Below are 288,358 nucleotides of genomic sequence, written 5' to 3' on the forward strand. Positions count from 1 at the left end.
CTCGTGTCTGGTCCTGTCAAGTGGCGTTTCGAAGAGGAAACCGGACTTCGCTGCGGCCTCGCTTGCTTGTCACGGGACTCATTTTGTGAGCAAGTGCTGCTTTGTGTCTCCGCTTTCTTCTCGTCCTGTTCGTGCCCTTGAACAAAGCTCCATTTACTCTCGTCTTGTCCGCGAATCCCAGCAGTATCTCACACCGGGGCTCTTTGTCTGGTACCGGAGGGGGTGGGGTCAAGTAGCGCTGCGTTTCCACCTGTCCTGTCCAGGCCATCGGTAAGATCCGTGAAAGGAAGTTGAACGCGCTCAGTTACGCTGATGCAGGTTATGTGCCGTCCAGCCGGAGCAGAGCCTTCTGGGCCGACCCTCCCCGATCTCAAAATGCGCGCTTCTCGTTGTTCTCCTCGGAGATCTTCTCTCCCGTTCCTCTCACGGATAAAATCAGGCGTTTTTCGCGAGAATGTACGGAACATGTGGCCTTCTGTAAATGTTTGCTTTTTGTTTTCTCTCGAAGAACAGCGCTCATTATTACGCGGTGGCGGCTATGGGCTCCAGGCTCAGAAAAAGTGGGATTTGAACACTTCAAAATTCCCGTCCTCGGGAAAATCATAATGTTCTCGCACAAATTCGCCGCACGCATATTTAAAGTCCCCGAATACGTGTCGAGAGCTGTGACATTACTGCGACACGGCTACGCATCTTGTGCCTTTTTGCTGAAGCCCGGCGGCCTCTTCCGCTGGACTTGTGCTGGTGGTTTGCAAGGTGAGCAGCAACCTGTTGCTCTGCAAATCCGCTTTGCCCTGAAATCTGGGGGGGGGCGGGGGCTGGGGCCCGAACTTTTGGACATAATCCTTTGGCTCTCGAGTGTTCAGCGAGAAATCCCTCTCACATGATGAGCTGAAGCAAGATGAGGCTGTAAATCCGAGGAACTGGCAACCGCGTGAAGAAATGAGCTTTTAAACTTTACCGTTTTAAATGCCTTTACGGAGCTTTTCCCGTAATGCCGATTGCAATCGCTTCGCCAGTTGTGTGCCGTGTTTGTAAGGTGTTTATAAGACTTCCTGTGGTTTCAGCTGGTCGCTTCGATACACATTATTATATGTTGGGGAGCACGACGCGATCCGTCGGCTCCTGTATCTCCTCGACCCTCCACATCCTGGGTCTCAGCGGCCAGAGAAGCTGGGTTTTATGGATCCGTTACAGGCAGGTTGTGCTGCAGGTTTTGGGCAAACAGGGTAAACAGGATTTAGGCTAAATGTTGCAAACAATGCATGATGCGACAGACCTTAGAAAATACACACATTGGCTGAATATGGACAGACTGTTAAAGTGCAGTTTGCGCTTTGGCCACCAGGGGGCGCACGCCGCCTATTTTAATTTGGAACAACCAAAAAAAAGAAAAAAAAAAAAACCTGGGGAATAATAGATTATTATATTCAGTGCTGAACAATGCGAATGATTCAATTTAGAAACTACAGTGAATTTTTGTCCAAGATTAATTGTCGTGTGAAATGTGGCTGACATTATTTTTTTGTGCAGAGTATTTTTTTTTTACAGAGCAACAAATAATTACCAAGCTTTCAGTTTTGCTGTGGCCCTTAACTCCTCTGTGCACCGGTGAGGAACATCAGAGTGCAAACATCTGACACATGGACAAGTTAGCACTTTTCAAATTAATTCCCAGACATGCAAGGATATGTACCTTCACGCACGGCCGAGAGCAAGATCGTTATCAGAAGGCACACTTTGTTTTTCTTTACGCCGGTTCTTCGGATGGACCTTCGAGCATAGCGAGAATATTTATAACTCAGTTTAAAGGTTCATGACTGAAAAATGCAAAAATGTACGTAGTCAAAGTGAGAAATGTTCCCTTTCACCCATTTTGGCGTAACTGATAATCACTCTCTTCCTGTTCCGTTTGTATTTCAACAACTTTTCGACATTTAACTCCCGTTTTCCAGCTCTGTAAGTTGTTCGAGCCTGAAATCGCAGACCTTGCAGGCTGCCCTCGATGAGAAGGCTGATACTGAAATAGGTAATACAGTTTAATGTACCCAGAAAATTTTGAGCAAAACAATATTTTATTGGATTAGCTTGAAACATGGCTCTTTTAATATATTAATATGATTTTGTGGCCATACTCAGAGAAATCCAATATTACACTAATGTTATTGTGGGCATGAGCTTTGGAGTCTCAAGTGTCGGACACACTTGAGCTTAATATTTAAAATTTATTTCATGTATTTTTCATAAGAACAATTCTATCTTTTTTGGCATAATTTTAGTACTAGTTGCTGATGCACGAGTTTTCATTTATTTAGTCTGGCTGTAAATCACGGTAAATATGCTGTGGGGTTTATTCAATAAATAATGCTTGTGTAAAACTCAAAGCGACGAGCAAATGTATTTGCCCATTTGATGAACATTTACATTTTTAAAGTATAAGTTAAAATACTGCTGTTTCACCTATGTATGTTATTTAGTAAAAGTCAAATTCATGTATGACTGCATGCCAGTGATTGAACGTTGAAATTCTATTTGTAAGAGAACAGCAGAAATAATAATTAGTATTTAAATTTTTGGTTTTATTGAGGATATATATTGCTGCTAAAACCTGGATGGACTCTGCCGTCATTTTTCCTGCCTCCTTTCCGCCTTGTTTTAAATGCTTTGTGCACTTTGTCAGAGAATTTGTCAACCTGGACTTGGACTTGAGGCTAATAAATGGACCGTAGAGTGCAGCTCCTCTCCGAAGAGCCGAGCTGATGGAACCCAGCATGAGTTTCACGTGTTCAGCCCGAGCGGTGAGAAAACGGTGCTGCTCGGGAAATAACAGCGGGAGCAAGAAGTAAAGCGAACGAGAGCTGTCCGTTCGGGGAAAAGCGTCTCGTGCCTGTTGGGACGCGTCTCCCGCGGCTGAAATGAGATGGACTCGAGCGATAAAACTCGCACGGGTTCCATCTGCAGCATCGTCTTTAGGGTCCCGCCCTTTGTCGGTTCCTTTCGGGACTCGGTGGTCCGGTCCACACTCCGGAAAAGAGGAGCTCGGGCGTCGGGGGCAGCCGGTAATGTTGTGGTTAAAGCCGTTATGTTAGGGCCTGAGGGTTGCAGGTTCGATTCCCAGCTGTAGTACCTTTGAGAGAGGTCCGGACCCTACGTGGTGCCAGTAAAGATTAGCCAGCTCTATAGATGGGTAAATAAGGGCAAGAATTCAGGGGCAGCTGCTGGCATTGTGGTCAGTGCTACTGCCTTTTGACCCAAAGGTCACAGGGTTGAATCCCACCTCCAGCTGTAGTACCCTTAAAGAACGTTACCTTACTTACCCTCAAGTTGCTCCAGTAAAATTACCCAGCTGCATAAACGGGCAGGTAAGTGTAACCTTTTCGGGCTAATGAATAAATGTGAACGAAACAACATCCTGTATTTAATTTCCGATTTAAATATCCAACATCGTGCCCCTCTTTGTTTCGGTGGTTGTTTGACCTCCGTCTCCTCACCTCCTCGGTAAGATCTGGCACCCTGCGTCGCCGAGACCACCGCGGGGTGGACCCTCCTCCCCGGCTGCCCCCCCAACCCCACCCCGGCGCAGGACGCTCTTGCTGTCCTTATTGGCTCAGGGACGTGTTCGCGTTGCAGGTGTTGGTGTCGCCCTAAGGACGCAGCGGGTAGGGGAGGCCACGTCTCCAAGAGCGAACCACCGATGACGTGTCCGCGTACAGCAGCGAGGGACGCCGTCCACCCTGGTGCCGGAGGAGCGCCGCTCACACGTCGCGTCTCGTCCGCCGCCTTGCCGCCGTGGCAACCCCCGGGTGTTCGGGGGGTCCGCGCCGCGTTCGAGAGCAGTGGGCCCGGATGGCAGCGCTTCGAACCGACCGAGCGGGGCGCCGCCTCCCGCTCCCTGTCACCCGTGCGCGCTCAGCCCGAGACGGAGAAGTGGCGAAGTGCAAAGGGGGGAGAGAGGTGGAGGACCGAACAGGTTCCCACGAGAAAGCAGTCCTGATGCGGAACAGGCCGGAAGCTGTGGTCGCAGCGGTCACAGCTCAGCACTCGCTGCGCGGCGCTTGCAGCATCGTTCCCCGGGTCGCGCCGAGGCTCCGAGACGCTCGCGCGACGCGGCTGGCGGAAACCTCAAGAGCCAGGTTCGAGAGGTGACCCGGAGGTCACGCAGATACCCGCCGGGTGAAAAGGCCGCGCGGCGCGAAGGCTTTTCGCTTTTACAGAACAGCAGCCGCAAGCGGAGCGTGAAGAAAACGCGTCTAACGCATTCCCTCCTGCGCCGGTCGGGCGAGCGCCGCTTTTCCGGTTCCTCTGCAGAAGTTCTGCTCGGAAAAAAAAAAGGCATTTTCACGCTAAGAATAACATGAAAGCAAGTTTCTCTTCCCTCGCGTCCTGGCTTTGGCGTCGCTGTGTGGACCGTCGCCGGAGGCTCTCGCTACCTGTCCCCACGCTGCACGATGACAGACCCGGGGCGCCTTCCCAAGGCCGAACCTCGGAACAGCCGCGCCTGGCGGGACGAGGGCTCCGATCCGATCTTTTTTTCCAGAAAACCCCTTTGTCATTCTCTGGTTGCCGACATGCTCGGGTGCGTACTTCGCGAGACGCGAATTGATGGCTTGTGGGAAGCCGGCCGACGTGCGCGGCTCTTATACTGGCGCATTCCTCACATCGTTCTTCTTTTTAAAACACTTTCTTTAGGAGTTTGAGGTGTCTCGGCAAAGCCGAAATCAAAACAAGCCTTCCCGCATGCTTTGCATAAACCTCTTCTGCTCTGGAGGAAACCCTTCTGCTCTGAGCCCATTGCCATGCAAGTTGGCCAGTGGTGGAGGTGTCTGGGAGGGGAGGCCAGTTCAGGCCCTTGTCAGCAGACTGAGAGGCATCAGTTATTTAAGGCACCTTTGCTCCCCCAAATCCTATAACATATCACTAAATCTCTGTATCATATCCACAGGGGGTCGATCCCCCTTTTCACCCATTGATCCATAGACAGCGTGGACTGCTGTTGCCCCACACGGCTAGCTTTTGCCCCTGAAGAAAGCCTTCTGTCCACCTGTGGGCATTTCCTGCAAGATTCCTTACATTTATTCATTGAGCAGACACTTTTCTCCAAAGCGACTTCCAACGAACTCTATGTAGTGTTACCAGCCTTCACACCTTATTCACCGCAGTGACTTACACTGCTAGATACACTACTTCCACTGGGTCACTCATCCATACATCAGTGGAACACACACACTCTCTCTGTCACTCACACACTATGGGTGAACCTGAACAGCATGTATTTGGAGTGTGGGAGGAAACCAGAGCACCCGGAGGAAACCCACACAGACACGGGGAGAACGTGCAAACTCCGCATAGACTGAGCAGGGATTGAACCCATGTCCTCTCACACCACCCAGGGACATCTACTATTCCTTAGCACTGATGTAATGTAGGGATCTGCTGGGTTGTTCTCGGCACCTTCGTCCCCATCAATACCCTCCTCGTCCGTTAGTGTAGTGCTAATGCACTTTGTTTCGCTCCGCCTCACCACGAATGGATACACAATCGTGACTTTATCATCTAATTTCAGTCTTCCTCCCTGCACACAATGTCGAAATAAGTGACATTGTGGCCGGACTTGAAAAGGACAGAAAAAGAAGCCTTTCTTCAGAACTCCGTCATATGTGCAGTTGGCTTGCGTCAGAATTCCCTGCGAAAGGCTTTTCGTACTGGGGCTGCGAAAGGAGGATGTTTGGCCTTCAGGAAATGAATGCTCTGTTGGTGCGGTGCAAACGTTTCTATGAAAATCTGTTCATTCTGAAGATTTCATTTAAGCACTCCTTCGCTTCACTATACAATAACCGCTGGCCCACTGCAGGGTCGTAGTGGTCTGGAGCCTATCTTGGAAGCAGAGGGCGTGAGGAAAGGAATGCCACGGATGGGGTGCCGGTCCATCATCGGACAATCTCCTACGCGCACAGACGTTCGCACGCTGCGGCAATTTAGTCAGCAGTACACAGGAAAGGTCCCTTTGGACTGCGGGAGGAAACCAGAGCACCCGGAGGAAACCCATGCAAGCGCGGGGCGAACGTGCGAAATTCACACAGACTGATTGCGAAGCAAAGCCCCGGGCACTGTGAGGCGCCTGCTGCTCTAGCGCGTTCCCCTAATACCTGACAGTGAGGTGGCGCTTTCATCCAAAAGCGATTTTCGTCAAGCTGCCTTCCAGATATATAGAAAGGAGCACACATGCAGCGTGTATGTCGTGCCGTAGCGGTCGCGTTTTAAGTGGATTAATAAATGACGGATGATTTTCCAGGATGTGAGCTTTGGCACCTCTCGTGGTGCGGGACACCTGGCATCCTCGTTGTTGCGCTCCACGGAGACCTTGCCAGGCTCGCGACGAGCCGAGCGCTGTGGGAACTCGGTTGGACGTGGCTGCCGTCCATGGAGCGCTCCTCCCTTGGCGCCGCTTTCCTGAGAAAAATGCGTTTGTTTATGGAAATAAACAAACTGCCCTGAGATCAGGATGGAGGCCGTCATGCTGGAGAGGGGTCGGAGGTCAGCTCGACCGCCAGAGAAACAGTACATAATCCGACGTCGAAGATACCTCCGCCGGAAGGAGAATCCGGCCCTCGCCGAGTTACCGCTACCCCTGGAGCCGAGGAGGTGCCGACCCGGGAAATGTTCTCACACCGGCGGCATGATTCGGTGCCCTCGCCGCACGATCCCCAGCTGCGCGTCCCAAAACAGCTGTCGACAGCAGACCGTGGAGACGAGCCGTCCCGGATAGGACACAGCTCCCCGCGGGGAGGCCCGGGAGATCAGAGGGAAAGACGTTCGCCGCGGCAGGAGTTCGGCTCCGCTCGACGGACCGCTCGTTCGCGGGGGTTTGCGGAGCTTCTGGACGAAGAAGCTCACGCTCCGACGCTCTGGGTTGATGGGGCCCCGTGTTTCTGCACTGAATATATGATGTGTGCGCGTAAGGGAGATGGACCGAGGGCAAGCGGAGCAGCGACGACAGCGAAGACGCGACTCCTGAAGTTTAAAGGAGGAGGAAAAAAAAAAAAAAGTCCCGTTTCGTTCTTCATTCAATACGACGGACGACTCGGTGCAAAATTGCCGCACGAAATGCCGTCGGCATTTAGCGAACCGTGCAAAACGTTTTCGAGGGAGGGCTTTACTTTCCTTTGTTGCGAAAGCATGTGGAAAACATGAAGTTCTCGATGGGATGATAAATGTCAGGACTCCGCGGGCATCTTGGGGCCCCTGTACTTTTCCAGCCCGTCACTGTTGCAGATAACAGTCCGCACCGCGAGGCGCCGGCCCCTCTCCGCTCTCCGCTCTCCCATCAGGAGCCCCATCGCAATGACGCCACCCTACCTAGCCGCCCACGCAGCCACCCTCACAAGCCTCTCCTTTGTCCCTTTGTGGGTTCGAGGGGCTCGGGGTGACGTAACCCCCGCCTCCCTATCCCAGGTGGTGGGCCGAGGTACAGACGAAGCGGGCCGAACCGCCGCGGGTCAGTCCTTGGGATGGAGGGTGCGAGAGGGAGGGGGTGCAGGGTGAAGGGGGGGGGGCATCATTAAAAGACGCGCTAATGGGGGGGGTTGGGGGGGGGGGGGCTGGCAGACGAAGCTGGACGTTGGCCGGTTCCCGCCCCCGCTCATTACCGTGATGAGCAAGGAGCCAGAGCACGGAGGCGGACCGGAGCACGGAGATGAGAGGTGACATGAGCGCTCGTTATCACGCTGCTCGAGCACGGGGACACGGCGAAGCGCAAGGCGTGAGCTGGCCCGGCGCTGCATCGGTGGCGTGGAAGCCATTAGCTCCGAACCGTGGAACGCTTTCACGGGCCGGGCCAAGCAAGGCTCCCTTTCATTGCGGCCGCCCTTCCCTGCGAGCGATTAGTGACTGTGGAGCACTGTGCGAACCTAATGATTGGAAACTTGAAGTGACCGGATGAGTCCGGAGCGCATCCGTTGCCGCTGGGGGGGATCGGGAGCCAGCTCGGTCGCGATTGGCGGGTTTCGCACCGGGGTCGGCTGCGATTGGTCCGTTCCGGGAGAGCTTCGTTGCGATTGGTTCGTTTCTTTTAAGAACCTGTCAGCGAGCAGAGATGTTGCGCGAATGTCCCCCCTCCCCCCCCAGTCTTTGTTTCAGGAGAACTGCAGGGCAGTTTGCAGTCAAGGCTGGAAGACAAGGACGAATAAGAAATATTAATTAAATGGTCCTAATGGGATGTGAATTATTCTTGGTTGTGGTTGAAATGTACATCGATCAGCCACAGCATTAAAACCACTGACAGGTGGGTAATATTGATTATTTCGTTCCAATGGCACCTGTCAAGGGGTGGGATATATTAGGCAGCAAGTCAACAGTCAGATGGAGGTGTGGGGGCATGGTGGGTTAAGGCGGTGTCTGCTGTGTGGAGGGGTCTGGGGTTCGAGTCCTGCTCGGGGTGCCTTGGCGTGGACGGGGCACCAATCGCGACCCCGCTCAGGAGAAGGGGTTCTTGACAATGGATAAATAGTCAACGAATTCTTGAATTTGATGCGCGAGAAAAATGGTTAAGCGTAAGGCTCTGAGTGACTTTGACAAAGGCCAGATTGTGCCGGCCGGACGACTGGTCGGAGCGTCTCCGAAACGGCAGGTCTTGTGGGGTGTTCCCGGTATGCAGTGGTTAATTCCTACCAAAAATGCCCCAAGGAAGGAGAACCGGTGAACTAGCGACAGGGTCACGGGCGCCCAAGGCTCATCAATGGCAACAAAATCGGTGTGTATATATAGTGCGTAGGCATTCCTGATATCTGGAACAAGCAGGAGTAGTGCATGGGCTAATGAACCTTTGGGAGGGCTGCTACTGCTTGTGATCACCAGCAATCATTAACAAATCATCTAGAGGACACTGCAGTTCATCATTGAGATTGATGTTTGACCTAGATGTTGCAGGTCAAAGGTCAGCATCTGCAGCTGGCAACAGCTGGCCTGTGAGGAACACTGACCTTTGTCTCATTGTTAAAGTCAGCGAATGCTGGGGCTGCTGTTTTTTCATATTATTTATATATAATATTGTGTGTACATATATATATTTACATTTATTTATTTAGCAGATGCTTTTCTCCAGAGCAACTTCCAATGAACTCTATGTAGTGTTATCCACCCACACACCTTATTCACCGTGGTGACTTACACTGCTAGGTACACATCTTACACTGGGTCACTCATCCATACATCAGTGGATGACACTTTGTCACTCACACACTATGGGTAAACCTGAACAGCATGCCTTTGAAGTGTGGGAGGAAACCAGAGCACCCGGAGGAAACCACACGGACACGGGGAGAACATGCAAACTCCACACAGACCGAGCGGGGATCGAACCCACGTCCTCTCGCACCCCCCAAGCGCTGTGAGACAGCAGCGCTACTCCTTGTGCCACCCAGTATAGTATCTTATACATTATATATATGTACATATATCCATATATTTAGCTAAAAGTAAACATTTTCTGGATGAGGGAAGCAAACATTCCAAACCGATTCAAACATCGTTGGTCTTTGCACTCGGAAGAGAACGTGCGAGCAGGTCTTCGAGGCTGAGCGATGTGTGGCCTTCGTCCTTTCCGCAGGGTAACGCACACACGCCGCAGACGCGATGTTCCCAACGAAAGCGCCGACAAACCAAACGGTAACAATGAGGAGGAGCAAGCAATGTAAAAAAACAAAAAAAAAAAAAAAAAGTTATTACAACGTACCGTAAATAAATTCGCAAAAGTCGGTCTGCCGGTGATCATCGTCCACTTTTCCCTAAACTGAGTGCAGTACATTGATTCAAGCTCTAATTGAGTGCAACATTAGACTTTGTAAACTGACAGCCCTCCTGGGTTGATTATTTACCGACACTCCAAGGAAGCTTATCGAGCGATTTGTTGTCGTCGCGTGTGCGTGCGTGCGTGCGCGTGGGGCACTGCACACGGGTTTTCAGGATATTTTGCAACGGCCTGCGCCAGCGTGGACTGGGACCGGACTTTTTGATATTAAATGTTTGGCTTGTGAAAACACGGGGCTCCGCAAATTCTCACCGCTACGGAAGCTGGAGAGACCGACCGCCCGTTCCTCCTATTTGACCCCTCCTGTTTTCTTTCTGATTTTTTTCCTTTTTTTTTTAAAAAAACTTGGAACTGCCTTAAAACAAAAGGGAGTTCTCTGCAGATTGCACGGGGTGGCATTCAGGATGAAGTTTGGTTCGCAGCCCGTTTGCCGTAGGAAGGAAAAGCGCGCACAAAGGGCTAGGCTCCGCGTGTTTGTTTGGGTTGAGGCTTGTTACCTCAGGAGGTCGGCAGTCGTGTTTATTCCTCTGAAACGGCCCAAAGAGATCTGGGGGGGGGGAAAGAAAAAAAAAAAAAAGCGCGGTGGCATCTCTGTGTCGGGCCTGAAATAAATCAGAGAAATTGGAAAGGAAAAGTACTTTGTAGTTTTAAACATCTGTTTATTTTCATACTTTTAATTTTCTCATCCGATCCTGTTTGATTGCAGAATAAATACATAAATGCAACTTAATGCGGTTTGTTTCCATCGGACCAACCTCTGGCTGTTGTCCGGGATTCGAGGGCCCGTGCCGTCGCAGTGCAGGACGGCGCAGATTTGCGGGCGGTTTACGGAACGGGAAAAAGACGCGTGCGGGAGGTCGGGTGTTTGAACTTTACTCATTTACGGACGTGATTTGAAAAACAAAGTAGGAGGCGGTACCACCATCCTTAAGTACACACGCGCACGCACCTCATCGCAAAAGCCGAGGTCTGGTTTGGGTTTCCATTCGCTTTTGCCCCAGGTGGTAATACGAACAGCCCCAAATGTCGTACAGACTGGGTGAAGATCCACGAGCCAAGAGCTCTAGATATGGAAATTTGCTGTTTTGACACAAAACATGAAGGTGAAACAATTCCAAAAAGCTAATCAAAAGCCAAACGTAGACGTGTGCTTATTTAGCAGATGCTTTTCTCCAAACCGACTTCCAACAAACTCTATGTAGTGTTATGAACCCACACGCCGTATTCACCACGGTAACTTACACTGCCAGATACACTACTTACACTGGGTCACTCATCCATACATCAGTAGAACACACTCTCTCTCATTCACACACTATGGGTGAACCTGAAGAGAATGTCTTTGGAGTGTGGGAGGAAACCAGAGCACCCAGAAAACATGCAAACTCCATAGACTTAGCAGGGATCAAACCCACATCCTCTTGCACCACCAAGGCACCGTGAGACAGCGGCGCTACTCGCCGTGCCGCCCAGCCCACCGCTGACCGCCGATGAGATGTTTCTGAAAAAAACAAGCAAACAATAAGTGGGTAAATAAACCCGCCCCCTTCCCCACCGTGGGGGGCAGTGGAGGTGTTGGGTGGGGTTGTCCTGTAACTGGTCGATGAATCCCTAGGTTGGAAAAAGTTTTGTCTGCCTGCGGCGGTGCGGTCGGCAGGATGTGCGTCACACGCATAAACAAAAATAATAATGGCAATAATAAACACGGAGAGGGGCCGTTTGGAGAGGCCAGCCGCCAGCTGCCGCGGCTGAAAGAAAAGGACGGGGTGCGGGGGAGCGGGGGAGCGCGGGAGCGACGAAACGGGCGAAGGGAGAAGAACGAAACGAAACGAAACGAAACGAAACGGACGAAGAGGCAACCCGAAACGCTTCTCTCGCCTCGTTTTTCACATCGAGCCACGAGACAAATAAGAACCGGCGGAGGAAATGTGCGCAAAGCTTTTGGCAGCGAACGCCCGCTAATTAATTGTGCGCATCGCACACCAATTAGCGTAAGCCTCCCACACAGGCGTTCTCACGGGATGGCTTTGTGTTTCCGTCACACGGTAATCCCATAAAACCGGTTTCTCGGCTTTAATCTCGAATCGCATCTCGGAGGCGGTCAGGTGACCGGCGGCGTGCCGAGTTCAGCGAGGGCGTCGGGAGAATTCCGGGATCGTCGCTCCCGTCCTTGCCGTTCGGAGTTAGGCTTTTTTCCGGGAGACGAGGGACCCGCTGCGGAAGAGCTCGGGTCGGTGGAATTCGCGCGTTCGTCGCGTCCGCGCTGCCGCTGTCCTTCAGAGCGTCTCCGTTAATGAACTCGCACGAGCGCCGTATTCCTCCAGGCCTTACGATATGCACGGCTTACACTTATATTGTGATTTTCGTGGACTCGCAAAGTGCTCTGCAATTTATTTGGGGGGGAAAAAGGCTCTTCTCAACCATGGTCTCCCCACCTCGCCTTTCACCTTTAACCTTGTGTCCGGTGTAATATTTTCCATTTCTTCAATATGCAAAAGCAGCGGTCGCTCATTTACTTGACGCTTCTCTTCAAAGCGCCTTACGACGTTAAGGTCGCAATTATTACGTGCTTACGATCGTTTGCCCGTTTATGCAGCTGGGTCATTTTACTGGAGCAATTCAGGGTAAGTACCTTGCTCAAGGCTACCACAGCTGGAGGTGGGGGTCAAACTTGCAACCTTTGGGTCCAAATGCAGTGACACTAACTACTACACTACCAGCTGCTCCGTTTCTATCATAGTTGCAGTCCTTGCTTGCAAAGGGTTTGTTGGAATTGTCTTTTGTAGCGCCAATACATGCTGTTACTTACATTTATTTATTTAGCAGACACTTTTCTCCAAAGCAACTTCCAATGAACTCTATGTAGTGTTATGAGCCCACACACCTTCTTCACCATGGTGACTTACACTGCTAGAGACACTACTTACACTGGGTTGCTCATCCATACATCAGTGGAACACACTCTCTCTGTCTGGGTGAACCTGAACAGCATGTCTTTGGAGTGTGGGAGGAAACCAGAGCACCCGGAGGAAACCACACAGACATGGGGAGAATATGCAAAGGCCACACAGACTGAGCGGGGATCGGACCCACGTCCTCTCCCGCCACCCGGGCCCTGTGAGACAGCAGCGCTACTAGCTGTGCCACCAAGTTCTGGGGAGGGGGATGGGTAGTGGAGTGGCCAGGTGAAAAAATTCGAAGGAACCAGCTTTGAATTCCACCTCTGGATTGAGTACCACTGAACAAGGTAATTACCCTAAAATTGCTAATTACAATTATTTACCCATTTATACAGCTGGGTAACTTTACTGGACCAATTTAGGGTAAGTACCTCGCTCAAGGGTACTACAGCCAGAGATGAGGCTCAAACCTGCAAAGGCATTCACTCTAACCACTAGACTACCAGCCGCATTACTGTCAGCTGCTTCGTCCCACATCTTAGTCTTTCCCCCTCGTCGACCAGAAGATCCGTAGGGACTGTGTCGCGTCTTCGGGGACACGGTGTCCGAGAAGAGGGACAAAATCAGCTACTCATTTTCATCGCTTTCTACCGCGTTATGTCCTCCGTTGGCGCCCGGGTTGCAGCTGAGGTTGTGCTTTTCGGTGCCGCGGATACGCGCGTTCTTACCCTACATTCGGTTTCTACCCGCAGCGTCAAGGTGACATTTTCCTGCGTTTCTTACGTAGGGCTTGTACGTCAGGTTAGGCAAACCCAACAGGGCGGATTACGTCCACAAGGAAGAAGTTCGCGTTCGGAAAGAGGCGGAGGAGTAGGTTTTCGGACCACGCGAGACGAAAAGAATTTCGGGCGTCTCGGATTTGGACCCGGATGGTTTAAAAGACATCGGCAAGACAAAGACAAGATCGGGGCCGATTCCGCAGGCGTTCGACTTTAAAACGGTATCGGCACGTGCTTTACGGCTCCGTTCGAACGAACCGGGTCAACCGGTTCACCCGAGTTCGCCTGATCTCACCTGAGCTGAAGCCACCATGGAGGACGCGATCACGAAGATGGCGCGCCGTTAGCGAGACGCCTCCCTTCAGCTTTCGCTCCGCACGTCTCGTCCGCGGGTTCGAACGTCGTCGGCAGCATCGCGTGACTTTTATTCGCAGCTTCTTTGTGGTTGGCCGGAGCGTGATGTGCCGATATTATACGGGCGGATGCAGGAGGATGAACGGTCGGGCCGAGAACGGGATGAGCCTGTCGGGCGAGGGTGAGCCGGAGTCCCTCTACGGACCGGACCCGGGGGGCCCTCGACGTCAGTCCCCGCTTGTACCCAAACGCACGGTCGCACGCAGTCGCGTACAGCAGCCTCGCTGACCTCCGTAGCCGCGCCCACGTTCCGCAAAGCTCGCGCCCACGTTCCGCAAAGCTCGCGACCGCGTTCAGGTAAGCGCGCGATGCCTTGCGGACCCGTTGAACGGAGCATCCCGGGAGTGCGGTTTCGGGGGTTACCGGCTCGTAAAAAGGAGGAGGAAATCACTCTCCTACACACGCAAACATGAGAACGTTCTTCTTCGGTTACCTTTCCGCTGGGTTCGAATACTTTGCTCTTTACGGTTCTAATACGGTTCACCGTGCGCAACGGTTTGTTAATAATAATCCGGCGTTCCTGGATTTTTCGAAGTGGATTTAAAAAAAAATTCTGCAAGGGATTATGAAATAACTCTTACTGCTTTCTTGAAAGTCTTTGACAAAGTGCTCGTTTTCTTTTCCAAAGTTTTCACACAATCGGCAATATAGAACAGCGCGAACGGCTGGATTGGGGGTGCGGTGGCGCGGCAGGTTTGACCGGGTCTTGCCGTCTGGCGGGTCTTGGGGGTCCGGTCCTGCTTGGGGTGCCTTGCGATGGACTGGCGTCCTGTCCTGGGTGTGTCCCCTCCCCCTCCAGCCTTAACCCCTGTGTTGTGGGGTTAGGCTCCGGTTCACCGTGACCCTGCTTGGGCCAAGTGGCTTCAGCCAGTGTGTGTGTGTGTGTGTGTGTGTGTGTGTGTGTGTGTGTGTAAATGGCTGGTCTCAATGAAATTTGCAAGTGCAGCTGCTGGACTCGACAACCAGTAGTGACCTATAGGACATGTGAGTGAGATTTTTCCGTTGTAAATACAATCTCTTTAAAATCTCCTTCACCCTCTAAGCCAATAAGGCCATTGCAGCCCGTGTGTGTCATGTGTGTGCGTGTGCAAATTCCCCAGATGGGGACATGGTAGGACAAGTGTAAAAAAAAAAAAAAAAAGTCACATCCGTTCACCGAAATACGCGGAAAAGAGACGCTTTATTTGCGACAAATAATCCGAGGTCAGCTGGAGAATTTTGCGGTTTTTACACGTATAGAAATGTGAGAATGGTGATTATAACGCAAAAAAGACGCAAGAGGAATAAGATCAGTATGTTTTAATATAGATAGATATCAGTGCAGAAATACAACTTCGTATTGGGTTAAAGTTCCCATACAGTAGTAATAATAACAATATAATAATAATAACAATAATAATGGTAATAATGGCAATATGAATTTAGCATATTAAAAATATTTATAGTATCAGTTACTGTAACTAAGGCATCAAAATAAACTGGAGAAAAGCAGAAAATGTGCCAACACAAGAACAACAACAAAAAAAAAAAAAAAAAAAAAAACCCCTCATATTTAGTAGAGTGCTGATATTGTCTTTAAGGTTGATAAAAGCTTTCTGCCGCGTGAGAGAAACCAGTGATTATCGACAGGGTTGTATAGGAGACGTCTTAAGTACACGTAGACCCTTCAAGTGGCACAGAAGCTACTTCTACAGCGGGCAAGTGGCCTTCTTTTAGTTGCCATATCTTGACTTTCCTCTGCTTTTTTTCCCCACACGTACAGGATCGCGGTCCCCCCCCACCCCCCCGTCAATCTTCTCAATCGCTCGTTCGGCCCAACGGCTCAAAAACGCGTTGCGACCGAGGTCGAAAACATGACCTGACTGGGAACGGAGACCCATTTGATTTTTTTTTTTTTTTTAATCGTAGCGGGGAACAGGTGGAGCAAGAACTGGGTTTTACGCGTCGCTCCGAACGCAATTTGAAATCGGTCCGGACATCCCCGAAATCTCAGCCGGCTCACGAAGGGAAGCGTCCGAACGATACGGGAGCTCGAAAGGGTCCGTTTCGCCGCGCGCGTTTCCGCGAAAAGGTGTCTCTTATGCGGATGTGAGCCAGGCCCGTTCCCGGATGGCGTTTTCAGCGATTCGCGCACGTTTTCGCAAAGCGAACGGCGCGCGGGCGCTGAACGGATGAGCTGACGGACCCGCGAGTCAGACGTCCGGGAGACCTCGTTCGGGTCTCGCCTACAGCTACCGAAGTGGGATGCGCGGAGGCGGCGAACCACAACGTTCACAAAAATAAATAAATAAATAAATACATACATATTCTTTTAAAAAATATATCCTTTTATTTAACTTTATTGGGACCGGACAATTTAGTAAAGTAGCCTCGCATCCTGTTTACTTTGGCTTTCAGAGAACCATTTATTTTAAAAAAAAAAAAATTAAAAAAAAAAAAGCTGATACATCTTTGGAAGGGAACTGTCTCATTAAGAGTCAAAATGCTGTCGGTCCGAGCCTTACCGAACTAGCGGGCTTAAGCGGCGTCGGTCCGGTACGACGGGACCGGCCTGCGAGAACCGCTCCGGGTCGAGCGCGGAGGGGCGCCGAGGTCTGCATCGGCGGGCTAGCTGAGCAGGTGGTCTCTGGATCTCCTGCCCCGGCTCTCCTTTTCTCGTAAACCTCCATTAAACCCGGACCAAAGTACGTACTGCTCCGCTCAGCTGATTTTTTTTGTTTTTAAATACCGTTTTAAGGTTTCCGGTCATCGGCACAATTATCATTACCATCATCACCAACATCCAAAAACCAGCTTATAATAAATCTGTCCCCGGCAAGCCTGGGCAGGATGAAAACATCCAGCCTTTAACCTTTATCAATTTTTAAGCACCGAAACCCTTGAGATATTTCTCACCAGGCTGGTGCACGCCAGTTACTTCCTAGCAAAATCCCAGTGAATGAACTTAACTATGTTAATTCTAATGTCTCTTTACACGTCGAAGAATAAGCTGGTCGGTCGGTCAGTCTTGGTTCTCTGACAGTTACATTACGTTAGACGTGTAACATTAAACTTGGTTTTTTCTTCTTAGCATCACCTGCATTTATGAGGACGGGGTCCAGGGTGCCGAACTACGTGAAGTCGAAAAGGATTCCTAGAGCAAACTGTGCACTTGAAGGCTGTATCACATTGTTGGAGCAATGTTGAAATTGAAGCAACGTTAAAGACAATCTCAAAGATTTAAAAAAAAAAAAAAAAAAAAAATTACAGCGTTAAAGTGGATCCCAGAAACTTTATAAAATTTTTTTTTTTTTTTTTTAAAAAAAAAAAAGCAAGTTGGTTATATCTACGAAGCACCATCACTTTTGATAATCTTGAAAGTGATTCTTTTTTTTTTTTTTTTTTTTTTTTTTTTTAATTTTTGCTCGTTGTTTTCTATTTTAAACATTTAAACATTTAATCTGCTACATGTCAAAGAGTGGAACACACATAGATGTTTTTTTTTTTTTTTTTTTAAATTTCTGTTCTCCCCCTCTTTTTTTCCTCTAAAGATCAATAACAGTACTGGCCTGCCAACAAGGTTAGGATGCTTCTGCATACTCTCAAAATGACACTTAAAAACACAAGAGAAACCAGCGCTGTGGAAACAGAAGTCCGCTCATCAAACAATAAGAGCAAACAAGAATCTGATCCGCATCCACTGGGTAGATAAGACGAAGTACCAAGGCACATGAATACTAAACATCATAGACACTATCAAAGAAACTTAAGAGATTCTTTAAATACAAATGTGTGTATTATCTGTGTGTGTGTGTGTGGTTTTAAAGTGGCAGTCGGACAGAATAGGTTGAACAAGAGCGAGGGAGGGAGGAAGATAAAGAGGGAAAGAGTCAAGTTACATCTCAGTGAGGGGTTGCAGTCTTGCGGAAGGGAACTGCGTACAACCTTTAACCCTTGATACAAGTTTTCCGTCAAAGGCAGAAGAAGCAGGACTATTGACCGTCAGGCCCGTACTGCACGTACGGCATCATCCATCACGTACAAAGTGCATCTCAACGTCGGGGGGAGGCAGAACTGTGGCTTCGGACAGAGGCGCGAATCTTCGCCGGTATCAGACGGGCTGAACCGAGGCTTCGGCGGTTGAGACGGAGAAGCCGAAGCGAAGCTCGAAAAGGGCAGAATTGGAATGCGAGGCCTTTCCTTCGAAAGGGGAGCAATAAACGTTTGTTTTTCAAAATAGCTATCGTTTTTTACAGCAGACGAACGGAGGAGCGTAATCTATAAATGCGTCCTCCTTTCACGATCAAAACTTAACTTCGAAGTATATTTGTGTGTCTGTGACAGCGGAGAATAGGCAGACAGAGAGAAGGAAAGCGGGAAGAGAAGACCTGAAAGTGGTGAAATCCAAGACGGTGCGTTCGGGGTCGAAGGGCACAATCATATCTGGACACACTGAACAGGTAAGATGCTGTCTGTAAATAGTCAATATAGTCTTTTTGCCAAAAAAAGTTACACGCATATAACTTAGATTGATGAAGACAACAAAAGTAGACCAAAAGCTACCGTTCCTGTAGGATATATGCAAGCTGCTCAGCTAGCTATAGGCCGTGCTCGGGCAGGGCGAGGCGAGGCGGAGACGGGCGAGGGCCGGCGCGGAGCCCGCTGGTCTAAGTGGCCTGGTCCAGGGCTCTCAGCAGGTCGCCGCCCTGCAGCAGGTTCAGGTTCCCCTGGAGCGGAACGTTGACCTCGCAGTCGTAGCGCGTCAGCTCCGGCAGGAAGTACGACTCGAACGAGGGCCCCAGCAATCTGCTCGCCACGCCTGCACGGGAACGGCCACAGAGCAGCGCAAACTTGACGGGTGCGTTCGCCAACGAGCCTGACGAACCCGACTCGGCATCTGCGGACCGAGCGCGTGCCGCAATTTGGAGGAGGCGCGTGAGCGTGTCGCGCGCCGAGGGTTTTCAAAAGACCGGAACCACAGATCTTAGTATCTCACCTTGCATTTTGGCCGAAGGCAGCATTCTGTACTCCCGGAAGTTCGGACCGTAGCACTGGCCCGGGAAGGCTTTCTTGGGTCCGCCGGCACCACCCGGGGGGTACTGGCTCTTCCCGCGTTCCCGGTCTACACCTTGCCGCAGGCCTGCGAATTTATCTGGAGGGGACAGCAGGAGAGTCGTTCGCTAAGTTACTCGCGTGAGTTCGCCGAGAGGCTTCTGCGATCAGGATCGAGCTGACGTACAAGAACGCGAGCCGGACCTCCGGCCTCTAAGAGACCCGGGTCCTTTGGCAACTCGTTCCATTTCAGCACATAGCTGGGACATTGCATACGAGAATGTATACGATTAGTCTTAAATCCGAAGGCGTACAATGCAACTCACGCTCTCTGTAAATGGTAGACGGTTAAAAGAAAGCGAAAGCACCTGTGAGCGCGCTGGTTGAGAGAGACTTCCTATCCATGAATGCGCAGCTCTCGTTTTTCACTCTCTTCCACATCATTTCCGTGCTCTCGCTCTGGGATGCTTTCTCCTGCCGTAACCACAACAGCAACCGGTATTAGCACGTGGCCCGTGCACGCAAACGCCGGAATCCCTTCACCTCGGGCTCCCGCGCGGTCAGCCCCGGCGCATCCCGGGTAGCGGAACTCACCGAGTCCATCTGCGGAAAGGCGCGCCGCTCCTCAAACTTAAACTGCCGTTTGCGCTTGTAGTTGTTGGCTAAGGCGATCTGGGCTGGGCTCATGTCTTTAGCGGTCTGCACAAAGTTCTCCAGGGACCTGTTGAATGAAACAGTCAGCCAAGGTTGTCACCGTTCATTTCGGGTTTAATCGACAGGTTTAATCGACAGGAGACCGCGGGACTTCCGGTACCTCTGCCTATGGAGGGGCAGCCGCTGAGGAGACATATTCCGGCAGGCCCGGTTGCTCGAGAGCGGCTCCGTTACGCTACTCTTGGCCTGCGGGTAATGTAACGGCGGGTCAGGAGGCCACTGCAAGTTCTGTCGCCCGCCCATAGAGGAGAGCGGGGTGCTGGCCGGGGCGTGGTAGGGGGGCACGAGTGCGGTGCGAGAGTAAAGTACGTCGGGGCGAGAGTTCACGGAAGCGGAGCCGGGGCCCCTCTTCTCGCCGGAAGGGTGCACGGCTGGGTTGAACTGGAGGGGCGGTGGAGCGGCCAGCGGCTGGAACAGGCTGGCTATGTTGCTGAAGCTGTGCTGGGTGCCACTTGGGACAACCTCCGCCTGGGACTCCTCCTGGCAGATGGGGTTCAGCTGGAAGTCCTCCCCATCCATAGGAATGTACGGGGCCAAGGTTTCGAGGTCCAGATCGCTGACGTCCATCTGGGTTCGGGGACAAGAGCGCGTGGGTTACGCGTTGTCTCGGCTAATCGTCCGCTTCCTTTCTCTCCCCCCGCCCCGGGGCAGACGCACGCAAACCGCACAACACCAAAGCCCGCAATCCCGGCAGGTTTTCCTGTTACCTTTACGGAAGGAAAGAGACCTCAAATGACGCCAGGTCCACAGCGACCGTTTATGTGGAGGGCGAGTGAAAACGGAGCCCTCCGTACAGAGCTGTCACTGTTTGCTCATGAGGGGGGACCGTGTGGGCGGATGCAGCGGAGTTTTGGATAATTTGCATGCGGTCGCCGGAGCTACGGAAATAAAAAGGCGTTTGCAAGCGCTGACGAAGGTGCCAGGGCAGTCCGAAGCCAGCGGATGAGTAAAGGACCGACGAGCGTGTCTAGTTGGGATGCGAGGGGCTCGTGAGCTGCGGCTTCATCTGCACGTCGCTGTACTCACCTGGCCGGCACACGGGCTCTTGGGTTCGGTGTCCAGCGCGAAGAGTTTCTCGGTGAGCTCCACCTTTAACTCGTTCTCCATGGTGCAGTAGTAGTCGCCAGGGCTGCTGGGCTGCGGGTGCGCGGCCGGGGACAGGGACAAAAGCGGTCATTCTAGGAAACGTCGGTCACGCGCGCTTTGCTCGGACACACGGCGAAGCCTTCGGGAAATTACGCACCGTGGAGCAGCTGCTCAGGCTGGGCGTCGCGCTGCCCGGAGGTGGCGGTTGGGGCACCGAGAACGTGGCAGCCAGGCTGGGCATTTCCCCAGCAGGGCTGGGTTTGGGGCCATCGTTGGCCCAGCGCTGGCTGGCAGGGGGGGGCATACAGGAGACATCGTTGTATAAGTGCGGTTCCTCAAACTGCGGTTGACCTGCCGGGTTAACCACAAGCGCAAGAGTCAGCGGAGAGAGAGGATGATAACGGGAAAGGGGCAGCAAGGCTGAGGAGGACGCCGCAAGCGAAACAGAAGGTCAAGAAGGAGAAAATCGGGGAAAGCTGTGAGGTTGGGTAGGCCTTAAGATACTCTCATAGAACGCAAGTACCGCGCATGACTTTGTAGTAATTTGAAGTATTTAGCAAACGAAGGCAAACCGCGGACGTTCCGGGCGTCGAAATACATGCATCGCGAAGGCGTCGGGGACGGGGCGACCCAAAAATCCGAAGTACGCGCGGACGGCGCGATCGAGAGAAAAATGGACAAACGACGCAGAACTCCCTCTCGCGATGTTTTCAAAGTATAACCGCACGCTTCTTCCTGCGCTGTTTACATATTCGGCTGCTGATGTAACTACGCTATAGATTTTGGCACGTCCTTATATTGACCGTGTCGACTGACCCGTCCGTGGCCTTGACCGGCGGCTTTGGCGCCGCGCTCTTCAACGTTCGCGACTCTCGACTTTTCCTTTGGACCCGGACTCGTTTCGCGCACCTTCCGAATCGGGCGATTTCGAAATCTCACGTTTGCGTTCGCGGGAGCGAGAGGCCGATAACAGACGCGCGATATTCGGCAAATGACATAAAAAGGGGAGCGATGCTGCCGAGCAAAATTAATCCGTATTCTTCATTATTCCGCAGTATCTATAATAAAAGTAACAAAGTAACAATGACAAAGGGCAATTCCTCAATGAAACTAAGCAAAAATCAAACAAATCTTTGCTTACATCGGTCATTTGGTACAATTAATCCTACTCTGTAAATCGTGTGTGTGGGGGGGGTAAATGCTAAACCCATAGCGATTGAATGGGAAGTTCACCAGAGGTCTTTGGGGGCAAACGAAAGAAGAGCGCGTGAGCACGTGGCGGAGGAGGAGGGACGGATTTTCGCACGCGGGCAGGATGGCCGAACTATCCGCAGGAGGAAAACGGAGTCGCGGGGTGCTCTCACCAAAGTCGAGGGCGATGATGGCGTCGCCGGGGGTGGGTGCCAGCTGGGCCAGGTCCTCTGGCTCCTCCTTCAGCTTGGTGAAGAGGGCGCCGGCCGCCTCGCCGGCCGCCGCCTCGCCGCTCCGGCTGAAGAAGGCGCTCATGCCCAGGGCGTGGTGAGGCTTAAACAGGGCCTCCGTCTGGTCCATGGAGAAAATGACCGTCTTCTCCTCGATGGTGCTGCGGAGGGATGCCGAGGCAAGCGTGAGGAAACGTACGCGCTGCTACGGAACGGGGAGCGGACCTGCGGTTCGGCCGCCGCCGCCTGCGACGTACCTCAGGACAAAGTTGATGCACACGATGCACTGCGGCTGAGAGTTGCGGCTGTTGTAGATGACGGTGCCTTGGGTCTCCACCCACACGTAGCCTCCATGTTTGGCCAGCATCCTATACTGCCCGCTGACAGCCTGGCCCTTGGCGCATACTGCAAGAGAGAGGGAGGGGCGACGGGGGGCCGGCGTCACAGTTCTGCCCGGATACACTTTTTCGCCGCATCGGAGAGACCCGGGATGGGCGTGGGAACCGAGCAGGACGGGGTCCCCGGGTTCGCATCGGGCGGGATTAAATAAAACAAACAAGGGCGGCCGCCCGCGCCGCTCCGCGGACCCATCCCGTCGCGCTTCTGCCCGGCCCGCGCCAACCCCTCCGCGTTCTCGCCGCGAGGCCGGGAGTCGCCGCGCACGGAGGACCGAACGCCGTTGTTCGCTCTGCTAACCCGCCGTCGGCACGCCGCGCACCTGCGGTTTATTCGCTGTCCAAACCGCCGGGCGGCTATCTGTTTTCATTACCATTTCCATCATCAACCGATACCTTTATTCGTTTGTAATTTTGCCCATTTGTAAAGCCGAATATGCCCCTCGAGCAAATCCGCTACGCCGTGTTTTCTAGCCGATTAAACAGCAGGGCCCTACCTGGGTTTTGGCCGCGGACGCGGACCGGACCGCTACGGTTCCCGCCGCTCTTGCGTGTATCGCCGGACGGGGATGGCGGCGCGGCCACAGGATCTAAACCCCGGGCCGCCTTCGCCCGGCGGCTCGGAAAACAGCTCCGCAAAGGTGCGCGCGCCCGCGGCTACGCTCGCGGAAATTCGTAACGATCGATGGCGACGCTCCCGCGCTTTTCGTTTCGGTCTTACGAAAAAGCGGAAAAATCCCTTAATTATTTGTACATGTCATCCGGGAGAGAAGCCATCTCCCTTGAAAGTCTCATTAAGCGCTAATCTGGAGGCTGTCTGGAAAGGGACACCTGGCCCGCAAGCAGCACGCTATCGCTCCCAGACCTTGGCCTATTATCTGTTCTGTCACGGGTCAAAGATAATAGCATACAAGACATCTTAATGCAAGCCGAGGTTCTGCGTAATAGAACCAATCTAATAAGGATTTTTTAAATTGTATTCATAAATCATACATGCATCCGAAATTTAATTTTGCGGACGGGGCCGCGCGCGTACAGAAAGCGTCGCACGAAACACCGGGCCTTTGCCAACTGCGTGTACTCCGGAGCGCTCCTCCGCTTCGACGGAACGGACGTGGACTCTCCGCGAGTCCGAGAGGAGAGAGGCCGACACGGGACGGGACGCGGAGAGACCCGAAGACGGAGGGTCCGAAAAGGCCCTAGAGGCGTTTGCGCAAAGCCGACCGTCCTCCAGAAGCGGGGGAGGGGGAAAAAAAAAACCCCCGCACTACATTGCACATCTCCGACTTAACAGGGTCCTCTTGTGTGTTTTATTTAAACAAAAAAAAAAAAAATACAGCAAGGGATTCATGGGCGTTATGAAACGAAAAGCAAACGGGGCGAATGGCTAAGAAAACAGCCCCGAGAGGCTGGGCACGGACACATTACTTTGCGTCTGGTACACCGGGTGAAGAGACCCTTAGCGCCTTCTGCGGTCTAGCAGCGGCGCAAAACAAACGGTGGAATAGGCCCCCGGAGCCCCGTTTCGCGGAACCGGCCCGGACCTCGCGCGCGCTAATCGGATCACGCGCCCTCTCCCTTTGTTCTCCCCGTTCTCTCGGCCTTTTCGGTTCGCTTTCCTTCCGAGCGAACAAACGAGCGCTAATTCGGTTTCTCGCGAGCGGGTAATTAACAGCCCGGGGAGGGAACGGCGAGTCCCGCGGTGATTTTTTTTTTTTTTTTTTTTTCTTTTCGTCGTCGTCTCGGCGGCCGCGCGATCGGCACAATGGAGAGCGAAGGAAGGCGGCCTTGCGGGATCTAACGGCCCTTCAGCGTCGTCCCACGGGGATTCGAAAGGGCGAAAAAAGGGTGCGCGTCGGAGCCGGGAGGGGACCGACGTCCACCGCCCCTCTTTCCCTGCCCTGACGCCGCCCCCGCGGAAACTTTGCCGCATGGTTTGAGGCCTCGAGCCGACGGTGAGACACACCGCACCGTCAAGGGTACTGTGATTTGTGGAGACGCAAAATGACCCGGGCACGTAACATGTCATGCATATAACTTCATAACCTTGATGAGCGGCAACACCGGACCGGAGCGTGTAGGAATACGTAAGCGCCGTGTCGAAGAAACCATCTCGGCAACCCGCTAAGTACGGGGACCTTCTCACGCACGCCCTCGCCGCGGAGAAACGTGGTCAAAGGTACTAGTGAAACCGATGCTAACGCGCACTAGGGATTAAAGAGGTGGTGCTCGGGTCAGCGAGCCTCGCCTCGTTCTACTGACCGAGTTGGGTACGGACACAGTCGGCGTCGAGACGACGCCCATCCAGGTGGAGATCTCCGGGTGGAATGATGGCAGCGAGAGAAACTCGCCGAAGGTTTTTACGTGGAGGCAGAGCGAGAAGAAGACTCACGGTTCTGATGGCTCTTGGTCACGCTGTCAGAGTCCAGCGCGTGGTAGAAGTCGTAGACGGAGCGGCCCAGGAGGTCCTCGGGGCAGTACCCCATCAGTTCGTTCACTCTGCAGCGTACGGAGAGGAAAATGCATTTCACAAAGCTGCTGGACATTAGGGGGGGTGCGGTGGCGCAGTGGGTTGGACCACAGTCCTGCTCTTCAGTAGGTCTGGGGTTCAAGTCCCGCTTGGGGTGCCTTGCGGCGGACTGGCGTCCCGTCCTGGGTGTGTCCCCTTCCCCCTCAGGCCTTACGCCCTGTGTTACCGGGTAGGCTCCGGTTCCCCATGACCCCGTATGGGACAAGCGGTTCTGAAAATGTGTGTGTGTGTGCTGGACATTTAAGTTCGCGTTCGCTCTTTTCCAAGTAGAGAACTTAAATGCCCAGGATTTAAGTCCTGCTCTTCTGCTGTTGTACCCCTGTAAAAAAAATTAATTAAATGTAGCGGTCCGAAGAGGGGCGCGGTGCCGCGGCGGGTCGGACCGGGTCCTGCTCTCCGGCGGGTCCGGGGTTCGAGTCCCGCTTGGGGTGCCTCGCGACGGACCGGTGTCCCGTCCCGGGTGCGTCCCCTCCCCTCCGGCCCTATGCCCCGAGTTGGCGGGTTAGGCTCCGGTTCCCCGCGACCCCGCGACCCCGCGTGGGACAAGCGCTTCAGGAAATGCGCGTAGTGTTCCGATGAAAGCTGATCAGGGACTGATGCGAACTTTGGCATTAGTGTAGGGCTCTGTTGTTTTCATGTGTTTATCGATCATAATTCTGTTTGGCACGATGTCTAACCGGCACCGTATTAGTATTTTGTACTCGTTGCAATTCACTTTTGCTCCAAACGCGTTGCCCTAGCCAGTCCCTACGGCAAATGATATCTGCCATATAAATACACACAATAAATAATAAATGGCACCTGTCTGCCAGGTCTGTTTTACAAACACATCGCTGTTTGCTCTTGTAATTTTAATTAGACGTGTGTCCCGCAGAGTACAGGACCCTCCCCTCCCGGGAGATGCCCGGCCCCTCCTCCTTCCCCCCGGCCGCGGGACACCTTTGCCAAGCGGAGCGCTTACATAACTAGGGACAGCTGCTGCTTTAAGAATGGTGGCGCAGCTGCCCCCCCCCCCGCGAGCAGACGAGGGTTAAAGGACCATCTATTCTGAAACCATTTTCCTAATCGTTTCCTCTGCATTGCAACAGCGGTGGCGGCAGCAGCCACTGTGGAATTCAGATAAGCTCTGAGTCACTGCCTCGAGTGTGTGTGTGTCGGGGGCCAGCAGGATGGGGGGGGGTTGGGGGTGCAGGCACAAGGCATGCAGTGCGGTGCAGCTCAGAAAGCGTTCACATTTATTATTGCTACTGTTTGAATCACTTCTGGCATCGCATGATAATCTGGACGAAAATGGCCACGCATTTTTTTTTCTTTTTGTGCGCCGAAGGAATCCCAGCCAACCCACAATCACCCTCGGTAACAACATTTTGCTCCTGCTTTGCGGCGACATTATCAGCTTCTACGAACGCGAGAACGTTTGCGCGTGCCGCGATGACTCGATACCATCCCGCCTATCCCCAGCGGGGGCGCGATGCGGAGGAGCGAACGGCGGCTATGAGCGCGCGTGCGTGTTCTCGGTCGCTGCTGCCAGGGTTCGAAGAAGCGCCGGCCATGGGGAGTGACACGCGGGTACCCGGCTGGCAAAGCGAAGGCTGGTAGTGTAGTGGCTAGTGCTACTGCCTTTGGACCCAAAGGTTGCAAGGTCAATCTCCACCTCTGGCTGCAGTACCCTTGAGCAAGGTACACACTCTAAAATTACTCCAACATTACCAAGCTATATAAACGGGTGAATAATTGCAGGAAGGTTAACGCTGCAAGTTGCTTTGGAGAAAACCATCAGCTAAAGGAATAAATGTGATGCGGTGCTGATGTGTGTGTGTGGTTTTCAAGAGCTCTGCTGGGCCACCCCAGTTGCTTATTCATCATGGGCAAAGGAGAGCGAAAGAGATGGAGGAAAACAGCGGGCTTGTTTAAAGGTCTTTATCGTACCACGTTACTGTCGCCAGCCTGAATCGCTGCAGCATAGACAGCTTTAACGTGCCTTAAAGAACACAAACTCGTTTCCTCTAAGTTAGCTTATTTCTACTGACTGCCTGAGAACAAGGGGGATGCAGCGGTGCGGCGGGTTTGACCGGGTCCTGCTCTCCGGCGGGGCTGGGGCTCAAGTCCCGCTCGGGGTGCCTTGCGATGGAGCGGCGTCCCATCCTGGGTGCGTCTCCTCCCGCTCTGGCCCCGTGCCGCTAGGTTAGGCTCCGGTTCGCCGCGACCCCGCTCGGGACAGGCGGTTTCGGACGGCACGTGTGCCCGAGAACGGTAAAGCCGCATCCTGGGTACCGCGAAACTGTTAGAGTTCAAAATACGCGGACCGATGGCGAGAACTCGATGTCGCATTCGCCTTACAATTCGTTTCTCTTCCTTCTGCTTTAAACACAACTTTCCGAGACAAGCGACGAGACCCGTGCAGCGCGAATGACGACAATTCAGTGACGTACGATACAAATTCTTCAAAATAGGTAAATAAATAATAAGAGTCGCCGCGTGGTTTAAAAAAAAAAAAAAAGAATCCTTTCTCAGACAAAATGCAGCATTCGGTTGGAAAGTTTTTCTTGCGGCGCCGCTTGAGCCGATCGAGGCGCATCCCGCCAGGCTTTTGGCATCGTCCGACACGCCGACTCTCGGCACGCCGACCTGCGGCGTCGTCACCCGAGAAGGCCAACTTCCGTCGTGCAAACCCCGCATTACCGTAACCGTCAACACGCCAACCTCCAGGCCGTCACTCCGGCGGAGCCCGCTCGGGATCGCCCGCTTCGAGACGTTACGCGCACCAGGCGCGCGGCGCGGGAACTCTGCGCTTTTCCCACCGAGCGAGGTCGGGAGGATCTGAGAATAGGAAACGCCGGGTGAAACGCTGCCACCTGCACTTGGCCAATATACTGAGCTTTGGGAAGCTGACTGGAGCTTATTTGTGTTTCCCGAAATAGCTTTAAAAGACATTTTAGAAAAAGCGTTTACCCGTCAACTCCAAAAATCTCCTCGACTCGGTCCCGTGTCGGCCGCTGCGCTAAGAGGGTAATTATCTAGTCCCGCGGAGGTAATTGGGAAGCGATCTATCTAGAGCCGAGGCTTCGGGGGGAACCGACATTCGAGCATTAACTTCCGTCTTTACCCGTCTTTGCGGTAGGCGAACCGTACAGATCCGTGCGCGTGTGTAAAATGCGTAGAGCGACGCCTTGCATTTTGCTGTTGAAATTCCCACGCTCGGCAGACGCTTTTCTCCGAAGCGACTTCCGATGACCTCTACGTGGCGTTATCAGCCCGCACCTCACGCTGCTAGATGCGCTGCTTACGCTGGGTCGCCGCGTTCGACCAAGTAGCCAACGTTCTCCTGCCACCGTCGCGCGCGCATCTCACCTGTCGTCGCAGTAGGTGAACTTCATGTCCATGCTGTGGCGGCTCAGGAAGGTCTTGCTGTCGAGGGGCATGTCAATGTTGGAGGGGTGGGGGATGGGCTCGCACATCATGACAACGCACGTGAGCGGGGGCTCCTTGAAGCCGCAGAGAACGCGAGGCGGGCAGCTGTTGTACACCTTTACGTGGCCGGTACAGTGGAGCACCTGCAATATGAGCGAGTGGCAGTCAAGGTTTTTAACCGCTGTCCCGGAGCCAGCGGAGGGAACTCCCGTGACCGACCGCTGGGAAATCGGGGGAGTGGCACCGGGGAACATGCAGACAAGGGCTCGTATTCAGAAAAAAATGGGTTCGATCCAACAAAACGGAATATAATTCAGTGTCTACCATCATACAGAGGTTCCTCAAAGGCGTTTCAGTTCGGATAACCTCTTTGTTACGTAACGTGTGCTTACAGTCATCACTTAGGCGTGAGCTTCGCGAATCATTTCGGGCGCAGCGATTCTTCCGGTATTCCGGGTCTCACCTTCCAGCTGGCCGATTTGAGGTTGACGGTGCGTCCTCGATTCGTGACGGTGCATTTCATCCTCATGAAGAAGTCTCGCTCCGCGCTCATCTCCTTGTTCTTCTTTCCGAAGCCTACACCTCGGGGTAAAGGTCGGCGGCGTTATTTTCGTACGATGATACCGCATCTCGGTCGCCGTCGCCGCTCGAGGTTCGTTCGGTACTTTTACAGATGTATGAATTCTGCCGTTTTTTTCCCCCCCCCACAAATGCAATGCGGAACATTCAGAGGTAAATACTGAAGCGAGCGCTTTTTACTCCCGTTTCCGAATTACACACATACGAGACTTCGGCCGTGTCGCCGGAACATTCTCGCGCTGCGGTAGCGGGGGAGGGGGGTCCGAAAGCCGTGGAGAAATTGCACGGGAGATCGCAACACGGTTACATCACAAGGTCAAGGTTCGCCTGATGCCAGGCACAGGGACAAATGTAGCTGTGGAGGCCCGGGGGGGGGGGTGACACCTGCCAATAAGGGCAGGTGAGCGGCGCATAAAACTCATAACTTCCACACTGTATCCACCAACTGCTAGAACAGACTGCCCGGGTCCCAAAAGCAGACTGTGACAAATGCCGTCTCATTTGCATCAACACCTCCGCGAATTAAATCCCCCTCGGACTCATACTGTATCTAGACATCTAAATTACTTTGAGATGCAAATAAATAGGTGTCGATTCCATAATCGCCAGCATCTCCTCCCAGCCCAAGCACATAAACAATTGTGCCAGTGACTTTGAAAATTTGATGCTTATGTAAATGTGATGTAATCTCGATAATTATGCATCACAGCCTGTTTAAATGTTAATTTTAAAAAATGACCAGCATATAAAACGGGAAAACCAGAGTGTTTTGTCTTCTTTCATTTGATTCAATTATGGTTTTAAAAAAAAAAAATCTGTATTTTGGCATTTGGTAATTTCTTTGATTTACTGTGAAGAATCTTCCAAAGCGACTTTGATTCCGCTTTTGGCCGAAACGCAAACAAAAAATTTGTTTTGCTCGACAGGGGGTCCCGCTTTGTCGTTTACATTAAACATAGCTACTCAGAGTCCTCCGCGTCGAGGGGAAACTTTTCCAAAATGACGAATGAAGCTACTTTGTTCCAAACCCGCAACTATTTTCCCATAATGCCGACAAATCGGGCGTGCGGAGCGGTAGCTATTCGCCTGTACCTGCTTTGAGGCTGAGGTTCTCCCGGATCTCCTCGTGATCGCAGGGGTGGGTGAAGTCGAAAATACTGTGTCCTGTAAGCTCCACCTGCGGACAGCACAGAGGGCTCTTCAAGCAAACATTTATTTTTATTTAGCAGACGCTTTTCTCCGAAGTGACTTCCAATGAACTCTATGTAGTGTTATGAGCCCACACACCTTATTCACCGTGGTGACTTACACTGCTAGATACACTACTTACCCTGGGTCACTCATCCATACATCACTGGAACACACTCTGTGTCACTCACACAGTATGGGTGAACCTGAACAGCATGTCTTTGGAGTGTGGGAGGAAACCAGAGCACCCAGACTTACACTGCTACATACACTACTTACCCTGGGTCACTCATCCATACATCACTGGAACACACTCTGTGTCACTCACACAGTATGGGTGAACCTGAACAGCATGTCTTTGGAGTGTGGGAGGAAACCAGAGCACCCAGACTTACACTGCTACATACACTACTTACACTGGGTCACTCATCTATACATCAGTGGAACACACTCTCTGTCACTCACACACTATGGGGAACCCGAACAGCATGTCTTTGGAGTGTGGGAGGAAACCAGAGCACCCGGTCACCCACGCGGACACTGGGAGAACACGCAAACTCTACACAGGCTGAGCGGGGGGGGGTCGAACCCACGTCCTCTTGCGAGACAGCAGCGCCACTCGCTGCGCCACCACGCCGCCCCGGCGCGGCTGAACCGCAAGAGGAGCGTGATAAGAAGGACCGCTCACCGCCCTGTTCCCTGTTCGCACAAGAAATGTAACCGTTCCCGCAACAGGCTTCAAGTCTCGGCTTGAACGGCTTATGAATAATTTTGGCCCGTTCTTCCCATTCGGCTTCCGCTCACGTGGCGCCCTCGGAAAGAGCTCGACTGGTGCGATTGCAGGGAGCGGCTAACGCCGCTATAAAACACACAATGACGTTTGTTGTCTGAGATTACGTGGGTATCAGAGCGGGAGAAAATTGTGGGGGCAGCTACTACTGTTACCTAATGTGGTACCTAACACAGTAATAATGAATGCACTGTTATCTAACATGATTATGGCCCATGCTTTTCTTAGCGAACATAAACTGTTGTTACATTAAGTGCTTTTTTTGTTGCATTTCTTGGCACGTCGGTGATTTACATCGATTTAATCGGATGCGACGTGATGCGGCGTAACGTGATGCCAACCTGAGTGAGACCCATGAATTTGTTGATGTTTTCCGATAAGAAGATCATGTCCCCGTCGGATGTTACCACGGTGACGAAGCCATCCAGGGACTTCAGGTAAAGGCCGTCCATCTGTCTGTCTTCCTCCGTCTCGTTGGGCACGCAACCTTCAGCACAAATCCACAAAGAGAGCCGGTAAATACGTTTATATCTATTGATTTCGCAGACGCTTCTCTCCAAGGCGACTTCTAACGAGCTCCGCGTAGCATTACCAGCCCGCACACCTTAGGTACAAACGCGTGACAGGTTACGAGTGACCGTGCAGTGCGTTTTTTTTTTTTGGATTTTAACTCTTTAATCGTGCGCGACTGCGTTCGAGGAGCTGGCGAATGGCTTGGGAGTTTGGGAGTTTTCCGACTTGCAGGATGAGATTCTTCTCGTTTGTTTTGGTCGCGTGCCAGAGTTTTAAGGAGCAAAACAAGCTGGACGCACGTCAAGCTGGATGCACGCACACACACGCACACACACACACACCGCTTTCCTGCCTTTGTGCAAATTTAGACCGAATCCCAGTTTAAATCAACTGATCATTTCTAACACCAGCCTCACGAAACTCAAACACATGTTGCCCAAGTTTTGACACTTTCTGTTTTTTTTCTTTTTTTTTTTTTATTATCTTATTTTTTAAATTGATTCAACTTGAAAGTTTTTTTTTTTTTTCTCCTCCCCCCCAGATTTTACTTTCCCCGATTCCTAAAATCCCCCCAAAGAACTGCTGCTTGTCGACTGCGGGGTGGCCGATTTCCGTGAGAAGCGAGCTGGCTTCGCTTGCACCACGATATCTCCTTACATCAGCTGTGACAAAATGTTCAACAAAGAAATGAAAAGAGTTTTGGTGTTTATAACTGAAAATCGATAACATTTCTTTGTCCCCCCCCCCTTCTCACTCTGCCGCTACGGCGACGCGATGAGCTTCACCGTGAAGGGAAACACAGATGTAAAAACACTGACGTTGGCAGGAATGAGACGCCGGGGACAGCGGCTGGAGAAACGGGGGGAGAAAACACAAATAGGCTTTGTGACCCCGTCTCCGAAACGTGGCGTTTCAAGAAAAGGGAGCAGAAACGGCTCCACGCCGCGAGGTCGGAAGTGCGCGACTCCCCCCCCCCCCGGCGTGTTTCCCCCAGATAAGAGCTTTTCTCAAGGCCCGCCGAGTCCCGGGGCTGGAGTTTAAATCCGCCCGTAGACCGAGAATCTGCTCGCCCGCGCAACAAACGCTAGACGGACGGGGAGACGTCCCTCCTTCGTTCAAGGCCGGTAAACATCCAAATGGCTTCGGAAGTGAGCGAGCCGGCGAGCTCCGTCGCCTCGGACGCTAAAATAGGGAGAAACGAGTCGCGTTTTTCGACCGTCCTGTCCGCGAAATCGCTACTCCTTCCTCGCAGAAGGCGAAACGCAGAAATAGCGAAGGTGTGAGATTTTCTCGCCGTTTGCCGTAGGCTCGTTTCTTCCGGCCGGCGGCGTGCGGCCCGAAGGCCTTCCGAAGGTTCGGACGCGGTCCGAACGCACCCCGCCCGCGAACGAATTCACTTTCTTTTCCAGCTTAAAACTACTTCTTCCTCTTTCTTTCTTGTTTTTGTTTTTTTTTTTTTTCCGTTTTGTCAAACGATAACGGTTTCCATTATTTCTGGATCCAAAGCGGAGCGGGGGACGAGGCGCAGACCTAGCCGCTTCTACCAAAATTCCAGACCTCGCGACAAAAATAGTTGCCGTAAACAATCGGATTTGCAGACCGCCGCAGGAAGCTCCTCGCGGGCCATTTCCCGCAGCGAGCGTCCACTTCCCGTCGGATGACCTGCGGGGCCCGGGGCCGGACTCGGGTATCTTTAGATTTCGGACAGCTGGGAAATCCGAAAGCCCGGGGCTCGGCGGCGAGCGGCGCCACTTATAAACAAACCGCTGTTTACGCTTCAAACGAGGGACATCCGCCCGTTTTTTTTTTTTAATCGAGCTGGATGAACAGTCTAGGGACCTGTTGGGAGAAGCCTGGCTGACTCACGGGAAGCGCAGCGTAGCAAACGTCCAACCTGCAGTTTCGAAGAAGGTGCTGTCCGCTGCGTCTTTGAAGGAAGCGTTCGTCAACAGGTTTTCCGGCAAATATCGAACTCCGCATTTATTCATGCGGCTCATGCTTTTCTCCAAAGCGACCTGCAACGTTACACATCGCCCGTACGGGGTCGCGGGAAGCCGGAGCCTACCCCGGCAACACGGGGCGTAAGGCCGGAGGGGGAGGGGGGGACACCCAGGACGGGACGCCGGTCCGTCGCAAGGCACCCCGAGCGGGACTCGAACCCCAGACCCGCCGGAGAGCAGGACCCGGCCGAACCCGCTGCGCCACCGTACCCCCTGTCCATTTACACAGCTGGGTAACGTTACTGGAGTAATCTTAGCGTAAGGACCTTGCTGAAGGTTACTACAGCCAGAGGTAGGGTTTGGGTCCAAGGATGACAGCTCTAACCACTACGCTACCAGTCGCCCCCCTAAATGACGCAATGGATGTGAACCGACTGCCTGGGCGCACGAGTTTCTCATTTTTTGTCAAAATTTCCAGTTACAGCTCCGACATTAACAACGGGACGTTTCTAAGGCTTCCTAAAGCACTGGCTCAGTTAGAGTCCCTCTAAACGTTGCAGTACTTCCTTACACAGGGGCGAGGATCATATCGGTCCGAAAGCTGGAAAGATGTCGCGGATTCCGCCAGCGGCCGTTCCGTTTTGGGGGGGCCGTGGTGGGTTTGGCCGGTGCCCGCTGTGCGGCGGGTCTGGGGCTCGAGCCCCACTTGGGGTGCCTAGCGACGGACTGGCGTCCCATCCCGGGTGCGTCCCCTCACCTCGGCCCCGCGCCCTGCGTCGCCGGGTTGGGCTCCGGCTCGCCGCGACCCCGATCGGGAGAAGCGGTCGTTGACATTGGTTGTTCTATTCGGAGTTCCGGAAACAACTCCCTAGACGGTGTTATGTCGGGCCCGTGCCGAAAGGCTGAGCAGCGCAGGTAAAATTTGTGTCTCTTTTTAGCGAAGCTCTCGTGTAACTGAGTGCAGCGAGTACAGGTGTTTCCCCTTCGGGAGGAGGTGGGGCAAGGGAGCGCCTGGCGCCACGGCCGGACCTTGTTTTGGCTTGGCTCAGACCGGCGGGTCCCGTCGCACGGCAGTCGCCAGCATTCAACCCGGTCCATCCTTCGTGCGCTTCGCTCTCTCTCCGAAAAGCACGGCCGCAGAGCTAGCGATAAGGCGGTCAGATAACATCTACCGTGCCATCTCAGCTAGAGACACATTTCCTCTCTCTCTCTCTCACGTCCAAATCCAGCCCTAACCCTAATCCTCCTTCCTTTCTACAGGACACTTGTAACCCCCTCATATCTCAACTGGCACATTCACACTTCTGCTCTTCCTCTTCTGCCACTTAATCCAATTAATAGCAATATTTAAACATAAAATGAACATGATTTTTTTTTTTGCCTAAAACCCATCCCTCACAATTCAGAAGGCAACATTGGTCATTCTTTGTTGTTTTCTTTGTTTTTGGTTAGTTCCAATAAAAGACCTGGGGTGGAACAATGGTGGAGTCCTTTGTCTGCTTTCCGGAGATTGAGCATGTTGGTGGGGAGTGGACAAGCGGGGGGGCTGAAGAAGGTCTGGTGGAAGTGACTAGGGTGGAGGGAGTGGGACGCACAGATTTGTAAGTCCCACCGTACCAGAAAAAAGAATGAAACCATGGAGGCTCCATCTTCTCCGCATCTGTCTCCCAAGGTGGATGCAAACATTCGGGTCAAAAATCCCCGCAGGCTCAGTCTCCCAATGTTCTCTCTCCAGGGCTCTGTTATTAGTTTTTTAACCACATCCATCGCAGCTCCTAATTCATTTCTGTGATTTAATGATTTGGAACATCAGCGCAAATTCATTAAGTGAGCAGGATAGAAGGCCCAACGAGCTTCCCGCCTCTGCTCCTTACCTTTTAAGACGCCAGGCATCCGCATGCGTGGAGGGCCAATATTCTCTGATCTCATTACAGACAGGGAACAATAAATGCGACACTTATTCATTATTATCTTAATTCCAGACAGAGAGATTAATGTTGATACCGAGAAACAGGAGCACGAAGCACCTCGATGTTTCATATTTAAAAATCAAAATCACATTTTAAAAGGACGTTGAAGTGCTTTGTGTTGGCCTGCAAGCATTTTTAACCCTTCCATTTTATATAAAATCGGAGGATCGGAGGCAACGAAAAGCAAAATCGGCGCAAAGCATTCGGGAGGCAAAATAACTGCGACGCTCATGATGGCATTTACTGCGATGCGCTGAAGGGTGACATTGACTGAGCAGACAAGGGAGGTCCCCTCCTCAAAAAGTGCCTTTTGCTTTAATTTTAACAAGTATTCTGAATGAATGCAATCGGCACTTAATTTGGTTTTAAGTCCCGGTAACGGCGATACTGATTTGCTTATGAATAATGTATACGGTATATACAGTATATCTGTTACCGTTCTCAGAAATGCACCATTTTCAGTTTATTTCCAAAGGTTATTATGCGCAATGCTGCACATTCATTTCAACCCGTTATGTATACAGTAAGTAACACCCAGCTGAATCAGCAAACAAGGACCAAATGGAAAATGTATGCGGTCTTAAGTACCGGTCCAATGCGATGCACGTGTCTGCTTCTCCCCGGCGAGGCTTAGCCAGACGGCGTCTGCTCTGTTCGGCCTTGCCACGGAAGCTGGCCCGCTAGCTGCCGGCGCTCGACATCCAGCTTCGCAAAGGTATATTATTACAAGGAAACGTTGGCTTTGTTCAGAAACGGCTGGTGATTCTGCCCTGAAATGTCCCCAGGTTGATGTCAGGTACGCAGCGCAGCAAGAAGTGGCTACAGGAACGTTCGGTTAGATCGTGACACGTGAGAATTGTCCGTATATATTACATTTACCGGGGGCGCAGTGGGTTGGACCACAGTCCTGCTCTCCGGTGGGTCTGGGGTTCGAGTCCCGGTTGGGGGTGCCTCGCGACGGACCGGCGTCCCGTCCCGGGTGTGTCCCCTCCCCCTCCGGCCTTACGCCCCGTGTTGCCGGGTTAGGCTCCGGTTCCCCTCGACCCCGTATGGGACAAGCGGTTCTGAAAATGTGTGTGTGTATTACATTTACCTTATGCTTTTTTTTCCCAAAGCAACTTAGGGTGAGTACCTTGCTCAAGGATACTACAGCCAGAGGTGGGAATCAAACCTGCAACCCTGGGGTCCAAAAGCAGCAGCTTTAATCACCGAGCTACCAGCTGCCCCTTATATGTACATATGGGACAGCTGGTAACGTACTGGTTAGAGCTGCTGCCTTTGGACCCCGAGTTTGCAGGTCTGAATTCCAGCTGTAGTGCTCTTGGACGAGGTACTTGCCCTAAAAGTGCTCCGGTAAAATTACCCAGCTGTACGAATGGGTAAATGGTTATAAGTGGCTTAACGCCGTAAGTCACGTCGGAGAAAAGCGTCAGCTCAACAAGTATCACGGTAACTACGGATTCTTCTCGCAATCTGACGGAAGTGACTCCAACATTCCGGCGAGTGTTAAGAGAGGCGATTTTGAATTTTCCAGATTCCTTCTTTGCCGGCTCATTCGATAAAACGACTCGCGTCCGATGACCTGGCGACTAGTGACTCGCCCTTTTCTTCATCACCTACGTAGTTCCCGCGTTCCCGCAATCACATCGCGGACCAGTGAACGTCAGCTAGGTCACCCTTAACAGTTATCTTGCCTCGTATCATGCACATACACACGTGACTCGTACTCGGTAAATTCGGCGGCGCGTGCGTTACCGGGGCGGGACGGACAGTCTCACCTGAGGAGATGAGTTTGCGTGCGCGCAGGAAGCTGATGGCCAGCCGCATGATGGAGGCCTTGTCCAGGTGAGAGCTGATGCTGTGGGGAAGGGGCAGCTGGTGGGCCAGTTCGTAGAACACCTCCGTCTCCTTGCTGCGGCGACAGCGAGCCGCGTCGCGCGACTTCTCTTTCCTCCTCTCCGAGCTGCTCCTTACCAACAAACAAGGGGCCGGAGGTGAGCGTCGAGCACGTGGGCACAGGGTCACACGCATACATGTTTTTACCGGTGCGCGACACCCGTTTGTTATTCCGGCACATTCTTTTCTTGGCAGTTTATCAAGACCAGCCCAAATTCGCGCGCTCAGAGCTGGGCTCGGTCGGTAACTGCCGTACACCTGATGACGCCGATGTTTGTTTTCTTTCTGAAAACGGAACAAGCGCAATATGGAATTACACTCCGGCAGATGACTAAAACGCGGCGCTCTTGAGCTTGATCCAAAAGACCTAATGCACATATGGCACGGTGCGTTTCCTGCTCCGCGAACTGCGAAATCTGCTATGGTAAACCCTCAAGTTGACGGCGCCGTTAGGGACTTCCCTGAGATGTGTTACCTTGGTAAAAAGCCCATATTCAGATTTCTTCGTCACATTAGAAGACCTCGAGAACCGAACGCTCTTCGCCGCTGCCCTACTTACGCTCACTTTACAACCTTTGAAAGAAGAGATTCGTATTCATTTTCATCACCGCGCAGAAATGCATTTACGCGCTCCATCTTTGCGAGGGGAATTAAATCCCTAACTTAGCAGAAAACATTTACCGTCAAACTTTTTTTGTTAGAATTTTTCCCATGATTCATAGCGATGACAATAAAATATTTACATTTTACATGGCTGCTTTCCATTCGCAGGTCTCAAAACATTAAACCGAACCATTACACATGTGGTTAATGACCAGCACGGATGACAAACTGAGGATATAATAATAGGGTTATTACACGGAAAATGATGAGACGGCTAAGATGTGAATACGAAACTCGGCCAGCTCGCCGTGGTTAAGACCCCGATGGGACGCCACGGGACCTTTAAAGTCCACAGCAAGCGAAGAATTTGCGAAATAGCTCACCCGGAAGCCCGAAGCTCTTAGGGTGATGATTTGTCGAGCGAGAAAGTCCCGCATCGTGGCGTTCGCTATACCGCAAAGCGCAATCCCAAGGTTTCAATAAATCATTTCAGGAATGGATCCTGCGGCTCAGATTTATGTGTCCTTCAACATTTTGTTACGGCACCCCGGCCTTTCTAAATGTCTTAGCTTTTATTACGACACAGTACGTACGCTTTGACCGGCTTCGCCCTTTTCATCTCTTAAAACACCCTACAGACCGTATCTCCTTACTTTTTGACCTCTATCGAAATCAGGTTTTGCTTCCTTTGTAGATGCGTGAAATTTCGGTCTTCCAGCCTGATTTCCCCCCCCCCCCCCGACGGCCCGCTACGTTGTTTTGGCAGTCCGGTGGCACGGTCAAGTGTTTCCTTCTCTTTCTCTTTGACGCGCTTTGCGACTGAGCAAGCCTTGTGCGGAACCGGCCATCTGGCCCGTTCGTGAAAGGGTCCCTCTCTTTCCGTCGCCCTGTCTGACTCGGCTCGGTGGGCCACATGCACGGAATAAACATGACTGCAGGGCGAAGCACAAACGCACGCAAACAAAGTTCGATGATTACCTCTGCCGCGCGGGCCCGGTAATCGAGCGTGCTGAACAAAACGCTTTGTTCCGACTCTCGTTCCGCCGATTAAGCCGCTGCTGAACGGGCAAAACGGTGACAATCTTCGCCACATCCTCGGTTTTGGTCACGGCTTATCGCAAGTAAACTCCGCTATTCTGTTCAACCCTACGCAGGTCAAGCAAGGGTAACCTTCCCTATCTCCCGATACCTCCTCGCCCAATCAGGGGTTCTCAGTCTCGCCACCGGATAACCCAGCGAGAGCCTTAGCAATAATAAATTTTGCACGCCGCCACTATTGCGGGCAAAGAACGAGGTTCTATATGTTCACAAAAGTGTGAGCTACGAACTCTCCAGGGATGAGAAGGGGACAGAAGTGCGCCTTTAAGTTGAAAGAGCAGCACCTTGCCACACGTATATACAAAAGCGCAAAACACGGACGCGCACACACTCACCAAAGTACCTGGTGTGGTAAACACATTACTTGCAGCCCTCCTTTCCCAGTTTTAACCAAGCGGGGGAAAACAAACAGGGTGTCTGGCAGTCACATGATTGGATTATGGTGTTTTACCCGACAAGAGCTCGGACAAGGTCGGTCTCCCTTTCAGCCGCCCCCACAGCTGCAGATTTAGATGGATCAGTCAGTTTCCAGCCTGCGGCACAAGGCAGTCACGGCTGTAGATTTAGATGGATCGGTCGGCGGCCGGCCTCCGGGGTAAGGTGCTCCACTCTTGAAAACCGGAACATGCCATCCCTTATGCGCTCCCCACTCAAATCACTCAGGCCAATACCGGTAAAACCAAAAGGGCGCGTGCAGGACGAACGTTCCTCTTGTTGTTACTAACAGCAGTCATCAGTTGCATGCCATGGCACTTTAAGGCTAAACGCATGCTCATCCTTCCATCGGATTGCCGCTCATCCTTGGTGGAGGGAGAACGCGTGTACAGGCAAGAGTAATTGATCTCTCTTTTCCTATATATCAAAAAATCCTTGTAATTTCCTGTTTTTTTTCTTCGAGAAGTGTGTCGGATACACTTGTTTTTTCGTGCAACGCATACACTTACCGATAGGCAAGATACCGCAAGCATTGCGCCGCACAGCAAGCTTATGACCTTTGCAAATGGGAGAGATGCAACCATTGCCGTACGCCCGGTTTCCCGCACCGAGCCACGCTCGTAAAGTTCTGAATCGCGAGAGCCGGTTTTTGCCAGCTGCCCCGGCAGTCCCGGCGTTCGCGGCCAAGCCGGCGCCATAGTTGCTGCTCATATTTTGGCGTTGATCGCGTGCAATACTCTTAAGACAAAGAGATCTGCTATAGAGCACACATGCATCATGGTGCTACGCATAATTTGCATTTCCCAGCTCACACGCTGCTGGTAAAGAATAAATTTTGACTTACAAACAAATTGAGTTAATTAACAAATCTCCAGTCCCTATCGTGTTTGTAAAGAAGGGACTCGCCGCATCACTCAGACCTTAGAGGTAAAAACTGGATATCCTTAATCGATAGTCAAATCAATCAGCACAACCGTAACTGGCACCGGTTGCAAAAAAGCTTGCGCTTTGAGAAGGACTCCATCAGCTAACGCGAAACATCTCTCACTGCACGTCGCTGGCAGTCATGGGATTCATAGTGAAAATCTGAACCGGCATCAGGGAAGTGCGAAGGTACCGTGATTTTCGTCCACGAACTCCACAATGACCTCCGCATGGTCTCCGGTTGTGACCAGCATTGACTCCGTTTTGTATCAGCTGTTCTTCCCATCATCCCAAGCAAATTCCTGACTAATGATAAAACCAGAAAATATCTCTGGTCACGTGCCGCAAAGGAGAATTTTTACTTCAAGAACACCAGGGAGGTAGTTGTACTCCAACCCAACGATGATACGGATGGATACGTGAACTCGTGCGGGACCATCCTAAATGTGAGGAGAACCACGCTGACATCGTTCTTGGAGGAAGCACCGTGCTTCCTAGCCTCCGCCAGAGAGATTTTAAACGGAACGCCGTACAGAGATTTCAAGGATCTGAAAAGTTTGGTACACGTTACTTCTTCTTTTTATCCACCGTTGTACATCGCGGCTTCAAACAAGTTGGTTGCAAGTACTCGTGCATGGAAGCAGCAGCGTAAAAATGATATCTAAACCTTAACTGACTTGAGCTAAATCCTCTCTCAGTTTGATTTTCTCCAGCAGACTAAGGGAGAGTAAGCAAGATATTACACAGATTTCATTTAACACCATTTATTTTCAGCAAAATCTGTTAAGTGTACTGTCGACCGATACGCATAATTTTATAGTTAATGTCATTATTTTTTCGGACTTCGGGTGGATTTCAAGAATCTTAAACCCCGCTCGGTTGGGACCTTTATACTTGGTCGACTCTACCTGTGACACACGCTTAGCCCTGTGAGCCCTACCGTTACTATTAGGTAGGCGATGAATTCTGAGTGAAGAGACCCCACCCAGTTCCACACGAGACTATTAGGACGGTCTTTCTTATCGCCCTGGTGACTCTTGGGGGATTAGAGCTTAGTAGCCCGTGCTCCTGGGAATGTGACGCACGGGAGGTCAGGTCTCCGCTTTCCACACCGCTTTCCTCCCCGCCTTCCTCACCACGCAACGATTCTTGTCAACAACGCACGGATACGCACGTGCCGGAGCCGGAGGAGAGTTCCGAGCGGTGAAAGTCACAGATCTGGTGAGGAGAGTGGGTTTCTGCACGGAGGGAGGCGGCGAGGGACCAAGATGGAATATCGACTCCTGATGCCTACTGGCACGTAACTCCAGACCAGCATGGAATCACATGTTTAATTTCGCTTTATAGCCAAGGGCGTTGCGATTCGCTGGAATGTATATCCTATACAGGGGGCGCGGTGGCGCAGTGGGTTGGACCAGGGTCCCACTCTCCAGTGGGTCTGGGGTTCGAGTCCCACTTGGGTGCCTTGCAACGGACTGGCGCCCCGTCCTGGGTGTGTCCCCTCCCCCTCCAGCCTTACGCCCTGTGTTGCCGGGTAGGCTCCGGTTCCCTGCGACCCCGTGTGGGACAAGTGGTTCCGAAAATGTGTATGTGTGTGTGTGTGTGTGCGCGCGTGCGCGTGCGCGTGTGTGTGTGTGCGCGTGTGTGTGTGCGCGTGTGTGTGTGTGTGTGCGCGTGTGTGTGTGTGTGTGCGCGTGTGTGTGTGTGTGTGCGCGTGTGTGTGTGTGTGTGTGTGTGTGTGTGTGTGTGTGTGTGTGTATCCTATACCTGTAAAAAATTAAAAAGAAGACTCGGTTTAAAAAGTGGGACATTGAGGTCCAAGAGTGGCATTTCAAGTCCACGCCAGTCCTTCGGAACATCCTGAGCGGCGCAAAACTTGAAGCGACCCGTATCGCTTCTCCTTCCCAGGCTTCCAGAGTACAGATTTCTACACCTGTAGTGTCAGGGTGACATGGCAGAAGCTTCTCCCTAAAGCATGGCCTTTGACCCCCCACCCTGAACCTGAACCTTGCTCTAGGTCCGAACGCGTGATGAAAACTGGCGTCGGAGGCCGTCGTTTCCAACGCGAAGAACCTCTTGGGCTGCGCTGCAACTAAGCCTCGGCAAAGGCTTCGCTCTTCGAACTAATACGCGTCTCGGGCTTTGCGCAGGGCAGGAAAGAGCCCGGCGGCGCAGCTCCCTCTGACGGCGCTCGGAAGAGGTGCGGACGCGCAGGCTCTTACTTCACCCAGGGCTGTGGTTTGCGGAGAGGACGCAAGGGCACGGCGCGTGGCAGAGGGCAGGCTGAACTCCGCCTGCCGCCTTCCCGTGGCTCACCGCAGCGCCCTGCGCCACGCGCCCACAGAGACCAACGCGGCGAGGGAGGGCTGCAACCCAGCGCGGCAGGAGTCCCGTTTTGCTGGAATCCCACAGAAATCCACAGCTTCCTCCGCCCGTTAGTCTGGCTCGGATTCGAGAGAAACTGCCGCCGCATCTCGGAACGGCAAACTCGAATCTTTCAAGCAAGACTCCCTCGCTGAGAAAGGAGAAATTCGCAGGTGGAAAAGCAGGGGAGGGAAGCAGATTCGGTCGGCGAGCGCCAGAACGGCCAGTCTGGACTGCAAGGTCCCGAGGATCTGGAGGCCCGTCTCTCTCCTGTCCACCGCTTGCAAAACCGCTCAGGCTTCCAGAGGGGGGCCTCTGGCCCAGTGCCAGCGTAAGGGCAGCGAACGTCCTAATCGCCTCACCACAATAGGAGCGCATATTTGGCAACCGTATCGAACTCCCCCCTTCCTTTCTTTCTATTTTTGAGAAAATAAATAGGTGTTCTATGGGTTTCTAAGGAGACGGCTTGAGAAAAACAATGCGTCAAGGAGTTCCACGACTAAAAATGAACCGTTGCTGACATTTTTCTTTCCTCCTCTGTTTCTCACTGTCGGGAGAGGAAGAAGTGGGATCTGTCTACAGCCCGAAGGTTGGTGCTGGACGGTCTCAGGGATAACAGGATGTGGAAACCTTCAGGGCGCTGGCAAGCTTCATAACATCTTAAAATCCCGCCACAAGAAAGCACGAGAAAATGCCTCCCGTGGGCAGAGCGCAGGTACCACCGACCGGCCTGCTTTCGGCAGTCAGCGCGAATGAACCCATTCCCTCGGACTGCCGAAGTCTGAAAAAACATCTGGACTGGGTTTCATTCACCAAGAACAGCCAAAGTCCCATGACCTGCTCTCTTTACTGTTGGGAAGAAGGGGAGAGTGTGGAGGTCTTCAGAAGGACAGCGAAAGGAAGACCAGGCAGGGGTGGGAGGACGGCCCGGGGGTGTCGGAAGCGAATAGCCGGTCCGCCGGCTCCCGCGCCGCTCCGACGCGACGATCCGAGACGCGGGACCGTCCCGCCTCGGCGTCCGTAGTCCATTGTCTCGCCGACAATCCCATTGTTGGGTCGGGGGGCCCCCGCTGGAGTACACTGGTGGACATGACACAATAGCCACCGTACACATGCGTCAGCGTGTCGGGCCTCACGCACCCCCGCTCTGCACTCCCTGACCTCCTCTCATACTCCCACGGATGTCCAAGGCTGACCTCCAACGCTGCTTCGAAACATGGGTAGCAGCGTGGGTCAACACCGACGTACCCCCATGCGAGTGTAAAAGGCTTGATGCCAAAATGATGAAATTATTCCAGTAAAAGTCATTTGCGCACGTCCACACTTCTGCTCTAAGTCCCAGGGAAACCATATGTGTGTGTGTGTGTAAGGGACACGATGGCTATTTGTGTGTTTTTCCGTCCTGTTCTTCTACGAAACGACTAGATCCCAGCTTTTAAAAACAAAAAGACGAAGACATCTGCCAGCGCTCTCAAAACAGGTTGTACCATGAGTGAAGGCTAATTTTAATAGTAAAGTTGAGTGGCGTTACGAGTGACACTTACAACGGCAGCCACGGTGTTGTCGCATCCATCAGCGCTGAGCTTTAACACCCGGGCCCAGAAGGCTGCAGGCTCTCGGAAAAATTCGGTTACTCCATCCAGGGAGAAGAACCCAACCCAGCACTTAGCTATGACAACAGCCTCCAGGACAACAGCGCTGGGAGAAGCGCCCAGCAGCTTAGAGCTGTTGATAGCTGTCCCTTAAGACTTAATCTGTTGTGCAGGTCCAAACCAGGCTGTTGTTTCCTCATTCTCCATGTACTAAGAACACATGCACTATATCAAAGCAATCTACGGAATGCATCAGAAGCCTAAGAGGTGGGTTGGGGGGGTACCTGAATTGGAAAGAAATGTGAGGGAGCAGCAAGATGGCAAGAAGATTGGAGGCCAAAAATACATTTATTCCAAAACCATATATGAACAGCCACCCCTATTTTTGCGTCTTTAAACACCTACGCAGTCTTTTTGAAGTGCCGTAAAAAAAAAAAAAAAAAAAAAAACACTAAAGCCCTTCTTCTAAATTCTAGACCATAAACGAACAACGCTCAACGCCGGTCCTTATGATGCTCGTTTCCCGAAGGAAACCCAATTACGATTCGTAACGCCGCCACAGTGTCAGACGACATACTAATTTGCAGCTCTTGAAAACTTGAGTCTTTTCGAAAAGTGACTGGCTATACTGTTTAAAGAAAAAAACGCAAAGTTCAAAAAAAAGTTCTACCACAGTTCAGTGGCTTAGATGAATCTCTAAAGAAAATGCGAGCGATTTTGGAGAATAATAGAACATGTCAACATGCCACAATGAAATGTGAACTATTTGAGTTTGATAAATTAGATTAGCCTCCGGACGTCACGTAACCTAACGAGACTTTGCTGCAAAACGGCAAGGTGGTTGCGCGGATCGGATCTCGGAAAGCGGCGGAAGTCACGGGGGGTGAGCGTTTGTACAACTTTTCATCCTGGGAACAACGAGAGTAGGTAATCCTTGTGATCGCACCTGAATTGACACTTGTTGTGATGTCCCACCGACATGTACCTGGAACTGTACTTCAGCACGCCTACCTGTCCTGTGTTGGCCTCTTGGACCAGTAGAGGTCACGGTGTCCTCCAGAACATTGTGGAACACCTCTGTTGGCTCCGCCCATCACGTGCCCACCCGACCCCAGCCCTGGGGAGGTGGAGGAGGTCTGTACACCGCTAGCCACGTCCTTGGCTTCGTCTCCTTCCGCCCGTGTCCTTTGTCTTGCCACCTAACTGTCTCTTTGGCCGTGGTCCAGAGGAGACCATTGGGCTTAAACAGGTCCCAAGTCCATAACAACTGAGCAGCCACTCCCTATTTCTTCGGAGCTGTTCCACACCCGTTTCAGTGTCCGCTGTTACAGACAAGCCTTGATGCATCGAGCACCGTGACAGCTGTCGAGGCTTGACGGTTTCTGCCGGCGGTGCCGGCTTACCCCACAGCACTGTCACCCTTCGCTACCCTGTCAAAACCTGCCTTGACAGGACGTTGAACACAAGACCAGAAGTACATAAGAAAGTCAGATGACACTGCCATTTGTGGCGTGAGTTGGCTTGTCTTCTTTCCCAAGTTAAGCGAATATTACGGAGATCAGCTTCCACCTCAGCACGATTCTGTAGTCGATCTCCTTCGTCCAATAGCGTGAACCAAACTTCTTCCCGAACCGGATGTTTTCTCGAACAGTTCGAGCATTTCTCATGCAGTGGTCCTTTCAGAACTGGCGGGGGGGGGGGAGATGGTACCGGATGCGTGTTTGCTGCCGGGCTGAGTTCGTGCAGGACCGCGGCGGGAGCCGAACCTCACGTTCTGGTCACGGCCACTGAGAAAGCGTGGTGTTTTGGGGGGCTGAGGACAGATCGTGCCTGGCGCAAACACCTGAGGCGGTGGGCGGAGAAAGCCAATCTCTCCATGACGAAGTCTTTCCATTCTGACCATCACCAAAAGTCCAATTTAGTTCGTCCGGATCATACGAACGACTTCTTCTTCAGACGACACCGGGCGATTCGTCTTCGGATTCATGGGATTTCTGGTTCCAGCCTCGCCCCTGCATAAACTTCACACTTCCGATGCACGTTAACACAGATGAAAGCCTCTGGGGTTTTAATGTACGGACACTTGCGAAAGTTACCTGCGGAAACTGTGCGAGTGGGGGGGGGAAGCAGTTTTTCCCAGGTATCGGCAGCTGATTGAAAAAGGTAAATGTAGCAGACAGCTAAGAAGGTTAGGTGTTGCAGGACAGCATAGTGGTTAGAACAATTGCCCTTGGACCCAAAGGTTGTGGGTTTGAGTCTCACTTCTGGCTGTAGTACCCTGGAGCAAGGTACTAACCCTCAATTACTCCAATAAAAATTACCCACCTGTATAAATAACAATAAGTTGCTTTGGAGAAAAGCATCAGATAAACATACATACCTTTTTACCTGAGTGAAGGAACGTGGTCTCTCTGGCTGCCTGCCACTCTGACGCAGCCTGCGGTTTAAAAATGCTTCGAGCGAACGGCGTAATAGTATGGGTGCTGATCTCTTTTATTCGTTGGCAACCAGGCCGCAGACAAAACAAGCGCACCGATCGCCTGGGTCTTATCTACATTTATTCATTCAGCTGATACTTTGCTCCAAAGAAACTTGTACTGTTAAGATATTTACCCAGCCGGATAACTTTACCGGAGCAAGGACCTTGCTCAAGAGTACAATAGCCAGAGGTGGGGACCGAACCCATGACCTTTAGGTCTAAAGGTAGCAGCACTAACCATTACACTAACACCTGTCTAACTGACGGTTTAAAGTGCATAAACTTATAAGGGAGACGTTTGAAGCGGCACACGAGGCATAATTTGAAGTCGTAATGAGAGCAGGTGCACCTTTTAGCGTAAAATACAGAAAATATGAGCGCAACCGTGGGGCAAGACGGCAGCGCTGGACCGGGAGCTCAGCTCATCAGCCGAAGGGCACGGCGGCGCCGGAGCAGCGTCGCAGGCTCGGACGAGCTCCCGCAAGAGCTGCACGCGGAGCGCGCCGGCCAGCGCGGAACTAGCGTCTCCGCATGCGCCCCGGAGCTCGGCCGACCCGAAAGGCACCGCGGCGAGACGACGCAAATCGAATCACGTGCATATCTTATAAGTTTTATCCAGCGGGCTCGTGGGGCTTGCCGCGCACCCTCTTGAAACGGGACGGAGGAGGCGCTTGCTCTTCACGCGGCCGCGCCGTGGCTCTACGCCTCATAAGCAGCGTTGAGAAACGAGGGGATGACTCACTTTTACATCGTTTACACCGCCAATCCACGATTAAATGACGCTCTTCGTCTTCATCCCTCCGTCTCGCTCGACGGCCTCTCGTTGGAGAAAGCGCTCCGAGAGCCCGGCATCCACATCTCGCTCGACGTTCCGCAGCTTTAATCCGCCGAAGATGGGGGGGGGGGAAAAATTCCGAATCGCAGGACAAGTGACAGGTGTGTGCTCTTCACGCGCGTTCCGTTGTTTTTCGTGCTACGGAGAGGCGCTCCATCAAATGATCCGGGGAAATAATGCGCGATAAGATGCCAACACGTGTTTTCTCACGCTCCCTAGGACTGTGACGCGAGAGTTAAACCAAAAAGTGTCTGTTCGGTTACCGTCTTCTCCGGGTTAGGCTTCGCACACCACGAATGATCTCTTATTTGCAGAACAAACCGCATTCGGGCAAATAATGCAGGTTCCTATTCTTGTTCAAACACTACGTTTTTAGCCATGGATAACGCGCCTAATCCTGACTTCTGTTAAAAATTATTTCTTTTGTTGGTTGCAGGTCAGTAGGAGGTGTGGCGGGGCAGCGGATTTGACTAGGGCCCGGTGGGTTGTGGGTTCGAGTCCCCCTTGGAGCGCCTTCCGGCAGACTGGTGTCCCGCCCCAGGTGCGTACCCTACGTTGCCGGGTTACGCTCCGGTTTGCCGTGACTCTGCTTGGGGCAAGCGGTCTTACACACTGTGTGTGTGTGTGTGTTTTCAGTCGGGCCGCTCTGCAGAGAACGCAAACCCCACCATGTATCCAGCAGGCCCCATAAAACCTGAACGCGGAGTCTTGTCGCTTCTTCGCGACCGGGTTTCGGGGCTCCGCTTACACTCGTCGGGCTGAGATGTCCTCTCCTTCTAGGTTTTTCCCCCGTTTACACACAATAACACCTGGAAATTGAATCGAAAAAGATTTACAGATTGAATTGCGACGAGCAAATTCCTCACATTCACTTGAGCGCATAGTAACCCTTCCCTTTCAGAGCAAACGTGCAAGAAGCCGTTAGTCACCAAAACTGCTTTTGACATAATAGGTGCCTTGGGGTTGCGCAGATAAAGCACAAAGGTATTCAGGAACGACAACGCGAATCTTATACGACATAAATCTTTTCTGACGTCAGCGAGAAGAATAGGAGGATCCTCACAATAAAAAATTGACCAGCGCAGACATAGAGATGCCGATGACCCTCCACGCACCTTCCCACCTCCCCTTCCGTCCCCTCGCAGAAGCTGGCGGTCAGAACGCGAGTCCGAGATGTTTTGTTTCCGCCAAATAAGGAAAAGGAATAAAATGCCGGTGGAGCAGATTCATCGATAAACAAAAATATTTTCACCAGCCAAACTATTGTTTCCTTAGGCTAAAAATACAGCCGTACAACGACGGGTCCTCAGCGGCACCGGCGCGGCGAGCCCCTCCCGTGCCGACGCGCAACATTCTCCGAACCCCCGCTCCGGTACATCGTGGAGCTCATCTCTAGCGGCTTTTGATTAAAAGCGTCAATCGGACGGCGCTTCGGGCAAAGCGAGGAACGGGCTCGCGCGATGGGCCGGAAGGGGCCCCGGCTCTCCGGGACGTGGCTCGGAACGACGGGGCCTAATGCGGGCGGGCGCGACTCGGACGGGTCTCCGGTCGCGACGGCCCGCCGGTTTCGCGAGGCGTCCGCGGCGCTCGAGAAAGCGCGGTAACCCGCCTCCTCCGCGTCTCACCCCCGACCTCCCCTCCGCCCCGGTCCGCCCGCGGCCGTTCGTGTTTGCGAGCCAAATTAAATCGGCTACGAAACGGAGGGAGCAAAACACCTGCGCCGAGCGTACGGACGGTCGCTCGTTATAACGACCTTTCTCTTCCGAGGGCTCGGAGAAGGAGCGGAACGCGCGGGACGTGGCCGTCGCGCGAATTCGCCGCGGACCCCCCGTCTTCACGTCCACGGAACGCCGCCCTCTAAGATCCGAGCCAGAGTACGCCTACGGAACACACGGGTCCAGCCCCGCACTTCCAAAGCCTTCACGGTCACGTAACCTCCGCCGGCGTACTCCGAACCCGGCCAGCAGGTCAAGACCATCGGGCGAACCGCCTTAAGACTACGGCAACAGCGCCGACTCTTCTCTTCCTTTACACCCAAGAGGGGTTTTCCTTGCTTTCCCTTAACCTGCGTGAAAATGACTGATGCGGCCCCACGGGAGCTTGGCGTTGACCGAATAGGTTTCACGTTAAGACATCATCGCCGTGACAGGAGCGGCGGGTGAGCGACGCGGACCGGTTGCCTTAATGCCAAGTCCCTCCTCGCGAAAGGCTGCCCATAAATAAAGTTGAGCTTTTATCGCTCCATAACGCAGCGGTATCTAAATGCTCTCGCGCATTAACGACGAAAGACAGCTCAAGACCGTCTAAATTATATCCCGATATTCAACGTAATTTGTTGCCAAAGAAAATTACGGAAAAGACAGCGGTGAAAACAAATATACGTTTGAAATCTATTTCTTGCATCAATTAATAAAAATGCAATAAAATTTTTTAAATAAAAATGGCAAATTAACAATGGAACGCAATTTACCGTTACGTAGCGCTCTATCCTATGTTAGCGGCCGGCAGCCGCGACAAACGGATATCGCATCAGCGTTGACGGTATTGCATATATTTTTTGACATCCTTGCCCCCCCCCCCCCCGAGTCATTTTTCTTGATTTGTTATTAGTTTTATCTGAAATATGGGAAAGCACTCCGGGTCCGCCTTCAGGATAGAGCGCTACGTAACGATAAATTGCGTCCCATTGTTAACTCACCATTTTTCTTTAAAAACTTTTATTGCAATTTTTATTAACCGATGTGATATTCGTTTGATGCGGCTGCCGGCTGGTAGCAGTGGAGAGGAAAACAAAAAACTGAGACTGACGGTAAACTGGAGAAAATAACCCTCCGGGGACCACGGTCGATCGGTGGATGAGAATTTAAAATCGGTACGTCGCGGTGACCGAGGTTGTTTGGCCGTGGTTCCCTGGCGTGGGCAACATTTGACCGACTTTTGAATTTTACGAACTGGACGGTGTCATAAACGGTATTTTAACGCCATACACGAGTGCCCTTTTTGCTTTGGCCCCGATATCGCGAGCCATTAATGGTCCGGGGATCGGCGTCGAGTTCTTCTAATCGGGCCGCCGGCGCCCCATTCCCTCCCTTCCTCCTTTATAGCCTGTCTTCCTGTCGTTTGGAGTCTCGCTGAGCGCGGACAGCAAACAATAACCCGCTAATCTCCGACGCGCTGGAACAGCATGTTCCGTCGCAACCGAACAAACAGCGCGACTCTCCATCGCCGGACGCCCGAGAACGTAGCCGGCGATTTCGCGCGCGCGCCCCCAAATATCGACCGTACTCTTCCCCGACATCCGTTTAGGCCGCGCGGCACCGGCCGCACCCGGCGCGGCACGAGCGGCGAAACGTGACCCCGCGAGATTTTCGCCTTCGAGCGCAGGGTCGATCTCGTCGGGACCGAGGGCCGAGGCGGGGAACGAGGGGCCGAAAGGCAGCCTTCGGAGCCGTCCTCGAGCGTCCGCGCGGGAGGCCCAACGCGCCGCGGGGCTTTATCTGATGCAAAGGGCGCTGTCGAATGTCACGGAGGCGGCGACGACATGCCTTTCGCCACGTAAACCCTGCTGCCATGCCAATATCCCCTGCATTTGAACAGAGGCGGCCAAGTGTCACACAAAGAGCCCAGGCGCTCTCCGCGACGACAGCGTACGGACACGCGTCGGGGGAAGGACGTTCTCCGCGTCGAGTCGGATTCTCCACCGTCCACCCTCCTTCCCCTCTGCTGCCGGGCGACGGCCTCACTCCTCCTCTCCCCTCTAAGCTTCTCCTTTCTTCCCGCTCCCGCCTCACTCACCCGGCGATCCTAGCTCGGCATCGCACTCGGAAGTCCCGTGACGCTCGAACGTAGGAGACGCGCTCGCCGCAAACTCAACACTGGGAAAAAAAAAAAAACAAAACAAGGCGGAGTCTGCGCGATGAAAAGCGCTACACCTTGTGATGGCTGTAAGAGCAACCGCTACGCGAGTCATGGCGAACGGCTGCGGCCGGCTTTTCCGAGAGCGCTCGTATTCTGACGGAGAACTCGGGGGACGGGGGTTCGTGCTTTTCGCCGACCGGGCCGCGACGGCACACGGCCCAATACAAACAGCACCTTTAAATAAGCTGGGCGTGGGGGGGGGGGGGGATAACGAAAGGCAGCTTCCAATGGAAGAATATTAATAGAGAATAATACCAGCTGTTTCCACATGTGCCCACCATACAGACTAACCGCTCGACAAGTTTTTATTATAAGTGCAAACACCTATCTGCCGTGCACAACGCACAGCACCTCTGCGTCAACAAATCACACTTTTGCCACTAGACCCTCAGGATTGGCAAGACAGCTGGTGGTATAGGGCTTAGCCCTATGACCTTTAGACCCAAAAGGTTGCTGGTTCAAATCCCACTTCTTGCTATAGTACCCTAAATTATAGTAGGTAGATTAACAATATAAGTTGCTTTATTGAAAAGTACCAGCTAAATGGGGAAAAAAATGCAAACAAAAGACATTTTGCACAAAACGTAGAAAGAACGAGCGTCAAAAGACAACGAATAATGCGGAACGGCCAAGAAAATATTAGAGTATACAGTCAGGCTTTTTAAAATCCTCTTCTGAAGAGGAAAGAATTTAAATCTTTTCAAGAATGTGGGTTTAACTTTGCGCCGACTGGTAGCACCAACAGTCCAGTTTTGCTTGTATTCGCCCTGCGTTTTCAAGGTCGGGGTCTATCGGGACAAGGTCTCGGCGTCGACGGGCAACGGACGGAGCGCGGGTACGGCGAGACGGCGCCCCTCGCAGGGAGAGAGGATGGACCAGATGCCCCTCTGGCCACCCCGAAACCCCCGGGCATCCCGGGTATTGTGCTCGGCCGGACCGCCGTCGTCCCCTGTTGCACAACATCGCTCCGGAGGAAGCGGGAAGCAGGAAACGCTGGGAGACAGCATTCTGGAGGGAGCCAGAGAGCGCGGGGAGGACAAGTGGGAGGCGGAGAGGGAGGCTAGAGGGAGTCGGTTCTGGTTTGGCCTCTGAGGGATTTGGCCCTCGGCTCGGGCCAAGTCAAACACCCCGCGCTCAGAGAGCTAGGAAACGGGAGCGAGCGCAAGTGAGATGAGGGACGGGGGAGATCGCATTCCCAGACCCAGAAACGTGCCCTCTCTCTATGCGCCGGGGGCCACAGAAGCCCACATTCATGACCTCTCCCGGGGACTTGTCACAATAAACTGGATTCTTCAGATCGGAGAAGTCGAACGGCTGGGCCGAACGAACCCGTTTTCTCTCTCTCTCTCTCTCTCTCTCTCTCTCTCGTTGTCATACAAACTCCCGTAACGCATCCCGGCAAGAAGGAAACCCTCGCAGTAAACGGTCCCGCTGTCGAAGAGCGCTCGGCAGCCGCCGCGAGCGACGAGAGATAGGGAGCGCAAGGAGGGCGACTCGGGGAGGCAGTCTCCTAGAGATTAACGTGACTTGATCGAGCATGGCAGTTTGTTATCTCAAGGCATATAAAGCGTGAACTTTGCCTTCCCGCGCCGAGCGCTCCTAAGACGCGCGCGCACGCGACGGCCCGCGGCCTCACGCCTACCGTAACTCGCTTTCTTCGCCCTTCCCGCCCGCTCGCTCCACGCTCCCGCGCGCCAAATAACCCAGTCATCGAACAAACGAATAAATAAACGGGCCGGCAAATTCGCGGCAGGCTGCGATTCGTTCGCCCTTTGAGTTTCGCACAACTGCAGACGCCAGGCTAAGTTGGCCCCGATAATATATTTTTCAGCTCTTTTCTGATATGGCGAGTGCCAAAAAAAAGTGTTGATCCGTCTGCTCTGGATCATTGCACTGCTATGCACACACACACACACACACATATATGTTGTGCATATATATGTACATACATTTATATATATGAATATGATTGAAATATATTAATTGATGATATCTTATTTCTAAGAAGGGCCCTACATGTGACCACTGGCTCCCTCCTGACTGCCAGGTACGCTCTGGATATCGAGGTTGCCATTACCTCATCACAACAACCAAATCCTCTTTACTTCGTTCTATTGAGGGGCGAGTTGTTGCCACGGGAACAGTTAACAGAAGCCATGCGATAGGAGCGCGACGCAAGGGTCGCGGAGCATTTTGCCTTTTCTGGCAGCTCCTTCTGTCCTCCCATTGGCCCCGCGCAGGTCGAGCGAGTGCTCCGCGGGTCAGTCGGTGCGCAGCGTAACTGGCGAGGAGAGCAACGGGCAGCATGCCAGCCGGTGCTCTGCAAACACGGGCAGAACTGCTGAGTGGACAAAGCTGAGGGACACTGCTCACTTTTTTTTTTTTTGTTCTTTTTTTTTTTGTATCCCTCGCGAACGGCTTGCTCTTGTATATCACGCAGAACAGGATTGGAAAGTAAGGGATGATGTCACATACCGGTGACGCAGAAGCTTGAGCAAATATATAAATTGCAGGGGGGGGGGGGGAAAATGTGACGGTAAGATGAGTTCAGCCCGACGTCATATCGAGGGACCGCCGACGCCGAGCGCGGCACGTCATAAACCTCCACCTTTGGACTTCCGGTCACTGCCCTGTTTATTTCTGCTCGGCGTTAGAGCGACCCGCGAACCGGCATCTCGCACCTTCAGCTTCGGCCTCGGGAGCCGCGAGAAACCTTCCGTGCCGCGTAAGCCTCTTCCGCGCCACGCCACCCTAATTTCACTTCCGCGCAGTATGCCGTCCGCCGGGGGATTTTCAGAGGGAGGCGATAATGAGGAACACGGATTTGACGCTTTTATTGCAGGAGCCAGCAGCCAAAAATGTAAACAATGATGTCAGCGCGCTCCGTGCGGGAGAGAAGATCCGACAGGTAAACGCTCGTACCGCCGCACGCCTGCGCCGCTTGCGCGACAGCGGCAGCGGGCGGTGTCAGGCATCCCATCCGGCGCGGCGGCCGCTTGTTTCCGTTTGCTCGCGTACGGCCGAGCGCTCCGAAGAAGCGGGTCAGACGTCGCGCACGTGGCCTTTCTCGCCGAAAAGCGACGTTTGGCGCCATCACATCGGTAAGCCCATCTTACGGGCGAAACCCCTACGCTGCACGTGCGCCCTTGCGGCGACAGATCCGACGTAAGTCCGAACATCTCTAAAGAGCCAGCGGAGCTGCAGCGTTAAGCAGAACCACGCGTGCAGACAAACGCTAACATGCTGATGTGCAAATAATAATAATAATAATACACAGATTTAGGGGCGATATTATTATTCTTAGAAACATAATAATTTTAGTGATAATTATTACGAGTGGCTGGTGGTGTCGGGGTCGGAGCGGCTGCTTCGGGGTCCAAAGGTTGCCGGTTCGATCCCCGCCTCGGGCCGTACTCCCCCCGAGCAAGGTGCTTGCCCTGCGATCGCTCCGGTACCTTTGCCCGACTGGGTGCGTAGTTGCGGTGCTGTGATGGACTGACATCCCGTCCAGGGTGTGCCCTTCAGCCTTACGCCTGCTGTCCCCAGGATAGGCCCCGGCTTGCTACGACCCCGCTCGAGACAAGCGGCTCTTGAAATCGGTTGGCCGGTATTATTAATTAATTTCCCCAATGGCGTTGTGCAGAGCGACTTGCTGTGATAGGTGTGTACATTTAGCTACAGGCAATTATTTACAAATTTACACAGCTGACTAATTTTAGTTGAGCAGTTCAGGGTAAATACTGCACCTCTGTCAAGCGTAACACAGCCGGAGCGGAACTCGAACCCCTCCGTCTTTTGATTGCAAAATGACAGCTTTAACCACTGCACAACTGAACCCTACACAACCCTACACTACACAACCGTACACAACCCTGCACAACCGTACACAACCCTACACTACACAACCCTGCACAACCGTACACAACCCTACACTACACAACCCTACACAACCATACACAACCCTACACTACACAACCTTGCACAACCCTACACTACACAACCCTACACAACCCTGCACAACCCTACACTACACAACCTTGCACAACCCTACACTACACAACCCTGCACAACCTTGCACAACCCTACACTACACAACCTTGCACAACCCTACACAACCCTACACTACACAACCTTGCACAACCCTACACTACACAACCCTACACTACACAACCCTACACTACCGTACACAACCATACACTACACAACCCTACACTACACTACACAATCCTTCGCAACCCTACACTACACTGCTGCCCCTACACATAAATGGAGGGGTGCAGATGAAAGAAAAAACAATTGAATTTAAGAATTATTTCTCTTTCTTCTACTCATCTGAACACACAGCTGTGCAAATAAGAAGACACACATCTTAAATCCCTCGTTTTACATTTATCTTAAGTGACTTACAATGCTAAGATAGCTACAGTTATTTACCCATGTGTACAGCTCATCAATTTAGAGTACCTTGCTCAAGGGTACTAAAGCCAGAGGTGAGATTTGAACCTGTGACCTTTGGGGCCAAAGGCAGCACCACTAACCCAGATGGTATCTGCTATCTCATGTGCAAAAAAAGTCAATGAGTTGCAAAAAACAGCACAGCATATTGCGTTTCGGCTGGTCCAGTTTTCAGGATTGACTGCAGAACTATACCAGCCGACCCAAGCTGGAACACATAACTGACCCCACCAATAGACACTCTGAAGGGCCCCCAACCAAAACTGCCTTCATACCCCCCTAGCGGTAGCTCGCATTATCACACAGGTCCCACACCGAGGACTCCTCCACACCAGCGACCAGAACCACCTTCTAAGATGGCTGATCCACGGCAAGAGCCGGAGGCCCTGAGCCCGAGCAAACCTCACGCGTTCAGCCCATCCGCAGCAGAACCGCATTTCCTCAAACCGAAAGTCAACACGAGAGCCTCATCGATATTATCATTGTTACAATTTATTTATCAGTTTTGTTTGTTCGATCTTGTAAAGTCTTCTGTCCCATTAAGGATAATTAGTCGAAAATCTGTCTGGGCGCGAACAATAAATCTGCGGCGCTCATCCGCTGAAGTGGAATCGGGCAGCTACACGTAGAAAAGTGTTTTCTTTCACTTTCCATTGTCAAGAAATAACACTAAACTACACAAGGTCCCTAAGCTTTCCGGCACTTGCGGCCGACATCCTGCACAAAGCCGTGGCTGCGCGCGGTAATTTAATGAACCGAAAAAACGCACAATAGCTGTCAAATATCTAAAGCAAACAAACAAACCCAGGAAACCTCATGGAGTTTTAACCACGAAGACCAGAAGGACTTGTCTGACATCAGAACGCATGCCGGAGATTTATATCTCTTCACCGTGAGAGAGGAGAGGACACGTGACATTTTTTGAAGAATTTTAATTTGAGCCTCATTGCAAAACCCGAAACTGTGTCTGGGTGACGGCCGCGACGACATCGCTCACCTTGCGACGGTCTGTAAACAATCGGGGCAGTTGGCGAGAGCATATTGCTGCAACTCTGAAGCGTAACGTCGTTTCCCGGCGAGGGGGGTAACCAGCCACCTGTGGCGGCCCGAGGGACTCATGTATCCTCCGTCTCGTATTTACGTCGAAGTGATGGCCAGTAGCCTTGGCACGATGTCACCCACGATCATGGGTGAACCCCCCCCCCTCCCAACCCTCCCACCCCAGGATATGGTTCAGATCTTCTAAAACCTGCAGGTGTACGAGGAGGGCGAACACTTCGCATGCTGTATCACGCTTTCATTGCACATTTCGTCAGGATTGACCGCCCAACCGAAGATTGACGTCTCGTTGAAATAAATACACGGTCCTCGCTGCCATCCTCACCGGCGATGGCCTACCCTATTGTCACCCATTATAAACTGCTCTTGATGTAGCACAATACATGTGCAAGACCTGCACATGACTGCAGAAGTAAGAAAAATTAACAGCAGAATTAAGCTGCACTATTTGTTTAAAGAACTAAGCAGAAATGCAACTGATTAACCACTTATTGTAACAATCAGGAGGAGCGAGTAATATGGCTGTAATGACGCAATTAGAAGTTTTTGTACTGGGGAAGCAACAATTTTAACAAAATAAAAACAATTTGCTTTGAAACTTTTTTTTTTTTTAAAATTTGACAAGCCAGATGCACTGATTGTTTTCACTATTTGCCTCGCAAACCAAAGGTGGCAAAACAATCCGTGCGGGATCCACGGCTGCGAACGAGTTCACACACAGTGTTACAAGTTAGTTATTAATTCTATATAATACGGGGGGGGGGCATCATCATGTATGAGAAATTCTCAGCGGTTTTCAATCAATGCGTTTTCTGGACTCTATAGTAGTGATGGAGATTCCCCAGCTGCGTTATTATTATTATTATTATTATTATTATTATTATTATTATTCAGGCTTCCTTCGGCGCGTCCTTTTCATCATGATTCTGAGCGCAGCCCCGCGGCGAAGCGCAACAGGTCGCGCGCCTCACTTTCCCACGGACCCGGGCGGGAACCGCGCGCGCGCTCTGCGGAGCAGCAAGCGAGGAAGGAAGGAAGGACGAACTCGCCGCCGCGGCGCCACGCACTTCTACTCGCGTGTCATCGATTCGCCCACCCTGCCCTGGTTTTCGGCTGCCAGCGTGAGCGGGGCAGCAGCGGCGGGCGGTCAAATGAATCTCCGTCCGTCCGTCCGACCAGCAGCGACCAGCAGCGACCAGCGACCTACCTCTTCTTCTCCTTGTCGGCGGTCATGGCTCTGAGTCTCTGCGTCTGTCACTCTGTTTGTCTGTGTCTGTCGCACGCGCTGTGCTGTCCCGTCCCGTCCCGTGTCCTTCTCTCGCAACTCCTCGGATGTCCTCCGCCAACCAAAGTCCAGCTACCGCGGGCAGTGAGTGGGACGTCGACGTCGTTGGTTTCGCGCGCGGGCTGGCAGGTGTCTCGGCTCGGCAGGAAAGAAGAAAGAAAAGGGAAAAAAAGAAAAAAAAAAAAAAAAACACCTGGAGTCACGACGGCGAAAGTGGGGAAAAAATGCCCAAGGCTGCAGGCAGCGCGACCGACTCCGCGGTCACGGTGGTAAAACTAGTAAGTCCGGCGTCGTCCCGCGGCTCAGCGAAGGAAGAACTTAGCGGCACGGACGGGACGGGTGGGCTGTACAGTCTCAGAACACTGCCGAGGATCGTACAGCCGGGCTCCTGTGGCGCGGAGCGGAGTTTTGCACCGTTTCGCACACTCGCCCGCACTCGCGCTTCCACTCAGTCCTGTCCGTAACAAAGTTCGCCGCGCTGCGCCGCCGCTCTGGGAAACTTCCAGCCCGCGTCCCCCCGTCCACCCTTCCCGAGCTCAGCTGGCCCCGCTGACGGCGGCTCGAAGGCGCTCGGGCTCTCCGATTGGCGGCCGCGGCGGTCGAGGCCCGCCCCCCTGCACGCACCCGGGGCTCGCGGCCCTCCCAGGCGTCACCTCACGCGCTGTCAACGGGGGCGGGCGCAGGTGATCGTGTCCGTACGGACGGGAGCGCGCCGACCTGCCTGTCACTTTGTGCGCCTCGTCGGCAGTTGCTTCGCTTGTGTCGCGCACGAGTTAAAATATGGTGTTTGGGGCACGGCGCGCGCGCGTTCTCAGCCGCGTTCTGCAAGCGGCAACTTTTCACTCACTCACTCACTCACTCACTCACTGTCCCCTCGAAGTATCAACTTTTACCTCCTTGCACTATGTTTCTGCACTTCACTCGTGTCCAGTGCTTTAAGCGCAAACAATTCCCTTATTCAATTATTCATACGCAAATAATATATGGAAATCATGTCTTTTCACAAAGCACGAATTTAAACCCGAATTTACATCAACTCAAGACTCTGTTTTTTTTTTAAATCGATTTCAAGCAACTCTTTTATTTTAAAAAAATCTGTTCAGACCACAATTCACAAACAGGCTATTTAATGCTCAATTCTGTTCATTCTCTTAATTCTGTCTGTTGCACCAAGCCTATATATGCTTCTGGAGTTAATATAATAAATATAACACAATATTTTTCCAAATTATACGTACACTTTAGATGACACTTATTGTATGTGTATAACAAATATCAATAATTATGACAAATAAAATAATTCTGCTTATTATCATTACTGTTGTTGTTATTTTTTTAATTATTATTCTTCCTTTGACCAAGGTAATTTACAATGTTAGATGATTAAATGTACAATTTAGAAAAAAATCACTGCTACTTGCACGCCGATGAAGGCGAAGGCTTAAACGCCTCAGTGCTGTGTATTACATTTCATAAAAATTAAATGCTTCTCTTACGCTTCCGTGTGTGGCCCCATTCCCTTTTCTGTGATTGTAGCGCCCAAGCTTGTCAATTAATGTAGATATTTAGTTGGATACACCCTTCCGATATTCCCGACCTTACAATCTACCATTTTTTACCCATTTATGCAACAGGGTATTCTTAAGGTATGACTTATCGCAGACCCCACTGCAGGAGTGGCATTCAAACTGAAACTTGAAGAGACTGCTTTAACCTCTACACTACAACTACAAGAACAAAACCATATCTATTTCATAACACATAAGATAGACATATTCACTGAAATATATTACTGTATCTGTGTGTCTTTGAGGAAGTGAACGTAATATGGTCTCGCAGTTGTTTGTCTTGAAAGGCCTTGTTTCTCAGAATTTACTCTGCTTACCAAGAAGCATCCTCAGTTAAAAGTTAAAAGATTGCGTTAAGTCAAAAGACAGACAAGATCAAAGGAGCATTTCCGGTTGTTTATTATTGCAGTATAAAATTAAAACTTTTCTATACATCTACTGTCTATCTGTGTATTTGACTGTGTGATGTGTGTGTGTGTGTGTGTGTGTGCGCGCGCTCTGCTCCATCTCTCCGGTCTGCTCCTCTCTAATGGCTAATTGACCGCAGCAGAAGCTCTCCACGGCTTCGCTCTGCTTTCATCTGCAGATACAACAATAACAGCAGCACATGCAATCACATATTCCTGGAAGACCTCACTTTCATGTGCACCGATGTAACGTCAAGTGGATGTGGACCTCTAAAGTTTTTTCACGAAGGGACATTAATACATTATGTTCTTAGGCCAGCTGTTCCGTTAATGCTCTTCTCCTCCTGTGCTTTCATTAGGCACATTCCAGGTTGTTCTGACAAATTTCCTACCGTTCGAAAACATAAACAGGTGCTCAAGTACACGGGATCGTTCTGTGAGGACCGGCAATCGAAATGCTGATGGGTTACGCCCCACGCTGCTCAACAGGTAATGACGTAAAATCACAGCCTTGAAAGAAGGTCACAGCTTAGCGGCAAATGCCGTTGTGACCAACACCAAGTATTATGGAAAAATGCTCATACTGATCATATATCTACCGCTTAGTTGAGTTCTCCAAACCAGATTCCTCATTACTTCACTAGTCCGTGCAATATTCTTGAAGAACGCTTTCAGATAAATATTATTCCCACACACCATCAAATTTTGTCATAACATAATAGACATCGTTGTCGGGGGACTCAAGGCGCTGGGCATGTGAGTGCCTCTAACCACAGCGAACCACACTGGTAACTGAAGCTGTAACAAAAATCCCTCGTTGCCCACATCTAGGGAGTCCTCTAATCTGGTAAAAGAGAAAATAACAATGCCAAGGGGAGAATATGGGTATGTCGTAGCAGAGTTAGCCTGCAGTCCTTCCCCCGTCCCTCAACCCCACCCCCCACCGCATTAAAGGGACCTGGGCCATCCTGTTTAGGGAGAACTTTGAGACGAGCTGGTCCCAAGAAAAAGTAGGTCAACATGTTCTCATCCAGGTCCATTGTGTTTCTCTCAGATTGCATCGGCAAATTGATTCATCATTGCGTGGGAGGAGGGGGGGGGGGAGCATCCGGGGGCCTTCTTCTAATGGGCGCTTGATGGAGGTCTATGGATTCTGTCATGACTCTCAGATCTGCTGGGAGACCCCGCTGTGCAGCGGTTTTGTTCTCTATAAAAATTCATTTAATTCATTTGTAATAGCCCAATGGAAGCATATTGGATTCATATCAAAATCAACAGAACCGTTAAAACTAGGGCATTTTCTTGAGGACCGCTAAAATTTCGTTACGAACTTCTAGAGGTACCCCTCTTACCTATGTGTAATTTGACTGATGAATTACATTACATACTTGCAACTATTTACCCATTTATAAGAGCTGGGTAACTTTACCAGAGCCGTTCACGGTAAATACCTTGCTCAAGGGTACTACAGCTGGAGGTGAGACTTGAAACTGCGACCTTCGGGTCTAAGGCAACACCCGTAACCACTACGCTACCAGCTGTTGGATGCAAATCGCTCTTCTCACGTGTCATTGTAAAGAGATCCGTCACGTGGGTGCGAGTACCCGAAAGTTAAAAAAGCCTGTTTGGGTGTTTTCGGTATTACGAATTGCCACGTGTTTCTGGGATTGGATTCGTGCGCATGGACGTCATTGAGGAAACTCGAAGAAGGTGTCTTTAAGCCAAGCAGTTTCTCCAAATGCCAAAAGCCTTCTTCTCGCACACAATGTTTACGGCACAGGCAAGGCCACAGCGCTCTCTGCGATGACATCGAATGTTCTGTACAAACCAACCGTAGTAGAGCCTGCAACCCTCCCCCCGCCTTAACAATGGTTCTCTGCTCTCTGTATGCAGGGCAAAAGGTAGGGGTACAAGACATTGAGTCCCTTTCCATTAACATTTGCTTACTTTCCCCAAAAATCAAGGAAGGGCCAGGCCCTTGGGCTTTTGTCCTTTCGGTCGACGATAAGCCCCGATCAAACACCCTCACAAGAGAGAGGCAGAGATTACGGATATAAACCAGCACAGCCCCCGCCACGCACATATCGCACCAAGAATCCATACACGTGCTCCCATCATGCAATGTAGTTTTATTATACGCAAACACACGCACGCTCTCTCGTTCACAAATACTTCACGTGCAAACATATATACGTCCACTCCTTACATTTATTCATTTAGCTGATGCTTTTCTCCAAAGCGACTTACAACGTTAAGCTACTTTACAAATATTTAGCAGTTACACAGCTGGGTAATTTCACAGGAGCAATTTTTAGGGTAAGTACCTTGCTCAAGGGTACTAGAGCCGGAGGTGAGATTCAAACCCGCAACCTTTGGGTCTGGCAGCGCTAACCGCTATGCTACCAGCTGTCCCCTCCTTCAGACATACACACGAGGGCAGCTTGTCTCCCTTCCCTCTTTGTGAGAGGGGCTGCAGTTTGTGATGTTCCTCACGTAAAAAGGCACCTTCATTAATTTTGACATCATAGTATTTAATAGGTTCCAAAACAAACAATACACATTCACATCCTTTTGAATACAGTACATTTGGCACACAGTAAAATGCTTACAATGACATAACACTAATGGATGGCAAAAAATTAAAAATATATCCATAACGAACCATACTGTACATACAAAGCTTCACAATACAGAAACTAAAAATTTATTTGCTAAATGTATACATAACACATACGGTATTATAATACGTCCTTTCGGTATATGTATTACACTACCATATGCACATACATATAATATTCAGCTAGACACGTTTTTGCACTTAATTTAAGAGGTAATTCTTCAGCCGTTATATATTTACTCAGTTGACTTTAAAACAGACCAAAATGTGTTTCCTATAATGATTTTTTTTTTTTTTCCTTTTATAAACTTTTAAAAAACTGAAATAAAACCAAAAGCAGAGAGACAGAGGTACAAAGTGACGTGAGCACGGCGGTTGCTGGGGGAGGATGGAGAGCGAGGAGGAGGAGGAGGCCCTTATTTCACGCGGCGCGCCGAAGCCCCGCCACGAAGTGCCGCACTTCGGGCAGGAGAGCCGCAGAGCAGAAATGGCCCGACCGACCCACCGACGAGGACCTAGAGACGGCCCCGGGAAGGGGAAAGCGCGCGCAGCGTGATGCCGATTGTGGCCGATGTAATTCTGACGTACGTCGGAGGCATTTCGCTCTTCACGTCGGGTGGGTCTAGAACGTATGCCGTCGTAAGACTCGGAACACAGAAAGAGACTGCAGTTGCTCCCCGCGATACTTTCCGTTACAGAAAAGAGAAGGTTTACAAGAATCCGCATTTAACACTCTAGCTAAACCCCAGACGATGAAAATGAATAAATCAAGTAACACTACGGTGATCTACCATAACTACACCTACTATTGCTACAACTGTAAAATTCACGACTACATGCTACCGGTTTTTCCGATGTATCTCCTGCAACGTGTGTATCGCAGCGTCTGTGCGCGAGAACGTAGCAGGCGAACGTTTTTGGACCGTAATTCACGGCCCGACGGCATCTCCAAGCCCCTGCCGGAGCCCCCATCCTCCACCAGCCCCCCGCGTGCCCCCTACCCCCCCCAGCCTGTTAGCCTGAGACCCTGTGCCCATGTCGCCATCTTCAGGTGGCTTCAAACTCTCAGAGACTCGTAGGCAGCGCGTACCCAGATCCGGCGCCTTCGTTCGAACCCAGTTTCTTCGCCAGAGCCGGTCCACGAGGCCAAAGCCCCCGAAAGGGTGAGCACAGGCGCGTTTCCACCGATGCGCCGGGACCATAGAGACAGGCGGCACTGACTCCGGGTACTGTTTCAGTCTCATTCGAGATACGCCAACGCAAAACAAAAATCATACAAATAACCAGGTTACAATCATTTTGCTGTGCCTTTTTTTTTTTTTTTCTTTTTTTTTTTTTGCAGAAACTTCAGACACACGAGATAAAGAATATTTGCAGGGATCCTGACTGGCTTTTGGTTTTCGAAAAAAGTTCAGATTTGGTGCTCAGTTTTGGGAAAGTCCTCTCCCGACAACCTTCGGCCTCGCCAGCGTTCCAAGGTCCCGACGGTCAGATCACGGGACGAGAGGAACCCTGCCTTCGGACATGCATCCCTCCCACCTGGTTGGGGGGACAATGTCTCTGTGGAGTCAGGGAGGTCACGGGCAGGAATGAGTGCATACTAACCACAAGGGTGGGGGATACGTGAAGCTTCAGCAGGGATCAGGCAAAAGACCATGCTTTAAAAAGAAAAAAGAAAGAAAAAAAAAAACAAAAACGACCAAACCATAAAAACTATGAGTGGGGGAAACGAGACGAAACCAAAAAAGTAAACCAAACAAACACATAAGACACAGAGTATTGCACATTGAACTTTTTTTCTCATTGACTAGTAATACACAACACTATCTTATGTCTTACCATGCAGTGGTTGACACCTCTATGTTCAAATAGCTTCACAAGCTTCGCAGCAAAGATTATATACAAAGTATCTTCTGTACAGAGGGCAAGACACTGGTTTTAGGTGCTGGTTTTGCCACCCACTATAGTGAGTCTTGTTGCATAACAGGAAATCTTGGTCGGGATTTCAAAAGCTAAGCAACAAGACGATCCAGTAAAATCATTTAAAACCCAACAACGAAAAGACACAATAAAATAAATTCATGTCGACGGTCGTACAAGCACACGGGAACACGCAAACACTCTCGCACCCGAACTCTGAAAAGAAGCCGTATAAGGAATATTTAGAAATAAAGTACAATAACACTGTGAGCATATCTACTGTAGGTAACCGTTCTGCTTTTAGCTTCCTCGCGTTTTCCGCAAAATTTACCCAACACACCAAAAGGCATTTCGATGTATTGTACATTAACTATTACCGTAAGAGCTGTAAAATTTTGATCTTCGGAAAAGGTTTTCTATAACAACGTCAAATTCTTCCATTTGTTTGTTTGGACGTTGAAATCCGGTAGGGTTTCATTCCTCGGTACCATCGGCGGTACTATCAATTCGGTTCACGCAGGGCACGCAAGTTGGACATTGCACAGAAAGATCCAGAAAGACAAAATCCGAGTAGGGTAAAGGAGGCCAGTAGCACCGACCTGTTTCGCTACTGAGGGCTGCACTACAACCACAAAGAAGAGACCCTAGGGGTTTCCTGTGCCGAAATCACGACTTTGTCTCCGTTACGAAGAAACTGAGGTCATGGGAAACTGAGACAACGAAAAATCGTTTGCATTGTCTCCGTTCCCGTTCATCCTCCGTTCCACTGCAGTCTACAGTTGCTTGAAGAACAGTCATCAGTTTAGTCGATTTGTCAAGGTTACATTAGTTCCCGGAAGCAAATAAGGACCGTTCTACGACATGCCATTCTTCTGTAATTTTTTGCGAGAAGTTCCCGAGAAGCCACAGCCGACAGAAGCCATCGGCCACCCAAGGGAACCTCAGCCTCGCTTCACTAGTGTTTTCGATCCAGCTTCCCGTATTCGGTCATACCTCTTGCCGATGCCGTGTCCTACGACGTAAGACAGAGCGATCTCGCACCAAGCTCTTTTGTAACTGGTTTCCACGGCCTCCGCGTCACCGATATACCGTACAGCGAATTAGCGCACGTCACCAAAAACGATGCTCGCCGCAAGCAAAGTGACGCTCGGGTCCGCGAGCGCTGCAATTCTCGTACGGGAGGTCTGACCGTTGCAGGGCCGTTGCTAGCAGCGAGCCTCCGACGCGGAAGCCTGCGGGAAGGTTGGTTTGGCTAGCGATCGTCTTTGGACCACGGACAAGGCGGACCGACTGCCCGGTTACGAGGAAGGACTCCCCCTAGGGCTGCTTCTGCGCGATAGTCTGTTCTGCATCTGTACAACAGCACGTTACAAAAAAAAAAAAAAAAAAAAAAAAAACCAAAGACTGAAACGGACATGCAGTAAGGAAAGGAAAATAAGGGCCAGATACGAAAGGGAAAGGAATGGAGTGTTTTAGGAAAAGGGAGATTAGCTAAGGGGATTTTAATCCTGGTATTGGCCCACGGGTCGGGCTGCGTGTGTGCGTCTGAGTCGAAGTGCGTGAAGAACGGCAGAGGGGTCGCACGGGAACGTAAATGGACAGGGCTCTTAGGACAGCGTGTCCTCCCCGAAGTAGGAGAAGCCCTTGAACTCCTCCTGGTTGATCTGCTTGATGATGGCCTCCTCCACAGGGGTGAGCACAGGGTCCTCGCGTGTGAAGTCCTGGTCAAAATTGTTGACATCCCTTTTGGTTTTCTATAAGGGGAAGGAACAAGAGGTCGCGGTTACGAGCTGCGAGTGCCGAGCGAACATTTTCACACGTTCCTGGGCTCGTTGCTGCACTCACCAGGCGTGGAAAAACTGGTCAGCCATTGTGGTCTGTCGTAAATTCATTAGGTGATCATTATGGACGATGGCTGCGTTACTAAATTTTGCACAAAGCCCCAATATATTTGCATGTGCATCGTCGGATTTACGCAGCGTTAGAACAAAGACTGACCGGTCTCCGCAATGATGCGCGGTGAAGAAACGCGGCATGAAGCCTGCTGGGTTTTTTTTGTAGCAGAGGCACCGTGAGAGATGCTATCCCTCCTAACAGCAAGCCTGTCCGCAAGCCTCGTGGCAAGGTCTAGCTGCACCTATGCAGGTCACCCCCGGGTCGCTGCAAGGGGAAGCGTGCCGTCTCAGAGTCTTCTTGGCTGCACAATCTCTTTCTGAACCCTCCGTGACCTCCTGGCTTTCCCGGTTACATAGCAACCGCTGATGTTTGGCTGCGCGACGCCAACTGCCACCAGCGCGTTCACCACAACGCATTGTGTCGAAAAGGTGGAAGTTGAGTGGCGACAGTTTCGCTTTCAGCGTTGGGGCTGCAGGAACTTTGAGGAACTGCCTGGGAGCCGTAACATGTCACAAAGGCCCGTGTGGTTCAGGGAAAGGGTAAAAACTACTGCGAGGATCTTTATGAAACGGTTTGACTGTCGTGAACAACGTGCATGAACAACTCCCTGCTGAGACATTATACAGCGTATGAACAAGTTCTGTGCCTCCACTACTCTTTCTTTGGGTCACAAAACAGGAGCAGCAACACTACACTAACACATGTAACGGCAGGGTGACGGCACAGCGAGTAGCACTGCTGTCTCACAGGGCCTGGGTGGTGCGAGAGGATGTGGGTTCAATCCCCGCTCAGTCGGTGTGGAGTTTGCATGTTGTGTCTGTGTGGGTTTCCTCTGGGTGCTCTGGTTTCTTCCCACACTCCAAAGACATGCTGTTCATGTTCCCCCACAGTGAGTGTGTGTGTTCCACTGATATATGGATGAGTGACCCAGTGGAAGTAGTGTATCTAGCAGTGTAAGTCACCGTGGTGAATAAGGTGTGTGGGCTGATAACACTATATAGAGTTCATTGGAAGTGACTTTGGAGAAAAGTGTCTGCTAAATAAATCTATGTAATATTTTACCCACTTTTACAGCTGGGCAATTTTTACTGGAGAAACTTAGAGTAAGTACCCAGGCTCCAGACTCATTTCGCCCATCATCTCTTCGTGCAAGGTATAAATGATCATGCACTATAACTTTAAGATCATGCCAGGATCAATCCTATACGTAGCAAATCCTGTAATGTAACGCAAATGTTTATATGTATCTCAAGGAAAAAAAATTACTAGGGAGGTGATCAGGAATCGTCGATATTCGGATAAAGTTTTGTGCGGCTACTCGTGCGATGAACATCGGTGCATAAAGTGGAAAGAAACAAACTAGGTTTACTTAAGAATCACACGTCTGCAACTATGTCTCCTTCTCCTAATGTAATGTAGAAATTGTATTTTCTATGAGATGTACGTCGCTTTGGAGAAAAGCATCTGCTAAATGAATAAACGTGAATGTAATGCACCCGTTCTTGCGGGCACTACGACACGAGGTGGAATTCAAACCCGGGTTTACCCAGTGAAAGGCAGTGGCTGCCACCGCTTTGCTACTCCCATTTTTTTGCAGCAGCAGTGGTATCTTTTGTTTTTATCGCAGCCAACGTATGAATTAATCATGCTATTTGAGCCGTTCATTTAATGCGTTGCGTAAAGCAAATTACGAAAACCAAAACAGAACAGTTGACTCACTACTGTTTTTGTTTCGACTCAATCTGTGTTATTCAAGGACGCCTGCAATAGTGAAGTGATAAGTAAATGGATTCCTTAATTTTCTCCCTAAAAATGAATGATACCAGTCATTAAGCAGGTGTTGCAGTGACCAGGGACCGAATATTTCAGGGTTTGCTGGAACGATGTGCAAAGCTAACATTCTGTTTCGCATTCGTTTTCAGGAAAAATAAAATAAATGCTGGCGTACCTCTAAAAAAAACACCTTAGGCCATCATGAATTTGGTGTCATGCTATTAAAGAAATGTATGCAGCCCAGTGCTTGCATGTTTCCTTTAAGGTTTTTCAAATGGTAGATTCATCCATTCAACAAAAGCAGCCCACAGAAGAGTAGACAAGAACGAGGGTCCGGAGGAACCGTTTCAGAGAGTACGTTCAAAACGTCTGAAGGACTCACAATGCGGGGCTTGAAGGGTGGTTTAATCTTCCTCTGCTCCAGCTGCTGCCAGTCAATCTCCTTGAAGAAAGGATGGACCTTGATGGCCTCTTCTCCGCTTTGGGCAGCCACACAGCCCAGCCGCTTATTAGGGCTCTTCGTCATGAACTGTTGGCAGAAGGCAGGAAGAGGACAGTCACATGATAGAGAATGAAAAAGGAGAGAATATTAGAGATTGAGAGGGCAAAAAAACGCCTTCTCTTTGACTTGCGGAACACTCCCAGAACAGGGTGAAACGGGGGAACATTATGGTTTGCTAACTGCATTTGACAGCCTAGTAAGGCTGCTGACCAGCACCGACGTTACGGACTCGTCCCCTTGTTCTTCGCATGTCTTTATGCATCTACATCCATTCTACATCCACTCTGTGGTTCACGTCTTTCATCACCACACGGTGTTTCGCTCATTTCGAATTTCATCAGAATTCACGAATAGTCGAGCGCTGTAAATGCTGTAAAATCTCCATTATTCGTAGGACTATGAGATTTTTTTTCCCGAGTACGCGGTCTTACAAATTCCGTGACTGCTTGCCTTGGCTGAAATAATGCAAACATATGTAATGTCAGAGCAGATCCTCAGGAAGGATGACATGACTTGACCACCAAGATCCCGATGCAGGTCACGTGATCCGCATGTCAGCCAGACGGAACCCACTGTGACACTGAGTCTTCCAAGACAAACATGCCTTGCTTCCCACAAGTCTTTGCAAAATGGCAAAGGATAGCCAAAGTAAACCCAGGATATGTTATGGAAAAAAGGCAGCGAAATACAAATAACCAGTCCTGGACTCTGGGACTGAGGTAGCGAGGAAGCTCTGCGGTGCTATATCGCGCTCCACTCATGTCGTCCCCGAGATTACGCGATCCCAAAAGCCACCGGCAAACACAAACATTTTGTTCCCTTCCCACAAGAAGTGTAATTTCTCCCAGGCCCCGTTCTTGCTACGGCCCCACCGTGTGGCACCGTGAACTACCCATGAACTCCCTCAGCGCACCTCACTTAGCTAATCAGATGTAGATTCATCAGAGAGAGAGAGAGAGAGGGGGAAAAAAAAAAGAGGAAGAGAAGAAGGGAAGAAACAAGAAGGGAGGGCCAAGGAGGAGTGGGTACATGTGGAGGAGGAGAAGAGAACAGGACTGAAAGGGGAAAACTCTGGGCGAACGGGTGATGAAACGCAAGGAAGACGAGCGAAGGATGGGAAGAAAGACGGTGAGGTGGAAAAGGGAGGTGCCAGTAAGCAAGAGGAGAGGAACGGGAGGAGGAGGAGAAACAAAGACCTGAAGGGCGCTTTCCGGGTTACGGAAAGGGGAAGGAGAAATATGCGGGTGACTGACCGCTTTGAGGATGCTCACTGCCTCCTTGCTCAGCCACACGGGGTAGAGCACATCGTCGTGGAGGATGGATTCAAACAGGTCATCCTCGTTGTCCGCCTCGAACGGAGGCTGCCCCGCCATCATCTCGTACATAAGAACCCCCAGAGCCCACCAATCCACAGAGGGGCCGTACTCGAGCTCCTGCAGGATCTGAGATGGGAAGGGTCGCAGTGAGGACGCAGCACGAGGAGCAATCGGAAAGTGCCGAAAAGTCCAAAAATCAACCCTGTGGCACATTCGTCAGTCGGAGCAATTCAATTCGCCAGGACCTTCTGGCTGCCAAACGGTCATTAGAGTAAATGTAGTGTAACCAGGGTGGTGAAGGATATGGGTGGGGTACCTCGGGGGCGATGTAGTCGGGGGTCCCGCAGAACGTGGTGGTGGTCACCCCGTTGAGGATGCCCTCTTTGCACATCCCAAAATCAGCCAGCTTGCAATGACCCTCTGCATCCAGCAGGATGTTGTCCAGTTTCAAATCTCTGGGGGATGAGAAAAAGAACAAAATGTATAATGTGAAGGTCCGGGAGTAGGGGAGGTCAGGGATTGTTTATCCTTGAAGGCTGGCTATATGACAACAAAAAGGGAAAGAAATGAGCAGCATGACATAGAACATTTCTGGAGTAAGGCTTAGTAGCGCTATGGAAATATTTTAATGAAATAGAATACATCTGGGGGGGAGAAGACTGGTGTTGCACAATGTTTAAAAAAAAAAAAAAACAAATACAGTACATCAGATGACATGGTGTAACTGTAAATAAAAGCATGTCTTGTGAATAAGTCAGTGTTATTGGGGGAAAAAATAAGTCGCACGCAAACAGCTTTTGCATCCGTTTCTTGCTGAAAATCAGACGTCCCTTTATGATCGGAAGATTCGTTTAAATTTCTTCCGAGTTCCAGGTCAAAAATCCCCAAGTGGCGAAAGTGAATTAGAGCAAAATCCGAACTTTCCGCACACTGTTCACGTAAGTCGTCGTATTTATGGGAAAAATACCAACTTTACCACATGTGCCTGCAACACGCTGCAGCTCCAACTGAGTTAACACAACCAGTCAACCCAACTGAAGCAACACTTTTCCTTCAGTGGCTGACAATCGGACTCCGTGTGCGGCTCTCAAGCTGCCTGGATTCCCACGGGATGACAGAGCCACAGTTTCAGATGCGACAACCCGAAAAAAAGGGACTCGGTCCCGGGCAGCTCCGTCTCTCGTGTGATTCAAGAAAGCCGGAAAAGCAGGTAAAAGGTCGTGCAGAAGTGCCAAAATGCAACATATAAGCGGCAAAACAATACAAATAAGACTTTTCCAGATACGCGGTATATCTGAAACCTGATTATTTTTCACTCAGAACTAAGTCTTTAGCTTGGATGCTCGTAATTGTGCACCTATATGGAACAGAGTCGGTCCTGGTGCCATAATGTAATTGTGCGTCAGGGTTCTGTTCCGCTCAGACCGGAGCCTTCAGCGTTCGCCGGCTGCAACAACACCCCTCTGGGAGCGTTCGGCTTCGCCTGCCTGCCAGAGCAGAGAGAGCGATGCCCAGCATCGCGCCGAGGCCCCGTCCGGACCACCCGGGCTGCGGCGCTCATCTCCGTCTCCCATCAGTCTCCGTCACAGCGCTGCGCCGCTGCGGCCCCATCCTCCCGTCAGCCATAACAAGGACTCTTATCAAAGGCCAGGACAGCAGGCGCGTCTCCAGTGACCACGGGGGGATTGGGGGAGCCAGAGGATGCTCCGCTCTCCTGCCGTATCTCCTGGATCTGTGCATTCCGCTTCAAGGGTACAGGCTGGGCCTCTGCATCCGTGCACTTGGCACAGCCGCGCGCACACACGCACACACACACACACACGTTTACAATGCTTGGATACGCAAATGCACTCACATGTACGTCTTCGCAATTTTATACCGAGTGCACGGGCAACAAAATCAGAGTATCGGGACATTTCCACTTCGCGGGGGGAAAAACGAAGAAAAATCGACGGACTGGCGTCCCGTCCCGGGTGCGTCCCCGTCCCCTCCCCCTTCGGCCTTGCGCCCCGTGTTGCCGGGTAAGGCTCCGGCTCGCCGCGACCCCGCTCGGGACAGACGGTTGTTGACAATGGATGGATGGATGAGGCCACCCTTGAAAATTTGTTTACCGGGTTTAACCAGCTGCAAACATTGGGGAAAAACATGGTCAGTTTGTAATTACAAACCCTCAGATCTGTATGATACCAGCCATGAAGGAAACAGCGACACAGCAGCCTGCACTCAGATGTAAAACAAAGAAATTATGGACACGTACACACATACAAGAGGTATTCGGTCTTCCTGGGGGACAGAAGTGCACAGATTGCGGGCAACAAAAGCAAAAGCAAGGTGCAAGTCCCATGTAACATGCATGACAGCTGTGTAGTTACTTCACATTTATGACTGGCACGTGAAAGACAAAGATCTCCTGTCCGCCATCCCCCAGTTGCACGCACGTTCTAAAAGCAGGATGGGCCTTGAATTCCACGTAAAAAGACCTCGGTGACTCAAACGGGGTCAACGAGTGCAAACGGTAACAAGGCCAGAGGTAAGCAGCCATTGGTGCTCACGCGCTTCCTGCTTGCATGGCGTCACCTGGGGTGAAGGGGTGTCTGTAGCCCTTTCCCGAGGGTCATCCTGGAGTACCGCAGGACCCAGGTGACAGTCAGGAGTCAGGCACATTTTTTTTTTGCAATTTTTACCATTTCTTCCAGATCAGTAGAGCTCATTACATTTATTTAGTAGAAGCTTTTCTCCAAAGTGACTTCCAATGAACTCTATGTAGCGTTACCAGCCAGCATACCTTATTCACCGCAGTGACTTACACTGCTAGATACACTACTTACACTGGGTCACTCATCCACACATCAGTGGAACACACACACTCTCTCTGTCACTCACACAGGATGGGAGAACCTGAACAGCATGTCTTTGGAGTGTGGGAGGAAACCAGAGCACCCAGAGGAAACCCACGCAGACACTGGAAGAACATGCAAACTCCACACAGACTGAGCGGGGATCAAACCCACATCCTCTCGCAGCACCTGACAGCAGCACTACTCACCATGCCGCCTATACTCTCACACGGCTCATGTTCTCAGTGGTGTCTGGGGGGGTCTTGTGGACCTCCAAGTACCCCGGCCTGTGCTCATTTTCACTTTACCTCAGTTCTTACTTGCGTTACTGAAGCCATTGCTATGATGGAAAGTCACCTCACCCAGTGTTGAAGGTATAAATCAGGTGGGGCTGGAATTTCACTCCTTACACAGCAGTGCATGTGTGTCACTCGCTCCAGTGCCATGGGTAAAACTGGCCTGCACCTGACTGTGGTCCGGAATGCGCTGGAAAGCTAATCTGATAGCGGGGGCCCGCGCCACGTGTTCCCCTCTGCCAGAAGAGGATCCAGCGCGGGAACAGGTGGAGACACGCTCTCTGTCACTCTTGCAAAAGAAATGGAATCTCGACTGCGTTTGGGCCTCTCTGGGTTGGCGTGGGGTGTTCCGACACCCAGCCAGCGACTGAACTGCGTTAATTTCCAGCAATATTCCACTTCCTGCCTTGCTCTCAAAACTTTCCAGTCAACGTGATAAAATTTCTGAGCTTCCAAGATGACGAAATCCAGCAAAACCCCTTTATGATTAACGCAGATGTCAGAGAACTGGACAACAATGATGACCTTCCTGGACCACCACGGGTATTTCGCTAGAACAGGATGAGGCTGCTTTCTCGGTTACCGTGAGCTGGGGAACATACTGGCATCTTTTTCTTTGGGTCCTGGTTTAACCAGTAGGTTCCATCCATTGTTCAATCCTTTCTCCATGCCTAGTGTTACCGGAGGGGCTGTGGTGTTTCAGTTAAGGATGTCTCCTTATTGCTGAAGGACCTGGGTTCGAATCCCAGCTCAAGAACCTAGATCAAGGTATTTACTTTGAACTGAAGCAGTAAAAATAATCAAGCTTCATAAAAGTGTAAAGAGCGTATTATACAAACCTAAGATTGTAATTTGCCTTAGACCGAGGCGCTAACTAAATAATGGTTAGCAATGACTCGTCCTTTCAACTGTATTTTCTTTTCCATAGTTTCCTGAGAAAAACAAACCGTCTTTGGTCTTGGGTTTCTGGAATCATTAAGACGATGTTTTCTGAATCAATAATATGTTATTCCCAAATAACATCACTCTCCAATTATAGTAATAGCTGACAAACAAATCAGAGATTTCCAACATCCAAAAACTCACTACTTGTGCAAATCAAGATAAAACAAAAAAAAAAAAAAAACAAAATAAACATCAAAAGCAATAAAATCACTTTGTTATAATGCACTGCATACCAAATAATAATAATAAAAATAATAATACATATACACATACGTGCCATAGACCCTTTTGAAACTTGAATTAACAGCTATCTACCTTTAGAGTGACACTGTGAAATCCATCAGGAATGAAGCACTGGATGAAGTTACATGTCTGTCATGAGAAGATGTTGCGCTGCACAATTGTTCTAGTAGTTTTTTGAATCTGAACGCTGCATAGCTACTGGTGGCATAGCGGTTAGTGCTGCTGCCTTTGGACCCAAAGGTTGTAGGTTTGAGTCTCATCTCCAACCACAGTATCCTTGAGCAAGGTACTTACCCTAAATTGCTCCTGTAAAATTACCCAGATGAGTAAATAATCTTAACAGTATAAGCTGCTTTGGAGAAACATCTCAAGTAAATTAACAGGTGTAAAATAATCCTGTGACAAATGCTTGATTTTTTAGGTTCTTATTCAAGTCGTTGAACAAAATAAGGGCTGAATCATCTCCTATAAGTCATGTCTCCGCTGCCAATGATGCAGAGCTTCTGAATGCACCCAGATGGGAAAAAGTGTCTTGCTGCCAACATCTGCCAGGTACGACACTTTCATACTGGTAGCACTTGGTGCCCTGCTGACTTCTCCATGACCCCATGTGTACCAAAAAGAAACTGAGATCAGGTGACAAACAATATTTCTCTCCCTCTCTCTCTCTCGCTCTCAATCACTCCTTTCTATCTGTCTTTTCTTGTCTGTCTGGTGCCCCCCCCCCCCCTCTCTCGCTCTTTTTCAGAGCTGTAAACACGGAGACGCACACGGAACTAGACCAGAAGCGCACACGCCTATGAACACGCACAGCAAACCGAGTAACAGAAAGGTTCACGACCCACTAAATCATCGGAACGCGTTACGGGAGGATGGGGACGAGAGAGAAAAAGTGTCCGGAAGAACACGGAAAGATGAGTTCTGAAGGCGGGAGAAAGACGTTGGTCGCACGCTCGTAGACGTTGAGGCAGCCTTCTCGTTGGCTTCTTCGGAGGGGTCTCGCTGGGGGTGTCAGTTGACGGATATAGTCGGAGAGGAAAAATGAAAAACGAGGCGGGGAGATAACGCCTCGGCGATGAAAGATGACAGGGAGAGGTATGAACCCAGGCAGGAGAAGGTTTGATGGTTGATTGCCGAAAAAATGTCAACATCACTTCATGCATGTCATTCAGCCGAAGGTGTTTTCGTGAAAACCACTGTCCCAACAAGGCGGTGGGTATGGGGGGCGGCGGCGGGTTATGTAACTGTTCTATTCCAGAGAGGCCCGAATAGGAGCTTCAGCGATCCGCACGTTTCAGAATTAAAAAAAAAAAAAAAAAAAAAAAAAAAGACAAGCTTTCATGTTTCAAGTTCTTTTCATGTGCTGCTGCAAGCATGGCCCCCCCATCATGTGCTGCGCTGCTGCGTGAATACGGTGGCGACGCAAGTCGCGACCATGGACTCCTGGAAACTGCGAGAGACCACAGAATTATGTGCAAAAGTCAAAAGAAACCTTCCTCATATATATATATATAAAAAAAAAGACTTTTCATAGAAGTCATAAAAATTGTCAGTGCATTTCAAAATATGCACAAAGTATGAATTAAATGAAAAAAAACTTCCATACTTGTATATTTATATGAACTCACATGTAGCACACTACTAAACAGAACACGTGTGTGTACACACACACACACACACACACACACACAGAGAGAACAGGCTTTATCTCTCCCGGCGACGTGACACACTACCTCAGTGTTTTTAGGGACCCTCATGTTGAGCAGCAGAGTTTACAAACTGCTCATGGTGCTTCATTCCTCTCCCATCGGTCCATCTCTCTCGCCCTTCCATACATCTTCCCCCTCATCGCTCTCTCTCCCCGTCATTCCGCACATCCCTCCCCGCTCCCCTCAAAACATCTGACTTTCTGCGCTCTCTTCAGCCACATCCGAGCTGCTGCAATCCTCGGCCTTCGTTGCGAACGAACTCCTTTTCGTATGTCCATCCTCTACTTGTTGATTTAGATCATGTTGTGTTGTTTTCTGAATTTGGGCCCCTTTGGCGGCGCGCTCGCCTCGATGGGGATTTCTCCACTGCTTCGCTCTCACACACCCTTATTCCTTTGGTATTTGCTCACACACATTTCCTGCCAGGGTCTTCAGCAAAAAAAAATAAAGCAGTAAATATGTATTACGAACAAAAACGGGGGGGTGCGGTGGTGCGGCGGGCTTGGCCGGGTGCTGCTCTCCGGCGGGTCTGGGGTTCGAGTCCTGCTTGGGGTGCCATGCAATGGACTGGCGTCCCGTCCGGGGTGCGTTCCCTCCTCCTCCAGCCTTACGCCCTGTGTTGCCAGGTTAGGCTCCGGTTCACGGCAACCCCACTTGGGACAAGCGGTTCCAGACGGTGTGTGTGTGTGTGTGTGTGTGTGTGTGTGTGTGTGTAAAAATAAAAATGCATTACACTGGGGAATACTGCAATAACTTACTGGCATCCCTCAACATAAAGAGGTTATTCACGAGTCACTAACATCCCCCTTCAAACAGCAGAAAACAAGAGACTGGAGAAGCCAAGAGTTTGGTAGAAAAGGCAAACTAAGTAAAAACCAAAAAGTAATGAGATAAAAGCACACGCTAATCAGATTTTTACAAGTAAATGTTGTCTATATTTATAGGCTTTGTTTTTAAACGCTTAATTTTTCATTGGGCGTTTAAATGCCATCTGACACTCAGCACGTCTATGAAGAGCCACCTCTGTGAGGATCTCCGCTGAAGAATTTGGAAGTGTTGGACAAAGTACTGCACGCACACACACACAGACACACGCACACACACACACACACACACACACACACACACACATGCAAGAAACAGGGTAAAGGCTATGGTAATCACACGCAATTGTAAGCATTTCCTGTGGTTCGTCTTAATCGCGTAGAGTGATTTTTCCGTTACGCACGCAATGTTCTGAGCCTCCACAAACTGTGGACCTTCTCTCACTTGGGGTGGATGAGCAGAGAGCTTTCGCTCTCATCCATGGTCCCCCTTGTGAGCCCCCACCACTCTCACTCACTCACTCACTCACTCACACAGCCACCACACCTGCCCTGCATCTGCAGCAAACTGCCCAAGTCCTTTAACGATCAAATGGGCTCTTCTGTCAACTCACAGCACGCACCTGCTCACGCGATCATGTTTGCGCTTCTCTGCTCAAAACTCATTAATGAACCATGAGAGAAAAAAATGTCAGGTTTTACAGGACACACCATCCGCTTCAGATGTGGCATTTCCGAAAAGTTACTTCTATCCAAGGGGAAATTAATTTGCAGAATGAACAAATTTCAGCACCAGCAGAGTAACAGTAACCTGACGAAAGTGGACAGCGTATACATTTAGTACACCTTTGGAACATTTCCCTGTCCTCCTGTATTAAAATATGTATGTTATTATGAGAGGGGGGGGGGTGCGGTGGCGCAGTGGGTTGGACCGGGTCCTGCTCTCCGGCGGGTCTGGGGTTCGAGTCCTGCTTGGGGTGCCATGCAATGGACTGGCGTCCCGTCCGGGGTGCGTTCCCTCCCCCTCCGGCCTTACGCCCTGAGTTGCCGGGTTATGGGACGAGCGGCTCAGAAAGTGTGTGTGTTATTATGACTTCACATGTGAAATATCCCTCTAACCCACGAAGAAGATACATGTGGTGCATGTTTTTATGTACTTTATAGTGCGTTGCTACAATGTACCTCCACGTTATGTCAGATGGAAAGGTTGTACACGGACTAAAGCCGTACCGAACCTGTGAGTGGTGACGGACATTTCCACGAGACGTACGTCGCTTTGGAGAAAAGCGTCTGCTAAATGAATAAACGTGAATGTAAATGATGGCAATCGGTAGCGTCTCCTTTAAAGATGACATCTCGTAGACCAAACACGCACACACACACTTTTGCTTTTGAAGGCGGTTCAGACCTAACTTTGCCCTGTACAGAGGACAACAAAACAATCTATTTGAGACTGGCTTCTATGCACAAAGACATAAAAAAAAAAAATAACCTATAAAGCTTGGGTTACAGTCTCCGGGGGATTTAAAACCCTCTCCGTGTTCTCTTAAGCAAATTAACAATACCTATGCCTTTGAAATGTCTGGCAATAGGGAAAATTGTATTTCATCATTTTTCTCATGCACTCAGGTCTCCGAGAGGAGAACAACAAGCAGGAGATTTAAGAGATGAGGACAGAAAGAGAGAGAACGATGATGCGATGCTTCTTCTAAGAGTGAAAGCAAGATAGCGAGAAAGGAAGGAGAGAAGGAGAGGCAGAGAAACATTATGAGGGGTTTTGAGAGGGATCAAGAGTGGAAGACAAAAAGGAGAGAGACTGATGGGATGAGAGAGAATGAGACAGAGACAGGGAAGGGAGATAAAAATAAAAAAATAAAAAAAAAAAAAACAGGTTTGTATGAATAGGCCATCAAGTGTACTTCAACAAAACAGGGGTGAAAAGAGGTAATCAAGGCAGCATTTCCTCCTTTTCCACGCACTCCTCCTCCCTCCTCCCCTGCCATGCTTTAAAGATATTAACTTGTAGACGGGCGAGGGTTGGGCAGCACGGAGGAGCTTGTGCCTTCGGTCTCTCGCTTTGACAACGGGAGGTGGAAAAGCAGGCCGGGGCGAGACAGCTGGACCGGAGACGGGATCGAAAAAGCGGCGGCAGGGTACGGTGGGTTTGGGGGTGCCCGAGAGGAGCAATGCTCACCCACCACCCACGCGAGCGGCACCGCACCCCTCCGCTCACCCAGCTAAGGAGGACAGGACATCGGCGTTGCGGGGCCCCGGCATGCAAGACGGGCGTCGATCTGTGGCCGGGCATGCAGACGCATGCCCACTGCAACCATATCAAACAGCTACTTTCTTTACAAAAATGTATTTTTTCCATTTAAAAGGTGGGTGGTGGTGGCAGTGAGGCCATACATATTGTTCTAGAAGTTGTTTTCAAAGCTGGGATGTAAGGCAGGTCACAGAAAGGTAAAGAGTTCATCTCGGGCAAACATGAAACATTACAGTGCTGCGCCTGCATCAGATAAACGTGATACGCACACCGCATCTTGTATCAAACAAAAGTAGCCAGTTAGAGAAATGATAAGTCACTGTAAAAATTCCCTGTGGCATTTAAAAATGACTTTTTTCCCCCCCTCCAGATTTTTCAAAAACGTGTAACGTTTGTTCATTCGGGTCTATTCATCTACAGCGAGATATAAGTTAGGACACATGTTGTGTGACGTAGATCATGAAAAACCATGCAAGGCTTGCCAGTAACGCAGCAAAATAAGAAAGAAAGGGGCACAAGTCCACTTGATAGAGCGTCTTGAAAGACCGTGGCCATGAGGACAAGGACAGAAACAAGCAAAATTCGTCCTCCCCGCCCCCAAGACTGCCGAAGGCCTGTTTTTCGGTAGTGCCGCATCTCTGTCCCACTGAGTCTCGGTCAATATAAATAAAAAAACAAAACTCTCGCCGAAGCCGTCTACACACGTGACACGGGAACAACCGGCCTCTCAGCTGACAAGATTTCACCGGAAAGACACACAAAGAAACAGAAAAGCGATCCTTGTGTTAAAGTGTGCGGAACAAAAACTGCGCTCTTCGGGTGAAAGAGCAGGAGACTCGTTCTAAGTCCCGTACGCGACTTCTCCCTTAACGGCTTGGCTGGAGAGCACACTGGGAGAGGCCCGACTTACATTCGCCAAGCTGGGAAGCGATGTGCGATCCATTCTTCCACCCTACCCGTCCGGCTCACCCCGTTCCCTGTCGGCGTGAGCTCAGGATCGACTCGGTGGCGCACGTATCGAGCCCCGCTCTCCGGCGCCCGCACGACTCCCCCCGGCCCGCAATTGTTCTGCGGGCCCTTTCCTTTCCCCCCCCCCGCCCACGAAGTTTCTACGTGGGGACAAAACAACAAAGAAGCACAGAAAGCTCTGTCGAACTGGGGTGGTGCTGGAGGAGAAGGGGTGTTAACACCGGGTCGAAGAAGGGAGAGAAAGCGGGCAGGGTCGGCGCCTTCTCCCCAGCATGCTCGGCTCCCAGGATGCGGAGAAGGGAGCGGCGCTCATTGAGCCGCGTTCCCACAGTCGTCCGAATTCGACCTGGAGCCGCGGTTATTTTCCCTTCTGGGTCAACATCCGAATCCACGGGAATTCTGGGAAGCAAAACTTGATTAACTATTATGTTCCTTTCAGAGTGAACACAATTCATGTTGTTGGGCCACTTCCTGTCCAGCGCGGTGTCCGGGTGATAATAACCTGGAGTGACTAAGAAATGGGGTGGCTGGGAGGTTTGGGTGACATAATCGAATGTGCTGGGAAAACAAAAGAGCATGAAGTCAGCGGTGAGCTTGAGCAGGGTCAATGAACGAGTGGGGCGTGCTCGGTGTACCTATCCTGGCTCGTCCCATCCTAGGGAACAAATAGGGAAACGGGAAGCAAATGGAACGTGTCGATGTTCTTCATCCATATAGCTATCATCCTTATACAGATGCTCCTCGAATTACGATGGTTCGACTTTACGATGGCGCGCTTGCGATAGACGTTCAGTCGAAACCGTACTTCGAATCTCGATTTTTGATTTTTTTTCCCAGCAAGCCATACGCGGTGCGATACTCTCTCGCGATGCTGGGCAGCGGCAGCGATCCGCATCTCCCGGTCCGTCACGCGGTCGTGTTTCGTGCATCCGTCATGTCTACGAAATACCCCCGTGTCTCCTGCTACTGGTGGGAAGAAGAAGAGGAAGGCAATTACTGTTGAGGAGAAACTCAAGGTAACTGTCCAGCACGAAGGCGTCAAGCCTATAATGGCCATCGCACGTATGCCAGGCTACGATGTTCGGTAGGTTAGGTGTATTAAATGCATTTTCGACTTACGATGGGTTTCGCGGAACGCAGCTCCATCGTAAGTCAGGGACCACCCGTTTTGCAAAGAAATGAAGCTAAACATGCCGAATCGTAAACAGCGGGTACATGTTTACTTGAAACCCTATGAGCAAGTTGAAGGCAGGAGACATGGCAGAAAGCAAATGGAATATGGTACAGTCAGTTGTTTTGTTGCGGAGGGATTACGAGTTGGGGAGCAATGTGTGCCTTCAGCCTGCCAAAAATCCACTGCTAGTATAGTGGTTGACGCCACTGCATTTGGATGCAAAGGTCACAGGTTCAAATCCTACCTGTGGCTGTAATAGCCTTGAGCAATCTACTTACTCTCGATTGCTCCACCACAACAAAAAAAGGTACTGAGCCATATAAATGGCTAAATAATTGTCAGTAACTTAATATCGCAAGCTGCTTCAGAGAAAAGCACTGGCTTAATGTAAATCCATTCTGGGATGTGGAGAAGTCTACTCAATGGTGACGTCTAAGTGTTGTGATTAGAAATTGTTGAATATTGGATAAACCTTTAAGTAGCTGCTCGTGTGATGTACCCTTGCTCACATGGCAGAATGTGACAAATTAACTACACTTTACAATCCCGTACGTGCATCCAAATCGCTCCTTCTGTTGATTTAATGCACTTTTTGTATTTTTCTATGAGATGTACATCGCTTTGGAGAAAAGCGTCTGCTGAATGAATAATGTAAATGTAAGCCAGCTTCTATGGCCCGAGGCAGAACAGCTATAAATAACAACGCCTTTGTCCAAAAGGTATGAGGAATAATGAGGAAAAAAATTAATTTGCATGAAATGAACGCATGCTTATCCAATACGGTATCATTCTGCTGAATGATTTTTCTGGAAGAAAAACAGTACCAACCAATTCCTAACGCTACAGGCAAAAGGAATAAAAAAAAGTTAATTGACAGAATGCCAGCTGCACAGAAAAAAAACCAAGACAATGAGGGTGTGCAACGTTCACTCAGACGCACAGCAGAAATGCTGCTTGACTCGCTCACCACTCCACATGGACCATGACCTCATTTAACCCAAGTCGGGGCAACAGGCAGCATAGTTGTTAGCCAACCTGTAAAGTGAGTGACTGTTTAATTTAATGTCCCAGGATGGGCTGGAAACAAGATGGATTAATTAAAAGCATTTAACAAGCAAGTAAACAAGGCAGAGGGGCACGGTGGTGCAGCGGGTTTGGCTGGGTCCTGCTCTCCGGTGGGTCTGGGGTTCGAGTCCCGCTCGGGGTGCCTTGCGATGGAGTGGCGTCCCGTCCTGGGTGTGTCCCCTCCCCCTCCAGCCTTTCGCCCTGTGTTGCCGGGTTAGGCTCTGGCTCCCTGTGTGTGAACAATGCATCTGCTGCCGGTGGGCTCCGCGAACTCCGCCCCGCCATGCAAGCACAAAGAGCTGCTGTGATGTCACTTTCTCAGTGGCAGCCTGTTTGCGGGACAAAAACCCCATTAACGCGTTCGAGTTTAGAGCACCTGAGAAAGCCCAATCTAGCCAGCGCATCAGGTGTAGACGCTCATTTTTTGAGGGCAAAGAAAGAACCGAAGCAGATGGATTACTTCGAACACAGCGGGGCCTATTCATGTGGCCCCGGTGAGGGCAGTTCTTTGTGGCTTAAGCCATTGTGAATATTTTGTTTCCGACGCCGATCTTTCGAGAGCCGTCGAGAAGCAATCCGCACCGCGCCTCGTTGCCTCGTCACCGAACGCGCACGGCCTGCAACTTTACGGTCCGTTCGACGCTTTGCGTTTCGGCGCCACGCGAAAGCCGAACGAAGGTCCCGAAGGCGCGACGTGCCGCTCAGATTTGCCGCGTTCAACTGGAAGCACAGCGTGTCGTAAAGGCGCGTGAAAATGCTTATATTTTCCGAAAAACGAGTAAATAAATGAGTGAATAACTGTAAGTAGCTTAACGTTAAAAGTCACTTTGGAGAAAAGCGTCGGCTAAATAAATGTAAACGCCCCTCCTTATAGGGTTTTCACCTCGAACGTTTCGGTCAGGCGAGCGGCTGCAGCAATCCCCGAGTACTGCAGTCGCAGGTTTACGTTCGTCCAAGCCGGTAAACACGTGTAAAGGCCCTTTCGGCGACACTGTAGCAAGATAAAATCTCTGGGGCCATTCACCGGGGACTCCATGACAACCCAGTTCTGAATGCGGTAAAGATTAGGGCCTGAGTAACATGATCTGTTTACGCTCTTGCTCATCATACATTCGTAAGACAGACACTGAGCAGACATCCCCGATCGAAGAGTACCGAGGTCTATTAGGAGCCCCCGGTTCTGGCCCTTCGGGCTGAACAAAGCGCCTCGGAATCTGGAGCGGGTCCAGTGGCTTGGATAATGAGGGTTGCTGGTGGGGCGATTGCTGGCAGTTGCGGACGCTCTCCCCACCCGGGCTTTGAGGAGCGCCGGCGCGGGAAGGCGGGCGTGAAAAAAAAAGAAGGGGGGGGGGAAAAAAAAAAAAAAAAGGGAGATGGCATCAGATGTGCACAAAGCAAGCCGGTGATTAGGGGGCAGCGGCCACTCTTCCGACACACAATTCTTGGTGCTGAAAGAGAGCGCTCCTGCTCTCAACATCGCCCCGGAAAAAAACACGGCCTCCGTTTAGGTGGCGATATAAATAACTCGTGTTCTATTTCACATCTGCTGAGAGGTGCGCCCCCCCCCCCTCCAAGAAAACAGGACGGTGTGATTCGCAGATCTACCTTTCCAATTGTCACTGCTATCACACCCAACTTCAAGAACGAGACATAAATGACCGCAAGGTCCTACGGTGCGAACTGAGTTGCGTGACGCTGTTGTCTTCATACACACCGAAACGAAAAAAAGGACGACGTAACACCGTAATCTCTGCTCGTCCTGTTTAATTTTACTTAATTTTTCCCAAACTTTGAAACAGACATTGTTCTGGATTGTCGTGCAAAACGTTTACAGAATACAGAAACTCTGCAGCGTTTCGGGAAGCTACTGTGTGTTTTTCACGCGATCGCTTGGTCAAAGAGGAGGACGGTCTCTCAAGATCAGGTCTTTGGGACACTCGAAACTGACAACCTTATATGTGAAACTTCCCCTGAAGATGTCAAGGAGCAAAAGGACAACGGTGGGCCACACCGGGAGGCTAGATTCTGCTTTGGCCCCAAGGGATGCTGGGAAAAGGACGCCGCACAGCACCAGGAGCGCTCCCGTCATCGCCAGCTCTCGGCAACGGGGACAGCGGCAGCCAACAGTCCGAATACGGCGGGTCTGCCGATACCCTGGAACGTCGGATCCCCCCCGCGAATGGGTCAGGCCCCACATGATAAATACCAAGTGGGTAAACAAACAGTTGGAACAAAATACCAAAACGAATAAATCACAAGCAGAAAAAGTAAACACCACTGAATAAACAAAGCACAAGTGCCTTGTTTCTGGGCAAAGTACCATCATCTGACCCATTTCTGATCTTAAAATACATGTTTGAAGCTGGGCTTCGTTCGTTCATCAGGGACAGGGTGATTTTCCATTTCATGCAGATATTTATTAAGTGACGTATTCGACTGGACGTTTTTAGCCTTTTTCAACCGTCCACACAATAGTGTTTTGTTACAGAATAGTTTATTTGGTCTAGTCTTTCGGCCGTTAGCTGCTTGTCACTGCTTTTGCTTTGTCTTTTAATGACAAAGGCAGGTTGTTTTGGGGTGAAGGAGAGGTGAAGGACCGTGCTTTCGGTCCACGTTTCAAAGAGGTGGCTACTCGACATATCCTCCACACGCAGAGATCAGTTTGGTCTGTACCCCTGGGTCCCGAACCCTTCATCACCTCCCTTTAGGAAGCCTACCTGTAGATGACTCCATGCTGATGCAGGAACATGAGCGCGGAGGTGACCTCGGCCGCATAGAAGCGGGAACGCGCCTCATCGAACTTGCGGGATCGCTGAATCTGGAACATCAGGTCACCTCCGTTCACGTACTCCATCACGAAGAAGAGCCGATCCTGGGGAGAGAGAAGGGGAGGTATAGGTTTTCGGTGAGCTGAGACACAGCCAGCCATTTCTTCACAAATTTTGACCACTAGCAATGTCTTGCAAAAGACATCCTTCCAGAAATGATGTACTACTTTTTTATTTGCAAGTCATGACAGAAATGGTTACTGTGACTCAAACCTGAATGAACCTTGTACTGAACAATTTCAAAGAAAGCGCTCCCTTTCTTGAATTTAGCTGCAAATTTTTGTTTGTGAAAAGACTATTACTCATCGGTACGTTCGACGTTTTCTGCCATTCGTTGTCAAAATTGTTCAAGCTCTGTCGGGTTCAGGTCTGTTGGGTGGCACAGCGAGTAGCGCTGCTGTTTCACAGCACCTGGATGGTACGAGAGGACGTGGGATCGATCCCTGCTCAGTCTCTGTGGAGTTTGCATGTTCTTGGGATGCTCTGGTTTCCTCCCACACTCCAAAGACACCCTGCTCAGGTTCACCCATGGTGTGTGAGTGACAGAAAGAGTGTGTTCCACTGCTGTATGGATGAGTGTATCTAGCAGTGTAAGTCACCGCGGTGAAAAAGGTGTGTGGGCTCATAACACTACATAGAGTTCACTGGAAGTGGCTTTGGAGAAAATCATCTGCTAAATGAACGAATAAAATGTAAGTCTGGACATCCATAAGGCGCTGTGTGGTACATTCACAGCTTGAGGAACCAGAGTAAAGCAAAGATGTATCCCTGACACACTGAGATGGGCAAAAAAAAAAAAACATGGGTGTAGAAAAGGTGCAGGGTGTAGAAAAAGCCTTCTATATAATGAGAACGTAAACCTGCCCTGAAAGCCACTTATGTTAAGCATCATACGGTGTGATGCTATGCATGTGCTTTTATACAACTGTAACAAAACAATGTTGTCAGGTTGCAGAGAGACAGAATGTGAAGTTTATGTTTCAGAGGAACACGTTCAGTCAAGGTGAAGTGAGAATTTTGATATTCTGTGTATTTCAAAAGCTTAAATCACTCTTCCGTACAGGTTCTTAAACAAATAATTCAAACAGAGGTCACCTGGAGTGCATGTTACGAGGTACACCACGATACCTTGCTCAAGAAGGAGCTGCGATCAGAATTTCTGGGGTCTAGACCATCTAATCGTTTTATAAAAATGAATTTTCTGTGAAAACTTAACATATTTATTTTTAAAAAATGTTTAAAAAGCAAGAACTGAAAGTAAAAAGTTCAGTGGGGGGGCAGCCTGTAGCGCAGTGGTTAGAACAAACTACCTTTACACCCAAAGGTTGCAGGTTCGAGCCTCACCTCTGGCTGTAGTACCCTTGAGCAAGGTACTTATTCTCAATTGCTCCAGTAAAAATTACCCAGCTGTATAAATGGGTAAATAATTGTAACCTTAACATTGTAAGTTGCTTTGAAGAAAAACATGAGCTAAATGAATAAATGTAGTGTTGTGATTTTTGTCTCCCTTGAATTCACTCACATAAAACTACCTTTACTGCGAGAGAAAACCTTGAAAGCATCTCACTAAATCCTAACGTAAAGTTGAGACCTGAACGCACGTTATCCTGACAGCAAAATCACAGCGCAATTCAGCGCATTCACACCACCATTAAATTCTTCTGCAAATGATTTATTGCGCACTTTAGCTTGAGCGCCATTCTAAATTGGGAGGAGAGAATTAGATTTCAGGCTTCCTGTGCGTTACTTCTGTGCCGCGGAAAAACGGGAAGAAAACCTGACGGAAAGATGTCTATCATTGTTCGACGCAGTGAATCGAAGTTGACCAGGTCTTTCCTTTTTTTTCCCCTTTTTTCCCCCCCAGTTGAGGCACATGTTACATAAGTGTCCAGGACTCTACCTCGTCTTGTACTTTTTTTTCTTCCTGAAAGTGAATTTAAACAGGATGCTTAAATAGTTTGTTTAAACGTGCCCAGAATTACAGGGAGACCCACCCAATCAAACGTGAATAAACATTTCCTGCTTCTAATTAGAAATTGTACAAATACTTGCTTCCCAGCGTAGAGCCGCAAAGCTGCTGCAGAAAGTCTTGCGATGGGCAGATAACGGCAAAGACTCAACAACAGCTCCCGTTCTTCTGTGCGAGAGCCTGCATTTCTGACAATCTTCTCGCTGATTTACACGAGCCTCATACAAATCAGAATAAAAAAAAAAAATATCCGTCCTACTTGCATAATGTATGACGGCATCCGCTCGAGAAAACATTCAAAGATGCTTCGGTAAAATGTTTTCCCGTGTAGTTTTTTTTTTTTTCTTACATTCACCTGATGTGTTTCTGCAAAGCAATTCGCAATGAAACGCTGCCTAAAATCATTTACCCGCTTATACGGCTGGGTAATTTTTACTGGAGCAATTTAAGGAAAGTTCCTTGCTCGAGCGTACCGCGGCTGGAGGTGGGATTCAAACCTACAACCTTTGGGTCCAAAGGCAGCAATTCTAACCGCAGAACTCCACATTCTAAATTCTCACTACGCTCCGAGCTGCCACTATGTAAACAGAAATGTACTTTTGTGAAACGCAGCAAGTGTTTTCAGCGAGAAAAAAAGAGCAAAATATGAAAAAGATGGACCCCCATCATGCTACGGCACTTCTTTTCGCGACTGTCTTTTACACTGCGGTTGAAGTAAATACGGGTTTCTGATGCCTCCTCTCTTCCTTGAAGACTTAAAGAGCAGCTTGCTTTGTGGAGCTGATGGCAGCAGGAAATAATTATAATTTCAGTACAAAGTGTATTGTGTGTGGCCTTGGAGAGCGGTCAAGAATGTTTATCCTTCAGCTTAGGGTAGCAAACTGACCCTCACGCGTACCATGCGCTTCACAGTTTGTACCACAGCATGGATGTGCCCCTGTCTGCAGTCTGCACCGGGGTCAGTGACACACACACACACACACACACACACACACAGTTAGAGTCTGGAACATATGCAAAACACAATGCCGCACGCAGAGACATACAGTCGCCTGTATGCGTATACATGAGGACACACATGCTCGTTTGTTAATTTTGTTAGCTAGTTTGGTACTTTACAGCCATTGGAAGATTCTAGAAGGCACCAGGACATTCTAGAAAGTACCAAAACTTTCAAAAAAAGCAACAGATCCTAAAAGGTACTGGAATATTCTGTGCTTGGAACCCGGGGCCAATTTTGCTAATTCCAAGAATATGGAATATTTTTCTAAAAAAACTGACATATAGTACAATCTAACACTAAAAGTATACTTAAGCTAATGAAACTGAATGGAAAATCTACAAAACACCTAGATAAAATTTTTGGTACATAGTGTTATTGAAAGCATTCCCATTTTGCCCCAAATGCACAAAAACACATACGTTCATTAGTTAATGAGGTTTATGGGTGACTATGCAGAGGTGGTGTGTTTACATGTGTTTTTGTAATGAATATTTTTAAATTCATGATTTTAAATTTGATATTTTAAATTTAGGACCCCAGTAGGAAGAGTGGACATGTTTTCATATTTCATAAATAAATAAGACCCTGGTTATGGCCTACAAATGCATCAACAGAAGTGCTCCTAGATGTCTACAAGACTTGATCTTCTGCTACACCCAAAGCAGACTGCTACGCTCTTCCACCTCTGCCCGCTTGGTGGTCCCGCGCACGAAAGGTAAAGCACGGAGGTTCTCGGTTCTGGCTCCGTTGTGATGGAACGACCTCCCCCTCTCACTCAGAACTGCTGAATCTCTTTCTACATTGAAAAAGGGTCTTAAAACTCACTTCGCCCATCATCTCTTAAGTTCATGTAAGGTGTAAATGTTCATGCACCATAACTTTAAGATGATGCCCTGATAAACCTTTACGCAGCTACTCCTGTAATGTATGTAAATGTTTATATGTATCTCAGAAAACAAAAAATTACTAGGAAGGTAATCAGGAATCATGGATATTCTGATAAAGTTTTATGCAGCTACTCGTGTTATGAACGTTGGTTCATATGGTGGGAAGAAAAACTGCACTTAAGAATCACACATCTGCATCTAAGTGCCTCTTCCTGCTAATGTAATGAACATGTTGTATTTTCTGAGATGTACGTTGCTTTGGAGAAAAGTGTCTGCAAAAATAATAATTTAATAAATGGACATATACATACACACACATTGTCTGAACTACTTGTCCCATACAGGGTCGCAGGGAGCTGGAGCCTAGCCCGGCGGCACGGGGCTGGGAGGAGGGGGACACACCCAGGACGGGACACCAGTCTGTCACAAGGCACCCCAAGGAGGACTCGAATCCCAAACCCACCGGAGAGTAGGACCCGGTCGAACCCACTGCGCCCCCCCCATTAACACACAGCCAAACTGGTGGAAAAAGTTGGCCTGAAAGTTTTAAATAAAACAAATCTTGATTTTCAGTTCAAGGGCAGTTGCACTTTTTTTTTTTTTTTTGTTTGCAGTTTTCTCATTGCTTTTTCAGAAAATTCTTGCACGCCACACCGGCCGTAGTTGGTTGCAAGAGGGTCAGAAGGCTGCCCATCGCACCATTTTTCTGAACCCAACTGGCAATTTTTTCCGGTTTCCAAGAGAGAAAACAAGCGTCCTCCTAACGGATTACCGTTTACAGAAGCATTGCAGGTTTCAGAGATTGCTTCAAATGAACCCCACTAATAGCAGCGTTTGATAGCAACTGCTCGGCCCGAACGCACGACAGACAGCCTTTAATTAATATGAAATGGCTTTGTTTTCAGAACATGCTGTTCCCTCTCCTGCTGTTTATACAGAAAAGCTCTTCGATTGGCACGTTTCCGAATGCGGCGTGTGGTAGAAAATCCTCCAAAAAAAAAAAAAAAAAGAAAAAAAGAAGGAAAAAAAAAAGAAACCGTAACTGGCTGAATATGCTGCGGAACTAAAATCAGAACATCCTTTGCATTCAGTACATCTCCTAATAGGAAGCCTCAACGAACACTTCAAGTGGCTGAAAGGGACCGACCGAGGACGACTGCGGCGAAACAAAAGCCGTGCGGATCTGTGGAGTGGGGCCATGATTGTTCACCAGGCCTCTTTGTCATTGTGCAAGATGAGACGGGCGTCAATGAGGAAGCGTTTGTTTAGTCTCAACGCAACTTATATAACATGTTGTGCAAGAGACATAAATAGCTATCCATTTTTTTTTCCCCCCCCAGGGGGGTGCGGGCCTTGGGAGAGACTTGCAGGTGCACGCGACCCACCCGTGGGGATCACACGTGGGCCACGGAGGAGATGCGTGCACGCAGACACGCCGCCTCGCACGAGCAAACACACAAAGACATGTGCGCGCATCACACGCGGGGAGGGAAGGCTTTCTAGTGTGACTTACGTTTGCTTTGCTGCCACATTTCAGTTGTGCCACACTTTTTTTGTGTCATTTCACCCTCCAACCTAGCTGCTTGCCATTCTCATCCATTTCTGTCCTTGTAGGATAGCTAGTAGTGTAGCGGTCAGAGGTGTTGCCTTTAGACCCAAAGGTCGCAGGTTTGATCCCCACCTCTAGCTGTAGTACCCCTGATCAAGGTACTTACCATAAGACTGCTCCAATACCCAGTGGTACAAAGGGGTAAATACAGTAATTGTAGGTAGGTTAACATTACAAGCTCCTTTGGAGAAAAGTGTCAACTAAATGAATAAGTTTAAATCCCACCAATATTAATGCAAACAAATGGGGTTATTAAACACACACACACATTGTCTGAACTGCTTGTCCCCTACAGGGTCATGGGGAGCCAGAGCCTAACCTGGCAACACAGGGCATAAGGCTGGAGGGGGAGGAGACACACCCAGGATGGGATGCCACTCCATTGCAAGGCACCCCAAGTGGGACTCAAACCCCAGACCCACCAGAGAGCAGGACCCAGTCCAACCCACTGCACCACCATGCACTCCTGTTATTAAACAGAATAAAAAAAAAAATGAAAAACAACTTTCTTCAGGGCTGGAGTACCTCATGCTAAACAAGCTAGAGCAGAATAACACACAGTGTGCAAAAAATGTGGCCACACTTTCAAAACCAGGCATGTTTACCAAGGTGATCGGAAAACCATGGAAAGGACGTGAAAATTCATTAGGGTTTGCAGAACCTGGCAGCGTAGTGTTCGGAACATCCGCTGTCAGACTAGCGTGCGTGAACGAAATGGCTGTTCGGAGCCGTGAGGTCGCTGTGTGTCTTTCGTCACCGTGTTTGTGCTGATTAATAACAAACGTGACAGAAAGCGGTTCAGGTTCACACCTCGTCCATGCCTTGAGAGCAAGCTGTTGTTTACCCCAGCCTCTGTTTTATCCCCAGCACCACGTGTGCCTGTCCAAAATATTTCCAAGCAGCGCACACACACACACACACACACACACACACACACACACACACACACACACACACACACACACACACACATTCTCTGAACCACTTGTCTCATACAGGGTTGCGGGAAACCGGAGCCTAACCTGGCAACTCAGGGCGTAAGGCTGGAGGGGACACACCCAGGAAGGGACGCCACTCCAGCGCAATGCACCCCAAGCGGGACTTGAACCCCAGACCCACCAGAGAGCAGGACCCGGTCCAACCCACTGCGCCACCGCGCCCCCCGTCAGCACGGTTCAGCGAGCAATAATTAAACATTTAGCACGACTGTCCCTGCCCCTGGCTCCCAGCCCCAAGTCATCTCGCTGGAAGGGACGGCACTTTTACTCGGGCGTTATGCGAACCTCCACGTGTGTGTTTGCACAGAGCTTGGTGAGAACTGAGAGCCCTCATCGCAGACCGAGGAGGCGGCATGAACTTCAGCAAAAAGCTGGGGTAATGTGATTTTATAAGATCCTCCTACTTTCGCTTTTTTGCGTCATAAACGGCTGCTGCCTGGATGAGTGTCGGTCATACCCCCCTTTCAGTGAAGGTGGGAGATGTAGCTGCAGGGCTGCACTTGATCCAGGTTAGTAACGCCACCTACCCCTGCCCTGCTTGAGCTGCCACCTGCATGAACCCCCCCCCCCGTCATCATCTGGCCCAGCCAGTGCTTGTCTGCGGTCCTTCAAGAACAGGACCTTTAATCAACAGTAATCAAACACCAAGAATTTCCTGGAGTGACTGTGAGACAAGGGGTTCGACACACTTCCAAATTGTTTGAGGGGGCGGGGCTACAGTCCATACGCAAAAGCTCAAAATACTCATAAATAAATTCGCGGCAAAGGAAATTCGTCCGCTGCGGCGTTACTCGTTTATTTTGGCTTCGGAAGAAACAAATGTTGTACAAGTACTGACAAAGAGAATCACTTCCGTAAATTCATGCTTCAAAGTTAAGGCCAGAATGTGTTTTTTGTTTTCGGTGAGTCGCCGCAGAGTTACGGTAACAACATACCGAACCGTCATGAAACCGCAGTCCGACATCCACAGTATTTGCAGTTTCTAGGAGTGAGCCTCGGTACACCGTGGAAACGGCAGAATGCCCAAACTGAAGTGACCGGAGCCGCCGAGGAGCGTCTCCACGGAGCTCACGAACGGGCCAGCAGACGTGTGTAACCGTGGGTGTGTGTGCGTCCCCTCAGTGTCCAAGCGACTCCAGTGCGCTCTCCCGATATTTCAGCATAACTCCAAACAGGCACTACTGCTAATATTTTAGGTCGCCCCAAGTCCTGACAAGCTGTTACACCACTGGGCTGGTGCGAAGCAGCTGCCTCTCACAGGCGGACACACGGGCGTGTTTTTGAGAGCACTCCGAGACCCAGCACGGATGCGTCTCAGCACTGAGGTCGGGTGTCGGCACTTAAGTCTCCCTCTGCGCGAACCACAAGTAAACCGGCCCAGGTTACCCCTGCTGATTGTGGGACGCGCTCCAGGTACACAAGCACATTCATCTCACGTTCTAGCAAGTAAGTCAGGTCCAGTTTCACAGTTCAGAGAGGCAGAATTCCAGCGTGATTAATGTTGGCTACACTTCCAATCTGTGCTCGAATGAAATTCTCTTATTGTTTGCTGTATGTTAAACTAACCGTCATTTAAAACCTGTCTTGAAGGACCTACGCTCCTATAAAAGAAATTCAGTGGCACATACACCAGTGAGAGCAGCCTGTGAATAAACTTCAATCTTGGTGAAAGTCTGTCTGATACCTGCAGTAAAAAATGTCTAAAACACAAACAAGTGACTAATTCGGACACTAGCGAAAGCCAAAATGTGTCCCATTATTCCTACGACGCAGTAGCATCTGAATGAAGTGGAAATAAACTGGGCTTCCGCAGTGTTCCTAAACTATTACTATACTCATTTATTTATTGCAGTTGATGCTTTTCTCCAAAGTGACAATGTTTTCCCATTTATAAAGCTGAGAAGTATTTACTGGAGCAATTCATGCTACCTTGCAGAGGACAGCAAGCAGGACACTGGTTAAAGCTGCTACCTTTGGATCCGAAGGTCACAGGTTTGAATCCCCCCTACTGCTATATATCTGCTAAGCAAAGTACTTACCCTTAAAAGTGCTCAAGTAAAAATGACCCTGGTGTATAAACAGGTAAACAACTTCAAGCTCCAGCTAAATGAATACATGTAAATGCTGAGAGTACTACTACAGAAGGTGGGATCTGAATGTTGGCCCTTCAAGTTCAAGACAGCGGCTCCAGCTATGGTGCTACCTGTGAGAATGTGTACTGTGTTAACCTTGGTGGACCTGATGAGCTTGTTCATGATAAAGAGGAGTCTGGTATAGCACAAGTGTTAAAGTTTCTACAAGGTGCACAATACTGAAGCATGGCATTTTTCACATCAGCGGCACAGAGGAGCGCATTGCTGGTGTTCTGGGCGATGCTAAACTATGCGGATCGAAACCTTTTTCCCTCTGCTCCTAAACAGCTTTGTGCTGAAACAAGCAGTGCAAACAAGTATTACAACACATAAAACCCCTCGTGAGTGTTTACTGTTGTTTGTTTTCTAGTTGACGATTCTAGAACACGGGGAGGGTGGGCAGTCATTTTTGAACACAATGGGCTTTGGGTGGGCTGGAGGCAAGAAGAGGTCCTGGGGGAGTGATGGCTGTGGAATACAGCCAAGGGTGGGGGCAAGCCAGGGAGTAACCTTGGAGACACTGTAAATGAACTACACCATATAGGTACTGAAAAACAATCAACGCAGAACATTATTCAAAACACAAAAAACGTGCAAATACCGCACTAAGGAGCTGTGCACTCATCTCTACCTTCAACACAAGACACTGAAAATAATGGCCTTGTGTATAAAAAAAAACCCATGAATACACGTAACCGGTACCGTACCTGCGTTACCCTGTTCAAAGCCTGCCTGGCCGACAGCATGCTGATGCGATATTAGAACAGCACGCAGCATGTACCGTACACTGAGAACGGTCAGAGGAGGACAGGAAGGAAGGGACAAGGAACAGACTGAAAGTGAAAGAGGCGAATGAAGCGGAAGGCCCTGTTTGGACCGGCAGGTCCTCTGAGGAGCCCATCAGCGCAGCCCATTTTCATACAGGCCCAATGTCCTCTGGAACATTCCCACGTTCCTCGGCCGTGAGGTCAGCCAGAGAAAACAGCAGAGCGAGGTGGCCATCGGAACGGGAGGGGCACCGGACCCGGGGTAACAGACACACATGCACACACACGCGCACACAAACGCACACGCACGCACACAAACACACACACACACGAGAGTGGACCGCTGAACCAACACGCATGTTCCAGTCCGCCTTACTCGGTCGCTTCCAGTACCACGCAAGCTTCCCAGCACTCGGTTCGGTTTGTCCTCCTGCTCCGCTTCCAATGTTTTAAATGAGAGAGCGCTCGCGGGAGAACTTGAGAAACTTCCCCGATGAGCAAGTTTCTTTCATTTGCAGAAAAGTAAACAGGAGAAGGAAGACGGGCGAAACGTACGAAAGGGTGTCGTTTCTCCAGAAAACATTCAATTCGTCAAATGGATTCGATTTATTCCCATGCCGGTACACAATACGTTCGTAACGTAATTCATGAATCGTTCCTACGAGGGCCAAAGGGTCCACTTAATTGAGCCTGACTTTTGCTGGAGGGGCTCCAGTATGCTGTGGTGTTTTGGTTACAAGTCTGCTTCTATTTGGGCCTGGTCCGCTACGCTATGCGCATTGTTGGCACGGGGAAGGCAAATACAATCAAACGGCACAATTGATAGAGTAAAAACAGAAAATAAACCGCCGCGAAGGGGACCGAGTCATCCGGGACTCCTCTGCCGCGCCGTCAAGGTCTGCGGAGGATGGCTTCCGCAGAACACAGCGTCTCACTTTTCATAAAGCTAGCGACAAAAGAACTGTAGCGAAAAGAAAACGGAGGGTACGAAGCAGATACGTTAGCCCTGATAAGAGCTGCTGGCGGAGTTCGGAGGGCAAAGCCTGGCCAGAAAACACTCCCTCACTCTACTATTTGCTTTACGATGCACAAGTTCCTCACTATTTCTGCTTTACGTTTACCTTTGGCTATCGAGCTAACGCTATCGCCCAAGGGAACTTGCACTGTGCGATTAGCATAGCGCGCTAGCTAAAATGGTTTTTCCCATTTACGCACCGGCGTCATTTTAACTGTATCAATTCATGGTAAGGACCTTACTCTTGGGTACTAGGGCAGGAGAGGGGATGTGAACCCGAGCCTTTTCGCTTACGACGCGAAACCTCGAACCGCAAGGCTACTTGCTGCCTCAGCCGCAAAACTCATCACTGAGCACTACTTGTGTGGTTCGAAAAGCCTCTTGGCAGAAAACTAAGATGCATGCTTTCCTTAATTAATGTTAGATGTGTGTCTAAATACACATGGCAAAATCCTTCGCTGCAAGTCACATCAGATAAAACTGGTGAAAAATGTGTGCCCCCCCCCCAGTGTTATTCCACGGACACCAAGACCGGGGCCAGACCAAGATGGAGATTGTGAAGACCAGCGCTGTAGGCCCTGTAGCTGAAGTCTTTACACGAGGAGGTTTTACTGGGACTGGACAGAGCGGGACACAGTCCACACGCCCAACTTGTACCCTGCCAAGGGTCTCTTCAGCAATCAGGTGGGCCTCAGGTCTTAACAGCAGCCAACACAAACATCACCACCCCCCATCTGCACGAAAAAAAAAAATTGCAACAATGAGACATTCTCTCAGCTGCTTTGCTCCAGGAAGGGGAGAAAGACATATTTTAAGTAACAGAGGGAAGACAACCTAAAGTCCTTTAAGATCCCTTTGTTTTCCTTGTCTCCACTGGCGCAGTCTCGCACAGCTTCCTACCCAGGAGTTCCTGTGGGGCAGCACCAACGCTCGCGCACACGCACACGCACGCACACACACACACACACACACACACACACCACAACGCCACCGCATGTGTCTTGTCGTTCCTATCCCAGGTATACAGTCTGACTGCATTGAATCCCACTAATGTAGCTGTTTATACCCAACACTACCTAAACCTGTCAACCAACCAACCCCAACTCAACAATCATGCCTGACTCTGTCTAACCCTAACCCTATTATGATGTACAGAAAGACATCCTGGATGTGACTGGACATAGGCTAAATATACTTTCTGTCTGTCGGTCCATCATTCACTGACGTACAGCAAAAGTTCATAAGCAAAGACATGAAAGACAGCAGTCTGTCCTTGCTTGGAACCTCCTACGGCTCTCCAAGACCCTTCGTTGACATTAGACCTCTTCCCGGATCCATGCTACACCTGCTGTCTCATGTCTCAGAGTAAACTCCTGCACCCTTCACCTGTGTCCTCCACCCTGTGGGTCCAGTGGCCAGCTCATAGGCCTGTCCTGGAACTCGCCCAGGTCCAAGGGAGAGTGCTGCTGTCTACGTATTGTCCTGCCAGATCGCTGACACCACTCTTTTTCTTTAGAACAAAGGCCCTTTTGGCTACCTGAGTAATCTCTTCTTTCCCACCCCCGCTGCATTATGTAAGAGCAATTAAAAGCCATTAAAACCAATCTCACACTGGCCTCGTCCCAGTACCCCTTTCTCTCCTGAATCGCCGTCCTCAAGTTCCGCTTTGCGTGTTCAATAATCCTCTTCCATCGCTTTGACCTGGAACATTCCTCGCCCCCTCCCCCATATTCTTTTTTTTTTTTCCCCGCAGTGTAAGCAGGAGATCCAAACAAGCCCTGAAAGAGTTGTATAACATTATTTACATTTCTGAGCAGTAATTAGGGCGATAAGAGTATAGCAATGATTCTAAAGCTGATTAAGGATGGAATCTTATGATGAAACTTTGGTCAACTAAGGCGGGAGGTCATAGCATCCATTTTTATTCAGATTTCTGAAATTATGGTATCAGCCCCCCCCACCTTCCCCAACGTTTTGGGCTCCTGGTTCATCAAAGGTGTGACTTGGAAGCAAAGCCATCACAGCAACTGAGGAGCAAAGTGAGCAGGACCTCGCACCTCACCCCCCCCCCCACCCCTCACGGAGGAAGCAGGCTGGGAGGCAGAAAGCTGCCCCAGTATCTGTAGATAAATTAGCCAGCGAGGGCATTTGAAATGGGGCGAGAAGGAGGGTGGTGTCACCCTATGGGCAGAGTGGAAACAGGCTGTGTATGAGCTGGAGACAGCAGGATAGGAAGAGCCAGTTCAAAAAAAAACAAAAAAAACCTGAACTTTTCACCTGCATTTGTTCCCTGACAAATCTCCAGATCTTGCTGACATCGCAGGAATTCTATGCAATAAGGGTGAGAGAATAAGTAAGATGGTAATGCACAGAGGAAGAAAGAAATTCCACAAGAAGCTATAAAGTGCTGCCAAAACAAAATTATTATTATCGCTCTGTTTCGTCATTTCAATCAGTGCATTCGTACTGCTTTTATGAAATTATAGCATCGTATTTATACCACACTACATGTGTATAAATGCAGCTTGGAAGAGGTCAAATACTCATTTCTTGGGCAGAACTAATCAACAAAGACTGAATAACACACACATTTCTGCTGACACTTCTGTTTATGGATGCACGTTGTACCCACGCTGCTACATGGTTCATATGGTGAAAAGTAACAAACTAACCGTACTTTAGAAAATGTGTCTGCATCTAAGTCTCTCTTTCTGCTAATGTAACGCACGCATTATTTTTTCTACGAGATGCATGCCGCTTTGGAGAAAAGCATCAGCTAAATGAATAAATGTGAACGTCAACGTAAATGTAAAAACGCTATGCGATGCGGCAATAGGGCGCAGCGAGATGAAGTTCATCGCCACGGAATGCCAGCTTTGCAGGACATGCGGATGTCCGTGCAGCGTCCCGTCTTGTCCTGGAAAGGGTGGCTACTCGGTTACGTACTGGAGCTGTGTCCGTGAGCGGGTTTGGGCTGGGATTGTCACGTGCTGCTGAGCACATATGGGAGAACTCAAAAGCATTCCGCTTCCATCCGCAAAAAAACGGGAGAAAACAAACAGCATATGTTATATACGTTGACTACGATAAGGATCTGGATCCTGTTATGCAAGGTCTGTAACAATTGACTTTTTTTGGCAGGCATGGCGTACAGGACACAAATTGCCTGAAACGGACGACTACCTCTTCATTAGCGGGAGGGTGAGAGCGCGAGAACAAAGCTTACATTTCGGGCACGATTTTGCCCCAGACACAACTGCTACGCAGCAGCGTACAGTAGTTTCCCGTACTGTACCCAGACAGTTCTGTGACCGCTGACCAAGGTTGCTGTAAACCCCTCCTTGGAAACAGGAACTCTGGTCTCTGTCTGTGGGGGTGTGGTGGCATGGTGGGTTTGGTCTGTGCCTGCTCTCTGGGGGGTCGGGGGTTCAAGCCCTGCTTGCGGTGCCTTGCAATGGACTGGCATCCCCTCCTGGGTGTGTCCCTTCTGCCCTGTGCTGCTGGGTTAGGCTCTAGTTTGCTGCAACCCTTCTTGGGACAAGCAGGTTCTGACAGCATGTATGTGGTCTCAATCTGGTTAGACATTTATAAGTTATCACTGCAGTACAGGTATAACTGCTTCATGTCACTTTTCTCCAGGCAGCGCTTACATCTCCCAGGGAGCAGAGATGCACTGGCACTGAAATGGACTGTGATTTGTCCCAATATCAAAGGACGAAAGCAGTTGCGTATGAATGGAAGGCATTTCCCTGCCTGCGCCCCATACCAATGAGCCCCTTAGCTTGATCTCCTCCACTTACATTTTTTTGATTTAACTGACAATTTTCTCCAAAGCGGCTTACATTTATTCACCTGTTTATACAACCGGGTAATTTTTCCTGGAGCAGTTTAGGGTAGGTGTCTTTCTATTACAGCTGCAGGTGGGATTCGAACCACCACACTACCGGCTACCCCTATAGCATCAGATTCCATTTAATCATTTTTTAATTCCATTTAATCGTCAAAAAGCAAAGCTCTGCTACCTGACCCTGAAAATCAAGCGCAACTCTGCCTCTTGTAAAAGCAAAGCGGCTAGAATACGGCACCGGAACTTAAAGGATTCATCCTGATTTACCTGGTGAACAGGCCAGTGATACCTTCTGACAGGGTCTAGACAGTAAAGAGGCCAGCTAGTAGTGCAGGGGTTAGCGCTACTGTCTTTGGACCCTAAGGTTGTGGGTTTAATCCCTACTTGTGGCTATAGTACTCTTGCATAAGATTCTTACCCTAAAGCGGTCCAGTAAAATCATGGTGCTGTTAAAATGGGTTAATAACAGTAACCTTAACATTGTAAGTTTATTTAGAGAAAAGCATCAACTAAATGAATGCATGTAAATGACCTGCTGAGGGGCAGATGGCTGGTGCTACACTTCTCTCTGACTCCTGTGTCTCTATACACAAGTGGGTTTATTTTTAAGCCCTGGGTGTCATATAAGGTAACAGGACAAGGGTAAATTATGTGGGTGACAGTCACATGACTCTCAGTGTAGAGGACCGAGGTTCTGATATTACTCAACCCTTTAACAAAAGTAGAACAGGTGCTTCTGTAGAAACTGCACCATAGAATATATTGACAGACACACACACCCTCCACCGTAGATAGATGTGCAACCATTTCTGCTGACACGGCAAGAACGAAACCCTACAAACTGTCACCCACTCGATGCACTGGCTTGTACTGAAATAAATAAACTGGTTCACAAAGAAAGCGACAAAAAGATGGTAAAGCGTAAAGGATCCAGACAGGGGGACATCCTTGCAGGACACATAGTCTTGCCACCCCCCCCATGTATGCAGGAGCTCAAGTAAAGCGGAGAACAAATAAATCTCAGCCGATGAGTTTCGAATGAGGCACGACGACGTTTCCCTCGCACATCGTCGCCAGCAGTCAAAGTCTTTACACCACAAAGTGTATGATGGGGTGACAAAGGTGTCCTCAGCTCAGTCCCTCCCCCCACCCCCACCTCAGATGTGCTGTTAGGGGGCAAGTCATCGCAATAAAAATGCAGTATTTTAATAAATGCCGCATCAGCTGTGAAAACAAAAACCGGAGAAACAGAAACGTGACATGATGGTATTCAATGAGGTTTTACCATCCGTACGGCGATGGCCATGGTGATGCTCCTCTCCTCTCAGCATCACTGGCTGCTGACCAACACCTTTAGAACATGGAAAGGTGAGTCCCTGGAGAACTTACAGTAAGCGTGTGAGCAGGAACACTGGACTGGTCACCTTGGTGAGGGACTGTGGGACTTGTTACCAGTGTAACAGGTGCACCGCGTGGCCTGCACAATGGCTTCGAAGGACCTCTGGACATGATCACGTAGAAAGAGGTGACCAGAGATTGCTGACCCTGGTGTCACATGAAGGGGGTCCATTACTGATGGTGGTGTGACACAGGGAGAGGAGCAGGTTGCTGACGCTGGTGTCTGCAACAGTGCAGTGCACACGACCTCGTTCAACAAGCACTCGGTTTAATTCATCTCCATCTGCTTAAGCAGCATCATATCCTCAAAAAATCGGGGGGAGGGAAAAAAAAAAAGGAACTTTTCAATAGAGCGGAACCGTCTCCACGACTGCGAAATATCCACCCACCGCCTCGCATTACCGCCCAATCGCCCAGTCCCCTCTTTCCACCCTCCCCTGCTCCCTTCAGCCGCCGGGACACAATGTTCCCAGCGTTGTTTGGGGAAACGGCAGCAAGAAATAAATAAATTAGGAGCGCAAGACGCCATCAATGTAGAGGCTTCCAGGCTGGCACGCAAAAATAAACAAGAAAGCCCGTAAGTGGCCATCGCCTTCACCCCACGCCCACGTCCCATCACACATCGGCGCAGCGCCACCCGCTCTGCTTGGACCCCACAGCCCCCGAGTGTCCCACCTCTCAGTCTGACCCTCTCCCCAAAACACTTTTCAGCAGTAAGAAGGAAATTAACTTCTCGACACGTAGACACCTTACGGGGGCCTCGTGCTTTCATTCACAAAAGCCATTCGGGCCGTTTCTCCGACGGTTAACGTACTTCAACTGGTCACCTGGAGAGGAGAATGTGCTTCTCAACAGGGTCTCAACAATCATGACCCGGTGTAGTCAGCTCTGTGTACAAAACTAATATATATTCATATATATACGCAACACAACATGTACAACTGCTTGTTCTAAGGGGGGTTGCAGCGAGCCAGAACCTAACTCGGCAACACAGGGTGCAAGGCTAAAGGTATGTGGGGAACACCCTGGACGGGACGCCAGTCCACCGCAAGGTACACCCAGCAGGACTCGAACCCCAGACCCAGCACAGAACAGGCCCTGGCCAAACCCGCTGCGCCCCCCGTACATATATATACAATGTAAATAGGTATATATAAATATACATATTTACATTTATTTACTTATCAGACACTTTTGTCCAAAGGGACTTCCAATGAACTCTATGTAGTGTTATGAGCCCACACACCTTATTCACCTTACACTACTTACACTGCTAGATACACTACTTCCACTGGGTCACTCATCCATACATCAGTGGAACACACTCTCTCTGTCACTCACACATTATGGGGAACCTGAACAGCATGTCTTTGGAGCGTGGGAGGAAACCAGAGCACCCCAAGAACATGCAAACTCTACACAGACCGAGCAGGAATCGAACCCATGTTCTCTTGCACCACCCAGATGCTGTGAGACAGCAGCCGCTGTGTTCATTATATTAGCAGAGATACTTAGATGCAGACATGTGTTTCTAAATCACAGTTACTTTCCACCATAAGAACCAATGTTCATCACACGAGTAGCTCCATGAAACTTTATCCAAATATTGATGATTCCTAATCGCATTTCTAATAATTTTTTTGTTTAAACATTTACATTACATTACACAAGTAGCTGTATGAAGGTTTACCCGCTAGTCAATGGTTATGGTCTCAAAGACACGTACACTTGACATTAATTTAAGCGATAGTGGGAGAAGTGAGTCCGGAAGAGGTGAGTTTTAAGGCCCTTTATAAATGTGGACAGAGATTCAGCAGTTCTGAGTGAGAAGGGGAGGTCGGCCCACATTACATTACTGCATGTTATATAGCTACAAGGGAACAAGCACCATCCAACCAAAAATATTACATACAGTATTACGCACAGACACTTACAAAAGATTCCAGAAAAGATCGGTATGATGGATGGGACATACTAAGTAAGGAAGGCATGTCTGTGTTTTTCTGAATGGTAAAAAGCACACTTTACATCCACTGTGAGTCAGTTGCTTTGCCCCCCCCATCCCCCGCACTTACCACACTGTCGCCACACGTCCCGATCTCCTTTCTATCTATTCCTCTATACCAGCTGTGAACAGTTATGCAACGGGCACGTTTGAAAGAAGCCAGGGGGGTTACCTAACTCGCAGTACGTCCGCCCCCACCTTTGCGTATGTGCAGATGCGTGTGGCCGACGGGATGAGGAAAGAACAAGGACGAACTGAAGGTGTCCTCATGACAAGGGAACGGCGATGGGTGAGATACACGGGTGAGCTCCGCGGTAGGTGGGAGACTGCGGATGAACCTGATGTTCAGGGGACGGGGGTGATTAGGGTTCAACTCCCTGCTCTTGACCAAATGACCTATCCTAAATCGACATCCTAAGGGAAAATGCAGGGTGGGTACATTACATCCGTACTGGACACGCAGAAGAAAACAATACTTGTTTTTGCAAAAGCTAAATTACTGCCGTATCACTTCTGCACATCACTATTATTCTAGTGTCGTGGAAGCTGAGCCGCTCTCTCGTGAAACGAAAGTTATGGAAAAAGGTCCCGGGAAAAAGTAGGTCAGAATCGTGCCTTGCGTGAGATGACCCAGCAGAAGTTTCCCATTAAGCAATGTAATAAGAAAGCAAACTAAACTGCCTCCACATTCGCTCGCTGACCCCCAAACACAAAAGCAGGGAGGAAGAGGAGTCCACTGCTGGGGCTACTGCGCCATCTGCTGGAACTTGCTGGTAGCAACATGCTCATTTGTCTCTGCCACTCACAATGTTTGCAGGGGGTAAAAGCGTGTGAAAGAGAAGCCCTATGTGCTGGAGGAAGCAAGAGTTTCATATGAGATGGAACAGCTGGTAGTGTAGCAGTAACAGTTACTGCCTGTGGATCCAAAAGTCATGGGTTTGATCCCCACCTCCAGCTGTAGTACCCTTGAGCAAGGTACTTACCCTAAATTCCTCCAGTAAAATTACCCAGCTGTATAAACGGCTAAATAACCGTAAGCTTGTAACTGTAATGATTATAAGTTGCTTTGGAGAAAAGTGTCAGCTAAATGAATACATCTAAATGAGATGCACAGGGGGTCAGGTGGGATGGCTAGTTGGCAGTGGGTACCTTGGTTTGGAAGCAGCAGAAGAGCTGTGTCAGGTAGGGGTGTTTCCTCGCCAGGGCCAGGATGCGCTTCTCCGTCAGGGTGCAGTCAACGTCGTCGTCCTGCAGGATCACGTCCTTCTTCAGAACCTTCACGGCGTACACCTCGTCCGTACCTTTGAGCTCCGCCAGCATCACCTGGGCGGAAAGCGAGAGGCAAAAATAAAACCTGTCGCCGCCGACCCGCAACTCCGACACCCTGAGCCCTGTCTCTAACCCTGCGCAGCTTTCGCCGCCGTTTGACCTCGCTCGAGCATCTAGCCCTGGGCCTGCACTGAGACCAACCCCCCTGACCCCTCCCCACCCCCACAGCACATCTAATGGCCCGTGATGCAATTCTCCAGCTGCGTGGCTCAGATCTCCCTCTCTTTGACGGAGGAAACCCCAGTCGCGGTCGCTCCTGAGCTGCGTGCGGCCTCTGCGCTCCCACCGGACCGCCCCTGGCGAAGTCCCGCAGCTACGAGATCACTGCTCCGTAGCAGACGCACAGATCAAAGGCCCTCTGCTGCGTGACAGCAGGACGCCACAAGTGCGGCGGGAGCTTCCAGTGGGTGGCGTTGTATGCCTTGCAAGCAAAGAAGGTCAACATGGGCGCAGCTGAGAGCGCTTTAGTGTCACCTCAGTTTTCAGCTCGTGTACAGAGCGTTCGACTGCAGCAGAGTCAAACACGGAGAGGCGTGATGAGAAACTGTCGAGCACCCAGGGGTGGTGATGATGATGATGATGACTATGAGTCCCACCTTGCCGAAGCTGCCTTTCCCGAGGACTTTGATGAAAGTGAAGTCTTCCAGGTTCATTCGCTTTGCCTGGAAGGCCTTCAGCTCTCCGTTCTCCCGGCCGTCCGCCGGGGGTGCCGGGTCACCCCCTCCTGACGAGGACGCGGGCAAGGTCGACTTGTGCTCCTCCCCGCGGTGGTCGAACGAGAGGGCCTTCCTGATGTTTTCGAGTTCTTTGTTTTCTGCTGCGGTGAGAGAGCGGCACGAGAAGGTTCGCAGATGAGCACGCGAGCATCCGTTAGCATGGTGTCTGTGTGCGGGTGCGCTTACGGCAGGTACCCTGGTCGCACGGGGAGGTGGGTGCAGATTTAGAGCGGTCCTCCTCAGCCTGCGGTGTGCCTGGGATGGACTGCTGGGGTTCTTGACCTGGGACCAACTGTGCAAGAAGGAATGTAACACCACCACCATCATCACCACCATCACCACCGGAGCTTACCTTCAAAAACGTCACTGTGGACTTCCCTGGTGGTAGCCCAAACATTCCTAATTTTAACTGTAATAACCATCACTGAAACAGAACATGGCGTGGGTGTTGCTCAAAACGTTCATAATGGCGTCGCTGAAAGCCACATGCCACGCTTGTCATATCTAATCGTGCATCACTAGGACTTCATAGACAAAACCGAACGTGAGTCATCACCCGCGGTGCACGGAGAGATGGAATCAAGCTCAGAACTTTCTTAAACAGAGTCATCGCATGTCTGACTTGGCCTGGTCAGCTCTGGTCAACCCAACCCGAAGGACAACAGGGAACACCGCAGCTTCTCTTTCCACGACACACGGCTCTACAAACACTGCGTTGAAAAAAGCGCAGCTCGTTAAATAGAAGCCGGAAGCACGTCTTTTCAACGGGGCTAAACCTTCGCTCTGCTCTGCTGTGATGCTTCGGAGTTGGTGACATTCCTATGCGACCGTAACGCGGGATTTCACACCGTGCAATCTCACCACGTGTTTCTCGCTCCCCCGGGTCTTGGCTGGGCAGCGAACCCACGTGACCCTGCAGCTGACGCTGCCGTGTTCAGACAGCGGTGCAAAATGAGGCCGACGTGACTTGGCGACATGTGCAATGCCACAGAGCAATAATGTTGGTCGCTTATCGCTGCCGAAACTCTCGAGAGCACGCACGCACACACACACACACAAACACACACACACACACACACTGGGCCGTTTCCGCCATTTAGTTTGAACCGGCTCCCATACCGTCACCACCACGTCAGGTGACGTACGCGGCTCTCCGGATTGCCTGCTGCCTTTCCACACGCCCCTCCCACTTCTTCGTCTGCTACGATCGCCTTACCTTCTTCCTCCTCTGCGCGCTGCTAGAGATCTTGTCCGGAGTGACTCCCAGGTCCGAGAGCACTTTGGCGATGCCTCGGGCGTCCACGCCGCAGTTCGGAGCCACGTTGCTTTCACAGCGTCTATGTACATTCATCTTACAGACTGGGAGAGAGGCCCACAGTGAGGGACATCAGCATCTGTGTGACACCTTACAGACGCAGGGTCTGCGCACCGATCCCTCGCAAGTTCGGGGGGCGTGGGCACAACGCGAGGGCCCGCCACAAACGAACACCGCAAGCATTCGCCAAGCGATTCATTCACAGGGTTTCCTGGTGGCGGAACACAATGGACCCCATCGAGACCTCCATGTCCCCGAACACCCGAGTCACCTTTGCATTGCAGCCCTTGTCTCAGCAAACCCCAGAGCAGGGAGCCGCAGTGGTCGCAGAAGGTAGGAACTTTGTAGTTGTGGATGCTGAATTTGTGGGGCATGTTGACGCTGAAGCGCTGCGAACCAACCTGCAGGAGGCGACAGGGCGACAGACTCAAGGCTCGGCTGCCTTTCAGCGGTGGCGGCCAATCCTTCAGCTACGAGACAGATGCTGGTCAATCGAAATGACCCTCGGCGCCTTCGGAGCGGTACTTGCCTCCTCCGGCGTGTCTTCCTGCTTCTTCAGGCCGGCACACTTCGTGATTATGAGCTCATGGCAGCGTTTGTGGACCACGCAGGTGCACACTGGGGCAAGCGGAGAAACAGGATCATTGACATGGCGTCGGCAACGACCTCACCGTGGAATTTCAGCCCGTGACGTCACGCTATACGGACAAACGCCGCTTCTCTTAGGAACGCTGCACCGCACGCCAAAGCGAAAAAAGGCAAAGGGTGCGGTGCCGGCGAAACGGGGGGAAGGTGTCATCGGTGCACGACGCACAAAGTTTTACCTTGGCATTGGTAGCCCTGCTTTCCGATAACACCCCTGCGGAGGAAACGTGACAAGAGACAGGTCAGTTGGTCAAGTCTCATGCGAAGAGCATCACCGATCCTCTCCCACCAGGTGATGGTGTGGACATTGCTGAAGTCCTCTGAGCTGGAAGAGGGAACTACAGCGACCTATTTAGCTGATGCTTTTCTCCAAAGCAACTTACAAGGTTAAGGTTACAGTTATTTACTCATTTATACAGTGGGGTAATTTTACTGGAGCAATTTAGGGTAGTACCTTGCTCAAGGGTACTACACCTGGAGGTAGGATTGAACCCGCAACCTTCAGATGCCAAGGGAGCGGCTCAAACCTCAACCCTCCCAGCTGGAACCGATGCTATGCTCGTAAAATACACCGAAAGACACACGGAGACCACAGGGTGGGAACGTTGTTAAGAAGGAATTAAATCAATCTGTTAATGACACAAAACGTGAAAATCTTTTAACTCCGGTACGCGAGGCGGCTACGTTGCCACTGAGATAGACGATCAGGGTTCGGTTTGGGGAGACTTCGGTCCGGGGCGATGGGCAGCAGGCGTCGTGGAGGCCGCAGACGCTCAGATGAGCCACAGCTCTCGCTATCTGTCAGCTAGGGAGCATCTCACAAGCCAGGGTGTTACAGTGAATCACTACACCCATACTACTGGTACCAGATGACAAATGCGCCGGGTTTGGAAGCACATCACGCAGTTCTAGCTGTAACGAGGAATGGCGCGAGAAGGACGGCTGGCTCCTCCAGGATGCCTTTAGGAGGTTTTTTTGTTATTATTCAGCAGCGGCATTCGGCACTTTCGACGCTAACTCCGTACGTCTGCCGGGTCCCGTTGACTTCACACGAAATGCGCAGGACATGTTGGGATTTGGTAAAACGGACAGCGCAAACGTAAATGGTCTTATGTAGACAGAGCAAGAACCACAATAGAAGGTTATAGCAGGGAACCAACAGGGTGGCGCGGGTCATGTCGTGACAATTACCCTAAAGCCTCAGCAGTCAGCACAAACCAGCCCACCAGGCAGGAGGCATAACCGCAATCCGTTGTCCCGCCATTCCCAGCCCCCGAGCCTTTCCCGGCATCTCCACGGCAACGCAAACACCCATCCATACAACACCTCCGCAGTCTACGCTAAGCCTCTATATCTGAGGCGCCTCCCCTCGGTCGGCAAGATCCGGGGTAGATGCGTCTCACGTACTGGGATCACCAGACCAACACCTTTACTGTTTGCTGATGTCACTGGTCTATTATTTCTAAAGAGCCCCCCCCCCCCCCCAACCAACCCCCACCACATCTCTGCCTCCAGAACAGTTTAAATGCTCACTAATGAGTGTTGATCATCTTGGCTACTTGGCGACAACGTTTCCGCTTACCGAAAAGGTATATATGAGGATGGGTGTTTGTTGGCTTTAAGGGCATCAGGGTTAGCGTGACTATGTGGACCACGGGGAACCTGGGACGACTAACCTTTAACCTCTTACATGTTGGAAGGTTCTCGGTGTCGCTGGAGAGGGAGCCTGAGCGAGGACGAGAGGCACACTTACCAGATGAAGTCGCGGCAGTGGGAGCAGTAGGTGGGCTGCCGCAGGTAGGTGGCCATGAACTTGTGTCCGTTGACCTGGTGGACCCGCCTCCGGACCGCACCCTGCCGCTTCCGCGGCCGCATGCGCTCCCGGAACACACGCTCTTCATTCTCGCTGGACGCCGAGGCTGCTGGAACACACAAGCGCACACACGCGGTCGGCGTCTCCGCAAAAGCGGCAGCATGATTCTGGGATGCGGCGGTACGGGACGAAGCGATCGGTTACGGAGGCTGCAAATAAAAGCCGCCTCTGTGAAGGGAAAACCGCAGCTCTGGGGGAAATTTGGTGATTTTCATAAAGATGCGGTGGCTTGAGCCGCGAGATCCGCCCCGTGGAAACGGAGCAAAGAAGAACATCTGTTTCTGCGCAACGCAAGGTCGGCCACAGGCAGCGCGCTCTCAGTTTCACGCGCGCCGGTGATCCAACGAGGCCGACGCTCGCCTGCGTCCGGGTCCGTCGGGTGGGAGTGGCAGAGTGAACTCATCTCGGAAAAAACACGCGCTCGTCGGCCACGAGATGGCAGCGCAGACGCACCGGCTGCTCGCAAACCCTCCGCTACCCCCACCCGCCGCTCGCGCCGCGCGAGAGGTGACTGCGAGGGGTCGGTGGCGGCGGCGCGTTGTGTCGAGCTCTGTCTGGTCTGTGTTTATGTCACCTCTGCCAATCTCAACAGGCATCGCTCCAGTGATGGAGAACAACGGTCTCTCCGCACGCTGTCTTTCCTCCCCGTGCATTCAGCCAGCTGTCGAGAGCGTGGAACAATATGTGTAGGCCGACGATACGTGTGGGCTGAACAGGAAGCCGTCTGACTGCATTCTCCTTGCAGTCCTTCCTCAGCTCTGACTGCTGGGACTTATTTCAGTTTCTCCCCCAAATCCAATCTCCTCTGCTGTCCTCCTCCACAGTGCTGCACCTCCCGGGCCCCCTCTCTTTCTCTCCTCCGCCGTACCCCTACAGCACTGCGGCTTCGCCCCGGTGCCCGCGATGCCGAGCGTCTCTGTCCGGCAGCCCTATGGACAGCAGGATCAATGGACTGACTGGGAATGGCTTTGACGGGGAGTCTTATTGGAGAGCTGTCAGGGTCACAGCCCATCAGCACCAAGAGGGGTTGAGAACAAGGTTGTACGAACACTCGCACGCACACACTCATGCGAGCTTACGCGAAAGAGGCAGCCAGCGCGAGTGTCCTTTATCGGAATGCTAAAAGGAGAAGCCGCATGTCGGTCAACACGTGACCGCCACTGTCATGTGCGTCTGGGGGTCAGGTGGCAGGCGACCCAGGCGTGGCGGCACACGCAGGAGGTGCGAGCGTCACCGAGCTGCGTGCATGGAGCCTTGGGAGATGTGGGCGAGGAAAGCAGGCATCCCCCTCAACGACAGAGCCCCTTGTCGGGGGAGCGGCGGAGGAGTGATTACTGGTGAGTGTTTCCCCCGGAGGAGCCTGGAGCTGGGTATGGATTACACTGCAGCAGCCCGGCCTAATTAGCAGGCTTTCACGGCATAGGAGAGAGGAGCTCGGGGGAGGGGGTGGGAGCACAAGAGAGGAAGGAGCGGGGCGTGGGGGTGGAGCGGGACACAGAAAACACCCTGTGGGTGAGAGCAAAAAAATAATACACACAGACACACTACGACAAGTCTTCAGGTAGGCCATACAAGTGAAAACGCACACACACACACACACTCACACACACACACACACACACACACACACACCCAGACACATGCAGTGACCCAATGGCGCGTGCGCGCACAACCCCGACCTGCTAGGCAGTGCTGAATGTGAATATGGCCATTGTGGCTATTTTCTGATATGTCAGAGGGCACCGCAGTCTCTCGAGAGGTGGAAGCGAGAGAAGCCGCCGGCAGGGTGTAGGCCCCGAACGCTGAACAATGAGCTCGGCTGTCCCGGCACCTGGCGCGCGATGCAGCCGTGAGCTTTCCTCCCAGCGGGGTCGTAACCGGAGGCCGCAGCGGAATCTCCGCACCTCTCTTCACCGGTGCCTGCGTTTGCCTACAGAATGAGTGAGCGTGCATCTGCGGAACATGAAATGGCCCGCGGAAGCTCCCCCGACCTGCGCCGCGAGTCTCCGTCTCTCAGAGGTCACAGCCGCGAAAAGAAAGAAATTTAAAAAATTAAAAGAGCACGGAGGGCTACGCCGGCCCCTGGACCGAGCGGCGGAGCGCACACCCATACGTGCTCACGCTCATTCGCACACGCCCAAGCTTCCCAACAAGAGCGCGACTGTCTGAGACCATAAAGCCTTCCACTGTATGCCATACTACAGGACAGAAAACAGGGAGCATGTGCTTCGGCCTTGATCTCGAACGACCATTAGGACACCCTGCTCTAGCTGCGTACGGCGCCGAACCGAGCTCCTAAATCTCCCTGCGTGTCCCGGCCGTGGATCATTCCTGCTCGCAGAATTTGCGTGCAGCAGGCAGGAGCCGAGGGGCCACGGTAGCACAGCGGGTTTGGCCGGAGCTTGTCTTCCGGTGGGTCTGAGGTTCGAGTCCCCCCTGGGGTGCCTTGCGGAGGACTGGCATCCCGTCCTGGGTGTGTCACCTCCCTCTCCAGCCTTGCGCCCTGCGTTGCCGGGTTAGGCTCCAGCTGGCCGCGACCCCGCTCGGGACAGGCGGTGTCACCCGTCAATGTGTGTGTCACCTGCTTCAAATGAAGCGCAACTTTATCTCCCTACAAGATGCAGCATGAATGTGAGGAACACCTGCAGCCTAGCTCTTCGAATTATTATCTATTATAACCAAGAACCGATAGCTGGATGGAGAAACCATTCACCTGTAGTCCTTCACAGCCTGGCTGTGTGGTCGCAGCCCCGCGCAGGCACTCTCTCTGACATGGTAATATCGTACCGAGTAACGGCAAACGGTGCGCGCGGCAACAGCTGCTGTGCATTTAAATCCTTTTACGTATTCAAATGCGTCCGTTCTCTGAGCTGCAGCACCTCCTACTGCCACCAAGTGGAGTCACTGAGGCAGCCTTGCCTGTTTTTGTTTACAGCTTTATCTGCAGCTTGTCTACAAGCACATGACAGGGTGAGGGGGGTGGGGGGGGCACAAGGGGCAGTTGGCTGATGAAATTGTAGTGACTGGGTTTAATTTGATTTTATTAAACGCGACCTCTGCAATAATCGGGCTCATGCCTTGTCCACTTCTCCTTTGGCAGATGACAACCTGAGAGAGTAGGGCTTATCTCCTTGCTACCTGGAGACAGGACACAGAGGGACAGGAGGAGGAGGAGGAGGAGGAGGAGGGAGAAGAGATGGGCCAGAAAGGAGAGGGGAGGAAGACAGTAGGTGGGTGTGCTGGGGGCAGCACGCACAGCTCTGGCGGGGGTGGGCCCGGAGATGGAAGACAGGTCCAACGAGGAAGGTGCAGCGGGGGACTTGGTTCCTGCGCAATGAGCAGAGAAGCTCCAAAGTTCAGCATGCAGAGGAAAAAAGCAGAATCTCATTTCGCTTCAACCTTGTGAATCATTCGGTTGCCCTATCTGCAGTTTCCGTGGGTTTCTGTCAAATTAACTTCATGGTTCCCCAATGACATTCAAGGTCCTTCAGACCCAGAAGAGTATAACAATCCCCTGGATATTTACGAAGGGTCTCATTTTATGCATCCCCTTCCCAGCTGGACCGGACCTCCATGCTCGGGGGCCCGACGCACCGGGACTTCCTGCCTGTTCCACTGCGCAGAAACCCAGTCTGGAAAACCTCACCTGATCCCCCCCCGTGCCTGGGTCCTCCGGTACCGCGTGTTTGTTTGGGGGACACTGGGCATCCAGAAAGCTCCAGAAGACCACAAACGTGACACTCCGAGAGGCTAGAGGAGAATACTTTAATGAACCACACCAGAGATGAGCACATCCACCATTCAGAAAACCTGCTGGTGAAATAACCAATCCGCCAATGACCAATTCAGCTGCCCTCGCTGAGTGTGTGAAGGGTTTGAAGCATGCAGGTGTTTCCTCCTGGATGCAGCCCAAGTCCTCATTCTTACCCCTCCAGCGCTACGCCATCGCCATCTCCTGGCAACCGACAACGGGCGCCTAGCAACAGGCGTAACCGAGCCTCCGGAGGAGGGGAATTTACAGCCGTCAATGGGAGCTTCTGGGTCTCGGCACTCGCAGCTCACGGTAACGTCATCCCGCCACGAGGCACCCCACCTGCCAGGGGCCCGGCGATGACGTCACCTCCCACCGAGCAAGATCGCTCCTGCCAGACACCCGAGTCGTGACCTCAGGTCCCAGCTTGCATCTGCTGCCTGTTTGGAGCACGCAGCTCAGACACACGCCGTGGAGCCCTGGCGCTGACGGCGCCCGCAAGCTCAGGGATCCACCGGAACACGTGCACGAAGCATCAACGAATGCTACACACCATCACGCACTTCCATACGAGTGCGCGGGCAAGCACAAGCACACGCAAGTCAAAAACAATAGCGCACACACTATTAGAGACGCGCGTGCACGCCTTGGAAACGGAAACGGCGCGCACATACGCAAACGCCGCACCGTGATATAGTACTGCAGGGGTAGGAAGGTGCTGCCAATGCAGTCCATCGTCGTCAGAGACCCTGGCGCGGCCGGAGCAACAGGAAGCACTCGAGCGCTGCCGACAATCTCTGACCAGAGGGATCGCATAACAAGAGCTGGCACCCTCTCGCCCACGCCCACCCACCGCCGGCCCGGGGCTCAGAGCGGGGTCCGGCGGTGGCCGGCAGGCCACTCCAGCTCCCACGCCAATGCCACTCCACAGAGAAATTGGCGACGGCCATTGAGAGCCATCGACCGACGCTTTCAAAGCAGACTGAAGCAGACACAAGAGGCGGGGGCCAATTAAAACTAAATTAATCACAGGCCGCTATCATGAGACTCTATACAACCGACAATTCGGTCAACGTTCTGTCGGTAACTAGAGCTCCCGAGCGCAGCGATAATAATGCCAGCAGGAGCTCCAGTGGCATCGCGCTCTCACGTACTTAATAATGTCTTTATTCCATACCTCTGGCGCTCGCAGCGACCCTTGCAGAGAAACCGAATCACTTTGCCACGCAGCAAGTCATCCGTTCCCCCTACCTTCCGATATCCATCGGTCCGTCGTCAGCAAACCACGAGCGTACTGTCTTTGGAATGATTGAAATGACCCCAAAATGAGGTTGATGCTGTACTGATATGCTGATTCCCCTGACGATTACGGGTAATACCCGGATCAAAAAGTTTCGGGCTAGACCTTGTTTAGTATATTCATATTGATACCTAATGGTGATGGCAAAGAGTAGGAAGGACCAACAAACCGCCATCTGACCACCAGTAAAGTGCTAGCCGGAATTTTGGGGGGAGAAAAAAAAAAAAAACGTGCGGTGACAAATGGAGATGTTCAAGATCACTGCACAAAAGCTGAAAAGTTTCCCCGGGAACCCTTGGGGGGGGGGGGGGGGGGGGGGGGGGGTCACACGCGACACCCCAGTTCTGTGCGCCGCCAGCCGAAACAGAAGCCCTCCTCGTGCGGGGAGAAATCCATAGCCGCTTTAATGAATCATTGACCAGGCCGCAGGCGGCGGAGCGAAATGCGGAGAGGTTACACAGTAACGAGCTGACCGCTGAGATGTGGCCAAAACAAATGCGAAGGAGGGGACGTGATATTACAGGTGCCAAACTGCGACATGCCTCTGTCGCCTGTTTACATGTTATTATCGGTCTGCGCCGCGAAAGGAACATAAGCCGTCGGCTCCATCGCCCCGACAGCCGTCCCTCTTCCACGAATGAGAGACATCAGGGAATAGCAAGTGGACCAGCAACTCAACAGCACCAGCAGAATAGCAACCGGCGACCGGCACCCTTTAAAGCAGAACGCAGAGGTGATCGTATAAAACGGCACAGATGACGTACGCGTCGAAAACAGCGGATGTGTCACTGCAAGCGCGGTACTTTTACCATCCTGCTCTGAGACATCCGCCAGCCTTGCTGCACATGGGTCAAACAGTCTTTATGGTCATGTGTGGGACAAGTCACCTTGCTTTAAGTTTGTCTTTTCACGACCACACATACAAACAGGACGTAAGCTCCCCCCCCCCCCCCCCCCCAAAAAAAAAAAAAAAAAAAAAAAACTTCACTGGAGTTAGAGAAAGTGTTGAGCCAAGAAATCTGTTCAACAAAGTCTGGTGCTGAATGGTCTAAAAAAAAAGCAGAACTTCATCCATCTGCATCTCCTTCGTTCCCTCACGGGCCATCTGTCGGTCCATTCTGCTTTTTTTTATCTATTTATTTATCACCGATTTCCCTGGTCTGGGTACCTCTGCATTTACCGCGCCCTCCCAAATTCAGCCTAGCTGTGGTGTCACGCAGTACATTACCTTTTATAAGGAGGATTACAGAATATTGCCCCTTCAGACAAAGATTCTGGAGCATGAGGAGGACCACATGGTGAAGCGGACATGAATCTGCAAAGGAGTGTGAGGACAGAACCACTCCAAGAATTGCTGGGACGCAGGAGGTATGAGGGGCTCACGCTGACCTCCTTCTTGTCCTCCAAAAATCAGCTTGTATGATGAATAGAAAAGTCAGGAGGCAGACTCTGCAGGAAGAGGATGAACAGAGCAGGGAGGAAGGGCGGCAGTTGGGAACAAAGGATTACGTGCAAGGAGCAGCCAGAGAAAGAGGAACGGCAAAGGTGCTGGACAGATGGCAGCTAGCGACTCGGGGAAAACCTGCTAAAAATACTGATTCCCTCCAGCGCTACCTCTCCATTCACTTGGCCGTGAACGCATTTGCATAACAAGTTGGAAAGTGGCGCGCACGAACACCTGAGGGGGATCAGATACTGAGGAATGACGTGGGCAGCCAATCAAACGGTCAAAGAGAAGGCGCCTGCCAAGGGATGCTCAAATGAGAACGTAACAGAAAGCCACTTTTAACGTGAATGCCTCCACTGCCAACCTGGTATCCTAAGCTCACGCACGCATGTTGTCTGAAACCGCTTGTCCCATACGGGGTCGCGGGGAGCCGGAGCCTCACCCGGCAGCACAGGGCGCAAGGCCGGAGGGGGAGGGGACGCACCCGGGACGGGACGCCACTCCATTGCAAGGCACCCCAAGCGGGACTCGAGCCCCAGACCCACCGGAGAGCAGGACCCAGGGCCAACCTACTGCGCCACTGCACCCCTCGTATCCTAAGCTATCCGCTACAAATGTCTCTCAAGCCCTTCTTTGCCAAACGGCTCATATATATCTATGCACCGAGAGTTCTTCCACAGATCTTCACCGATAAGTTTTCTTGCAGAGTTTTGCGAAAACGTGTCGGGACGGAGGAAAGTGTTGAAAGTAGATTTCAGAGCTCAGCGGGATACGCACTTGTTGAGAGTCACAGATTAAGTAGGAGGTGCGATGTACAAAGCTACACTCGGGGCCAGGTCATTTTCGTCAGCTAAATGTCAAAGATGTCGCTGGGAACCGCTATGAGGGAGTTCAGAGCCGAGCCTGCCAGGCTCCCATCGAGGGCCTTCCGAAGCCACGCGGCTCGTTTGTCGAGCGGATCGCCCTGCGGGAGGCCGTAGCGCCGCACCGCAGGCAACGTGGGTGAAGTTTCGCGAGGGCTTCGACCGGCCCTGTGCGAGTCAGCCGACACACCTGGGAAATAACGGAGGGGTGGGGAGAAGGGCGTGTACGTTACCGCGGCCCTGCCTCCTGTTCCCGGTCCGTGACCAACGACAGCCGGGTTGAGCGTCCTCTCGGAGGGTTCGTTATTTCTGGACTGCGCTGTTACGCGTAATCTAGGCACAGTCACGTCCACGTATCTCCCCCGAACCCGCGCGCGCGTGAGAGATCCGCACTTGGTCGTTCGCGGACAGCATGTGCGGCGGTCAGGTGGTTACGGGGCAACAGGTAGCGCAGTCCTTGGAGCCGTTGCCTTGGAATCAAAAGACCCAGTGTTCCTGCGGCACTCTCGAAGAACATACTTCCCCTGAATAGCTCCAGCAAAAAATGGGTAATTTATAAATAGGTACATTTGTAACTAAATTCCTCAAAAGGGGAAAAAAAAAAACGAGCAATATCTTCGTGAGGAGATGCCGATTATGCTGTTCCAAAATAGTGACAGGAACAGAGATGCGGCCTAAAAACTGAAGAGGAAACAGATTGCGAAGGGTGAGCGAGCGTGGTAAAACACAGGCGAGTAGAAAAAGACAGACCGTGTTATTGACACGGTGACATCATGGTGTCTTAATTCAGAGTGGCTTCGCAGATTCATAGCAGAGACCTGAGCAATCGCCCCGCCCGGCTGCTCCTATTGGACAGGGCGCGAACAAGCCCCGGCCACGAGTTAATGTCGACCGTCCCCATTGGGCAGGGGACCTCACGGAAGGCTCCCATTGGCGGGAGCTCGCGTTCAGTATCATGGCCGGCTGCTCGCAGCTGGCTGCCAGCAGCAGCGGTTGCTGGAGAATGTCTCCCGGCGATTCCCTCGGTGCCAGACGCGGCAGCCATTTCTCCGGCAGAGCCGGCACACTCTACAGCTGGGATCCATGTCCTGAAGCAAACTCAAAGCCATGTTAATCACTACTCCGTTACACTCAGCCTTGCAGTGTTGCACGGAGCTGAACAGGAAGCCGAAATTAAATTAACCAACATTCAGTAATTACACCGGTTTCTGCTGGAGTCTCTGCAAATGGTTTACTGGCATTTAACAATTTTACGGGGGGGGGGGGGGAATACCTTACTACGGCAGTTCTAATGAAAGTCCACGAGAAGGTCCGTAATACGAATGACTCGCACGGCAAAATTTTTAATTCCCGTAAACGTCAGCCTTCGTCGCTATTGAGATTAAGCACTCGAGGATAGGAAATACCACGTCCTCCCCAGAGGATTTAGTGAAAGTTTGTCCCATCTAGATGTGGCACAACTCTGAAATGTTTCGCAGCAAAAACACGCGTGACCTTCAAACGCTCGTCTCCAGCCTCGGATGAGTTTCCCGCCTCAGTAACGGTTCCCTCCTCGCGCCATCCACGTTCTGCTAACGACTTAAAACCTACGAAAGAAAGCGCACCAACGGCGAGGCTTTTCGAAAGGGAGCCGCCGGCGCTGCGACCGAGCGCAAGTTGCTAATTCGCACGTTGACGCGAAAGCAGCCGTGCCCTTTCGGCCTATGTGCCGAGCAACCGCGACAGAGCGGGCCAGGGACGGAGAGGACACTTTTGGCCGGCTGCAGCAGACTCCAGCGCCAGCAGCCAGAGGCGGTGTTGAAAATAGCACCGTCCTCCACAGCTCCGGACCCCGTGTCCCTGCCTATTTTGGGCCGCAATGCCAACGGTGTGAGATTGATCTTCCTCCGTATGGAAACAAGAGCAGTTTGATCCTCTTTTGTTTACTTCCCCTATTGCCTGTTCACATAGACCCCACCTGCTCGGTGGGTGGGGTACTGCCATGGTTTTACCACAGGGTGTTTTATCACGCAGGGTTTCACCATGCACGTGTCGCCGGTCGGGCGCGCTTGGCAGCATCTATACCAAGGGCAGGCTGTGTTGCCACAGTTTTGGGGTTTGCTGCGGGACAGCCAGGCGTAGTATAAGACTGCACGCACCTTCGCTGAGATGTGATGAGCTGCGGATGTAGCGTGTGGCGGACAGCTTAAAACACGACTGCTAAAATTTTATCCGCAACCGCAAAACACCGGTGTCAGACGTCGTCTTGCACCTCTCAGTGCTTCAATACAACGTCACTTGCTTTTGCTGGAAGCCATGTGAAAAAACACGGGGTATGGTGGTGTAAGTGGGTTTGGCCTGTGCCTGCTCTCTGGTGGGTCTGGGGGTTCGAGTCCCACTTGGGGGGCCTTGCGATAGATTGGCGTCCCGTCCTGGGTGCGTCCCCTCCCTCTCCGGCCTTGTACCCTGTGTTTCCTGGTTAGGGTTACGCTCCGGCTTACTGTGACCCTGCTTGGGACAAGCGGTTTCAGAAAATGCGTGTATGAAAAAGTGACCAAAACCAGGATAAGACTCAACAGACTAAACTTTCCGCATAACTGTGGAGTTGTATTTTAGTTATCATCTGGTTCTTTGGTCGGTGTTTTGTTCTAAACCTGCCCACAATTTCCACCCAGTCATACAGCTGGATATTTTGCTGTACCAGTTTTGGTCAAGTGTCTTACTCAAGGGGACTAATGCATGGTCCCTCCTGACACTAAAGTGGTGCAATAAGGTTGGCGTGAGAATATGACATGGAAATCCCAGTGCAATGGGTCCAGCTGGTTCTGTGTGAGCCCGCGCTACTTCAGTCTGTTGCGAACTACCCCGTGTTCTTTACAGCAAGCGGAAGGGCACTGCAGTGTACAAGAATGACTGTTTAGCACTGTTAAGCACAGCAGTGATTAAAACACACCTGCAAGTGTCAGGCCCGGCAAAGACCTCCATGAGGAAATCACAATACAGAATATAGCATGGGTGGCACAGCGAGTAGTGCTGCTGTCTCTCAGTGCCTGGGTGGTGCGAGAGGACATGGGCTCAATCCCTGCTCAGTCTGTGTGGAGTTTGAACGTTCTTGGGGTGCTCTGGTTTCCTCCCACCCTCCAAAGACATACTGTTCAGGTTCACCCATAGTGTGTGAGTGACAGAGGGTGTGTACCACTGATGCATGGATGAGTGACCTAGTGGTATAAGTCACCACGGTTAATAAGGTGTGTGGGCTGGTAACACTACGTAGAGTTCATTGGAAGTTGCTTTGGAGAAAAGTGTCTGCTAAATAAATATAGGCACAGCTGATTTGAGGATGACAAATGCTGGTGAAAGAAAGATAGAAAAAGGGGACTCGTGGAAGGACAAAAAGCAGGAGGGCACTGCATTGCCACTCTTAGCGACACTGTCTACAGAGAAGGTGTATGTTCTCTGCAGAACCGGACACCTGGGACACTAACCGTCCCAGATACACCGAGAAGGCCAACACAAACATATAAATAAAACCTTCACACTGTTACGCATGGAACCTCCGGACCTTTGCATCCATTTCAGGTTTAAAGCGTTCATCAGGTGTACATTGCGCCATTTACGAAAATGGCTACTTTCACCGTAGGAGTGCATTGATTTACAGCTGCTTTTGGCGTTTTTTTTTTTTTTTTTTTTTTTAAACACACGCTGTCAACCAGCGAATGGTTTCATTATACCCAGTGCCTGCCAATCACTGCACTTGTTCCTTTGTCAACGGTTACAAGGATCTACGTATCAAATGAGTGCCCAATCAATTATTAAGACTTTTTCCACCAACCACTACTACGTTTCTAGCGATGCTCTAATTACTATATATCCGTACTCCATTTGGGATCAGGTATATCGAGCGGCAGAAGGATTTCAAAGGAAGCACAGGACAATGTCGTGTAATGCAGACGGAGGTTTAAAATAAGCCCCTAAGCAGATCGCGTTTTTCATCCCATCGCTTGGGGCCGTAAGGGTCTGGGCAGCAGGCGCGAAAGATGATGGATCCCAGCATAATGCAGGGCCTCGCCGAGGATGACCCTGCCTTCCGTTTAGGGATCACAAACGGCAGCAGAAGAATAACAGCCGCCAGGCTCTCGTCAACTGGTGGAGCAACACGTCGTATGTCAGCCAGACGATCGCGGACGAACCCTTTTCAGCAACCGAAGCAAATAAAAAAAAAAAAAAAGCAGACGACTAACGGCGACCGCTAAGAAAGGTCCGCTGGACGCGAGACTGACGTCCAGCAGCAAGAGAGCGTCATCTTTACTGCAGCTGGCTTGGCTGCCATCCAGCAGCGGGAGTCCGGAAGCGACATCCAGGGGAGGACGAGGCCCTCGCTGGTCACGTGACCTCACGGGTCACATGACCTCACGAGGCAAACTGGGGGCCCGCCTGCCTGCCTGCCTGCCTGCCACCGCCACTCCCACGTGCCCCGAGGCCAGCAGAAGCACTTCCCGCGCCCCCGTTTCGCGTTCGGCTCTTCCCTCTTCGGGAGCACGCTGCAACAACACGCAGGAACGGAACCACTTCGTGTGCACTTTTTGGTCACGTCTTTAAACGAGCCTTTCTTTTCCCGTGCCGCGTTTCGCGGTACTTCTGGCTCCGCGCGTCGGCGAGAAAAGCACATCGGACAGAGGAAGAGGATTAACCGGAAAAATAAAGCGACGGCTCATCCGCGCGCGCGTTATTCGCGAACATGGGCGAATCTTTGGGGAAACGTGTGCGCGCGTGCACTTCTGCGTGGACGTGGGAAACGGACGAGAGCGGAGCGAGAGCGCGTGCAAATGTGCGAAGGACAACATGCGACTGTGAAGAAGAGAGGGACGTGGGGGAGAGAGGGAGAGTAAAAGAATAAAAGAGGGAGGGAGGGAGGGAGGGAGAGTGAGCATGTGCAAGTGCGTGTGTGTTATCTGAAGGTCTGCCTCAGGCTGGCTAGCAACTGTCACCGACTCTTCCAAACACCCTGGCTCCAGAAGGTACGGCCTGACACCGAAAGTGCGCCGCGAGCGCCGCAGCACGGCCGCCTGGCACCATCCGAAATCCGGCCTCGCTTCGGCCGGGGGCCACCGAGGCCGTCCTGCATCGACGACCATATCCCGACGTGCTCTGACCGTAGCATCTGACCCGAGTGAACATCGTCTCTTGCGTCGCCACGGCGATGGTGACCGGTAACGTGGCCTCCCCGACCAGGACTTATTATTCTAACCGTGCAGCGGAGGGCAAAAGAGGAAAGGAGTTACGACCCAGCAGTTACTCAGGTTCAAATCTCACCTCCTGCTGCTGCAGACCCCACGTTTATTCGTTTATTTTCCGGACGCGTCCCTCCAAAGCAGCTTATGATTATTTACCCATTTATACAGTTGGGTAATTTTTGACCGGAGGAGCTTTAAGGCGACGAGGTGCGGCAGCGCAGCGGATTTGGCCGGGGCCTGCTCTCCGGCGGGTCTGGGGTTCGAGTCCTGCCTGGGGTGCCTTGCGGGGGACTGGCATCGTGTCCCGGGTGTGTCCCTTCCCCCTCCGGCCTTGCGCCCTGTGTTGCTGGGTTAGGCTCTGGTTTACTGCGACCCCACTTGGCACAAGTGGTTTGAGCGAGAGAGAGAGAGGGAGAGCGAGAGAGAGATCGTTTTAAGGTAAGAACCCTGATCTAGGGTGCTACAGCACGTGTCGGGATTTCGACCTCGTTTTTTTGGAGTGGAATCGGCAGACCGCCGCCTGCCGTCCCACAAAACTTCACGCGCGACATTTTAACCATTTGCAGCATCCCTATCTCGGATACGCGGAATCAGTCTCAATATTTGGTAATAGATTTAACAGGCGGCAAGGACGCGGCTTCACTTACGACAGTCTCATCGCACCCATCTCAGCTGCACGCAGCATGGAGTCCTAACGCAGCGCGAGCGCACGCGAGCGCGCACCCAGAGTAAAGCCCGGCCATAGCTGCGACGGTTTATATGCGTCCGTCGTGTCCGTGCATCTCGTGTCCCTTCAGCAGTTCTGACTTCCATCTGCCCTTTGACAGGTTGTTTTTTTTTTTTTTTTTTTTTTTTTTTTACTCGCTCTGGATTTTCACAACAATGGTCTATTTTGGCCCCATCACGACAAAAGGCCTCTAGCACTCCCTTCCTGTTTGACGGCAAGGCGACTGCGGGCCCTGTCCGCTTTCGCAGGCCTGAGAGCGCACGCGGAACACACCGCCGGGGGAAGTGTATTTATAGAGCGCCGGGGGCAGCGCGCAACTGGGACGGCGCAGGGTGGGGTTGGGGAGACCTCGGCACAAAGGGATGAGGACAGCATACAATTAGGAGCAGTGCGAAAGGGACAAAGGGAGTGAGATACGCAACGGATACAGAGAAATGTGACAATAGATGTTACTACGAGTCACAATGAAAGAGTGTGAGTGTAAAGCACAGGGAATGCTAACCGACCCTCCCCGCTGGCATTTTATTACAGGGCAGGACAGGTAGATCTGCTAAATATACATTTATTTACTTAGCAGACAATTTTCTCCAAGGCAACTTCCAATAAACACTATGTAGTGTTATGAGCCCACACACCTTATTCACCGCGGTGACTTACACTGCTAGATACACTACTTACACTGGGTCACTCATCCATACATCAGTGCAACACACACACACACTATGGGTGAACCTGAACAGCATGTGTTTGGAGTGTGGGAGGAAACCAGAGCACCCCAAGAACATGCAGACTCCACACAGACTGAGGGGGGACCGAACCCACGCCCTCCACCCAGGCGCTATGAGACAGGAGCGCTACTCGCTGCGCCGCCAGGCCGCCCCATGTAGAATGGGAATGTAGAATGTAAAGACTAGAGATCGAGACAAGGTTCCGTACGTGCGCCGTAGGGAAGGTGAGCTGGAATTTGGGTGCGGGGTTAGGCTGAGCTCAAAAGGGAAGGAAGGGGGACGGTCAACGGAGAGTCCGGCCAAGGGCCGACCGGGCTCCGCTCCGCGTCGACGCTGGACGGCGAAGGCGCCGCCGGGAGGCTCCGCGTGATGAGCCGCACGGAGAAGCTTCCGCACCTCGCCACACTTACTGTACTCAAAGAGGCCTCTGGCACGGCGAGATGGAAGAAAGCATCCAAAGCAGCACCGGCAGACACACGGACAAGCAGCGACCGATGCGAGCATTAATTTAAAAAGAAAAAGTTTCAGCTCGACGGACGACCCTGACCGACCTGACACGGGAAAGCACGCGGCGCGGCTCTGAAACGCCATCAAATATTAGCCGCGAACGCTTCGGAAAGCGTTAACGCGGGGTAGACGAGAGGATCCTTTGCGGAAGCGCGATATGAATTAGCGGCGCAAATCTAAGGAAGATCTTAGGCCTCTCATTCATTTTCAGACGTTCGCGTAAAGAACCCATTTCGCCACTCTGGTGATCGTTTCGGAGTTCATGCGCTGATTCGGTGGCATTTTCCTCTGACCCGACATGGCTTTTGCAGCAAGGACAGCCCTGCGCTTGTGCCAGTCTCATCCAAGCATCGTTACGTTAACGTCATTATTATTACTGAAGGATGCATCATTCACACACGCCATCTGAAACCGCTCGTCCCATACGGGGCCGCGGGGGAGTCGGAGCCTAACCCGGCAACGCGGGGCAAGAGGCCGGAGCGGGGGAGGGGACGCACCCGGGACGGGACGCCGGTCAATCGCAAGGCACCCCAAGTGGGACTCGAACCCCAGACCCAGTGGGACCTGGTCCAACGCACCGCGCCACTGCACCCCCCCTTGGGATGAATAATTTGTCATTTCAATTGTTTTAAACCCTGCCGACGGAGCCGTGTGCATCCTGGCATGTTCGGACACTGACGGAGCGACAGGTGTACGGAAACGATGCCGACATCACCGCTGGCTCGAGACAGACTATCCCGTCTCAGCGAAGAGCGCCCGCCTCTCTGCGCCGCCCTGTAAGAGTCTAGCAGCTCAGCTATCGTGGCCGCACCGTCCTAATCCATTTATCTCTTGCTCCTGCACTTTCGAACGGAGACGATCAGATGCCCGTCGCTCCCCTCGAAGAGGCCAACGCAAAGAAAGGGATCCGGCGATCCGAGCGGTCATTCGATACCTGCCTGGCCATTAGTGACAGCGTTCATAGCATCTGCTCCGGTTTTCCTAACTTCAACACCGCCACGAAAACCCGTCACGTGTCACGGGCAGGGCTCCGAAGAGGAGGTACGGGTCGTTCCCGGTCCGATCCGCGCTCGGCGTCCGCGTCTCGGCATCGTGCTGGAGTAAGGCGACGGTTTCCCTTCGGGGTAATGAGAAAATCTGCCCGTCCTTCCATTTCGCACCTTCTCTTAACAGCCTCTGACCTTCGGACCTTGTGCCCGATTGCTGTTTTCTCAATCTCTCTCCCTCCCTCTATAACCGGGGACTTATTTAAAAGACAAATAAAGCAGCGTTACCACACCGGAAAGCTCAATACTTGATGCTTAACAAGCTGCATCACACACTGTTCGGAGTCGAGATGTTTCCATAGCCGTGCTGCAAAACGGAGGACGCGTGTCACGAGGGACCGAGGGAGCCGGGGCGGCTGGACCCGAGCGCCGAGTCGTTCGTCCGGAGTCGAGGGATCGGGCAAGTTCTCGGCGTCGGGGACGGGCGAAGGGTCGGTCGATCGGCGGTCGGGGTCAGAGCGAAGATCCACGGGCGCGGTCAGGGCACGAAGCGAAGGGTCGGTCGAGCGGCGATCGGCGTCGGAACGAGGATCCGCGGACGCGGTCGGGGGTCGACAGCCGGAGAACGCGAACCGTGAACTAGACGCGCGCGTGAACGAAACGTCGCGAGGGAGGGCGGTTGTCTCTGACGAGATTCCGCAAAGGTACGGGCGCCGAGGAGGGTCTTTTAAAGGGTGAGCGGTTAGTCAGGAACCGGAGTCAGGTGCTGTCGACCGGGTTGTGGGCGTGAACGTGACGGTGCTGCACTAAAAACTCTCAAAGAAGCAAACGGTACAAAAAGTATACAGCACAAATAAATGTACTTTAGAAATATATCAGTCTATATTGCATGGGGGGGGGGGGGGGGCGTGATGGTGCAGCGGGTTGGACCGGGTTCTCCTCTCCGGTGGGTCTGGGGTTCGAGTCCCGGTTGGGGTGCCTCGCGACGGACCGGCGCCCCGTCCCGGGTGCGTCCCCTCCCCCTCCGGCCTTACGCCCCGAATTGCCAGGTTAGGCTCCGGTTCCCCGCGACCCCGTATGGGACGAGCGGTTCAGAAAGTGTGTGTGTATCGCACAGGCTAGTTTACACGCAGTGCACTTTCTTTACCCACCTCTTCGAGTCGGGCAGAAGGGACTTTCTGCGTCACACCAGCTGCCCCAGTTTCTCCCGTGCCTCTGTCTACCGCCCCAGTGCGCGAGATCATATGATGCGTTCCGAACTTGACCTGGGACAGTCGGGCAACAAGCAGCCTCCGGGAGACCAGCAGGACAGGCCTCGCAGGAAAACAAGCCGCTCCCTGCTCCACCGACCCCATCCCACCCTGCTCGCTCCACTTTTTATTTGCCTTTGTTGTTTTACTCCGTGTCAGCGATTTGTCGCGCCAAGCGCACGCTCTCCAGACCTCCGAGAGGCCCTGGGCCTCTGCCGGAGCCCCCCCTTCCGACCGACGGATCTTAAACCTGCAACGCCGGTTTCGGACGGCGCTCGGCAACCCCCCAAAGGCTGCGACTAAGCGAGAGCAAAGCCGTGCTTGCGATCCTGTTTTTTCGTCTCACGCTTGAGCTCCAGTTAGGTCAACGATGCTGTCAGCGCGGAGCGATCTGCTAAACTCCAGCCTCTGATGCGGGGTTCAGCCTTCTTCGACTCCTCTTTCTATTTCTAACTTCAGTTCTTCTCCGAGCAAAGCGGGTCATCGGCACGAGGCCCGGGTCAATCCCGGCGTCAAGCCGACGAGCATCAGCAGAGGGAAGAAAATTAACATCGGGATTCCGAGTGGATTTAAAACACGTTCTTTGAGAAATGTTGACCGATGGATGGAGGCAACCACAGAGGCGTCCGGAAAATAAATAAACGTGGGGTCTGCAGCGGCAGGACCCGGTTCAACCCGCCGCGCCACCGCGCCCCCCTTGGAGGCAACCAGGAGAGATTAAAAAAAAAAAAACTGATTAAAATGCTGTGGGGGGGTGCGGTGGTGCAGCGGGTTGGACCGGGTCCTGCTCTCCGGTGGGTCTGGGGTTCGAGTCCCTCTTGGGGTGCCTTGCGACGGACCGGCGTCCCGTCCTGGGTGCGTCCCCTCCCCCTCCAGCCTTACGCCCTGTGTTGCCAGGTCAGGCTCCGGTTCCCCACGACCCCGTATGGGACAAGCGGTTCTGAAAATGTGTGTGTGTGTGTGTAAAATGCTGTGGTGGCCAACATGGTAAAGCCTGCCTCTCACCACTCGCGTTCCTCTCGTCTCAGACCCCACGCACCTCTCCCCTCACTCTTCCCACTGTGAGGTCTACGCCGCTCTCCGTCTTCCACCACGGTGGCGCAGATGTGCCGCGCACGTGCTGCGTTCTCCGTGTGTTTACCGCGCCGGGGGTTCTGACACCCGTGACGGATCTCGGAGTGGCCTCGGCCCGCCCTTTTGTTTGGACTTGCGCTGATGCGATTCCTTACTAAGAAAGCTTTGATCGCTCCGTATTGGACAGCGCATCTCCACGCTGCCCCCCTCCTCTTCTCCAGAGCTTTGGAGAGAGAGGAAATCTCCCAGCTCTTTGTAAACAGAGCACAGCAAAGTACTAATATTTAGAATCGGCTGCAGGCTGCCAGCCATCCGCTGCGGCCGGTGCCAGCGGCCTTGCCCACCTTTTTGCTGGGCTTTCTCCGGCACCGGTGCCTCACGTTGGGGCCGGACCGGGCAAGAGCGACAGCCCCCTAACAAACCGCTGCGTCGGTCTTCCGCTCGGCCTCTCCCGTCCTCCTGTCTCCGCTCCTCCGGGGCTCTGTGGTCTCAACCAGACCTCACCTCTTCAGCCAAGAGAAGCGAACAACAATGAAGAATGCCGCAAACGTGGGTACCGTTATATGTATTCGCTTTGGAACAGTGCGGGACATTACATATAGAACATATGTATAAAGGGGGGGTGCGGTGGGTTTGACCAGGCCCTGCTCTCCGGCAGGTCTGGGGTTCGAGTCCCGCTTGGGATGCCTTGCAATGGACTGGCGTCCCGTCCTGGGTGCGTCCCCTCCCCCTCCAGCCTCGCGCCCTGAGTTGCCAGGTTAGGCTCCGGTTCCCCGCGACCCCGTATGGGACAAGCGGTTCAGATGGCAGCAGGTATCATTACAGTTAGGGATATGGATTTGTAACCTCAAAGTTGCCAGTTCAAGTCCCTTTCCCACTGCTACGGTCCCCTCAATCAAAATACATAAGCTGAATGGATGCAGTAGAAATATTCTACCGTATACATGGGTCAAATGAAGTAAACCGCCTTAGAAAAAAGTATAATGTAAGCAAATTAACAACGTGAAGCTAACTTCGAGCGCGGGGACCCGTAGGAACTCTCCGGCCGCCTACTTTCCGCCGAGCCGTACCGTTTTCGGCTAGAGGAAATGCTAAATGCCCATTTCCCGCTGCCGCGGCGACGGGTCCGGACGCCTTTCTTTCTCATCCAAGCCCATAAAAATGTCACGGAAAAATAAGGGAGGGTCGGAGAGAAACGGCCCGTAAGGCGGCCGCGGCGCGAGTCGACGCCGGACGGAGCGAAGGTGACGGGGAAAGGCAGGGAAGAGGAATCGCCGGGAAGAAAAGCCCGAGGGAAAACGGGGCGACACCTCAATAACGCAAGTGACATCGACACAAGAGAAACACAGCATATAACCCCAAACGGGGTGGTTCTTACCTTCGCTGGACGATCCCGACAGGTCGATAACGACATATACCTTTCCTTCCGGTTCCAAGTCTATCTGCAGGGTCAAAGCAATAAAGAGAGAACCCAGAATGTAACTGAAGCACTCCACACATGCGTTGCTCTGCAAAGAATAATAAAATGAACACGGTTTATTGCAAATGCCCAGCGGACGTTTAAATCGACGCAACCGTTTCGGCAGGAACGTGCCGCTGCGCAAATGCGCAAACCGAACGTCACTTTTAACATATTAATAATTCAGATAGTTACGTCGACAGCTGCGCACCACGACGTGACCTCTTCGAATCCGGCCACGCGACCGACTCGAAGCCGGCCTGAAACGCGACGCACCAACGCGTTCGCGTTTATTCGTTCGGCAGGCGCTTTTGCCCGAAGCAAAGTACGCGTCGGCGGAAGCGCGAGGAAAGTCGAAGCAGGAAGGGCGCGAAAGCCAGCTTTGCACAAAAACCAACCGCCTCCATTATTAAAAGGAGGCAAGAAAGCAAAACGGCAGATGAAGCCCGTGACGAGGCTGACCTTTGCCGGGAAAAAGCGAAAACAGCTGAGGCTCAGTCCTCTGGAAGGCGCGCCCCTTCGACCCCGCGTTCGTCTCCAGCGCGCGGCGGTCGGGGGACGCCGGACGCTTTCTGACCGATCGACCTCCGGAGACGCCAGGAATCAATGCGTCGGGGGAGGGTTGGGGAGGATTTTTTCCGGAACTTTTCGCCCGTGCCACCCTTTCGCGCACCGATCCCCTTCGGCTCGCAAGACTCATCATCTCGAGCCGAAGGTGCCCGCGATCGGGTGCGGGCCGTCGTCGGGTTTTAGCTGGAAATGGCTCCATCTCCTCTGAAGTACTTCGGGGAGTTGGCTAATCGCATCGGGCAGAGAGGAAACGCGAGAGGGATGGAGAGGCTGAAGTGCGGCAAGGTGGGCGAGGTCGCTACCGTAATAAAAAAAAGTTAGCGTGGGGGGGGGAGGGAGGACGGAGATTGACCGCACATTTTTTTGCATGCATTATCGAACAGGATATTGCAGATGTGGGCCTTAGCCAAAAGCCCCGATCGATCGCTCGGTGCGCGGCGCGCGTTAGCGGAAACGAGGGAGCGGCGGGTCCGGCCCGTAGGACCCGCGTTCGTACCGTGCGCCGGGCCTCGGGGGATTCTGAAGCTCATCCCCCCCGGGACGGCACGACGAAGCACGTCCGCGTTCCTTCTGCGGCCGCGAAAGGTGATTTATGTAAACGGGGGGCCGGCGCGAGAGAGTTGGGGGAGAGGCCCGAGGTCTTCGCGAGCGAAGGTCCGACAGAACGTCCGCTCATCTAGACCGCCTTATGCCGGCTCGAGCGCCGAGACGAGAGGCAAAGCCCTTCCGCTCCAGCGAGGCCCCGGGCCTTCAAGGACGCGGCGAAAACAAAACCGTTCGGCGTCTCTGTAAACGTTCGGCGTGCGAAGACACTTTGACTGAGTACCGGATAAGCAACCGTAGAGATAAAATTAATGAACGAATAAACGAAAGGAGAGAAGAAACGGACGAGGTCGGCCGGACCCCGCTCGAGAGCTCCGCCGCGGACGGCCCCGCCGACCGCGATGATAATCGAGTCAAATTAGCGAATTTAGCTCAAGCTGTGAAGTCGGCGGCGCGCCCGCTCGCGCCGGCTGAGCCGCGGACCTACATCCCGAGCGTTCGTGTCTTTATCGGAGAACACCTGCCGCCTGGAAGTCTGCGCGAGCTTATTAGATCGTCGCCCCCCACCGGCGCGGCTGACCGCCTCCTCCGCTCCGAACGTGACATCCCATCCTGCCGCGTTACGCTCCGCCAGCTGCCGCGGCACCGTCGTGCAGTTTATTTACCGTACGCTACGTAGATATTCTCAGCGAAAAATAGAAAACGGTACCTGCCGCACGACGAAAACATTCGCGAAGGAATAAACCGAGCGATTGACCATCATTTCAAGTATGAAGCAATGACCGAATATCTCACGTTCACCTCCCGCTTCTCTTCAAAGTAACTTAGAGTGTTAAGGTTACAATTATTTATCCATTTATACAGCTGGGTAATTTTACGGGAGCAATTGGGGGTAAGTACCTCGCTTAGGGGCGCTACAGCCCGAGAGGGGGATCGAACCTGCGACCTTTGGAGCCAAAGGCAATAACCCTAACCCCTACACTGCCCCCCTGACTAAAGATACTACTTACTTATCAGTTCAAAAACAGGGACGTATCAATAAAAGTCAATCAGATCTCTTTAAACAAACACAACGCCCACAACCACTCAGCCCATGCAGGGTTACCATGAACCAGAGCCAACCCAAGCACCAGAGGGTACAAGGGGACACATCCTAGATAGGATGTCGGTCTGTTGCAAGGCACCCCGAGCGGGGCTCGAACCCCAGACCCACCACAGCACAGCCCCCTACTACGTCGCCCCCTCCCCTTCGCGTTCAAACGCTGCCGTGTCACTCAATATTAAACCGCAGACCCGAACTGAGGCCTTCGACGCCGGTCTCAACGGCGATAAGAGCGACAGGCTTCAGAAGCCGTGATATTCTATCTGAAACGCGTAACGCGTGCAATCGACCGCGAGATGGCCTTTAACAAGCGCTTCGGAGCGCGCGTGACCGCTTTGTTTACGAACTCGTTACTTTGCTACACAAATGAAACCCAGCCTTGACGCGAAATTCCCATTTGCCGTACGGTCTTTGCCTCTCGCACGACTTTGAAAAAATAACGAAAATGAATAAAAATGACAACATGAATAAACTGAAGTAATGACAGTGGGCTGAGCTGGGGGGGAGCACGCATGCAAGGGGTCCGTGGCACAAACATCTCTCTCCATCCTTCCCTGGCGACCACTGGAAAAGTTGAGAGGGTCGGGGTAGTCGGCTGGAAGACCCGTAAACGGAAGCGAGGAGCGAGGCTTCGGGACGTGGGCCGAACAAGGAGCTCCTTCACGTCTCTCTCCTGCGTCTACGCCAGGCTAACCGAGCGGCTGCCCTCCCGCACGTTGCATATTCTTCGGTTGTTTAACGTGTTCTCCCTCAAAGTGAACTCACGGAAGCAGACCCCCTAGGCGGAGGCTGGAGACCAGCACCAGCTCTGCACTCCAGCCTTGTTGCTGGGCAAGAACTGGCTGCCTACCCTACGGATACTCTTCCCATAGCTCTGATGGGGGGGGGGTGGGGGTGGTAGGGTTCCTTCATGCCAACAGAGCTGAAACACCTCAAAGACAGAAGTCAGGCCCTGAACTCTCCATACCCTCCACGAAAGTCGAAGTAGAACAGGAAGGAAGGATGGGAAGGGACGCACAAGCAAACCCACTCCCAACTCTACACTGGATGAGTGTTAACAGGGATTACATTTATTCACTTGGCAGACACTTTTCTCCAAAGCGACTTCCAGTGAACTCTACGTAGTGTTATGAGCCCAGACACCTTATACACCGCGGTGACTTACACTAGGTCTCTCATCCATACATCCATAGTTTGTACGTTATCCTTACTAATATGCCTGCGTTCACCGTGTGGGACAGTGTTGAATGCGTATCTATAAATTTACTCTCCGAACTCTATAAATCAGAGTGTTTTATTTTTGGAAACTCAAGAGTAAGGACATAACGAAGTCACAATCTGTGAGGAAGTTTGCTTTTGTAGGGCATACTGTGCCTCCGTCCTTAAATATGATTAATTTCCAAATCTCTCTTTACAGGTATTATTCATGTGTTTTATATATGGATTCAGCGCCTTCGCCAGGCAGAAGGACTATACACAGATAAATGAATTGAGGTCAGTGGATATAAACAGTGGTGTGTGTGGGGGGGGCACTGATTGCTAATGGAGCAGGAGGATTAATCATATTTCACAGGTGTTGCATCTAATCAGCACATCTCATTTCCAAATTGAGGTTGGGGTCCATACTGGCCATCAAGCATCAGGGGTGTCCTTCTCTATACTTTGGGCTTGTTCTCATTGCAGTCCCACTGCAGCTTCTCCATTCTTTTCACAAAAATGGTTCATATGCAGAACTATACTCATACAAACCTAGATAGCACAGCCTTGATCACAGGGTGTACTTATACACACCTAGATGGTATAGCCTCGATCAAAGTGTATTTATACAAACCTAGATGGTATAGCCTCGATCATAGAGCGTACTTATACAAACCTAAATGGTATAGCCTCGATCAAAGTGTATTTATACAAACCTAGATGGTATAGCCTCGATCAAAGTGTATTAATACAAACCTAGATGGTATAGCCTCGATCATAGTGTTTTTATACAAACCTAGATGGTATAGCCTCGATCAAAGTGTATTTATACAAACCTAGATGGTATAGCCTCGATCATAAAGCGTACTTATACAAACCTAGATGGTATAGCCTCGATCACAGTGTATTTATACAAACCTAGATGGTATAGCCTCGATCATAGTGTATTTATACAAACCTAGATGGTATAGCCTCGATCATAAAGCGTACTTATACAAACCTAGATGGTATAGCCTCGATCACAGTGTATTTATACAAACCTAGATGGTATAGCCTCGATCAAAGTGTATTTATACAAACCTAGATGGTATAGCCTCGATCATAGTGTTTTTATACAAACCTAGATGGTATAGCCTCGATCATAGTGTTTTTATACAAGCCTAGATGGTATAGCCTCGATCATAGAGTGTACTTATACAAACCTAGATGGTAGAGCCTCGATGTAGTCAAGAGACGCGGTAAACACCAGATTTATGATGCTGCTGCCGGCGTAACACAGCATACTGTTTTACAATAAACTTTTTTTGTACGTAGAAGAGTACACTTTAAATTAATGATAAAAAGTACAGTGTAGTAAATACATAAACCAGTAACACAGGTGTTTATTTTCATTATCAAGTATTATGTACCGTACATAATCGGATGTGCTGTACTTTTATACGACTGGCAGCGCAGCAGGTTTGCTTACAGCAGCACCACCACGAACACGTAACGCGTTGCGCTACGGCATTACAACGGCTACGAAGTTGCTAGTCGATAAGAATGTTTCAGCTCCGTTATAATCTTACGCGAGTACCGTTGTATATGCGGTCAGTCATTAAGCGGCGCATGACTGTACTCTCATATGCAATGCCCCTGGGGCTCTCATGGCCGGAGGTGTCACAGGAGGACTGCCCTCTTGCCTGTACCCCCATCTTCACGTGATGATGTCATACGGACCCCTGACAGAGACTCCGCCTTTGGCGAAGGAGCAGGCTTCATTCATGAACACGTTCATTGTCGCAAGTGCGGTTCTGGTTATATTTAGCACAACCCCTGAGGAAGGAAAGGCCTTTGTATGCGTGTGTGTCTCCCGACACGTGCGTGCTACACGGAGCAGGGAGTCTGGATGTTTGTGAGCGTACGAGCATGTGTTTCCGTGTATGAGATTGAACCCATGCCATTCCAAGTGTGAGAAAATGTCGTCATCGCCGCAGGAGAGCACGTAAAAAGCCTCGGTCCACCTTTGCCACGTCTAGAAATTCACGTTGCAGTTTGCGCAGGGGATCACAGCTGGGTTCGCCTCTAGGGTTTATCCCGCGTCCTGGAAAAGCACAGATCCGCTAGACGTCCGAAGAGGTCTGCCTACGCGGTCTGCTGTCAGGAAAATAACTTATCGGTATACTTCGACACGTTACGCGGGGATGCGTTTTCGGAGCACGCGACGGACGGAAGCGTTCGTACAGCTGAACGCCTACAGGGTCAAGCGGAACCCCGCACAAACAGGAGGAGGAGGCAGAACCCTTGTCGGATCCAGGCTCACTCAGCTCGTGTCCATGTCAGAGCCTGAAAGCAAAAACAGAAGCAGGTACCAACCTTCTTGATGGCATGTGAGACTGAGCAGGCCTGTACCCCACCACTGCTCCCAGTCCATTAGGGTTGGGAGATCTGGCTGTGTGCGCTGGCAGCCTGCAGGACAGCCAGGGAGCCGTGTCCACTTACAGTACAGGCTGTTTATTAACATGCTCGGAGCCTTGCTTTCTTTCTGTCTCTCTCTCTCAATTTCGCTCTCCAGGCCGATGTACACATCGTGACAGCTTAAGTACAGCGCCGCACTTTTTAATTGGTACTCGGGAACTCTGTGTTCCCCACGCGGACCGCACCTTTCCGCGAGCGGGCCGAAAGCCTCAAAACGAGGCTGTGCGTAAAGTGGCCGCAGCATCCGCCGAGCGTCGACGCGGAAGATTTCGAGGATGATTCGACGAGCGGGCCGGAAATCAAGTCCTCCTGGCCATTCGGAGTCACGCAAGGTGCGCGCGCGTAAGCGTGTACGCCCGCGGCATAAACACGAAGCAGGGCGGAGGACATCGGCGCGATGCGGCCGAACCTTGGGCAAGCGGTGCCGAACTTCTAAAAAACTTTTAACTCTCTGCATCTTTGGAAACCAGACCGCAAGTTAACCCCAAGACTCTCACGCATCGCGAGCAGGAAGCGTGCTGTTTCGCAACTTTCTTCTCAGAATCACTGAAGGTTCTTGTTTTTCGCCTCTTCTAAGAGCTCGCTTGCTCGCCGAGGAGCGCCGAAAAGCCAGCGGACGGCGAGCGAGACCTTGCTTCTTCACGCGACCGCAGAACACGTGCTCCATCCATCCCTTCCACCCCCCACACCGGAGCCGCGGTGACACAGACCAGCGTGCTGCAACGTGTCACCAGCTGCAAGAGCCGAGAGACAAGCGAAGAGCCGTTAGAGCCGAAATCCTTCTCCGCTGACTCACGAGCGATTAGAATGTCTCCGTGTTCCGGAATACGGGATTCGGACTCGAGAGGTACGGCCTACGCTCGTTTAAAGCCGGGAAGAAAGGAGACGGGATCACGAAGCGCGCGGTAACGGAGGACGCGTGCCAAATTTTGAGAGGACGCCCGGCCGCAAACCGGGCCGCTCGTCCATCACGGCGAAGGATTTTAAGGCCCGTCGCTCGATACCGCTCCCGCGAGTCCGCGGTCAACGTTCAACCGAATGCGGGAAGCTGCGAGGTCCCGGCCTCTCCGAGCGCTCATCTTTTCCCTCCCCTGCACGGGAGTGCCGAGAAATTAAATTGCTCCATTTAATTTGATTGCAAAGCTTTTCTCCCGGTTCCGGTGCCCAGGTGGGCCAGATAAAGCCCCGCCGATTGCTGCTTTCCCAGCGTGTCCTGCTCTTATCCTGAAAATCCTCCCTCTGGCCCCGCCTTTTCCCTGCCAATCGGAAAATGACTGGAGGTATTAAAAAGGTGCATGACTTTTGCCCTCTGAGATTATATCAGGGGCTTTCAGAAATATAACCTATCTTTTGAAAGCCATAACCTCTCCCCCCTTCCCCAGTCCTGATTAGGAATTCATTTGTTAATAGAGTCTGCCTGATGGTGGGGGGGAGGGGGCGTGGCGTGTTTGACTGGTGCCTCGCTGCGTGGTGGGTCTGGGGTTCGAGTCCTGCTTGGGGTGTGCGGCAGCTCTGCGTTTCTCCCCGCGTTTACTTCCCCCAATGTGTGGAGGAGGGTCTGGGCGGCCCACCCCCGTCCCTCCCTTGACGCGTGCCCTGCGATGGACTGGCATCCCAGCCAGGGTTAGAGTTAGCCCTAACCCGCCCCCTCCAACCTGTGCCCGGTGTTTCCAGGATAGGCGCCGGCTCGCCGCGACCCCGCTCGGTACAACCGGTTCCTGACAACGGTCGGTCTGCCTGATGTCCTTGTTATCGATCAGCCCCAGGCCTGTGACGCAGCTCTACCCTGCGAGCAGCAGCCTCCCGAGTTCTGCGCAGCTCTGCGTGGCAACGCCGCTAGCCTCCGACTCCCAGCCGTCGGTCACCTTCATTCCGACAGCGCGGCTTCGGCCTCGTCCCCAGGCGCACCGGACCCACGCCGCGCGACACATGGGGTGTCGACGGCCAGAGGCCAAAGCGAGGCAGTCCCACGAAGCCTGTCTAAGCCATCTGCGGTTTGCCGGAGGCAGTTACGTCGCCCGTGCCGGTTCAGACCGCGGAGCGCGTGCGGACGCTGAGCCGAAGACCACGCCGGAAACCTGCAGCGCGACGGAAGCTGCACGGCGCTCTCCGGCGAAGAAGCCCCCGACTGTCACTCATTAACAGAGACGCGGGGAGGCCCCCGAAGCATCGCGGCCTCCTCCGTCTCTGTCTAAACAGAAGGCTGAGGGGAGACCAGGGGTGTAGTGTTTATCGCTCTTGTAAACAGACTGCAAGAAAATGGCAAGAGGGTGGTTAGGGCTGCAGTGGAACAGTGCAGGCTGTGTTGTGTTTAATCTCCAGCCCCACGACAGAGCAAGTGTTCCACCGGGAGAAAAATTCTCCACGCCGTCACCATAGACTTGGGAGCTCCGCGTTTCAACCGAAGACGCCGAGTCCCGTACCGCGGACGGCACGCTTTGCCGCGTCACGCTGAGCAATGGGGAGGGGACGCCGCGCCGCAGACGCGCAAAGTTCAAGACCCGCGGAAGTCTGACAGGCATGCGGCAAGCGGGAACAAAGTGCAAACGGCGGGCGAAGGCCGAAACCAACATGACTTATTAATGGGAGCGCTCGTGAACAATTGACAGGATAGGTGAGTGGCGCTGCTGTCTCACAGGGCCTGGGTGGTGTGAGAGGACGTGGGTTCGATCCCCGCTCAGTCTGTGTGGAGTTTGCATGTTCTCGGGGTGCTCTGGTTTCCTCCCACCCTCCAAAGACATGCTGTTCAGGTTCACCCATAGTGTGTGTTCCACTGATGTATGGATGAGCGACCCAATGTAAATAGTGTATCTAGCAGTGTAAGTCACCGCGGTGAATGAGGTGTGTGGGCTGATATAACACTACATAGAGTTCATTGGAAGTCGCTTTGGAGGAAAACATCTGCTAAGTGAATACATGTAAATGTGGAAACAGGTGGTGGTGAGATACACCAGATCACACCATGGCCTCTTTCCTGCCATGGTCTTCTTGAGGAGCAGTTAAATTGTCTGCCGCTCAGAAAAACTAAAAGAGTGAAACCCCGGCAGAGCCGTGAGCTGGTTTGCCATAACTGTCCTCAGCTTCCTTCCTGCGTGCTGGTAGAGCCAATCCCAGCCTGGGAAAGACAGGGTGGGTTCGGGGGCGATGGGCTCGGGGCAGCACGACGACACCGATGGCTCCGCTCTGGGTTTTGGGAATTCCCTCTTGCCTGGACACTTCAGGATGTGATTCTAATAAGCACTCCACGTTTTAAAATAAAAAGAAAAAGAAGAGGGTTGTCTACGCCCTCCGCGGAGGGGACGAGCATCTTTGACCGTCGCTTGAGGCCGAGAGGTCTGCGCGAGGTCTCTGCCTCGAACCGTCGAGTCTTAGCAGCCGAGGATTTTTGCTGAACTGGATTTGAACCTCGGTGTCATGGTGACAGCAGGTCTAAGAACAGCCCACTGCAGCACTGGAGCCCAAGCAACCTCCACAAAAGGATTATTGTTACTGCTCTTCAGACAATAGCCGGGGCAGAAGCGATAGCCGTGAGGAGACGGGCGAGGACAGTCGAGTTTACATATTTGAGACGGCACCCGATAAATGAAATTAACACTTTAGAAACTTTAGCCATCGAGTACGACGAGCTTGGGGGGAGCGACGGCGCGGCGGGTTTGGCCGGGTCCTGCTCTCCGGTGGGTCTGGGGTTCGAGTCCCGCTAGGTCTGCCTCGCAACGGACCGGCGCCCTGTCCCGGGCGTGTCCCCTTCCAGCGTTGCGCCCTGTGTTGCCGGGTTAGGCTCCGGTTTGCCGCGACCCCGCTTGGGACAGGAGGTTTCAGTCAGTGTGTGTGTACAATGAGCTTTTCCACCGCAGGATTCTAAAGGATGACTTCCTCGCTATGCAGCGCAATTTTGTACGCGGTGAAAAATAACTCACGTGACCGGCGATGTGGTGACGCGCTGCTCTCCCTTCACCCTAGTCGACAGCAGAGGGTTAGGGAACACGGAGCGATTCGCATCAGTAGGCGACCGCGGAGAGCGCGGCCGCGAGCGTTAACGGCACCTATCCTCGCCGACTGGCCTCCCGTTCGAGGCTTCATCCCTCCCGCAGAGAGAGGGAGCAGGGGAGAGGCTGCGGGCAGCGAGATCTTCGGACGTCCTCACGGACGCAAAAGGACACGTAACGGACTCCTTTCATCTGGGCTTTTACGTCCGGCAGACAACCCGATTATTCTGAGGACGGACCCAGAGCTTCATCATCACACACAGGCCCCTATGAAAATGACTTATCGGGGGCTGATCGCCCGACAAATTACCCCGCCGTGGCCGGCTTGCTTTCTTTTTATTCTCTGTTTGTGTGCGGGGGGGGGGGGTTTACTTTTCTAGGGCGGGGGTGCCGTCTTGACGGCGTCTGAAAAGCTCTGCTTGTGCAGGATGCGCACTTTCCGTGGAGGCGTGCGCGTTCACGTTGCCCGACAGCCTCTCGCGCTCGATCGATAACGGATGCCGTACCTCGAACGGGATGCGGTTCGGGTGGCGGCCCCGTCCGGGAAACCTCGAAGGCTGCTTTACCCCGTCGCGGCCACGCGTACGACGCAAACGCGAAAACGATACCGAAGCTGAATCAGAGCGGCGACGTAGAGCGACAAACAGAGGTCCCCGCTAAAAAAAGCTCGTGACGCCGCGACTAAGCGCACCAAATGTCAAGCTGCTCCTCCCTTTGGTGCAATTTTCCTGCGTGTGGCAACAGAGCTCACGCCAAGCCAGAGAGCCAAAGGCTGGCAAGTGAAGGTGATGTAGAAACGCACGCTCTATGCTTCGTGGAGCCAAAATTTCTATGGAGGTACGGCACAAGAGTCTTGGGGGGGGGGCGTAAAAGCCTAAGCCAGAATCACAGCAGCGCGCACACGGTATCGAACGTGCGTGTTCGGGCACCACGGGAGAGGCGTGGCGGCGCAACGGGTTCGGCCGGGTCCTGCTCCGGTGGGTCTGGGGTTCGAGCCCCGCTTTGGGTGCCTCGCGACGGACCGGCGTCCCGTCCCGGGCGCGTCCCCTCCCCCTCCGGCCTCGCGCCCTCCGCCGCCGGGTTCGGCTCCGGTTCGCCGCGACCCCGCCCCGGACGAGCGGTTATAGGCAGCGTTCCGGCACCCGACGCATCATCGCGACACTGACGTTCCTCGGTGTCGAGAACCCGAACAGCTCCGATCGGGCCCCGCGAAGAGCTGCCGTTCCCGTGAGTACCGAGACAGACGGGGGTTGAGCGAAAGGACCCGACGGAGGCGAAGTAAGAGGCGTCCGGCGGCGGAAAGGAACGGCTCGTTCCAACGTGCCTCTGGTAGGAAAGGCTCGGCAGAGGCAGCAGCGCGAGGGCTGCGGAACGGCTCCTAATGTTGAGATTATAGCACGTTACGTAACACGCCTTAGATAGAGCACGGAATATGGTGGCGCGCGGGAGGCGGTCCAGCGCACGGATCCAGGCCAGAGAGAGAGGGGAAGGACTGAGAGGGACTTAAATCCTGGGATAAGCTGCAGGACGGTAGCAGATCCTCTTACACAACAGCGGGCCGCTTCCCAGGCCCGCTGTCGCTCGAGCGCCTCCCCGCACCCCGCGGCTCGGCCGTGCCGCACGTGGACCCGCGAACCCCTCCCCGTCTTCGCAGAACCTTCAGAAATCGGAGAAATCTCAAACGTAAATCCGGAGGGAAAGACTACGACGGGACGGGATCGAAGCGCCATTCCGGCAAACGCTTCCGACGCAGCTTAGGAACGCTCCGAAAAATGATCCGCGCTCTACCTCGGAAACGCGTCAGCACTCATCGGGCGTCAGTCCTCATTCCGACGTTAAAATTTACAGTATTTGTACAAACAATTCTAACGCAAACATATATTGGAACATCTGCAGAAGCCATCGGACGATAAATGAACTTTACTCATCACGCGCAGAAGGGTGTTCGACTATGCGGACACGTTGCCCAAGGATGCCGCGGACAGCTGGGGTCGTAGCGGTTAGGGCCGTCGCCTTCAAACCCCAAGGTTACAGGTTCGATCCCCACCTCCGGCTGTAGTAGCCTTGAGCGAGGCACTTACCCTGAATTGCTCCAGTAAAATTACCCAGCTGTATAAATGGGTAAATAATTGTAACCTTAACATTGTAAGTCGCTTTGGAGAAAAGCATCAGCTACCCGAATAACTATATGTTCACACAAGCCAGCTGCCACTTGCTCCTGAAAACACGAGGAGGGTCTGCGCATTTCCTCCAAAAACGTCTATCCGTATTTCGAAGCGGATGATACCGTTGCTTCTCCGACACGAACCCAGGCAAACCTGTGTAACTGAGCACGGTGCCGCAGATTTCGAGAAAGACGTGCGCTACGCAGAACGTACGCCGACGTGTTTTTATTCAACCGAAGAAAAAGAACACGAAGACCGTTTACATGAATAAATCTCACGGTGCGAACCCGCTCGTCCCATACGGGGTCGCGGGGAGCCGGAGCCAAACCTGGCAACGCAGGGCACGAGGCTAGAGGGGGAGGGGACGCACCCAGGACGGGACGCCACTCCATTGCAAGGCACCCCAAGCGGGACTCGAACCCCAGACCCACCGGAGAGCAGGACCCGGACAAACGGACCGCGTCACAGCGCCCCCCTTATTAATAAATCTTTAACAAATAAATAAAAAGTGGAAACGTTTCACGCGGTACTGCAGTTCGTCACTGCTTTAAAATCATCTCAACGCAGATGATGAGATGAGATGAGATGATACCGAAAGCCGTGTTCTAGTCCCTTCTCGACGCAGTGTGGGTTCACCGCACGGCTCTTCCCCTCTTCTGGCCTCCGCAACGCAGAAGGGACTAGTTCGCTCTATTAAGCTGTTAGTTCGGTGAGACTGTTGCTGATTTGTCACGTGGCGGTTTAATTGGTATTGCAGTTAAAGGAGAGCGGCGCACACACACAGGCAAACAGTGAAGGACGCATCTATGCAAAAATGCATCAGACACATTTCAGGGGTTCCAACGTTATGCAAATATATGTACCAGCCATATACAGGCAAGCAAGCATAAAGAACAAAAAAAAAAAAAAAAGAAAACGGCCATCACGTACAACCAAACACACCTGAGCGTGTGAAGGATAAACGCAAAGTGTTGTTAGTCGCAGCCAGCAGCGCATGGATATGTATTCCGCTCACATGCGTAAAAAGACAAAACGCGCGAAGGCGAAGACGAGAGCCGACCGGGCCGCCGCTCGCAGGATGCGGAGCGCCTTTATCGGCTCGAACCCAAGCGGCGAGAAGCGAAGATCTGCATTCTGTGCCCACGTCTTTTTCCTCGCAGCCTTCCGCGCGGTTCCAGCGCGCTCGAAGCGCATTATGCGCTCGCACCCACGGCCGCGGCGCGCGCCGGGCCACGGAGGGGCAGAAAGACCGACGCCCGGAACGGAAACGCGACGGGGGAGGAGAGGATGCGGACTCGGCGCGTGAATCCGCAGGCATCTCGCGAAAAGATCGAGGGAGATACGGGTCCAAAAAAATTTTTTAAATCGACAACGAAAATGAAGCAACGGCCATCAAAATTCAGGGCTTGAAGGCATAGGAGTGGGGGAACTCCGGGAACTGAGTGCCACAGGGGGTTCGAGATAAATTGAAATTAGCCCTGGAACATGTGCTCAGTTGAGAACAAATCCAATGAAACAATTAAAAGGTAAAGTATAATGAAAACCAGCAGACTTCGGGACCCTTAAGGACTGGAGTTCCCCATCCTTGTCGCAGATTCTGCGTGACCCCTAAGAAGGTCAAGCCTTCGTTCCAGCCGATCTTCTCTCCGAGACTTCACAATCCAGCCATCCATCCAGCCATCAATCCATCCAGCCATCAATCCATCCATCCACCCAGCCATCCATCCAGCCATCAATCCATCCATCCATCCATCCAATCAATCAATCCAGCCATCAATCCATCCATCCAGCCATCAATCCAGCCATCAATCCATCCATCCAGTCATCAATCAATCCATCCATCCATCTAGTCATCAATCAATCCATCCATCCATCCATCCATCCAGCCATCAATCCATCCATCCATCCAGTCATCAATCAATCCATCCATCCATCCATCCAGCCATCAATCCATCCAGCCATCCATCCAATCAATCAATCCAGCCATACATCCAGCAATCAATCCAAGCAATCAATCCAGCCATCAATCCATCCATCCAGTCATCAATCAATCAATCCATCCATCCAGTCATCAATCAATCAATCCATCCATCCAGTCATCAATCAATCCATCCATCCATCCAGCCAGCCATCCAATCAATCAATCCAGCCATCAATCCAGCCATCCATCTAGCCATCCATCCAGCCATCAATCAATCAATCCATCCATCCAGCCATCCATCCATCTTGCCCACTTGTCCTTCAGGTTGGTAGTGCCAATAGGGCAAGCAGAGGAGCCCAACCATCCCTGTCCTTCGCAACTTCCTCCAGCTCAACCCAGGGGATCCCCAGCCGCTCCCGGGCCAACTGTGAGATATAATCTCTCCAGCGGGTCCTGGGCTGACCTCGGGGTTTCATCCCAGTTGGCCGTGCCTGGTATACTTCCAACGGGAGGCTCCCAGGGGGCATCTTTACCAGATGCCCGAACCACCTCGACTGGTTCCTCTCAATGCGGAGGAGTAGCGGCTCTACTCCGAGCTCCTCCCGGGTGGCCGAACTCCTCACCCCGTCACGGAGAGCGAGTCCCACCACCCTGCGAAGAAAACTCATTTCAGCCATTTGAATCCATGACCTTATCCTTTCTTTCATTACCTAGAGTTCATGACCACAGGTGAGGGTAGAGACATAGAGTAACTGATAAATAGAGAGTTTTGCCTTATGGCTCAGCTCCCCCTTCATCACTACAGTCCAGTACAGAGACACATACAGGTGGTCCCCGATTTACGATGGTTCGACTTACGATTTTTCGACTTTACGATGGCGCGCTGGCGATAGACGTTCAGTAGAAACCGTACTTCGAATCTCGATTTTTTTCCCAGCAAGCCATACGCGGTGCGATACTCTCTCGCGATGCTGGGCAGCGGCAGCGATCCGCATCTCCCGGTCCGTCACGCGGTCGTGTTTCGTGCATCCGTCATGTCTACGAAATACCCCTGTTTCTCCTACTACTGGTGGGAAGAAGAAGAGGAAGGCAATTACTGTTGAGGAGAAACTCAAGGTAACTGTGCAGCACGAAGGCGTCAAGCCAATAATGGACATCGCACGTATGCCAGGCTACGATGTTCGGTAGGTTAGGTGTATTAAATGCATTTTCGACTTACGATGGGTTTCGCGGAATGTACCCCCATCGTAAATCGGGGACCACCTGTACCGTGCAGTGCAATTATTAAGATGAGAGCAAGTAAATTCAAGACGGCTGGTAACATAGCGGTTAGAGCTACTGCCTTTGGACCCCCAAGGTCGCAGGTTCGATTCCCCCCCTCCAGCTGCGGTACCCTTGTGTAAGGTACTTACCCTAAATTGCTCCGGTGAGAATTACCCAGCTGTATAAATGGGTAAATGATTGTAAGCATGTAATAATTGTGACCTTAAGAGCAGAAATTGCTTTGGAGAAAAGCATCAGCTAAATGTAAAGATGGGTAATAACAGGGTATAGGCACCTTAGGCAATTTTTATTTTTTTTTTTTTCCCTTCACAGTGCAGCTATCCAGCCTATATCTCATCTTATCTCGCACAGATCTGCAGAGCTGCTCTGGGATACTGTGCCACTTCCTGTTGTGCATTCTCCGAAGCGAAACCGCATTTCGGTCCCAGCATGCCGAGGCAGGTTGTCATCATTCTTCCCCTCTTTCCTTCTGCTTCCGCGACTCTCGGGCCTGTTACGGCAGAGCCGGAGAACGAGGGGAGCCGGTGGGGGCGGGGGGTATTCTGAGTGGGCACGGACTCCGCGTTCGATTAGGCTGCATCTACGTAGGCGATGCACTTTGCGCCGTGCACGGAGGCTCCGTGGGATTGGGATTTCGAACCGGAACGCAGAGGGAGAGGGACAGTCGAGTGCAGAGCCGCTTTGCATTTTTTTTTAATTTAAAAAAAAAAAAAAACAGCCTGCAGCGCTGTCAAGGGCAGACACTGTTGGACTGAACGACACATTTCTAAATGTGGTCCAACCTGCCTATTTCCCACACAGGTCTTTTTAAAGCAGCAGGACGGGCCCGCCCGTCCCGGCTCCCTTCCTTTGCGGCCGAGCAGAGGAGCGGAAGCCCACGCAGGCCGGCGCTCCCTCTGCCTCTCGCTGCGAGAGCTGTCTGGGCTCATCAATAGGCCTCCCACGTCCATCTGCCAGCGAGAACGTCTCAGCGCACACACGCAGCCCGCTGCCCTGCATGCACGCGTGTACGAGCAGAAATGCGCGCGCGCACACACACTTCCTTTCTGACACAAACCCAGTTTGTGAAACGTTTAAATTTATTTAGCAGACGCTTTTCTCCAAATCAGCTTCCAATGAACTCTATGTAGTGTTATGAGCCCACACACCTTATTCACCGTGGGGACTTACACTGCTAGATATACTACTTACACTGGCTCACTCATCCATACATCAGTGGAACACACACACTCTCTCTGTTACTCACTATGAGTGAACCTCAGCAGTATGTCTTTGGAGGGTGGGAGGAAACCAGAGCACCCCAAGAACACGCAAACTCCACACAGACTGAGCGGGGATCGAACCCATGTCCTCTTGCACCACCCAGGCACTAGGAGACAGCAGCCAGCACTACTCATGGTGCCACCAAAACACACACAGATACTCATACAAGCCCTCACTGCCACACATGCACATAATATATAAATATGCGCCATATACAGCGACCCCATTCTCTTATTTTCCGAACATAATTCTCACGACTTTCAAGCAGTCAGTAGGGTTTGGGTATGATGTCAGGAACAGCGACCAGAGGCAACCGGAGAGGACTGTGTTTTGACAAGACCAGCTTTTAGCCAATTTCAGACTCAGAGGTCCGCCTGCCTCTGCGCCATCGATCCGCATCGCATGAGGACGTACACGTGCCAACGGCACATTCTACCAACATCGCTGGCCACTGGAAAACGATGCAAATGCAGCAAATGAGCAAATGTCAGCAAAAGTCCGGCCCACAGCTGAAAGATGTTCAACGTGTTTCTCAGCCGAAGGGTCACTTGGGAGAAGAAAGCTGAGATTTTGACGGCAGGCGAGAGTAAAGCACTTTGGTCCTTCAGCTCCCTCAGCCCCTCACGCTCATAACAAAGACCGATGGAGGACTGTGGGACAGCTGGTAGCGTAGTGGTTAGTGCTACTACCTTTAGATACAAAGGTTGTAGGTTTGACCCTCACCTCTAGCTGTATTACCCTTGAACAAGGTACTTACCCTAAATTACTCCAATAAAATTAGCAAGCTGTATAAATGGGTGAATAATTGTAGGCGGCTTTAGAGAAAAGCATGAACTAGATTTAACAAAAAAAAAATGTAAATGTGTGCAGGCCTGTTGGGTTCCATCTCTCATCTGTGTGATGAGCATGAGCTGTTTTTGTAGAAGAGCTTGAAGTGCAGGGTGAGGCAAGTAACAAGCAAAAGCCCTGCTTCTCTCTTTGAATCTTGGTTTCCCACGGCAACCCCCGACTTCCAAGACATCCTCTCGGTCCAGCGCCGTACCGCTCGAGGATGGCCCATCGCCCGATCCCATACCCACCCCAATATAACCGCAGCTCTGCTGCAGCCAGAAGTGGACCGTTTCATCACTGCCATCCCGTGTGTTTTTCACCTGCCTACACTCCCGCTTGCCTGTAGGATGGACAGTTGACAGCGGCAGCGCGGGAGCAGGATCTGTCCGCTTTTCCATTCTCGCTCCGCCATGCAGCGTGAATGCTCACTTGTCCATATTAAATAAACAGGGATAAATAAACCCCGCACATGGTGGCTAACTGCACGTAAAACTAACAGCGCTTCTTTTGAAGTCACACTGGAGCTCAGAGAAAGTAATCTCCCCCTCGGACCATGAGGTGCTCGGTAAACAATGTGATAAATTAACCCGATAACACTGTTTGCCGCCGATCCCAAACAGCGTTGGGCAACATGGGGGCACGGCGAGTAGCGCTGCTGTCTCACAGCGCCTGGGTGGTGAGAGGGGATGTGGGTTTGACCCCTGCTCAGTCTGCGTGGAGTTTGCATGTTCTTGGGGCGCTCTGGTTTCCTCCCACACTCCAAAGATATACTGTTCAGGTTCACCTATAGTGTGTGAGCGAGAGAGAGTGTGTTCCACTGATGTATGGATGAGCGACCCGGTGTAAGTAGTGTATCTAGCAGTGTAAGTCACCGCGGTGAATAAGGTGTGTGGGCTCAACGCTGCATAGAGTTCGTTGCAAGTCGCTTTGGAGAAAATTGTCTCCTAAATATGCAAACTGAGACGTCAGGAACAGGGGCAAACGCCCGATGAGAACTCGGCCTACGACAGCACAGGCCATTTAGCCTGCAGCTCCCAGGTTGTGCACGAGCAGAACGGACCTCTGTTAAACACGCGTCCAGTCGCAATCAAATAATCTCCGTTTGACCGGCGAATTTATGAGGACATTCTTTTCACCGCAGGTAATCCTGTAATGCAAAGTACTTACTTGCACCTCATTACTACCGAGTGCGAGTTCACCCTTGGGAATCAGTTCGCTTCTCCAGCGGGGCCTCTGTGTCATGAGGTCATTTACATATTTCTTTACCTCCTGACATCAGTGCTACAGGAACACGCGGGACGGCGTCCAACGGCGGCGCATTCCAGACAGTCGGTGCGGCGGGAGGACAGACAGTAGGTTCGCGAGACTGGCAAGCGCTCCAGCCAGAAGTTTCGAATTTTCATCTCTTTAGGCAACGGCAGGCCAGCAGAAGGTCGGCTCCGAGGAGGACGGCGGGACAGAAACAGAGTAACGGGCAGTTAAATTTACAGCCGAGGAAATTAACCAAAGCGCATCAGACCGCCGCCACACACAAAGAGGTGTGTATACGTAGCCTTACAACGGTCACATCGTTTCTGCAAAAAATGCGAAACGTGTAAAAATACCCAGAGGACAAGAACGTACAAGAAAAGCCGAAGGCCTCTATTTCAACATTCCGAACAAACTGAATTAGTACTCCGTCTGTTTGGTTAAAGCATTTGTGAAACAGGGGTCGAGCGAGGCAAGCCACACGGCACGGGGATCGGGGATGCGCGCGTCACCCGGCAGAACGATGCTCAACGTGTGTTAATGCGTGCATTGCCATCCGGAAGATTCCGTAAACTTAGGATCTACTTCTCATTAATCACAAAAGCGGCACACTTAGTCATCTAGGGCAGATATCAAAAAGGCATTCATGCAACATACACACAATGGAGGGCAGTGTACGTTTATTTATCAGACACTTTTCTCCAACGAACTCTACGTAATGTTATGAGCCCACACACCTTATTCACCGCGGTGACTTACACTGCTAGATACACTACTTACACTGAGTCACTCATCCATACATCACTGGAACACACTCTTTCTGTCTGGGAGAACCTGAACAGCATGTCTTTGGAGTGTGGGAGGAAACCAGAGCACCCGGAGGAAACCCACAGACACGGGGGCGAACATGCGAACTCCACAGACTGAGCGGGGATCGAACCCATGTCTTCGCACACCACCCAGCCAGAGGGAGACAGCGGCGCCACTCCCTGTGCCACCGTGCCACCCCTTTTAATTCTGCGTCGCCACTCGTGTCAGGGAGATGTTGTAGTTGTATGCCTAAGCTTGCCGACATGGATCATGGATGCGTTTAATCCTTTGGGGTGGGGGTGGGGATGGGGGGGGGGATGTTCTTCCCTCACATTCATTACTTGCCAAAAAAAGAACTGGGTGTAGGTGAAGAGGCAGTATCTGCGAGCAGCACGGTGGTGGTGTAGTGGGTGACGCCGGTTCCTCGCAGCTCCTGCGCCGTGGGCCGAGGCTTCATCCCTGTTGAAAGATCCTCTCCTACACGTACTCTTCAGTATTTAGCTCGATTTAAAATCCTTTCAGTTGTGTGCTGCACAGCAGGGAACAAGAGCTGATGTGTAAAGCAATCAGCATTTAACCTTTGACATCTAACCCTGACTCGAGCGCAGGCTCGGCGGACCCAGGAGGATAAACCCTCTGCCTATCTAGTGCCAGCAACGAAAGCCAAATAGAGAACGCGGCGCGCTCAGAAGGGAGCGGGTGGGACGGTGAACGTGTAAAGACCACCCGGGAGCATGCGACTGCACTTTGAAAGAGCCTCATGTGACCTACAGCCCTCCTGGTTTTCCTGAGTTCATGAGCTTTGCCTTTTTCTCTGTCATTTATCTTACTCTGCCTCTCTGTTAGCATCACTAACACACACACACACACACACACACACACACACACACACACACACACACACACACACACACCACATTGTGGGGGCAGTCTGAAGGTCTTATTGAGAAACGTATTTCTGCATGGTAAAAGTTACTGTAAGCTGAACCGGGGCGGCACGAGCACAGCGAGTAGCACTGCTCTCTCACAGTGCCCGGGTGGTGCGAGAGAATGTGGGTTCGATCCCTGCTCAGTTTGGGCGGAGCTTGCATGTTCTCCCCGTGTCTGTGTGGGTTTCCTCCGGGTGCTCTGGTTTCCTCCCACACTCCAAAGACAGCCTGTTCAGGTTCACCCATATTATGTGAGTGACAGAGAGAGCGTGTGTGTGTGTGTGTGTGTTCCACTGATATACGGATGAGTGATGTCGTGTATCAAGCAGTGTAAGTCACCGCGGTGAATAAGGTGTGTGGGCTGGTAGCGCTACAGAGAGTTCATTGGAAGTCACTTTGGTGAAAAGCGTCTGCTCCACGAATAGATGTAAATACACATCAGAAAGATTCAATGGGTTACATTTCTCTCTACACAGAATGTGCTGGTATGCGGCACAAGGAAAGCCCTCAGACGTGATCATTTTAAGCAAATAAAAAAGAGCTGCGCGATGTTCGTCTCCGGAGGAGCAGCAAGCTGGCTTGTCCGCACTCCCCAGCTGCCCGTTACGCGCCAACAGCCCCGCACTCAGGTGCGGCAGAGGTCGACAACCGAGGCAAACGCTAAGCATGACCGTGACGTAAGATCCCGACTCTGCACCTCGAGACCACGCGCTCACGGCCCTGTGGGACTGTTTGGAAGATACGCTTCAGCAAAAACTCTGCTAAATGAAGTCAGATAATATTCAAAACCATATTACGCAAGTTCTAACTTAGAGAAGGCCCATCTGCTATGCAAAACTAATCAAAGGGAGGGATATGCAGTCATGCGCTGCTTAACGACATTTCGGGCAACGACTGACCTCATGTACCACGGTGGTCCCATAAGATTATAATGGAGCCGAAAGGTTCTTATCGACCAGCGACGTCGTAGCGCAAAGTGTTACTCACGTGTTCGTGGTGGTGCTGCTGTAGACACACCTACTGCGCTGCCAGTCGTATAAAAGTACAGCACATACAATTATGTACAGTACGTAATACTTGATAATGGAAAATAAACACCTGTGTTACTGGTTTATGTATTTACTACTCTGTACTTATCGCTATTTTACAGTGTACTCTTCCTACTCATAAAAAAAGTTTACTGTAAAACAGTACGCTGTGTTACGCCAGCAGCAGCATCATAAATCTCATGTTTACCGTGTCTCTTGACTGCCTCGAGGCTGTACCATTTAGGTGTGTATAAAAACACTATGATCGAGGCTATACCATTTAGGTTTGTATAAATATGCTCTATGATCGAGGCTACACCATCTAGGTTTGTATAAGTGCACTCTATGATCAAGGCTATACCATCTAGGTGTGTATAAATACGCTCTATGATCGAGGCTATACCATCCAGGTGTGTATAAGTGCACTCTATGATCTTCGCACAACGATGACATCGCATTTCTCAGAATGTATCCCCGTCGTTAGGCGACGCATGTCTGTATAGGATCGGGGTTTCAGGTGAGAACTAGAAGCGGGGAGTCATCTCAATCTAAGCAGAAGTACGAGTTTCTTTCTAGACTGAAGTCGACTCAGTTATGCCAAGAGGCACGACGGCCTTGTGGTAGCAGGATGTACCATGTATTAGTCACTGAACATGCAGATGAGTCTGAGATAGTCCTGGACCTCTGGCTGCATCAGAAGGTTTGCAGGGAGGTGGAGGAGAGCCCAGTCACTCCCTCCGTATGTCTCCCTTTCTTAACAGCGAGAGCACTTTGCGAGTTACAACAGGAAGAGGAGCCCACTGTGTGGCTGCTCATCTTCCATCAGAGGTGGAACCACTACCGTCTGAGAAGAGGCTCCATCATCGAGGGGACTTCCCACAGGAAGGTCATCTGGGGATGAGAGCAGCGCTTCCTCCAAACGCTCTCTGAGCTCATCCCTGGTTTGTGTATTTCGGTCCCTCCCCACCTCCAGTTTAGCCATGTAAAACATGTTTACACAACGCTGGGAAATATCGAAGGAACAGGGTTCGAGTTCCTCCAACAGGCTCGCATCAGCCAGCGGCCGTCTGTTGAGACACGAGCTTTACAGCCGGCAGTCAGGTAACGCGGTAAAGCGACACCAGCGCCGTTCCTCAGACGGCCTCGCGCCTCCTTAATGAGGCGAACGCCTTTGCAGGTCGAGCCGTTCCGAAACCCTTGCGGTATTACTTAAAGCCAAAATAAATCACAGCTTCGTCACTGTACCGACAAAATAAAGAAACCCCGAAACCGGGACGAGCGGCTGAGAAGTTTGCGGTGTCACCCTGCGCTTCGAGGCTCCTCTCGCCGTGAACGTCCCTCTGGGACGAGGAAAGCGGTGCCGATACGAGACCTTCCTCAGCCCTCAGCCCGTCTCTTGAGGAGCCGAAGCGGGCGAGCGATCAAAGAGCACGCTTCTTCCACCCCTCTATTCCTTTCCACATTTTCTTTATCCTATTCCCCAAGGCTCCTGGTGCCTTTATCACTGCATCAAGTTTTCGCTCTCTTTCGCTTTTTATACTTTGGGGGTGCGCACAGGGCGAAGCACGGGACCGAAGCCGGCGCCTCGTGATAAAAGGGCTCCGAGGAGCACAAAGCCCAGAGATGCTGACCTCATCGTTCCTGTTCTCTGGCGGACGTATGTCACTGCCTGCGAAGGAAGCGCACGAGTCGCTGTAAGATCCAGCCCCATCCTCATGACCTCCTCCTGCCGACGTCCTCTCCACGCCGCTCGACTGTTGATAAAACACCCGTGACTTATACAGGGACGCAACTGTCCCCACGGCTATAAATAACACAGCACCGGACATGCGCTCCTATCACGTACACGGGAGTGCGCACACTCGAGTGCATCGAGACAAACCCATCTGTAAACACTATCTAGCACATTGAAGGAGACAAGAATAAATTAGTCTTGGATGAGCTAACAAATCATAAAAAGTTTTTAAAAAAAAAAAAAAAAAAAAAAAAAAGATTTCTCCAGTGCCCATAGCAAAATGAAAAAGGGCAAAAAAAGAGAAATACGTGTGTATATATATATGTATGTATATATATATATTTATACAGCGGGGGGCGCGGTGGCGCAGCGGGTTTGACCGGGTCCTGCTCTCTGGCGGGTCTGGGGTTTGAGTCCCGCTTGGGGTGCCTTGCAATGGACTGGCGTCCCGTCCTGGGTGTGTCCCCTCCCCCTCCAGCCTTACGCCCTGTGTTGCCGGGTTAGGCTCCGGTTCCCCGCGACCCCGTATGGGATGAGCGGGTCGGAAAGTGTGTGTGTATGTGTGTATATAATATATATATATTATATAGGTGGTCCCCGCAAAACCCATCGCAAGTCGAAAATGCATTTAACACACCCAGTACACACCTCTGTGACACGGACTGGGAGATGCGGATCACTGCCGCTGCCCAGCATCACGAGAGAGTATCGCGCTGCAAATCACTTGCTGGGGGGGGATCTAAATTCAAAATTCGAAGTACGGTTTCTACCGAATGTGTATCGCCAGCTCACCATCGTGAAGTCGAAAAATCATAAGTCGAGGGGCATCTGTATAAGAACGACACCTACATGTCTGCATGCCGGAAACTAATTTCGATTTATAGAAAAACACCTGCACGCCGGATACGTAATTTTAATAGAAAAGACCTGCGCATGACAACCGGATCTTCTGAGGATCACGCGATCGTCTTTCGGGAGCCGGGAGGTGAGGGTCAGAGAGGCCTCCGCGTTATGGTCACTAACAAGGCGAAGGCTGCTCCCATCCTGCGTCGGACCAAAACGCTCCAGCAACAGCCGCCTGCCGCCAGCGCCGGGTTCTCCGGCGTTCAAACCCAACGGAACGGAGCCTAAATTATTAAAGGACAAATGCGAATGCTGTCCGCTCCTGACAGCGGGTTGACTTTCTATACATGTGACACAGTGAGAGACACTGAAAATGAATTATTTAAAAATCCATTCCATATTTTACACTGACCCAGTACCAATAGAGGGCTGATTTGAACTCGAATCTCAAATCTGGCCACGTGAGGGTCAATGCTCTCGAAGACATGAAGTGAATACAAAGAAGAGCGTGTTTTAAGTAGAGGCACTGCAGAAGATGCCATGTGCATCCTTGTGCCCGCAAACTGCCAGTCAGGTGGCGAGAGGTCATACGAAGCAACAGCGGTAAGCGGCAGCGCTGTTGTCTCACAGCACCTGGGTGGTGCGAGAGGACGTGGGTTCGATCCCCGCTCAGTCTGTGTGGAGTTTGCATCTTCTCCCTGTGTGGGTTTTCTCTGGGGCGCTCTGGTTTCCTCACACACTCCAAAGACATACTGTTCAGGTTCACCTATAGCGTGTGAGCGAGAGAGAGTGCGTCCCGCTGATGCATGGATGAGTGACCCAGTGGAAGTAGTGTATCTAGCAGTGTAAGTCACCGCGGTGAATAAGGTGTGTGGGCTCATAACACTACATAGAGTTCATTGGAAGTCACTTTGGAGGAAAGCGTCCGATAAATAAATGAATGTAAACGTAAGCAGTGCCACCGCCGCACACACCGCGGGCCTGCAATAGAACAAGCAGGAGGCAGGGCTATAGCCACTGAGTAACAGACGCCACAATGTTGCTGATCCAGACTCAGATGGTCGAGGAGTCCCCGAAAGGCTGTGTCTGTGCCTACACGGTTCACACGGTGTCCATTCCCGTCATCCGTTCCAGCGCCGTCCATTTACCTAAAGGCTTCGTCGGGTCAGCGAACAATTATCGCAGAATGGTATCTGAACTGGGAAGATGAGAGACACGGTCGTCGCGGGGGGCTGCAGAAAGGGCGGTAGAGGGAGACAGAAATGCACGAGGAAGGGGGGGGGGGAACGTGCGTATGTGCGTGCGCGTCTATCAGAGAGAGGACAGACAGCGGGAGGAGGAAGATAAAACCGAGCAAGTGAGTTGCGGCCGAGGGAAAGGCTAGCGAGAGGGATGGAGAACATGGGGGGGGGGGGGGGGATTAAGGGGGATTAGGAGCGAGGGAGTGGGTGGCTCAGCGGGGCGCTTGCAGTCTTAGTCGGTAGACACGCTGCAGGAAAGGGCAGGGACACAGCAGCGCATCTACACCACAACCACCGCTCCTCCAGTGACAGCTGTTCCTCCGGCATTGCTCCCGAAAACTCGGTTCGGTTCAATCCAGCACTTAAACACCTGAACGCCAACATCGCGGATGCACGCTCCGCATACTGCACTAATGAAATTGAAAACAAAGAACCAAAAACGGTTGGAAAAACACCCATTTGACATAAACGTATTACGACCGCCACTCTTACTATGGGGTACCTTTGTTGTTCTTGCCGCTGTTATTGCCGCAACTACATAGCACCTTTTCCTTATGGCCGACGTACCGTATTCTTCCGACACCATCTGCTACAGCCTCTTCCTCGAGCACATTCTGTGCTTTATGGTTGTAGTTTCTGGTCACATGCTGCCGCTTCGCGTAACGTGTTCTCCCTCCCCGGGGTCTTCCGCGAAAAGGCCGCTTCGCCTCCAGGCCTTCCTAACCCCATTGACTCGAGATGCAGCGGGACACACGGACGGTCCGAACGTCCGCCCGAGAGGAGGACGTGGGAGGCGGGGGCGACGCCGCAGTGTCTCGCACGTATGCTCTCCTGAGCGCTTCCCTCGTTTCGTCCTCATCCCAAGAGCGGCGTTTTGAACCGGACCATCCGGTAACGTAGGGCGCCGCAGACAGAGCTACGTTTGCCGGAGGTGTAGCGGCCTACTGTCCGCTGGGGGCGTTTTGAGCGGAGCGCGGCTGCAACGGAGGACCGTGGTGCCAAAGCCCATGTTCTCCGATGGAACCGTGGACAAGCGATGGTCTCCGTGCTAGGGGTTCGAAGTAAGAGGGTGCGCAGAAACGGCGGTATGGCTACGACGCTTAGAACCGGTAAAGCGCGAACCGGGCGGCGCAGAGAGTAGCGCTGCTGTCTCGGAGCGCCTGGGTGGTGCGAGAGGACATGGGTTCGATCTCCGCTCAGTCTGTGTGGAGTTTGCATGTTCTCGCCGTATCTGCGTGGGTTTCCTCCGGGTGCTCTGGTTTCCTCCCACACTCCAAATACATGCTGTTCAGGTTCACCCATAGTGTGTGTTCCACTGATGTATGGATGAGTGAGCCAGCGTAAGTAGTGCATCTAGCAGTGTAAGTTACCATGGTGAATAAGGTGTGTGGGCTCATAACACTGCATAGAGTTCGTTGGAAGGTTCTTTGGAGAAAAGCGTCTGATAAATAAATAAACGTAAACTGCACAACACATTTTTCTTATGCCTCCACAGAAGAAAGGAGAACCTCTACCGGTTCTTCTCCAATATTTCGGCACAAAGACCCCGATTTGCACAACTGCGTCGAAAAACACCGGGCTGGACCATGTCACACGTGAACCCTGGGACAGAAGAAGGTTACCTGAGCTGCGGGGAATCCTCAGCGGTACCCGACAGCATCGTAACTCTGCAGCAGGACAACGTAAAAAGGGCTTCGACGCTCGTGACACGGGGATTCTGCAGCGAACCGTAAAACGATCGGGCTGTAAAACATTCATTAGGCGGCACCGGTTCGACCGCTCCAATTACAAATTACACAGGTCCAATTAGCCCAACGTCTTCTGCAATATGTCTGTGCACCTTAGCAGTGATTTTTTTCCAGGAGAACCGTTTACCAGGGACTATAAATGGTTAACCGGGCCCTGGCGGAGGCGCTGGCCCTTCTGCACCAGGGCCCCTTTCACACGTGCACCTAAACCTTCTCCCACTTCCCCGCACGCCACTGCCCCGAGCTCAGCCGAGACCTCGCGTATTCCGTGGACGAGCCTCGATGAAAACGAGCGCCGTTTTACCGTCGTCTCCGCTCCGCCGAAGCACACGGACAGGAGGACCTGCAGAGAGCTCGGATCAGAAACAATTAGAGCGAGGCATTTTGAGTGCTCTTCAGATCGCGCTGGCCAGGCTTCGCGTTCGCTCGGGGAAGATGGGGGCAGGGAACACCTTGAGAGGAACTGTCGAGGTTTTGAACCAATGAATGATTTATGGTCATCCTTCCACCCACCACGGCCTTTTTCTTGGGGTGGACTGCGCCTGTGCTGCGTCTCGGCGGCAGCAGTTGACACGGCGGGGTAAGGAAGCGCGCTTGTGCCAGAGAGCCTGTGGGCGAACCTCAACGGCATGTCTTTGGAGTGTGGGAGGAAACCAGAGCACCCCGAGAACACGCGAATTCCACACGGACCGAGCGGGGGTCGAACCCACGTCCTCTTGCACCGCCCAGGAGACAGCAGCGCTACTCGCCGCGCCGCCGATACGGGCAGCAGAGCGGGGAGAGCAACCAAAAAATGCCCGCATGAAAGACGTAAATAGCGACACATTTTGACACCCGCACGCCATTTATTTTTGCTGCACTTTATTCCATTTTCAGCCGTTGAAATCCTCCGCCGAAACGGCTCAGCGTTTCAAAATTTCCTGCTCTGGAGTCCTAAAAGCACATGTAGAGGGTAGAGGCTTTCTGGTCCTCAGTGCGCATCCCTGATTTTAAATCTTAGCTAAGCAGCCACTCACAGCCATTAATACCAGGAGAAACTGAGCGGCGAGGAGCATCATCGAGGACGGGCATGAAAACGACCACGTTTCGGCGCCTGCCAACTGCGCTGCCCTGGTTTTCGAGCTCATTTCGATTTCGAATCGACAGGCAGCTCCACATCCCGGATGTCCTAACGCGTTTCTCAATTTTTTTTTTTCTCCCCCCCCCCGGAAAACATTTATTTCCTTATTTCGGAGTTTATAGCAAAAAAACAACTGTACCGTTTTTGTATTTCGGATATTTACGCTTCACCGACACAGCAAAAGGTTTGCAATTAAACCAAAAAAAAAAAAAAAAAATTACGAAGGAGCTTTGAAGGAAAGATTCCGCTGAGAAAATTAATAACCGCTCGCTCTGAGGTTTGCGGCCCCTTTTTCGCACCCGCAGCCGGCGCAGATTCACCCCGCCGTCGCGTGTACCCGAGAGGCTGCGAGCACGCTTAGTCACGTTTCGGTCGAGCCGCACGTTCCCCTAACTGGCACGCAGCCGGTCGCGCTTTGTCAGAGCCGCGAAGAGTTCGAACCCGTCCTCGGGGGCGATTCCGCATCTCCCTTCCCAAAAGCCGCTCCGCGATGCCGCGGCTCCGTAGGGACCGTGACCCTCTCCGCCGACCCGATCGGACCCCAGCCCGGGGCAACGAGACCACGCTCGCCGCCGATACGAAGGGCATCTCCCCCGGAACCCCAGCGTTTCGGAGACCGCCTGATCCGAAGACACGGAGGGCTCCCTGGCTCTTAGGACTGACCGCCGAGTCATTTGTCGTGTTGCGCGCTGCTGCGCGCGTCTGGAGGACGGCGCTCTCGTTCCACTTTAGTTCCGAAGCGGAGAGGAAAGAGCCCCAGTGATCATACTGACTGCGAACGGACGTCTTTCTGCCATTCCAGCCCCAGGCGTGGGACACAAGAGAAAGGCCTTGAGCGCTTAACATGTATTCTTTTAGCTCGCACTTCTCTCCAAAGCAACTTACAGCGTTAAGGTTACAATTATTAACCCGTTTTTACAGCTGGGTAATTTTACTGGAGCAATTAGGGTAAGTACCTTGCTCAGGGGTACCACAGCTGGAGATGGGAATTGAACCTACGACCTTCGGGTCCAAAGGCAGTAGCTCTAACCACAAGTGTGGGTGAATAAGGCCTTAACTGGGGTAAAGACTTGGTTAACAGCCAAAGTTCTCAACACGAGAGGAGGAATAGCGGAGGATAAAGCGGAGCATGGGCGGCACAGCAAGTAGCGCTGCTGTCTCACAGCACCTGGGTGGTGCGAGAGGACGCGGGTTCGACCCCCGCTCAGCCTGTGTGGAGTTTGTATTTATTTTCCGGGTGCTCTGGTTTCCTCCCACACTCCAAAGACATGCTGTTCAGGTTTACCCCAGTGTGTGAGTGACAGAGAGAGAGAGTGTGTGTGTGTGCTCCACTGATGTGTGGATGAGTGAGCCAGTGTAAGTGGTGTATCTAGCAGTGTAAGTCACCGCGGTGAATAAGGTGTGTGGGCTGGTAACACTACATAGAGTTCGTTGGAAGTCGCTTTGGAGAAAAGCGTCTGCTAAATAAACAAACGTAAGCGCCGTCCAGCCCGCTTTCTCCAAAACTGAAACTGCTGAACGTATAACCGTGAGCGTTTGTTTGGACAGCAGGCCTCGGAAACGCCGGAGCCTCCAAAGAGGCTTCGACGCCTGGAGGTAGAGCGGACGCCGGAGGGGCAGGAGGGCAGCGGCACCTCGATTAGCCAAAGCGGGGTGGGGGGCGGCTGGGACCGGGAGGCCTTCGTGAAGGACTGCCGCTCACCCCTGGCACCCCGCGCTAGCAGTCGCCCATCAGCGTTCCTTCTTTCGTTGGTAAAACACATGAAGGAATCCACAAGCCACCTGCTGCACAGCACTCACTCACTCCAAAACACAAAGCAGTACTAGAAACATTTTTTTTTTTTTTTTTTATTATAAATTCCCCCACGGGGACGACAACTTATATTTACCTTAATTGAACCGGAACGTTTTCTCCTTCGAAATGTGACCCCGCCCCACCCCGGCCCACCCGTCGTCCCCACGCATCAACCCACGGGCGGCGGGCGGCAGCGCGGGTTCGAGAAGGGAGGCGCTCGCAGGTCGGAAGCCTAAGAAAACGCACGGGCGTATCGGTACGCGCGAGGAATCCGGGAGCCGGGGGAAGGCGAAAATCCCCCTGGAAACGGGCCATGGAGAAAATTCCCAAGAGGGTTAGTTGGGAGATCCTCCCCGCGGAAAGAATGCACGGCCCGGGGCGGGTGTGTCCGAGGGGAGGGGCTTAATCTCGCACGGCGGGTGCGGGTGGGACTTCCCACGCAGCCCCCCGCCGGGAGGGTACGGGAAGGCGGACCGCGTACCGTACGCGTTCGCGTTCGACCTCGCTCCCTCCCGGATGCGTCGCCGTACCTGCCGCCCTACAAGCCCGGACAGAGCTACGACGAGCCGCGGCCGTTTCGACGGACGAGCTGCTGCGTTGCGCAATAACGTTCCGCGCCGGAGACGAGGCATAAAGTCCCGGTGGGCTCACCTCACTTTCGCTTCATACCCGAGCGCTGGCGCGCACGCACGCTGACCGAAAGCGCTCGTCCGGAGCGGGGTCCCGGGGAGCCGGAGCCTAACCCGGCAACGCGGGGCGCGAGGCCGGAGGGGGAGGGGACGCGCCCGGGACGGGACGCCGGTCCGTCGCAAGGCGCCCCGAGCAGGACTCGAACGCCAGACCCGCCGGAAAGTGCGCGGAGGCCAAAGCCGCTGCACCGCCGCACCCCCTCACACCCTAGCACGATTTATTAAATTTATCTTTGGAAGCCGCTGAGCAGCACTGTACTACGAGACAAGAACCTCCTGCGACTGATACTCGTCATGTTCGCGTACAGAGTCACGGTTACCGTTCACTCCGCTGCCAGTTGACCTCCAAACCCACTTACGCACCCTATGCAGTTCTTCTCCCCCCCAGCTGTTCGATATCATCCATTTCCCCGTTGTCTACAAAATTAAATATTCACTGGATTCAAAGTAGAAACAGATTCATTTTGTATCATTCAAAGCAACGTTACTGGGGGTGCGGCGGCGCGGCAGGTCTGGGGTTCGAGTCCCGCTCGGGGCGCCTTGCGACGGACCGGCGTCCCGTCCTTCCCGGGCGCGTCCCCTCCCCCTCCGGCCTTACGCCCCGCGTTGCCGGGTTAGGCTGCGGTTCGCCGTGACCCTGCTTGGGACGAGCGGTTTCAATCAGTGTGAGTGTGTGAAAGCAACCTGTGGCTATAACACAGAACACAGATGGCCATTAGGGAAGAGAGAGAGTTATTTTGTGTGCACGGAGCATCAGGGCAGAGGACCCACGCTAACCTCACCCGTGCGAAGGCCACCTGGTAGGGCAGTAGTTAGAGCTGCTGCCTTTAGACCCAAAGGTTGCAGGTTCGAGTCTCGCCTCCAGCTACAGTACCTTGCGTGAAGTACTTACCCTAAAAACTGCCGCGGTAAAATGATCTACCGGTGTAAATAGCTCCAAGTTGCTTTGGAGAAAAGCATCCGCTGCACGAATGAAGGCGAACGTCGACGAGCAGACGGACGGGGTACAAACTGAGCCGCCGAAGAAGCTCCCGTCACAATGGCTCCCGCTACTTTCCCCACCGACCTCTTGCGCTGCTTCAGAGTTATTACTCACATTAACGTCCTCTTGCTTCTCCAGCCAGCTTGGTTAAAAAACTGGACGAGTGAGTTCTGGAAGGCCCCGCTATCGTACGCTGCGGTACGTTACTGTACCCGAACTGTTCCGGTAAAATACCGAGCTGTAGAAATGCGTAAAAGTTAGTGACGTTAAATTAGAAATACTCTACGGTTAAACGACTGGTGACAACAGGTGGGTGACAAAGCGCTATTTAACACTTGTTGAAATATGACGTATCGATCCAATCGAGCGGGGTCGCGGGGAGCGGGAGCCTATCCCGGAAACATTGGGCACAAGACCTACGGGGCGGAGGGATACGCCCTGGACGGGACGCCAGTCCATCGCGAGGCCAAACCCACGCGGACCGAGCGGGGTTCGAACTTATTCCGCTATTAATTTTAGACAAAACCCCTTTCCGCGGAGCGTTTTCGGCAGCAACGTGACTCCTCTCGTATTACGGAGCGGAAAAAGCGGCAGGAGAGCCTGGGAACAATGGAAGAGCATTAACCACTCGAAACTAAACCGAAGACGGAGGGATGACAAAACCAAGGTGGAACTGGAAGTTAAGCAGAGCACAAACCAGATGGGGTGGGGGGTGGGGGGTGGAAAAGCGGCTAAGGGATCAGGCTGGGACAGTCCTTCCTGGAATCCACACCCCTTCACGCTCGACGGCCAAAAGGCTCTCGGCCGAGAAGGGACGAAGAACGCGGAGTCCGCGGCAACCGTCTTCAGCCTCCAGGCCACGTCCTAATGACTTCGGGTTCGACCCTCGCGCGAACGAGAGCGAACGGCGTTCCCGCCGGACACGAAGCGCCCTCCTCTCCGCGGCGCCTCCGACGCAGGGCCATCAATTATTCAAGCCCCCCTTGTGCGGGACGACAGAAAATAAGAGGCGCCCGGAATACGCTGGTTCGCTGCACCGCTGAGCAGAGCAGAGCCGGGCGCCTTGGTGCCCACCGTTGACTCGGTCGTCAGCGCCGCACTCGAGGGATCTGGGGTTACCGTACATTACGCCCGCGTCCGAGGCCAGACCCGCGGAACTTTCCGCCCGGATCCGCTTTAAGGGCCGCTCCGTGACACCCGGCCCAGGTATAACAGGTTATTAAAGCTTCATCCCCCGCGCCTTCGCACGCACGTCGCCCCTGGCCACGTACCCCCTCGTTCGCGAAAACTCTAATAATGGCCGCGGTTCCTCACGCTCCTTCGCGGAAAACGCACCGCACCCGGGCACGGAGCGGGATTCTGCTACGCTTTGGACCCGGTAGCTGCACGACGCGAAAGCGCACCGGCAGCGGCGGCTATCCTTTCAGGCACGGAGAACAAACGACGGGCAGAAGAGGAGCCGCCGGCTCAATTGGCCTTATGAATTATTAGGGAGTTTGGCGCTCGGTGTCTGGAAAGGGGGTTGGGCTGCTGGGAATGTTTCGCGGGGGAGTCCGGGTGGATGAGGAGTCATCCCTTAGGAAAACTACGCTCGTGGGATGTGCTCTGCGCGTCGGCGAAGGCTCGCGGTCGTGCGGCGCGGGGCGTCGGACGCGGGCGGCCGCGAGATGTTTCTCCGGTGCCCGTCTAAACATCCGCCCGATGCTCCCGAGGAGGGCTTCGAGGACCGAAACGTCTCACGCGCAGAGAGTAAAGGGTTAATTCCGGGTCGCGATCCAGGGGGTTAAAACGTACGCCGCGGGAGTCGCGGAGAGAACGCGTCCCCGAGTCGCCCAACCAAGAGCGCGAACCAGAGCCACCACCTCGTCAAGAGTTACGCACGGCACGGACAAGCTGCCACCTATTGACGCTCCTCTTCCGTAAGGGGCCGCGCTCACGAACCCAAATGTTTTTTTTTCAACGCGTCCGGATAAAGCCGAACGCACAAGTTTGGTCCGTACAATATTGCGCGCAAGTTTTAGGCACTTGGTTGGGGGGAAAAGCTGTAAAGTGAGAATGCTTCCAAAAATAATGCTCTTAATTCATAAACTTCCTACAAAGCTTAGCAGCCATCCATCGTCAACAACCGCTTGGTGCAGCGGGTTTGGCCCGGTCCCGCTCTTTGGCGGGTCTGGGGTTCGAGTCCCGCTTGGGGTGCCTTGTGATGGACTGGCGTCCCGCCCGGGGTGTCGCCCCGCCCCCCTCCAGCCTTGCGCCCTGCGTTGCCGGTTCAGGCTCCGGTTCAGGCTCCGGTTCATCGCGACCCCACTTGGGACAAGCGGTTTCAGACAATATGTGCGTGGGTTTAGTCTGCTTCGGTTGGCAGTCCAGGGATTTTACCTCTCGAACTCAAACTGTCCACGGTGTTTTATCGCCGTGCGGCTCTTTAACCGTCGTTTCCTACACAAGAGAAGCCTTTCATGTCCCTCGAAGGGGGAAAACGCAAAGTGAAAGATCCCGCCCCAAAATGAGTAACGCAGAACACAAACTCAAATATTTACACACACTAATACTCCACAGGTACCCCTCCGTGACCAGTCCGTTCCAGAACAATCCGGCACCTGCGTCTTTTTATCCGAATTACTGCTCTAATGTTGCGTTTAAAGAGGGAACTTCTCATACGTGTGTTCAGCTGCGTTGACACGTGTACGTTTGAACGCGAAGCCGCGGCACCGAATAGTACCTTTTATCGGAACGTGACCCTTAACCAACGCGCGTTTAAGACATAAAACGTGTATTAAAAAAATTTCCAAACTCATTAATTCTCAAATACCGATGTCTGCGTTTTGTATCAAGATTACAACTTGTTTACCGAGACAAAAACGGGTCTCATTTTTCATTTCACGGTCGGTAATTCTGGAAGCCTTCGCATTTGCCTGTGGACGCAATGGACGGGAAGCATCTGCATTTGCGGAAAAGAAGGGAACGGATAACATAACGGCAAGATATGAGCGAGTTAAGGATGAATTGTGGTCATTATTGAAGAATTCGCTTGACCGGTGCATTCAGAAAGTTGGGGTCTGTTTGGATTTATTTCCAAAATGTGGCCTTAGAATGTTTTCATTTTCCCCTCAGATACCTCCAAGCCTGGTGAAACCTTCAGCAACCAAGCGGTCTAGATCTTTCCCTCAGCACCTTCAAGCCTGGTGAAACCTTCAGCAACCAAGCGGTCTAGATCTTTCCCTCAGCACCTTCAAGCCTGGTGAAACCTTCAGCAACCAAGCGGTCTAGATCTTTCCCTCACATACCTCCAAGCCTGGTGAAACCTTGAGCAACTAAGTGGTCTAGATCTTTCCCTCAGATACCTTCAAGCCTGGTGAAACCTTGGGCAACTAAGTGGTCTAGATCTTTCCCTCAGCACCTTCAAGCCTGGTGAAACCTTCAGCAACTAAGTGGTCTAGATCTTTCCCTCAGCACCTTCAAGCCTGGTGAAACCTTCAGCAACCAAGCGGTCTAGATCTTTCCCTCAGCACCTTCAAGCCTGGTGAAACCTTCAGCAACCAAGCAGTCTAGATCTTTCCCTCAGCACCTTCAAGCCTGGTGAAACCTTCAGCAACCAAGCGGTCTAGATCTTTCCCTCACATACCTCCAAGCCTGGTGAAACCTTGAGCAACTAAGTGGTCTAGATCTTTCCCTCAGATACCTTCAAGCCTGGTGAAACCTTGGGCAACTAAGTGGTCTAGATCTTTCCCTCACATACCTCCAAGCCTGGTGAAACCTTCAGCAACTAAGTGGTCTAGATCTTTCCCTCAGCACCTCCAAGCCTGGTGAAACCTTCAGCAACCAAGCGGTCTAGATCTTTCCCTCAGATACCTCCAAGCCCGGTCTGCAACATCTGTTGACAGATGACATGGTCAGAACATTCACGGCAAAAGCTTTACATCCTCGCCCACCTCACCGCTTCCACACAACCGTAATACGTGCGGCACACGCGCGCAATAGGGATGGCGACACAGGTGGATCAGAGGCTACAAGAACCGGCTACAGTGTAACCATGTGACACCTGAAAGGAACGATGCGCCGTCGTCGTCATCATCATCACCACCAACACGGATGCAACGGTCAGATCTTTGAGGATGATGCCATTGTAGGGTTGCGTGACTCTCAGAACTGTTGTAGATGAATGTCCAGCGCTGGGGGGGGGGGATTCGGGAAAGAACCGGATGAGCACGTAGAACCCGAGTGGGGGGGGCGGGGACTTACCCAGTCCTCGAAGTGTCTGCTGCCGTTCTGCAGCAGGTCCTCGAACTGGATGATGCAGTTGGCCACGAAGTCGTCGTAGCCGATGGGCGCGTCGTGGAAGACGGACAGCTCGATCCGGCGCCCGTCGTGCACCTCCGTCACGAACTCGTCGTTCCACGCGGGGCTGTTGGTCTTCTGCTTCGTGGAGGTCTGGCCCACGCGCGAGTCGTCCACGTTCAGCGCGATGTACGTGTCCAGCAGGAAGGTCTGAGTCTTGGGTCCCACCGCGTGCCTCAGGGACCACGCAGTGGGCTTCAGGTCCAGCGCCTCGCATATCTTTATTTTGAGCAGCCCGTTAAAAACGACCATGGCGATGGATGGATGGCACGAATCTCAGATCGTCTGGCTCGAAATGTGGGCTGCTTTTTTTTTTCCTTCTTTTTTTTTTTCCAAAAATGTCCCTAGTGTCTGAAAAGGTAATAAAATATTTAGTAGTGTGTTGTCGTGTTAGTTTGCTCCGCCGGAGACCCCCGGAATGAGCGCTGGGGTTTTTTTCCTCAGCTCTGGCGACACCCAGTGGACGTGTGCGGTTCCTGCAGGCTTTATAACGGAAAAACAGCAGTGCTGCGCTAACGCGCTCTCACTCACACAAATCGCATGTAAAGCAGCCTTTCCCACGCGAACGCGCCCACTAAACTGCTCTCGTCTGTTCCTCTTTCTACCTGCCCTCTCTTTGTTTCTCTCCTTGTTTTTTTTTTTTTTTTTTGCCGTTGCCGTGTCGAATCCCCCCGCTCGCGAAACGACGAAAATTGCTCAGTAGTTACACACACAGCCGCGGAGAGAGAGGAGGAGGAGGAGTGTGTGTGTGTGTGTGTGTGTGTGTGTGTGTGTGCGCGCGGCCGCCGCGCCGTGCGTGCAGGAGAGCAGAAGAGAAGAAGGAAAGGCAGCTGAGCTGAGCCTCCTCGTCGTCCTCCTCCTCCGGACGATCCCGGGCTGCGTGTTTCTCTCACAGCCCGCGGGCTTCCACCACCACCACCACGCTGCTCGTCCCGCTCTGGTCGCAGGAGGAGCGCAGGACGGTCCGGGTCCCGGGCTGTGCGCGGCGCATCGGGGACGCGCCTCCTCCTCGTCCTGTGTCCCGGCGTATCCTGTGTGGGCTCCCAGCGCGCGCGCCCCGCTTCTTCGCCCGCTCCCTTCTTCTCCTTCGTCTCCTCCTGCAGCCGCCGGAGCTGCGCTCTCTCTCTCTCTCTCTCTCTCTCACTCCGCGACCGCGGCTCTCCGTGTCCTACAGCCCACTGCTCGCTCTCTCTCTTTCTCTCTCTCTCTCGCCGTCTCGTGCGCGCGCGCGCTCTCGCTCTCTCTGGTGCAGGAAATGCGCAAAACACGTCAGTTTGTGTGAGCGGCGCGGCGCCGCGCCTCGCCTGTCGCGCGCGAATGGTGGCGCGGCGGCCGGAGGCGGGTTGCGCGCGCAGAGGGGCGGCTTTGCAGGCGCTTCCCGCGCGCCTCTCAAATGTGATGCGCGCTATTACCCCCCCCGCGACTGTTCAGACGCGAGTGGGTCGGACCCACACATCTTCTGCGCGCTGAAAGTTACACTTTAACACGCGAAAGAAGGACAGAAGCACCGCCAGCGACGACAAATGATGACGATCATCATGTAGCCCCCATTTTTTTTTTTGCCTCTGTAAAATCAAAGATTATTTTTTTTATGTGACTTTAAATTAGAGTTCATGAATACATTGTCTAAATAATCTCATCATAAGGGATTATCAATAATATATAGGCATTGTTTTCCGTCGGTTCCCTGTGATTCATTCTCTTTGATGAAAAAAGTATGAAATAATGGTAGTTTTTGATATGATGATACATATGAAAAGAGGATGTAACGTAGTATGTGAAAATAGGTAATATTTTCGTATATTACCTACTTCATACGTAATAAGTAATATGAAAATAGGTAATATTTTGTAAGCATTTTTCTCATCATGTATCTGAAGGCGAATTTTAGATACATGTTTGACTAAGGAAAATGATCAATTTAATCTGGCCCCCACATCAAAATACACAGACAAGGGAAAGTTACTGTGTTATAAAGGATGTTTCTAGAAGCAACACTAATAATTCACAGTGTTCCGTGAAGGCGCAAAGGAGTACACTTAGACATTATTAATTAATTTTTTTATTTTTCATTTTTAATAATTATTTTATTTTTATTGCATTGAATTGTTGCTTTTCCATGCGGTTGAGGTACAAGTAACACCGCGAAGAACGTTAATAAAAGAGCTTCGTTATATTTGTAGAACAGCGCCGCCCTCTGGATGGAATTATTATTTGCGCAAAGTTCTTCATTCCAATCATCCATCGGGCAACAGATATTTTACGAGGTCAGATTTCGTACTCATTTAGCCGACGTCAGTTAAATGCAATTTTAGGAAAATGAACCCATTCATCTTAATTCATCGTACCAGTGAAATTAACAAACCAATCTGTAGAAAATCACTTTGTGCTTTCATTTGGAAAAAAATAAGCATTCCACCTTCTCATATATTATATGCACTGTATTATACACACACACACACACACATTTTCAGAACCGCTTGTCCCTTACGGGGTCACGGGGAACCGGAGCCTACCCGGCAACACAGGGCGTAAGGCCGGAGGGGGAAGGGGACGCACCCAGGACGGGACGCCAGTCCGTCACAAGGCACCCCAAGCGGGACTCGAACCCCAGACCCACCGGAGAGTAGGACTGCGGTCCAACCCACTGCGCCACCGCACCCCCTCACTGTATTATATATATATATATATATATGTGTTTGGATTGTCATTCCCCTATACAGCTTCTGTACAGTGGAATGAAATGTCGTTTCTCTGGAGACCATGGTGCAGCACAGAACAGAGTACAAGACGGTAAAGAAATACACAGGACGTGGATGCGGACATGAGCTGTGAACCGTTGGCAGTTTGTAGTGTAGGAGTCATGCCGGGTTCGCTGTTTGACTCCCAGGTGAGTGTTGGGAGGCAGCAGGGTGTTGAGTAATCTGACTGCCTCAGGGAAGAAACTGTTGCGGAGCCTGCTGGCGGTGGCGCGGATGCTCCTGTAGCTCCTGCCAGATGGCAACAGGGTGAAGAGTCCATAAGAGGGGTGAGAGGGGGCGTCCACAACGCTGGTGGCCTTGCGGATGCAGCGGTTTTTGTATGAGGTGTCAATGGTGGGTAGAAGAACTCCGATGATCTTTTCAGCTGTTCTTACCACTCTCTGTAGGGTCTTGAGGTCGGAGGCTGTGCAGTTCCCGTACCACACAGTGAGACAGCTGGTCAGGACGCTTTTTATTGTCCCTCTGTAGAAGGTGGTGAGGATGGGAGGGGCGAGTTTGGCTCTCTTCAGCCTCCGTAGGAAGTGGAGGGGCTGCTGGGTCTTCTTGGCTTGGCAGGTGGTGTTGAGAGTCCAGGAGAGGTCCTCCGTCATGTGCTCACCAAGAAACTTAGAGCTTCTGACTCTCTCCGCAGTTGTTCCGTTGATGTGCGGAAGCGAGCGGTCTGCTGAGGTCCTCCTGAAGTTGACAATTATCTCTTTAGTCTTATCAATATTGAGAGAGAGATTGCTGTCTTTACACCATTCTGCAAGCTGGTTCACCTCCTCTCTGTACGCTGACAGGGCCCACAACTGTAGTGTCATCAGCAAACCTGATGATATGATTTGAACTGTACTTTGCAGCACAGTCGTGAGTCAGTAGGGGAAATGGCAGTGGACTGAGGACACAGCCCTGGGGTACGCCGGTGTTCAGCGTGGCGGTGCCGGAGGTGGAGTTGCCGATCCTGACGGACCGGGCTCTCCCAGTCAACAAATCCAGGATCCAGTTACAGAGGGAGGTAGTCAGGCCCAGCAGGCTCAGCTTTGTAATTAGTTTCTGAGGGATGATTGTGTTGAGCGCGGAACTGAAGTCAATGAACAGCATCCTTACATAGTTGTCTTTTCTGCCCAGATGGGTCAGGGAAAGGTGGATGGCAGCAGATATGGCATCTTCTGTTGAACGGTTGGGACAGTAGGTGTACTGGAATGGGTCCAGTGTGGTTGGAAGGCTGCTCTTTCGGGGTTTCATGACTAGCCGCTCGAAGCGCTTCATGATGATAGGCGCGAGCGCAACCGGTCGGTAGTCATTCAGACAGGACACTGATGATTTCTTTGGCACAGGGATGATTGCGGTCGTCTTGAAGCACACAGGGACAACTGCCTGGCTCAGGGAAATGCTGAAGATGTCCGTGAAGACATCCGCAAGCTGAAAAGCACATTCCCCGAGTACCTGGCCAGGTATGCTGTCAGGACCCGCAGCTTTCTGTGGGTCGACTCTGGAAAGAGTCTTCCTGACATCTGCTGCAGATTGTTACTGTTTTCCACATATTATGAGACTTTTGGACTTGATTTGCTGGCAGATCCACATCAATCCAAGGCCACGTGTAGCATTAAAAGTGCACCTCGTAGCCTAGTGATTACAGCTGCTGTCTTTGGATCCGGTTGCGGGTTCGATCCCCCTCTCTGGCTGTAGTTTCCTTGAGCAAGGTACTTACCCTTAATTACTTCAGTACAATTATCTCGCTGTGTAAGTGATTGTAAGATAATAATTGTAACATTATAAGTTTCTTGGGAGAAAAAGCGTCCGCTGAATGAATCCATGTAAAAGCTGCATGTGGTGTTTTACAACGGGCGTCTGGTTAAAATAAGGATGCAAAAAAAAAGAATATGTACCATTAACTGGAGATATCACATATGGACATGATTGTAAGTGGATGCATTGATTTACAATATTTAATATATTTTGCCAGTCTTTCACGGGGTGCTTCCAGACACCGACTGCTGCTGTTGTGAGACACTGACCTTCGTTCAAAGAGTTTGGAGCCTTTTGTTCTCAAATTCCGTCCCTCAACATCCATTTCCTTGAGTGAAAGGAATGGAGATACATGGTTATTTATCACAGGAGGACAAATGATTGATGGTGGCTAAAAAAAAAAAATGCATCCCAGAATATGAATTTAGTGGTGGAATATTATGCTATATTCATAAGCACATTCGGTAAGTCATTTTGGTGCAAAACTGGTCATATCTTTTGTTAGTATGTCCTTTGGTTTTTGTCATTGTAACATAAATCACGTTTTAATGTAAGTGTTTTTGACGCCGAGATTAAGATATGGAAAGTCTGATGAAAAATTCGACGCGGCATAGAGCGGGCATAGAGCGGGCATAGAGCGGGCATAGAGCGGGCATAGAGCGGGCATAGAGCGGGCATAGAGCGGGCATAGAGCGGCAACTCTCGAGAAGCTTCCAGTCTGCACTTAGTGTTCTTCTGGCCCTTTAAATCTACGCCACGCCGGACTGTACCACGTCGCCTCAAATCAAATTAAATAAAATTCAGCATAAGGCTGTTTTTCAAGAGAAAATGGCGCGAAACGTGTTGCTTTTACGCAATATTTTATTTTTTATTATTTCATTAAGATGACCGAGTGCCCTGTTGGAGCTGGATGCGAACACAGGGAGGAGTTTAAAGCGGGTTAAACCATTCGGGTGGTGACGTGGGTCCACATTGCGGAAGGCGGTTTGTGTTCCTCTCTGGTGTAAAACTCCCTGAGGCGAACAGACACCGTGAGTCCCGACACACACTTTCTGCTGGGGGCCTCAGAAACACACACCGTTGCGCTGAAGCACAGCTTTTGCTTTTTGTCGCTCACGTTAGCATCACCTACTAAAAGCCGGAGTAGTTCAAAAATGGTGGGTTAGTTTGAAAACAAAGGAGAAAAGTGTCTGTCTGCTAATAATTTAGCACACACACACTGACTGACTTCTCGTAGTTTTCAAACCCGCCAACCGCCATTTTCGAACTACTAGGCTTTTTAGTAAGAAAAAAACTAACCTTCAACGCCCGAATTAGTAGTAATAATACTAGTTTTGAATCCCTGTGTAAGTTAGTAGTGTGTTGTGCTTTATATATTTAAATTTATTGGCTGAGGCATTCAGTACCTTGAATCAAGCCTCAAGTATTTGGTTCTGTGGTTAAAATAGTGTGACTGAAGGAAAATCCACTTGGACTCTGAGGGACAAAAAAACCTTATTTTGTTTGAGACACGTACTCTACTGTGTGTGTCTTGGTCTTAAATTGCCAAAGCAAAAATGTAAGCACTGTAAGCGCTCACAGTGTGTGTGTATGTGCTCGTGTAATTTCTTTGGATAAAGTAAACAATTGGTCTTTGTCTTTAGATGATCCTGAGAACTCAATCCACAACAACTGCGCATAAAGCATTAAAGAAGGATGAAGACTCAAATGAGTTGTGAGTATAATATATATATTATATAGTACAGTTGTATATTTTCTTAATGTGTTGTTTGATCACTATTTATATTAACTTGTTACTTTTATAAATACTGGCAAATCTTCAAAATGATCAGACGTAATATACGTATGGCACTCGCATTTGTTACATCTGCTCCCGGAGCACCAGGATGGGAAGGTGTTGCTGTCCTCCCAGAATGTTTTGTTCCATCCAAGGTCCCAGAACCATGAGAGCGATCAAGAGGAGGTTGAGGAGGAGGAGTGGCAGCCGAAGGAATCGGCTCCGCAACAGATGAAGAAAACCGAGGGGATGACAACGAAGCCTGTAGCTAAGAATGCCACCAAATCGAGGGAGCCGAAGGCCAAAGCCGTGAGAAAACCTGCAGCGAAGAGAGCTGTGGCCCCAAAAGTCGGTCTCCAGGAGGCTCCTACCCCAGCCATGAAGAGAGAAGAGGAGGAACCGGCCGCTGGCACCCTCTCGAGCAGCGGAATGGAGAGCTGGTGGATGGTGAAGGAGGAGGTGAGCATGTCAGTCTATCCAAGGCATCAAGGACCACTTTGTGTTTATGGCCTTCCTTGCTGCTCAGGGTTAGAACTGTAATTTATGACCATTTTTTAAAGTTAAGGTTGCTATTATGGCGGTGAAATTGAGCGATTAAAATTAGCAGCGTAAAGTCAACCGAAGTTCGTAACAGTTGCCCTCCTTTTGTTCCAGAGACTGTCATTTCCTGTGCAAAGCGGACAGTCCAGCGACGCCGAGGGGGCGGGCGGCAGTCGGCCCTGCTTTCGCCAGGAGTTGCTCTCGGTCAAGAACGAGGACCCGGGGGATGACTTTACCTTTGAGGAACCCCCCCCCAAGAAGATAAAGCTCAGTAGTGCTCCTCAGGGGAAGCCTGTGAAGCGTCAAACAACAGGGTGTAGCCTGAGCAGCAACATTCATATGAACTGGGATCTGATTGAGGTAAAACCCCAATGACCTGGTAACATGACAAGTATTGGTTGAGACCAGAGAAATATTATTTATGGTACTTGGTGAAGTTATACGCAGATATTTGGAGACGGGTGAAGCTTACTTGAATACTGGAGGGACATGTCCACTTCATCCCACTTTGTTACACCTGTCTCCGCTTTTATTTAGTCCTCAGCTTGTAGCAGCAGTTGCATGAAAGGACAGGATAACGTGTCAGCAGCAACTTTTACCTTTAAAGCTCTTCACCTTGCCTGAAATTTACAATTTACAATGTAAAGTGATGCTTTTACAGTATTGAGTGTATATATTAAAAAAATCAATCTGTTGTGCAACACAATGGCAATGCAACAGCACTTTCTTATTGGCATTTGCTAGATATGAATATACATTTTCAGTGCAGGTTTCCATTACTGAACCTGACATAGTAGTAACATGATCGTTGGAATATGGCTGGTACATACACAGCAGATGTTGGCTGCTGGGCTGTTGCGCTTTCTTTATAGCCCCTGTGCTGCACGGCTCCCCCCCCGTAGGTGCTGTCAGAGAGGATGCAGCTGGAGCGCTGGGTGTGTGCCAACCTTGTCCAGCTCTTCCAAGAGGAGAACACCATTCCCTTCATTGTGCGCTACAGGAAAGAGATCATCAACCACATGGATGCTGATGATGTGCGGGAGGTGCAGCTTGCTCTTGAGGAGCTATGGTGAGAACAGTTTGCACCCCAACATGAGCACCCTGTGGGGTATAGAATGTAGGGAAGAAAAAGAGTCAAAGATGACTGACCAAATTGCTTTCTTCCTACCCTGGTCAATTTTAACCTCCAGATCACCCCAGGTTACGTGCTGGGATAGAACCCGACCACAAATTTTAGCATGTAAGATTATGACGTGGTTTTTCTTGTATTACAGAGGTATTGAATCAGTTCTGTGGTCTTTTTTTTTAAATTTTTTTTTATAGTGTTATCCTTGTAACTGTCCATTTGTGCTATAGGTAATTTTCAAACCGTTGCTACTCTTAGTTCCTACATAGTTTCTTTGCTACCTTAGAGCAAACTGAATAATTTTACAGTTTTTGACTGCAGTTGGCTCTCATGGTTTATTACAGTAACTCACACATGTAGTTAATACACTAAATACCCTAAAATGTGCATAACAAGCTATCAACTCACACAAGAAATTTCTGAATATGAGCCTTGGTGATGTCAAGCACTGCAGAGTATGCCTCCTCCATGTGTGGCATGGGTTCACATTTGTTTTGTATCTCTGGCCACTCAGCATCTTTAAAAAGTCTGATGTTTTATCACGGTCCAAAACCACCATCTATCATAGAAATGAGTCCTATAAAAAGTTGAAAATTCATAAAGGCAAAGGAAAGTCTTGCCTCTCAATTACAGCTTTAAGTAATACAGTGCATAGACTTCTGTTGAAAGGCAATACCATGGTGATTTATTACGAGTGAAACTTTACCAGTAGTTCATCAGAGAGGGATTATGTGCCATGTGTTATCCTATTATTTAATTTAGAAGGCTTGCCTCACTGGGTAGTGTTCTTATAATGGGTGCCAGGAAGCTTAGTGGTTAGAGCTGCTGCCTTTTCACTTGAAGGTTGTCTATTTTGAATCCCACCTACTGCTTTAGTATCCTTGGGAAAGGTACTTGGAATAAATTGCTGTAGAAAAAAAAAATCACCCAGCTTTATAAATGGGTGAACAGCTGTAGTTCTCTTAACGTTGTAAGTTGCTTTGGAATAAAGCATCAGCTAAATGAGTAAATGTACATTGTGCTAGACTGCATCAGGTGAACTGCAAGCTCTGGAAATATTTGCATTGTCAATCTGTGCAATACTTTTTCCCCTCTTATTTATTCCCTCCTTCATTATTTGAGCCCTCATTATTTATTCTGTCCCCTGTTGTTTATTCCCCCCCCCCCCAAAATAAATCCCTGTATGTATGTATATATATATATATTTTTTTTTGTCTACAATATGAGCTATTGGGAACCAAAGCAAAATTACTTATATGCATGTGCATACTTGGCCAAATAAATCTGATTCTGATTTCACAAAATTTATAGATTTTTTTTTTTTTGTGCATTTCACAAAACTTACACGAGAGGGCAACAAAGTACTTTAAATGTCATTTTTTTCCTCTTTTTTTAAATTTTGTTTGTAAACATGTCTTTAGTGCTCTTTCACCAAATTGTGCCTGAATTTGAATTGTTTTGTTGCTTGAAAAATACATTTCTCCATTATATTTAAAATATTTCCAGAGCACATTTTTTGTATGTTGTGTCACTTTGTAAATAAGAAAGCACAAAAAAAGGACCGTTGCCAGAGCTAGACCAGCCTGTTGACAAAATTAAGGCTGTGCTTATTACTCATGGTCACTATCTGTCAGCAAATCAGGTGAAACTTTTGCATGCAGTTGGATTTGCTATGTTTGCTCTATTTATGAAAAGCAAATTCTAAACATTTCTTAGGAAAGTCTGTTACGGTGAAAACATTTCTCAAAAGTTCAACAGTCAGGGATCCACTGCACCAGAAGTTGTTCTGCATTCCACATACATTTTTATATTAACTTATATAAGGTAGTGTCTGATTAAAAAAAAAAAAAAAGTCATTTTTTTTAATTTGCAAAATTGAGTCTTTTCTTCCCTTGTCATATCTGGTATTGAAACTCTTGACAAGTTTGTGCTTTTCTGCAGTACGGTCTCCAAGAAATGCCAGTCCATTTGCCAAACCCTGAAGAAGGAGGGGGTTCTTAATGCAGGCCTTGAGGAGGCCTTGAAGAATTGCCGAACCAGAGACGAGCTGGAGCATGTGGTGTGTAAGATGGCTCAGCATCTCCCTGTTCATCACCTTATATTCATCTTTCATTATTCATGCAGAAATGGGTTCTATTGTTTACCATGTTCTTCCCTTTTTTTTTTTTTTTTTGCTGTATTCTGTTACAACATAGTGCTTTACTAAATGTTTAAAATGACCTGTCATCCATGGAATGTATTCATAGAATTTGTGGGCTGAATGGTTAGGCTTTGAATTTGTGTTGTGCCACAGTTGTTTTACTTAATATCTATAGCCCCTGCTCATCCTTTTTATTGTATTTATTGTTGTTAACTTGTATAAACTGAACAAATGATGTTAAACAACTGTGTATAACTAAATATATACTTTTTTGTGTCAACTTGTGCACTCAGTATGCCCCATATAAGAAGGGCAGCAAGCTTTCAAAAGCCCGACGGGCCAAGCAGCTAGGCCTGGATCCTGCTGCCCAGGCTCTTCTGCAGACTCCCCAGACCCTCAGTCTTCACTCCTGGGTCAAGCCGCACATCCAAGGTATCCCCCAAGGCCTCCTCGGTGCTGCCTGCTGCTTGTGTACTGTGTTGGAAATATACTGTCAACAAATACATGTTTTCCTTGATTTAAAGGAGTAGTTTTCAAAATCTTTGTAGTTATATACTGCTTGTTACCTGGTTATGAAGTTGGTTTATAAAGGATACTCTATTCCATTCTGTGTGGGGGGGTGGGAAATGTCTCATTATTCATGTTAAAATAATGCTAATATACAATAATAATATGCATACAGAGTAGTATTTTAGCTAGATTTTTTTTTGTTCTGTACTATTACTTTCATTTCTAAATCTTTTTTTCTTTAACTTTTCCTTTTCAGCACTGAAAAAATACTCATGTTTGTTGCTAGCCATTTTTAATGCAACTTTAAATGGAATCACAAAGCAAATGTTCTGTACATTAAACAACATTTTTGTAAATTAAATGCAATCAGTGATAGGCATACAATCGATGATAAATGTAATGCCACCTGGCAGCAAGGCCAGCCAGTGCTGTTGTACAGCAAATAGAGCCGTTGTTAGATGTTTCGATCAAATGTCAGGTCTTGAAAACAATATCACGGGGCTGATAGGGATGACTGTAAACCCTAAGTCACACTCCACAGTCCACGCTGGTCGTGTAGTGGTTAGAGCTGCTGTACCCAGAGGTCACAGGTTCGATTCCCACCTCCGGCTGTGGTACCCTTGAGCAAGGTACTTACCCTAAATTGCTCCAGTAAAATTATCCAGGTGTATAAATGGATAAATAATTGTAAGTAGCGCAACGCTGTAAGTTTGCTTGGAAAAAAGTGTCAGTTAAATGAATAAAATGTAGATGTACATGTGACAAGTAGATATATTTAGATGAATTTGAGACATTGAACACTGGGGGGCAGCAGAGTACCTGATATGTTTAATTATGTTTAATGGACCTGCTGGGCCAATGTTCCAATTCCCATGTTCCTCCATCTCCTGGTATTTTACATTACAGTGTTACCATTTCACAGCTGCGCTCACATGTAATTCTTACTTGAAGGTTGCACCAAAATCCCTGGCCTTAACTGTTCCGAGATACAAATCGATAGTATAGTTTGCTTTTTTTGTGATAGTTGACACACACACACACACACAGTCTGAAACCGCTTGTCCAAAGCAGGGTCATGGCAAGCCGGAGCCTAACCCGGCACCACAGGGCGCAAGGCTGGAGGGGGAGGGGATACACCTAGGATGGAATGCCAGTTTGTTGCAAGGCACTCCGAACGGGACTCGAACCCCAGACCCACCAGAGAGCAGAATCCAGACAAACCTGCTGTGCCACCTACCCTCCCGATAGTTGAGCAAAAGAAAAATGCCTTTGTGCATTTTGCTTTCCTTCTCTTTGTTTTTGCTGAGATTGCAACACTTAGTATATGAAAGATATTTTGAGAATTGGACATAGATCCTTTTAATTGAGCACAAGACATTTTCAACAATTTTCTTTTTTTCTCTCCCTCCCCCTGCCATGTTTGTCCAGTGAATTATTCAGTTCAGGTGATGTATGAAGTTTTCAACATGGATTGTGCAAGTGCTTAAATATTTATGTGTATGTTCTGTTCTGTTCTGTTGAACAGCTGCTTAATAGGATTCTGGCAATCTGAGCAAAAAATGATGCTCGTTGTGCATTACAGGCTATGCAGAATATTAAAAATAAGGTACACCCTGATCCCAGAGAATGTGATGTAATATGTCATGCTTGTCTGACATATGTCTGTCTGATATGCCCCCAGGTGTATCCACTTTGGAAGAAGTGGCCACTGGTGTAGAGCAGATTCTAGCTGACATGATGGCCAAGGACAAGGAGACGTTGGCCTACGTACGATCTCTGTGAGAGCATTCTCCTCTTGTCCATGTGCTTCCTGCCTCACTGTGTTAGGTCTAGGCTCCCAGACAGGTGTTACTGCCTGCAAAAACAATTACAGTCTACAAGGCAATTGTAGGTATTCACCCACTGAGTTAATTTCATTAACTGATTGTCCTCATGAGTGTCGCAGTGGTCTGGAGCCTATCCAAGAATCACGGGGTGCTAGGCTTGAAGGGGTACATTTGCAGGGTAGCTGCATGTGCACACAATAACGGTTGTAGATGTCATTAATTTTAATTAAAGTCTTTAATCCCAGACAATTTTTGGTTTTTACCTGATCATATAGCTACATATTTTAAGGTTTGAAAACAGAGCTCCTTCTGAAACTGACAGTCTTCAGGTAACAAGCCTATGTCTTAAAGTCATTGTGACATCCTCTGCCTTGCACTAATGAGCTTCTGCTCCATCTGATGTTGCCTTGTATGGTGATTTGTGTGGGTTTGTATGTTAGCGATTGTGCTGAAAGTACTTGGTCACATCTTTCTCTCTGGCAGGTGTGATCGGAACACCGTGACGATCCACTCCTCTTTGTCAAAGACGGCCCTCAAGGAGAAGGAGAAGGGGAAGGAAATGCAGCAGAGACCAGTGGAAAAGCCAGGAAAACCCAAAGACATTGACAAGTTCCACTTATATTATGACTTCACCTGTGACGTGCGTCGCATTCAGCACCATCAGGTTTGATGCCTGTCTGCTCGAGAGAGCGTTTCATACACATCCCATCCAGCACGAGTGACCCATGGCTTCTGAAGGTGCACGGGGAAGGATGTTTAACTGTGATCACTCTGTCTTAGCTTTATGAGAAGCTGAGAGTAGGTGAGGCTGTAGCCCTGTGATGATGGTTAGGTTTGACATACGTGGCACCCAACACGTAGAGATTCAGGCAGACTTTAGGCACAATTGGTTGCAGCTCACAGATTGAGGAACAAAGTAGTCTAATTACCTGGGACCGTATTTATTAGTTCTACCTGGTCTTTTAAAAGTTTGACACTCCATCAGCTTTGTGTTCCTCTCCATAGACGTGTAACATGAACCTTCACAAGGTGTGTTAGGACGTGCTCTGCCTCTCTCGCTGCAAGGTAAACTCCTTAATTTCGAACATGCAGATTCTCCCGAAACTATCTTTCTGTGTTAAGAGCACTCTGTCAGTAGTACTGTGCTTACAGGGACTGAGTTACAGCTTAAAAGATAAAGCTTTTTCTCCCAAACAAGGTCTGCAAAGGAAAAAAGTAGTGCACTGACTTGTTCTCAGGTTCAGTAAGGCTCGCATTCTCTGTTCTTGAAGATACTTTCAGTAGGAGCAAGGCAGAAGAGGAGGGTGAGATGCACAGACATTGGACGGTATGGCATTTGGACTCCTCTGTGCCCCTCCTCTAAGCGTTTCTGTCAGGCGTGGTTAGTTCTAGTGCAGTAGCGGACAGGGGCTGTTAGGGCGGCTGGTACCTGCCCCCCCCGACCTAGTACTACCCTGCCTTCTACCGTCCCTCCCCTGTGCTTGGCAGCTTGGTTACTCAGAGTCTGCGCGGGGCCACATGTCACCGCCGGTCTGTCAGCCGTGCACAGCAGCTCGGCATGCCCGTGTCCTCCGGTCATTCCCCAGCCGCTCCTCTTAACATATGTGACATGTCCCCACTACGTCGTGATTGGATTAAGGGCAGAGATTGACAGGTGTTCCTCCGTGGTGACAGCCGGACGTGGCCCCACAGTGAGCGAGCGGCTGCTACACACGCCTTCTCGACTAGCCTTCTCCGCCCGCCTCTGCGCCTCGACCCAGGGCAGTACTTTGCTCCTTTCCTCACTCGCTTTGTCAGTAAGTGTTAGTTTCTCCTCTGTGACCTGCTAAGCTGTCGCATTTGAGCAAAAGTGGACCTTTGTTTCATCAAGCACGCATGAAAAAGGGCAAATGCATTTTGACAGAAGGCATGTGTGCGCTCGGAAATGCGCATGTTTAATTTAGCACGTTATTTCAGTCGGTGTATAAAAGGCGGAAGTTTAGGGGAGTGGTGAGGGAGCTGGACTTGAGGGTTTCAAGTCAGATTCACAGCCGGCGAACAGCTATTTGACCCTTGGGAAAGGTTGTTTGCTTGTGAGGATTTGCAATCAAAGCACAAAAAGTGACAGAAAACTTATGGAGTCTATTTTGAAGCACTTCTGCTCATTGTAATTTGGAAGTGTAAAAAGGGCGGGTGCTACTATCAGGGGTGTCAAACGAAGTTCATCAAATGCCGGTCCTCCTTTTTAGCCCACTAACCTTCCTTAAGTCCTAACTGTTTTTTAAATTTATTAAGCTGTCACCGTTGTCCAAGGGGACTTGCGGTGTTAAGGTTGCAGTGTTAGGCGGTTGTCACCTGGGCTCTGGGTTCAAACGTGGGTTCAGACCTGGTTTAGCCTCTGTGATGTTCACATGGCTCTCCTTATGTTAGCAGGGGTTTCGACCCACAGTCCAAAGACGTTTCAGGTGAACTGGGCAATTCCAGGTGTGTGTGGCTGTCAGGGTGCGTCACATTGTGAAGCCATGTGGATGGCTGGGTGCATTTAAGTAGTTTATTGTAACTAGTGTTGTCAGTTGCTTTAGACAAAGATGTTAGCTAAATAGAAAATAATAATGTCAGTTCAAAGTAGCTCCTTGATTAAAGGCCATATAATAGGAGTGGGGTGCTTTGATTTGGAGATGACTGCTCTAACTGCTTTGTTGACCGCCCACTAACGTACCACATATATTTTCACCCGCAACCACATTCTTTTCATTTATAAACAGTCTAATGTCGACAGACTAGTGGTGCCAGTACATAAGGTGTAGCAGTTAAAACCATAAATGACATATACATCAGAGACAGCATTGTGGTTAGAGCTGCTGCTTTTCACTTGAAAGGCTCAGGTTTGAATTTGGCTGCAGCACCATTGAGCAAAATACATGCCCTGAAATTCTGCTGTAAAAATTACCCAGCTTTATGAAAAGGTATATAAACCAAGTTACTTCGGAGAAAAATGATAGATGGAGAGATATAAAAAAAAAAAAACTCCATTGATTCTGAAGGAAACTGGCCATTGTCACCTAAATGAACACGTTATAATAAATAACCTTGGGCCTTTGGCTCAAGACATCTGCTTTAGACAGGCATCTCTGTGGTGTAAAATGGAAACAAACCATTAAGACAAGCTTTTTAAATTGTTGTTTCTACACTTACTTCTTACACAAATTTTATTTGGTAGCAGCTACTTAGGAACCTCTCTTTCTGTAAGTATGGGATTAGCTGTTCTATGCAACTGGGCTGTTTGCATTGTGTTTGAATGAACAATGCCCCTGGTTTTTTATGCTTTGTCTTCATAACTCAGTAGGTATGGTCACATTTAGAGGGAATGCTCACTGTAATTCTCACAACATGGTCCAACATTTCTCTCTCTGCCCCATCGTATGAGCTTAGTTCTCAGAGGCTTCTTGAACAGGGCCTCTGATCCACTGCTGGGTACACAGACACGGAGCTCAGTGCACAAGGATTCTCAAATGCAGCAGCCAGGACAGCCCTCATCTGTGTGTATGTTTGTGTCAGGGTACAGGTGAGCAAGGGGCAGTATTGGATGCACAGGGCCACCCGGTGAGCTTGACATGGTGCGCTCAGCACCACTTCCAGGGATCTCCCACCCCCGCGCCAAGAACTGATGATAGATACATGGTGACAGCAGCGGTGTTAGGTGACGTGCTCCCCTGATTGACTGTTTACCTGTTAGCCTCTGGATTAAATCTCTTTCAGATGTTGTCTTTTGGCTGTCACTGAAATCACTTCCTGTAGTATTTTGTGTTTTGATTAAAGTTGTTCACGGTCGATACTGAATTAATCAGCGTTCAATGTGAGCTTGTCTCCCATAAGGCTGTAAAAATGGAGAGAAAAAAAAGGATTATATAGAGCTGTACTTCTACTCGCGCTCAGATGGAGTTGGACGCTTCTATGTCTTTTTGCATATGCTGGAAAACAAACAGTGGAACTACTTTCAAAGTACAAACTGTCAGTTTCTTACCCAGTTTATTTACCATTTCATTGTTTCAACAAGTAGTTTTGTGAATGTGAAAAGGACATAAAATTGAGGTACCCAACTATACTTTTCGAAGCGTCCCACACACTTTGAGAGCCGTTCATTTTGGAGGTTGTCGTTATACATTTGTTGAGGTTGTTGCTCAAGGTCTCAGAATTTGCTCTTCTAATTCAATTTGCGTCTGAAGCTTCAATGAAATGTCTCGTCAATGAAGGCCCCCAGCAAGGAAGATGTCTTTTCGTCTGTTGCTTTTATTAGGTTAATTCTTTGATAGACAAGTGGATAAAGAGCCCTGTTTTCCTGGCGGTAAACTCATGTAGAGCAATTTTTCAACAGCAGCCGGGCAATAAAAAAAATAAAAATTTTTTAAATGTAATGTTTATAGACTTCAGGGAAAATGTTTTCAGTTGATCCTCATACTCGGTACTTTGACAGGCCAAGTAGAATATTAATTTGGTGATGAATGTGCCACATAGAAGGGCTGTGTGTTATAATTTTGGAATATAGTTTACTTTTAGTGTTTCAGATTAAATGGCTCAAAACTGTAAATTGGTTCTATAAGAAACCAGGTATTTCAAATGCTGCTGCGTGACCTGATCAGCATTACTTGGTAAAGAAATACAACTTCATCTTATTTCTTGTCTTGTAAGTTTTTTTTTTTTTTTTTCCTTGTTTTAAAAAGTAGTCTATTTCAGAGTATTGTACACATCTTGTTCTGATTTTGTTTGTATTGATTGTTATTGTTTTTATATATATGATTGCTATTTTAATATTGTCATAAGTGTGGTGGCAGACTTTCTAGGTCAGTTAATTTAAATTAGGCCTTTGCAACAGTGAAATAAATTAAATTTTCTTAGATTTTCGTTTTACTTAGTAAATATGGAGCTTGCCATATTTTAGGTTTATTTTAATTTCTGTTAGCATTGTTTTCCTGAAATCTGGTATCAGATTTTGTTGTGCACGAGACAGCATTTGTTTTTTCTCAACAAGAAAGACAAAATTAATTTCTACTCTTCATTTGAATTGCCGTGTACGGTTTTGCACAGTAATTTTTGAAGCAGTCCTGTTGGATATGTTTGGGAATCGGATATTGAATATGCAGTGCAATAATACAAATTAATGAACTGTGTATTGAACATACCGTTGTAATTGTTTTGTTTATGAAAAATGATGGCTTTTTAAAAACTAATTAAAGCAACTATCGAAGTTGAATGTCTCAAAATGAAAGGTGTTTACCAGAACACATCTGCCAATTCCAGGTCCTGGAGGTTCAGGGTGAGTGTGTGTTTTTTTGTGTGTTACAGCCTGTCACAAGTGATCAGTAATAATCAATTTGGCCCATGCTTGAGCACATTAGCATGGGGATGCGGGCATACCTCTTGGTCGATGGCTCCGATTGGTGGAATGGGAACGCGGCGGATGGAGGGCATGGTGGGGGCGGTGTTGCACCAGCGCACCTGAGTGTTGGGTCACGAGGTAATTAACGCTGATCCTTTCTGGCAAACCAGCAAGTCTGTGTGACCTCGCTCTCTCTAACCAGATCCATCAGTGGGATCCCCTGGGCTCACAGCCAGCCCCGTTAGGGGGTGTCTGTGTTGTGTTCTAGTGCGAGCTCGTCACCTGCCCGCCCGCCCGCCTGCCTGTGTGTGTCTGTGTATGTACACACATGTGCTCAAGCCAAACGTGTCAGTGTCCTGGCATGGCTCATACCTCTCTTTGCAAGGAACGTTTGTCTCTTGTCCTTGTTGTCATGGGTTATGTGTTGCCCGGCACCCTGTGGCTCTTGCTCAGGTAACTGTCTTCATCCTATCAGGCGTGCTGGGTGGTGAGGGGGGGGTCCTCTTCCTCCCCACATTAAAACAAGTCACCGGCAGGACCACCGTAATGGAAAAGCTCTCTGTCTCCTGTTTGTTCTTTGGTGGGGGGGTTTAACTTTTGCGCTTTGAAGCATTTTTTTTTTTTTTTTTGGTCTTGATACTGCCGCTGAGGGAACTTTCAGGCTTTCCAGGGGCGAATAACCGAGAGAAACGAATGTTGCGTGAGGTTATTCGTCCAAATGGGCACCCAAGGGGCTAAGTGCCAATTCAAGAAATTGTAATATTTGTCCTAACTCTCACTGCCTTAATGTAAATCTAAATTGGTGGACTAGCCATGTTTAGACATGGGGGGGTGTGGAGGAGGTGGAGTGACATTTGTCATCTTCATCCTTCCGCTTGAAGTCTAGATTGATGCGTTGTTGGCCCCCAACACTCGTGATTTCCTTTCTGTCCAAAAGGCTTCTTGGAGAAAAGGTCAGGCACTTAAAAGTATTTGCTTAACATCATGTCACTTTTCTTTAAAGAGGGAGTGAAAGCAAAGAGGGACAATTTTTGACACTGTGTGGGACAGACTGTGTACACTTGTAGGTATGGGCAGGGTCGGGGGGGGGATACGGAGGTCTGAACCAGCTGCCATTTTGGGGTACGGTGGACATGGTGAGTGGTGGGGTAAGGGGAATAGCATTCTTCGCCCTGCCGTGTGTCATCTGTCTCAGCAGGTTACCCCTGTCTTGCAGATCCTGGCCATTAACCGAGGGGAGAATCTGAAGATTCTGACAGTGAAGGTCAACATCCCCGACTGGGTGAAGAGCGAGTTCTGCAGATGGTGTGTCAACGTCAGGTCTGTGGTCCCCTCTCCATCCTGATAGGGCTGTCACGAAGTCCTTCAGATGCCTGAATTGACACCTGGAATGTGATTTATTTATTTATTTTTTAAAATATCTTTTGAGATCAGATGAGGCCTCTACTGGTGTGTTGGCATGGTGACATGCCAGCTTTGGTAACACAGTTAGTCTCAGGTTAAAAGTACAGGCCTTTTACACAGTGCCTATTTCTTAAGCTTTCTGTTCTGGAATCTATACCTCCTTTATACATGAAGCAGTGTCTGTGTTCCCTTCGTTTAAAAGAGAAATTCGCACAAGTTTAGCACACCTGAGTGACTTCCAGAGAACTGTCGAATAAATGGACAAAAACTCAAAACTAATTGCAGCACACAAAAGAAACACCATGAAGAGTACTTCTAAATTATGTGCAGTGATGACTTTTTGAATAATTGGTAGAATCTAAGCGCAAATATAAATATCACGAGATTTAACATTCATAATAGCACCTGCAGTTTAGACTCTTTGCTGTGAAATAAGGAAAAATTAAATGTTTATTAAATTTTGTATTCTTTCAAGATATGTCATTTAATGTTAAATACAAGTAATAATAAGCCTGAAATCTGTTGGTTGCAGAGAACAGAAGACATGCAGTTGTCTTCTTAAACCTGTTAAAATGAGCTGCAGAGACTTGTATTATGCAAGTCATGTATTTGTCTCATTTATTGTTATGTAAATAAATACATTTATGTATGTTCAGATGTAGACATTTTATCTGAAATAAAATGTAACTGTACTGAATATATAATGCTGGGTTGAGCAGAAGTTTGTATCCTACTTTGAGGTGCTCAGAAAGAGACAGGTTATGTTTGCGTTGTGCCTTCATTCATCGCTTGTCCACAGCCACAAAATTGTCCTCTGTGGGGGCTGTTAGGGGTCTGACCAGTGGCAGGTCCCTGCATCAGTCTATGCATGGGCATGGAGGGCACTGGCCGCCTGCCTAAGGATGGGGACCTTCCTCTCTTTACATAGCCAAAAGGAAAGCAGTACCACCGTACGATTTAGATGGAGAAACGTAAGTCACTTATGGAAGAAAGCAGTATTCGTCATTCTGCTGTTTTCCAAAGATCCAGCATCAGAAAAACTGCTTTCTCTATTAGATTCTGGGCACAGATGCTCAATCCTACCCAGTTTCAGAAAGATAGTTTGTAAAACCCTTTATCAGTATAGAGCATAACTGGAATTCAAAATAATGCGTTAAATTTGATAATCAAGTGACATACTTTTTCATAAATTATTTATTAAAAAAAAGAAATGATAGTTGTGCATTTTTCACTGTTAGATATTTAATATGCTATTATTGTGTAATGTCACACGAAGCACAAATTCTAAGACATTATACACAGCTGACAAACTGCTTATTTGCAGAGCAAGTGCAATGGCTTTCTTATGCTAATGCTGTACTGCACTTTACTGCTTCAGTTTTATTTGTATTTTTATTCATGTTTATATGTTTTAGTTCTGCTTGAAAATGTTTAATCTGTTCAGATATACAAGTTTTCAGCAAATATAAAATTGTTTTCAGTAATATTTTGAGACCGCTAGTCTGTACATAACTTTTGCATTACAAAAGATATTCCTAACCTTGCTCTTAAAGTCCTAACGAAACAAAGCTTTTCTCAGTGAATATGCTGACTGTGTTCAGTAGTCTTTGGGACTAAATGTGGTAGTTGTAGAATGTTTTTTTTATATTTTTTTTTTTTTTTTTTTGAAAAATTGTCTGAATTGTTGTCTTTAGTAAAACATTTGAGTATAAAAGACAATGCTAGGTGAAGTGTGGAGTTGCGCACACATGTTTTGAATTTGGACTGAAGAACCTGAAATCACGGTGCACTTCGTTTTTATTAATGTCACTGGTTCACCCTAAATCACTTTAGGAGAGAAGACGAACCATATGGCAGGAATACAACTGCTGTTTCCTGCTCCCAGAAACATCTGGATTCTACAGTTTCAAGGCATAAGGGACAAGGGTGTTTTGGAGCAAGATTGGCTGGTGTCATTACAGGCACTGGGTCAAAAAAGAATAGTGAAAACAGCATGATATCGTTTTTGGTGGAGTTCCCCTTTGAACAGATCATCCCTGTGCAACGTATGCGTATGTAACCGATCCTCGTGTTTTGTCTGTGGTTGGGTCTCAGGTGGAGGCCAAAGGCGTATGCACGAGAAGACCTCATGAAGATCTTGAACAGCGCTGTGGAGGATTCATACAAAAGGCTCATCATGCCCCTGCTCTGCAGATCCTATAGGTACGTAGTTAAGCTACATGTAGTATAACGGCTGAGACGTCGAAGTTCAAGCCCTTTTACGTGACCCTGCTACAGGACCTTTGAGGAAAATACTTAGCATTAGTTGCTTCTGTAAACAACGATGCATGACAAAAAATTTGTCTACAGAAGATATTCAAAAACAAAGATTGCCCACTGCCATATGGGCTTCTTGTAATTTTTTCTTTATCCCCTCTGGGTTTTTTGTGGGTAATGTTTAGTTCTCTCTCCACCCCCCCTCCACACAACCCCCCAGGAGCAGCCTGACAGCCGCTGCGGAGAAGGAGTCGGTGGCAATGTTTGTACGAAACTTGCGCCGGCGGTTACTCGCGTGCCCTGTGCGCGGCCGTGTCATTATGGGGGTGGACCCAGGCTTCAAACACGGCTGCAAGCTGGCCATCCTCTCGCCAACCAGTAAGAGTTCTCGCTGCCAGCCATCCTTTTAAATAGCACATATGTCTCCCAGCTTGCATCTGCTCTCTCACTAATCTCAGTAGGCGTACTACTTCATAGTGATTAGCAAATCAGGTATCTGGTACTGCTGAGGAAACCTGTTAAGTGTAAGTACTGGGTTAGTTGGTAGCTTACTGATTTGAGCTGTGGCCTTGCAGTCAAATTGATGATGATGATAATGAATCAACGTTATCAACTCAAAGTTGATTTCCAGGTCAAGGGAGGGAACAGAATTGGTTTGTCATCACCTTCTGTTGTGCATGTCTGTAGGGGGCAAACATGGGGAGAACATGCACACTCGACACAACTGGAGCTGCATTCAAACCACACGTCAGCATTTCCTGCCATGTTACTTTGATTCAGCCACCAGCGTTAACCTGATGTTCTACTCTGTTGTCAAATTTCCCGGATTCTGATCCCAATTCTTGCTGTAGCGACATTAAGCTATGTGTTTACCTTGAATTGGGGTGCTAGGAATAGCCTGATTTGTAAATGGATCAAAAATCGTGAGTCGCCTGGAACAGAAAAATAACATTGTGGGTTGTTGTTGTTATTATTACAGATATATTTTATATGAATTTCAGCTGTTAGTTTTTTCTGACCAAAAAAACCTGTACATTTCAGAAGGATGTGTTTTAGTGTCTTTAAGTGGTTTCAGTTCGGACTGTTCCCTTTCAGGCAGATGTGGTTCCATGTGGTGTGGTAGCAGAAATGTGCATATGCAAGTAGTAAAACCTTTCTTTAGTAGGCAGGTAGAGAGCTGGCCTAACAGGCCTCTTGCAGTGCCCCCTTGCTTCCAGCATGTCCCCTATGTATGAGGGGACCCCCCCCCCCCACTGTGCTTCCACTGCACCCTTCCAGGTCACCTGGCCCTACTGTATACAGTATAGTACAGACTCTTTGCAAGATCATCATCCTCCTGTAAAAGCTGCCACTGGAGCTGTCCACATATGCCACCCCTGCCATGCTAGAGCGGAAGGACAAGCAGGTAGCCTAGTAGTTAGAGTCCCAGCATTTGGATCCAAAGGTTGCAGGCTCAATCGCCACCTGTAGTACCCTTGAGCAAGGTACAGTGCTTACCTTAAATTGCTCAAGTAAAATTACCCAGCTATATAAATGGGTAAATAATTGTAACCATAACATTGTAAATAAGTGTAAATGTAAACAAGGAGCTGGCAGCTCTCCCTCCTCCTTCACTGATTCTTGCTTCTGTGTCTTAGGCCAGATCCTGCACACGGATGTGGTGTACCTGCATTGTGCACGTGGGACTAGGGAGGCAGACAAGCTGCGCAACCTAATGATGAAATACAAGTAATGCAGCTTTTCTGTTCTCACTCGTTTGACTACATACAATGAATAATAATGCTGAAAAATACTCAGATTTAAATCTAAGTTTTTCATCAGCTACTTTAGAATTGTTGGTTCATATTTTTACCTTGTGCTTTATATAGTTTTACGGTATTTACACTACCAGCTGTACTGATGCGTCGTGGTTAGAGCTACTGCCTTTGGACCCAAAGGTTGCAGTTTCAAGCCTCACCTCTGGCTGTAGTACCCTTGAGCAAGGTACTAACCCTAAATTGCTCCAGTAAAAATTACCCAGCTGTATAAATGGGTAAATAATTGTAACCTCAGCACTGTAAGTTGCTTTGGAGAAAAGCATCAGGTAAATGAGTAAATGTTGGTTCAGACTGGCTTTTTTAAATGAATGTCTTTTTCTCATAAGTTGTCAGACTCTGGTCATTGGCAATGGGACGGCATGCCGGGAAACGGAGGCTTTCTTCACCGACTTGATAGCCAAGAAGTTTTTCCATCCCCTGGATGTTTCTTACTGGTGAGAATTTCCTTTTCCCATCTCATGTTTCAATGTTGGGTCTTTTTTTTTCTCTTCCCCATTCCACGCTCGTATTTTTACCTCGTGCTTTATATAGTTTTACGATATTGATGCATCAGTCCTGTGTGCAGTATTGTTTTATCTGCTTTGTTTTTTGACATGTACCTCAGAACCTCTTTGTGGTATTCAACACAGTGACCTAATTGTACCCCAAGTGTACTGCTGTACGCACATTACACCACTTATGTACCAGGACTGACTTGTGGGCCACAAGAAAGTTATTTATTTTAGTTGTTTCTTGTATTCATATTTTTTTGGCAGTTTTTATCCATTTTGTTTGTTTCTTACCTTTGTTGCACTGTGAAGGCTAACTAGCTGCTGGCTTGGAAGATTTTTTGTGAAAATGTTTGTGATCAGCATTGCTGAGTGATTCAAGCGTTATATTGTGCAAAACATTATCAAACTCTGCAGCTTTTATGAAAGTGGGAAAATAGAGTGCTGATGAGGAATGGGCCAGGGAGAGGTGAACCTGCAGATGAAATGGCAACAGACATGAATGTATTATTGTGGTTTTTAAATACCATCTGGACCTTTTTCTGTCATTCTTAATTAAAAACAAATATTTCTCACTGTTCATGTAACTGACATAGCTGTATAAGTTTAAATCAGACTTCAGTGTCTGGGATTTTCTTTTTTTTTCTCTCTCCTTTTTTGCCATATCTGTGTTTGTTGACATACAGCTGGGACTGGTTCTCCTCCCAGAACTAGCCAGTAACAGCCACTGGGGTTGTGTTATGGATCTGTCCATACAGGTCACTGTGTGTGTCGCACCAAAGGTGGAGGGGAAGTTGCTTTTAAATTAAGGAACCCCTGTTGAGTACAATACACACATTCTTCAGATGGACTGACATCTGTTTCCTTCTGCTGTTCAGATAATATAATGATGAGCAGGTCGGCGTGGAGTCGTGAGCAAAAAGCCTTGTTGACAGATGTGGGATTGACAGTCACGGTGCTGCTGGCCTCTGCTGTTGTGCAGGACCTCTCGCTGTGACTCTCTAGAGTTATGTCCCAGTTGAGAATGATAGGCTAGAACCTGAAGCCTCCCTGCTCCCTATTTGCTTGGTGGGGAGGGGCTCACCTATCTCAGGTTTTATAGTTACTGAGCGTGGGGTCAGCCACCAATTTGGATGGTGGCCATATCTTACATTGGCCCAGTAATTATTTAAAAAAATAAAAAAGTTGCAGCCCCCCTTCAGCATATGGTCAGCTTCCAGATGTTTGTTTTTCCTATCTTCAAGAATGATTTTAGAAGTTTCTTTTCCGCTTCTCTTTGGTTAAATACTGTTGGAAAATGTCTAAAGCCTCTCAGAAGTGGTCTTGAATGTCCCTCCTAAATTTACTGAGTATCTGAACTTAGAGTCCCCAACCTGCTAGCACAAGTTTCATTTCTGTGTTTATTCTCCCCCCCATCTGGTGACACAAGAGCAGGTTTGACGAAGTTACACTCAGTGGCTCCAACTGGCCACTGCTCGAATGTTCATGCATTTTTGAAGTTTAATATTTTAATTCATTTTTCATCCCTTGACTGATCCCAGTCAGTCAGTAAGAAGATACCATATGCAGTATTCCCTTTGAGATGGGATATTGTTCTACATGGGAACTCTCTGCTGGAAGGGGGAAATTTCTTAGAGCTGAAAGTATGTCAAATAGACACATCCCTGCTGAAAAGAAACGTGATCTTTCACAACTGTGCTTGGTATTTCATTTCCAAGAGCATGATTAAATGTTTCTGTACTTTTAAAAAAAAAAAAAAAAAAAAAACGATAAACTTACTGCTGGGCATTTTTCTGGTTACTAAAAAGAAAGGTAACTCCAAGGAGGAGATTTATATTTTATGCTGCTTGAAGTCAGTTATAAATCATTTGAATGGTAACAGTCAAAGGAATTTTGATCATCACTATTTTTTCAGGAATCTTTGTTGTGGCCCCACGTTCACCTCTACAGTTAATGTGAACATAAATAAATGCCATTACATGCATAGTTCAAGGCTTGGTCCATCTACTAGCAATAAATGACCAAAAATGTTTCTTGATGGGGTGCAAACCACAGCATGCAGAATTCAGAGGAGGGCCTTCATGTTGGAATAACCGTCCAAGCACTGAAAAATTCCTGCAGGTAAACAATCGATTGGAAGCTCAAACACCTCTTCACTTGAACAAAGTACAGAAGTCAGAGGTTTATTTCATTTATTTCTCGATAAAAGCTTACTCTCCCCAGCTGGATCATTCCTGGAATAAAGCCCCTCACCTCAGTTTCCATAGCTAATGGTCCATTTAGTTCTTCCTTTTGTGCTTTTTCCATCTCTGCATGCAAGTGTGCAATTTTATAGCAGTAGATATTGATATACAAATTCTTTTCCCAAATTATATGTATAAATCATGTAGGCAGCTGGTAGCCTAGTGGTTAGAGCTGCTGCCTTTGGAGCTAGAAGTTGTACGTTCAAATTCCGCCTCCATCTGCAGTACCCTTGAGCAAGGTACTTACCCTAAAAATTGCCCCAGTAAAGTTACCCACCTGTATAAATGGGTAAATAATTTTAAGTACCTTAACATTGTAGAAGTGTCAGCTAGATAAATAAATGTAAATGTGATTAGAACTGTTGCCTTATAATCAGTGGACTTGGGTTTGAACCCTGTCCTGTTATAGTACACCTTTATCAAAGTATTTGCCTTAAACTGATATGGTAAAAAATAACTGAGCTGTATAAACAGGTAATTGTAAGTAGCTTAATATATAAACTTAACATAGTAAATCATGTTTGGCAAAGGTATCGGCTGAATTGAAAAGTGAAACTGCTGAACAGTTGTGTGTACAGTATCAAGATGCTACTAATTTTTGAATTTCAGCTGAAGCAGTATTGTTGTGTAGGAATGTTATGTATTAAGGGTTTTTTTATTACTTTCCGGTAAACAACTGATCCTCTGTGTGCAGCAAGCAAGAGAAGATTTAAGTGAAAGCAGAGCTGTTTTTTGGTGTGTGCGGTTTTATGCCTTGCCCTGAGTTGGCAAGGGACACTGTGACTTCCAAGTCTGCACCAGTTTATTAAACCAGTGGCTTCATTCGCACCGTCTGCTATCTGTCTCATCTCGCCATGGCTTGATGAAAGCCCCCTCCCATCCCTCTCGACCCCTCCTTGCTTTGGCCTTTCTACCCCCTCAAGCCCTGCTGCCCGCTGCCTGCTGCCCTTCCACTTGACTGCACACCCGGAATGACAGGGGGCGCCAGCAGCCTACGTGGGGTTTAGGACCCCCTCGGGACAGTGTCTTCACAGCAGCGCTGTTTAGTATTCAGAGAAGGGGTGGGGAGCGTTAGGACCTGCCTGTTGAGTGAGCGTATTCAGGTAATATTCCCCTGTTTACACCACGTTCAGTCCTGTACCTCTGTATTATGACCGTTCGAGGCCTTAGGAAAAGTTTCTCCTCTCTCTCTCCGTTCTCTTTCTTGCCATCTTCCTTTGTTAATGTGCCGTGAAGGAGACCCATGAAAGTGAAGGATACATGGAAGGCCCCCTCTTCCCCATGTTAAGTGGCTAATGTGAATCCCCCTCAGTACGGAGAACTGCCTGTCAAACAGTCAGACTACTGTGAGTCACTGCTCCCTCTGCACCCCTCTCCATGCTCTCGCTCTCTGTATGAGCTGTTACGAGACCACGGACAGGTGGTCTATGCCAGACACTGCGGTGCAGCGGGGGGCTTCATTGCTCATGGCCTTCCCTGCAAAGGGTACAGGGTGTCCTTGGATGAAGAGGCTTGACAAAACTGAAGTTGGATTCAGGAAGAAGTAGCACACCGTACCCCTATACCATGTTTAGCTGATGCCTTTGTCCAAGGTGACTCACGGTGTTGGGTACCAAGCAACAATGATTTATACAAGTATAAATAAATAGGTGTATTCTTACTGTGTCGATTCAGGGCCAGAACCTTTCTCAGTGGTACTATAGCAGTAAGCAGGGAGTCGAACCTGTTTTCTTTGACTGACACATGATGCTCTTAACTGCTACTCTGTCTGCTGCTTGCAAGACCACTCCGTCAGTTCCTAGTATTAAGAAGAAATAACAGTAATAGTAATACTTTCAAACACTTAAAAAAAAAAAAAAAAGCTGTTAAAAGAAAATAGTTGTTGCAGAAATGCAATACTCTTTTTAAAAAAGTAATATAGAAAAAAAATCTTAATGCAAATAGTACAGGAGATCATATGTCTGCTCTGCTGTCTTTCCCAGATTGGAAGTCCTTAATGCAAATGCATGCAAATGTTTTGAGAGATATTTATTTACAGATGTTAAAGCAGACCTTGTATGATTTTATTACCCTTAACGTTTCTTTGCTGGCATTCCCCTGAGTCCTCAGTGTAGTGAACTTCTGATGATTAAACTTGTGAGGATTGAGAGTCTTGCTGCAGGGTGAGTACATAGTGATGTCCTCCTACATGTGTACGGGGAGAAATGAAATAACGGATGACCTTTCCCTATTTTCTTGTTCAATACTTTTATTTTCTTCCTCCTTTTCTGTTTCAATTTAATCGAAATTATGCTTTTTCAGTTATCAACTTGACTGCATACAGCGGTTTGCATTTGGCGTTCTTTGTGCAGGTGTTATCGCAAGGAACAATAAAGTCGCCCACCACTCGAACAGATAGGGGCTGCTGCTAAATCGACAGAGTGACCTTGCTTTGCTTTGCATGTTCCTTATCACGGTGGTTCATAGAGAAGCCGGGAAGCGGTTACCAAAGCACTACATTGTTCCCCATTATGCTTTTTTTTTTTTTTTTTTTTCCCCCCCTCTCTCTCTCCCCTCCCCCCATTATTTCCGCTGCCTCCTGTCAGTCAGGAGGACAAGTGGTGATGAGGAGACCTCATCTCCAGGCAGCAGCTCAGGATGTTGCCATGATGGAAAGGAGACTTAATAGGAGGCCTCAGGACTCTTGAGTCATTCTGCGCTCAGCCAGGGTTTGACTCCTAGTTCTCCTCTAAGAAAGCAAAGGTGGTGGCACTGCCCATGTTTTTCTTCCTTTTAATTCATTAATTTATTTATTAAAAGGGCTTTGTCTAGCTGTCATCTGTTGTCTTTCTATTGTTTTTTTTTGGTTGGCATTTTGTGGCATTTAGAAATCAATATCTGGAACACACTGGAGGATTTATGTAACATACAGCACCTAAAAGTTAGACTTTGTTCTGGTTTGGGTATTGCAATTATGTTTTTCACTTGGCCAAAGCATTTATGAGTCAGACCTACTATCCAAACCAGTTATTTTCACACATTTTTTGTAAAACCTTTTTATAGCCTCGGCCGTAAATCTGGGATTTGGTATTCTTGGCTTGCAGTTCTGATATATATATATATATATATATATTTTAATTTACACACTACTAAAACAAGACAAGAACTATTTTTCACATTTTCAGACATGATCTTTAATTTTTTTTTTTTTTTTAACTGTGCTTATCTCATTCAGATTCAGAAGCCCTTTTTCAGTCAAGTTTTTAGCCAATACAAAGTTTCTGACATAAACAGTAGTCAAAAATTAAATGGCATAGAAATTGCTCATATTGACTATGGAAAGTTGATGATTAAAGGCATCATAAGCATCACTCTGCTTTTCATTAAAGACCGGTTTTGTTTTTGCATTTTATGTGTTTCCAGATCTTTTACCTATTGCTTTAAAATACAAACTGAGTTTCTGAAATGTGAAAATGTTTTGGAAACTTTTCAGTTTTTATGGCCTGTTTGCAAGAGCAACAGTACTTATTCCACTGTTACTTTGAAGAATTTAATTGTGTAGATACATACAGGATTGCTCCTATACATCTAACAGTAATATACTTAACAAGTGCCTTTTAGTTAAGATGTAATGTAGCACTGTATTTTTTTTCATGCAGATGATCCAGGTCTGTGCAATAGGGAATTCAAGAGTGAATGACCAGTTTTTGAATTTATGATCGCAAAGATTCACGATAGACAGAATGTAGTGTATAAGTAGTCATCTCTATAGACATACACCTAGAGGTTGAATAAAATTTAACAAAATCCCTCATGCTTGTTCTTTCTGTATGTATCTGAGATCATGAACATATATTTTGTGTGTTGTACTGAAACCTGAATAAATGTGTATGAAGAAACCAGAGGGCAGCAGTTAATACAGGGGTTTTTTTTAATCCTGGGGATTGTGGGCTGGCTTCAAGAGGTCTGTGAAGCGCAGGGAGAATAAAAGTTAAAATTAAGGTATTGCTAGTATTTAGAACTTAATTCTATGTGAAAGTAATTGTTTTGGCGCAATAAATTCAGCCCAGTATTTTCTCAGTTTATTAATGGATGGAGAGGGTCTTCAGTTTTCATTAGATTCTTATGGGGTCTGTGGCCTAGTAAAGGTTAAAGACCTCTGGGTTACAGCCATCAGCTTGTAATTGAAATGAACCAGGTTTCAATCCCTTATGTTGTAGTTCACGAGATACTTCCCTGAATTGCTCCGATAAAAATGACCCAGCTATAAATGGGTAAATCCCAGTTTAAGTACATTAATGTACAAACTTACCCTTGTAAGTTGCCTTGGAGAAACGTGCCAGCCGTACAAATAATTAAATATTAATGCTTCTTTTATATATAGGATATCTATAAAGTCTGTGTGCTGTTTGAATTTTTAAGCAACATGGATGAAATTTATTAATATTTTAGCATATGTGATTGGAGGAATGTTAACTTCCAATGTGTCCACCATCATTTTGAATGCAAAGCTTGGCATGATTTTGAAGTTCCCAGAACACATTCTGCAGTTATGTTTTGAGTTATGATGTTGATCATATTTGTTGTCCAAGCCCAAAGATTACTTGGACAGCGAGGCTTGGTTGAATAAATTTCAATTTAAATATATCCCCACAGGAAAAAGTTTATGGGAAGAAATGTGAGGATGTAATGATTTTCTTTTGATGACTAATGCAAACTTTAGCTCACCTGACCAGAGATCACATCTGACCTTTTTCTTCAGCTGAAGCTGTTCTTTCTGTATCCGGGAAAATATAGAAAGAACAACTGAAACACACACACACACACATTTTCAGAACCGCTTGTCCCATACAGGGTCGCGGGGAACCGGAGCCTACCCGGTAACACAGGGCATAAGGCCGGAGGGGGAGGGGACAAACCCAGGACGGGACGCCAGTCTATCGCAAGGCACCCCAAGCGGGACTCAAACCCCAGACCCACCGGACAGCAGGACTGTGGTCCAACCCACTGCGCCACCGTACCCCTACAACTGAAACATAAAGTTCAAATTACAAATGAATTCTGCCTCCAGTGCATTTTGCAAATTGTTTAAATCTTACATAAAAGTGAAGCTGGGCAGCTAGTAGTGGTTAGAGCTGCTGCCTTTGTATCCAGATGTTGTGGGTTCAAATCCCACCTCCAGCTGACCAAGGTACTTACCTAAAAGTTACTCCATTAAAATTTACTCAGCTGTATAAATAGGTGAATAATTCTAGGTAACTTAACAGTGGAAGTTGCTTTGGAGAAAAGCATTAGCTGAAATGAATGTATAAATTATTAAATCTTCAGACCGATAGACACCCTGTATGGTATCTTCCAGGCTGACTGAAGAGAGCAGGCTACACTAGTTTACTTCTCATAATTGACAATAGCTCTGCTTGTAGTGAGGGACTGAAGCAAATGTCCAATAAGGTGAAATCCTCTTCTACACAGCACCCTTTGTCAACCCCCCCCCCCCCCCCCATTTCAGGATGCATTGTGCCCTGGACATTACTGGGAAGAAGACCTTGGCCTCAATGAGTCTGCTTCAGTATGTGATTGGAGTAATTACACTTTGCTTCTAGCATTGCTCAAAAAGAAGCCTGCTGTTTGAACCCTATGCACCCCACCTTGTACACCCCAGTGCCCCCTGCTTGTTACTGACTCTAAATTGCCAGGTTTCGTTATCTCCGCAGACATGCAGATTATTGTGTTTCGGAGTATGGGAAGGTCTCGGCTAATTGTTTTTGAAATCCCAGGGTGATAATTGCTCTGTGGGCCAGCTTGAGAGGAGCCAGTATTGGGGTTTTGGGAGGGAACCAGGGTATAGTAGGGTGGGGGGGTCATATGCAGAATTTGAAATGTCTGAAGAAAACATGAGAGTCCAGAAGGGAGTCCATCCCCTCATTGTTCACATCTTGTGCTACTTTGCTAGGACCCAGGAAAGTGCATTAGCTTTAAAAAATACTCAGAGCATTAGCTGATTCTGAAGTTCCTGTTCAACCAACTGGCTGAAAAGTGCCATATTTAAATTTATCTGACGCTTTTTTCGCTTAGTTATTTAACCGTTTATACAGCTGGGTAATTTTATTGGAACATTCTGGGGTAAGTACCCTCTCCAAGGTACTACAGCAGGTGGTGAGATTCAAACCTGTGATCTTTGGGTCCTAAAGCAGCAATACTAACCACTCTGCTACCACCTTTTTTTATCATGTTTAATCTAGCATCTAACGTTAAATCTCACACTTTTTGTCTGTACGAGAGGACACTACCAAGCCAACAGTAAATTGCTTGATTTCATATAAAATAAACATTTTCAGGTATTTTTGAGATTTACGTCTTTCAGTTTGTATCAAGTGATGGTAAATATTTGAGTTACTTTGCCAATATGTTCTGGATATCGGCAAAGATGAGTTACTTCAGGTCCTGTTCCACAATGCAGGATTTGATCCTAGTGGGTTGTTGCTGGTTTAAGCCTGAGAAAACACTTGACTGATAGTAGCAAATAGTGACGTAATTTTTCTTATGCATATTGCAGCATGTTGACATTATTCTTTGTACCGTTATATACATGGGGGATACCTGTATGTTCAGGTTGGTTATTTTTCTGATTGATAGATTATTCATTTACTTTTTTATTTATTCATTAATTCATTCATTCTGGGAAATGTTTTTTTGAGCACTGTCTCAACGATGGGATACAGACTGGGTCTGTGTTCTGCGCACGTTTTCACTTTATTCCTTGCTAAAATTGATTTGCACAAGTGCATTGTTTCAAGTCTTGCAGGTCTAAGTTGGCTTAGATTTGAAAAGAATGTACAGTTTACCCTTAAATCCATTTGTCACATATATTTGCAAAAATTTACTCCCCCTTGCACAGAAGACATCCATTTGAATGTTTAAGGTTTTCTCCGTGCACGGCCGAGGGTCTCGTGAGCCGAGAGGTGGCTTGTCAGAAATGAAGCTCATCTAGCAATGCCTTAGAATAGCATGGTGACCTTGCTTGTCGCTGTGTCTCCCTGAACTCCTCCTCTTCTCGCCGGCTTTGTCAGAGCGAATAAATGCCTCGGTGGCACTGAACCCACTCTGAAAGGGAGACGGCACTCTCAGCTCCCCACCTTGCCGGAAAGAGCTGCCGTTTGGGTGCTGAAATCCTGTGATTCTCCCATAGACACAGCAGCAAGGTGACACAGCTTGTCAGGGCTGATCTTCACGGCCGTACAACACGGCAACCGCAGTCGAAATAATAATTTGCATTATAATTCAGATTTTTGACATACAGAGGTGTTTCTGATGATGGATTACTTATGTGGTTTCAACATTATGCTTTAGATTAGAATATATGATCATTAGAATTTACGGTTATTAGATCCAAATTTATCTATTTTTTAGCAAACCCACATTTACTGTTTTTTAATTACAGTATTGTAATTCTGTAACACACAGTTGTTGTTTTTACAGCATGTTTAATATGTAATGTCATATGCAATGTCACCTTCCTCTAAAGATCATGGAAGTAATATACTCATTGGTACGTCCATACGGTACTCTTGATTTACCAGTTTTCCCCTCAGTGATCTAGTATTGGTGGTGTAAAAAATTAAAAGAATCCAGGGAATGCTGCATGACCTCACTCTGGGACTGCAGACCATGCCATTCGTCCGCTCCCAGTGGCTTTTTCTGGCTGCCTTAACTGTAACGTCCATTTCAGCATGTGACTGACGGCGCTGCTACGGTTCTCTCTGGGCCTGGATCATGATACGTTGCCCAGACCTGCTGACCGCTCAGCCTCATCTGTCACTTCTCCTAATGGTGGATGAGAGCAGGGCTGACCGATACAGCGGCGACTCGCCAGCTCACCCCTTCTTGCCTCCCAGCCCTCCCTTCCAAATCAAGCCCAAGGTTGTCCTGCACCGATCAGCCAACCAGTCAACACAGATCACTTTCTGTCTCGCACGGGGGGGAAAGGTTTTCATATACAATTGATTATGAATAGCTGAACTCTTTGAGGGCGTGGACTGCGGGGAGGGGGGCTGTCTTGTCCGCTCTCTTCTTTCGGCCTTGCCTGCAATCGGATCAGAAAGTGTTTAACTGACGTCTTAAAGACAAGCTGGAAATAGCGGCCGTCATGGGGTGTTTGTGTAGCTGTTGATCCGCAACGTCCAAACGGCCAAGTGCCATAAATAGGAAGGCTATATTTTCTTTCTCTGTGTTCTCAAGGTCTTTGCATCAGTGATCCAAGAGACAAATGCTGGCTCCTGAAGACAGTTTCAATGGGAAATTAAGTTTCAGCTGTTTAGATTGTACACTCGCTCACTTTTTTCTATTCTTCATCTTTTGCAGTTTAACTGCATATCCCTAGGAGGTTTCTCTTCCAGCCTATCTCCTCTGCCATATTTTAGTGCTGGCTGGATCTTTGCTAGATGCTTCCTGTATCCACTGACCACTTGGAAGGAAAAGGTGGCATGTGACACGAATGGTATGCGTCTCTTGTTCCTAATGGGGAAGGAGCTCTCGGCATCAACGTGATTCTCAGCATGTGTGAATAGGGGTATCATTTGTATGTGTACAAGCTGATGTGTGTGTGCGTGCTTGTCTTCAGGTAAGTAGTTCATGCTGGAAGAGCCGCAGCCCACGCTCTGGGAGAGCCTTGGCCGGAGATTCTGTCAGAAGGGCTATGAAGAGGGGCAGGGCGGTGAAGGGGCAGATTCGGGGATAATTAACAGTGCCACCCGCAGAGAGGCCCTCAGCGTACGTCTTAGTGAAGGTTAGCCAGCTGAATCATGAAGGGCGGACATCGGCCCAGCCTTCGTCACTCCCGCCAGCCCCGATCCCCTGCAGAACACAAACAAAGGGCCGAAAGAACGCCCCCATCATGCCAGTGACATTCGGTGTGCCATTACAAAGCGGTCAAGACTTGCCTCTGTGCTTTTCTTCCTAATTAAATTGTTTTTGAGAGCATTGCTAGCATTGCTAGATCACTGTAATTTGATGCACCGATGGCACCGAGGCCTGGCACCCGTAAGCATTTACCATGCATGATCGGTCGCTTTCCATCCCCTCCAAAGCTCTGCTGGGGTCACTTATATTGCCTACATGTGACATGTCACAAAATACCATCATCCGTGCCACACAGTAGCATCTCAGCTAAAGAGTAAACACCGTCCTCAGACCAGGATTAGATTTCATGAACGTTTGGTTACAAGGAGATGTATGGTCTTCTATCTTCACCGTATGCCACTATAGCTGAGGTCTCTTCCCTGGTTTGATGCCTCCCCCCCCCAGCTATCAGCCAGGTTAAGTGTCACTCCTGTTTGTCTTTAGGACACTGGGACAGCTTTTCCTGTCTGGACATAGTCAATAATTCATTGCTTCTTGATTTTGACCCCTGCCTCAATATGACTCAGTAGAAGGATATATTTGAAAGATCTTCACAGTGTTCATAATTTACAGTTCTCCTCCTCTGTAACATCTTGAACATACGATAGGATAGGTTCACTGGTATACAGTAGCAGTCTTCCATTTCTATGTTTGTATAACTAGATTAAATAAGGGTTCTGAGGGCTTAGAACTCTGTGATCCTGAACAATTTCACTACTTTCTCTGTTATCTTTCGGATAATTTTTCTGTTGCCTGGGTGGAAACAACTGTTTCAAGTGGATGACAAAAAGGGGTGATCGTAATGGTACTTGTTTGCGTACGGAATCACTCTGACTGATCTCTGAACTTGTAAATAGTAATAAAAGTGGTTCTTTTATGTATGTGCTTGTATGTGCTGGTGGTCGGTTTGCCAGTGGGTGCCGGAAAGAACTTGACTGTCAGCAAGGAGGGGTGCCCTCAATTGGCTGCGAGTTTGTGGGAATCGCAGGTAGATTTCGGCATGCCACCTTTCCCTGCTCTCTCTGGTGCCTGTCCCCATCTCTCACCAACTCCCCCCCACATACCCGCCCACAAACATCGGCGCATTCTCCACACGCATGTACACACGTGTCTTCGTCCGGGTGCAGATTGATGTAACCGACTGTGAGGTTTGCTCTTTTCAGATGTGCGCTCCAGTGGCAGGCCGAGTGCGGCTTTGACGTGACCACGCGCTGACTCTGCTCCTCCTGCCTCCTAGCGCTGCGCGTGAGGCTAAAGCCGTCTGACACCTGCCATTTGGACCCTTTTCCTGGTGAAAAATGTCACAATTTTCAGACAAGACGAAGACAGATATCTGATAGTCTTTCCTGTGGCCAGAGTCCTGGGGTGAGGCTGTGCAGCTGACCGAACAATAGGGAGAGAGCAGCTGGAGTTCCAGAGAGCACACTAAGGGTGGGGGAGCAGTAGTGGGGTGATCTAGGTAGCAGACAGCTGGTAGCGTGGTGGTTAGAGCTACTGCCTTTAGACCCAAAGATTGCAGGTTGGATTCCCACCTCCAGCTGTGGTACCCATGAGCAAGGTACTTACCCTAATTGCTCCAGTAAAATTACCCAGCTGTAAAAATGGGTTGTTAATTGTAACCTTAACATTGTAAGTCGCTTTGGAGAAAAGCATCAGCTAAACAAATAAACTGTAAATATGTTTTTTTGTGGGAGTGCGCGATAAAGGCAACAGGTTGGCCTCGCACGTTATGTCCACCCAGGACCAACCTGTCAAGTGTAGGTGCGAAGCGAAGGAGGGAGTGATAATTTCCTAAGTCTTTCATTCTCTCCTTCACTGCCCTCTCCACTCCCTTCAGTGAAAGCTGAGTGGATTCGCATTGGCGGTAGTTCCTCTACCTTCTGACGTCTCGTACCTTTGTGTTTTATTTTTTCCTTTCTACTTTTTAAGTTCTCTTTCAAGAAGCTGCTGCCGGGAGCGAAGGTAGAGAAGAGAGCTTCTAAAAAGGAACGCCGAACGAGAAGCTGTACAAGCCTTTTTTTTTATCGCATCTCTAGACACTGATCGTTTTAATTAAGTCAAGGCTGTCCCCCGCCATCCAGCCCATATTAATTAAGAACAAATGAAGGAGTCTCTTTTGCGGCTTTGTGTTTTTCCAAGGAAATAGTTTTGCATGCAGTTCTTTCCCAGTCAAGTGAGGTGGACCGGGTATGATTAGTGGGGGTTTATATATATAATATATAAAAAATTATATATGCATGCATGCAGAGGGCTTTTACACAAACATGACTGAGTAACTGAGAATGCGATGGTGGTGGTTTTAAAAAAAAAAAAAAAAAAAAAACACTTTGTCAGAGGTTTGGATCCCAGCTCCAGAAACTCTCTCACTTATTAGGAATTTACCCCGAAATGCAGTGGACAGTTGAACCTGTTTGCCAAAATGGATGGGAAGTTTCAGACTGCAGTGAACATTTATTCATTTACATGTTGGTTTTTTCTGTAGCAACTTACAAAGGTAGAGTGACATTTTAAGCTGCTTTGAATGACTTACCCATTTATACAGCTGAGTCATTTTTACTGTATCAATTCAGGATAAATACCTTGATAAAGGGTACTAATGTGGAAGCAGGGATTTGAAACCCTGATGTTCTGTTGCATTTACACTTATTGGTTTAGCTGGTTTCTTTTCTCCAACACAAAGTAAATGAAAGCAAAGTGCATTACATGAACAGAGAGCTACATGCAGGCTGGCGACTCTTGAGTACAGTCAATTTGTTTCATCCCACTGTAAAAACCAGCATACATTACACAATCAGTTGCAGTTTTATAAATTTTATTTATTTATTTAAAATAATGAACGTATAATTTAGCGTACGTTTATGGACTTGATCAGTGGAGGAGTGAGTCCAAAAGAGATGTTTTGAGACCCTTCTTGAATTCTGAGCTAGAGTCAGCAGTTCTGAGTGACAGGAGGAGGGCATCCAACAAAATTATAGCCAAAGTCGAAATACCTCTGGTGTGTAGGACCACTAAGTGGGCAGAGGTGGAGGAGCGTAGTAGATCCGTAGTCCGTATCTACTATTAACTGAGTCAAGCTCGTAATCCGAGCCTCGAAGTTAATGGAGGCAGCTGCAGGCAGCTAGTAGAGAGAGACGCCGAGGGGAGATAGATGAGGTTGTTGTGCCCAACTAAAAGGATGAATGACAAGAGATTCAGATGGTCCAGTCATCTAGTTCATAAACAAAGAGCACAGAAAGAAGTGAAAGCCCGTTTGTACACCACACAATGACAAGTAAACAGTGGCATTTTTGAGCAGTTACCACTAACTCTGTCGAGTTGTACGTTACTTTGGAGAAAAGCGTTTGCTGAATGAATGAATGTAATGTCCCTGTTTCTGGTCCCGGTACTCTGTGTCAAACAGGATGTTCTGCTCTTGTTTTGCAGCAGGGATAAGAAAAGTATAACCTCTGAATGACACAGAAAGTTAATCTCTTCTGGGCCTGGCCCAGCCCGTCATGGCAGCACCTCCGTGCTCAGGTTTCTTTCGTCCTTCCTCCCCAATCGAATTTCATCTTTCGGAAGAGATGATGCAACGCCCTTGTCTACTTGTCCTACAGCGAAATGGGACAAAAAGATGGCAGCGTTTCAGTATGCAGGCCCTACGCATCTGGTCCGTCCCGCTTCCTTCTTGGCCGAGCTCTGCGTATCGTTTTACTGCCATGGCGGTATCGCCAACACTGCAGTCCAGCGGAGCCGGAGAGTAAAGTTCATGAGCAGCGTTCTGGAGTGGTGGTGAAGCAGGAGGTTAAGATATCAGGGCTTGTATCTATACCTGAGAAGTCAGTCGGTTTGCCAATGAGTGCTGGTAATTCTGGTTGTTCTGGGCTGTATGGGCTTGCCTGGAGGGGCCCGGTGCAGTGAGGGGGAGGTGGCAGGAAGGGCAGGGGTGTGCGCCGTGGCAGTTAGCGGTGACATTGCCAAGGGACAAGGAGAACAAAGCTGGCGTGGGATGGGGGGCCAAGTGAGTGACAGCCCCACAGGGCGACCAGCACATCCCATGTTCAGGGTGGCAGGCAGCCAGACAGGACCCCACTTGCATGCATCCACCTAAGTCTGAGACAGCCTTCTGGTCGCTGCCATGGTGATGCCCTCTCTTCGGATATGATCCCTCTGTCTCTGCGCGTGGAACGCCTAACTGGGCCTCGATCTGTCCCGGTGTAGCCGAATCTGCATCCATACGTGCCTCATTCCCTACAGCTACAACTGATATGATAATTAATTCCGACATGATAGAAGAGGTTCTGTGTGTCTGTAAACTGTGGACAGACTTTTGGGGCACCTTCCCATGGGCGAAAGGCCTCCGATACTGAATGAGACTCCATCTCCCTTTCATTTCACCCAAAGGGTCAATGTGTGTCAGATATCACTTAACAGGGGTGTGATGGTGCTTTCTGCTTCCGTCAGCAGGACCTTTCTGTGTAGTAAACATTGTAGGCGGAGAACTCGTCAGACCTGAACCACCGAGTTCCTTCATGTTTGTTTTTCCACACTGCTGGTGGTTGTCTGGCACAAGGTTTGGTTCTCGTCAATTGTGGAAATGCCCTTGTTCAATGTTACTGTGACTCAGAGACATTTACACACCATCCAGTGTTTCTGATCCTGGCCTACCATCCAGCCTTCAGTACCAGTAGTGTGTGTGTGTGTGGGTGGGTGGGGTGCATTGGGGGGTGGGGACTGCTGCTGGCTTCAGACCCCCAGGACCTCTGAGGTTTTTGCAGTTGTCACCATTGTGCTCATGTTCCCACTACATTCACTGGGGTCATCACACATCCATGATCTCACATTCCTTCTCAGCCCCACACCCCACTCCCCCCTTCCGTTTCCTCGATCTTAATTTTTAGGAATATCATATTAATTACTGAGTCCATGACGCTGACGCATCTGACCCCAGTGAAGGTCACATGCCAGGGCTTGTTAGTGCTGTTAGAGGCCGAAGCATTGGTTGAGCATCATGTCAGCTGTCAGTGGGGTGCGAGGGCTGCGGGGAGGGTACGGTCCATCCGGTGAATAGGGGGATGCAGGGGGAGAATGAAATATGTAAGTTAATTTAAAAACTAATTGTTGTCTCAAGGCTTCTGCTGCCTGTCATTGGGATGGATGTCACTAACTGGCGAGTTTGCCGGGGCGCCACCAGTGTGGACTGGGGCGAAAGCCGTCCAGCAGCAAGGTTATCAGGTTGGAGGTTCTGTCGCACCCTGGAGTCCACAGTGGCTGTTGAAGAGCTGGTGTTAAAGAGGTGCTAATTCTGAACTCGCACCTCTGACGTCTTCACTGAGAGAGAAGTATGGAGTATTGGACTGTACAGCGTGTGTGTGTATTATAATATAGAGTAGAGCTGATAAATTATTAATTGTGCATACATATTCTGTATTATAATGGTCAAAAATAGAAACTTCAAAATAGAAAATAGAAACTTTATCCAGTGAATCTCTTTTGTTTGGTCGATGGAATAGATTTTAAGGAAGAAACAATGGAAGCGCTGTGGTTTCACCCAACGCTGTCCACTAGATGGCACTGCTGGTGCATATTTAGAGCTCAGCCCCTATGGCCTCACATACTGACCTTTAGACCAGGCCACAAGTTTAAACAAGTTCCAACTTCACTCTGCGACACAAAGAAAATAAAGCATTCACCTTCCTGAAATGATGGAAACTTGAATTGGCACATTTCAACCATGCCTATTAAATAACGTTATAAGTTTGAGGTCTTTTGTTTATAATTATATGTCATGTCCATAATTGTCTTTCAGAGCTTTCTGCTTTTGTGTTTGAATAAGTAGCAAGAGCCTGAAAACAGCTGGTCTTCATTGATTTAATTGAACGCAGAGCCAGTCAAGACATTCATAGCCAAATCGATGAATACAAAACTGCATCTTCTTATGATGTGACTTGAGAGGAACAAGGGAACACCACAATGAACAAGGGCAGTTGTGTGACCTAGAGGAGCTGTCAGATGATTGGGTTTTCGCTTCCTAACGGTACACCTCTCTTTTCAGTCCCAGGGAAATGTAGGTGGTGTGTAGCCTTGTGTACTAGCCTGTGTGTTAACAATGTATTTCTGGAACCCGCCGTAGTCGGAGGTGCTGGGTTCACCAATGGTTCTTTCCACGTTACTGTCTCTCATCACATCCTTGTGTCAATAATGATGAAAGCAGGTGTTATTTCTATGTGTGTGTCCTTGACGCAGATGTGACAGAGGAGTGTTGGTGATTATCTGCGCTGAAACACCGATGCATTCATGCAGGCCAGCATCCTGAATGGTTGCTGTTTCTTTATCCCGTCCTCAGTGAACAAGTGGCAACAGCCCTCCGGCCGCCAGGAGCCCGCATAAAGGGGTCTGGAGCAACCCGTAGGCCTGCTGCAGAGCTGGGCCAGTCTGCGTAAATATTTGAACCATCTCCGGGCCTCTAATGAGCTGGCTCAAGGTGTCCGTATGAGAGTGTCCGGCCCGCGTCGCCAAAATAAATGTTCTTTAAAGCGGCAAAGTTTCAGTTATCAGAAGAGCATAAGGGAGCCTTTCATCAGTAATTAACATTCGTTTATTTTTAATAATGCGTCACAGTTGAGCGCCCGGGCGGGGTTAAGCTGTCGGCGCTACGCAGTGGAACACTTGGAGCTGTTTGTTTGAATTGGAACCACGAGGCTGCGTACGGCGCGCTGCTTCAAGAAGCCTTCGCCACGTCAGGATGAAAATACATAATGATACGGGTTTTAGGAGCTTGTTAAACATTTGCTGCAGTTAATTAATATGAAGCGCGGTTATGAATGTGTGCTAAATTCCTGGTTGCATTTGTTAGCGGAGAACGTAATTATCGTTATCATTGGAGTGCACCTGTTTGGGGTGGCAGAGGGCAGCGTGGGGGGAGCAGTGGCTCTCTCTACTCCCGGAGGTTGTTGTTATTGTTTGATTAATGTTTCCACCGAATTACACGTTTCCTCCACTGCTCTTTCTCCTCAGTGGGTTCAATCCATTTCTGACAGAGCTACCGCCACCCCCTTCTCTGCAGTTCCCCTCTGTGATGCAGTCACGTAGAGGGGAGAGAGGGCCGGGCTGTTACGCTTCCCGTGATTCCTTTTGCTTCTCTCGCATGTTCTGGAGTTATAATCTATAACAGTGTCATCCAACAGCTTCATGGCTTGCGACATGTTTGCTGCAGTACAGGCAGTCCCCAGATTACGAACGAGTTCCATTCCTAAGTCTGTCTTTAAGTCGAATTTGTATGTAAGTTAGGTACGGTTCCTGTCTAATGTCACTCAGCTGTTTGTCTTAGTATATAGTGTACCTTCAATAATGATGGTAATAAATGTAACTACAATATTTATAATAGAGAGATGATTGTGATGATGATAATAATTGTAACTACAGTATTTATAACAGAGACAGAGATGATAATGATAATAAATGGGAGGGGTGCGGTGGCGCTGCGGGTTTAGCCGGAGCCTGCTCTGTGGTGGATCTGGGGTTCAATTCCTGCTTGGGGTGCCTTGTGGCAGACTAGCATCTCATCCTGGGTGTGTCCCCTCTCCTTCCAGCCTTGGTTTGTAACTACAGGTTGTACGTAATTCAGACGTTTGTAACTCGGGGACTACCTGTATTGGCTGTTGCACGTTGAAACAATGCCTTTCCTGGACCAAGGTCTTTAGAGTTCCTTCATGTTCTGCAGAGCTTTGAAATGCAGCTGGACACTTTGGGAGATCTTTTTCTGAGGTCAAATGAGAGGGCCTGTGAAACCTGGCTAGTCTGCTCATGCATGTTAAGTGCTGCTGTTGGGAATGGTGAGCCAATGTGGACCTTTTCCTCTCGGGTTTGTAGAAATACAGGCCATGCATTTACTTCTCAACGTGCGTTCTCGGAAGACATCCTTCTCCTTTTGCTTGGTCGTTGCAAGTCATGGAAAACCTTTTCCCTGGGAGCTTGGGGACACGCGGGTTGTCTCTCCCCAGGGGAGGGTCGATCTTACCTGCCCGGCAGCCATGAATAGCCCCCTTGATGAGAGATGGGGAAAAGGGAACGTGCGGAGAACGGAAGCTCAGCAACAGCCGCTTATTATCCACTTCTGAGACGGGTGGCTGGCGATCCCATGGAGAAGTGCGTGACTGTCGTCGCCCCCTGGAGAACAAAAGGCCATGGAATGAGCTGGCTCTCTAGGGGTCGACTGGGGGCGAGGTTACACATTCTAAATGCCCCCTGTCCTTAAGCACCAGAGTGTTGTCTTACCTGAGGGAGGTCACACGTCAAGCTCTTCTGGGAACTTTCTCAACTGGCATTTTCCTGTTATTATACCAGAAATATAATACTTTAATACAGAACAAGGTGAAGTTGGGGGGGGTCCCCTAATTCTGTATTCATGCGTTTTACCCATTTTTCAATGCTAGAGTTTGGTGAATGAAGCAAAACAGAAAGAAGCCTTGTTGAGCCCTGGAAGAATAATTTTTGAGGTGGTGTTTATAGTGACATGATATGTTTTTTGTGTCTTACCTCTTCGTTGTCAGCATCACAAATGAAGCTGGGGCCTCCATCTACAGCGTCAGCCCAGAGGCTGCTAAGGAGATGCCAGACTTGGACCCGAACCTAAGGAGTGCAGGTAAAGCTGCCCTTTGACATCCTCATGATCCATGAGAATGGGAGTTCCTGTAAAAAGGCTTTGTGTCACTGTGTGTGCAGTGTCTGTGTTGGACATGGACTTCGTGAAACCCCATCGGTTGCCCTGTCTTTCAGTTTCAATGATTATGGGAAGGAAGAGGTTGACACAACAGGATCCTGTACAACCTCTGTGTATTTTTTTTTTTTTTTTTTTTTTCTCCTCTCCCCCAACACACACTCTGAAAGGTCAGGCGGTAGCATTCTTTGCAAGCTTTGTCATGTCCTGTCTTTCCTGGTGCATTTGCCCTGGAGAGAAAGGAAAGCTGTAGTGCCCATGTACACCCCCAGTGAGCTGTGCTTCTAAGGCCACTGGGACCTGTCACAGTATGGGCTTTTGGGATCTGTCGGTGGCCACACTTTCTACCATGTGACAAGCCTGGACACTTACTCCCAGAATGCAAAGTTCCCTGTCTCCCAACAATACCTCCTACAGTATAGTAATTTCACAATGAATGATCAAAACAGCTACGAAAATTAAATTTATTTTATTAATCTTTTTTCCCTCACCAGTTCTTAGAATAGGACGTGCCTGGCCGTACTGGTGTATGCACCACAGATGAACTTTTCCTCTAATGTGTTCATTTTTATACACATCTTTTGAGCAGGAGGTGAGGAACTTAAACTGAAACTCTAGGGGGAAAATTTTTCAGGTTGTCAAGGTTCAAAGGAAGGCGATATGAATTGGATTTGACCTTTCCCAGTCTGCGGTGTGTACCCTTTTCCTTTTTATTTTTTGGATGTTTTGTGGCATCTGGTGTAAGCAGTTAAATCCTGTGCTCTTCTTTGTGTACTTTGTGCAACGTTTTCATTTAGTGGGTTCTGCAAGCTTTTGGCTGTACTTCATCTAATTGTAATTCACTGACTGCACTTCTTTTCTGGCTCCAATCTTATTGTATTTTTTTTTCTTTTTTTTCCCCAAATAAAAAAATATACTATGCGTTTTCCTAAACAAATTAATTTGTGTCTTTCGGGTAAACAGTGTATGTTTTTAGAAGTAACAACAGCGACTTCTAGTGGTAAATCACAGACAGTGTAATTTTACAGCACTTTCAAAAGAGTTGAACCTCAGTGCTTTATTGTTCTTTAGTCTCTATATGCTGAACTGAATTGCTGTATATAGCTTAAGTCTTACATGATCCTGCGGGTATGCGTTTGTGTTGTTTTCACGTGTGTTTATGCTGAGGCGAGTGGTACTGGCCATCCTAAAGCAACAGTCCGGGTCACAGCTGGACACTTTGTCGTGCCCATTGGAGTTTTGTTTTTGCACTGCATGTATTTCTACAGCCACATATACTGTACTGCTGCTGCCTGCATCAGCCAGCATCTCTCCTTCAAACCACGAGGTCCCCGCTATCTTATGGGAAACTGCTCCTCACCCGCATCACTGACCTTTGGCTCACGGTGTGAGCTATTGCAAAGCACCTTCATGACGGCATACAAAAGCAGCAGGTTCTCTCCTCCTGTTGAACTCTAGAAGGTGCTGTCATGCTATTGAAAGTGACCCTGGAAAGAAAATGTGGAACCAACAGGCTACCTGGCCCTTGCTAGTAGTGTTGAAAAGTAAACCTAGCTTGTTGCGAAGGGTCTAGTTTTAGTGAAGGAAGCATATGGGACAGAGATGGGGGGAAGCCCTAGCTGAGATCTGGGTTCAGGCAGGTACAGCGGGTGCTGATGGGGAGCAGTTTGGGTCATGCTTGGTGGGTGATGATGAGAGCAGCACCGCCAGTGTGTATGAAGAAGGGGAGGGCCAAAGGAAGAGGCAGTTGACGGGGCTTCTCATATCTGGGGAGAGAACAACACTGTCTCTCTGGCCACGTGAAGCAGTGGTTTGGGCACAAGTGGTCTGTGCTATCTGGGGGTGCTGAGGTGTATGCAGCGAGAGACTGCGCACATCGGGGTGAAAGCCACCGCTTGCTCCTATCCCTCTCCCTGGAACTTGTAGCCTACAATAATATTTGGGCAGGGATGATATTTCAGGGGTCTCTCACAGTGCACACAAAGCGGTTCTGCTTTTCACCAAAAATGAATCTTTTTTTTTTTTTTTTTTTTAAAGCAGAAATGCAAAGCACTCGCTGCTACTCATTGAAATGAACTATTTACAGTAACACTTTACTTTGGGCACTTTTGAATTAATTGCAAAGTATGTCTTTTTGTGGCTTCTTTGCTAAGCTGTTTTTTTTTTTTTTTTTTTGTCTGAAGGACTTCACAGTGCAGCTCCTCTAAATGTACGACTATTTTACTGGAGTATCTCAGGTCAAGTACCCAGGATTCAGGGTATGGCCTTGGGTTACTTTTGGCCCCTGAAAACAGTCAGACCAGCATGGTTGTTAAGCTGGCTCATACTGCCCTACCACCCTGGCTCTGTTTTTCCGAGACTAAACACAGCAATCGCAGGCGCAGCGCTCTGATCCCCCATCTAAATAACACTGTCGTTGGAGGAGCGACACATCAGTATAAATGAATTCTCCTTCGCTTTTTATTTGTATTTGATTGGCCCGTTGTTGCTGTTGGGCCCGGTTAGATCAGCACCTTGGCACCTGCCCCGTTTCATAACGGCGGCGGTTTTATGAAGACAAAGGGTCCAACAGCGGTGATTCACGGACCTGACGGTGTCCTTTGGCAGAGAGTCGTGCCAGAATCCCTGCATCATCCCAGTGCAAAGGATTAGTCACTGAGTGATTTCACGACCATGTCCAACTGGAGATAACGCACACTCAGTGGATCATAAGTAGTTTGGTGCACATCCCAACGACTTTATCAGTCATCAGCACTGCGCAGCAAAATCTCATGTTTGATAGTGGGATTAATTATGCTCTTTAAACTCTCCAGGACTATGGCAAAAATTCGGACTTTTATTGAAAACTTGGCGCAGGGTTTGCGGTACTGCCCCCCCCCCTCTTTTCACTATTGGTCAGAAAGTGAACCAGTGTGGATCCTTTGGGAAAACCGAGTGTAGCACTGAAAGAGACTGGAGAACCATGTGTGTTTGTGTGTCTGTATGCCACAGTGCTTTGTGTCTGTATTTGTGGCTGAAATTCTGCATTTGCGCATGTGTGTAGTGGCCTTCGAGTGGTGGGCGGAGCTGGGAGGCAGGTGTTGGGAGTCCTGTGCGGACCTCAGCAGGGGAGGCCATTAAGGGAGAGACAATTATTTGGAATGGAGAACAGTAGTGTGCAAACGATGGTGCCCCCACCCCCCCAACCCAGTTGCCTGGGGTGTGTCCTGGGTCACCCGATAGAGCACCTGGGGGCCCATTAAGAGAGGGGGCAAATGCAAACCACCATCTGCATACTTAAACTGTGTGTGATCATGCATGTTAGTTTATTAGTGCTAATTAACACTGGTCTCTAGATTAAAACCACCCATTTTTTTCTTCTTCTGCCACTGTGCACATTTACTTTAATGGGTTTTTTTTTTTTTTTTTTTTTTTTTTGCATGCGTGCATGCATTCATTCATTCATTCATGTGACGCTTTCCTTCAAAGCAACTTAGAGTATTAAGGTTACAATTATTTGCCCATTTATACAGCTGGGTAATTTTACTGGAGCAATTTCAGGGTAAGTACCTTGGTTAAGGGTACTACAGCTGGAGGTGGGGATCGAGCCTGTGACCTTTGGGTCCAAAGGTAGTAGCTCTGTGTGAGAACTTGTATATGCTTCGTTGATGGAGTGTTGCCATTGTATGCATGCGTGTCCATGTATATTTTTGGACGCTGGTACGTCTGCAGTTGTGAAACCATGCTGTTTTCTGTCTTTCCTCACTTTCTCTCTGTGTATGTGTGTCTGTCTGTGTCCGTAGTCAGGTGCACATTCAGACCTCACTGTTTTCAGTCTGTCCTCGCTGTGCATGTTTGTTTGTGTGTGTGTGTGTGTGTGTGTGTGTGTGTGTGTGTGTGTGTGCGAGCAAGCGAGCGCGAATTGCGTTTATGTGCAGCCAATCCCATGTTTGAGACCACACCGTACTCTGTCTCTTTCTCCCAGTTTCCATTGGGAGGCGTGTTCAGGACCCGCTAGCTGAGCTGGTGAAAATTGACCCGAAGCACATCGGCATTGGAACATACCAGGTACCGCTTGGATATACGTATCTCTACAGAAGGGTTTGTGCTCGTGGATCAGGTTGGATAAGGCAGCAGCATCTTTTGGCCAGCCCTGGTTGCTCTATGTGAGCAGTAAAGTGAAAGAGCACCCTGCAGTCCTTGATATTACATGTATTCATTTAGCCCATGGTTTTGTCCAAAGCAGCTTACTGAGTTGCTTATGATTGTTTACGCATTTGTGGTGGTGCTATGTGCTGTCGAGTCGATGGTGACTCTATGGCTAGTTGCCCTTAAAATCATCATCTGCCAACCGGCTAAGAGTTACTATCCATAGAGTTTTCATGGCAAGATAAGGAAGTAGATTACCAGGCCTTTCCTCCACGCAGTTGGTATTGTTGCCATTTGTCACTGAAATGTGATCCTCTGCCATTAACACCGACCCATACTGCTGCTGCCCAGTATGACATTCGCTGCTTTTTGTCTGACTGCTAACCATTGGTCTTCCTGATAAGGTTGAACCCAAAGGAGTGTTACTCCAGCCAGTGTAGCCCTTTGGGTCACAGCAGTGCACAAGCCCCTACCACCGCGACAAGGTGACCTCTATCGGTTGACCATACTCATTTATACAGAGGGTCATTTTTAGGCGACTACTACAGAGGAGCAGGAATTAGAATTCAGGTATTTTGTTGGCTTTGCGATGACTCTAACCACTGCAGTACCTGCTGACCATTATTTATTAGAGGTTTCCCTTTCGACTTCAGAGCATCTGTAGAAATAAGCTGCTTTACTACATATGTTTAGGTCCTCAGATGAGATGTTTAGATCTTTTTCGAAGTCTCCTGGATCTATAGGTAATACTCCATGGGGGCACAGAAACACACGCCCACTTGCTTGCTTCCCACCTGATGGACTTCGTAGTGTGTGCTTAGAATTCTGTCCCAGTCTGGGGGAAAGGAGCAGCTATGGTGGGAGAGGCTTGCTGGAAGCTTGAAGGGTATGTGAATGTAGATGTGGAGGGAAGAAGAAAAGCCTCAGTGACTTGCTCCAGCTTGCACTGCTGTCTTCCTGGTCACAGCGAGCAAAGCTCGACCTGCCCAAGGAGGAACGTTGGAGGCAGAAAGCGCTCGCAGAGCAGGCTTGTCAGTCATACTTGTGTTTCTAGCTCCCCCACTCCACGTTTCCAAATCTCAGGCAATCCCCAAGTCCCACCTCGGACGTGGATGGACAAACCCCCAATCCCCCCCCAGCCATCCCGCTCAAGGGGTGGATGAAAGTGGAAGAAAGTGTTTTATTAAACGGCACCCTGGGAGGAAGTGTTTGAGCTGGCTCGGCATCTCAGGGTGGAAAACAGACTAGGGAAAGAGTTGTGGGGGTGGGATGAGAAACAGCCTTTGAGCCTCCAAGGCCTAACACGTTTTGTCAGACCTATGATGTTTTGACCAAACCAGGAAAACATTCAGTTCTGTTGTTTGTACAGTCATGGCTCACAAAAGATGCCCAAATGACAGATACACGCAACTTTTTCATGTTGTCAGTGTGCATCGGAGCTTGTTGTGAACTTTTCCTACCATACACACAACAGAGTTCTTTCTAGGGATTGATTACATGAAAGACCCTAGATACATCTGTCCTGCCTTAAGCCCATGCTGTATGTATATACCCCGGTCTCTCTCCCCGGTGTTACCATGGCTCCCTGTTTCGATGTGCCCGGTGTGTGTACCAGGGTGGTGGGCCACGTTAATTGAGTCGTGATTTCTTTCGGCTCACAGAGTTTTTACAGCTACTGGTCGCTTTACGCTCAACAACTGGCCAAAAAACATGTAATCGAAAACTGGGGAGATGCTGGGGTGTCTGGTGAGAGATGCTGTCACAAGACCTTAATGGTTCATGTCAGTGGTTAAGAGGGAGGGTAGTTCTCCAGTTTTCCTGCTTTTTTTATTTAACTCTGAGAGCAGATGGGTTTTCTCTTATGACTTGCTTGCTTCTCTCTGCTTAAGTCTCCTTACAATTTTGTATGGCATTCTCCTTCAGGGATTATATCATGGTGTTTACTGTTTTTCGTCTTTTTGGAATTACGTACTGCTTGTTTTTAACTCACATCAGCCTCATTTTGCCCACTTGTATAAATTATAAAATATATAGTCAGAACAGATTGCAGAGTACATGAGTGAATGCTGAGTACCGTTTGCTGAAGTATGACACCAAGACCTACTCCATTGCTGGAACGTGCATCTTAAAAATGGGATATTTCTGTTTTTGGGTCCTCGCTTGCTCGTTTTCTTTGGTTGTGCTCATTTTAGCACGTAACCGTAAGCGCCGACGCTACATCAAATGGTACAGGTTTGTATGCCAGTATGTATCTGAGTTTCTACGATGTGTGTCTGAGCACGGGGGGAGGAGGGTTCCCACTGATTCCCCATAGCTCCAGTTTCTGGCCTGGTTCACCTTGGAAACATCTTTCAGCACTTTGCTTGATTACAGGCCTGCTGCGCTGCACAGAGAGCAGGCAGGTGTCCAGTCCCCTCCCCAACCCCCCCCACCACCCGCCTTGTTTGATTGCTTTGCAGTGTTACACCCCCCTTGCCATTTTCTCATAGTCTCTCTCTCACACACTCACTCATTCTCTCTCACACATACACACACACACAAACATAAACTCCTCACAAACGCTGTGTATAGATTAATCAAACTCGGGGGAAGCTTCCACCAAATCCTTCTACATCAGCATGGATCGCAACGACGGACTTTATATTGGAGCCTTTCACAGTCTGAATGCCCTTAGGCAGCATCAGAGGTGAAGAATTGGCACTGTCCTTGTTGCTGTTGTTTACTGAGGCTGCTAGCATTCAGGGACCAGCGGCTGTTCTTGGGATCAGGTTTGTGTAAGCACTTTGGTTCACTTTATTTCATTCATTTATTTATTTATTTAATTTTTTTTTTTTTACCAGAGATGTCAGGAATATTTGCAAATTCTTTCTAAATGTAATATGTAATTGTTTGTTCAAATCAGGTTGAGATGCACAAAAAAGTGACAAATTTGTGTTTACATTTTGCATAGGCGTAACAGGCCACACAGTCATGTAGAAAAAGTACAGCCTCTTTCAGTTCCATGGTTTTACATATGATGGCATAGATAAGTCTGGTTCTCTGTTTCTATAATTAGACAATTCTAGCTTCATAACAGACAACACAGCAAATTTAGCTGTTTTCATTTATTCAACATAAAATAAGCCGAAAGGCAAGAGCTACATCTAGGAAACTGTATGCCTTGGTTAATGTCGTAAATGTTAAGGTTCATGATACTGCTATCAGGGGGAAAAAACTGAACAAGTATGACTTTGATAAAAGGTTAGACAGGAGAAAGTCCTTTCTCCCCAAATAGAACATGACAATACAGCTTAGGTTTGCAAAGTTACATCTGAAACAAACTTCAAGATTTCTGGAACAGTATGCTTTAGGCTAGAGGAGACCAGCATGAAGATGTTTGGTCATTATTTGGCCACAAACCAAAAACAATGTATCACTACAAACACCTCATGCCATGTGCCAAACATGGCAGTGGAGGGGTGATGTTTTGGCCTTGTTTTGCAGCCGCAGGACCTGGACACCTTGCGGTCACAGAGTTGACCGTGAACTCTTTATACCAAAGTATTCTAGAGAGAAATGTGAGGCCATCTGCCAGCTAAAGCTTAGCTGAAAGTGGGCCGTGCAACAGGACATTGATCCCAAGAGCAGCAATAAATCTACAACTGAGAAACAATTGGGGTGGAATGGCCACATCCAGACCTCAACTTCTTGGTGATGCCATGAGCTTCAGAGAGCTGTGCATAAATGAATGCCATCCAGCATCAAGGAACTGAGGCAGCGTTGCGTTGGTAAAGAAGAGTGGGCCAAGATTCCTCCAGAATGTGAGGCACTGATGAACTCCTACAAAAAAAAATACTTTGTTATTGTGAAAGAAATTTCATTTCATTTTCTGGGACCGATCAGTCGCAGGAGAGCCGCACAAAACACTCAGACACATAGAAACTTTTCACAACAACAATGGCTGATGGAAGAGCCCCATTACACCACATTGTTCAACTAATGAATTATGGGGTGTACTTAGTTTTCCCATACATGGCTTCTGTGCCTTGTCTGCTTATTTTTTGGTCACATAAATAAGGACACAGTACAGTCTCTTGTGTGTTATCACCTAAGGTTACATTGACCTAATTTTACGATATCGCAGGGATCACATGGCTTTTGTCATGTCCTGATTTATAAAGAGGGTGTATTTTCTTTTTCACATGACTGCCCAAAACCTCATTAATTCCAGGTAGTAAGTTCATCACCAGATAGCGAGTACAACTTATTTTTTTTAAAAAAAAAAAAAAAAAAAAAACTTGGTAAGCATGACATAGCAGTGCAGTTGTGAAAACATAAAAACCTTAGTGATTTCCGTTACTATAAATCCCCCCTCCCCAAACACACCAACCTGGTCACCCTGAATAAGCTGTGTAACCCTACCCTGACACACCCATGGCCGCCCATCACCGTAGCTAGTTTCACCATGTGAGCTGAGTCTCAGGTCTTGGATCAGCCACTTGGTTCAGTTACACACCTTGTGTCCTCCTGAGATTTCACAAAACCCGAGCAGAGGGACCAAAGTTGACCCAAGCCACCTCTTCTTTTTTTTGGCGTATCTTATTGGGTGCAGTTGAAAACCCAGCCGTAAGGAACTTAAGGACCCCCCCCAACCACCCCTAATCTGCACCTATTTATAGTCAGCATTGTTTTCCTCCCTTTCTTCCCACTCTCTTTCCCATGGTGCAGTCTCCATCATTCAGTATTAATCATCATGCCTTCTATTGTTTCACTCAGCTGTAATATTCAAATGAGTCTAATGAGCATCCTAAGCGGAAGTTAAATTCTGAGTAAGCCCGGTGTTACCTTGTTTGCCATTTTTAGCCCTGCCATGACCAATTAATGTTCTTTGTAAAGAGGTTTCTTTTACATGTCACATGGTAGCATCCCATGTTGACATGGGAAGCAGTGGTGTGTTTTTGTATTTTCCCACATTCTGTCTGCCTTCTCTCCCTCCGAACACTCTAGCTTTACCTCTGAAAGACCTTTCTGTAAAATAAATGTGGATTTTGGTGCTGAAGAAAGAGTTTGTTGCTTCTAGGAGGCTGGTGAATAATAATAATAATAATAATTAAGCAAGGGTTTTATTCTGTAGTGCCTCGTAGTTGAAGGTTTCTGGGCAATTAAAAACAAACACTCTTGGTCCTTAGGACCATGTATATGTTTTGGTACTGGCATTAGATCTCTGAGGCCTCTGGCAAACTCAGTTTGGGCAAACAGGCTGATATTATTGCTTGGGTAGACCCTCATGCTCACCTGTGAGCAATGCCATCTGGTCCTTTAAGCCCCCGGGCTCCCAGTTTACTGACCAGAGGGATCTTGGATGACAGACACTTCATTTTGGACACTTCCACATGTGCTAGAAACAGAGAGCACACTCACTCGTCCTAAATGCATGATTAGTGTCTCTCTCGCACGCATGCGTGCACTCTTGCACATCCATGCTCATGACCCAAACACATGCCCAGTCTCACGTGCATGCTCATGTGCGTACGCAGACACATACAAACAGCCGAGGCCCTTCCTCCCGTGGTACTGAGTGATCTGCTCTATGAAGAGGCTGTTTTTCCAGGAAGCTTAACTGGAACCAGATGTTCCCCCCAAAACGCAGAGATACTTCTGCCAAACGTCTCCTGCAAGGTCACGGGTCTGCAATCCAGGCCTTGCTAGAATTCTTCTCACAAATTGCTGTTTGCTGAGGTTTTAATCCTTGTGGAAAGAACAATGCAGTTGTAAAATCAGCAGCTATCAAGAGACAGGGGGCCAACTGCAGGCCCTGTTGTTGTTTCCTGGTTTTAGGGGGACGCTGGAGAGCTTGTTCGCCAATCGCCGTCCATGTTCCAGCTCTGTGGAAAAGTATCCCCTCAGGCTGGCTCCCAGTGCCTCGACCCTGGGCCACCTGACATCCTGCTCAACGGCGTCAGTCATGTAGTGTTGACTGAGGTCACCTTCTGTGTCACATGACCTTTAGTGTCCACAGGAAAAAGCGTGAGACTGTGTGCCGTATTCAGAAGAGGTTGCTCTAAATTGCTCCGTAAGTGCTTTTCTGCAACCGTTTCATTATGTGGAAGAATTAGGACACTTGGATTTATTTGCATTAGACATTTCTTGGGAACCTTCAGCGGTGCAGAAACTAATCAAATGACTGCTTTGTGGCACCTCGTTAAAAGTTCTTGTCCCGTTTTTATTTTATGTATATTGCAGCGTTTGTATGACATATAGATGATGATGATTTATGAAATTTGCTGTTGCACCAGCTCAAGTGCACTTGTATTTCCGTGCTTTGGAGGTAAAGGTTGCGATGCTTTCACGTGCCGTACATTTTGGACTGGTTTGCACACTCCGGTGTTCCCAGTGCATGTTGCTCCTTCCAGCCTACCTTGGACTTCTGTTTACCAGCTGGTGCCTGTGTTTGCAGGTCTGGGTTCTGCTCTAGTACTGCTTCTGGAATTTCTTGAAGGGGCTTTTGTAATCTCAGCAGTGGCCTGTGGAGAATTGTACTGGATTTATATCAGCAGAGTGTTTCTCCCAGGGACAGGCAGGAAGCGAGCCTCCTCAGCCACCCTTGTGTCACCAGTTCTGCTCCTTTCATTGCCTGCTGAAATTTCCCCAGCTTCAGAGACATCAGCAAGGGATCCCAAGGGGACTGATTTTACCCAGCTGTGTGTGAAAACATGCCCGGATATTAAGGATCCTATCACTCTTCAAGTACTCAGTCTTCCTCTCACTACCCTCCCCCTCCATAGCCTTTCAGCAGTATGCCAAGTTATTTTACAGCCAAAGGCTTTAGCAAAAAGTCATTGGAAAGTTGGTCAGAATCCAGAAAGTGTACAGAACTCAACCTCTGATCTTCCTATTGCATCCTGAACATGACACCAGCTCTCGCTCCCCTTCCCAAAAGCCGCAGTCTCCACTGCGGTGTTGACGATTGGGGTGTGTTTGAATTCTCCAGCCCTTATCATCACATCTCCTGCTGAGTCGGTGGATGTGGCCTGCTAAGCCCTTAGACTGAAAGGGAATATGGTGAACGTTTTGTTCCAGAACCCACCACAACAGCATTTTACCATCATTGCAAGGGAAAAAAAAAAAAACATAAATCCTTTTAATTTCAGGTACAGTTATTTTTTTTTTTTTTTTAGCTCAGCTTTGCTTTTTACAGATTTGTAGAAGGGGGAAAAATCTTATGGACATTTTTCAAATAAAACTTTTCTTTCTTTCACTGAATTTACAGCATTTGGTTTTTTTTTTTTTGGTTTAAATAAATCTGTTACAATTACACAATGACAGGTACACTTCCTAAAGTGAGCGCATCAGATATTTAGACTCTGCAACTCCTGAGTCCTTTCTATTTAAAGCAGGTGTATTTATCCTTAGGGACTCAATGTATTTTTGATTCAAAGGGACACTGAGGTGATTTCAGTTGTTGGGATATGGCCTGTTGGTTTAAGATGTGTTAGAAGTAATCATGGATGGATAGGTGGATACATGGATGAATGGAAAGAAACCCAAAGGATACCACTCTTTTTTTTTTTTCCTTTTCTTTTTTGATAGAATTTATTGTTGAGTCACCAGATCCCAAAGCAATTCCACATTTCTAGGCTGAGAATAATCAAGATATTCAGAGTAGAGATCCGTTGGCGGACAGGTCACAAGAACTACGAGAAGCAATATGCCGTTCCTGTCAAGCAGCTGACGACTGCATAGCTCATCTTCTTTCGCAGATATACCCAATAAAGTGGACGTTGGGTGTAGTGTGTGGTTAGCGATTGCGAGTTTTTGGAAATAAGCTTGTTACAGGATAGACGCTATGCTGTTAGTGGTTATTTTGCAGGATACAATTCAGTGCAACACCATACAGTTATTTTTTCATCATAAAGCCTATTTTGAGTGTTGTTTACCCTGAACTGGGTAATACTTTCATAAGTGATGATTCATAGGACAGTGCCTCATAATGGAAGAAGTGTCTGATTTTGCTTCCAACAGCTGCTGCTTACCCACAGGGGACAGAAGGAGTGTGTTCTCCTCCACTTCATGTCCGTGCACTGATGCGATTCAGAGACTGAGAAGCCTGCAGGCTGACAGAATGGGCCTGAATGACGAGTGTTTTTAAAGAGACGGTGATTGATATTGACACCCAGCTGGGATCACCATGCGTGGGAATAGTTTTCTTGCCTGTTAATTGATGGCACTCGATTGAAAGAGAGGTCAAACAGTTTGGGGAAACACACTTGGGTCTGTCGTCTGCTTCTTAGAAACTCGTGAAGAATTCCTTGACGTTAAAGATTTTTGTTGCAGTATCATTTAAGGATCAGTACCGTCGTCCTTGTTAAGGAGCTGGGGGTAAGATGTCAGGCCCAGAAGTCAATTGTGTAAAGTGATGGGACATTTAGGGGATAACTGCTTTGCACATTATAATTGGCACACCATTCAGTAGCATATAGTGATCTTTGCTTGCTTACAATAAAATTTCCACCTGCCAGGCATCATCACAAATGCTTTTGGTTGAAACTGCAACAAGGCAGTAAACACCTGCCAGAGGTACCTGTGTTTCATTACACTGAAATTGGGGCACACAATGGGCTCATTCTTCCATAGGGATCTTCTGGCGGAACGTGAGAAATGGGCTTTAGGGGCTGTTTACGGCCTGTTTACGGCCCACGTCTGCTTTCACAGATTGGCTTTAAATGAGCCCCATGCCTCAGGATTGAATTGAAACCTGGTCCTGTGTCACTAGTCCTCTTGTACGTTTTACATTTCCCTCCTTTTTATTGTCTTTTGTATTCAACATGTAATTTTGGGTGCATTGAGACAACCCCCTTAACTGCACCCCCCCTTCCCAAAAGCTAATAATCATGCTAGTTAGACCTTAGAATATTACAGCAAAGCTTAGACTGTGTTTATTTATCCAGAAGTTAAATATTTCATATTTAAACTCAGATATAGAGGAACACGATGTAGCGGTAAGCTTCAAAAACATACGTTTGATATTTCTACGAAAGTAGGTTTTGTTAATGTTTTTAAGCTTTCGCATGTATCAACGATTTATATGATAGCAAAGTAGTGATTTAATATCAGAAATGTATACATGTGCATATTTACTTTTATGGAGTACAGTGAATTGTACGACGCAATTATTCTCCTGATGGTTTATTGCAGACAGGAGTTAATCTCACTAGTGCTTTGTCTGTGAATTTTAGCTGTTTATGTGGAACCACTTACTGATTTAATCCTCTGTCATCTGCGGAAAGAAACTCCTCTAAGTTCGCAAAATGACTTTGTTGAAATGAGGGCAAAGTGTGTCTGTCAGTGAGGTGCGGAGCGTGTTACTTCTTCCTGAGCACTGGCTGGTCTCCCCCCCTGCCCTCCCATGCCTTTATCCAAATGGCCCAGCATGCACTCCTGCAGGTGACTATTACGCCATGTCACGTTTACGAGCTGCGAAGGAGTTCGGCGACTGTCCAGGCTCATTACCTCCAGCATGAGGGAAACCCGTCTCCCTCCCCCGAGCACTGGAAGCTCAACAGGGTCCGAAATGCGCTCGCTTCCCCCCACATCTACCTAGAAAATCAAACAACCACCCTAGGGGTCCTGAAGATGACAGGTCCTGAGATTGGACCAGCGGGCAGTTTTGAGCAACAATAACAGGTCCCTATGAGACCTCTTCCATTGGTGTAAGGTGGGACTGTTTTATATATAATATATGTGTGTGTGTGTGTGTGTGTGTGTGTGTGTGTGTGTGTGTGTGTGTGTCCTCCACCTCCTGGCTCTAAGTTATTTATTCCTCTACTTATTTTTCAGAAAATGTCAAGGCGTGCTGCATTTTGTCTACATGTGTTTATAAAAATGCCTTAAACTTGTTTAAGATGCTCAACATTACCCTTGAAACAGCAGTGGGACTTGTCAGGACTCCGGAGTTGCGTATGTACGCAAAATGCACAACACGCATGAATCCGCATACATTGTGCTGGGAGCATCAAGCTGTAATCTCAGCTATACAGTGACCCTTAGTTTCATATCCCTATTTTTTTTTTTTTTTTTTTTTTTTTTTTTTTTTTTAAAAAAAAAAAAAAAAAAAAAACGGTTTTCCTAGGGCGATGTGATGGAATGAGTCGGAACACCCCGCTGTCACTCAGGGCTCAACGGATTGCACTGTTTCAGACAGTCTGCAGCAAGCTTGTTTATGAGGGTGTCATTGACTCACTGCTGCACAGTTATAGCCTTCAGACCCCCAAATAGAGAACGCCATTATGGCTCCCTATCAGTCAACACAGCCACATATAGCCCTTTCAAGACACTACATGCAATTTTCTCTTGTGTTGTTAGAGGAGGAGGAGGGTGCTTTAAAGTTGTGTGAAAGTGTGTGTCTCTAGTTACATGGGGGTGGAGAGGGAGGGTGGGATGTAAAGGGATCCCGTTCAAACATCTTTTGTGTTTCCACTTTCCCTGAAATATGTTTTCCGAGCCTGCAGCTGGTTAGGTCTGCAGCGGTTCCCCCTCGCGGCCTGGCGGCTGATTGACATCTTGGAATGGCAGCTTTTCATAAAAAGCTGTTAACTCCACAGGCTGGGGCCGCCGAGTGCAGACAGACACACTTTGTTCTGCTGCTGGGGTCTGTCCAACTCAAACAGGACCTTGCACCTGAATTTAATCGTGGTACTCTGTACAGGTCAGGATGGGGAGTGTGGTGGCGGTGGTGGTGGGGTGGGGGGGTCCTAACCCGAGCACAGCAGGGCCTCCTTGTGTTTACGAATGGAAATGTGTTTTTTTTTTTAAAAAAAAAATTGCCCCACATTTGCCTAAGTCCAGTTTGCGATTACTTTAATTGTGGAGTGTTTTGTCTTCTTAACTGCCATTCTAAATTAACATGTCAAGGTTCAGCTGTCAGTCCAGCTCACGTGGCACATAGGCATGGAGAATGATCAGAGATATGACTGACAATCAGGTGCGAGTGGACACATTTCTCATTTAGCTGTAGAGTCAGCACAGTTTGGGCACCTTTTATTGCTTCCAACTGTCCTCAGTTGTATGGTGAGAAAAGTAAGAGAAAACTGCAGGGGTTATGGATGGGGTCTCATGGTAGTTGATGTGGAGAAGCTAGATGAGGGTGATGGATTTTGTCAATGAGAGATGAAAGCCGGAGCAAAAATACTGGAAGGGCTCACATCTGCTCCTCTGCTGACAGGCATGTCTTTGCGGTCTCTGCAGCCTCCTGCGTCTCACTGTGTGTTTATGTACGTTGGCTTTATTGGGCATATCTTTGTCTGTGTAGGCCAGTCTATTTCGTAAACGCAGTTGGAATAGAGCTTCCGAAAGTCCGAAAAACCTGCTTTAGTCACCCTTATTTGCTGGCAAGAAAAAAGGTCAGTTTTTAAAATTTCAACATAAATGGAGTGTATCACTTGAGAAATTGTTATTATTCCTTACGTAGTGTTTCCCAGTTATATTGCCATCATCATAAGTGTGACCAGGTTATTGTTTTCCAGGTACTGATCCGTTTTCTCAAATTTCTTGATTTTTCACCGTTAACCGTTCTGGAGACCTCGCCGTTGAATTGCATCATTCATGGCTCTCTAGTTCCCTCATTTAGTGGTCCTCTGGGTTCTCATCTTCTCCAGCGAGAGCGACACTGTTCGCGGTCATAAATTAGCGCATTCCCCTGTAAGTGACTCCGCCACCCCCTGGAGGGCTGACAGAAGTTGCGCGGGGTTTTCAAAATACTTTTCCAGCCCCTTGATTGATGGGTAGGTAATGAGTGTGCATTCCTGCACTGAGGATGAACTTGCCTAAAGGGGACAATTTTAAGGTGTCCTCTGCTGTCTTTCTCGGGAATGGCGAGAGTTAACACTTGATACACTTGTCGAGCCCGACTGTGTGAATCCCCAGCCAATTCTAAAACTGACCTCCGGGAAATGATGTCTCTGGCGGAATAAAAGAGGAAATTCAGCTTATCAGGTTCTGTCCCGCATATTTACTCGCTTAGGTTTCATGGGTGTGACTATCGTCTTGCAGCTGGATCACCTTTACGTAGGTTTAGAATTCGAGATTTACTCTCCAAGGATGTCGTGATCCGATGTTGAAACCCATTGTGAATTAAAGCCACAGCTCACCTTTTCTTTCTTAGTTTTGGTATTTACTTACGTATCATTGATCCGCATATTTTGGTGTCTTAGCACGTAAACAGGAATGTGTACTACGGTAATATTAAACAGACACAGGTGATTTCAAAAAAAAAGAAAAGAAAAAACCTTTCTTGCATGTGCTTCTGGTGGAAAAATGGTGAGCTCTCAAGTAAAGGTCAGCAAGAACTCCTTGTAATGAGGTTTCAGTTGTTTCCCACTTAGGTTTCCTTTTTGTTGTCCGAGGTCAGTTTCACAAGTGCTTTTGTATTTGAGTATTTGTTTTAATGGGGAAACAAAGACGCAAACTTTACTCAAGGAATGCTTTCACTCAGGTTAAGTTCTATCGGTACTTCCAGTAGCCATGGTCTAGTCCATGGTCCCTTGCTGGCAGAGGAGAGGCTGGGATGTCTCAGGACTGCTTGATTTCCATGCTGAGGTAGCCCATGTGATTTGTCTCTTGAAGTTTGAATGTCACCACATTAAGAAACAATAAATAATGTTGTCTGGCAGGTGAGGCAAAAAAAGAGACCCCTGGAGTTCCTGGTTGTCGAGAATCACGGAAACAGTGGCGAATGGAAGCTGGGGACTTGAGTAACACACTGAGCCTGTGTCACTCTGGAGGGCTTCTGGCAGTTGAGTCCCCCAAAGAGGCTAACGCCCCCCCCATCAAACTTCCTTCCCGAGTGTCAACTGCCTGTTTGTGGCATTGGGTCACTCAGCACACGCTCACCCCCTTCCACTTCTCCTCCTATGTGGCAGCTGTCAGTCATCCTCTTACTTGATCCTGTCAGTCTTGTTCATCTGCCTGTCAATCAGGTCACCAGGCTTCTGTTGGGGAGGCAGAGGCGAAACGCTGCTCAGAGCTGAGCCTTCCTGGGACCTAAGCCTTTCTTCAGCTCCTTCTCTGCTTTGCCTGTTTATGTCACGTCACTCCTTCTCTTCTCCTTTATGCTCTCTTATCCACGTTTGCTTCGCCTCCCGCTACTTGTTCTTTCATTTGGGCTCCTACCCCCCCCCCCCTTTATTCTTTTCCTTCGCAAACTTTCCATCTGGTTTGGTGTTGGACTCTCCCTAACCCTAGCATACACTTACATTAGCACTCCAAACCCAAACACATCAAAGCGGTGGGATCCCGGGCAGCAGTTAACAGTGCTGCTGTGTGCTGAGCACAAATTGTGGGTTCCTGGTATTAAAACATCAACTCATTCTTTGTGCTGGATGTTCAGGAAAAAAACATGGGAAACACTAACGTTTTCACCATTTTATATTTAACCCTGTCCAGTTAAAAGCAAATAACACAGATGTTCATCAAAAATCCACGAAGCAGCAAAATGTTTGTAGTCCTTTTAAAGAAATGTATTTGTAATTGTTGACACGTTGGCTATCGATTTGTGTACGAATAACCATTTCTTTTGATAATTATTTTTTTAGAGGGAGACATACGTCAGACTTGTTCTGACTGCAGTATTTATTGGTGGAAAATACCCACATTCTCGTTCAATATGCCCGTGTGGTGGTCAGTGCTTGGTGTCCAATAACACGCAGTAACAAGCTATTTGGTCGTCTGTCAGAACGCTTATTCGGGAGTAAGCGGGCTTGGTGTGTCGAGCAAGTCCCCAGTGACACAGTACACGAGTAAGATCTAGTTTCTGCCTTTTATTTATTCCTTTAAAACTCGACTCTCGTACCCCTCTCTCTCTCTTTTCCTGCGGTCTCCCTCTCGCCCTCACTCTCCATGGCTCCTAGGCTGTTTCTGATTTTTCCATTAAACACGATGAGGTTTTCTAAAATGTCTTGGCAGGCTGGGGTGTAAAGAAAACATTTTGTCAGTCTGCTGCTTTTCCCCCCTCTGTGTAGAAGATTCCTCACTCTTGGGCATACATTTCTACATGCCAGGTTTTGATTCCTTCTGCATATACATTTACATTTATTTATTTAGCAGATGCTTTTCTCCAAAGCGACTTCCAATGGACTCTATGTAGTGTTATCAGCCCACACACCTTATTCACCAAGGTGACTTACACTGCTAGATACACTGCTTCCACTGGGTCACTCATCCATACATCAGTGGAACACACTCTCTCTGTCACTCACACACTAGAGGTGAACCTGAACAGCATGTCCTTGGACTATGGGAGGAAACCAGAGAACCATAAGGAATCCCCCACAGACATGAGGAGAACATGCAAACTCCACACAGACTGAGTGGGGATCAAACCCACGTCCTCTCGTACCACCCAGCTGCTATGAGACAGCAGCGATACTCTCTGTGACACCATACTGCCTGCATTTCATCCCTATAATGTGGCTTTTTTTTTTTTTTTTAAATAAATATTTCCCATATGGACAACTGGGAAAAAACAGGCCCCTTCTGCCACACTTTTACTTGAGACACATGCAGTTTTTGAAAAAAAGTGCAATCTGCTAACAGGTTGTTATTAGTTTACAAGGGCTGTTTTTCAGTGGTTGATCACGTTACAAAGTAAACTCTCTGAGACGATAATCATTTCAAGGTAATTGCTTATCCCAGACCCCCCTCACAGAAACTTGCCTTAGCCATATGATCCACTGTTGCCATTTGCCCGACTTGGAGTGTAATTTTGCTCTCATCTGGACCCCAGTGTCTGCCTTATATTGTCTCTTTTCTTTGCATTTGTAAAATCTGTCAAATCCAACATGACTTTCAAAGGAAGCCAGCACTACTCAGTGAAAATAAATTTTGCCGTTGACTGTTTATTATTGTACTCATTTTGCTCTGCATGTTGAGCATGCTGGTGTGTGTGTTCAGTGAAGACGGAGGCAGTTTTTCCCTATCTTATCGTCCTTATTTTTTGCCACACATCCCATGAGCGCAGTGAAAGCCATGCCAAAGGGATTTACAAAGCGAGTTGTTCTTTGTCTTACAAGTGATGCGTATGATACCCAAGTGTTACAAGTATATAAAATGAAAGACAGCATTCACAGTGAAAATGGTCTTTCCATGCTTGAAAGGTGGCGATATCCTATACATTTCTGTTAAGCACCAGAAGCAGTGTTGTATACAGGTGGTCCCTGGCTTACGATGGGGTTACGTTCCACGAAACCTATCGTAATTTGAAAATATCCTTAGTCAAAAATGCATTTAATACCCCTAATATACACCTCTGTGTGACAGACTGGGAGATACGGATTGCTGCCGCTGCCCAGCATTGCAGGAGAGTATCGCTCCACATATCGCTTGCCTGGGAAAAAATCAAAATTCAAAGTTTGAAGTACGGTTTCTACTGAATATCTATCACCAGCTCACCATCGTAAAGTCAAAAAAACGTAAGTTGAACCATCATAAGTTGAAGAGCATCTGTATTTGCAATATAAGGTCCACTGAGGTCAGGTGTGTACGGTATACACTGAGCAGGGTGTGTAAACCTGTGTAACTGCAAGCCTCTTTGCTTGTCGCCCTGGCAGCTGGTACAGCTGGCGTGATCTCCTTCCTGATCTTCTGCTTTGCCGTTTGCAAGTCACGTAGATAAACAGGCACAAGAAGGGACAGCAAACAGTCTTCAGAAGATGAGGTCTGAGAGAGACAAAAAGAGAGATGAAGTGAGGTAGTTCTGAGCACTTCAGAGAGCACCCTACCTGTCAGCTCTTCTCTTTCATCACACTGTACAGGTAGAGCCTTTCTCTCTAATAAAGTTTAATTGAAAGGGATTTCCCAATTGAAGCACATGAGTCGAAATGCCCACCTTTTAAATTGCTGTTCTACCTCTGCCCATAATTCTTTTTAACTTATTTTTGGCAGTGGATTTCTGTGTGATCCACAGGTTATTGGCGAGCTCCTCTGATCAAGCCATGTTATTATGCACATAAATCCCATTACCAGGATAAAAGGATGTTCTCGTCTCGTTTCAGATGTTAAGTATAATGAAATATTGTGTGTATGTATAATTTTCTGTTTTTGCAAGATGTGCAGTTGAAAAGTCTGAAATCCCCTAGTGGTATTTTTGTGGCTTTTTTTATGTAAAGAATAGTTATTATGATAAACATCTGTTATTATGAGAAGCGTAATTATAGTTGTCTAACTAATTGAAAACTGCTTATTTTTATAGTGTGTTGAAAAGATGAGAATTCCATGTCCTTTTGTTTGTCTTCCTTTTTTTGTTAGAAAATTACACCTGTTTTGGTATAAGAAGCTGTTTTTTCTCAAGTGATTTGTTTTCCAGGAACGTCTATTGTGATAAAGTTCTACGAAAAGGAAAATATTTCTCCGGCCGTGTGTGAATTGAATTTGACTCAGCTTCGTTTGCTATAACCTCATCTTTGCGCATTAAAAAAAAAAAGTTATTACATAAACTAATCCAGCAACAGCTGTTTGAAATATCAGTCAGCTGTTTAACCCAAATGTTCAGTTTATGTGCTTCATAATAGACTGGGACTTTGCATAGCCTGCCCGAGGGTTATTAATGCATGTTTGCTGTATTACGCTCACATTTAATTTTTGAAGTCTTTAATGTTGTTGTTTTTATTTCCATTTACATTTGGGAGTTAAGGGTGTCTTTAGTTTCTCTGGTCCTATACCCATTATTCACCCGTCATGTAATCTGGTTATATGACAGTCAGTCATGTACCCTGACAGTTCGGCAGGTGAAAGCAATTCATGAATGAAGGGATGAAAATTAATGTAGATTTTTATTACAGTTTATATAACTATGTGTGTATATATACTGTCTCCACATTAGGGCTAAAATGATCCCTGAAGTAACTCAATTAATTAAAATCCTCAATTCAATAGTCTGCCTTGAGGATTCTATATATACCCAGTCTTAAGGGGCAGCTGTTGGCATCGTGGTTACAGTTGCTGCCTTTGGACCCAAAGCTTGCAGGTTTTATCCCCGCCTGCACCTATAGTACCCTCGAGTAAGGTACTTGCCCTAAATTGCTCCAGTAAAATTACCCGGCTGTATAAATCGATAAGTAATTGTAAGTAACTTGACATTGTAAGTTGCTCTGGAGAAAAGCATCGTCTAAATTAATAAATGTAATTTATTAAGTGTCATCCTATGACATACAAATGTTTGCCTTAATACCACTTTTCTATTTATATTTTACAAAAAAGTGAATTTCGAAAAACATTGGTGGTGTTTAGCAACTTGGTGTCAAAATATCCATTTTCAGCCTTAAAGGCTCCTTCACACTCATAGTTTGCACTTGAAGTTGTATTTTATTTAAATATGTCACTTAATAAAAAAAATGTAGATTTTTATAAAATTAAAGAAATTGTTCATTTTAAGACTTGCCGTAATTTTTTCCTGCCCTGTACATTTTTGTTGCAGTTCACGGAAACACTGAAGTATCTCTCTTACCCCATTACTATATTAATTGTATTAATTGTATTAATTATATTACTATAAAATCAGCAGAGTATTTAATGATTAAAATAATTTAATAATAAATAATTTCAAATTTTTTTTACTTTCCAGTTTGTTTTTAATTGGTGCACTGACCTAGTCATTTCCTAGGGTTCTTATATATATCTCTTTCATAGAACCTGTCCAGTGACTAAATCAAGTGATGTCTATTTCAGTGTTTCTCACTGAAAGGAGTGTGGTGAAAAGTAGTAGAGGTGCGATCAGGTGATGTCATTACATGCTTCCTGTATGTGTGTGGAAAATGGACTGCTGTCACAGCTTGCCTGAACCTCCTTTTGTTGGGATGCCATCGATTTGCTCCATATGCTTACGGGCTCTTTTAGTGAAATTGACAAAGTCTAATCCAAATCCCCTCACTGTAATCTTGTCATTTTTGGATTGTTTTTCTCTGGGTTTTTTCTCTTTTTTTTTCTTTTTTTAATGTCCCTTGCAAAATATGAAAAGTTCACCTGGTTTAACTTCATATATTTGTGTTGCATAATGTGAAGCCTCTGCTAGGTGACTTTGAAGTGTTCGTGCAGGCATCCAGCGAAAAATGAGCTCAAACATTCACAACTTCTCCTGAAGTCTGTGGCTCTAGAGGGGACCCCCTATCATCTACTCAGCTCTTTTTTACCCCCAGAACCCAGTTCTGCACATCTTCCGCAAGGGACTGTATATAACTGCAGCATGCCTCTGCTCCTTAGTGATTGCCCGAGGGGCCCCATCGTGCATGAGGAATTCAGTGTTTATTCTCATTTGCCTCTGGACCAAAATGGTGCGGGGGGGTGACTCTGTTCCTTCCGATTATGCTGCAGCTCTAAGAAATGTGGATGGCTGGAGACCTGCAATCAGATGCAAATTATTATTGGCGTATAATGGGAAAGATCCCATTGTACATGATGGGAGCCCAGAGCAAGTTTTAGGCATGAGAGAGGGAGGGAACTCACTGTACAAGATGCAAAGGGTGAGGAATAGAGTTGGGTTAGGGCGGCACGGTGGAACAGCGAGTAGCGCTGCTGTCTCACAGCACCTGGGTGGTGCGAGAGGACATGGGTTTGATCCCCACTCAGTGTGTGTGGAGTTTGCATGTTCTCCCTGTGTCTGCGTGGGTTTCTCCCACACTCCAAAGACATGCTGTTCAGGTTCACCCATAGTGTGTGAGTGATAGAGTGTGTTACACTGGTGTATGGATGAGTGACCCAGTGGAAGTAGTGTAAGTCACCTTGGTAGCAGGCTCTCTTCTCCAAATTGTTGTACATCTCAAAGAACAATACAAAAAGTGCATTCCGTCAACAGAAGAGGAGACTGCCAACACGTAATTCTTGAGTACAGTCCGTTTGTTACGTACCACCATTGGAACCAGTATACACAAGTATCTGCGTATAGGCTTTGCATTATTAAACATAAAAAGGCAAGTGTTCCTGCTGGGCATTCATTAAATGCTACAACAGGAGTGCATTTATAACCACGGTGTTTGCACGACTGTCGCTGCAGCACACTCCTGCAAACACACCTTCCACAGAAGCACTGGGGGGGGGGAACTGTGGTGTGATGAATCCTTCACTCTGGGAAACCACCTCCTCCCCTGTTAATGGCGGCCCTCCCTGCAGTGCCCCCTCGTGTCCAGACAGGGGGCCTGTTAGTGTGACGTCAGCCTTGCAAATGAGGCAGGGATGACTTGTGTTTTCATAAACAGCCCATTAGCCTCCACGTGTGGACATGCAGTGTCATATTGTCACTTTCTATTAGCTGGATGCAAAGCTGGGCATTATTTGTATTTGTGTTATGATGAACGCAGATTAATGCAAATGCAGCAAGACAACAGAAGTGCACTTCTTTCCAGTTTCTGCTATACTGTACTCTGTCATCTAGTGCCCCACACACACTCAATCACAAACACTTTGAACTGGAGTCCAAGGAAACTTTAATGACTTTATACTTTTTAAGGCACTCGGGGAAAATAACAAACCTGAACATTTGGGCATGAGTAGTGCGGTGTTGTTGGTGCTGGCTTTGCCAAAATGGGCGAGGCTGGGGAAAGGTGGTGTGGGGCTGTCAGGAGGCAGTGGGTGTACATGTGATGGCTGTTGTAATGGTTGTTGTGTGTGTTCATTTTTTTTCCCCCTCCTCCCGCCACATCCCCCACCCCTCAACAGCACGATATGTCGCAGGCGTCCCTGAAGTCCGCTCTGGGTGGAGTAGTGGAGGAGTGCGTCAGCTTTGTGGGGGTGGACGTTAACATGTGCTCCGAGACCCTGTTGAGGTAGGCCGAATACTTTCCACCAGCCATCACCCTCGCAGGCAGTTCGGCGCACCCAGTTTAGTCAGACAGCCAGGACCCAGCTGGGCCCAGAGGGCCCTTTCAAAAAGACTCCACCTCTTTCGTTTGCTCCGTACCAGTCCACTCAGCGCTGTCTGGGTAAAGGTCCTATTCCATAAATGTGCCCTCCAAGGTGGCTTGGGAATAATTACAACATGTTTGCTTAGCTTTAATCTCTGTTTGGCCTGGACAAACCATATGAAAATGTAATAGGAGGTGCCTCATAACTGAGCTGTCATGAAAATGCCTCTCCTCTTCTAACTGCATCCAAGTCAGCAGACATTTTCAGGCTGTCATTGTGTCATTTATTTACCTGAATTTCAATTAGGTACTCTCCACAAAAGCATTTGTGCTGTAAATCCCATAGTCCCCTTGTTCAGGACTCAGATATTTTGAATTCATTATTCATTTTGAAAGTGTGACGTGTTGTCTGCTATACTTCTTAGGCAAAGCTGTCATTTTCACTTACTTTTTAATACTGCAGTGCACAAACATTTTACCTCAGAAAGCTCAGTTGGTGTCATGATGTTGGACGATGTTTAATCTCTCCCCCTTTTGGGTATTAACTATGTTTTTGCACATAAATGTTTTTTCCTTTAGTTTTGCAAATACAATTTTTTTCCATATTTTCATAAAGATTTTGCCAGATTTATGTTGATTCTTTTTGTAAGACGGGTGGTGATGGAATTTGCTCTCTTTAAAATAAAAATGTCAGATCGAAACGATGGTGAGAATTTTAAGTGATGTTTGATCCCAGAAAGCTTCACTCATTAGAGACTGTCATTTCTTATGCAGTGATGAGCAATAGCTGAGGAAAATAGTTTTGGGAATTTTGTTTTTTGTAATATTGGTTGATGTAGTGAAGTTTCAGTAGGTATGTGTAGATGATCTCTGAGAGGTAATGGACTATAGAGTTAATAAAAATACACTAAGTAGTTGCCTTGTAAGTTTACAAACACAGTGAAAGAACTTAGATGAGAGAAACTCAGCAGTAATGCTGCCACCTCCACCACCTCAAAGGCATGTTGCAGGGCTGAATGCCGGCCGGGCACGGAGCATTGTGGAGTGGAGGGAGAAGAGTGGACCCTTCATCAACCGCGAGCAACTGAAGCTAGTCAAGGGTCTGGGGCCCAAAAGCTTCCAGCAGTGTGCCGGATTCATCAGAATTAACCCAGAGCACTTTCAGACTTTGTGCAGGTACATCAAACCAAATGATCACTTCTGTGAATACCAGAGCACCACACTTTCTAGATGACCTGCCCTGAGGGCACCATATGATAGTAGCAAAAACAATATGTGGAGATACTGTAATACCCCAGCAGTGCTGATTTTCAATCATCATTCCCACTTCTCGCTGCTAATAGTCTGTTATTTCCGTTCCGTTTCTCAAAATAAAATCCTTACATTATTTAATAAAATTTTACCTAAATGCTGTGTTACACCTGCTGATGTTGCCCTGTTCTCCCAGTAGTGGTGCTCTAGCAAAGTCTCAGAATGCTGCAGTCAGTGAGAAACCAGTTCCTAAAAAAGGGAAAGGGAAGACCAGTGTCCTTGCAACTCCCCAGCTGAATGCTCTGGACCAGACCTGCATCCATCCTGAGTCATACAGCATCGCACAGAGGTGAGACCATGCCACTGCATTTCCAGAAGCTGCTGCATTTCTTAGATGGCTCACTTATTCTTTCTCTCTCAATATTTACATTTATTCATTTAGTAAATGTTTTTCTGCAATTTATTTAGCTAACACCTTTTCATCCTTGATGACATACAATGCTGGACAGACTACCTGCACTCATCTATTCATCTATACACCGGAACACACAAACTGAGCCATTTAAAGTCACCAATTCACTTAAAACATGCTGTACTGCCTCTTCATCTCCCTTTTAATCTCTTTGTGTTGACCATGGATCACAACTTACGGTCAAAGCACACAATTCTGTTTCAATATAGCTGTGACCACATTGCAATCTTCATGAACGGGTCTTTGGTGGACAGGAGTGAAAGTGGACTGATCAGCCTGTCACTCTCATAGCCATACATGTTGTTGGGGCCATTGCTTTGGACAGCTTCTAACCTGAAACTAATTTTAAGGTATGTAGTTGGCTGGAGCAGGCTCTGTTTGTAGCAATACACTGGAATACCTATGAGGGGTGTTCTGCCGCTGGTACTTGGTCTCACAGAGGTTTATTTTTCTCCGAATTCCATGGCCTGGGAGTTTTTTTTTGTTGTTTTTTCTCAGTTGCCAGTGGCTTCATTGTGACCGGTACACTAGCAAATTATCTTCTCTGTCTGCTATGCTTTCTTTTAATATCAGTATGTGCTCTCATAATCACTGCTCTGTGTTACCTTGTTGTTAAGAGCACTATAGAGAAATAAATTGCATTGATTGCGAACGACCTGAGTGAATCCTGTATATTGAATATGTGCATCTGAGGAAGCAGCCATACAGTATGTCTGTCCATTTGTCTGTGTGTGACCATGTGTTTATTGTATAGTGTGGGCATATTTGGAAACATTATGCAGTTGATTCTTCATCCCCTGACAGCCAACCTCAGTGTTCAAAGGGATCAAACAGGACTGCTTCTCCCTCCATGGAGGAAATATCCTCTTGTCATGTTCATACATAGAAGTGGGGAAAAAAAACCTCTTTTCTGTCCGTTTGTTTTTGTTTCTCCCTGTTCTGCTTCATTGCCTATTAAACCAGGCAGAAAACGTTGCCTTGGAACTAGTATTTATTATTGCCACGCTGTATCGTTACCAAATGGTACTTTGACAGAGTTCCCACTAAACTACAATTGTCATTACATGGCAGGAAGTGTTTTTCTTGGAGTTTCTCAGTAAGCAAATGATAACAGACATGCCCGCCGGCAGTGGCCTCTACTGGAGGATTGACACTGGAGCTCCATTTAGTGAGTGTCTAAAATGTGTTAGGGTCATTGGGGGCAGGTTTGGGTGGGACAAGGAGCTTGTGGGGGGCCACTCTCTAAGGAAAAGGCAAAATCCATGCTGAGACAGTTGAGGGATAGCTTTATAACGAGAATGGCAAGGCTGAGAGATTCCCAACAATCTGTAAGCCATTTCTCTGCCAGGTACAGGTCCACAACCCTCGTTACCGCCTCTAAATGCTGCAATTAAGGAGCCTAAATAAACGAGCGCAGTCCTCGGCTCCAACCGTTGGCATTGGGGAAAAGTGTGCCAAACACGTGATTAAGGGAAGCAGGACGTGTATGAAAATTTGAGGGCACTATGTTTATTTTTTTAGCGTTCCTGCAGTTTGTCAGGGAAGTGGAGGAATTACATAACAGCGGGTTGTGGGAAAATATTGATATAAGTAAAATAAGGGGCAATACAATCATTTTTCCTTTTCTACTGACTTGTATAACAGATTTAATTATATTCAGTACGAGCAATGGTATTGCTGGTTCTGCATGCCTGATGTTAAACCTAGCGTGTGATTTTTAGCAGGTGAGTTGAATTTGTCAGTTGCTCCTTCATTTAATGCCAGTTAAAAATTTGTTTATTAAAGCATATTTGCAGTGTGTTTGACTTGCCAGAGCATTTTATACTAAAATATAAATGATCCTGTGGAATAGAGCAGCTCCATCAGCAGATCTGCATGAAGCAGCTAATTCTTTTGATTGAGAAGTCTGTGTTGGTGGGTGGTAGAGGATGGTGGCACGGCTAAATCAATTACCCATTTTAGCTATACGCACAAATGTGAGGGCTGCCTTATTTCGTTTTCAGAGCGATTGTGTTGCATTACGACTGATTTCCGAGGTGCGGGAGGGCGGGGAGTAATGGGGTATCGTGTTGCTCTAATGTGATGAACCCGATAGCCTGAGCCCAGCAACGGTGTCAGAGCTGAGCCTCTGGGAACGACTTCCCTAACACAGCCAAAGTAGATACCTCATAGCACACACTCCCCCATCCCAACCTCCCAGCCCACAAAAGCATAAAAATGTCCCATATTGTACAGTTTCCATCATCGTTGTAAGTGGGGCCTTGGAGAGTCCAGGTAGGCGTCAGTATGGGCTCAAGGTTTAACAGGTTAACCTGTCTAGTTGCAGCACAATTCAGATGGGTCCAACAGCTAGGATAGAAGTTAGCCAGTCAAAGGACCTGGATTCAAATTCCATCTGCTGTAGTACACATGAATAAGGTAGCCACCCTGAATCAAATTTATTAATTAATTAATTGTAAAAATTGCCCAGCTGGTGTAAATGGGTGAATAACTGTACGTTGCCTTGATGAAAGGAATCAGGTAAGTAATGGTTAAAAAAAAAAAAAATAAAAGAGAGCAATTCTGTTGGCCTACTTGATTTCTACATGATGCAACAGGTAAGGGCTTACAGCTATTTTTCCCTCGCTGTGGAAGTACAGTTATTCTTTTAATAGGATCTATGGCACCACAGCTACACTAGAGGAAATGCATTTAATTGGTTGACAAGGTGCTTCAGCTACCTGTCTGTTTTGAATTGTGCAACACTCTTGTAGTTGCAGTTATCACATACAAAGCAAACAGATTTCACTTGGTGGAGAATTGCATTGGTACAGTAACAGAGTAAGAAGTGTGCATGTCTGTGAAAAGAGGGATATGGTGGTGTTGACCATACAAGGATTGTGTGTCAGGGCTGGGAGGACAGCTCTTGGCCCCCATAAGGCCTATCTGGAAAGAATCTTTTAATTGCCCACCCACACACCCTTCATATACATACAACACAAGAAGGCCCAAACCCTGCTAAATGTTTTCTCCCGTTCAAAACTGGTTTTCATTATGGAAGGGGGAAACGGAAATAAGCAGGATCCTTAAAAAGGCATATGGGCTTACAATACCTTAAATAAAAACATACAGGCAAGAACACAAGGCAGAGCCCTTCCAGAAATCTGAGCCGCCATACCATGAGGGCCGTACTGTTCATAAATCAACCCAAAGTTTTCTTTGCCATGTGGGCAGCCAGGAGGAGCAGGCTTTCACTTTTCCAAGTATGATTTCAATGACCATGATGAGCGTCACAGAGCTCGGTGGATGGTTGTGTTGCATGTTTTTTTTTTTTTTTTAAATGCATATACTTTTTTGTCCTCCATGAAGTTTGGACTCCCAAGCAGTCCCTTTGCGCTTTTGAACTTGGTAATGGCTGTCAAGACAGGCCTAAATCAATGATGTGCATTATAACCCAGTGATCTGCAGTCTGTGGGTAGGTATTGATCCCCCATTTCTAAGTGCCCTTTCAGACCCACTTGTTGCCAGTTGTAAAATGATACTTTGGGGACCAGCACAACATGATGGCCACATTGCTGCCAGATTGAGAAAAGTCTGAAATTCACTGGGAGAGATGGAGGCAATGAGAGAAAATGAAGGCCATTTTAAATGGATCAGTGGATTTTTCTGTCGCATGGTTCACGCACTGCTTCGTGTACAAAAACACCAACAAAGGAGAGAAAAGACTGAGCTACCTGAGGTTTATAGCAGGCACTTCAACTTAATCAGCTGTGCTCCACAAAGTCTTGTTTCAGCAGAGTATATACTGGTTGTTCTTGATGACACAAACTTTCTTTGTAAAATGTCCTCCTATTGGAACTGTTTACCACAAGCCATTACATTTTTTGGATGTCACCAGCTTGCAAATACCAATTGTCAGTGACGGTGTAATCTAGATGGTATTGGTTTAAGTTGGAGGGAGTCGCTGGTATTGGACAACGAGGAGACACAAGCGCAGTGGGGAAGGGTGCAAGCCAAACCTGGCATGAACATGCACAGCTGCAATATGCTTTGCATAAAAAACTAGTGTAGAGTTATGCCTCTGAGGTCCACATTGCCAGCCATGCACTTTTCCCTGGGAGGATGAGTAGAGGATTGGCCCTTAGGGTTTTGATGTACCTCATTACAAGTTGAACGTGGGGAGCAACTGAAGCAGGCAGGAAGGACCGAGAGCTTTGGATCTCTGGTATTGAAGGTCAGCAGGGATAGATCGTTCCACTGCAGGCACTCTGAAGCCAGTGGGTGGGACTCAGCGGTTTCACAATGAGTGGAGCCTCCTGTGTAGTGGGCGTGGCCTTTGCCCCACCTGTTCTGTCCGTTACACACAGGACAGCTGCAGTCCCTCAGCTGGTGTCACGGTAGTAGACGCGTGTCACTGGCGCCACTCCACGCATCCCCTCCTTCAGCTGCGTCCTGGATTCCAACTCCCGGCTCTGCATTCCTGCAGGCACCTCTGGCTGCCGCTGCTCATCTTGCTCGTGGTGGAATGCTGTTCAGAGACAGAGTAGTGAGTCTGAGAGACTGTTATTTGTGAACCTTGCTAGAGTGTAGTCCTTTATGATTGGACCCGATCATGCTTGGGAAGCTGTTAGAAGACACTGGACAAATTAAGTTTGAGTAATCGGTCAAACAAGGTGCTCAAAAGATCCTGTTGATTTTTCACATACAAGAAGCCTTGCTGAGACAGACTTCGCTCTTCAGAAGGCAGCTAATTTACAGCAGGGCCATCTCAATGTCAAGCACCAATCTACTATGAACAGTGGGACCTCAAGACACAAGATGTAGGCTGTAATTACTTTTTTCCCCTCACATTAGCTGTGGCCTTGTCCCGTCCATGTCACCCCCAGCCCCACCTGAATTCACTCTTCTCCTCCAGTTCCTTCTGGCAGGTATGACCTTCCTCTCCCCATCGAGGACAGGACTTTGAGAGGACTTCTCACTACCCCTCACTCCCTACTTACATTTATTCATTTAGTAGACACTTTTCTCCAAAGCGACATACATCTCCTAGAAAATACAGTTTGTGCTTGTTCTTCTTGGATGCAAACCTGCCTCTCTTAGCATGCGCTGGAAGGGGAGCTCAAACTCAGCTCCAGGTGAGTGATGAGTGGAGTGGGTTATCATTCACTCCTCATTCATTTATCATATATCATTCACTGCTTCTTCTAGAGTGAGCTAGATGCTTGTTCAGACCTATCTGCAACAGTGCCAGATAACCATTGTACTCCTTTGCCAGTACATACAGTAAACTTGTCTATGCTTCCCTTTGCTGGCAGGGCACTTTTTAGGGTAAATCTTATGGGCACCCCTTTGCACTTCAGTATAAACCTCTTCAGCTGAGATTGTGCTCTTAGAGGTGTAGACAGACTTAACTCCAATGTGCTTCCATGAGGCTGAGAACAGCCTCGCTGCCCCAATATGCAACATGTATCAGTCACCTGTGCCAGCTAGGCCTTTATTAGCCACAGGCTCCAGATTTTCTGTCTGTGCTCCTTCAAACACCCCTGCTAGTTGCCCCCCGTCTCTCCCTGTCATTCTCCCTGCCTGGCTATAAATGCCGTCATGGCATTGAAATCTCTTTATGCTTGAGGCAGATGTGCCCCTGTGGGGGATGTGGCGTTGACTGGTTGTGTGTTATGTGCCATGTGCCTGCGCATCTCAGCCTGTTATAATGCTCTGCACTGGAACCTGACTGCCTGCTGGAACATTCAGTTCTTCCTGGGGCTCACAGGTGCTGGTGCATGAGCTTCTGAGGAGTCTGGAGACATGCTGATACCAAAATAATTTATTGGCTTAAAGACTTTTATGTGTGCTGAGACACATTCAAACATCCTCTCTTAAATAGGCACACACCCTGTTTTATGTCACATAGCAGTGAAGCGGTTGGGGGAACAATGAGACGAATTGAAATTGAGGTTTTTGCAGGCTTATGTTTTACATACATGGATATTCACGTGCCGAGTCCAGGAGACATTTGCTCCAGCTGGTGGGTGAACTAGCTGATAGAACTTAACTGTCTTAATTGAACCCATTTAAGTCTGATTGTGAGCTCTGAGTGGTATAAGGAGAGTTGGAAAGACTTGCTTGTACTCAGCTCCTAGGATGCTAAGTTCAGTAGTCAATTCTCTTGATTGTATATATTTTTTCTTTTTCACATGGCCAGGTTCTTGGCTCTGATTGAAGGTCGCATGGAGGAGATTGGCCAACAGGAGATGAAAGAACGTGTGGAGGCTGCCTTGCGGCGTGACAGCCTGGAGAAGCTGGCCAAGACGCTGGACACCTCCCTTGAGACGCTACAGCTTATCGTAGATGGCCTTACGCAGCCTCCGAGTTTCGATATCCGTCAGAGTAAGAGCTGTGCCACTGTGTGGGAAGCATCACTGCACATCTGTCAGGGCCAAAACACTACATTCAACTCTCCATCTGCCACATGGCCATTAGTTTTATAGACTGTAGTATTTACTGAAGGTTTTTCACAGTATGTATTCTGCTTGAAGCTTTCACAGGCATGCCACTTCCTATGTTTAGACCTCATACACTTTAACATTGGATGATTGCTGCACTAAATGCACTTTTTCATGAATTGTTGACATTGATTAATATGAAATAGTGCCTCATCACTATTACAGTATAGGGGAAGTAGGATTCTGACTGCAGGACTGTCCAAAGCCCATTACTGGATCCTCTGGATTTTACTGTCTTGCGCAGTGTTTGAAATTTATTTGGTGTGTTGTTTGGTCATGCAACAATCATCTAGCTTTTGAAATGCATTGCATTTGAAACCCCAAAAGGTCATTGCGGTTAAATCACAACTATTTGGCAAATTAAAATGCATTGCCCAATCACTGTGGGCATTATTAAATCATGCAAAGAACAATGTCATGTAATTCCAGAAAGAAGACCAGCATTTTTACAAGACTTCTGGAAAATTTTTTACTACCGTCATGAAATCCACACATTGCCATCAGTAATATATCTGTTGTGTTGTTGCCTTTAAAAAGGATGCATTGATCTGTTGACAATGTCTATGTAGCAACTTGGGTCCAAATTACCCTATGAAGCATCAGCGCCTGGTGTGATGTCAAGTTTGGTTCAGTGTGAGAACTCGTTTCATGTAACTGGAAGACATAGTCCAACCTATATATAAGACTTCAGCACAGGACACCACATTGGGACTCCTTTGATATCCTGGAACTGAGTTGCACTTAAGACCATTTTGCTTCTGCACTGTGTTGGACTTTTTCTTTTCTCTGTGTTGCAGCTTTCTTGAAATATTAAAGGAATGCTATTTTTTCAGTGTTAATGCTGGAGAGTATCAACTTTCTCCACTGCTATTTTGGGGTTACCGTTCAAGGATGAGTCTGCCAGCCTCTTCCCCTTTCTCTGGAGGTCAAAATGGTGCTGTCCTGAAAAATCCACCCTTTGGTAGAAGTGTGCAGGAACATGGGGTAATTGCAGAGGTTACCACCCAAAAGTACAAATGAGAAGTAGATGAATACATGTCAATGTAGAGGAGATGTTTTGGTAAGGAGGAATGGGTTTCCGTAGACAAGAATAATAATTATTGAAGGAGTTGGTATTGATTTCCCCGAGGTAAGTTAGGCTCTCACCTAAAGACTGTTCCCTGCTCACCTTTCCTCAGTAGCCGTTGATGGAGGCCGTCACCAGGCCCTCAGCGTCAGACCGGTTTAGCATTACCTTCTCTCTTTCTGTGGCAGGCTATGAGATCACTCTCACTCTCTCTCAGTCCCTGTGTAATTGAAGATCTGCCTGCTTTCATATCGCCGTGCCCATTTGTTTGAATTTGCATGCGAGGGGGAGAGAATAATTATTTACTTCCTAAAAATAAGAAAGATACAAAGCTGAAGAAGAGCTGTGCAGCACACATACGGGCAGTAATGCCTGTATCAATATACCTGACTCGCATAAAATGCAGGGGAAAGTCTTAACTTATGTGTTTACTTTCTGTAAAGTAACCAGTAACCAGCATATGATCTTGGACTGAAAGTGAATCTGTTTAATCTGTTCAGACTGAAAAGAGATAAGTGTCCTGACCTCTAATTGTAACTGCTACTGCTGCTCAGCTATCAGTCGTTTTGCTTCCTTGTATTTTGATAAAGAAAGAAGTGTGCAAAGGCTGCTGAAAGTGTAAAAATGTTTCCTAGATGCTGTTATGCGTTAGACTTAAGGAGGTGTTTGATTACGAGACTTGTTCTCAGTAAGCATTCAGTCAGAAGTTCATGGGTGGCGGATTTCACCCGTCCCCGTCATAGCAGAGTTAGTCTGCTCTCTGAAATAAACCTGTTCTCAGTGCTGTTACAGGCACTGTGTAATGCCGCAAACAAATTTTTCACACTAGAAAATCTTTATGCAATTACTAGATTTTGACTTTATTTATAAATATTTTAGAGTTTAATATGTTAGGTTTTACCAGAGCCACACAGTAACTTTTTGGGTTTCAGACACAAAGTATCTCCATCCCAAAATGTCCGATGCCTCTGTACAGAATAAAATACTTGTGGAAGTAAAATGACTGTGTGATGAGCAAAGATACCCTTGTACAGAATAAAAAGTCTGCTGTATGGTAAAGGGATATGTGTTTTATAAGTCATCGTGGTTGTTTTTGTTATACAGCAACATGCTATATAAGGGTGAGAGTATTGAGTCCTTCTGCTACACTACCAGTCAGATCCGTGGCGCCTGACACATCTGGGAAGGAAAGAGATGTTTTGATGATGGAAAAAAGATGCAAGGGGTGTAATGTGCACGTTCAGACAGGACCTTTAACTCCCACCTCCTCTAACCTGGGAGTGACTCTCTACCTTAAAGTCTCCATTAGTTACATCTTGAAATTCCCCACAGGACACATTGAAAGCTTTATGCAGACACAAAGCTCTCTGAAGTCGTGTCCTTCTCCCCCCGTCAGCTCTTTCCAGACGAGAGTGATGTGTGCATTGATAAGTGGCATTTGATTCCTTTTGCCTTGCTCCATTTTAATCTCTTTTTCATATTTTCCTGTCCCTGGCCCAGATTTTGAGCAGGCAGACTTCAAGCAGGGCATCGTGTCCATGAGCGACCTGCAGAAGGGCGTGGTGCTCACAGGCCGCGTGGAAAACACAACGCTGTTCGGCGCCTTTGTGGACATCGGTGTGGGCTGCTCAGGTCTCATCCATAAGCAGTACATCACACCAGGCAAGTTACCAGCAGACCTGCAGCGCCGCAGCCTGGCACTAGGCCCTGGGGAGCGGGTGGAGGTCCGAGTTCTCAGTGTGGACATGCAGCGCCGCAGAATTGGATTGGACCTTATCCGGGTCCTTAGATAGGGGCCTCCAATCAGTACATGAGTCCTGTAAACTACTCCAGGAAGAGTATCAGAGTTGCATGCTGGGTTCTTAGAATATTAGTCTTCATTTGCAGGCTAACAGTTCTGAGCTGTAAATGACTTGTTTTTGACTGTTCGTTCTGTGCCAAGACAGATTGCTCATTATCATGTCACTTCCTTCAGCTGTTTAAAAAGTTTTTTGGTTTTTTTTTTTTAATGTATTGAGCGTTGACATTCTGAGGAGTTACAGTCAAATTACTTGTTCATTTTACAGTACAAAAATAAAATTTAAACTTACATTTGCTGCTCTTCTATTTTTGTTTTTTATCATGTTTATGTTAATGTATGTCTGTTTTCATACTGAAATACATATTTATGTAGTTTACATATACTATAAATGACTTGTATATTGAGTGGTTCTTGGAGCTGCTATTTATACTGTCAGATTTGCTAAATGACTTAAAATATTGTTAATGAAAAGAACAACTTGGCATAATAAGTTCTTATGTTAGGAGATAAAAGTATGATGACAAATCGGATTTTTTTTTTCTGCGACTGTTTGCATAAACTGATTAAAACAGTTATTGAACAGGATGTGAAGAATGTGGTTCCAGTTAATTGCTACTGTTGCTGTGTGAATGGTATCGCTGCAAACTCAGTGAAATTGTCACTATGGAGCCACGGACACTGTGCTGGAAGTGTGGAATGCATTGGATGCTGTCACCACGGTACCTGCTGATGGATGAGTCCTGGTAACACTGCCCAGTGGCTGAGAGACTCTCTCTTGGGATGGGGAAGGATGGGGGATGGATGGGGCGGTACAGGGCGGGGCAGCTGCCAGACAGCAATAAAGCTTGAGGACCTTGGGAAAACCCAGATGCAATTATACCAGGACAACAGCACGCTAATCAGGCCTTTTCAAAATTAATCCCATATTCCCCACCTATATTACTGCATCTGTTTCTATTCATGTGGTGGAAAGAAATAAATAAATAAAGAAAAAAGGTGCCCACGGCACTTACTGCGATCTGCTGTGAGGCTGAATGGAAGAGAATACCAAATCAGGGTTTGTCCCTAAATGTGGAACTGCAGCCGCCACCAGGATGCAAGGAACTATAAATACAGTCGAAAATTTGGCCTGGTTTCATTGACAGTTTGAGCGAGAATGAATTGTGGACGACAGCTCCTCTACTTCTGATGTGCTGTGATCAAAGCCTGCGCGCGCCTTGTTTGTTTGGTCCGTGTAGCCTGTGAAGCGTGTCTTTCTCATTCCTTGTTGTGCCTCTCAGCTGTTAGGCTTTGAATCTTTGTACACTGTCATTTCGGTCTTGTTTGCCTTTCTCCATTCGCTATGTGTTTTTTATTATTTATCCAAAACCGCATACAGTTCTACCCATCTACACAGCTGGATTTTTCTACTTCGCTTTGTTTGTCGTATTGAATTAAGCTGCTACGATATGCGTTCTATGAGAATCATCAGCCGACTGTTTGGCTCTCTTCAACTCCGTGTTGCACCGAACCTGCAGGGACATGTGGCTGAACTATATAGACTCACCCCGCACACAGCTAGGCCTTGCCAGTCTCTGACCACCCATGGTAGGGTTGAGACATGTTTCCAAGGGCTAATCTGGTCCACACTGGTCCAGGGAGCTGAATAAAGAATCCCGTGCCTTGCTGCGCTGCGTAGATAGCTCACAGAAAGGTCAGCAAGACCACATGGGAGGATGCAATTTTATTTATTTATTTGTATGTTTATTTTATGTATTTTTTTTTATTAAATAATCTGTCCTGTGATGTTAAACACATCCTATTTTAGACCCAAATCTTTTACTTTGAAGCCATTGTGTCTCTGAGAAAAGCATCTGCTAAACAAATAAATGTACATTAAATGTAAATAATAGTTCCCTATCTTGGCCTTAACCGGCAAACTTCTTTTGCATGTTAACCTATGTTTATAGTCAAAGTCAACTTTACTGTCATTCTCACAATATGTTTAGGACATGTATAGGAGTGAAATAGCTTTTCTCCTGGACCGCAAGGTGAACACAGAGAACAGCATATAGTATTACTACTACGAAAAATTTACGACAACAAGCTATAAAAACAAACAAAACTCTGGCATAAAGTGCAGTGTTATGTTCAGTTCAATAAATAAAAATGTAAACAAGATTTTGCAGGGGATAGTGCAAGTGGTAGTGGCCTTTGCTAGCAGCAGGAGTCTGGGGAAAGCCTTTCTTTGAGCTCACCTGCACACGGACAGTACAGGACACCCACTGTGGACAGTCAAACTGCTGATCCCAAGAGTCAGCATTGTGCTGCACTAATGAAACTTCCTTCATTGTCCTGTAAGGAAGGTGTGGGCCAGCTGGATTGGAGGGCTGTTGAACTGAGAGGAAGGTGGTGATCCCTTGTCCCCCCACCCTTAGCTGTGAGTCACTGTGCAGTTTTTCCCGATTACATAGTTTTTCATTAGCTAAATTGAGGGAAAGCAAATTTGAGACGTAATTCAAACAAACGTTCTGGCTGTGCAGCGTCTTTGGTGTTTGGGAGGGCGGGGAGTAGGTTGGGGAGGCAGGGAAGTATGGGCAGTGTGATGAAGGGAGAATCGCAGGCTCATAAAACCCAACGTCATTTGTTTTCACACACGCAGCTGCCCATGTATAATTTCAATTTAGTTAATTTTAGTCGTGCTCACAAATGTACATTGTCTGACTGTTTTTCTTACAATGGAAAATGTTTTTGTGTGATTAATTTTTTTTAGCTTCTTTGTACATGCTTTTATCTAATGCAGTGTGTATAGTTCGAAGTGAAATTTTACCTGTATGTACAGCTGGAATTACTAAGATACCTTAGCAAAGGTGCAAGATAAGGGATGCAACTCAGTGGACATGTGGACCCAGGAAGCAGAGTGAAGCTGCCAGTCCAGACTCTGTTAATTATGCATTATTGCATCTCTCGGCAGTGGCTGTGACCCCCAGCCACAGGCAGCGCGGAATCACCTGTGAGTCGGAGTATGGGGTGGAACCCGATCTACCTGGTACCAGCGGTAGGTCGACCTGACCCGCAACCCGGCCATCCCGGCAGGAAACTGGAGCCTAGTGTTGTGCATTAGCAGGCAGCATGGAGTTACAGATACTCAGCAACATGCCACACTTTCCTACTTCTCACTTACACTGTCTCACCTGAACAACAAAGATCTGACCCCTCTCCAAAGCTCAAGTCTCATACGGGGTTAATAATGAACCAGCCGTGTTGTGTTGGGAGGGGGGGACCTTCTATAATGTTTCACATGGACCTGCTGTCTTCTCCATCACCTTGATGTCTAGGACGGTGATCCCAGTGTCTGCCCTACCTTGAGCCTTTCCTGAGTGCTGTTTCTGGAGGTATAGTAACTGCAATCCTAGGTTGATGGGACAGTTTCTTGAGCTGTTCTGTGAATGGGTGAAAAATGACCCCGGCTCCCCTCAGTACCCCTTGAGCCTCCGCCCACGTCCGTTTTACGACTCGCTGCCAAACTTCCCACAAAGGACAGACCCCACGACGACACCTGTCCAGGCTTCTCAGAAGATGTCAGCGATACAAGGGCCAGAGGAAGCCGTAAAGCGCTTGCGCTGTGACAGCTTCTAGTGACGGGCGTGTAAACTGTGTGCGAGTGTTAGGTAGGTTCTGCAGGTTTACGCTGCGAAGCGGAGTCGTACGCTACAATGTGTCTCTCTGTTGCTGAAATCCATTGTAAAGTAATTAGATGAAGGCTGTACCTCCAGGCCTCCCAGGGGTCGTTTTCTTTATTATAATTAAATTTTTTATTATTATTATTTTAACTTTGTTGCTTAACCACCACTTTCATACAGATGGAGTGGGTTGTTTTTACTGGAACAATTCTGTTTAAGGACCTTACACAACAGCAGACCTCTTTTGAGAGTTGAACACAACCTTCAGGATCTTTTTCAAGAGGTTATTACTTTAATATTAGTTTAATACAGCTATGGCAGGAGTAAATGGATGATATAACGAAGTCCATGACCCTTTTAATCTGCTTTCAGTCAGGTTCCTAAAAACATAATGGGACTTGCTCGCTTTGCTCATATTTTTGGTGGGAAAAGTAGAGGGAAAGATGTTCTTTCCTTTAAACAAGTGGGTGGTGGTAGGACGGTGTGCGAGGTATAAGGCGCGCTTTCTTTCTGTCCGACTCCACCTACAGGACTGCCGAGTTTACAAGGAATTTACAAGGCCTTTCCCTCTCCCTGGCCGCATAGCCCTCGCTACTGATCACTGCTCAAGAATCTCTCGGAAGGCGTCGCTGGCAAAGCGATGCTATTTTAATGAACCAGATCAAGCACTGGGTAACAAAGGGTCGTTAACTGCAGCCTAACACACTCAATGCGGGAAACATTATCGCCTACAAACACACTCCATTAGTTGCACACATGCTCCTGTGCACGTACATTCAATCCCATCTCCTCGATACACATGCTACTGTACAAGTAGTATTAGTTTCATCCAGCATCCCACATGGGAGGGTCACCTCCACTGCACAGCACATAAACACACGCTCTTTAAATGTACACCATGTGTTTCACACAACACGCAGCGATACCATTACTCCTCTCAGCTGTAGACGCCGTTGTGGAGCCTCAAGGCAGGAATACAGAGGTTTCATCAACCCAACTTATAGAAACATCGGCTTAAATGAGAGGATATTGAGTACGCCCTCCGCGCGTCTGATTAGTGGTCCGGCGGGGGGGAGGGTTTGGCATGTGGGGCACTGAGATCTGAAATTCATTAACTAACTCGGCGATCATTTGGGTAAATGTGTTATGCTAACTGCATTTCTGTGGCACGCCCACCGGCCACCCACCCACCCACAAGCACTCATCTCATCGCCGATAAGTGGATAATGACTCTAAACTAATTATGCGGGAGTGAGAAGTGATGGCAAAGGCTCTCCATCAGAGCTTGGTCCCTGGCAGAAGATTATCACAGGTGCCTGATCCAACAGAAGGAGCGAAGAATCTACGTCTTAAATCTCTCCTTCTTGAATGTCATCTCAAGCCTAATGGTACTTCGTCCTTTTTAACGATAAAGATTTGCAGCACATCTCTCGCAGTCCCCCCAGCTGGACGTGTCTGGCTGGGGTTCATTCTGAGACAGACTTGTGTGTCTGTGGGTCACATTATCCTTGCAGACGTTACAGAGGGGAAGTCATTGACAGATGTGGTTTTATGTCTCATGAATAATTTAGCCTCATTGCCTAAGCTTTTGCCCTTTAGTCCAGCTTCTTACTACAGCACACTTTTTAAGCAGAACTGCTACAGTGCTTGTTAGTACTATGTGGCCACTTTGCAAAGTGAATTCCTCAAAATATGAGGTTTGATACCCGCTCGGTCTGTGTGAAGTTTGCATGTTATTCCCGTGTCTGCTTGGGTTTCCTCCGGATGCTTTTGTTTCCTTTCACGGGCCAAAGACATGTTGTTCAGGTTCATCCATAGTGTGTGAGTGACAGAGAGAGAGTGTGTGTGTTCCGCTGATGTATGGATGAGTGATCCATTGTGAGTAGTGTATCTAGCAGTGTAAGTCACCTTGGTGAATAAGGTGTATGGGCTGGTAACACTACATAGAGTTCATTGGAAGTGGCTTTAGAGAAAACACACACACACACACACACACACACACTTTCTGAACCGCTTGTCCCATTTGGGGTCGCGGGGAGCCGGAGCCTAACCCAGCAACACAGGGCATAAGGCTGGAGGGGGAGGGGACACACCCAGGACGGGACGCCAGTCCGTCGCAAGGCACTCCAAGCGGGACACGAACCCCAGACCCACCGGAGAGCAGGACCCTGGTCCAACCCACTGCACCACCACGCCCCCACCGCTTTGGAGAAAAGTGTCTCATAAATAAATAGATGTAAATGCTTTAAAATGTGAATTTTACATTTTTTGTGCTGAATGTTGCTCACTTGCTATGAGTTGGGTTTGTCTTGGTTATCAGTGGTCGAGCTGAAATCGTCCCTTTTCTCACTGCGGTGGGGTTTCCCTTCCCTGGTTGTGAGTCCATTGTGGCCTGTTTCCTGGCGCGGGATGCAAGTGCGGCATTTACCGCTGAGTGACAAGAAGAGCGTTCTGTGGGCAATGACTTAGCCTCCCTACGCTGGTCTCCTCAGAGCCAAAGCTCATGTTAGAGTTCCACCTAGGAGTTCTGACTGTTCTGCAATTTCCAAATCCCGTATTTGTCTGTCGTGGGAGCCACTCAGACTCACTCCTCTGTGTGCTTCCCCAAACATTACCATTCCAACCCACCCCCAAACCCTAAAATCTCTATCTCCGGTTTAGTCAGAGGAAGGAAGAGGGGGTCGGGGAACAGTTCTTTGGGAAACGTTTTAGAGATTTGACCTGTAAGTGGAGACCCCTGGAGTGTCATGGCACTTTGCCCAAATGCTACATGACCTTATTTCAGGTGCAGGAAGTTGTGCCTCATCAAGTTAAACACACCTCCCTGATTGACAGGGGGTTGCACAGAGTCAGATCCAAGGGTTTACATTAGGTAGCTGTCAAGATGGATTTAAATCACTCTTCACCCCTACTAAGCAGTCGAGACAGACCTAGCCCATCTTTCAACCTCCAACTCGACGATCGCACTGTAACCTCGTGTTGGGTGTGAAAGGTGGAATTTGACAGAAGAGATGGGTCTTTAACTGCACCAGTCAGATGTGCGATCGACTCCACACGAAAGTGCGGGGCTCTGAGTCAGTCCTCTGGTGCCGCTGGAACGACAAGTTACAGCATGTTCCTCACTTGCCGGTAAGAGCCGCTGGGATATGAGGCATATATTTTAATTAACAGTAATTTAGACAATTGGAAACCTAAACACTAAAATGTAATTTTACCTAATTGATGTTGGGGTGCCTGACAGATTTACTGCAGCAACAATACCGTTGACCTTCTGAACCGAGCTTGCGTACAGATGACGAGTCTGGGAGACCCGGGGTTGTATATTCACTTTTGACAGTTCATTGTACTTAGCCGGCAATAAATCTCTTCCCCCGGTTTGTATGAAGTACAGAAAAGCCTGTGGGATTTTTATTTAATTAAGTTTTAATTGTATTTGCCATTATGTGTCTCCTAATCTGCAATGGACCGATGTCCCCTCCAGGGTATTCTCTTCCTAGCCTAGTGCTCAGGGATTCCAGGATAGGCTCTGAACTTGAGTGTTTCCCATAGTTAACCTATAAAACTCTTTTAGTTAATCACTGGGATTGTATGCTGGTTACACACTCTGACCGCCCGTTGAAAAGGCACAGTCAAGCTACGATACGTAGACGAAGTATCGGTCAAACTGAGGTGAGCAACTTCCTAATCACCGGCACTCTTTTCTTTGACCGTAAGGACACTTTGGTTCACGCAAATGGACGTGGCAAGATCTAGAGGCGTCTTTGTACTCGAATCGTCTGCACGGAGCCCGTGTTCTGGTCTTTATAGTTCCCGCTGTGTGTCTCAGCCCCCAGTAGATAGGTGACGGGAGTCTGGAAGGAGTTAGTGTAATCCATCTCCCCCTGTGAAAGACCCATAAATAGTGTCTGCTCCCTAAGCGTAGGGCATGATGAACTCCCCTCCTTCATTACTCACCATCAAATAAGCTCCCTCCCCGCAAGTGCTGCCAACTCCCACTTCCCTCAGGGCATAGGCTGAGGATGGGTGGGGGGGGCATTGCTCCACCCAGACAGTCAAGCCTTGCAGCTATGAAGAAATTAGCACAAAGAAATTAATTACTGCTCCACCACTAACTTCTTGGTTGCTTTTTTTTTTTTTTTATTATTATTTTTTAATTTCTTGCAGGTTAAAATAAGAATGGAAATCCTTCTTCCATCACTATAGATGCATCCAAAAAGCTTATTCTTGATTCTTGTTATGTAATGGGAACTGTACATCTGGGTAGAGGGGGTATGCCAAGGGATTTATGTATGTAAATGGGGGGACATGCAGTATTTGCATATTCATATATGATAGCCATGCTCCTGTAGTACCAGCTGGGCCGACGTGGTTCTTTTGCCGTTGTTGGTGTTCCTGCTGTGATGTCAGAAATGGAACTCCTACCTTCCACCTCAATCAGAACTGTACCTCCCCAGGTTGAGGAGGTGCACCGATGGCCCTTTTCCGAACCATCCGGGGCCGTCGTGATGCAATCGGGTCAGTTGGGGGGCCTCTAGGTCAGTGGTGGAAGAAGGAGGAAGGATGGCAGCAGTCTATTTCACCAGTTTGCTGTTGCCCATGTCTGATAAATAGTGATTTATTTTTCCTGAGCAGGACAGATCAGGAACAGGAAACCTTTGCCTGTCAACAGATGAAGGCAATATTGCTCCAGCTATTATCCTGGTCCAGCTATTACTGCAGTTGTGTGGCCAGATGAGCGATAACCACATTACAGAGAGGACCTGCTTGAAGTTCACTCACGATGCCTTTCGTCCCCCGTTGCACAGTAAGAAAATCCCTTATTCATTCACTGATCCCTCTGCTGCCATAGCTTTGCATTCATAAACATTCAGTTTTATTTATTTTCTTTCTATAGTTACTTTAACCGATGCTTGTTCATTCAGAATTCAAGGTCATGGGTGCAGGGTCACCAGGGCAACCTCCTTATAGATGGGTCTGGAACAGTGTAATCCTTCCGATGGGAAAAGTTGGGTTTGACTCAGCTTCCTTGGTAGGAAATCTTCGCAAAGGAATGTACCGTACATATATCTGTTTATTTACTCACAGCTTTATGCTTGCATCACATGGCATCTTTACCGGGGTCCTGTTTGTAATTTTCATGAGGAAGTGCTACGCTACTCGGATAGGGTACCGGAGATGTCACGGGCTGCTTAAATATTTCCGAAACAGTCAAAAAGTCGAAGTGATTAAATGTAGATGTGTATCTACATTTACATTTATTCATTTAGCAGACGCTTTTGTCCAAAGCGACGTGCATCTCGGCAAAAGTACAATTTATGCATTACATTGAGAGAAGAAGACATAGCTGCAGACGTGAAAGTCTCAAGCAAACCTAATTTGTTCCCTGCCACTTGCTGCACCGAGGTTCACCGTTCAAGTAGGTGCATGCGACACAGGATAGACAAATCCCGATACACACATCAATTTTTTTTTTTATTTTTATTTTTAAATCTACAATATACCACTGTCTATTTGCACTTTACCTGCAGAATGGCCTGCATTGCTGAGGTAGTTATTCTGATCTCCCAGGATACTGACAGTTTACTGATTTTCCTCACTAATAACGGCAGTAGTGCCCCGGTCTGCTAATCTCCCTCCCATCACAAATGACAGTAATACCCCAGCCTGCTGATCTCCCTCTTACTGTTAATGACAGTAATACCCCAGCCTGCTGATCTCCCTCTTACTGTTAATGACAGTAATACCCCAGCCTGCTGATCTCCCTCTCACTGTTAATGAAAGTAATACCCCGCTTTTCTAGTCTCTCTCCTGTCCAATAATAATATTCAAAATTACCCCTGTCTGCTGAATACTCCATTCTACTGATCTCCCTCTCACTGCTAATGACAGTAATATTGCTGCTGGGCACCGCTGAGAAAGACGAGCTATCTTTCAGACTTTCTTAACCAGAAAGGGTCTTTTTGTGCTATGTCGGAGCTGCCGGGACTTGGCGCTCTGTGATTATGTTTAAAGCCTGCTTCAGGCCAAGCACAACACCGTTACATATCATAATACCGATGCCTGAAATGTTCAAATGCGGAAAAGCGCAAGGGGAGGCTTAAGGAAAGGCTTTGCTGAGAGGGGATTGTTTAAAGACCTCAGCAGAGACTGACAAGGCAAGGAAGATTTTTATATTTCGATTCATGTATTTGGTAAACTAGAATTTTTTATTTATTTATTTTTTTTTAAAATTGATTGTAATTGGCCTTCTGAAATACACTGGGTTATTAGTTTGGTGTTTCTTTAAATCCACCTAGTCTCCGACATTGACAAGCGCAACCGGGAGGTGAGATGGTGGTTTGGTAAATTCCGTCAGGTAGATATTTGAAGGAACGGAGCAAAATGTGATCCACCCTCTTGTCGCTTGTCTCCGTAATGTGTTTGCATTGTGTTTACAAAGCTTTTCCCCTCCCTTGTTTTCCTTCGGGCAGAGCACCTCGAGGAGCGAGGAGCCTAAATGAGGGGGCTGGGCTGCGGAGAGGTGAGAGTCGATGGCGGGAGGCACGGAAAGTGATAATATGCCGTGAAAGAATATCCCCCGTTGGTCCCTGCTGGGTTTCCCTCTTCCGCCTTCTAACGCCCCCGCTCCTGCAGCGCCATCAGGAGCTTCCCTGTGTGCCCTTTCTGTCTCATATCTGCCACATTAGGAGCTGTAACTCCTCTGTCACTGTAAAGCAGGACCAGAGGCCAGACCTCTGTCGGTGGAGTCCGGCTGAAACGGCATCGTAGCCCCAGAGTTGTGGCATTTGTGTCAGCGCAGATATCTGAGATTCGGAATGACTGAGCACTTAATGCCCACCCAGTCTGGTGAAGCGTGGCACCGTGGGATCCCTGGCCAGGCATTTATGTAACCCGAAGCACCGGCTAGCGAACGTCGTGTCTCCGCAGGGCCGCGCGCTCGAGAGCGTTTCAATTTCAGCGGCTAGAGCGGCGCACCCCGAAATCTGGAATTTAGCTGTGAGTCCCGCTTAGGAACTCTGAAACTGACCACAAAAAAAAAAAAAAAAAAAGAAATCCTGACTGCTGAATCCTCCACAGCATTACCTGAGAATTCTTTTTAATATGTTTTCTTCCGGGTTCCTCATTATTTATTCATGCTCTCTTCTCTGAGATTAAATTCGATGTTGCTCTCTCCCCAGGGATTGTAATGTACACAATGGCAAGCATCTGCACGACAGAAAACAAACAGACGCAGTCCCATTATTAACTGCTTGCCTAGCTGTGAGTCTCAGGGTTATTTGCAGTTATTTGTGTTTGCTGTCTTTTCATGTGAATTTATAAAGAAATATTAAGTTAATTGTTTTGCTTGGAACACCCATTGTAAAAGTACCCAGAGCTGAAATGAGATCTGTTTTGTGTAAGCAAATATTGAAATTTATACTAAACTATTCACTGAGAAGGAATTATTAGCTATTTTAAGAAGTGCATGTTTAGGATTTTATTCTGTATGAGGCTGTTAGGAGTCCAGATCAAAAATATTCTCAAAATAAGATTTTTTTTTTTTTTTTTTTCCTTCTTTTTTTTTTGCTCTGCGTTTTTTAATATAATAAATAAGATTTAGGTGGGGAATCATAAAACCCGAAGAAGAACAGTCTGGCCTATGCAGACTACAGTTGAAATAACCCTCGTCCCACCTGTCTCTCTGAACGCTGGGTTGTGTTGTGGGAAGTTGCCTGTACCTTGAAGACAACTATTTTGTTTTCCAATATTTTAAAATCCCTTGAAAAAGAAAAAGTTCTCCTGTGCAGTCGTACACCTCCGCCCTCCCAAAGCCCCTTACTTGGATCCAGCACTGTAACCTCAGACTTTTTGTGAGTCTCATCAAACAAGTGTCTGACAGTGCAATTCATCCCCTGTGGGTTCGGAATCATATTTTTTGTCTGTTATTAAACGTAAAAATATTTCAGCCAGCCTCTGTCTCTATCAGGAGGCCCGCAGAAACTCAAGTATTACCAGAGCGGACGTAAGGGTCTGATGTGCCTGGACATGTACGCTCTCGAACCTAATCGCAAACATCTCCATAAAAGAACCCGATATAGATCTTTGGGATCGATCTTGTGTTTCCCAGCATGCACTTCTGTATCCTCTGTCATCATGCCATGTACTATAATCCAGTACGTTGGGTATGTTGTGCACTTGGGAAAACACGTGTAATGTCTTTTCATTTCAGTTTATCTAATTAAAGCACAAGTCTTGCCGGATGTGTCAGTGTTTGGTTGGGGAAATGCGATACGGGCAGTTAGGATGGGATCTCCGCTGCGTTGTGAGGGTTTACCCCATCTCAGATTTTGCTCACATAGTACCGGTCTACAACGGGGCACAACAGTGACTTGATGACTTTGTGTCTGCGTTTAGTAGCTGGAATTTCCTGCATTTTCCCCCTTGCCATCCAACATCTCCTACGACTCGGCCGTTGTTCTCTGCGGGGTCGGATCCCAGCTGAAACCGTATCTGGAACAGAGAGGAAAGAAATAGAAAATGCAGCGATGTGCAGGAATATGGTAATACCACAAGAAAAACATCACAGCAGTTCATTTTGATAAATGTTATGGTGGACGTTTGTCATCCGGTAAAAAAAACAACTTCCGTCCTTGCCGGACTTGTGCCAGGTAGGCCTCGTTAGGATAGTTTCTTTTCCCAAAGCATAGCCGAAGTGAACCTGGTTCCACTTCCCTGTGGTGTGTGGTATTTTGGGAACTTTAATGTGGAGGTCAAACATTAATCATCCATTACTTTACATTTGGGCTTCATGTGATAGTGGAACAGAAGCGCGTCTTATAAATGAAGGCATCGGTGGCCTCTGCTTATACAGTATGAGTGGTTATTGTTTTGGCTTGTCTTCAAGAAGTCTAAATTTTTGGAAAGAGACCCGCAACCTCTGCAATGGGCTTCTTCAGCCCAGCCGAGGTAAAGGCTCGGGAGAAGCATCTTCTCACACCACCCATTTTAAACCTTATTCTCATTTTCAGGATATGGTCCACCCTGCTTGATTTATTCTCAAAATAGCGCAGCAAAGTCCTTCTCATCTCATGATAAATAAATACAATTTAGGTCCACCGAATAAACTTCCACTTCAGGAATGTGTAACCCAACAGAAAGCAAATTGCAGCTCGCTCTGTTTGACAGCGTAACAAAAGCACGCTTGAGCACCGCAGATTTAAATACGGTTTTAGTGCGGCTGTAATAACCTTGCCCATGAGCGTGAGTAATTGTTTTTTAATTATCTCATTGAAAGAGTTGGCCTGTGTGGCACGTAGCTGTGGGGTCCTTTTCTTGCTATAGTGCAGATCCCTGTCTTGCGAGCGTGGCCGTGATCAGGAGAGCGGTTAGCGGTACTTGGGAAGAGGCGTGCTGATGAAGTTGGCACCTTCCTCTGTGTCACCGAACGCTCAAGTGACCGTGTTTGTCCGAAAGCTCCGGGCTGCCCGGCGAAAGACCCGAGTCGGGCCCAGTGCTCGGTGCCTTGTGTTCTGGCATTGCCAGGCGGGGTCCTTTGGAACCACAGAATCCTGGCCCTCCAGTCCGGGAAGAAACCTCTCGACTGGGGCTACGGGTCCGCTTCCAGTAGGTCTGGCTCCCGTCGTAGATGTTTATGAAGTCATTCGAGACTTTTCATTTGTTCCAATCAAGCTAGAAGTCAGCAGGACTATTTCGCCACTTAACTACCACCGTAATCGAAACTGCTCCCACGTCCCGCTCGAAGATTTGTATCGAAGCTGGCGGAATGTGCCGCATATGCTCAGCGGAGACTGGTGTGACGCGATGATGATGATGCAGAGCTGCGCTCACGCAATTGTATCGAGCAGCTCTTCTTCGGTTTGTCCCATTCCTTATATGTATGCAGATGTCTCTCCAGAATACATCGCAAGACCTCCAAAAGAGACGACCTGCAGTATCCTCCTCTTGAAGGAGGAAACACTGCAGACACAATCAGCTGTACTTCTATCTAAGAGACCAGTTTCATATCTGGAACGACATGCAGTGTTAAGTACTGGAATCATAGTTATTATTATGGTATAGCAGGTAAAATAGTTTCAAATCTCTTATGTCAAGTTAGGAACACAATCTCCTTAGTTTACCAGGAGAATTGACATCCTATCAAGGGAATTGTACACGATACACTGAGTGAATCCTTTGGGTAAGCATCATTTTCCATATTTTTCAAAGCTCTGCTTATTTGAAAAATCATAAAATCTGAGGACTTGATGGTTTCTTCAGTCAGATCTACACCGAGTGCCATAAAAGGTCCCCGACTCAGGACCGACGTAGAGATTTAATCAGTTCAAGGATTCAGTAAAATATCGGCTGAATTTAATGACGTATCCAGGGATAGCACTAAATTTAGAAGTGGCTGACAGTGTGCGTTTTGTGCTTTCCTAAGTGCTCCAACTTGGACTTTGCAACTTGCTGGAATTATTGAAACGTGTAATTAAAATGTGTACATTTCAAGCGGGTTTATGTATAGAAAACCGATTCTTACGACGGGGGAGTGCGAGGTGAGGAAAAGGGTAAAGGGAGAGAACGGATCCGTTTAAACAATCATATCTCCAGAACCTATGCTGTGGTAGGTTCATGGAAAACTACTTATAGTATAACTGCAGGCATAAAATGTTTGCCAGAATCTGTACCGAGTCCAAAAGGAATTAATATTAATATTAGGGAAAGTTAGGCTTGACATGTGCAATTTAGGACGGGGCCGGTATAAATCAATCCCAGAAGCCCTGCTCCCACCCTGCTAGGGCCTAAAACTTGGAACAGCAAGGGTGTTGGTGTCTGAAATATTCATCGTCCTATCACAGTCTTTGCTTGGCTGGAGTTTGCGGTTCAATAAAACAGTGTCTGTGATGTACAGTCCTGTGGACCTGTTTTAACCGAGTCTGATGTGTGGAGCAGCTCCGCTGACGAAATATTAAAATTCCGAATATTAACCCCCGCCCTGCCGGCAGACAGCCGGCGTGTTGCGTGTTTGCAGTGTCAGTGGTGGGGTAGTCATAAAACATTTGTCTGTTGGTCTCATCATCATTTCTGGAATACACGAATACCGTTGTCACTCGTTTCTTAGCGTACTGTCACTCTGCAGTACCTGTCAAAAGTTTGAGTACACTTTCTGGAAACAATTCCCCCCCGCATGGTGTTTCGGTACGAATTTTGATCATGGTATCAGCCGCCATATCAACTCTTCTGCAGCAGTTCTCTGAGACATAAGACACTTGTGAGTTGCATTGCTTTAACCCTTCTCTGTAGTTCTTCCCATACATGTATTTATTTAGCTGACGCTTTTCTCCAAAGCAAGTTACAATGTTAATCTATTTACAAGTATTTACCCCTTTATACAGCTAGTTAATTCTGCTGGAGCAATTTAGGGTAAGTACCTTGCTCAAGAGTACAGTATTTTCTGGTCTTTGACTGCTATCGTATATGTAATAACTCTAGGCTATAAATACAGAGGTGCCAATTGTGACGAGATTGTGAGTCTTTTAGGAGGTCCCAAAAGATGTTAATGCTTCCTATCAGTGAAGGTGTATGTTGCTGGGGACATGGCCCTCTTTGCCCTGTTACCCTAGAGACTGGCCTCCTCTTATTAATACACCCAGCCCTCTGATTGAGGTTGGGTTCTACGGGTTTTTTTGTTTATCCTGCACAACCGAACATTTTCCCGCAGCATTCCTGGTCTTTCCTGACCTCAGTCAGGTCCAAAAGAGCATAAAATAACTCATCTGCATCTGCAAGGCGGGGGAGCAAGGGGGCAGAATGAAGAACCGGCCATGATGGTGTCAGCTGGTACTAACCTCCCATGCCGCCAAGACCACACAAACCAATCTCTTCGCCCGACATTGCACCGTACACGCTCTTTGTAATGAACGACAGCTGTGGCTTAGCCTATACCATACCCCCTGACCCGAGGCGTTTCAGTAGTTCTATAACAGTTCCTCCCTTTGGAGGCGTTTAAAAGGTTGGCGGGAGGAAAATTCACCCTTGAGATTGGAGAAGGTGTGATGTCAATCCACTGGCTGTCCCCGATTCAAATCCTCTCACACTAGATCACTGTTGTCAGGTGTTGGTGGTCTCACCTGTAGGCCACATCTTCTTAAAAACAGCCACGCTTGTCGACAAAACAAATAAGTAATTCGGATGTTGAGAAATGAAGTGCGGTAACTGCTAAGTCATGATGGACTGGGTCTCATATCAGTAATCAGTGTGCAGTGTTTCTTTAAATATCACGTGAAAGACGTATCTGTTGCGCAGAGACAGTTCCTCTATACAGTTCTGTATTTTTTTTTTATTTTTTTATTTTTTTAAGTGGATGGGGGGTTTTAATATCCCTTCTCTCGTTTTAGAGTTCCACCTAATAGGGGTTTAAGAGAAATTTTGGGAGTTCTAGTGTGCCAGTGGTGGGGGACAGGGGATAGGTAACTGTCTATCGTCATCCCCTCGGGTGAAGGGTTACTGTTTCAGACGCACTTCCTTTCCCAGGCACACAGCAGGAGGGGCTGGACATAAATCTCGACACTCCCTGGGGCTGCTCTGCCTGTCATTGTTCCTCTCTGAAGGTGAGAGCCCAAGAGGAACAGGTGGATGAGGCCAGAGTGAGGTGGAAACCTTAAACTCTTGGCCCCGTGCCTCACCTGAAGGCAGCTCCTCCACTCACGGCGCTGGCCTGTCACTCAAAGGATCTGCAGACAGTCTCCCCCCCCCGAAGGCTGCCGTAGGTAAAGGAAAGCTGGAAGACTGTCCTTTAAGACAGTAATCCGATGCCTTCTTCCTTGTTTCTCCTAACCTTGCTCACAGTGACGTTCTCATGTCAACTGCGCGATGGGAAAGCCGGGGTTCGCCGAATGGTTGACGCTTCTGGCTTGTCTCCATTACAAGAGGTTACTCTTCCGGTCCATAGCTACGAACATAGGGTGGAGATGGGCCTTGAGGGGTAGAATGAGCATTTGGTTTTGCTGGAAGTCCAGAATCCCTCCGCTCTAATCTTGGTCTTCGAGATGCAAATGAAAAAAGTGCACCAGTGAAAATCTATTAATACTTTACATGATATAAATAATAATTTTCCAAACTTCCAAAAGAAGGGAATAATGTTTTGATGGCCATTTTCAAACTTTGTTTGGTCAAAGAGAACACAGTTTTAAAACTGGAGTAAACAGGCATTGCTGGGTAGAAAGGACTGAATTTTTCAGAAGACTAGAGAGCTTTCAAAGAGAGGTTTTCTTCTTTTTCCGTGTTCCTTGTCCTGTCCTCTCTCTCTCTCGTGAGCACACGGAGCCAGGAGTCGAGGCCGGTCTCGGGTTACCCGGGTGTGTGTTTGGAGGAGATCGCTTACAACTGTTCTCTAAAATTATTCCGACGTGAGAAAGAAAATCTATATGCATACCTAAAAGAAATAAAAAAAAAGAAATTCAATTGCACCCCAGAGATGAAGTCTGTGTCCCTGTGTATAATGATGATTAATTGTTCTTAAGATACAACACAACTGAAAGGAAATTTGTATGAATATTTTTCTCTTTAAATATTAAATACTGACTGAAATTTTACATCTCGCAACATAAATGTATAATAAAGAATTTCCTTTAACATTCTTTTCCTTTCATGATGGTCAATATCCAATTTTCAGCCAATGATGAATACAAAACATTTCTTTTTTCATGAATACTTTTATCTGTAAAATGATCCGATAACATTATTGTTACTTTATATTTACATTTACATTCATTCATTTAGCAGGCACTTTCCTCCAAAGCAATTTAGAGCAAACAAAAGTGCTTTTTCGTCATCGCGAAAGAGTTATAGTTGCGGACGCGATTCTGAAAGCACAGTCGATTTATCCAGGACATTTTGCCAACAATTTTTCCAGCGCTCATAACGCAAGTAACTTCATTAACAGCTTCTCCATTACGTTGACAAGTTCATACACAATTGCTTCAAAATTACCATTATAAGAACTATCACCGTATGCTTTGCCTCGTCACTGGGAGTTTGTTACGGAGATGTAATTCTATACGGGTCTGAAAAGTGTCTGCTTCATATGTTTATTTTCTCAAGCAAATATTTCCCTGCTCTTTTGTGCCCCGTGAATTCCTGTTTTATGCAATTTTGTAAGGGAAGGAACAGAGGAAAACGGACCCCTCCTGATGTGAAGTGTTTGAAATGAAATGAGTATAAAAGGCCTTTATGTCACTCCGCTGGATTGGCGTTATTACCCAACATCTTTATAAAAAAAATCAAAATATTTCCTAGTTTCCCAGTCCATAAATTACATTATTTTTGTCTAGACACGGAGAATGCTGCAATGCCGAAATATTCGGAGCCCCTGAGAAAGATATTAGCCATACGGCGTTTCAAGTTTTTCCTCTCTATTGTGTTTGTCCTTAAGTGTTTTATACATTATGCACTGTCTATTCTCCTCTGGGTGGTTGTGTGGGCCCATGTCTGTTCTTCTCCATGCTCTCTTTTTCTTCTGGAGTTTCTTTAATCAAGGTCCAGTGTACAGCTCACTGGCTCAACAGCTGCTAGACAGAGCCGGCGTGCTCCATTTAATCCCAGTGTGCCTCCGCAACCCAGGCCGAATGTCCAGGAGATACCGGAAGTGACTCTTCGGTGAAATCTGGCTTCACTTGTATTAAAAAAAAAAATAAAAAATACTTTTTTAGTAATCATGCAAATCGTTTTAGGACTGTCGGTGACCACGTCATTTTCTCCACGTGCTCTGTTTACTCAGATGTGCGTTGGGAGCAGGTTGTCGCATAGTGGTTGGAGCTGCTGCCTCTAGACCCAAAGGTCGCAGGTTCAAATCCCCCTTCTAGCTGTACTACCACTGAGCAAGGTACTTACCCTAAATTACTCTTCTGTATAAATGAGGAAACAGTTTTAAGTAGCTTAACATTGTAAGTTTGCTTTGTAGAAAAGCATTAATAAATATAAATGTCTGTTTCCTCGCTGTGTTCCTCTTAGAACTGCTGGAGAAACATTTCTGACTTGATCCAGTCTGATCCGTAAGACTCTACCGTTAGACACATTTTTAATGCATTGAGAATTATTTTGCCTTTAATATGTTTTAATTTGCTTAATATGGGCATGATACAGTTTTGGTAATAAATCATAGCATTCCGCGTATGTATGTCAACCTTTTTTCTGCTCCGTGTCACCTGCTTTATACATTGTGTAGTATTTCTGTCAGGGGCAGGAAATATTGTAGAGAATTGAGCTCTCTTCCTTCCTTGCTGCTCAACTATGCTGTTGAGGCATGACTTTGCTGGCAGGCTCTGCGCTCTGTTTGGATGGACTCCATCAGACACCGAGGCGAGCACGTAACACCTCAAACGGTCACGTTGGCACTCCTCCGTCGTACCCACGCGGCCTCCTAGCGCACCGCGCACACCTGTGTGAGGCGAGCAGGTGAAAGGAGACCGTGAGGGCACGACATCAGGAAACGGGCGAGCTGGTTCCAGACGGCACGGCGGTTCAACAATCAGGAACTGTCTGTGAAGTAGGCCAGTTTCGGGTGGCCGGTGGCAAAAAGAACCCATTGTTTTCCGTTTAATAGTGCGACGCCTCTTGACCCAGCATGAGCCGTTTCCCACACCGTAGGAGACCAGGACAGAGCGGGAAGGTGACTGAGTGACGGCTCGTCTGGCGCAGATGTCGGCGAACGGCAGGCGGTTTGCGCACAACTGCCTTCGTCCTCATGTCTAGCCAGCAAAGGACAAACAAACCAGTTTCGCACCTTTTCAGCCAATGGCTGTTTGGGTGTACCGCACTCTTCTCGCTGCCCTTCCCTCCGACGAAACAGCTGACATCTCTGTGCGCCTGGGGGCTGAGAGATGGGACGCAGTGATTTCTCTCTTTAGTTGCTGATTGCCAAACCCGAGGATGTTAGTAGGCAGCACGGTGGTACGTGGAGTAGTGCTGCCGTCTCACAGCGCCTGGGTGGTGCGAGAGGACGTGGGTTCAATCCCCGCTCGTTCTGTGGGGAGTTTGCATGTTGTCTGCCTGGGTTTCCTCTGGATGCTCTGGTTTCCTCTCACAGTCCAAAGACATGCTGTTCAGGTTCACCCCTGGTGTGTGAGTGGCAGAGAGAGAGTGTGTGTTCCACTGATGTATGGATGAGTGACCCAGTGTAAGTGGTGTATCTAGCAGTGTAAGTTACCGCAGTGAATAAGGTGTGTGGGCTGATGACACTACATAGAGTTAATTTGGAAGTTGCTTTGGAGAAAAGCCTTTGCTAAATAGATGAGTGTAAATGTAGTGCAGTATTTGCCTGGCAGCTCTCTTACTTACCCTTTGTTTTTTTTTTTTTTTCCCTCTGCTAGACAGTACATTTTGTTCTGGTATAGAAAGGCTGGTACATTTGTGTCCTGTATTTTAAAAAAAAAAAAGAAAAAACTCAAAACAAGTACAAGTAGATTATCAAATGACATCTGCATCTGCTTTTAAAAACTTTAATTTAGCATTTAAAGCACTTGAGGTTTTCAAGGCTGAGGGCTTAACATTTCAAGTGCTTTTAGGGCCGGCGGATTAGCTGCCTCGACGCGGCATAGCAGGAGGGAGCGAGGGAAGGTAATGACTACCTGTGTCTTTGGTGGTTCTCTCTTAGAATGCTAGTCCTGGGTTCGAGCCAACCCTCAAGCTGCTGTCCGTGACAGTTTCACTCAGCCGGCAAAACTGCATGAGCCCTGACAGGCTGACAACTTGTGCTAAAAACATTAAAAAAAAAAAAAAAATGTTTAAGGTGCCTTTGCAGGAATGTGGAAAATGCTTTACTATTTATTATTAGTGTCCTCCTCAGGGCAGGTCACAAACAGAGGAGATTATGACATTGCCAATGCTAAGTCGCAATGAGCAGGGAGTGGGAGTGGGAGTGGGGGGGGTGGTGCGTCTCACCTGTGTGGTTGAGCGTCTGGAAGCAGACAGTACTGAACAAACCGGGTTTGCGGGTGCAAAACAAGGACATAATCCCTTCAGAACCGATCGCAGACGGGTTTCCTCGCTGCGGAATGAGGAACTGATTTTTCTGTGCCAGCAGTGAACAGTTTCGCACGGTACGACTGTCTCCGGTTGCGCGTCTGGATTTGGCAGGATGGCGGCATACGTCTCTTCCGAGGTGCGGGGACGAGCGTGGTGCGCTCGGAAGCCTCTCCCGGAAGAGACGTTTCTATAAGGCTACTTCCGCGCTGAGAGAGATGCTGGAGAGCGATGTGCTACCGAACCTATAAAATGGGAAATGCGAAACTTTATGCCATAGTGGGAGGTACCGGTACCTCACAGGTGGTGAGGCTGGGCCGTGGGTTTGGATGCAGGTTCAAATCCATCTCCGTCTCCCTGTGTTTGTGAGGGTTTGCTCTGGTTTCCTCCAGAAGTCCAAAGATGCGCGTTTCAAGTGTACTGGGAATATAGTTGCTCTTAATGACGCTGAGCGTGTGTCACATTGCTCCGTTGAATAAATGGGAATATCTAGCATCGTGAGTCACCTTGGACAATGGCGTTGGCAAAATATGAGATACCATTAATAATAAGGTGTCCAAAAATCAGTGGTTTAATTCATATGTTTGCTCAAATCGTGAAATCATACTGTGTGTGTGTGTGTGTGTGTGTATATATACAGTATATACACTGTATATACACACACAGATATACATTCAAAGTGGGCTTGTAATTAATTTTAATTTACTGAGCTGTTCATTCAGAAAATGGCTTGAGTTAAACGTACGCCCACTGAAAGTATTAATTTTGAACTTGTCAACAGTGAGGTTAGATGGAATTTGTGCTCTCAGACTTTTATGTTTTTTCTCAAACTGTATTTCAAATCTCATTGTATATCCTGTCTTCTGTGTGTGTGTGTGTGTGTGTGTGTGTGTGTGTGTGTGTGTATATAGAGCAAAACTTTAGTCAGTATTCTCAGGCGTCATGTAATACTCTCAGTGTATACTTATGTATGTTTTGTATGTTATAAAATCTCCCTGGATATTTTTCTTTCGGTTCTCAGACTACCTAGTGTATTACATTCTCTATTATTCATCTTCAGTTATCTTTGGTACTGTAGAAAAAGTTGAGTTCTTATGATATGTTCTTCTTTCATTTCATTTAATTTAGTATATTTAGTATTAACCATGATTTTTATTTTTTGGGTTGTGACTTTCATTTAACTTTTAATAAGTATTTTATATTTAGTTAGTTTTCAGTTAAGTACTGCATCGTATACCCCATTTTATTCTATATTTGTGATTATGAATGATTCATTCAGTCTTCATATTTCATTTAGTCTTCAGCATCAGTTTAATGCAAAGTAGTAAATATGATTAGACAGTCATGCAACTGCCTTATATTCACATACAGTACATAATATACATTGGTTAGGTATTTCACACAGAATTTTAAATTGATTTTTTTCTTATGCGCATACATTAATGCAGACAGTAAGGATTCAATCGCTGAAAAAATCACGCTCTCCAGCGTGCGTTCGGGCCTCGAGTCCCTTTCCTTTGCCGCCATCCCACGGAGACGGATTCTTTAGGGCCGCGACAGCTGAGCCTTTGCGACTTTTGGCATCGGGTTTTGGCCAACAGTGGGAATGTGAGTTGAGAGAACCGGTGTGGAGACTGGGGTTCACAACCTTCCACGTGAACCAGAAGCAGGTCTCAGAGGTTCAAAGAGAGCTTGGACTCTGCTGTGAATGGGCAGCAGCCAGGGACAGTCCAAGCACGGTCACAAAGTTCACATTCTTCCCCTTTGAAAAGCCACCCAGAGCCACATTCAGGGGACCGCAGGTGTTCAGTGACCAAACTGAGTAAAAACGCAGCCATTGCAACGTTTTACATAAAAGCCTCGAACTGTTGAATGCCCCTATTGCCCCGAGACAACGAGACAATTAAATTCCCTCCGTATAGACGTGTGTGGTCCGGTGACTCACCTGGTTTAGTTGAATAATCAGGGGAAGGTCGATCTTTGACCTGGCCGGACAGGTGGGTCCAACGTCAGAAGAGGAGGTTGGAGGAGTCAACGCTTAACAAGGGACCTCTGTAATATGTTTGCGGGGACGTTCGCGTGACCCTTGCAACCCCCGAGACCTTCGGCTCTTTTAGAAGCGGCCGCTGCTCGTAATGCACGAATCTAGCGATATTCTCGGGACGCCGGTAGGTCCGAGTCCAGCGTAGTGGAAACGATCACCTCAGAAGAGCAACATTTTCAAAGCATTACGTACAGATTTATTGTAATTTTGCACTGCGAAGGCCAAAGTTCCGCCACCGCCTTTTCAGAAGAGATCGAATGCACGTTTGGGACGCCGGATTGATTTTTGTAAATTTAGTTTTGCCGACCTCGTTGTTTTTTTTTTTTGCCGTGACGTCGTGTTCGGCTGCGGTGCTGCGGAGGGCAGCAGTAGGTGTAGCAGCAGGAAGCGCGTGAGATTTTTGCGTGCGGGGATAGCGGAGCTGAGGTTTCGCGTGTAGGTGTTTTTTTGGCAGGGTTTGCGGAGGGGGTTAACGTTTTGTGTTGGGTAAGGGCTGGGTGGGAGAGCGAGCAGGCTGATGTTCCTGACCCCAGGGGATGAGGTATCTCAGGAGACAAACAAAAGCAATGCAGTATTAGTAACAGGATATGCCTGCAGCTCCAACTGGAGACTTGTACCTCCTCATCTCAGGGCAAGCGAGCCTGTTTTTCCCATACATACCTGATGGGTCTGATAAGGGGCCGTCGGTGCGCGAGAGCTCTCGGCTTACCGAAAAGTCCCCGGGACGAAGGCGCGCGGAGAGAGCGTGGGCAATATATTTAATGACACCTATTATCCTAACGACAGCGATGAATATAATTAGAGTAATAACGACCAGCAGGGACGTTAATCACAAAATCTTCAGGATCGTTTTGACCGCGCTAAGCCCGGTAGCGTTAAGAAGCAGGCCAGTTTGAGCTCCGCTCCGGGCTGGGACCTTTGGGGACTCGGGAAGCACGCGCGACACGCTATCCGAGCTCGGCAAGCGCAGCTGGGACCTCGGCTCCCCGGGCAGAAGCACGATTGACAAGATTAGCCGCCACACAATATGGGACATTGCTGCCGTCAGCTGGCGCGCTGCTGCTCTGAAGACGTCGGTCAATCCGTCGTTCGGCAAAACTTGATTTGCTAAGGGACACTCGAGGAGAAGCTGTCATGGACTGCTGGATAGGAATGCGGTGCTGGACAGACAGCGTGATAAATGTTTGACGCCCTTAGGCTCACGTCAGCTTATTACTGTTACTTGCCTTCAGCCTGACCTAAATCCCGGAGATGGACAAACTAATGCAAATATGAATCCGTTTTCTCTTATTATTTACTTTTTTGTTGCAATCCAGGTTGCCGGTCTGCGGTTCGAACGTAACTGTCCGCAGTGTAAAAAAGTAAAAACCAACCGTCGCTCCTATTCGCGCGCAGGCCGGTTCGTTATCTTCCGCGGGCCGCAAGTCGGACAGCGTCGGCGTCGGGTGGTGGAGCACTTCCTCTCCGTACCGTGACCCGTCAGACCCGGGAAATGTTTATACCGACCGCTTTTGGAGTCGGTGGCGTCCTCCTCCTCCTCCAGCAGCAGAGTTACAGGCGTTATATTGACCTTCTGGACACGAACGCTGCGTAGATCTCACTCTGGAACCGCAGCACAACCTCAAGTGCTTTTCTAGGCAATAGAGGTGCCTTCTTCTGGGTATGTCTGCAGAGTACAAGCTCAAGGAAAGACGTGTAAACTCCACGCACCCTCAGCCTGACTCAAACCCTTGCCCGCCAAGTGGCTCTGGAGCTGCGAGACACCCCCTTTACCAACTGTGCCGCTACGTCCCCGGTAGTGTCCTTACTAACTGAGATTACCGGTCGCATCTGTGCGCTTTTGTGAGTTTTATAACCGAGCAGCGTTCAGTGAGCCTAACCCTAACATCAGTTTTGGATTGCACAGGCATTGGAAGCTCTCTACTGAGACCAGAGCGAATGGTGCCCTTCGGCCGCGATGACTGAGACTTGTGCCGACTGCAGGGCGAACGGAGATCCCGGAGCCTCCTTCTACCTCCTCCTCCCTGAATCCCCGAAACTCCCCTCAAGCTGCACAGGGTATTTATTCTGTCCCAGACTTTTCTTCCAAAAGTTGTGACGTGATCCAGCTTCTCCTTCCGGCTGCCTGCTGTCTGGTGCTGGACCCTCCTGTGACATGTTTACCGTTACTGGGGTCCTGAAGCTGAGCTGCAGTATGGGGATGACATCTGTTGGAGGAAACACATTTGAAGCTCCACTGAGACGAGTACTTCGGTGACTTTGGTGTTACGCTGTTATTATTGTTCTTAACTTGCACCTTTGTAAAACCTCACTGTTATGTCGGTAACGGCAGATGTGTGCTAAACTCTCCCGTCAAGTCTCTTATCTGTGACGCGACACTTATAATGTCGTGTTTGCATACAAAGGTACGGGCGGCATGGCGGTACAGCGAGTTGCGCTGCTGTCTCGCCGCACCTGGGTGGTGCGAGAGGACGCGAGTTCGATCCCCGCTCGGTTTGTGTGGAGTTTGCATGTTCTCTCCCTGTGGGTTTCCTCCGGGTGCTCTGGTTTCCTCCCACACTCCAAAGACATGCTGCTCAGGTTCACCCATAGTGTGTGAGTGAGTGACACAGAGAGTGTGTGTTCCACTGATGTGTGGATGAGTGACCCAGTGTAAGTAGTGTATCTAGCAGTGTAAGTCACCGCAGTGATTAAGGTGTGTGGGCTCATAACGCTACATAGAGTTCGTTGGAAGTCGCTTTGGAGAAAAGTGTCTGCTAAATAAATGTAATGTATGAACAATAGTTTATGAATTTACACTGAAAGGTAGTTCTTACTGGAATTATTGTGGGTAAGTGCATTGATCAACTGGGGGCAGGATCTGAAGTGAAAATAACACTATATTACTTGCTTCCCCTACTGTGAATCAGGGAAATGGATTTGTATTTTTAGATGGAAACCCACGGTGTTTTTTTCTTTTTTTTTTTGGAAACACTGCAACATCCTCAGCCGTACCTGTCGCACCCATTTCGGTCTGCTCTGACTGCGAGGGAGTTGATGTACATCTGAAAGAAACACACAAGCAGGATGGAGTCGCTGACAGCCCCTCACTGTGCCCTTGTGTGGTTAAGGTATCATGTGGCCTCATGGTTCGCAGAGTAATGGGCCACACAGCGTGTCACCATCGTGATGTGAGGCTACATTTTCCATCTTTCGGATGCGTTGGAGAAATTCACATTTCTTCATCTAGTTTCCTTCACCGATATTAAAACGTAAAGTAAAAATACAGCGATTCCAAAGAAAACAGAGAGAGCAGATTAGAATGAGTAGTATCAGAATTGTCATCCGGCATGAGAGCATCGAGAGTGTAGTAATGCCAAAGCAAATATGGGATTTTTATTGTTCGGCAGTCGCGGCGTTGTGTGTGTTTGCTGGCGATTTGTAGCGAAGCTGTCTCTTCGCTCCAAAGGTGTCCTCATATTTTTATCAAAAAGGAGAAAAGGAGAAGAGTCAGACAGGAGGTCAGTTTCTAATGCAAAATATCCCGTTTGTCCCACAATCAGTGAGTAAGTCTTACTACAAAGCTGCTCAGTGCATTAAAGGAATTGCACCTATATGTAGTGCCTTAGTGTATGACTGAAAATCAAATATAATTGACAAAATAATGGATTTTCTTCTTGTAAAATATTTCTTTGTCGTAGGTTTGTGTGGCGAAAGTTTTTTGGGCGTCAGGATTTTGGAGGATACCATGGCGCCAAAGGTCAAGGCAGCATCGCAGTGCAGGTGGGTGGCTGGGAGGCGGGGTGGGGTTGGGCACCTTGTTACTCATCACACAGGCTCTTCACACGTCAGTCATCTCTCTCAGTTGAGAGTGAGGTCGACCTTGCTTGTCAGCAGGACCTCGGCGCCCCTCCTTAACCAGCCTCCAGAAACCCATTGCATCCTGCTGAGAAGGACTATCTCATCGCAGGGCAATATTGTTGCGTGGGAAAAGAAATCTCCGGAGCACTGCCAAGAATCACTGATTTCAACTGACGTTTAACGTTCTGCCTCTCAAATTATAAAGGCTGTTCACATTTGTACGAATCTGCTGGACATATCGGCAGTTTTTGGAAAGATCAGCGAGCAAAACCGTTCAAAAAAAAAAAAAAAAAAACTGATCAGCCTATCGCAAAAATGGGTTGACCAAAGAGGACTTTTAAAAAAATCTATAGCTCATGACCATGGACAAATTTCAATGTGACATGATGGAGAAGATAAAAGCTCCTCTCTAAGTGGGGCGCTGTGATTTTACTCCCCGCCCAAGGAGGGGGCAAAGTGTGTCCCCCATCTGCCACTGCAGCAGAACATGTGGAAGAGGGACAGTGTAGTCTTACATTTCATTTACATTCATTTATTTATCAGACACTTTTCTCCAAAGCGACTTCCAATGAACTCCATGTAGTGTTATGAGCCCACACACCTTGTTCACCGTGGTGACCTACACTGCTAGATACGCTACTTACACTGGGTCACTCATCCATATATGGGTGAAACACACTCTCTCTGTCACTCACGCACCAGGGGGGAACCCGAACAGCATGTCTTTGGAGTGTGGGAGGAAATCAGAGCACCCATAGACTTACACAGCTAGATACACTACTTACACTGGATCACTCATCCAAGCATCAGTGGAACACACACTCTCTCTGTCTCTCCTGCGCTGTTCAGGTTCACCCATAGTGTAGCGTGGGTCTGTTCGGGGAGGTGTCCACCTTCCTGGTCCACGAGGTCAGGCCGTGCTTCAAGTGGCTAAACGATGCCCGTCTCTCATTCTCCCTGCCGATACCGTGATCGCACGCCGTCTCCCTCTGGTAAAGACCTGTGAAATGTGCAGGCAAGGGAAGGACATGTCAGCAGTAAGTTTGTTCTCCAGACAGAAGAGGTGACAGAGAGGCCCAAAGAGAGCGTATGAACATATTCCGAGCGCTTCGGTGAATATACAGCAGCACGAAGGGTTCAAGATAAACACTGTTGTTTTGAATAAAAGCATATACTGAGTCTATAAATTGCAAATAGTATGATCTCAAAGTGACAGGGTAGTACTGAGTGACCTTAGCATATGCAAAAAAAAACCTTTTGTGAAATATTAAACCTCCAAGGCTGAAAAATGACGTTTAACCTCAAACTTCTACCATAACATTTTTACAAGATACAGACCGTATTGGACGCGGCGAAGAACGTACTCGTGAAAATCGTTCTTGATTTACAGGGTTATACATTGAAAAAGAGGGGTGAATTACCGCGTCTATCGAGTCACCTGTTAATGAAGATGGACACTGATCAAGAGTAAATGTCGGGGACGGGAGAGAAGAGAGTCAAAACCAATAGTTTATTTTGCTAAAAGGCGAAAAATGCCAGTCTTCTCTTTGTAGAAAAATTGGGAGGTGGAAATTCTGAGCGTAATTTGAAAACATGGAAAGGAAATGACTGTAAATACAAAACCATAAAAAAACACGCTGATTTATTTCCATGTATTTCCATGGCACAGCTGAGTCCTGACTGGTTTAGTGCCACGCGTCTCCGGTTTCTCCAAGCCAGAAACACGGTTCGCTCCTCTGACTTCAGCTGAGCTCGGATGAGACTCCGGCAGACGCGAGGGGGGCTCACGCGTGATTTCCACTGCTTTCCGCAGCGTCGTCCCCAACCGCGGCTTGCCGAGGCACTCCCGTGACTCTCGCCAGGCCCTTGTCGCGTGGTTATGACAGCTGAAGCCATGAGATGCCAGAATTGCTTTAAACACAACACGTGTCTATAGCATTTACGTCAAAATATGGGCCTTTCGCTCAAATAATTTTTACGGAAACTAATGCCGTCTTGATAATATCGGGTCATCTTTGGTGAGCTCCTTATTATAAGGTCCGTCGATGCCTGTATATAAACGAGGGAGAGAGGCATCCGGCACGTGATGTCAAATGTCAACCATGTGACTTCGCAGTGTACCTGTTGCATCATCCATAGCTGGCAGGGCCTCCATAAATATGATATCGCATCTCCCGAACACCACCGTCAGGTCTCCCACGAACTTGCACAGCACTACAAATAGCGATAGGGCTTCCCTCTCTCTGGAAACACCAAATGCAATCACTTCACATTGTCGCCTCATAATTATCGCTCTTTTCGACATATTAGCGCAGGGCTAATGATCCGCTTTCCACCAGGAACCTGAAACACACTTTTGTTTTTTTTATTTTATTTTATTTTTTTTTTTAAAACAGATGGCTTCTTCATGAACAAGCTAAGAATAAAAATATTTCTGGGAGCCGGTATGTCCATCCATTGGCCTAACGGAGAGCCACATGATGAGTTTCTGCCAATTGCCGGCGACGGAGATCAGGTTGCCTGAGTAACACTGTGTGATTTAGAGCCTCGGCGGTATTTATATCTCCAGTGAAAGTGTCACAGCGAGAAGGTCAAAGCACTAAGTAAACAAATCACATCTCTATATCTAAGAAAAGCTTACTTGTAAAAAGAGGGTGTAAAGCATATATAAATATATACAGCCATTTGCGTCTATAAACCAAGATGGGAAAGGTCCACATACGTTAAATTAAAAGTCAGATGCGTTGAATTAAATGGGATGAAGCAACTCAGACACGGAAGCTCCAGTCAAACACGAAAATGTCATTTTTATATATATTAACGTGAAGTTTAATATTCGTGCAACGTAACCCAATCATAACGTGCGCTGGCGGGAGCAGGACTTATTGTGACAAGTTTTCCACACTTTGCACTAGAGCATGTAGAATATCTGAGAAGAATATAATGAATTTATTTTATCATGACTCCAGGTCCGTACTGCTGCTGGCGATACGACTTTACGGATAAGTCGAAGGAAGAATCCTGTTTTCCTTTACGTTCCCTCGCTCAGCGATACACTTACCGGAAGGAAAAGGTGCTTGTTTTTTCTCGACAAAATTCACGCGACGTTCCGACGAAAACCTTTCTGCCAAATAACGGCCGAGTAAATATGTATTCGGGAGGAATAAAAGAGCAAGCGAGCACAAATCGTGAACAAAATATTTGACTTTCAAACACCGTCTTGACCTACGGGTCACGGCGTGTTTGATACAAAAACACGTGGTGACGTTCTTGGCCGCGAACCTCAGTTTCGTGAACTCCTGCAATAAGCGCACGGCCTCTGCCTCTTAAAACTAATTTGCACGATCCGTTTTCCAACGTTGCGCGTTTGCTGACGCCGAAGCGTATATTTCTGGGCGTAAATAACGTACAAATTTTTGGTCTCTCTACGATTTCTCCACGTTCACGTTCAGACTCCCCCCGCCGCCCCCCCAGCCCCGAAACCCCTTCTATCCCCCATTCCTAAAATTGCTCTCATATTTGTCGAGTTAAACATGTCAACCTGAATTAGGACCGGGGCCATGCCGGGCAGCTGTTGCCTCGAATGCAAGCTATGCGAGAGAGTCAACTGGAGACCCCCCCCTCCGAACGAGGACCCCCCAAACTCTGGGAAGAAACGCACTCTTTTTCCCCACTGTCTTATACAGTCTAATATTTCTTTGCTCATCAGCATAAATACAAGTATTGATTTTCTGCATTGTCTGCCTGAGGGATTTGATTTGATTGTTATCGTAAATATTGTTTCCCCCAAAATATATCCGATAAATAAATTTTCCGTTCAGGAGTTTCGGAAGCAGGATAAAAAATAAAAAAAAATAAAAAATAAAAAAAAAACATATTTGTATCCCCCTGCATGTGTGCTGATCCAGAAACGGACCGTCGGTGACGGAATGACAAAAATTGATGTCCGGAATAATAAGCAAGCAGCGGTTGCTGGGTTTTTAATATTCCAGTAGGGTTAAGCATTTGTATTTCTTTTGTGAAAATGATGTGTTTCCAGCAGTAAAAAAAGTAATTTGTCAACATTCATACGCTACAGGACACCATGAGTCCGGTTCTGCTTCCCCTGCATTTTGTATTCCACTAGAGGGGGTTCATTCTAACCATCATCTGGTTTCACTTGGACTTGTAGCTGTTCATTATACTGGATTACTTCATGACTTGCTCCTTCTCTCTTTTCCCCCGTAAACTTTTGCTCCCTGTCCCTAGAAAAGAGAGCAGAGAAGAGAAACGGTGCACATTTGGCACCGATGTGGAATTTGCCACTGCCGGCTGCTTGCCGAAGGGAGACGTTACGGTCGTAGTCGGCCTTCCGGCGGCTCGCGTCGCGTCGGTCGGGTTCGCCATCTCAACCGCTAGACGGGTCCAGCTCATCCTGCCTTAGCTTTCTCGCCGCAGGCCTGTTTCCCCGCATATCTTGCTTCATTCCAGATCCAGCCTCTATTCTAGACACTGTGCAAGAAGCGTGACCCAAGTTAGGAATTGGGTTTTTTTTCTAATGTCTGAAGGGGTGCGATCGCACCTGCTTAGGGGATGTCGAATACGATGTCGCGGCCGTCATTGAATACGATGTCTTCCTTCCAATTGGTTTCGTCATAACACGGATTAGCTGCTGGCTTTCGTCTGAAGTACTGCGGAAAGCGTCGGACGGAACCCGTAGATCCCGTTCGCTCAGTTGCGGCACCGGGTGTTGGGGTTTGGACATCGTCGGTGGCATGGTGCGTCTTGGTACGAGATCGGCATGTGTCACGGAACCTGCCGCAGACATCTGATTCAACCCAGGGCGACACGTGGCTTTCCGGCTCAGATCGGAGAGGACGATCCGTACGTGTGCCTCGGGCGGGAAACCGAAACGCCCTCTTTCCATTTTCCACGCGCTGCAAAAAGCCGGCTCGGAACGGCTTTAAGGGCGGCGGTGGGTCTCGGATGTTTTCCCGGGCTGGAAGAGTGACGACTTGCAGACAACCCGAAGGAACCGATGGAAAGTGTGCGCGAAAGCTTGAGAATCACATCTCGCTAACCCTACGTTGAGTGAGCGACGCAGATTTTTCGATTTTGGGGACATCTCGCGGCGTCGACGTCCTTCAGGAATTTTCCGGAGCGGAAGCGAGACTTCCGTGCTACAGCGCACTCCCTGAGTAGCACGGAGTCGAGCGTTAAAGTTCATTCTGGTGTTCTTCTTCGTTTTTTACAAGGCCAGGCCGCGCTCAGCCGAACGATTTGCATTCTGAAGCAACTTTGAAGATCCGAGGGGCAAGGGGAGCGCCGGGCACACCTGGACTCCAGGCTCTGTGTCGCCCGACATAAATACGCGGCCGAGGAGAAATGAAAAGTTCGCCGTGGCCGGGGTCAAAGGTCAAAAGTCAAGTCACCGTTTCCACTCCGCATCGTTAAAGCCGCGGACAACAATTACGGCGAATTTGATTAACGGAGCAAGCGGCACAGATATCCGTGTTATGCTTTTTATTAGAACGTCGTCTCTGGTTTCACCGGCTGTCAGAGATACAGCCGGAGCAAAGTGGAGCCGCTCGCGAGGCGCTCGGATCCACGCTTCGGACGGCCCGCTGGCCCCGCGGTTCTCTTGAACCGCTCTTGCGTGAACGCAGGGGAGACATTTGTCGCTCTGAAATTTGTTCCGGCATTTTTACAATTGCGTTCTCTTGTGTGAACAGTCAGTAGGTTGGCGAGCAGCTGAAATTCCTCTAAGGTTACAGTTTGCTTTGCTGAGCAATAGCTTGCAGACCACTGAGCTGTTTCCTCGGGGCTCAAGGTAACTTTGAATGTAAGTGTTGCGAAACACTTCGGCGAGTGTTTGTTATTAGTATTATTATTATTATTATTACTTTTAGCAGGCGCTTTCCTCCAAAGTGACATAGATCTCAGAGAAATTCGATCTGTGCATTACATTACAAGAAAGAGAGACATAGTTGGCACAGCGAGTAGTGCTGCTGTCTCATGGCGCCTGGGTGGTGTGAAAAGATGTGGGTTCAATTCCCACTCAGTCTGTGTGGAGTTTGCATGTTCTCGGGGTGCTCTGGTTTCCTCCCACACTCCAAAGACATGCTGTTCAAGTTCACCCATAGTGTGCGAGTGACAGACAGAGTGTGTTCCACTGATGTATGGATGAGTGACCCAGTGTAAGTAGTGTATCTAGCAGTGTACGTCTTCGGGTGCTCTGGTTTCCTCTCACAGTCAAAAGATATGCTGTTCAGCTTCACCCATAGTGTGTGAGTGACAGAGAGAGAGAGAGAGAGAGAGAGTGTGTGTGTGTTCCACTGATGTATGGATGAGTGACCCAGTGTAAGTAGTGTATCTAGCAGTGTAAGTCACCTTGGTGAACAAGGTGTGTGGGCTCATAACACTACATAGAGTTCATTGGAAGTTGCTTTGGAGAAAAGTGTCTGCTAAATATATAAATATAGTTAGAGTTGCAGACTTTAGTTAGTTTCTTTCCACCATATGAACCAATGTTCTTCACACAAGCGATGATGATATTATTATTATTATTATTACATTAATCTTGCACGGAACACTCATTCAAAGTGGTTTATTACAGTTTATCTATTTATTCGCATGGATATTTTATTGGACAGACTCAGGTTACGTATTTACGAGCGCAAGAGCAAGGCCAGGCCCAAGATAACCGGTTGGAAGTCTGTGTGGTTAATGGTTGCGCTCCCTGGCATTTACTTTTATTAGACTCGGTTTCACAATCTTATAATAAGGTTCCTAAACGGCATCGCGGCGCAGCCACTTTCCATCGCCTTGTGCGCCGTCACCCTGTTAACGCCTGCCAGGCTGCGCCCGACTGAGGCCGTCTGTAGTCGCTCCTCTTCGCCGCCGTCCGCCAGGGCGCTAGATGTTTTTACAAGCTCTCTGTGTAAACCGCTTCGTTTATTGGGACAGGTCCCCGCAGTCGGTCGGCCGCACGGATGAGTAACCCTCGCGCATAAATAGCCCCCTTCATTAAATCAGTTGTTCTTTTAATTGAGCTTAAATAAAGGATGACTTATGGCCGGCCGCTCCGAACGGGGGCCTTGCCGCACGTGAAAGGAACATTATGTCGCCGGCAGACTCCAGCCGCTCTAGGTGTTGTCGACGGGACCCCTTACAAGCCCCGCCTAATGCATTCTGAGGTGGCGGGGGTTTATTTTGCTTTCAATGAAATAAATGGTTTTATAATTAAATTTCTGCACCAGCTCGCCTTAATGGCCACCCCTGACAAGTGCTAATGTATGGTGAGGGAACGCGACGAGGCTAGACGCCCCCCCCCCCCCCCCTCCACCCCAATCTGCAAGCAATTTTGCAGCGGAGGGCAATCAAAAATCTTCTGCCAGAGAAACGTTTTCATTAATCTGCTAACCTAATGCGCACTGCTCACTCAGCAGCGTCAAGACACATTTCTGTGCCCGCACCCCCCGCCCTCTCCTTTTTTTCTTTTTTTTTTTTTCTTTTCGTCGAGACAAAAATTCATGAAGTGAACCGTTGTTTGAAACCATTTTGTGGTATCTGGCAGCGGGGCTGATGGAAATTTGCTGACTTGGGGCCATGAAAAGTTGCAGCTGTCTCACATGGACCTGGCGGTGGCTGAACACTCCAGCCTCTGGCTCCTGGTCAATGGAAGCGGGGAAGGAGGGGGTGGCCTCCTCCGTCTTTTATTTTTTTTTTTAAATTCTCAGTCAACTCCAACTCCCTCAGCTCTGTAAGCTGAGAGTGGCTATTACCTTATCCACGGGACTTCGGTTCCATTTGTTTGCGAGAAGAGAAAAAAAAAAAAGCAGACCTTCTACCCGCCTGGCCGAAATCGAATAAAGCGCATCACTTTAGCCGTTCTGTTTACAGGACCTCCTGAGCTGCGGAGCCAAACAGAGACACATCTCGGGCCATAACTCACTCCGGAGAAGCACCCGCGAGTTGGGACAGAGGGGGGAAAAAAAAAAAGATAAGTGGAGAAAGGCTGATGTATGAGGTGATAAACAGTGTGAGCTAATTTGCCGCGGCCATCTCTCCGGGAGTGTAAAAAGTCTTCGCGGGGTCCCTTTTCCGAGAGAGGCTGCCACACGTCCACTAGAGGGATTGACTAATGTAATCCTCTCCAGCCCAGAAGACCGCGGACACATAGTTCTCTAATAGCAGGTTGATTATCAACAAGACAGTCCTTTAACACGTCGCTGGCATCTGCTTTCTGTCAGCGCTGAGAAAGGGGGGATTATCTGCATTTGCCCCCCGCACCCACCCGCACCCACCCGCACCATTCCCAGAGACGCGCTCAAGCCTTTTAGCCGCACGTTCTCGTTATAGCCGGGCTGTTTAAGTAAACCGCTTGGCACCATTTTTTTAATTAGGCCGGGCCGCCTCCGCGACGAGCGACGGGCTTCGGGGTTCCCGCCGCGTCCGCTAAGCCCGTCCGCTTTGGCGAACTGTGGCAAAAAAACTCTCGGAGATGGCGGCAGATGTTTGCAGCTGGATCGTAAGTCCCGCCCCTGGGCCGACCCCTCCCCGACCGGAAGAGGAAGAAAGCGGACTGTTCTTCCGCGCTAAGGAATGAGGGATCTGCCAGCTGACACCTGGATTCCTGGCCAACTTGTTAGTTCGTTTTGCTTGCTTCCGCTCCCCAGCAGGACTGATAAAACGCATTCCACCCCCATCCCCATCCTGTTTCCGGGGCGGCGTTCGGTTGGAGGCTAATGATGTTTTGAACTTGGCAGATTGCTTTCGGACTGGCATGCTCAAAACATATCTTCTTTGTGCGAAGAAAAAGGTGTGACCTGATGATTATTATTATTATTATTAATTTACTTGATGATTTTGTTCAAAGTGGCTGGCAAATTTCATGCACTTACAGAGCTGTGTATTTTTAGAGTGGTGGCGCAGCGGGTTTGACCGGGTCCTGGTCTCCGGTGGGTCTGGGGTTCGAGTCCAGCTTGGGGTGCCTTGCAATGGACTGGCGTCCCGTCCTGGGTGTGTCCTTACGCTCTGCGTTGCCGAGTTAGGCTCGGGCTCCCCGGACCCCGCATGGGACAAGCGGTTTCAGGCAACGTGTGTGTGTGTGTGTGTGTGTGTGTGTGTGTCTAAAACTTCAGCTGTAGTGGGAGTAAAATTTAAACTTTCAGTTTATAAGCTAACTTTATTAGCTCACTTTTTTCCCGCCATTCCTTAACCGCTGCTTTACTTTCTGACGATGAATAAATTTTATTACATTACATTTGTATCTGATATTTTTATATCATTATATTCAGCCTAAATGTTTTAAATTCCTCTTAATGTGATACAAATACAACATAAATATGATTTAAATTACTGCTCATTAGATATTGATTTTTCTGATTTTTTTTTTTTGCACGATTATCTGTTTTGTTTTCGTGTTTTTTGTACACTATATATTAAAACGCAAACAGTGCCCAGTGAGGTTCACAAACAGGATCAAACTTTAATTTTCTGTCCATAACGATGAGGGTATTGATTCAGTTTGAGACATTCATGCAAGGCTCATGTCATGTTGCGAAGGAAAAGAAGAAAACAGCCCGTTACTCCGAGTGAGTCAATAATGTTGGAGTTAGACAAACAGCTGTCTAACAAGCATTGCATCAAATACAAATGTTGATGAAGTCCAGTGGTCACCTGGTGCTCGATGGGACGGGGACCTGAATGGCATACCGGTGTTCACCAGGCCATGGCACTGATTTTTTTTCCTCATTATTAGCCTCCATGAAAGACTGGGCTTGTTCCTCGCGCTGATTTTCCTTCTCCTATTTTTTTTTCTGCGCGGCTCCTATAAAGGCATCCATTGGCTGGTGGGGAGACCAAATGGAACCAATTTATACAGCCAGAGCTAAGGCTGTTTTGATGACATATAAAATGTTCGCAATGTAAACTTTGCATATACACATTTCAGGTCAGGAGAAGTTTAGATACGTTTTTCATAAACACAAGAAAACTGATTTTTTGGGGGGTTTTGATGGCTGTGTTATCGGGTACTCAAAATATAATTTAATTTCTCATGCAGCCTGCACTGGCACATACGCTATCCGTAGCGCTTAAATGAAACGAGCCTAATTTTAAGTTCGGAAACAGGTCAAGGACAAAAAAAAAAAACGAGAAGAATATTAAATGTGAATCTTTTCATCATCTCCCGCTTTAAATATGAAAAACAAACCGAGCTAATTGTGGTTAACAGACCGAAGGAAACACAAATACGCACAGATCTCAGAACCAATTTAAGTGCTAATATGGAGTACGTGGAAAACCAAAAATGTTCTGAGTATAAACACAAATAATGACAGAAAAACACCTGAATATGTGGTTTCTTTTATGCAGCTGCCAGAGCGAACAGTCACGCTTTTAGGCCGTCAGTGATATTTTTCTTGGTGTCATAAATAAGGGTATAATAGTCAGTCTGTAAACACAGTAATAGATACCATGAACATGTTCTTTCAAAAGCTATTGGATACCAGCAAATGACATCCAAAATGTTCGGAATGACTGCAGAGCTGCACGGTTGGGTTTGCACACACGGTGAGAAAAACACGCCAAGTTAACCATCCTCGAAGAGCACGGCCTGGGGCACGCGGGTGGCAGCTCTTCGCAGATTGGGGATGTTTGCTCTCTCTTCTGATATCCGCGAGTATTTCAGTGCAGTTTACCTTTATAAACTCGGATGTCGGATGTTGGATGGATGGATCCACCGAGACGCGCGCACTTTTTCAGTTTGAGACCGGGGGCAGCTGTCGGTTATTTGTGTCCGAGTGCATATAGCACAGTTCCATTAGTCCTGTCTGTAATTGCACTGGACTGAAAGGACACCGCGGAAAGGCGTAAAGTAAGAGGGGGAAAAATGTTCACTTTTGTCACTTTCCTACCTTGTGGCTTTAAAAGACCAGAAAACATTTCCACCTCTGTTGCAGTAAAAGAGATTTTCTGCCGCTTTGCTTCCTAATTGATCTTCCTTTAGGAATTTTATGGACGCTGCATCCTCCGTCTCGTATGCCTTTATGGCGCTCTTAAAAAAAAATCAAAGTCCCTCTTTAACTTCTCGTCATGCTCCGGTGTTTCTGATGCTCTCTTCCGAGCCCAGCGAGGGATTCTGCTGCTTTGCTGTATGCTTAATGCCATGGGGCTCAGATTACACTGCTTTGCCATCATGTGTCAGGGTGGCACCGTACGACTGCAGAAGAAAGGGAGGAGTGAGGGGAGAGGGAAAAGCAGGAAGGACACAACAATAAGAATTTGTGTATGTATTTTTGCTCCTGTTTCCTGCATACTAAGCTCAGCGTGATTCCGAACGAAAACGTCAGGACTAATGAAAAAGGCTATAGATGCCGTCTTGTCTGACTCGTCAGCCTAATTAAGCCATAAAAGCAGGCAAATCTTTTAAAAATCTGCCTTCTCTGTGAGTTTAAAGGTCAATAAAAGTATTTTCACTGGAAGCTACAAGCATTAGGGAGCAGTGGTGCACGATCCGGTTTAGGCGAGAGCCGTGCGGACGGCGTGAAGCAACACGACAGCATGCACTTTCGCGGAAGCGCCCTTCGTCCATGTTCCCCCAAATTTCACGTTTCCCACAAATTGCATTTACGAGGGCCTTGGCTTCCTTGGAGGCGTTCGGATTACACAAATAAACTGTCCTTTTACAGATTCGGAACCTGCCACCTTCCAAAAACTTAACTGCTGCTGACTAAAATGAGTTTCTTGTAGTGCATTTCTCTTAGATGCTGGACACACACACACACACACCCCACCCAGGAAAGCTATGACAATATTATACATTGACAATACTGTACTTATTTCATCCTTCATTTTTTTCTTCATTCTTGCAAATCTTTTCTTCTATGTTAATGTGTTCTACGTGGCGGCATTACAACTTATTACAACTGACCTCTTTTCGCTGTGTTAAAACTTATTGACTTTTAATTATCCGTATTTTGTGAATAATTAAAAGTCCTCTTGAATCATCGAAAAATATTTTTTTTTTTCTGCATGTAACATGTCTGTTAATAAAAAGCGAGACTTTCAGTGGCAGATGCAGGAAAAACATCAACACGTCACAAGAAGCGGTAAAAGCATCTTCGGGACTTTTACCACCAGATTGTACCCCTTCTGAGAATAAATATTGAATCAGTTGCATGCTGGAAAAATATGTTTCCTCCTTGAATAACTGGCTCATTTAGCAGAATTCAGTTAGTGATGGTGCGAATGGATTGTAAGCGTGAACAGATTCCTGGATTTGCGAAAGTGTCCCGAAAAACCACACTGATGTTTGACAGACGGTTTCTTTTCACCCTTCTCAGTGTGGTCATGTCTGAACCCTGTCTGTAAGCAGGCTGTCAGCCTGTCCTCTCCCCTCACTCCTCCTCACTTTAATACGTCAACCTTGCAGCTTTCATAGACGATTTATATTGGTGCAAAAATTTCTTCTTGAAAACCTTCCAGTTGTTGATGTTCTGTAAACAATGGAAATACAAGGTAGATTCATCAACTAATTTCTCATATTATTCTTTTTAAAACTGCCACTGTGGTTTTTTTTTTTTTAATAAAGTGCCCTTCCCTTTACTTTTCATCCCTTCTTCGAACAAAGGAATTAGGCCTATATAGATACCAAACCTATTCCATAACTTCAAAAATAGATCTAATTTACAATCTGAAGTATCATTTTCAATCTCAGCAATACACAATCCCTCAGAAATGACTACTGTACTTGTTTCTTTTACGTGCCTCCTGTAGACCAATGACCTAAAAATTCACATTTTTAATTGTGCTAACCTTGCAGTACCAAGTAGGAGGCTCATTAGGAATATTATAACATATATCGAATGTCCATAAAGGTTATGTTTCATATCCCAAAGTGTGAGTGCCCAGCTGCTGCAATGTCGCAGACTGTGTAATGGAATGTATCGCCCTTAGACACCTTGAAGTGTGAGGGGAGTGTGTGCGCGACAGGGTGTGGAGTGTGTCCTTGTCTGGAAGGGATGTCTTGTGGGGGAGGGGGGTGGGGGGTCGTCTCCAGTGCGGCTTTGCACCACGGTCCAAGACACCATCAGCTTCTCTGGACAACTGTTCTCTTTGGCAGGCCTCCACATCCCCACAAGTGTACACACCACGCGTGGAAACTGTACAGAACTTGACACCTGTCTTTATTTATAACGTACATGTCGAAAACAGAAGACGGGAAAGAGGGAGCCGTAAACATATATAAAGGATGGGTGTCTGTGTGTGTGTATGTATATATAAATAAATATATATAACACCCATACTATTTATTGTTTCACACATTTTATTTTTTGTAGCTTTAACTGTATATAGTTATTTATAAATACATGTTTATATAAAAAAGTTTTTGCTAAATTTGAGGTATTTCTAACATAAAGCAAGTGTAATACAATGATTAGATTAATATAAATCTGAGCAAATAAAAAATAAACAGGAAAAATAAATGCTTTACGAATTATTTAATAAGTTATGTTTAATGTATGCCTTACATGTATGATCACCAAAAAAAAAAAACGTCCTGCAGTTGAGTTAATTTACGCACGTATTTGCAGAATGTTAATCGTGTTTTTCATATTTCCTGTTTTGCGGTAAAAATTGACATGCAAAAGAGTTGTACGAAAAAATAGTGTGACCGGCGAATGAAAAAAGGAAAAAAAAAAGTCACCCATTTGAGCGTTACTTTTATTTTTCTGCTGAAATAAACTGCAAAAAGCAGAAATAAAAGTAAATAATTCCATAAGACCTAAGAGTGGGAGAAAATAAAAGAGCTAAAGAGGCACTTTAAAACAATCGTGTGCGTTGTTTTTTTTTTTTTTTTTTTTTTAAAGCAGAATTGGTAGGAAAAAACAATAATTAAAAGCGAAGGGTTTTGGTTTTTCTCCTGCCCTGCGGGGGGGTTCCCTGCGCTCTGGTGCCACGCGCCACTGCTCTTCATCCGGGACCTTCCTCACGATGGCCTTTGGCTTCTTCCAGGCAACAGGAACCCACACATTTAATTACACAGCGCTATTATCCAAAGCCCGATACTAAAAAACTGACCCCTGATGCTCTGTAAATATTCATGAGCAGAGTACGCTTTAAAATCTAAAAAGGTTTTTACTCAGTTTCGATTTTCGAAAGTCCCTTAATGAGCTCATAGAGACTCCAGCTGGCCGCGTACGGTACACCGCGCCGGCTTCCCTGAAGGTTCAACATTTACGACGACAGCGTATTTAAAATTGTGACTCAAGCTGTAGATTAGCTCGTGCAGCTTTTTTTGTGGCTCTTCCGTTAGAAAAGCCCGTGCCGTCGCGAACCAAGCGGCCTCAGAGGCGCTTTCACGCCCCAGTTCGCGCCGCCTTTGGCCCGCTCGCTTGGTCCAGCACCGTCTCGCGCCGGGGACGGAGCCGCGCGACAAAGCAAGGCGCGCTTTGCTTCCTGCCTCTTCTTTCCGGCTCCCGTTTTTCCTTCGCGATCGATGCGTGGACCACGCGGGCTCGGCGCGCGCCGCTGTCCCGCGCGGCAGCGCACACGTGCGCCTCAGGTGAGATCTGGACAGTGTCCCCAAGCCCCCCGCCTCCCCGCGCGCGCCACGAGAGGGGGATGTGAGCAATTACCAATTCTCAGTACGCTACTTTGGCGCAGTTAAATACATCACACGCCTCGTGGCCGTATCTGCGCCGTTCCTCACCGCAACCTGCGAAACTCTGTCAAAGAAAGGCAGCTCGTTCTTTTTAAAAATGTGCAGCATAAACCTGACAGCAATTAACCAATCATCATCATCATCATCATCATCATCATACCCAGGAAAGGGTGCCATGCAGGATCTAATTTCCTCCAGACCTTAAATACCCCCCCCCCCTCCCTCCCTCATTTAGAACAGCTATGCAAAGGTATTTTTCCTCTATCATAAATTAAAAAAATACCACTTAGGGGTACTTGTGTATGATGCAAATAGAAATAATGCCAAAGGCTTATAAATGGACAAAGGACACATGCCCTCCGCTCTTCGAGCCTATATTTACTACTTCGAAACGCGTGATGCAAATATGTGACATGTTGTGGAAAATGAAACACATGCTACGGGTTGCAGATCCGCGGCGGCGACTAAGGAGGAGGAGTCGGTGGGGAGAGCCGAAGGAACGGACGCACGGCGCCCTGACCGGGCCTTCACCTCCCGATTATGCACCGTTCTCGGGAACGGCGTGAAATGGGAGGGAGACGGGCTCAACGCTGCTGCGCCACACATGGATTCTGTTTTTTAAATCCAGGGATCCTCCTAGAATGTCTCCATTATTCCGCCCCGGTGCATACCACGCGTGCCTCTCGTAGACAAGACAGGAAGCGCTGCGCAGCACAGAGTGGGTGTCCATCTACCTGATACCCCACGAATGATCCGTCCCTGCCTCTGATATAGGAAGTAATTTGCTCCCTAATGCAGGGAATGTACACCGTTTAAACAAACGTGGGCAGGATTTTGCTTGAGAGGAATCTCTAGTAACTGGCAGAATGAGAATATTTATGGAGGGGAGTCAAGACTGTAATGTAGATGATCAAACAGGGTATGGAAACAAAACAAAAGGGAAAAACTTGACTTTTTTCTTATATCTTTAGCATTATGCAGGCCTGATTGCTGGAGAGCTATGCGATTATGTCTTGGGGACCACAGATATTGGCAAAACGTTAGCAATGTTTTTGTGTTATGAAAATTACTGCGAGAGAATAGACAGCTACACTTGGACAGAAATACATACACACATTTTCAGAACCGCTTGTTCCATACGGGGTCGCGGGGAACCGGAGCCTACGCGGTAACACAGGGCGTAAGGCTGGAGGGGGGAGGAGACACACCCAGGACAGTATGCCAGTCTGTCGCAAAGCACCCCAAGCGGGACTCAAACCCCAGACTCCCCGGAAAGCAGGACCATGGTCCAACCCACTGTGCCACTGCACCTCCTAGACAGAAATACAAACCAGTAAATCCCACTGGCACAGACTGAGACGCTGATGCATGTATGGGACTATGGGTATCATAGGGATGCGGCGAATGTCGTTCGAACAGTCGTCAGTGCAAGCATCAACATAGCTATCGTAATGCACGTGATTACCCCAGGTTCAGCACAGGGGTTAGAAAAGTTCACTCGGGCACCAGTAATAATGTGGTACAGTGGTACAGTGTGTAGTGCTGCTGCCTGGGTGGTGTGAGAGGATGTGGGTTTGATTCCCACTCAGTCTCTGTGGAGTTTGCATGTTTTGTCTGTGTGAGTTTCCTCTGTGTGCTCTGGTTTCCTCCCACACTCCAAAGACATACTGTTCAGGTTTACCCATAGTGTGTGAGGGACAGAAAGAGTGTGTTCCACTGATGTATGGATGAGTGATCCAGTGGAAGTAGTGTATCTAGCAGTGTAAGTCGCCGCGGTGAATAAGGTGTGTGGGCTCATAACACTAGATAGAGTTCATTGGAAGTTGCTTTGGAGAAAAGCATCTGCTAAGTAAAGTAACAAAGAAAATGACAATACAAATGTAGGCTGTGCAGAGGCGGTACCAGGCCTTTATATTGGCCCAGCCTGGGTTCGGCTGGATTTGTTTGTAAAGTTAAACAGAAAAACAAATGAAGGGCAAGCAGTTTATGTCCTAACAGGAAAATGAAATAAAAAGCATTTGGGCTTCTCTGAAGATATTTAATTAATCAATTAATAGAGCAGTATAATGGCTCTAAGACGATCAGGTTTTTTATTCTGTGTCCCTGGAATGTAGAGGATGGCATTCTATCCAATACAGCGCATTTGGATTTGTACACATTATTAAGACAGTGGAGCAGAATCAACCCTGAAGTGTTTACTATGTGTTCAATATGATGCTATGACAGAGACAGTAGAACATACACTGTTCAGTTACTCTGGGCATGGTAATTTCTGCCGCAGTAATAATGTTATTATACGTATGTGCGGCAGGAAGGAGTTGTACTAAAGCAATATTTTCTGAAATAATTCCTTATAATTTATATGTATATTAGGTTGGTCTGTTACTAGAAAGTGGGACAGAATTCTGAGGGAAAAAAAAATCTGTTTAATAAATGTGCTTAGAAAAGCTGGATGGATTTTGGTTTTAACCTTGGTTTTTGATTGCAGCATTTGTTATATTAATTAATTGCCTGTCAGAGGTGACAGCATATTCTAAAGTATGTTGACCTGCTATTATTTTTATTGTAATGAAAAGTTTATTTTTTCCTTTCTTAAACAAGCTGTAAAAAAAATAAAGATTAGTATAAAATTAGTGGAAGTTCAATGTCATTAATGTTCAAACATTTTACTGTTCTGTGAACTCATAAATGTAGACACATTGTACGTAAGGAAATTCGTCAAAGTCGAGACTTTTTCCGCTTTTCCAAAATAAGTACTCTTAGCAGAAAAGTAAACTGACATGATATTAATATGTGCAAAAAAATCTCTTGCCCTACTGTTCATTTATTTGACCAGCTGACGATGTAGCACACAAAGTGGATTTCTATTTGTTCAGTCTTTTATAATTACCGTACCTTAAAGTTCCTTGATAACATACACTGTAAACTTAAGAGTTTTAACTGTGTTTTAGAACGACACATTTACAGGCACACGCGCGCAGTTATTAAAATTAATAACGGCTGCCGGGCTGAGATCGCTTGCTTGCGGGTGTCTGTGCGTGGGACTGCGTTTGGGGTGTGTTGTTTGACAGCACGTCCATCACGGTGAGCTACGATGCAGGTGTCAGCCGCACATCTCTGTAATACGCAATATGTCTGTGTAATGAGGACCAGCGGGCAGCAGTGGCGGTGTGCTTGTTTGGGCCGCCGGGCCACGTCTCCTTCTCGCCCGCTCATCTGAACTCAATTAAGTGTGTAGGGTTTCAAGGCCCTCTCTCTTTCTCTCTCTCTTTCTCTCTCTCTCTCTCTCTCTCTCTCTCTCTCTCTCTCTCTCTCTCTCTCTCTCTCCCTCTGGCTCCCTCTCTTGCTCTCTCCCTTGGCCCGTCCGTGGTCTTCAGGACCAGCTTTCCTTAATCAAGAGGATGTTGCTGGCACACTGCCTCATTAAGGCTAATCCGGTGAAGACAAGGCACTGCCGGCCCTAATTAGGAGAGAGATGGCTGGATGCGGAGCGCAGAAACGAAGGGGAGATGTGGGAGGGTGGCGGTGGCCGTGGGGGGGTTCCGTCCAGGGGAGCTCAGTGGAGGGCTTTAATTCAATTTGAAGGACTGTGTTTTGACAGCAGCAAAGAGTTACCAGGAGTGGCGGGAGTAAGTGTGTGGCAGGGACAGATGGGGAGAGTGTGCTGGTGGCTCGAGAAAGTCGTCGCCACGGCCACCATAATACACAGTAGGAAGTAGCGCAGCGAGGAAGCTGTCTGCTTTTTACTGCTCCGCAAGTCATTTCATTAGCCTCGCTTCCAGAAAATATCACATTTTTTACACGCGTTTGCTAGTTTGATTAAAGTCGAGAACTTCGGCATTCCATCACTGGCCCGGTTTATTTAGAAAATTATTGCGTGGCAAGATATGAAAAAGAGGTCCAAGAATTTTTTTGAGAACTTTTTGTGCAGAGCTCTATAAAAAACCCTTTAAGTATTTTCATAATTACGCACGCATAATGGTTGGATATGATAGGATAATACTTTATTAACTCCTGCAGGTAAATTCCCAACTATAAGAAAAGGCATAGTGTACTATATTGTAAAGGGAAACGTCCGTGGATTCTAGAACAAACCTATAATGCAACCAAAGAAAGCAGTGAAAATAAGAGTAAAGTAATAATACTCATTCATGAATCTTAAAAGTGCAACATATCAAAGATTTTTTTCGTCCTAGTTTTTTCCGCAGTCCAATAACACCACTAAGGTCGGCTTAACCGTGAAAACAGCGTTAGAACAAGTACGTTATGAAAATAAACGTAGCAGAGGACACAAATGTAATCAGACTGAGGAAATGTATATAATTGCAGCAATTAAAATCGTAATTGTG

At 48.6% G+C, this 288,358-nt stretch overlaps 3 protein-coding genes across 15 annotated transcripts; 1 reads left to right on the plus strand and 2 right to left on the minus strand.

The window, feature by feature from the left end:
- Nucleotides 1–17,373: 17,373 nt before the first annotated feature.
- Nucleotides 17,374–59,453, minus strand: epas1b (endothelial PAS domain protein 1b). Of its 6 annotated transcripts, none has more exons than XM_018766236.2 (16): nucleotides 58,332–59,453; nucleotides 37,245–37,429; nucleotides 31,385–31,530; nucleotides 30,158–30,242; nucleotides 28,950–29,068; nucleotides 28,427–28,629; nucleotides 24,938–25,044; nucleotides 22,408–22,555; nucleotides 22,094–22,311; nucleotides 20,887–21,080; nucleotides 20,670–20,780; nucleotides 19,744–20,210; nucleotides 19,524–19,650; nucleotides 19,298–19,403; nucleotides 18,874–19,029; nucleotides 17,374–18,696 (listed from the first exon to the last, which is right to left on the minus strand). In XM_018766236.2, the coding sequence occupies exons 1-16, from the start codon at nucleotides 58,355–58,357 to the stop codon at nucleotides 18,545–18,547; spliced, it is 2,550 nt and encodes an 849-aa protein (XP_018621752.2). In that variant the 5' UTR covers nucleotides 58,358–59,453; the 3' UTR covers nucleotides 17,374–18,544. The 6 variants fall into 6 exon arrangements, with proteins under 6 accessions (XP_018621752.2, XP_018621751.2, XP_018621748.2 ...); XM_018766235.2 differs by having other exon boundaries at nucleotides 37,245–37,435; XM_018766232.2 differs by lacking the exon at nucleotides 58,332–59,453 and adding an exon at nucleotides 57,063–57,262 and having other exon boundaries at nucleotides 28,950–29,062.
- A 4,853-nt stretch (nucleotides 59,454–64,306) lies between these two features.
- Nucleotides 64,307–165,612, minus strand: prkceb (protein kinase C, epsilon b). 5 transcript variants are annotated; one of them, XM_029254407.1, is made up of 15 exons: nucleotides 164,107–165,612; nucleotides 128,297–128,360; nucleotides 108,953–109,121; nucleotides 107,379–107,413; nucleotides 107,084–107,172; nucleotides 106,826–106,955; nucleotides 106,456–106,598; nucleotides 105,426–105,531; nucleotides 105,120–105,340; nucleotides 104,344–104,517; nucleotides 85,454–85,608; nucleotides 70,725–70,863; nucleotides 70,346–70,534; nucleotides 68,973–69,119; nucleotides 64,307–66,675 (listed from the first exon to the last, which is right to left on the minus strand). In XM_029254407.1, the coding sequence occupies exons 1-15, from the start codon at nucleotides 164,452–164,454 to the stop codon at nucleotides 66,529–66,531; spliced, it is 2,256 nt and encodes a 751-aa protein (XP_029110240.1). In that variant the 5' UTR covers nucleotides 164,455–165,612; the 3' UTR covers nucleotides 64,307–66,528. The 5 variants fall into 5 exon arrangements, with proteins under 5 accessions (XP_029110240.1, XP_029110243.1, XP_029110241.1 ...); XM_029254410.1 differs by having other exon boundaries at nucleotides 66,389–66,675; nucleotides 128,297–128,356; XM_029254408.1 differs by having other exon boundaries at nucleotides 66,389–66,675; nucleotides 108,953–109,118.
- A 2,696-nt stretch (nucleotides 165,613–168,308) lies between these two features.
- On the plus strand, nucleotides 168,309–243,105 carry srbd1 (S1 RNA binding domain 1). 4 transcript variants are annotated; one of them, XM_018725070.2, is made up of 21 exons: nucleotides 168,309–168,397; nucleotides 170,336–170,406; nucleotides 170,625–170,928; nucleotides 171,124–171,369; nucleotides 171,912–172,078; nucleotides 174,077–174,194; nucleotides 174,569–174,707; nucleotides 176,467–176,563; nucleotides 177,095–177,275; nucleotides 183,184–183,287; nucleotides 185,466–185,573; nucleotides 185,848–186,005; nucleotides 187,265–187,355; nucleotides 187,771–187,878; nucleotides 207,584–207,675; nucleotides 211,715–211,797; nucleotides 231,559–231,665; nucleotides 232,743–232,919; nucleotides 233,191–233,343; nucleotides 239,648–239,832; nucleotides 242,515–243,105. In XM_018725070.2, the coding sequence occupies exons 2-21, from the start codon at nucleotides 170,336–170,338 to the stop codon at nucleotides 242,805–242,807; spliced, it is 2,982 nt and encodes a 993-aa protein (XP_018580586.2). In that variant the 5' UTR covers nucleotides 168,309–168,397; the 3' UTR covers nucleotides 242,808–243,105. The 4 variants fall into 4 exon arrangements, with proteins under 4 accessions (XP_018580586.2, XP_018580584.2, XP_018580587.2 ...); XM_018725068.2 differs by lacking the exon at nucleotides 168,309–168,397 and adding an exon at nucleotides 169,673–169,723; XM_018725071.2 differs by lacking the exon at nucleotides 168,309–168,397 and adding an exon at nucleotides 169,673–169,723 and having other exon boundaries at nucleotides 233,194–233,343.
- The last annotated feature ends 45,253 nt before the right edge of the window (nucleotides 243,106–288,358 follow it).

The sequence above is a fragment of the Scleropages formosus genome, chromosome 8, assembly GCF_900964775.1.
Source record: "Scleropages formosus chromosome 8, fSclFor1.1, whole genome shotgun sequence".
NCBI classification, from domain to species: domain Eukaryota; kingdom Metazoa; phylum Chordata; class Actinopteri; order Osteoglossiformes; family Osteoglossidae; genus Scleropages; species Scleropages formosus.

Coding starts and splice junctions, on each gene's coding strand:
- epas1b (XM_018766230.2), bottom strand. CDS start 57,184: ATGAGTCCCTCGGGCCGCCACAGGTGGCTGGTTACCCCCCTCGCCGGG. Junction 37,430..57,062: donor TGTTTACAGACCGTCGCAAG/GTGAGCGATGTC, acceptor GGTAAGGAGCAG/CTCGGAGAGGAGGAAAGAGA. Junction 25,045..28,426: donor TTCACCTACTGCGACGACAG/GTGAGATGCGCG, acceptor CGTACGCTGCAG/AGTGAACGAACTGATGGGGT.
- srbd1 (XM_018725070.2), top strand. CDS start 170,336: ATGATCCTGAGAACTCAATCCACAACAACTGCGCATAAAGCATTAAAG. Junction 187,356..187,770: donor AACCTAATGATGAAATACAA/GTAATGCAGCTT, acceptor TTTTCTCATAAG/TTGTCAGACTCTGGTCATTG. Junction 232,920..233,190: donor CACTTTCAGACTTTGTGCAG/GTACATCAAACC, acceptor CTGTTCTCCCAG/TAGTGGTGCTCTAGCAAAGT.
- prkceb (XM_029254407.1), bottom strand. CDS start 164,454: ATGGTCGTTTTTAACGGGCTGCTCAAAATAAAGATATGCGAGGCGCTG. Junction 70,864..85,453: donor CAGCATGGAGTCATCTACAG/GTAGGCTTCCTA, acceptor CTCATCCCCCAG/AGATTTGAAACTGGACAACA. Junction 70,535..70,724: donor CCGACTACATCGCCCCCGAG/GTACCCCACCCA, acceptor TTCCCATCTCAG/ATCCTGCAGGAGCTCGAGTA.